Genomic DNA, 270,168 nt, shown 5'->3' with positions numbered 1-270,168 from the left:
ACGTTATCAGCACGAACCCTTAACCTTGAAACAAATAGCCAAACTCTGATTCAAGAAGCTAAAACCCTAAATCCAAATACAAAACCTTGAAACCTTTTCTACCTCCGCCACACAACTTGAAGCCCTCGACCCTAGGAATCCAGAACTGGTGGTAGAGCCACCAGAAGCTCCAAACCACCCGCAACAAATATTCCACCAGTTCACCACCTTCCGGACCTCCAATTGCTACCAAATTTTTCCATCAGTAGCACATAAATCCCAAGATCCGGGAACAGGAAAAATTCTTCCCTGAATCGACCTTAAAGATTTCAAACTGGGCACTCAAAGCAGCTACAACTTGAACCGGTAGAGAGAAGAAATTAAAAGAAGAAGAAAAAAAAAAAGGCCAGAAGCCCAAGCCCAAGCCCAAGCCCAAGCCGCAGCCACTAACGTCATCTCAGCCATGTCAGCTACGCCACGTCAGCAGATCGGTGCCATGTCAGCAGCTCCGGCAACAGGTCACCGCCGGCCACTTTTTTCGGTCACCGTAGACAACTTTTCTGACCATTTTCCAGCAACTTTTCCGGTCAAATATTCCAACGACCTATTTCAAGGTATTTTTTACTAAAATTTCCCCTTTTTTGAGTTTTTATTCAATTTCTCTTCTTTTTCTCAGGGACTTGCAAACTCCCTTCTTCTACCCCCCTTTCTTCATCATAGGGGAGACCTAATTAAGCCGAACTGTAGGGGTTCATGCTCACATCAAGCTTAGAGCTTGTTGAGATCTCCAAGTTTGTAGAGAATTTATGATTGACCACTTACGTCATTGTTTCTATCTAATCCAATACCTCTTGGAATTGAATTTCTTGGAAACGATTACGCTAAAAAATTCCTAATTTCTTGGGAGTGATTACGCTCAGAAATTTTATATGTTTTCATCGTAGCTTTTTCTGCTCTGAAACTAACCCTTTTTCTTGTTCTCTTTCAGGATGAGTAACCTGAACAAATTAGATTTTGCTTTACTGAGAATAATTGGCTATGGATATCATTGGTGGGTTCGTGATGTCCGCTAGCATCTCAAGGCCCTTGGAATCCTAGATACGATTCTCGAGCCTAGTCAGGACGTGTTAACTGTTGAGCAAACTCAAGCTTTGGAAGCAAATAGAGCAGCCTTAGAGGCAAATAAGGTGAAAGCCATCATCCTAATGACTCATCATATGGATGATTTGCTCTAGTACGAGTATATGAATGAAGAAGACCCCAGAAGGCTGTAGGTCTCACTCGAAGAAAGATTTGACAACGTCCGTGACTCCCTGCTTCCTGACCTATAAGTGAGATGGTATAGCCTCCGCTTTTGTGATTTCAAGTCAGTTCTTGACTACAACTCGGAAGCACTTCGCATTAAATCCTTAATGAAATTATGTGGTAAAGAGATCATAGATGCGATATTGATTGAGAAGACTCTCTCTACTTTCCCCGTCTCTGCATTGATAGTTGCTAAGAACTATCAAATCGATGTTACTGCAGGATGGATCACAAGGTTTCATGAGCTCATTGGAGTTATGAATATCGCTGAAAAGCATGACAACATTCTTGTGAAGAAATATAATTCAAGATCCGTGGAAAAATAGCATATTCTGGAATCCAATTAGACTCGTACCCCTAAGAGAGGGCTCCAAGAGTGAAACCCTAATCTTAGGGATAGTTTTGGAATTTCTGGTACATATAATCGCTCTACTTAGGAACGTAACCACCAAAATAGGCGAACACGAAATCGAAGAGGTCAACGTGGAAAGAGAGAGGGAGGCAATGCCTCTGGCCATGTTGGTGGCGCCACCAACACTAAGAGCCATCTAAATGACGCTATCAAAGCACTTCAATCAATGGAGTCTAGCAAAGAGATGTATGTTCTCAATGTGGAGTATCCGGTCATTGGGCACACATTTGTAGAGTTCGTGAAGAAATTGTCACCGCCCACAAAGCATATTGTGAAGCAAGAGAACTCACTATGTGAAACAAGAAGATCAAGAAGATGATCTAGAGTGAATGGTTGAAGACTACAAATCTGGCTGGGATCAATAGATCTCCAATTCTGTTTAAGTCTTTATTTTTCTAAAAGCTGTAATAGGCAATTGCCATATACTTTGTAGTAAATGCCATTGGTTTAGTTTTTCTTCACATAGGCTCATCTAAAATGAGTATGATGTCTACGAAGATTTTGAGATAAGTGGTACTTAAGCGAGTTTTGCTCCACCAACATCTCTCTACTCACTTAGTCATATTTATTTTGGAGTTACCGAAAGAAGTCAAACGACTATCTTTGCTTTGCATTAGCTAGCATTTGGATTAGATTCTCCTAATGGTTAAGAGACAATGATGTACTCCATTGGCTTATGAATAAAATTTCGATTTTTTTTCATTTTGACTCATTTTTGATTCTGAGCATATTACTTTGTGACTACAATGGCCGGGCCATCAGTATTAATTTAAGGACATGGAATAGCCCAAGTTCTCCTTGCCAAATGACACATTGATTACTGTCGCAGAAACTCTTTACGCTTCTAGGGCAAATCACACCTATGAATAGCCAACAGATTCGATGTGAAAACACATTTAGAGAACAGAAATGAGTTTCTTTGCAATACTTCTAATGATTACATCTTAGAGAAGTTTATGTGTCTCTATAGTGGACTCTATGTCACTATTCGAGCTATTAAATCCAATAAAGTTATGAGAGAAGATCTCTTGGATTTAGACACATATTGGCTTTGTCACGACATGATAGGTCATTTTGGTCTTGATATGATAATCTGTCTACTAAAGACTTCACATGGACAACCTTTCTCTCGAGCAAAATGAAACATGAATCAAAAGTTAATTCCTAGACTAAGTGTGACCGCCGTCGCTGCACTGCCTCCGTCCACCACCAGCCTAGGGCTGGCACAATCCCTATCTATGATGCCATGGATGGCGTCCATCATAGTGATGGCGCCCTAGGTGATACTGCAATCACCAACTTTGCTTCAAATAGCGTTTTAAACGCTCAGACCCAACCAAAATTCTCATTGGTTGCTTCTACAGCCTCTCGCTCGTTTTGCAAAGTCTATTCCTTAGGGAAGTTAGGACTGAGACCGTCCTATGCAAAGAATATGAAAATATCATTCTGTTCTTACATAGAGTACGTGGGGATTCTGTGGACTAGTTCAACCAATTTGCGGATGTTTAAATATCTCATGATGTTGGTTGACACGCAAACACGCTAGTCACGTGTTGTGCCATTGTCCACATGTAAATGCTGCTTATACTACACTCCTAGCATATATCATATGACAACGGGTTCACTCCTCGGATCATCCTATTCAGTCAATTAGATTTGACAATGCTAGAGAGTTTACATCGAAGACTTTCGATGGTTATTGTAATGGGACTGATGTTGGATATCATATTCTCATGTACACACTCAAATGGTCTCGCGGAAACGACTATGATGGTAGCCTAGATATTCATAATGCGCACCAATATCCTTATATCCGCTTGGGGTGATGCAATATCGCATGCAGCTATGCTAATTCGTCTACGACCCACTGCCACTCAATCTACCTCTGCGTTACAGCAAGTGACTGGGTACAAGTATTTTGTACTTATGCATATTTGAGTGAGCCATTTATATGCTAATTGCGCCGCCACAACGCACTATGATGGGTCCTTACAGACAAATGGGCAACTCAGTTGGATTTGAGACTCCAAAAATTGTCCACCAGTTAATGCCCTTGCAAGGTGATCTCTTTACGGCTAGATTTCCGGGTTGTCTATTTGATGACACAGTCTTCCAGTCGTTATGGAGAGATAAGAACACAAATGTTTAGTATGAACGACAGAAATTGTCGTGGCCTGTCCCCACTATGTCTCATCTCGATCCCCACTAAAGTGACAAGATCACACATATCTGCTGCAAACATGCCTGCAAGGAAGGACGTCCCTACGAGAGGACGTAGCGCCACCCTACACGGAGGTAGGCATGGCGCCAACACCAAAGAGAGTGACACTCTGGCATTATAGGCCATGGCCCCAGTTAGGATGAATGGGAGGCCAGTGAGTTCGAAGGATACTTTGGCACATTCCAATCCTTTGATCATTAACACTCAAAATCCATCTCATGAGAATCTTCCGGATTATGGTTATCGTTGAGGGACGCCTCAATGTTAGAACCTATTTCTGAGAATATAGAGCTCTTTGAAAATTACTCTAGTGTACATGAGATGTGGGATAGAAACTCCATCATAATTGATGATGTAATCGCGCATTTCGTTGCGCATGAGTTTGTTGAGTCTGATGACATCGAACCACACTCTGTTGATAAAAGAATGCCAACATAGAGAAATTTTGCCTAAATGGAAAGATGCAATCCAGGTTAAGTTGGATTCTCTAACGAAGGAGAAGGTTTTCGAGCCAGTGATGCCAACACCTCCCAAAAATAAAACCTATTGACTAATGGATCTTTTTTAGAAAGTGTGATGAGAAAAATAGATAGTAATCTCGTTTTATGGCGCAAGGCTTCTCACAAAAAGCCCTGAAATAGACTACGATGAGACATATTCTCTCGTAATGGATGTCATTGCATTCCACTACCCTGTCAGTTTGGTAGTTTCCGAATAACTGAACATGCAGCTTACAAATGTGGTCACTACGTATCTCTATGGGGATCTAGATATGGAATATACATGAAGGTTCATGGTAAACTTTATTTACTCAAATCAAGTGGCTTTAGACCACGGAGCGCGTTTACAATAAGGTTGATACGCTCACTAAAGTGACTACTTGATTGGGAAGAGATATGCCCACGTGTTTCCATAATAAGTTTCAGATTCTATCGCGGTTCATGTTAGACATGATCTTCATTGGAAGCCCTTAAAGAGTTAAGGGAAACTGCTGAACACTTGAAATCTGATTTTTAGATAAAGGATTTTGGGAGAACACGATTATGTCTCTGTTTGGAACTTGAGCATCGTGTTGATAGATGCTTACACATTTTGACAAGGTCAAGCCTTCAAGCACCCCCATGATCGTTCGTAGTCTTGATCCTAAAAATGATCCTCTTCGTCCAAAGGATGATGACAAAGATGTGCTAGTGGTAGAAATGCCTTACTTAAGTACAATAAACGCATTATTGTACCTAGCTCAATGCAAAAGACCGAACATCTCATTCGCAATGAACTTGTTAGTTAGATATTGCTTTGCGCCAACACGACTCAATTGGGTTGGTGTAAAAGATATCTTTCGGTACTTGAGATGTACGATTGATATGGACTTATTTTATCCCTACAAAGAGACGATGGATTCGGACCCATCACACACCAGGAACGCCGCCAACACTAGTCTGCGTCCCTTATCCCCATCCCAAAATAACATGTGTTTTGGAAGGTTTTGCTGATGTTGGGTATCTCTCTGACCCACACAAAAGTCTTCCCAAACTGGTTAAATGTTCACCATGGGTAAAGACCATGATATCTTGGAGGTCTACAGAGCAGACCCTAGTCGCTATTTCTTCGAACAATGCAGAGATAATTGCTCTTCATTTAGTAGTTCATGAATGTATATGGATAAGATCCATAATTACGCATGTTCGAACAGTTGTGGTTTGAAGCCTACCACAGATGAGCCTATAGGATAATACTGCTTGTTTTAATGAAGCAAGGCTACGTCAAATGCGACAACACCAAGCATAATCAGCAAGAACAAACTCTCCTCAATATCAAAGTGAACTAGATTTGATCTGAGGATAGTGGGGCAGACTTGCTAGTTAAGTCATTATCTAAATTCCACTTTCGAGAAACGTGTTGGTAGCATCGTTTGTGGAAGTTATCCGAACTCCCATGACCGAAGTCATTAGGGGGAGATGTCTACACGTATGGTCTCGAAACGTGAAGGGTGTGTTGTGCTCTTTTCCCCCTTTGACTGAGGTTATTTTTGTCCCACTGGGTTTTTGTTACTCTGTAAGGTTTTTAATGAGGCAACGAGAGGAGTACCACGTTTGGGCGACACAAGGAGGAGTGTTCAAGTAAATCCAGAATATGTGTCTGGTCCAAACTCTAGGTTACTTGACCTAGTGGTAATAGAGTTTTAATTAGAGATAATCTCGGAGAATCTTAGAGACATTCATTCAATGTATGATTACCTTTCCTTGTACAATTCAGATTCTATGCATTGTAATTCTCTATATAAAGATACCCCTATTATCAATGAAAGTACACATCAATTCTCTCCCAATTCAGTTTTCCTTAAACAGTACATATATTGTTCGGACATGTCATTAAATAGCTTGTTGAAAAGTTCAACAAAATATATTTAATTGATTAATTAATTTTAAAATAATAGTATTAATTTATATTCATTTTTTTCAATAATGTGTAAATTATGAAGAAAAAAAACACGAAAATCGTGTATAGTACCTGTAGAAACTTTCAACTTCAAAAGTACGAGAAATTTACCGAGTCCATTTCAAAAATGAGAAGTACAGAAGTATTTTTGAACAAAAAATAGTTACGTGTTCTATTCACGTAGAATACGACAAATTATTGACAAAAATCAAACATGCATAACGACTGTCAAACTTGATCCCAAGATTTTTGAAGCATTAAATTTTAATTTTTTTCTTATTCTTTTCTTTCAATAACATCAAAACATTATTGCCTAAACTCTAAACTCTAAACTCGTTCTCCATACGCCTTTAGAAATCCAATTTGAGTCTCCTTATTGAACTAAGAGTCTTCCACAGGTCTTCTACGAGGCTCCTGACTATTCTACAAAAAAAAAAAAAGTTTTTGCCCAACTTCAAAACTTGACCCGATTTGTGTGTAGTGTCTTGCTATACCATACATTTCTTGTGAATAATCTCATATGTTTGTGGAATTTTTCCTATTCTTTTCTTCCCAAGATCAAACCTTTTCTAATTTTTACACACAATCCCAATGTGAATCCAAAATATTGAGCCCAAAAGAAGATGCTTAGGTAAATGTTTTACCCTAATAGTTAGAGTCACTTTGACGGAATATGTTGCGAAATTAACTTAATGTTATAAGTTTAAGCATATAGTGATAACTAATAAAAGTCCAAGCATTACTCATCATAAAAAATCTTTTTCAAACATAATTAAATTATGAAATGTATGTAATGATTGTTCAGCGAAAATAAAAATAAAAATAAAAATAAAATACAATTTGAAAGGTGACTATTATTGCTGAGAATTGGTTCGTTGGAGATAGGTTGATTGTTATCACTGTTGGAATGTGGTGATAGAGAATTATAAGCTTGGTTGGGTGTCTAGAATACATTTGACACCTAGAGAAATTGAGAATGTGAAAAATTTTCGAGTAATTGATTAACGTAAAAGTAAGTGAGGTTGTTGCTCGGTATATTGAAATAACACTTGAGTATTATCGGATTAGGGACTCAAGTTACCCAAGGAATGGAAGTACGAAAAGTATTTGGACAACGAAATAAGGAAAAACTTCATAATTCAGTTAGGGGACTCGGGCTATCTTGGTTAGTCGTTTTCCCTAGAAGTGTTCTGTGTTTTAATGCATGAGTACATCTATTGATTGTTTAAAGTTATGAAATGTTTTAAGTTAACATGTGTATGAGATTTGTTGATGGTGATTAGTTAAGAGAGGTTAGGTGGTCAATGACTTTTTTAGGGATTAGCCGGCCCTTAACCTCCCAAGGGTAAGTTATGCCGATAGTTCAAGTATTTTGATCGTATTGATGAACTTAGAACGTGTGCATGGCTGGTTGCTTTTGTGTTTGGCGCTCTGTGCCCGTTAAGGTCGGTTATTGGTTATGAGGGACCATGCCATTAGGTAAACTATATCGCACGATCTTAGAGTCATGCATCGGTTTTAAAATCGGAAAATGTATTCTTGAATGAATTTATATATTTATTTTTTGTTCTCATAGTGGGTCCAAATTGTTATCAATATTCTAGTTGGTTTTCAAACCTAGCCAAAGTGAAGCCCTTATTGAGTAAAAATAATGAAAACTCGCCCGTACAACAATGTGGGTACAAATACGTATTGTGCTTAGGTTACTAGACCACCAAATTTTTATTCAGTGAATATGACCCAAATTGAAGTTAAGTTTGGATCAGTGGCTTTTAGTTTGCTAATAGAGATTAAGAGTGAGCATGAATCCAAATGTGAGAACAAAACAAAAAAAAAGTCGGTGCTTTTGGTTTAATTGGAAATATGTTGAACAAAATCAAAAGATTGGGTGTAGAAAACAGGTTCTTAATTTAAGAACATGGAAAGGTGAACAATTCAGAAGATTGGGGAGAGATCATGAATCAAAGAAAGTTGGAACTATCATGTTGGACACCTTGAAAACCCAAACGGAAATGGAAAAATGAAGAAAATAATAATCTGGATACCAAATAATCCAATATCAATTTTATCAGAAAACGATTTAACCCAGAAAACTAAGCAAAAAAAACTTGCTGAATCCAATTCTGCAGCTGATTCTGTTGCACATATGAGGCCATTTTGGTCATTTTCTTGTGAACAGTAAGTGAAATGTCTTATTTACCTATCATCTTAATAGATGTTAGACAGAACTTTGACGGAAGTACTTACTTGACATGTTTTTGTGAGTACATGTACATATTTGATCGATTTTTAAGTTTGGGTACCATTTAGTCCGATTCACAAAAATTTAAACCCTACCCATGATAAAAACCCTTAATTTGTTCTAAACTCGCAATATCGAAATCTTGCTAATTTAATTTTTTCTCGAATGAACCATGAAGTCAAGTTTTAGACGGACAAATGAAAATAAATCACTTAAAACTTTTCACCTCAACTTATTTAAACGTTTCTGCTGTGCGTTTTATAAAAATTATTAAATAAACTTGCCTTGTGACTTTCTAGATATGTAAGTCGAACTTTTATCTTATGTTTTAGAAACTTGCCACATTGTGACATGCTCAATCTGGTGAGGTGCAATTTGGGGTGCCACAGATTTTCCTTTTCGATCGTTTGATTCTGGACATGGCGGTACTTTGTTGGCAAACTTTTGATGCTAGGGAGCAGCTCAAGTTAGGTGATATATCTTTTCACGTGCTTTAAAAAGAATGTAATAACAATAGGTTTAGTCTTTGGTCTTACTATATTGACGTTTTTTCATTAGAAAATTTAAAAAAAAAAATTAACGGAAGAATAGTTGATAACAAAAAATTAACTTTTTTTTAACGTAATCTTTAAAAAAATTAATAAACTATATTTTTTTCCGTCAAACAAATAAACTTTCAAGAACAATCAACACAACAAACAAACTAAAAAAAGCACAGCATATCCCAGCCCCGCGCGCAAGACCAGCACTATTGGCTTCTACATCAATCAGCGCAGACCCAATCTTGCGCCGCTAAAGAACACAACTGGTTCCGAACAAACCGACAATAAGACGAGCCCAAAGGACCAACAGCCAGCTCCAAGAGATAACAAAATCATCCCCCAATTGTTACCGGGATAATCCTTGTTACCGGACCATCAAATGTACACAACCACTGAAAAATAACCAAAGAACCACAGAAAGATGAGTTGAGCAGATACTATGTTAGGGAGCGGCTAGCCAACTAATTTGGATATCAACTTATAATTAGCATATGACTCTACCCATCATGTACATTATTGACTCTAGTCTCTACTGAGCTAATGAGGGAAATTTACCGAACACTATGAGTAAAGAAAAGAGGAAATGATCATTTATCCAATTTCAGCTTAAAAATTGTCCACTTGCTCCGCTAACAGTTTTTTAACCTCATTTACCCAAAACACTCTAAGGGATTATTTCCCTAATACCCAATTAATTCTTTTTTTTATTTTTTTTATTTATTTTTGGGACTTTTTTGCCCTCTCCTTCTTTCTCACTTAGAGAGAGAAGTCATTCTCCACCTTGTTATGCTCCGGTGACCAGTGGCCGGCCGTGGTCTCAGACTACCGGACTCCGATGACTGGTGACCAGAGTCCGGCGTCTAGTGACGGGAATTCGACAACCAGTCACAGAAATCCGGAATCAGACTGCCGGACTGGTGACCGGATTCCGGCGTCTGATTTTATTACCCCCCAATAATCATATTATTGCTCCCCAATAATCATATTATTACTCCCCAATAAACTTGGTATTGGGAATCAATAATTAGTGAAAAATAAAGATGTTTTGAATTTTGAAAGCTTTCGGAGTTTTATCCAAATAAATAATCTTATTATTGTCCCAATAAACAATTTTATTGCCCCCCAGTAATCATATTATTGACCTGCAATAGACATGCACAACTCCTCAATAAAACCTTCTTTTTCATTCTTCTTTCTCCTTGCCTTAGACATGTATAAGCCTTCTACCAAATACCAAAAAAAAAAAAACAACAGAACGACGCCGTAGAGTGACGTCGTCCGAGCGAAACAAAACCGGTGTCTGACAAACAAAACCGGCGGCGTCTGTCCAGATTGCCTCTGTCCGGGAAAGAAAAGCCGTAAGGGAAAAGCTCGTCGTTTGAGCGAAGCCCAGACCCAAACTTGGAGCGTGGAGCTTCGAAGCTTCCCGGACGTCTGACAAACAAAACCGGCGTCGTCTGTCCAGATCTCCTCTGTCCGGGAAAGGAAAGCCCAAAAGGAAAAGCTCGTCGTCGTCTTCGATTTCATTCTCGCATAGCTTCGGTGACGTTGAAGACTCTAACCTACATTTATCCGATTCGGATTCTGATTTGGGTTCGGTTCATATCCACTTTGAGAGCAGCGTCGTCGGCGTCACTCAGTCTCACCGTGTTGCTGCCGTCTCCGTCGGCATCAGGATCGAAACCTGCGCAGGCAAAATCAATGGGGGTATTCCTCGCGGGAAAGAGATGAGAGAGAGAGAGAGAGATCAGCAGCTGCAAAACTTGTGATTTTTTAATTAATTGAAGATTGAAATTGTCATTTAACACTGAATTGGGTAAATAGAGTTAAAAAACTCTTAGTGGAGTAATCAGATATTTTTAGAGCTGAAATTGGGTAAGTGGTCACGGCCCTTAAAGAAAATTACAAAGAATTCGATGGCTCTCTGTTGATAATTCAAACCTTTATTAAAAACATCAATAATGGACCAAGACCATGGAACTTGGACTGAATTCCCTATCACGTACTATAATTTATGTTTACTATATATATATATATATATATATATATAAACATCGATAATGGACCAAGACCATGGAACTTGGACTGAATTCCCTATCACGTACTCATTTATGTGTACTATACATATATATAGCAAATAAATAAAGAAATATATGCTAATGCAGCATGGACTTTGGACTGGATTGCCTATCATTTGCCATAGATCTATGTGGAATGAAGAACATCCAGAGATCGGTCATGTCCGTAAAGTACAGCGTGGAAGGAATAATTAGGACTAAATATGCGAACCCTGGAATACGCATGCCATGGTTAGGGTTTTGGTGGTGATGAGAGGCAAATTTCAATTGCACAAGGAATTTCTGTGGAACATTCCCAATACCAACAACCCATTCTTACATGGTCTTTTCCTATATATTTGTCTTTTTTCTTTGGGTTCTTAACTTAAATCAAAATGAGCAAAAATTATCTTCCTTACTTCAGCGAAAAAATTATGTTCCCACGTACACAATTTAACAGCAAATAACCATTTTGGCCTCAATCCAATTAAAGAATTACAACCACTCTCTCTCTCTCTCTCTCTCTCTCTCTCTCTCTCTCTCTCTCTCTCTCTCTCTCTCTCTCTCTCTCTCTCTCTCTCTCTCTCTCTCTCTCTCTCTCTCTCTCTCTCTCTCTCTCTCCCTCCCTCCTACTGACCTCAGGCTCCAGCGCTCGACCCAGGCACTTTGGCGACTTATCATCTGGCTTCGACGCTCGACCCAGGCCCTCCGGCCTTCCAGCCTTCCGATCTCTCTCTCTTCTCAACCCGTCATCGAGGCTCAATCCTGGGCCATTGGAATCGCGCCTTCGTCGGTCGTCGTGCAGCATGGTTTCAACTCAGACAACGACTCTGACGTGCAGCACTGACTTTGACTTCGACTCCAATGTGCAGTCCAACTTTCGATTCCGGTTTCGGATTTTGACATGCAGCACAAATTTCCAGAACTCGAACTCGGTCCAGCTCATCGACCCGAGGATCTAGGACCCGCCGCTTTGTATGGCCACGATCGAGCCGCAATACACTATGTCCTGTAACGTGGAGGTTCTGCTTGCGATTTCAATTTTGGTTGCGGAGGAAGACGACGTGCATCAGTTAGGGGTTTGCTACGATTTGGTGCCCAGAGCATTTTTGTTGTTTGATAAAATGGGAGTAGAAGGCACTAAAGGAAAAAAAAAAATATTTGAGGGCAATAAACCTTTATTGAATGTCTATTTGGGGGGCAATAAAGGTTTTGAATTGATGTAATCTCCTCTTTTTTTTTTCCTTAATCAAAGTTTTATTTGTCTAATTTTAGAGATATTTGTTCTCATTCCGGCAACATAAGTGTCTATTGGGGTGCAATACATGTCTATTAGAGGACAATACAGGTCTATTAGAGGGGCAATAAACCTCTGCAGCCCTATATGAGATATTCGACAACCTCTTTGGAGACTTCCGGCGAGTTTTCATAAACCTCTATTGAGGGACAATAAACATTTCCGGCGACCTATGAGATCTCCAATGACCTTTTTGAAGACATCCCGCGAGGTTTTCAGAGAAGTCCTGTGGGTAGCAACTAGTGACCAGATTCCGGCGACCGGTAACAGGAATCCGGCGAAGTCTCCTATAACCTCTCTCTCTCTCTCTCTCTCTATGTAACAAAGGGGTGAGGGTAAAATAGTCTTAAAAAATAATAATAATTGAGTATTAGGAAATACCTTATTAGAGTCTTCATGGGTAAGGAAGAATTAAAAAAATTTAATGGGGTAAGTAGAAAAAAAATCCCTAAAATCAGGGTAAATGGACAAAAACTCATTTTCTTTCTCTTCAAGTCACAAAAAAACAAAGATGCATGAATCCAACTAACTTGAACAAGAAGCAGTTTATATATACGATCGAAGCAGCACATCAATTTTTAACGGGTCAGCTCAATAGGAAAACTTTTAGTAAGTCATCTTAATGTTAACAATTGATGAAGTTCACTGCCTCTTAAAATGTATTTGATGTACTCATCTCGTGTGATACCAACTATAATCCTTGCTGACACCTCTAGTTCTGCTCGATCGACCATTATAATCATAAGTTCAGACAAAAATACAACTTAGATGAGACATTTTAAGTTTACCTGACTATAAACATTTGCAGAATTTACTTTAATGAAAATAAATATATATATATATATATATATATATGTTGATCAAGTTGTTCTTTAACTCAAACTTCCAAGTAGGGATGGCAACGGGGAGGGTAGGGTAAGGGGATTAAATTACCATCCCCATACCCGACTTCATTTTCCATCCCCGTACCCTCCCCAATCCCCGTAATAAGATATTGGGGATTCCCCGTCCCCATCCCCATTGGGGATTAGGTCCTCGTACCCGCCCAAATCCCCGTTAACAATATTACTAATTTATTATATAAAAATTTATATAAATAATTATGGATTATAAAATATGAAGTTAAAATTAAACATCAAAATAAAATACATTTCTTATTTCAATTAAGGAAAATTAACATGTTGATAAAGATCTCTTATTAAAAGAATCTTCTTTTTTTTTAACATATTTATAAATAGAATTTAAATATTGACAAAAAGATAAAGTTTACATAAATATTTATTTATAAATAATATCAAAAATATATAATATATAAATATGTATTTCAGATAATTTTTATTGGGTGGGTATGGGGATGGGGATCAAAATACCATCCCCACCCCGTACCCGATTTCAGAATTCGAATACTGGGGATCCCCATCCCCGTTACCCGATTTCCCCCGAATTTCTCCCCGTTAGGGTCGAATACCCGATGGGTACCCTACCCGATGGGGATTTTTGCCATCCCTACTTCCAAGTTGCAAACAATAGTCAGGAGCGGGATTCTAGAATCTTACATGAATTTATATAAGTTTTTATTTACAGGAGAAGATCAATATCGAGTAACTAGTTTTTGCCATTTTGGCCAAATTAATGTAACCAGTACGCAAAAAAAAAAAAAAAAAAAAAAAACTTAAACACAAGATTTCACTACACAGTACACACACAGATTACTACAAATTACAGTTGACAGTAGTGCAACACATAGGTACTCATCAAAGTTCACATAATTTCTTATCCAAAGTATTCCATCTTGCCCTAATAATAAATCATGTCCTCAGAGTGAAGCTCCATCATTGTTGGCAACCTGCTGATGGTTTCAGACGACTCGCACACCACCACTGGATCAGGTGGCACAAGATAATCACAAGATAGTGATGATGACTGGCTGCTCGCCACATGATTAGATTTAATTATCTCTCTTTCGGTTGATGAGTAGGATGATAAAAAAGGGTGTTCATGTTCGTACGGGAAGTTGTTGTTGTTCTCAAATGTGATCATGTCCTCAGAGTGAAGCTCCATCATTGTTGGCAACCTGCCGATGGGCTCAGACGACTCGAACACCATCACTTGATCAGGTGGCACAAGATAATCACAAGATAGTGATGATGACCTGCTGCTCGCCACATGATTAGATTTAATGATCTCTCTTTCGGTTGATGAGTAGGATGAGAAAAAAGGGTGTTCTTGTTCGTACGGGAAGTTGTTGTTGTTCTCAAATGTGATCATAAACTTGGAATTAGACTCTTCTCTAGGACTACCACCACTTACGTTATCAAGGATGCTTTCAGGAGCTTTGAGTATGCTATGTTTGCATGTGTGATTTCCGAAATATGTAGTCCGAAACAAGGATGGATCATCTTCAACTTTCTGCACCTGCTTGGTCGCCTTGCAGCCTTGATCATACTTATGACTGCACCTAAAGTAGCTCCTGCATATAAATGTAAATTAAAATTAAATTAGGAAACTAATGGAATAGCAGCATCATAGATATGATGCATGTCTGTACTTCTCCGTTTATTATGCATACCTTGGATGGCTGGCATTAAGGATCTGTTTCTGTCCGTACTTTCTCCATGTATGACCATCATCAATGAAATCGGGAGCGTCTCTACTCCATGAATGTGAAGTTTTTCTGCAAGTGATTTAAAATAAGTTGACATGATCAGACATAAACAAATTGTAACCTAAATCGAAAAGCAAGTTTAATGTCACGACTCCTCTCTTACTTTGAATCGAAAATTATAAAATATATGCACTTCATTTTTTTTTTTTTTGAAAGGATTGTATGTGCTTCATCGATGCATTATTGAGTTCATCTATTATAGGTGCCACATGAATCAAAAGCTAACAATCGCTTACCTAGCTACGAGAACAAATGATTGCCACAACCAGACTCTTGATGTATTTGAATCTTTGGAGTTTGAACAATCAATCAATCAGATTTTCAAAGAAAGAAAGAAAACAAAAACAAAACCAAATCCCTCAATAGCTTTCATGTTGTAGCAAGATTAATTTCATATGTTAAAAATTATTTACTACATACATGACTTATTACCTTTTCTTGGAAGAACTTCTACTATTTATCAACATTTCCGTTCTCTTAATAGCCTCGAGAGCAACCCAGGATGATGAATCTACAAGAGTAGGAAGAGCAACAGTATTGCTACTAGTATTGGCTTGAATATGCTTCCCCTTAGAATCATGATTCCCACCTAAGAGGGAAAGGCTATTAGTGAACGAGCACACGATCTTCGCAGCAAGACCTTTGGCCGTTTCACCATCACCATTACGGACAACCAAGTGAAGTTGATTTGCAAGTTCATGCCCTCGGACAAGCTCTTCCTTCATCTTTTCCTGAAGATTCCATGAAGCTGGCCAAGTACACTCCAATGACTCCATGATTAGCTTTATGTATTGGTCTGATAAATGAAGACTCAGTAGTGTGCCAGATATCCTTTTATATTGGACGAAAACGTAGGTCCCTCATCTTTTAGTGCAGCGCAAGAGAGAGAGTAGCTAGTGCGCGGACTAGAAGATATAGTCATCACTGATTGCTGACACCAACGGTGAGATGACCGTCCACATCACTAACATTTGGTGCTGGTAACCAGCACGCGCTGTTTATTAGGGTTTAATTGTGAGAAGGCTTACTGCCTTGCTCGGTGTCAACAACCAAAGATCAATGTGAACCAAAAAAAAAAGTGGATTTCCAAACCCAAAACAGAGATCATTGTAGATTTGTGGGGATTTTAAGTTTTAAGTTTTTAACCATGTCTTGTTCTTTTGCTAGTGGACTTAGTTTTGGTCCAGCCGACCCTCTGGAAGCTTGGAATTTAAGGTTTTTAAATACTACATATAACTTCTAAAAATCTCATATATATACGTCATCTTCATTTAATCATTTGTAGGAATATTATCTATCAAGTATCAACTTATCGCTATGTCATCACAACTAGGCTGTTAGGGGTCATTCGTGACATGATTCGATCGGAATAAGATTCAATTCTAGTATATTCAACTCTACGTCCGCATCAGCATACATCCATGTCATACATCAGTTTCTTTTCCACATTTTGTTTCTGAAGTACCCCCCCCCCCCCCCCCCCCCCCCCCTCATGTTTGTCCTTTTTAAAGCATAGTGCAAAAATTCTCCGTAGTGCGAAAATTCAACCCTGATACATAATCTTCGATGATAGTAGTGTTTGCCCTTGGACCAGGTCCAATAATAATGGAGAACAACCAAATATGCTATAAAACCACCATTCAGTTCACTTCAATATATACGTCATTTTAAGCAAAGTTAATTGCGAGATAGTGACCAAATCACTAGTGACAAAAAAATATGCAGATCTGAAATCTCAGAAGAGCTATACTAGGGGTTTAGTAGAGAATTAATATAGCAGTGATGAAGGTTGGGTTCAGAGGTTGGGAGGAGTCGTCGCCAATGGCGTTCGTCTTCACAGCCTAGCTTTCTTCAAAAGCTAAGTTTGTTGGGGCCAAGGATTCTGAAGCTAGGCGATGGGGAAAGGGTATCGAACACAGACACCATAAGTAAGGACTAGCAAACTCATAAAAATAAACCATAAGCTCTCTAACAACGATTACAATACGCATATTTATAGGGTTAATAACAATATACTTAGAGAATAAGTAGACTTGGGCTAAAATGGAAAGATAGTTAATAGTAAATCCTAAATTAAATATAAAATGATATCCTAAAAAATCTCAATAATGAAATATTAAAGATAAAGAATCTATCATTAAATGACAAAATAATGCATTTGATGTTTGCCCATATGTTCCTACATCACTAGGGTTTCCTGATCGCAGGTCGGGATGAGTTCAGAATGATCATATATGTAAAGAAAGATGAGAGAAACAGTTCTTCATTGATTTTGATTTCATATTTTTAATTTACAGATGTCTTACTATTTATATAATTAGCTAGATAGATGAAAAGCCCGGTAGCTATTACTATACATGCAGTTTGTATGAATTACGTGCTTAAGGCACTTGTCTGGCTATCAATTGTGCAACATAAAACAATTTCTCAGACCTTGTCTTTGTCTTTTGGTCATGGTGCACAGAGGTTTGAGGTATCTCTCCAGAGTTCAGAATGGTTGTGAGTTTGTTTGGTTTCAGAGCAGGCTCGTCTTTTTTTCTTTTTTTTTAGAAGAAAAAAAATTTTATTCCAAATTTTGAAAAATTACTTAATATGGGAAATATCAGTGGTGAACATAGATTTCCCACTCTCTTCCCCGAAAACAACCTCAGTTACAGGTCTATCATCAATGATGACATCCATGTGCCAAACAAGCCCAACCCCTAACCAACTTAATCGCCCATTTCTAAGCTACAAAACAAGACCAATCCCCAAAGTCACAATAACTTCTCATCGCCAACGCTGAAAACACCTCACCCTCTTCAACACCGTGTTCCCAAGCAGTCAGACCATGTGCAAGGATAAACCGCCGTCCTATTAACAACAAGGAGCCATTGATAATACCACATGTAGTCCTCAAAAATAACACCAAATCAATAGCTCATCGATCAACCTAATCCACGAGTCACCAGACCTCTCCGCAACCAATTTCAAGAAGAAAATTATCCCATTCAACACCATCATTCAACACCATGATTCAAAACCGCCAAATCATGTGTGGGAGCTCTTCCCCATCACCTTGACCACAAACAAATACATAGATTCCATGGAATTCCCAAGCATGACACCCAAAGAATGGCAAAGCCATTAAACCAAGACCCCTGAACCCTAACTCAAGTGAGTAGGGACTAAAACGAACTAACCAAAAGCCCAACCAAACATTAAAAGAAAACTCTTCTCCACAGTTTTGTTTAAGATACTAAAAGACTGAATGAGATGAAGGGCAAATAACACGTATCTCTCTTGTATAATTAGATATATATATATTGAGGTGTAAGAAAAAAATTGGTAGACCTGATTTTTACACAAACCTACTATATACTATGCTCTGTTTGTTCTATCGTTTTTCCCTCCCTTCCACACTCCCTAGTTTTATGGTTTCCACTATATGAACTTACATCCTGGTCATCCTGGTTAAGACCGCCCAATGTGCGAGAGACCCAAGTATCAAACACATTGCGCAAGAATCCTCGATTCGGGACTTCAGGACTTCTTCACCTTTTAATTTTCCTCCCTAACAAGGATTATCCATGAGTGCATTTGGGCCTAGAAGATCCACCATATCCCCTCTTCTTCTCCTGCAACTGCACTCCCTTTTGCTGTCAAATGCTGATGATCTGCAGACGGGGCTGTCCAGCAGAAACAAAAATATCAACTAGGATCTCAATAATTTAAACATTAAATAATAAAGCAGGCACATTGGTAATACATATGCTCAACAAATGCACTCCAGTTACCACCAGTTTAAATAATCCATCATTACGGATATGGCATATTTCAACTTTTCATGTGTGACAAATGTTCTAAAACACAAGCTTCAGTCATTTGGACATAATTGGCACCAAGTGTTTAACATTTCCTTGTTATAAATAGAAACTGTTACCACAAACCAGTTGGAGTGATTTGATTCCAAAACATGTCATACAATCAGAGAAAGATTTCTGATATCTATACACTTTTAAGTTATTTTAATGATAACCACTAAAATAAAGCGAAACCTATGTTACTTTTCCATACTTATTCTCTGCTGATGTACCCAGATTAATACTTCAAGAGGACACCTTTGTGAACAGCATGACCATAGTTTGAGAAAAACTCACCAAAGAACCAAAAAAGAATAACAAAAAGGAAAGATGAACCCACCTTTAAAATTTTACAACCGCACTCCACTGGAAAGCCGTATTGTGGATTTGTGGACAAAGATGAGGGAAGCCATCTCAGAATGTGAATTTGTCTACAAGAGGGGAATATACGTGTTTAACCTGAATCTTCATCTTTTTCTGAGCCCAAATGCTTATGTTTCCTACTTAATATCTCACCTTCTCTAGCTATCTGGATATCTGAGGGCCAAAAAATATGATGTACAACTTTGTACACAAAACGAGGGAGCAAGGCTACAACTATTATAAGCAAAATGGTGATCCAATAGGTAGGAGAACATGCCAAATGGTAAAAAGTCCTGTCCCCCAAAAAAAAGTGAACGTTGTATATCAGTTCATGTAATAAAATTTTCATAATTTTCAAAACAGAACAAGGAACAGCAGAGTCAAGGGAGCTAACCAGTAATTGGGATAAACAGGTATGGAATCCAATATCACCACACAGGCATATGTGATGATTATTGATCCCCATACTGCAATATGAGTGATAAATACCCACCGATGAATGTCCATTGCCAAATGTACATTAACAAGGATAACTACTGCTATGGTCCACAAACTGCCCATGCTCCATATGTCTATTGTGCTCTCCTTATAGGTGAACTGGGGTACATAGAAGAGAACAAGACTCTGCCATAGGGTGTCAAGCATCGTTATCCAGAAAAGATTTGGATTATATGCTTCCTGTCTATGGCCAGCACCATACAATTTTGGGTATTGTAACAGGGTCTTGTGGCTCAGATCTTTGTCCAGTACACCAACAATAATTGTAGGGATAGACGTATATATAAGAGAATAGAAAACACTACTCCAATCTGTCAACGCCGAAGTTGTTGAAAACGCTGTGGACAATATATACCTGCAAAATAATACAAAAGCTTATCAATTTTGAGAACTTATAAGTGGCTTCCACCTCCAACCCTAAAGGATCTAAAATACGACAAGGCACATGCAGAACAGTTTCAGTAAACTACCCTTATAACCAGAGAAAACATACCAAAATAGCATCAGCACAAAAACTGCGTTGCGGTAGAAGTTGTAAAGAATCAAATAACCAATACGCTGATAATTCCAGTGTCCATGCACCAGAAGCAATCTTTTCAAAAACCGAAACTGTCCCATGGCAAAGTCTGATGCCATCACAGCTTGACGACCCTCCTGACCACAAATTCCAACACCAACATCCGCCATTTGGATCATAGAAACATCATTTGCCCCTAATGACATGTCAATGGTCAGAGGGAGGAACCAAGAAAAAAGAAAAGAAAAGGGAACTTCAGACCAATGAAGTGCAATTTAGGACAACAGTTTGTATATACAAAATAAACCAGTAAACTCAAGGATCTAGCAGCTTCACTTGCAAGATTGCATGAGAAAGATGAACAAAACCGATATGGATCCCACTCCTTGCCAAACAAGCAATCACTAAAGGATTATAAAATGACGACTCACCATCACCTATAGCCAGTGTCATATCATCAGTGCGGGTCTTAATTAGATCAACAATTCCAGCTTTCTGCAATGGTGCAACACGACAGCATACAACCACACTACAGGAAGTGGCAAGGTCGAAAAGCTGTAGAAATAAAAAGAAATTAGCAAGTAAATCTTACGCAAATATATGAACCAGTTCCATAATCTTGTGTGTGCACAGTGCAACTAGACAGAACTCTAACATCAAAAGCAAACGATGAGCCACTTATAAACAAATGCAGCACTGGAACTAGGCACATCAAGTTGCCAGTTAATTCTTCGCTATATGAAAAGAGAAACTTGCCTCCGACTGCAGATCTTTCTCCAAAATGTATACCAAACTGTTCCCATCAATTATGAGTGCTAATGGTGCACTTATCTTTCCTTCTTCCTTTGCTTCATGCCATTTTGGCACATTAGATGTCTTTGCATCATCACGTAACTCAAGATAATCACTTGCAGCATTGCTTTTGCATTTTGAACTCTGATTTCTTTTATTTGATGACTGCACACCATATTTTTCCATAGCATTAACCAAAAGATTTCTGCATTCCGCCTCAGAAGTTCCATTTATGATAATTTGTTGCATATCTGCTGTCAACAGTTTGCATGATACACCAATTGAAATAGCTGTCTCTTGCTTATCTCCAGTCAAAACCCAGACCTTAATTCCTGCTTGCCTGAGGGACTCAATAGCTTCTGGCACACCATCTTGTAGCCTATCCTCAATTGCAGTTGCCCCAAGTAGCTTTAAGTTGGATTCAATAAGAGCTGCTGTTTGACGTAGTTTTAAGGATCGATCAGTCAATGAGGTACTTGCATCTTCATACATGCTTTGCCACTGTTCAAGTTCTTCATTTGTAAGATCTCTTGCAGCAATCACAAGAGTACGTAAACCATGTGAGGAATATTCACTCAAATGGCTCTGAGTTGAATGTCTCAGTTCATCATCTCTTTCAGAGTCATTCGCTAATATGCTGAGCATAGAGGTATCAGCACCTTTCACCAATACCTTTATAGTATTGTTTGGAAATCTGATAACAACTGACATTCGTTTTCGCACACTGTCAAATTCATGCAGACCCAATACATCCAACCTAATTCCAAAAATATAAAAGAAAAGTCAATATTATAAGAGCACAGCAGTATGATATATTATAAGAGCACAACAGTATGATATACTACAACTCCAGCAAGTCATCCATGAGATGATTCAAACATGTAGAATGGCCAACTAGTTGCAGTTGCATATAAGGAAGCAAAAGAAAATGGAAGTAGAAGTGAGTGACTTTCTACCTTAGTTTCTCACCATTGACATCAATTGCAATATGTCCCGATGTGCGCTCAAAGAGAGTATATCTATAACCAGAGGCTGCAGTAACTAGTGCTTGCTCGTCCGGGGATTCCCCCTGATAATCAATAGAATCAACATCACCCTTAGCACAACTGGAAGATGTACTAGTACTGACTATAGGAACCACAGTATTGCAAGCTGCCAACGTAAGGAAAAACTCATGTGCAGCAATCCTCTCATCTTCACTCAAGTCTTTGTGCAACAACTCCATGAGCTCATAATCGACAGCAACTTCAGATTTAAGCTTCCATCTCTTTCTAGCTAAACCTTCTCCTGCCACAGATCATATAAAATGAGCCATATTGAAGATGCACATTAACAATATCATCTCTGTCACAGACAAGGTAAGATTCAAAAGAAAGCAGAGCAGGAAAAAACTGTCATGATACCTGTATTATTCTCTTCCTGCAATTGATCAGCCACAAGCACACGGCTCCCATAATCCCTCCCATATATGCTTGCTCTGCGGAATGCCATCTTATTTTCAGTAAGTGTCCCTGTTTTGTCTGAAAATATATATCGTATTTGACCCAGATCCTCATTGATATTCAAGGATCTGCACTGGAACCTTGAGCCAGAGCTACAGTCGAACATATGCCTGTCTTCAATCATGAAATATGACTGGCCCAAACGAACCAACTCAATACTAATATACAGAGCGATTGGTATCATTATCTGAAACACTATGACAGAACTCAAAAAGGAGAAAAAAATCTCCATAGGTATCCCATAATATTTATAGGTTTTCCCATTAAGCTTCCCCCAATTAGTGAAGAATCTTTTCCGGTAATAAGGCAACGTATCAACCTGATATTTATGGCGTATTAGCCACGTGCCCATGCCAGCAGCCACAACTGAACACATGACAAAAAGGAAAATTGACAACCACAAGGTTTCTCTGTTCATGTAGCCTTCAAGTTTGCTTCTCTTGGAAGGAGAAGCTGCACTATTCAACATTGCCTTTGTTTCCTGTCCAGCATATACCACAACACCAATTATCCACTCCGTGTTCTTCAGCTGGCAACCACGCAAAACTATGTTTGACTGTGTTAGGGGAAACCTATGTCCATTAAACTCCATGTTGGCTGTAAACTCATAGATATTCCGATTTGGTTGTTCGCATCTGATGATCCCCATAATTGCACACCCATCAGCTACTGCTGAAACTACAGCTGAAGATGTTTCCTGGCGTGCATACCTTGTTTTGAGGTTTGACTCACCATCCAGATTCATTGTCTGAATGTAGGCAATTCCACTAGGGTCACTTGTTCCTAACAAAACTATATCACAAGGAATTGTATCATCAGCACGAATCTTCAGAACCTCGCCCACTTGAATATTTTTCCATTTCTTTGGTTGAAATTGCCCAGATTGAAGGATCAGAGACTCCCGGTTGTTTTCATTCCTGTCTGATCTATGTCTTCGCCAATCCTCATAGCCATCTTTTATAGCAGTGACACACAGCACAAATAGGAGGGGAAAAAGAGACACCGTTCTTCCAAACACAGCAAGAGGCGGAAGCTGATTGAGAACGGCAATAGCTAGAAAATACAAATAAGCAACCCGGTGAAACTGAATGAAAACATTCTTGGGCAAGAAGGTGATTAAGGTGTACTTGCTAGTTCGAATCTCATTGCCAGTGAACTCATACTTGTCATTTGTTTTCTTCGGATCATCAATATAGATCAACCTTGGATTGTCTTCATGTAGGAGGTTATCTTCAAATTGAATGCCTTTGTGGTGACTCCCCTGAGACTTGTTCGCCTTTTCCAGAACCCTAGATGGAGCCTGGGGGACGTCATGGGACGCTGGATTACTATTGATACTATGCAGTTCCATTGTACCCCACGATACCTGGCGTTTTTTATGCCGCGTGGGGTATTCCAACGGAAACTGCGGACGGCACTCACGCTCTACCGGAAAAAACTGCTTTCCTGGTTTCACACCGCAGTCAGGAACAGCAGTGTATTCCCTCGCTAACAACGATTCACCTTGGCCATCATCAATGCCGTCAAGAACGGAAGAAGAACTGGATTCATCAAGGCAGAGCTGCTCGAGTCTCTCAGCTAGAGAAGAGGGCGGCACAAGTGGCTTTGATGGAGAATCCGGTGATGACAGCAACGGATGCTCACCGCTCATATATAATCCCCCAATGCGGTCATCGGATAATCACACGCTTCCATCATTTCCATCCAATATGAACAAACAAGAATTCACAAAACCAAGCTCCAAATCCCAACAATCCACAAAAACAAAAATTTCGAGCTCTACTTAATCAAAAATTTCTTCAATCGCAAAACACGAAAACTTAAAAATCTTGTTAATCAAGACCAAACACGCTCCTGCATAAGGAGAAAAACGACAATGTAGGTCACCAACACCTCCCAGAACGAAAGAGATGCAACAAAAATGTCACTCGTAGGCAAAAAGCAACAGATCAGAGAAAGAACGTACCACCCCTATAATCACAGAGAGGGAGAAGCGAGAGGCCCACGCAGAATCTCAATCGGCTCAGCTTCGATCCAAGATCCTAACACACACGGATCCCCAAGCAATGCCAAAGCTAGAAAACCAAAAAAAGACAAGAAAAAAAAACGAATCAATCCAGTTCCGTAACCCTAACCCCGTCCTCGACCCAAAATAAAAAAACAGCAATCCCAATCAGAATCAGATACACCAGAATATGGACTATGCAAACATCTTTCTCAGAGGTAAAAAACAGAGAACTGAAATCATGATAAAAACAAAGGCAGACCTCTGAGTAGTATCTGACTCGGATAATGCGGACAAACCGAGCTTTATCGTCTCGGAATCCGTGCTCCGATTGCATACGTCGTTCAATGCAGTAAACACGAAATAATTGGAGGAAAAAAAAAACAAAAAAAACAATGGCGGATCGGAGATTCGGAGATGAGCTCCTTTTTGATTGGCTACGGATTTGCAGTAACGGGATCGGGAATTTGGGAAGAGAAAGGGAAAAGAGATTTAGGGGGAGGGGGTGGTGAGAATCGGAGGGGGAGGGGGGAATGGAATTGAGGGAGATGACGTGTCGGAAATGGAGGGGTTAGTCGGAAGAAGAAGGCCGGAAGAATCGGAGGGGAGGGAGAGGTGAAGCACGAATCGTGGGGTTTTTGGCTGGTCACTATACTTAGTGACGGACGCTTCGTCGTCTTGTCATTCTCTCTGTGTCTTGAGTTTTTTCCTCTCTTTAATTGCCCTCTTTTAATATTTTTATGATGATGATGAAATGAAATGATAAGATTACTGGGGGCTAAATTGTAAAAAGAGAGAATGTGATGAGTGGGGATTGCAACATCAACGGTAAATTAGTAATTACACTTTAGGTGTGAATTATGAGAGACCATAATTTTGCCCTTTTTTTGGGTGAGCAGGGTTTTTCAAAATATTTGGTTAATACTTATGATCTTAAGAGACATTAATTTCTCTCAAAAGATTCCCTTGACCATCACATTTTAAGATAAACGACTTCTTACACGAGGAGAGATTATTCAGAGCACTGCCGTGCACTTGCACCAACATAAATGAATAGTTAGATTGCATTAAATACACTTTTTGTTTATTAAAAATAAAGTTGATAATAAATATCAAGGGTTGAGATTATTTTATAAGGTTGGGTCACTTACACCGTCGGTGCATAGAATAATTTCCACTTACACGAGTAGTCAATAAGTAGTTTTGATTCTCTTAAAATAATGTTCTTAATTCTATTTCTAGAGAAGAAAATATGACAAAATTTTCACTACACTACTTTTATTACGTCAAATATTCATAACGTTCTATAGGTTAACATTTTTTTTTTTAAGAAAAGAGATAGTATCATTGATAATCAAAGCCAGAACGGCATATACATCAACTTCATGGACTCATACTATATTTCAAAGATCTAAGTAAATAAAAGATTTGATAGATACCAATCATTATGTTTAATAAACGCATTTATTCAAAACGAGACTACAAAAAGAACATAACCAAGTAAACTTAACTCCCAAAACTAAAAATCACGAGATCCATCTTGTAGGGTGCCATGAGAACTATAGAACATATTTTTCCACCAAAAGGAATGTTTAGACGTGGATTTCTTAACGTAGGTAGATCTCAACTACATCCCAACTAATACCTTGTTAAACGTATACGAAATGTCTTGGCAGTTGGCACAAGCAACCCAGCTAGCCCATACTACATACGTTTTCGGTAGTTTTACAATTACGTTTGCTTCCCGTTTTATCTTTACCCTCTTTTGGTTTGCGTGAGGTCTAATCAAACCGACCAGTCGGTCACACACCCCATCAGTACGTATTTATTGTCTCTTTTGGCTGGATTTGCATTTCCAAAAGTACCCCTCGCCGGTACTGAAAAAGAGAGAGCACCCCGTAAAACGGTGACTGCGATCACGTGTAAGATCAGATGCGGTGACAGTGGTCCAGCTCGGCCGTTGATTGATCGGATCAAGCGGTGGAAAAAGCACCTGTGTTGTTGAGTCTGCTGCTGGGCCTTTATGGTTTTCTGAAATCTCACGGATTCCGATTCTGTCAATCACAGTGGACCGGGGAGGGGACTGACTGGTCCACAGCTCATGTTGAAAGCTTCATAAATGTGAGGACGAGGTTACTCAAAGCAGACTGTTCTTGTTCTTGTCTTTTTGAAAAAAAGGCTAGCATATATAGGTAGCATGTTTTCCCGCTTTACCCTTGTAAGTTGTCCTTATTTTTCAGGTCCCCATCCTTGATTACCAAGAAGAATCAGATGCAATTTTGCCTAGCTGTGTCCTCTGCATTGTGGCACCTACCATTCTGGAAGAACATGAATGATGGTAAAGTTTAAACGCTAACCCTGCCTAGAGGAAGCTGGGGGCCTGGGGTGAAAGATACTGTGGTACCAGTTTTAGAGTGACGATTAACGAATCCTCCGTTGCTGCTTTGCTCGCCGGAGCGAAATGGTCCCGTGTTGGACATGAGAGTGCGAGATAGAAAAATAGATGGTCATGCAAACCATGCACATATCCTAGACTGTTGCAGGCACCCAATAATGCAAAAGTGCATCCATTAGCTAGTTTTGCATGTATACCCTTAATTGGTAGTTGTCATGTGTTATCATCAATTTACTAGGAATCCATCCAAGCAAGATCATTGAAATTTTGGGCAAATTAGTAGAAAAATATACTTCTTGTAAAGATAAAGACTTATCTCACAATTATGGACAACATAGTGATTAGATTTAGAGTTGAGTCATAAAGTCATTACATTCTTATAATTTATGAAATCTCAACTGATAGCGCATACAATCACAATGAGGAACGACCCGTATATTATATGATAAGTATCTCTCATTTTTTAGCTTCACATTTGAGGTTAAGGGACTTTAGAATTTCTACTTTGCAAATCCCTATTGTTACAAAAGAGATAGTCATTAGCATGCCCTATACATACCTCCACAAATTATTATTATTATTTTTAGAATATATACATACGTCCACAATTATCATATCGACCTCTCCTAATTTTTTAAAAATTATTTTCCCATTCTACCCTTATTAAATTTTTACCAAAAAAAAAATCATAGTCTTCCATCTCCATAGCTGCAACAAAGTATGGAGATTTTTCGGATCAATCCACTGCCTTGGACTATGTCTTATAATCTCAATATTCTAAGAAAAGAACAATTAAACAATTTATTATGAGAAAAGAACAATTAAATCCTTTTAGGGTAACTAAAATTGCATCTATTGCTTATTTGCTTTTAGTTTTTTTTATAAGAAAAGAACAATTAAATCCTTAACGGCTGCCCTTAAGCCATAACCATTAATGCCTAAACTCCATATTACAATAAGCCTGATGAGAACATCCCAAAATAATATTAGGAGTCTCTACTAATCTTATGTATTCTAACACACACCAATTAGTAAAGAGTGCACAACTGGCTACTCCATTTGATTTACAATTTTGGCGACATATCGGAAAGATAATGCTCACACGAAGCCATAATATACTAATACGACCAACTTTCCCACTATGTTGCAACCGAAAAATAATTTCGGTGACACTTGGTTTCATCCTGCCACTAGGAGGCTGCGACCATTTGACGATGCAAGGAACTCGCTGCCGTCCTAAGCCAGACACGGCACTTAGGTTATAGTGATTTGTATTGGATGGTGATTCAACCTTTATCTTTGATATCTCTATCAATCATTTCCTCATTTTGAAAAAGGAAAAAAGTCATTTTAGAACTACTGTTCATCATTTAAGGGCTTCATGTTTCTTATCCTCTCTCTTTCTCATAAAACCTTACAATTCTTTTTTCCTTTTAAAAAAGAGGATCAAAGGGTTTCACTCCTGCCCCCATGGTGACTCGAACCCATGACTTCGTACATAGGTAGTGAGTGCTCTAACCACTAAGCTAACAATTATTTATTGGGAATAGCTTTGTTTGAGCAATTAAGGGACTGAATTGGCAACATGTAGCTCTAAAATTTTAAAGAATAATTATGGAGATTTTAGAGATTGCTGTAAAATAGAAAGTCTGTTTGATAAGAAAAAGGGACTCAAATTTTGACTTTTGCTTCCCTATAATACAGAAATTATAGAGAAACTATTGGAGTTGCTCTTAGTAATCATCTCAGAGCATCCATATGCCAAATTGCAGGCCTTTTCGCAATAACCATTAGGATGGGAAGTCAAGACATTGTTCAAAATTTTATTTTATTTTTTAGGGTAAAATGAAAAATAAAATTTTAGAAAAACTAGAGGAGGTCCACACAACAAATATAGAGGTATGAATATAACTATTTTTTTTTTTGGGGAAGAGGGGGTGGTGGTGGGGAGGGAAGGGGGAGAGATAGACAATATTATTAGATCTATTGATACAGAACTATGTTCATTTATTTTTTTAAGGGGTGAGAGAGTATAAAATTCTAATTCAAGATGAAGTTATTTTATTGTATGAGGAATGCAATTCTAGATTTGAAATGACTGAAGTTGTCTTGTTGTCACTTTCATTTGTGATTTTACCATTGGGGGTAATGCAGCGCATCTGTTTTGGTTAGAAAGGAGATGAGATGTGCTAACATGGCCCCTAACGCAACAGTTTAAGGGCTGGCTGACCATAGGTTCAAATCCTGCCACTCATGTTGATTTTATATTTTTTCTTTGTCTAATTTACGCTTTTAGTTATTTGATTTTAATTTTTAGGGGATTCTAACTATCCATTTTCAAGGGTTAAATCATATTATAAACTACTTCACCATTAGTAAATCAAAATTCAAGATAGCGACAGTTGATATGGCTCCTCTAAACCCTAACCGAGTCTTCTACTCCGCCGCTACTGCTTTTCAACATCGATCACCATCGACTCCTCTGATCCTTGCTATCACCATCCTCCTATTTCATGGGCATGGGCTATGCGCTAGCATCTATGGCGACCTTGATAGTTGCCCAAACATCAGTCACCAAGAATTAAACGACGATGCCAAAGCCGGGGACAAAGCCTTTTACTCTGCCGGCGACTTCACCGTCAATATTACTCACTTCTCTGAGAACATCAATCTCGATCTGACCAAGCACGGCCTCTACACCAACCTCCACGTATTTCATGGGGGTGGCTTTGCTGCGGCTGATCTGGATCGCTAATTACGGACTCGAATTGATAGTCGCATTGCTGGGATGAAGCCTACAATATATGTGCTTGTTTCACTAGATGCTGCGTCTCATAGACTCGTGAAGAACAATACTCGGGATGTGCTTTGGTCGGAGTGGTTCCAGTCATGGCTAGAGATGCAAAGAACACTAGATGTCTGGGTGCCTTAATCAGTCGGGCGGTTGGGTTGTACTCGGACTCCAATCGATGCCAAGTTCTTTATAACTTCAGTGGTGAGGTTGACGACAAGAGTACCTACAATTTGGCCAGAGTGGGTTGGACGATGACTGTTGGGCTGGCCGGAATCTATGACGGATGAGATGCAGATGGGTGTCAACAGTTCGGCCTCTGGTGAAAGGTTGTGGGCATCTCTTCTTGGGGTGTCCATAGTAAATTGGAGTTTCTTATTTCTGGGTTTTGCAAAACTCTGAGTCCAATATTGGGCTTCTGGTTTCTAGACCCTTGGAATTTGGCAATTTTGGATCTGGAGGTCCATTTCAAGCTGGAGTGCTAAGGTGCCCTCTCTTTTCCGATACCGGCAATTTGTGGATGTTGGCCAATATATAGTGGTGTTGTTGACCACCAAATATCCCCGCCCTAACTTGAAGGGCAAGGAAAAAAATATAGGTAGGTGCGGTAGAGGCCTATATACTATGTCTTACTATTTTCCATAGTTTATAGGCTCGCTTTAATAAGTGAGCAATTAGTTCGAATATAGATGGTCTGTCTCTATGTATCACAGTAGTTCTCTTACTACAACTTCTTGATATGTCTAGTTGAAGGAAGCAGAAGGATATGTAATAGTTTTCTTGGCATGAGTTAATGAAATCCACATTTCTTTATAAAAAAAACAAACAAAATTCAAGATTTAAGGTTATCTGAATGATTACACACTACAAGAGTACGGTTTATTGAAGGCATTTCTACAAAAGGAATTCATTTTTTTCCCACTTTGGAACCTCATTTTGACTATTTGACAGTCCAAATTTTAATTGTCCAGAAATTTCATTGTCCACATGTGCATTACACCCGGATATTTTACCTTATTCATAGGAGCTGTTCTAATGAGAACTACTAAAATGAGGACTAGTTGATGACTTTTTTGTGAGACTCACGTTTCGATAACATTTCCTCAAATCAACTTTTAGATATTTAGATATTCACGTGTAGATTATTTATGCAATTTTTCAACTAAATTGAAAATTGTCAAGGTATTCATAATTGTGATTTATCAGTTATAAACATGAACAGTTCATGTTTGACAGATTTAGGTCGACCATTGATTTGATCTAAATTGGTACCTTAACGATTAGCAATTTGGATGATAATTTTCAGAAGTGATATACTTATGCATACAAAAACATCTAATGGTTAATTTGCCGTAATGTAATCGAAAAGTGAGTCTCCCAGACCGTTGATTAGAAATTCCTTATTAAAAGAGCTCCCCTTGGTCATAAATCATAAATTGCTTTACGTTTTAGTGCATATGTATCGATCCCTGTCAAGTGGTTCTCATTAGAAGGACACCCTTTATTCATAATTCATAAATTTCTTTACGTTTAAGCGCATATATGTATCAATCTCTTATTCAACAAATAAAATAAAAAAGTATAAATCGCTGTCAAGTGGTCCTCGTTATCCTCAAAAAAAAAAAAAAAAAAACAGCTTCGTTATTCATAAATTGCTTCACGATTTAGGTCACTGTCAAAGTTTTAAGAATGACCATTTACCAAAGCTCATTTGTGACTTTCTTAAATGTGAAGATTCATTACTTAATTGGGATTTGGGTTTTCTCCTTTAAAAGACGGCGATGTTGAGAGCGAAGAAGAAGATGAAGCCATCGCCACCGCCGAGGAGCCATGGCGTGGTTTCGAATATGGAGAACACTGAGAAGGACCACGATCCATCTTTCAGTCGACGAAGATGGGAGGATTTAGACGAGGACTGTCTAGCAAATGTGTTTACAAAAGTTGGAATGGAGTCTTTGCTCTTGGCTGTTCCTTATGTATGCAAATCATGGTACGCAACTACTCTCAATCCTTTAAGCTGGAGGCTTCTCTCTTTTCCAGACTTTGAGCCTTATCCTCTGTTTACTGCTCCTTCTGATCATGATGTTAATGTTGTACTTGCGCCTGATGATATTAACATAGAAGAGGTTGAACCCAAGTCTTTTGGATCGTTTTACGATCAGTTTGTAGAAGACTATGGATTCGATAGGAGTCGTTTTTCGATCACAGCTTTTGTAAAAAATGTAGTGAATCGTAGCCATGGAAAGGCTATTTATGTCAAGCTACCTACATTTTGTACTGAGGAAGCGTTGAGATATGTCTCGGATGCTTGTCCGCAACTTAGGGGTTTTCGTTTTCCTGATGATTTAGCGATGTTCAAGCATTCTCGAATCATTCCGGAAGTTATTGGGAAATGGAAGTCGTTGAAGCACTTAAGTTTGGGAGGAAGCATGGCAGGAATTGCTATACAATACCACAGAAGTGGGGAATACATGTGTAAAGATTTCGAGGCGTTGTTGTCATTAATCAACTATGACAGTCCAAACAGCAGTACAAATTTGTATGATATCCTGGTGCAGGTTGGCATTCACTGCAAGAACCTCAAGAGTTTGCATATTTTTGATGCCCTTGTTGGTGAAGTTGAGGCATTGACAATTGCGACGACGCTGCCGGATCTTATGCACTTAACCCTGGGACAATCTCAAATTCAGCGAGATAGTCTTGTTATTCTCTTGAAGGGCTGCAAAAAGCTCATTAGCTTTCATCTTGGGTATTGTGATGGTTTTGAAGAGTGTGATGAAGAAATATTGAAGCTTGCTTCCCATATTAGTGACTTCAGGTGTACAGGTGCTCCAAGTAGATTTTATACTCGCTTCGATGTGTTGAAGAAGATTGTTTTAACAATGGGTATAAGGAATTATGTTTGGAGGAAAAGGAAGATAATATCGGGATAGACCAACAAGGAGTGTGTTTTTTTCTTTGGTCTTAAATTCTTAATTGACATTGTACACTCCTGAAAGTCTTGATGTTGTGTTTTCACGCTTTTCAGTTATAAAGTTTATTTTTGTTCCTTGTGTTTTATCCATTGCCAATTTAGCTGCTGTATTACTATTTAGGCAAATGAGAATATGAAAATTGTTACCAGTTACTGAGAATGTACTCAATTGTGTGGTGGATCTGTTTCTCAAGTGATACTCTTCTTTCAGTCTGGTTGAATCTTTCAAAGACTAAGGCTATCCATCTATACTGTGAGAAAAACTGAGTTGTTATGGGGTTTGACTGTGGTTTTGAGGTTCTTAGCTCCTCATATTCTTGAACAGCTTGATGCTGATGCCATAAATTGTGTCTTGTTGTTTGGCCTCGGGCATTCTCATCATCTCATGTACCGAAAAATATAACACCAAAGTGTTTTGCTGCTATTGTCGGATAATTAACCTTAGTTCTTTTTGGTATCATGTTTAAGCTAGTAAATTTGATAGATGATCATTTTACAGGTTTCTTAGTTTTCATGGTAATTCACTAATATGGTATTTCATATTGGAAAAGGCATCAATCAGAGTGGAGAAAAGAAATCTAATGCATTGTATGACATACAACAAGCAAAAGACTAAGATCTTTCAGCTTAAAACTTCAATTCTCAACAAAAGCATAAACATGCATAATGAGGTCATCAGGGAAATCAAATAGATTTAGTATCACACTTCGAATTTCAAACTTCAATCTTCTGATTCCTCCATATCCTCAGTTTTTACAATCTGTTTTGAAAACAAGAACACATCGATCTTTCAAGTTTCAATCTAATGTTTTGTTTTGAAACTCGGAAAGTATGGCTTGGCCTCGTCCAAACCACGTCTTACAAACATCTTAGCAGCTGTGGATATCCTCATTGCCATTGCCATGACATGCACCACAACCACCACCAGGTCAGAGTAGTGAAACAAAAACCCAACTTATTTGCTAGAAACTCGAAACACCTCTCCTCATTTTCATCGTCAACCAACGAAAGTTTACCATCCTTACGTACTCTTTTCATAAATTCTGCCTGGCATACATGTATTGTTGCATCTAGCTACTTCTTCCGGTAAAATACTGGAGGTTTTGTAGCAGCTCCAGCTTCTTGGTCTTCTCGGCGAATGTTATTTAAACTTATTGGGTAGGCCCAATAAACAGCCCATTTGAAGTGGCCCATTAATACGTGGGGATATATTTCCATCTCCATTTCCAGTAGTGTTTTTTCAGCTCAGAAAATCACGATGTTGAGACCTGAGAAGAAGCTGAAGCCGTCGTCAGATCCGTCGTCGCCACCATGGATCGACGGTGTCGTTTCGAGTCATCGCCACGATCAATCTCTCACTCGAAGATGGGAGGATTTAGAATTGGACTGTTTAGCAAATGTGTTTGCCAAAGTCGGAATGGAGTCGCTGCTTCTAGCTCTCCCTTTTGTCTGCAAATCATGGTACGCCGCATCTCTCAATCCCTTATGCTGGAAGTTTCTCTCTTTCCCAGATTTTGGGCCCTATCCTTTGTTCACTGGCCTGCATGAAATCGATTTTGAAACCCGGAAATTTGGCCCCTTTTATGATAAGTTTATAAGGAAGTACCGAATTCGTAGGACTCGTTTCTCCATCACCGGTTTCATAAAATTGGTTGTCAGTCGTAGCAATGGGAAGGCTACTTATCTCAAGCTACCTGGATTTTGTACCGAAGAGGCCTTGAGATATGTGTCGGAGGCGTGTCCTGAACTTAGGATGTTGTATTTGTGTGATGATTTAGTGATTTTCAAGCATACCCAAATCATTTCTGAACTAATTGGGAAGTGGAAGTATTTGGAGCACTTGACTTTGGGAGGAAACTGTGGGGAAATTTTGAAGCAATACCGCGGAATTGGGGATTACTTGAGTAAGAACTTTGAGGCGTTAACGTCGTTCAAATACAATAGCAATGAAACTTTGCACAGAATCCTGGTACAGATCGCCGTTCACTGCAAGCATTTTAGGAGTCTGCATATCTTTGAAACCCTTGTCGGTGAAGTTGAAGCATGGGCAATTGTGACTATGCTGCCGGATCTCACGCACTTAACCCTGGCACAATGTTGTATTGAACGAGATACTCTTTTCACGCTCCTGCGGGGCTGCAAGAAGCTTTGCTCATTTAATCTCTGGTATTGCGAAGGTTTTGAAGAGTGTGATGAAGAATTATTGAAGCTTGCTTCCCATATTAGCGACTTCTGGTATAAAGGTGGTCCAAATGATTTTACCGGCTTGAATGAGTTGAAGATGATTATTTTAACCATGTGTTTAAAGAATCAACTTTGGAGGAAAGGGAAGATTTTACTGGCAGAGTATTATCAGTAAGGAGGGTTGTTTTTCTATTTGTTGTATTTGGTCTTAAAACTCCTAATAGCCATTGTAAGTTTACTCTTGAAATCTTCATATGTTTCAAGTTTTTGGACTTGGTTTGTTTAATCTAGAGCCAAAAATTAGTATATTCCTCAGACTGGTTAAGTCTTTCAAGCTGCTGGTTCTATATACGAGGAGCAAAACTGTGTTGCTAAGGGTCGTTATATTCCTAGACTAAAAATTGCAAAGCATATATGCGAATGCTTTGGGATCTTTAGGCTTGGCACTCCTTATCATGGTAAACCTGCATGCTCTAAACTCGCATGGCACAATCCGTTAACGTTTTGGGTTGATAATTTCTCAACTCTTGAATAACCAACTAGAGTATGTCAAGTTAACGCACGACACCCGATATAGCCTACTAAGAATGTGTATTGCTTGCCGGAAATTAATGGTTTTTTGCTTCGTGATCTTTTTGCATATTTTTGATGGCTGTGTTGGTCAGGCTGAGGCTGAGGCTGAGGCAATTGTGACGAGGCTGCCGAATCTTGTGTTCTTGACCCTGGAATTGTCTCGTATTGAGCGGAATACTCTTGTTACGCTGTTGCAGGGTTGCAGGAAGCTGTGCTGTTTCATTGGCTATAGATCACTAAGATGGGCGTTTGTGTGGTCTTTGTCCAAGTCTAAATAGGTGTTAGCTGAGCTAACATCTTAAATTCTCATTTAACTCTGGATTTAATGTTTATCTTCAATATAAACTCAAGTATTATTTTGGTTTGTTAAATCTTTTGAGTTAAGCTCATTTTCAGTCCTTGTGATTTGAGCTATTCGACTTTGGTCACTATACCATAACCTAAGGGATGACAGAAGATTACATAGAAGATTGGCACTGAGGGCAAACATTCGTAACCTTGAGGTCTGAGTGTGATGGGCACCGTTCTTTCAAGCTGCTGATTTCTGAAGACTGGAATTGTAAGGCAAGACTGTAATGCTTCTTGTAACTGACTATGGGAATATTTGACTGTACTGTGCTTGGGGAATGCATGTTTTATACTTGAACAGGTGCTGATTCTATAGGGTCTTCTGGATTAGAGAAACTAGTGTGTAGCGTTATTGGATTACTGAGCATTTCCCAGCTTTTTACCGAAATAGTTTGTGGCATATAAGTTATCCATTTCAAATTGCAAAAGGCTGATGTCAAGAGAAAAGAAATTGAAATCTCGGAACAATGAACTTTAATTTCGAATTTCATAACAGGGGCATAATAATGAGGTATTATTATACTATTCTCTTTCTCAAAATTCATCAAATTGCTACACTTTCGAGAGAAATTAAACAGATTTGGTAATCACAGTATCCCTTGCTGTAACACTTTCGGAATCAATTGTAGCAGAACTCAGCTTCTGTGGTGTGTTTTCACCTACTGATTCCTCCAACTCTTCAAAATTCACTATCTGAAAAATTGAAAGACAAGAAAACAATGAACACCCCATATTTCAGTTTGAATCTCATTTTCAATCTTAGAAGAGAAACTATGAGATTTGGGGATGTATGAATTACCTTAACTGCTGGTGATCCAGCGGCCTTCTTTTGCTGCTCCTTTTCTCTCAGAGACCGAATCGGAGAAAATCTCTGTTCCAAATCCAAGAGGCATAAGCCAAAAAAAAGAAAAAAAGAAATTGAAATGTAGAAGAAATTTGAGCTTACAATGGATTGAGAATGGAGCTGATTCAATCTGAACACCCTATCAACATCAATCTCAACCATCCTCTGGATTTGACCTCTGTTTTCTATCTCCTTCATCTGGAAATCCAGCATTGCATCCCTTTCCGCGAGCATCTTCTCTGTTCTCTCTCTATCCAGTCTTATCCTCTCCAGCTTCTTCCTCATCGCACTCAGCTCCTCCGCCAAAGAAGCGTCCATCGCCGCAGTTTCGATCATCTGAGCCGCATAAACCGGCCCGTTCTCCTTGTTCGAGGGGCCCAACAGAGAGATGCTGATACATTCTTGTGCTGGTGCCTTTGCCTTTGTGACCGGACCGGCTTTGACCGGAGTTGCTGGAGAGTTCACAGGCTTCAGAGGCGTCCGGCCGCTTTTGGGCCGGAGAATGTGGTCTCCGGCGAGTGGATGATGCTGGAGGGCTTGCATTTTGGTTAGGTGTGTGTGTGAAGATAGGGTTGGGAGTTGGGAGTTGAATTGATGCAAATCTAGAGATAGAAAAAGAGGAGGGATGGGAGACAGCTGAGAGGGGTTTGAATTTGAAACAAGACAGGCGCTAACGGCTATAAGTTTGTTTTATTGGTTTTTGTTTATTTATAACAAAACACCGGATTCAATTCAGTTTTCAACTTTGCATTATTAGTTTTCAGGGAAATGATTACGTAAAGTGGGACCCTTCATTCAATTCGTCCAAGGAGGATCGACCAAAACTAATAAAGGTCGAAGCTTCGTTGGAAAAGGGATATGGGGGAGAAAAGAGCAAAATTGTGGAGACATCTTCTTGCACTCCCATTTTTGTTCGCGCTTCACATGAAAAGACTGATGTTTTAGAGTCAAATGTGTGAATTCTGTTCGGAGGCACGAAAGAAATGAACGAATCGAATACCAAATCTCACCAAGTGAGCTTGCAAAATCGTTGCCTAGTCAAGTATGCTAAGATTTCAAAGGTTCTTGTGGTTCACGTTTTGGGTTTTTCTTTGATCTTTTCTGCTGATTTTGGGAGGTTTGAATTCATTTCTTCTATTTGTTAAAGAAAGAAAGCACAAAGCAAAAGATAAAGGCGGTAAGCAAATCATGGTTTGGTAAAAGCAGCAGTTATCGCTACAGGCTTTCCTCCATGCATGTCACGGATGTCAATAGTCAAAATACACCTTTTTGAAAGCTTCACATGTTCAACACATGTATATATTTGAGTATTTCTCACATATGCATCTTAATTGCCTTAGAAATTCATAAATTATATGTTGTGCTTTTGTCAACCTCAATGTCATATACATAATTAGTTCTCCGAGGATTATGGTTGGAAATGCTAATATCGCATTTTCTTTAGTTGAGCACTTATGTTTGAGTTGGTAGATTTTCGGATTAGATTTCATTTAGTTTGCTTGAGGACAAGCAAAGTTCAAGTGTGGGGTGTGATTATATACATTTTTATACATGTAATTATATCTAAAATACTAGAATTAGACTAATTCTCAAGTTCATTATTATGTAATTAATATATTTTTATTTATTGTGTAGAAAATTAACGGAGTTGCGGAAATGAAATAAAAATGCGTGAAATTAGAGCAATTTAGGAAAGTCAACCGTCCGGTGGAGAAGAGGAAATAGAAAAAAAAAAAATTGAAAGAAGAAGTCAAGGAGACCTGCACGTGTTCATCTTTTAATTACACATCATCCTTGACCATTATTCCTCTCTCACGAGAACAGGAGACCACCACCCTTAGGCCTCGTTTGGTTCACGGAAAGTAAGCATCAAGAAAGAAAAGTTGTTCATTTCCTGTGTTTGGGATGCAAAAGGAAATGAAATACTTTCCTGAAGCAAAGGAAAATAGGGGGGAAAATGGTTCCTTCCATACTCCAAAGGAATTACTTTCCCCCCTTCTTTCCTTGCATTTATTACTCACAACATATTATTTTATTCCATTAATTACATATTTTTTAACAACTTTCAGGATAACTTTCCTTACATTACCAAACATCGGAATGGAAAGTTTTTCGGAAAGTTCATTTCCCTTCCCATGGGAAAGACAAATGAACTACTTTTCTTTCCGTGAACCAAACAAGGCCTTATATTTGACTCTTTCCCTTCTCTCTACACCAGCGCCACACATCACACCGTTACCCTCTCTCTCTTGGCAACACACCGACACTACTATCCTTCACACTACTACATCAAATCAAAGCCCCCAGTTGTCCTTAATTGGGTCCGCCCGTGCTAACAAGCGATCATTTAAAATGAGAAAAAAATGGATCATAAATAATTAAATATATGAAATATAAGGAGTCTTTCTATTAAGGACTCAGCTCCAAGAAGGTAGAACGGACCGGGCTTCTAGCTCGAGTGGCTCTTAGAGCAAGTCCACCGGTGTTGGTTTGCTCGGGCTCCAGCAAGGAAAACTGATGTGGTCACCGGCCACAAGGAAAAAGGGTCTTCCACCGGTTGAAGCTTGCCCAGCCAATTGTTGACTTTTATTGACCGAGGCAAAAAAAAAAAAGGCAACAGCATGACTAAATTTTTGACTGGGTTTGAGGGGCTGCCAGCTCGGCCCAAGCTATAATGTGGCTGACATCATCACTCCACCCTACAAGCATGAAAAAGGTGGGTAACGGTCATGAAATCCCAGCGGTCCATTTTAATTAAGCAGAAGATCCAACGGCAAACAATTAATAACCAATATATATATAAATAGTCTTGACTGGTCAAGAAAAAAAACAGGTGGAAACTCATGTCCAGTGACAGTAAACAATAACTTGACTGGTCGACACCTCGACTTTTCTTAACTACGGGTGAACTTGCTCTTATGGAATTCAAGGTACCTATTGGAAGTAGTATGGGGGGCCCACATCCCACCCAAGGTGTGTGTATTTATTTGGAGGCTATTGAGAGGCATCTTACCAATAAGAAGGACACTCTCACAGAAGGTTAGTCTTCCTAATAGCAACTGTCTCTTTTGTAATCTTGCAATTGAAGATGGATTGCATCGATTCAGAGACTGTAATGTCACATCATGCTTTTGGGTGTTTACTGAATTGGGTCTAATGGCTAAGAATGTGGCTGGCTCATGTGTGGTGGATTGGGTCCTCAACTTCATTGACAAGCTGGATGACAACCAAAGATGTGCCTTTGTCATGGCACTCTGGGTCATTTGGTCTGAAAGAAATAATGTGTTGTGGAATGGGAGTTTTTTTTTTTTTGCCTCAAATGCAACCCAATGGGCAAGTAAATTTCTTGAAGATTATCAGCAAGTTCATGCATGAAAATGCAAAAGCAAGGAGGGAGAAGTCAAAATGGAGAAACCCTCCTAGTAGGCGGCTGAAGGTGAATGTCGATGGTAGTTACAAGGCTGAGTATGGTGATGGTGGAGTGGGAGTTGTGATAAGGGATGAAAATGGTATGTGCCTGCCAGCTTTGACTCAATTTTTTCCACATGCTTCATCTGCTCTACACATGGAAGCTGAAGCATGTCGGGCTGGACTTCTATTGGCGATCCACTAGGACATGTCTACTATTGACTTGGAGAGCGATTTCTCTCTTGTGATTACTGCTCTACAACATAACGTGGAAGATAGATATGAGATTGGGCGTATTATCGATGATTGTAAGTCATATTTGACATATTTTCACCCTTTTCAAGTTAGGCACATCTTCCGTGAAGCAAATGGTGCAGCCAATAGGTTAGCGCACCTTTCTAGTTGTAATTATATTTCTGATGTATGGTTAGAGGAGACTCCTGTTATTATTCGGGATGTTCTCTATGAGGACTCTTGTACTGATGCTCGAGGTCAAGGTTTTATGTCCCCCTTGACGCGTTTAGTTCATTCTAATATAATAAGTCAGGCGTGGGGCTGAGCCTCCCAGCTTGACTGGGTTCCAAACCCCTTAAAAAAAAAAAATGAGGATTAGTTGATATTTTTTAATTAACGGTTTTGGAGACCCACTTTTCAATTACATTAAGGCAAATCAACTGTTAGATGTTTATGTATGCATCAATAGATCACTTTTGAAAATTTTCTTCCAAATTGTTAATCGTTAAGGTACCGAAATAGGTCAAATCAATGAACGAACCAAATCTGTCAAACATGAACTGTTCATGTTCATAATTGATAAATCACAATTATGAATGTCTTGACGATTTTCAATTTGGTTGAAAAATTACATAATGATCTATACATAAATATCTAAACATCTAACGGTTGATTTGCGGAAATGTGATCGAAAAGTGAGTCTAACACAAAAGTCATCAACTAGTCCTCATTAGAAGGGCTCTCATGATATATAATCGAGAAAATCACAAATGACCACTCAACTTTTACTGTTTGACATTTTGGTCACTTGTTTTTTGAATATATCACTTTAGTCATCCAACTTTAACTCCGTCATTCACTTTAGTTACTCTGTTATTTTTTCATTTAAAAATAATTTTTTCACCACAATATTAAGAATATTTTCGTCCACCCAGCCTTAAAAAGTTAAGAAGTCTGAATTGGATTGATTGAAAGAAGTGACTAAAGTGAGATTTTGACAAAATATCCTCTCAAAAATGCAAATTAATAAAAATATTGTCTATTTAACTGAGATTTTGACGAAGGATTTAGCAGAGTGATCAAAGTGATTGACAGAATAATAGTTGAGTGACTAAAGTGATATATTTGAAAATTGAGTGACCAAACTGCCGAATTAGTTATTGTAGAGTGACCATTTGTAATATTCTCCATTTCCGCGTTGCAATTTATCTTTGAAATTAAGATTTGAATCGCTTCCCCATCCATTAGCAAATAGAGGTGCCCTTCTAAGCGGAGGCTTAAGGTGTATTACAAATACTTCACCACTACGTTCGCGTCACCCGCCTAACTTGAGTTTCATCATGCAATCATTTATTTTGATCATTACAATCCCTCGCTCCAATATTAAGATTTATCTGGTATTAGAATGCAAAAAAAAACAAGGAAAAAAAAACCGAGCATGTGATTGTGAGGGCTCGTTGAAACGAAAGAGGAGCTGTATATGCCTATGATTATTGTGATAAATTGATAATTAGATTTTCTTCCTAAGGGCATTGACCAATCAAAACCTAGTATAGGGGAGACGAAACAGTTGTGTTGCGATGAGTTATTCTGTGGTCCAAGAGTACCACGTGGCACTGCCATGTGGTGGTGTAAGCTAATAATATCACTTAAATTTGGTGGAGATAGACCAATCATGGGTGAAAAAAGAAAGAAAAATTAAATTAAGAGACCAATAAGACCATCTCCAAAGGAGAGGTCAAATGCCACGTGGAAGCCCAACGTTCATTTTTGACAGCCCAAACTCTTCTCCAACCGATATGTCTTTTCCACGTGGATTAGACATATCCCTCTCCTCTGTCAAATTTGACAGACAGAAGAAGCTCTGTCATTTATTTTTTTTATTGTTTCTCACTTTCTTCTTCTCCTTTCCCCGTCTTTCTTCCTTCATCTCACCCAGAACTGATGCTTTTGAAATCCCGGTTCCAATGAGCTAATTAAAGGTGATGCCTCTCTTCCCTTCAATCATGGTCGATTCTAATTTCTCTCTCAATCAATTTCTTTGTTTTCTAGGTCCAATCTTACTTTCTCTTCTACTATTTCGTGTATAATTTACTCCACTTTCAGACGCTCTATTTAGGTGTTTTGGTTATAGACCATGATTTGATCTCAATTGCGTAGGAATCTGTATTGGTTAGGAATTTCTGTTCTAAAGTGCAATTGATCAATTGGGTGCTCATTAATTTTTGATCTTGGAGGAATTCATGCCTCAGAATTGTTGGATTTATGTGAGAATGCAGTGAGCTGCATGATTATGGTCCTTCCTTTTCTTGCATGATGATATTGAATTTAATGGAATTAGAAACTTGGATTTGAATCTCGTGGATTCAAATACTTTGTTGTCTTGACTCTTCTTTGAATAACAGGAACATGGATCAAAGTCATTCAGATTCATCCTCGCCGTTACAATAGCAGGTGAACTCAATTTTCATCTTTGTATCTTTTTTCTATTACATAATTTTAGTCACAATGTTTACTATTTAGTGCACCGTGACACTAATATGCATGTTTCTATCAGTGAATACTTCACAATAAGACTACTTGAAAAAATGGGGTGTAGATGTTTGTCCTCTGTTCCAGTTAGGAATTATAGGCAGACAGAGTCAGAAGGGGCGTGTACATAACTTAAGCCAGTAATGGCATCAAAACTTAGTCCCTAAGTCAAAAGCTATCTCGCCCGATCATATATGTCTAATAGTTGAAAATGAATTTATTTGAGCTCTAGTTGCTGATTATGCATAGATCATGTTTATTTGAGTTAAGGTTTTGTATGTTGGTTTTCTAAGTCTTTATAGTTAGCTATTATTCTGTGACAAACTCTAACCGATGAGTAAAGAGTGTGGGCAGATTCAAGTAAACACAAAGTAAAATGATACAAAAGTACAGATCAGGTGCAATTAAGTTAAATTTGTGAATCAATTTTCATTGCTTAGTTTAGCCTTCAGTTAGCTTTAATACGAAATTCCAAACTGATGAGGAAAATGTGAGGTAGATTCAAGAAAACATGACATAAAAGCACTCATTTTATTTCTATTTCATGTTATAGGGTTTAATCTTTATAGCCAAATGTTTGCACTTCAGTATTATCTAAGATTTTTTCTTAGATAAGTTTTCACATTATGGTTTATGTCTGATTTGACAGGTGGTTTGATACAGCTAGGGAAATGTTGAAAAATGGATGTCAGTTTTTACTCTCTTCAGATTGCAGATGCAAAGAAGATGTTTGAAGCACAAGAAAAGCTTCGGTTCAATCTTGATCATGCTTGGATTTCAAGCTGTTTATGTTTCCTGCTATGTATATTCCCATATCTCAAATTCTCATAATCTCAATTGCATCTCTTAATGGAACCATTCATTGTATGATCTTTGATTTACAAGATAAAAAAAAAAATTAAAAAAAAAGAAGAAGGAAAAACAACATAAATAAAAGTAATATGCAAATTTGACATCTCCATTGGAGCTAAAATTAGTCAAAATGTTGCTATATCAAATTTGCCATGTCATATGTCAAATTCAAATTTGACCAAAGCCATTAGAGATGCTCTAAGAAATAACTACGAGTCATATGGACCAATAACATCAATTTAAATTACCACGTGTACCATAATTCGGAACCGTTTTATAATTTCCCTTTGCGTATGATAGGCGCTGGATCGTCTATTTCACATGACCTTCTCCATGAAATCAACATCTTTAACCCACTCTAAGTCTCTAACAATGGTGGTCCAAATTCTAATGTATTACCCAATGTCTCGGCTATCGGGATGCCTTGATTTTCTTTATTTTTTGGCGGGTTTAGATCCATAAATACCCAAGAAGGAAGGTCCAGAAACTTCACAGACGCCTAGCCAGCCATGTTTGTCAAGCTTTCTGCTTTCCTAGTACTACTAGTACTTCTGGCACCCGCAGAAGCCCAAGACCTAAATTTCATCTACAATGATGGTTTCTCTGGCCGTTCTGGTCTTAATCTCAGTCTAGACGGCATAGCAGAGATCACACCAAAAGGTCTCTTGAAGCTTACAAAGCCCATCAAACAGAGAAGTGGTCATGCCTTCTACCCTAACCCAGTAACCTTCAAGAACTCAGAGAACGACTCCGCTTTCTCCTTCTCCACCAACTTTATCTTTGCCATCCAACCAGAGTACACTACTTCCGGCGGCGATGGAATGGCCTTTGTCATCGCTCCGACGAGAGGCCTCCCCGAAGCTCTGCCGATCCAGTACTTGGGCCTGTTCAACGTCTCCAACAATGGGAATTTCAACAATCATGTTTTTGCTGTGGAGCTTGACACGATCCAGAACCCGGAATTCAGTGACATCAATGAAAACCATGTTGGGATCGACATCAATGGCTTGCACTCTGTCAAAGCTGCTCCAGCTGGTTATTTTGATGGTCAGTTGAAGAACCTGACTCTTATCAGTGGTAAAGAAATGAGAGTTTGGGTTGAATATGATGGTACCAAGAAGCAAATTGAAGTTACTATGGCTCCAATTGCTGTTGCAACTAAATCCCCAACTCCACTTTTGTCTTTGAAATATGACCTTTCCCCAATTCTCAACAAAACCATGTATGTTGGCTTTTCCTCTTCAACTGGTCCGTTCCGCACATCTCATTATGTAGTGGGTTGGAGCTTTAGGATGAATGGCCAAGCTCAAGACCTTATAGCTTCCAAACTTCCCAAGTTGCCTAGCATTGCAGGTAAAAAGAGGTCCATGCTTTTCACCTTTGGTGTGCCTCTGATTTCAGTGGTTTTTCTAGTGGTTTCTGGGGTGCTTTATGTCATAAGAAGGAAGAGGAAGTTTGCAGAAGTGCTTGAAGATTGGGAGCTGGAGTATGGTCCTCAGAGGTTTAAGTACAGAGAATTGTATATAGCCACCAAAGGGTTTAGGGAAAAGGAGCTTTTGGGAACTGGGGGATTTGGAAAAGTTTATAGAGGTTTATTACCCTCCTCTAAAATTGAGATTGCAGTGAAGAGGGTATCACATGAATCAAGACAGGGGATGAAGGAATTTGTAGCAGAAATTGTTAGTATTGGCCGGCTTCGTCACCGGAATATAGTACAACTGTTGGGATATTGCAGGTATGGTCTTCAAAGTTTGATAATATATTCACCAATTTTCTCTAGTTCTCTGTTTTACTTCAGTACATTTTAGTAATTTTTTTTCTTTCATAAAACTCTCTTGATATTTATATTTCTGATGTTAAACTCCAGTGTTAAATAGCAGTGATATATTGCTTACTTATTCTTCTCTAAAATCTTCAAGTCATGCTATCACAACCTTATTTGCATAAAGTCTGGAGTTTTGACATCTCTCATGTAATCAAATTATGTATATTTTGGTATATTTGTCTCTCCATGTGCGAATTTTGGCTGTATAGGATAAAGAGTTCATTTGGATTTCTCGACAGTATGAGCTTTTTGAAACACAATAAGCGTTTGTATACAAATATATATTTCCTTTAACACGGATGTTTAATGCCTTGCTTGCAGGCGAAAAGGGGAGCTGCTTTTGGTCTATGACTACATGCCTAATGGAAGCTTGGACAAATACCTCTTTGATCAACCTGAGGTGACCCTTAATTGGAGCCAGAGGTTTAAAGTCATCAAAGGTGTGGCTTCAGGGCTGTTCTATCTTCATGAAGAATGGGAACAGGTTGTGATTCATAGAGATGTGAAGGCAAGTAATGTGTTGCTAGATGGGGAATTCAATGGAAGGCTAGGAGATTTCGGGCTTGCAAGATTATACGACCATGGAACAGACCCTCAAACTACTCATATAGTTGGAACACTCGGGTACCTAGCCCCAGAGCACACAAGAACAGGTCGGGCCACCACGAGCACCGACGTGTTTGCTTTTGGGGCATTTTTGCTCGAAGTTGCTTGCGGAAAAAGGCCAATTAAGACGCAGGGTCCAGAAGATATGCTTTTGGTTGATTGGGTGTTTTCTTGTTGGAATAGAAGTAACATCCTTGAGGCAAGAGATCAGAGCTTTGGTACGGATTTTTTAGCCAAGGAAGTGGAGTTGGTGTTGAAGCTTGGGCTTTTGTGCTCTCATTCGGAGCCAGCGGCAAGGCCAAGCATGCGACAAGTCGTTCAGTACTTGGCTGGGGATGCTGCTTTGCCGGAAGCATCACTTCTCGGGCTTTCTTCTAGTGGCTTAGCGGTTGGACACTCTGAAGGTTTTGATGACTATGCTACGTCGTATCAGTCTTCCTTAGGCAAGGGGTCCTCCCATTCATCATATGTTGCAGAGTCGGCAATACTTTCAGGTGGTCGTTGATTCCAAGCAATTAGTATATATTCGTTCACAAACTTGGAATCAAAAGCCGTACTACTTGCATATGTATACACCTCTGAAAGTTTATTATTTCTTATGGGAAACTAATTGAAAATCTCCGCACCACCTTCTCAACATTCGTGTATGCCTTTCTGAAGTTGGAATGCTTATAATATGTTCTTGCAAAAGTGTTCATCACATTAAGAGTTTCCTAATTTGTATTGTAGCTTACTCATATCTGGCTGATAAACCCTATATAAACCCCATATAATAGCTAATGTAAATTCAGCTAACTTTATACTCCTTTACGAGTTTATGAATCCTAGCTAACTAATTTTGATTTTATCATTATACTCCTTGTTCAGAATATCATTCTGTTCAAGCTCTCTCTTAAACCAATTTGTTGTGTTTGCTGCTTGTAACCTGCTTCTGAAAATGTTCAATCTCGATCGGTCTCAAGTTTAGTTTAATTATCTGTTACCTGGCTCCATCACTGTGGATGATGTGGTGGTTAATATCGGTAACGGAATCGGTGTGGACTTTGAGAATTCTTGTCTTCATTGTGTGTCAAGTACTTGCTATTGTTTGTTTGGTGTACACAATACTCTTGATTTGTCCCAAGCGCAGACGGGAACTTACTGGCCGCAAGCTCAGAGTGATGCTGATTAAAATTAGAAAAGTGGTCAGAAAATACTACTACTACTCTGATTCAAAGACAGAGGAGAGGTGGTCTAATATGGTCTCCCACAAGAAATCTTGCTATTGATTTTGCAAAGGCTATGCATATCGGATTACCTTGTGTTCTCCAAAGTATGTGTTTCTTGGCGAGCTGCTGTTGAGATGAGTATTTGCTAAAAAAGTTGCCTTCCTGCTCCTGAACTTCCACGGCTGCTCATATCTCCTTCCCACCATTATATCATTTCCTTCCACATTAAAGATCAAACTTGCTTTGTGAGTGATGGTAATCGGAAACTTGTTTCAATGGAATCGTACGCCAGTGATATTGTATATTTCCTTAAGAAAGATCAGTCGCGGTTTTGGGCGGTTTATTGTCTTGGGTCTATTGAGGGGTGGCTGATCATGACTAAAGGTTATCCTGTTATCAACTTCTTCTTGAACCCAGTATCAGGTGTTAGGGTCATGCTCCCCTCCCTTCCACACTGCCACTGCTTCAACTTTCCAACCTACCTAGCAAAAGATTCTGCATTCAAGGAGTTGTTTATGATTTTTCATAAGATGTCTGATCCTGTTATTGCTCCGGAGGCTAATCCAGGCACTGTTAATCTGCATAAGAGCTTTAGCACAAATTGACCATTGACTTGAAAACCAGAACATAGATATATGGCTAAACATATAGCTGCATGTATCTAAACAATCAATTTTTAGAACTCTCCTACATTCCTGCATGCTTAGTTTAGCCTAGCTTCCAAAATTGAATTATTCCATCTACTTCCCTTTGGTACAAAACTCATCTACACATTTCCATTCTGTATATCTAATTAATCCAACTTTGGATTTGTAAATTTCACACTGAAGATGCTCACCACAAAGTTTGCTTCTATTATATTACATGCACACCACCTATACTCCAACTCTAAAATGCCAGAAGCACAAAATAACATAGCTTTAATTTCATTTGTTTTATTGAGCATAAAATTTGCAAAAGTTATTCTCTCTTTTCTCCTGCATTTGCAGCTACCTGAAAGCTTACAGTTGGTAAAAAACGAAATTTACTGTCGTCTCACAAAGAATGAAAGTATTTCTTGCTTGGTAATTTTTCTGGATCTACGTTGGTTTACAATTTTTAATCTGATCAGCTATTACTGCTTTTGCACCTTCAGTCTGTACTTTGCTTTTGTGAGGCCAACGAAAATTCATTTATATCATACTTCATGTTAATGCACTTGAATATCGTACTGATTCTTTTGCTTTCAATTCTGGAATTGATTCTTATTGTTCTCGGTTATGATTGTCGCTCCTATTGGTACTGAACTCAGGAAGAGCAACCTGTTGTTCTATGTATTACCAGATTAAAGGTATTGTCTTTTCAAGGTTTTTTTTTTTTTTTTTTTTGTGCTCCTACAGTTTTGGTTACAATCTGAATTGACAACATCATTTTACACTTTATATAGACTCATTACTCCAGCAGAAATCTTCAGTTGTATTTTCTTTCTTTCATCAACTTTTAAAATTGGATTGCACAGACAGATGAATTAGTTCTGTCCACCAGAAAAATTCTATATTCATCTCAGAATGCATAAAAATTCATTACAAAAAACTTAAGAAAGCAGCTACTGCCCAGCATCGGTTCTGCTGATGCTCTTTATGTTCTTGCTTTCTTTGTCTAAACCAGAAAGTTTAAGAGAATGAATAAACTTTCTTTAATCTGTGTATCTAACGAAATGTATTTCATCAGTATTACTAAACCTGAACATTCAGCTATTGTCATTTTGGTATGGAAATTGGTAATTTTGATAGACATTTCACGGTTTTCCAATTTTCTAAGTCTGAAATGTTTTCAAAAAAGCTTTGCATTGCATGTAAAATCCTTTTCTGAACTCTTAAACTAAGCATATATATCATTCATGTTTGTCTACTGGATGTGTAGTTGTAAATAGCATTATGTTTCCAGATTGCTGTCTACACTGCATACTGGTTGTAAAATTCCCATGTCACATCTATTTTCATAATCTTCTTCAGTATAATCATACCTCCTTCCTTATACAGTTGTGTTCCGATTCCTTATACAGCTTTCATCTTAAACTGGAATTCTTCATGTTTGAAAATGCAGAATATATGGTAATCATCATTGCTGACGGAGCAACACAGGGTCTTCCTTCAAACAAATTGCAATCGATGAACCAGCAGCCAACAACAACATGAACAGATGAATGGGATTGTATAACGAGCCATATAATTACTAAGCAAACAAATTGCAATATTGTATTCAATTTATACCTTCATTTTCTTTGACATAAATTGTATTCAATTTATGACTTCACTTTGATTTAACGATTCACATTTTTCAATCAAAATTCATTTTACATAATTAATCCATAAGTTTGAACACCTATATGCTCCAATCATCTGTCTGCCAATTTGTTTCACCACTTTTGTTGAACCAATTCATATACTTTAAAAAACAACAATAATTCCCGCAGCAGAGCGCGGGCAACATTGCTAGTGTATATAATATGTTTGTGTTTATGCTAGTAATGTTTTGACACCAAAACCAGTCTCTTTGATGTCCCATTTTGTAATGCAACCTGATAAAGGTTTCAACCGCAAGTGCCTAGCTGGAGTTGTTGCCTTGGTGCATTCTGTATTGGTTTTGTTAATGATGATTAGTGATTACCTTCGATAATTGACTTTTAAAAATTGGCCTGCTGTTTTTTTTCCCCTGACAGTAAAGAGATTAGTCTTTTGTCTCCTGTGATTGAATTGTCCCCCGGGGTATTGCCAATCAAGTTCCAACCTAAAAATTTCGACGATTAGTATCTCCTTCCATCATTTTGGGTCTCTTTTAGGCTATACTCTTAGCAACCAAATGAAGGCTTTTGAACAGCCACCTCCCTCTTGAATATTCTCTTGTTTGATGGAGACCCACCTCCTCATGCTGGAAGGATCTGGGTTCCGGTTTTCTTCTTTCTTTTTTTTTTTTTTTTTTTTTGAAAAGGATTCCGGTTTTCTTTCTGTTTGTTGTTTGTTTGGTTAGTATTTGCCAAAAAAAAATTACACCGTTTGACCGAGCCACTGCTTGAAGCTGTTCATCTGTCAAAGTTGAAAATGCTTTTTCCTCTGACAACCTTTTCTTGATTTGGAGCTCACAAGTGTCCGGTTTGATAAACAAACATAATCCTTTTTATAGTTCACGTATCACAGTAATGGCACCATTTCAAAAATTTAACTATTAATTCTGTAAGAGAACCTACAAACCAAACAGTTCTACTATGTTTGACGCTGCCATTCACTATTATCTTAACCTCAGATATATTACATTTGAATGCATTACCACAGACAGACCTACTATCATCTATGTATATATCTACAACAAGAAAACGAAGTCCCCGATGATCAGAGCTCAGAAGTAATCCATTGGGAGCTCCGGCTCCCACTCATCATCGGTCTTGCTTTTCCGAGAACGGAACTTCTGGTTACCAGAACTTCTTCTTGAGCGCTTATCAGATTCTACAGGTCTTTCAAAGTCAGAGTACTCTTCAATGTCATCTATGCAAGTTGCAGCGTTTTGGTTGTCCAAGAAACCCTGTTTTTTCACAGAACCAGATACAGTTACAAACTGTTAATTTGTTCATCAATCATTTGTAGCACTTATAATTTCAACAGCATCTATCTGACCATGTTACAGTAAGGAAGAAAGAAAGTTTTTCCGAAATTATCTCAATAGATTAACTCCATTCATAATGTTCAGATTTCAGATAAGTATAGCTTTTATTACATCTCTTTCAAACAAAGTGTATGCTACATTGCTACTAATAAGGAAAACAGGGATAATAAGTAAACATTCATTAACAGCCAGACAAACTAGTCACAAACAATGCAAACCTTGACTACTGTTTTCATTTGCACAAAAAGTACCTTGGTTAGCCTGTATATGCGAGACGCTGCAGCTTCATGCACAATGATCGCATCAGATACAACTTCAAGCACATCCTCGACAAACAAAGCATATGTACTCACCTGAAGTAGTAGAAAGCAGATGCAATTGGAATGCAATTAGATGTCTAGGCAAGCAAGAAATTCTAATTGAAACTGAAGTAATTCAGCCTTTGCTGTTATTTTGTAAAACTTCATCTTCTGATCTTCACGTACCAAACTTGACGGGATAATTGCAATGCCAAATGAATCAAGCTCAAGTGATTCAACAGCCCCTGAATTGATGTTAAAACTATATCCCCGCACCTAGACATGCAGCAAGAAACAAGTTAGATGATCAAGGAATAGGTAAAAAGATGTGGAGACATTGTAACAATAAAAAGACTGACCTTTCCGATAGTTCGTCGACCTGGTGTTACAACTTCGTATCCTACCTAGCAAAATCACAACTTAAGAAATCAACTTAAGAATATGCAAGTATTAAGAGATATTGAACAGGATAGCACACAACAACTTTATCTAGCAATCACGAAACTGTTCTGCTAGCAGTAGAATTTACTGTAACAAGCGTGTTCACATGCACTCAAGTTGAATCTAAAATCTAATATCCAGGGAACAAAGTCAGAAGAACCCCATTTCAAATACAAAGGGACACAAGACATGTCCAACTCAAAACTCTACGAGAAAATTCAAGACATACTTGAGCAAGTATTTACATTCAAAGATCAAGGAGACCATCAAATACATACCAATGTTTCCAATCCAACCATTTTGAATTCATTCTCAATCACACTCTCATCCTCTACAAGCACAACATCACCAACCTGCAAAAAAATAACAATTGAATAGTCACCACCAACCTTCTACACAAGAATGAAACAAGTGCCCTTCTACATAAGAATGAAACAAGTGCAAGTGTCACGAAAAAAGTACCTGGATAACATCCTCCAGAAGAAAACGTTCACACTCCCCTGAAAGCAAGTTTCTCCTCACTTCTACAAAAATTACCATCCACTGCATAAACAACAAAAAGGGTCATACGCTCATAGAAAGTTTAACTCTTTAAGACAACAAACTAACAAAGAATGTGAATAAGCTATTCTGCACTAAAATCCAACCTACAAATCATTTAGTCTCTCACAAATTGCAACCAATTGATCAAGCCAACAACTTTTGACACTTACAGAAGTGGTATTGACCCAAAGCTGTGAAACAAAGCCCAAGCTGAGAGCACTTTCAATATTGATCACTTGCTTGGCTAGAATACCGGACCTCTTCATCAGCTGCCTCACTTTCTTCAACCCAACATTGCCATCAACGCGCTTCAATCCCTCCTCCTTCTCCAAAACCTCGCCTTCACTACTCTTTGGTTCCAGAAAATCTGAACCCAATGAAGTAGCATCGGCTTCTTTACTGGGTCCAACCCCATTTTGCGTTTCATCACTTGGTTTCGATTCCAGGTCGAAAAGGTTTTCGCTTTCCTCCTTAAACCCTAATTGGGTTGGAAACCCAGAAGCCTCTGATGGGCTCTGACTGGGCCTTCTGCTCAGGCACAAAGACCTCGCATTTCTAAGAGATGGGGAGTTCGAATTAGTGGAATTTGATGGGTGCAAGCAATTTGGGGTAGAAAAGTGAGGATCTTGTTGGCTTTGTGGTCTGTGATTGGATTTGGGAAACCCTAATTGTTGAAATTTGGTGACAGCAAAGTAGAGGGAGCTGGAGGGAAGACAGTCACACATGGTTTACTGGGAGCACTCAGCACTCTCATCCAACTACCCAACTGAATCAGTTGGTAATTAATTTCGGATCGTTTGTATGTCTAACGACGAGTCGTTATGTTATCCATGTACTACATGACAAGTTGGTTGTTCCTTGATTGGCTAATGAGATTAAACGAAAATCTATTCTTGAAGTGTGGATATATGGACTATGGAGTGCATCCAGGATAATTTTTTTTACAGATGGACTTTAAGGAATAACAAAATCACTTGCTGTTTGTGTGACATTCATAGCATGTACATTATGTTTCTAAAACATAAATAATGAAGATCTGAATCGAGACAGTCTATAGTATTATAATTTGGATTCTAGATAACTGAATAAAAATTACAATTTAATTGAACTAACATTATTGACAAAAAAATTACTATATTCGTTTTATACTATTTACATATAATTAACCTAAAATTACAACATTAACTACAATTTATTGACAAACTTGTAACAATGTCATACATAGAATAATTACTTCAAATAGAACTAAAATTAGACAAAATATAACTCATACTACCACAATTACAACAAATTTGTTGTCATATATGTAATGCATGTACGATATACATGTAGCTACTATCCTAAGCCACCATGTTCCAACACCAATATTAACCATACAAAGTAGTCTCACTTAATTAAAACTATAGTTGTTTCCACATGTTGATCGATGCACACCAAAGTCGTCAGAACTTGAAAAACAATCGTATACTAAAGGAAGACAGATTTGGAATTAATTCAAATTTTATACTAGATTTGGAAGCCACCCAACGAGAGGATGTAGAATAGAGAGATTGACAGTGACTGGGCAAGTCACATCTGATTGACAGTGACATAATCAGTAACTTTGACTGTGACATCGCTAGTGACTTAAGGTTAACAGTGATTTTGCTAGTGACCTCACTAACTAGGGATCTAAGCTGGCCCTTGACATGGCTAGTGCCTTGGTCAGTGACATGGCCCGTGACTTGGTCAGTGACATGTGTTCCAAATTTGTAGTTGATCGAACTTCAAAAGTAATTTTTTGGACAATGAATTCAAGCGTAAGACAAAAATGTATGCTCAAACATTAGTAAAAAGATTTTATTGTGATTTCAGCTAGGAAGATTTCAAGTGATTTTAGTCAAAGTACAACCACAACACTTTTTCCAATTAGGACAACCTCCCATAAGCACATTAAACAAAATAAAACATAACCATAACTGGGCCTGAAGACACCTCTCAAAAAAGTTCTCGACAATGAGCGTAAGGACGTAATCGAGCTTGTTCTAACTCTCTTCCAAAAGCCCATACAAGTTCGTCCTACGCAGAAGAGCCTCACCCTCAAAGATACGGCAAGGATTTTTCTCGTCCAGGTAAGAAGTTCTCTAACAGCATTACGGATGCATCCCAAAGCATACTAGGCCCTTCACAACTCCCTCTTGCACCGAACCCATATTCTCCAACAAGCTTCAGCTCAGCATCCAAATGCTCCTTCTCATAAGGACCTCTTGACTTCTCCAAACATGAACAGTTGTCTCATCACTATCCAAAGCCGAGGAAATCACCAATTTCAACCACAAACACAAACAATGAGCATATCATATAACACTTCAATTCACTAAAACAAATTTTAGCTGTACTTGTGTACTACACGGTGGAATAAGATATGATGAGTTTTCTCAAAATTCAAGTAATGGGACAATTACCTTCAGTAAAGAGTAGAGATAAACTGTCAAGAAAATGTAGCTAAGAGCCTGAAGTGCCCTGAACCATCACATCCCTGCTTCCATTATGTTCATTAATTCTACACTATTAAGTGACAAGACTACAGTAGCAACTTGAAATTAAAGCTAATACATATACGACACTACAGCTAAGTAACAAGCTAATGATAAAACCCAGACAAAAAAAAAATAGTCATGAAAGTGTAACCGGACTATCAAGGCGGCATTATGAGGATCTAAGAGAACTTCACACTCCATTTCTTTCTTTACAATCTTAAACAAAGTGGGACAAATAAATGCATATTAGTCCAATGTTAAAGGATGGTCACTTGCAAGTAAACTGGTGTTCAAGATGGCGAAAACTAAAAGCATGAAATGGAGTCTAAAAGGTCCAAAACAAATGGAAGGTGCCATTTTTGCTGTTATGGTTTCCTGAACAAATGAAAAGACAGAGTGGGAAATGATGGTTGAGACTGAGAAATATATAAGTGAAGAAGTAAGATGGGATTTTACTTAGCACAGGAGTTAAATAGATGTTTGGTTTCCCAATTTCCATCGTATAATACTACTCATAAGACTAAGTCAGCCACTAAACAAAAGCTAATAACAACTAATGTATTACCCTTTAACCTTTAGAAGCTTCAGTTTCTCCTCTGATCTTATCAGTAAATAAAAACCAGTTCCTGGAAGATACTATCTTCAAGAAGAGCAAAAAGTCCTATATATTACTGTAACGTTGTACAAAAAGTTAAATTGTGATGCTTAATAATTTGTCTCATTGTGATAAAGTTTTGGTTGAGAAAATAAAGCCATGAACAAGGCAGTTCATATTTCGCTTATCAAGCTTTTAAACATATATCAATCAGTTCTTCACTGTCAAACTAAGCTTGCCTCTGATTCAGGTCAATTTAATTCACAATTCCACAGTTTACGTGGTTTTGCCATTTGAATTAGTGAGTAGGAATTATGGAATTGTTTGAAACCCAAACAGTAGTTGCCAATAAGTGAACATATATGTAAGAGGTATTTTAGGTATTTTATTTTAATAAATAAGGATAGTTTCAGAACACACTTAAAATTTTATAAGTTTTAATTGGGCTGTCCCACCGACACATGTACGTTTGTCTAATATAAGAATTTCTTGTTTGGGTAACGGGAAAGAGAGAGAGAGAGAAATGATAGTTTCGAAACACACTTAAAATTTTATAAGTTTTAATTAGGCTACCCCACCGCCACGTGTATGTTTGTCTAATATAAGAATTTCTCGTTTGGGTAACAGGAAAAGAGAGAGAGAGAGAGTTTTGTAATTACGCTTAATTTTGCAGTTGTTAAGGGGTGACCTTAATTATCATGGGGTATTTTTATCAAATCCCCACAAATGGAAGCAAATTTTTTTTTAATAATGTTTAATCAATAGAAAATCCCAAATGATCAAAACTTGATTGAATATCAACACCCATTTGCTTGAATAGATCTATCACACAATCTTTGTGAAAAACTTCCCATACTATGAACAAAAAATGTTTTTAATGTGACAATAAACAACAATGAAAAAATTGTGATTTCTATCAATTTAGGGTAAAGGGGTTGAAACCTCGTTCTGAATTCATACTCTCCGATGAGATATTAAAAGAAATTAATATTATAGTTTGCATGAGTTTTGGTTACATAAACTAATCAAGCATTTTAACTACCGTTACATAATGATGAATAGAGTACTAGAATCAAAACCAATCCAATTACTATGAAAATAAGTACTCTAATAGTAATATTGATTGTATCTGTACATGGTACTCAGTTCAGCTAATATCATATAAAATTTCTATCTTAAATAATAGACAATGTATGTCGTAATAAACAAACAGACTATCCAAGAATAATTCGAGCATGCTATTTAGTGGTCGACGCAATTTGACCGCTGGCGTGGCGTGCAGACCCAAAATAAAGTAGCCAAAACCGGAATTAAGCATATTCGGATGGTAGTCCAAAAAGCGGGATTGCACTTGCAACACCGAACCAACCGTTCAGACTCCGCCACGTGTTCGCCGCCACCCTTTTCGTCACATTTATAACTTGGCAAATATAAGCGGCGACGCGACCCCTCCGCTCTTCAGATTCGTTAAAACACGTCTCCAACTCCTCCTCCTCCTCCTCCTCTCACAACATTCTAATCCTTCGTCGTCTGCAACCTACCCAAGTAAGCTCTCTCTCTCTCTCTCTCTCTCTCTCTCTCTCTCTCTCTCTCTAATCTCTCTTTGGATTTTGGTTTCCCAATCGGAGCTGTATTTCCGGTTTTTCCGTTTGAGAAAAAAAAAAAACTTATCTTTAAGCTTTGGGGCTTCATTAAAAAAAAGAACCCGTTTTTAGATCTGGGGGGTTGTTTTTGTTTCTGCGTTTGCGTTTGCTGAACATCGCAGACGCGAAAATAAAAAACCCAATTGATGATGGAATTCGTTTAAATCTGTGTTTGCTCTGGCGGCCTTTACCACATTAGCTTGAAATTCAAAACCTTTTTGGCTTCTTCGAGTCTCTGATTGGCTTTTGTGCGATCTTCTTTTGGGTTCTTATTGTAATTTCGCTTTGTTTTACTTTTTTTTCTTTTTATTGGGTTGGTTTTTGTTTCTGGGTATTGAATTGTGTTGTTGATTGCATCCAATAGCATCTGCATTATTCCTTCCTGAAATTTAATTTAATTTAATTTAATTATAGGAAAATCTGGATTAGAAAGGGAAAAGGTTGGTAAAAGAATTAACCTTTGCTATTTGCGAATTGGAATTGGTTTATAGAAATAGAGTATTATCTGCATAATATAACTGGTAGTTTATTGTGCTTGGATTTTTTATTGTGCTTGTGTTTGCTTGGTGAGAGTGTGTTATGATGATGGAGAAGTTGTTGCATTTGTCACTGTGCTAACGTAGTTTGTTGTATTGGATATTGAACACAGGTCTGATAGCTTGATCCTTCATGAATTCAAGAGCTACTGAAGCATCCGTGTTTCCTTGTCAGTCGGGAAACAAGAACAACCTCTTCTTCATCTGGATTTTGTTCTGTCTATTGCCGAGATTCTTGGGAACCCCGTTTGCATTTGTTAACTTCCTCTTGGTTAAGGCAATTGACAGGAGTCCTTCTGCACTAGTCTAGGCGACTGTTGCATAGATCAATTTCTTTTCAGCACTGGTCTTGGAGTTTTGGGTTCAACGGTTGGTGCAGGGATCGATTCAGCTGCCTTCTGCAGTTAGCATTCCTGCTTTAAACTCGATAATGGTTTTATCGAAGCTACCTGATTCGTCCAAGACCCGCAAGTGCAATCCAGTTCAGACCCAGTTGCTTTTTCCAATGGGCCAGATGGATGCTGTTGTGTCCGATCACGTTGAGCTTGACTTTTCAGATGTATTTGGTCCTGTACCAGTCAATGCCCCTGTAGACTCGGCTAATTCTGCCTCTGTTGAAGATGGCGCTGACCATATATATGATGATCCTGTCGTCATTCACAACCGATCACATTCTTTGGTCGGTCCTTCATCGTATGTAAGCCATTCATTGAAGCTCAGCAAACTCACTATTCATGACACAGAAGATTCAGTGGATCTGGTAGAGTGTCTCCATGAAGATACCGTGAAAGAATCTCAGGAACCTTTTATTGGTGATGTTGTCCTTGGAAAACCTCTACAAGTTGTTGAGGAGAATTCCATGAAGACTGAGAGTGTAGGCATTGAAGATTTTGAGGTTTTGAAGGTTGTTGGGCAGGGTGCATTTGCAAAAGTATATCAGGTGAGGAAGAAGGGGACATCAGAAATATATGCTATGAAGGTCATGCGAAAGGATAAGATTATGGAGAAGAACCATGCTGAATACATGAAAGCTGAGAGGGATATATTAACAAAAGTTGATCATCCGTTCATTATCCAGCTTAGATACTCATTCCAAGTAATTCTTCCTCCTGACTCTGGAAGTTTTCTATTCCAACTTTCCTTTTCTGTAATGTTCTTGGTCAAAAGATACTGTAGTGATACATTGCTGATTTTGCAACTTTAATGACATTGCATAATGTATTAACTTGGTTTAATCATCATGCAGACCAAATACAGACTTTATCTCGTGCTGGATTTTGTCAATGGAGGTCACCTTTTCTTTCAGCTCTACCACCATGGCCTTTTCAGGTAACAAAGGTTTTGGAGTTCCATCGTTTTGAGCTCTAGTGCAGACACTAATGTTTACACTTCTCTTATTTCCAGGGAAGAGCTGGCACGAATATATGCTGCGGAGATTGTTTCTGCTGTATCTCACCTCCATGCAAATGGCATAATGCATAGGGATCTTAAACCTGAAAATATCTTATTGGATGCAGATGGCCATGTATACCTCCTTTTCTCACTCTCTTATGTTGATTGTTGTTTGTTTAATTGCTCCAAAGAAGTGTAACTGACAACATGATCACTGATTTGTTAAATAGGCCATGTTGACTGATTTTGGGCTTGCAAAGAAATTTGACGAAAATACAAGATCTAATTCTCTATGTGGAACTGTAGAATACATGGCACCTGAAATAATTCAGGGAAAGGGCCATGATAAGGCAGCAGATTGGTGGAGTGTGGGAGTTCTATTGTTTGAGATGCTTACTGGAAAGGTATGCAGTTTACTGATATTGCTTACATGTCAGACTGGTGTGTGTGTGTTTATAAAGGGCCATGACAAGGCAGCAGATTGGTGCAGTTTATTGTATATGTTATATATAATGTGTCTCTGGTGTGTCTTGCTTCTGTAGCCTCCTTTTACGGGGAACCGTCAGAAAATTCAACAGAAGATAGTTAAGGACAAAGTCAAGTTGCCAACCTTTTTAACAAGTGAAGCACATTCTCTGGTGAAAGCGGTAAATATCCTCTGTTCTAATATTTATAATCTACTTTGGTTTTTTTGGGTCTAAACACTTTTAAACCAGTTAATGAACCTTTTAGTCTTGGGGTTACTCTAACGTCTTTATGGCAGTACATACTGAATTATATGATATGTTTTCATTCTATATTCATCTATGCATCCAATATAATGGTAAGCACGGGACAATCTTGGATCTCAGTCAACACCTCACTAATTTCAAAATGAAGGATATCTAGATATGAGAAGGCCAATGCCTTTTCTTTTGATGGGTCAAGACTGAAGAATAATGCTGATCCTCGAGTGTTTGCGCCTTCTCATTTCATGTTTACAATTGGCTATGAAACTTACTTAGCCTGGTTATGTTTTCAGCTATTAGAGAAGGACACCAGCAAGCGCCTGGGTTGTGGACCTCTGGGAAGTGATGAAATCAAGCGCCACAAATGGTTCAAGCCAATTAATTGGAAGAAATTGGATGCTCGCGAAATCCAACCAAGCTTCCGACCTGATGTTGCTGGGCAGCACTGCATCGCCAACTTTGAGAAATGCTGGACTGACATGCCACTTGTGGACTCCCCAGCTGCTAGTCCGAATGCTTCTGGAAACCCGTTCTCAGGCTTTAGTTATGTTAGGCCTGCGGTCTCTTTTCTTCAGAACTAGATCCCCATGTACCGAGTTCGGTTGTCTCCCTGATGCAAGCTTTTTTATCCATGTTTTCCTTTTCCTCTCATGGACGAATTTGATTATAACAAACTCTGTATGCAGTAATAAAGAGATTCACTTCTTTGATATGAAGATTCTTATTTTTTATTTTTATTTTTATGTTTTTGTTTTGGTAGTATTGTAAGGGGAGGGGAAACCCACATATGGATAAATCATCGTACACGTGTCAAAATGCTAGCCTTTGCTGACAGTTATACTGGTTCTCCACAAAACAAAAGCAAAACTAGTTCACCACATAACTTCCATAACAACCCGCAGCCATGGCTTATCTGCCCTCTCCAAGCTTAACTACACTTAAACACAATCCCAAACCTTTATTTTACTCTCCATTAAAACCCAATTCACTTGACAATCTCTGCTTCTTCACAAACCAATTCAAGGTTCACCGACATAGGTGTAATGCATTCTTCGGCGACATCCCTGGAAATGTGTTGGAGAACACTCTTCATTTGGAGCAGTTTCCTCCTTTTCAATATGGGATCATGGAGTTTCAGAAAGTTACAGAGGACCTATCAGAGACACAGAAATGGGGGTTTCTGGTTTTTGCTGGGATAACGTGGATATACTTAACTGCAAGGCCAGGTATTCTCTTAGGTGCCATTGATGCATACCTTCTTGCTCCTCTGCAACTGGCTTTGGATAGTTTGGCTGGAAGGAGAAGATTGAAGATGACTGATTTTGTGATTGGGGACAAGTTGGGAGAAGGGTCTTTCGGCGTTGTTTATTCTGGGGCCATTGTTCCAAAGAATATGAATGTTGAGGAGAGAGTGCAGAAGAGAGGAAGGGGAAAAGCTTTGCAGTTGGATCAGAGGTTTAAGGATAAGGTCATCCTCAAGAAGGTAACTAACTATGATTATTGCTAGGTCTATATCGCTTTTCACATGATATGAAAGTGGGCTTCTCTCTGATGAGTTGGTTATTTGAGATATGCAGGTGAAGGTTGGAATGCAGGGGGCAGAAGAATGTGGCGAATTCGAGGAGTGGTTCAACTACAGGCTGTCTAGAGCAGCACCTGAAACATGTGCTGCTTTTCTGGGAAGTTTTGTTGCTGATAAAACAAGTTCACAGTTTACAAAGGGTGGAAAGTGGCTTGTTTGGAAATTTGAGGTACTCAAACACATTTGGGGATCACTTGCTTAATAATCTAAAGCCTTTTTCTCTATATTCAGCTTCTATAGATCAGTCATAAAGGATGATGCTTTATCAGTTTATATGATGATTAAGAACTCGTTGCTATTTTATACCTTGAAATCTTTGATCAAGTTCTTGTATTTAAATGCTCACTTAAGGATGAACCATCCCTCACACTAATTGTAGGGATGTCAATTTGACAGGGAAACCAAACTCTTGCTGACTACATGACAGATCGGAAATTCCCTTTTAACTTAGAGTCTGTCATGTTTGGACGTGTCTTGCAAGATGTAGACTCTGTCAAGCGCAGTGCCCTGATCATCAAGCAAATAATGCGTCAGATTATTACTTCGCTCAAGAAAATCCATGACACAGGCATTGTTCACCGGGATATAAAGCCAGCAAACTTGGTAGTGACAAAAAAGGGAAAGATCAAGCTCATAGATTTTGGGGCAGCTACTGACCTCCGGATTGGAAAGAACTTTGTTCCAAACCGAGGCCTGCTTGACCCTGACTTCTGTCCTCCTGAACTGTATGTGCTCCCAGAGGAAACACCGGTGCCTCCTCCAGAACCTATTGCTGCAGTTCTTTCTCCGATTCTTTGGCAGGTACTAAAGTTTTAGCTTTTTTGTTTCTTTGATGCTAAACCTTGAAACAAAGAAGTGCTGCTTTTTAGGAGATAGTTGGGATATGTATAGGAAATGTGTTTATTTGTTGAAGAGGTTGCGATTATTGTTGCAGCTGAACAGTCCTGATCTTTTTGATATGTATTCTGCTGGTATCATACTATTGCAAATGGCAGTACCATCCTTAAGGTCTTCAGCAGGCTTGAAGAATTTTAATGGGGAGATAAAAAGATTTGGATATGACTTGAATGAATGGAGGGAGTCTACTCGCTTGAGGCCTGACTTATCACTTCTTGATCTCGATTCGGGTAGAGGATGGGATCTGGCTACAAAGCTGGTTTCAGAGAGAGGTAGCCTAAGAAGGGGGAGATTATCAGCGGCAGCTGCTTTGAGGCATCCTTACTTCTTTTTAGCTGGTGACCAGGCAGCTGCAGTTCTTTCAAAATTAAGTTTTTCCAAATAGTGAGCAGCCTCAACATGTGAGTAATGCCCTCAGAGAATTTCATATAAGTAGATTTGGTTAAACTAAATCTAGTCTGCCATTGCATACGTTATAATCAGTTGGTCCAATATGCATGTTCAAACAGTATTTGAATTTGGTTCATCATCCAGATCACAATGAATATTTTTCTTAAATATGATTACTAATGGGATGAAATATAAATCCATTGAGTTCCTTTTTCCCCTCTTTTCCTTTGTTACAGCAACTCAAAAATGGAGAGGCCCATGGACATGGAATGCTTTGTGCCTGCCAGTATATGACTGTTGCCATTTTTGCTCCAGGTGACTTGGGAACTTCGCTTCCAATTTACCACTACTTCATCAGATGCAATTACAAGAGATTACAGTTTTATTAAATGTTTTTTGTACAGATTATATAGGAGAGGAGGTTTATACACACTCTCAAGCCCACTCTGTTAATTCACTTTACAGTATTCTTTTGATCTTTTCCTCTTTGTATCAGAAAGCTCATTTGTGCCATGAAGAAGTAACAAAAAATCAATTGATTTATAGTGATCAAACGCCAGTAATATTTCTACATATACCTATATGGAATATGACAAAAATCACAGTTTGACCATATTTTCTATGGTTTCTACACTGTTTGGCAAGGACACCAGTGTAAATCCATATTTGCAGTCTGTTACATGTTATCTGATACATAACCACTTACGGAAGTAGCTCGTTATATACATGAACATCATCGTATTAATTACATACCAAGCAAGTGATCCCAGAATGCTTAATCCCGTGCACCAGTAGAGCATCACTGATGGGGAAGACCCATCAAGAAACCATTCTGGTGCTGGTCCTGGTATTACTGCAGAAGTTAATGAGTAATGTCCAAGCCAAAAAATCGAATCCATAATCTGAAGAGGGCTACCTTAAACCTCAAATGGAACCATATGCACGCATGAGATAACTGAATTGCTGATACACCCTGAAACAAGAGCTATCTTCTAAAGCTTCCTTTTCCGAGACCTTTCAGTGATCCACCACATCAGAAAAACCCAAAAACTATTTATTTTGCTGCTTAGAGCTGATACAACTGCTAGAATGTAGGCTTTGGCAGTGGCCGGCCAGCTCATGTTTACTCTTCAATACTGATGGTTGAAAATATATCATGGGTCATGTCACAGTGTCAGCACCAGCCGTTAAGCCAAATGCCTCTCTTTGTGACTGACGCTTACAAGTTCAGAAAAGAAAAGCCACAAAGTATACTGACAAGTGAAGCTCATATTTCGTAACCAAGGAGTAAAGTCTAAGCCGGCACAAGAGACACAGTAAGAAGTGGTTCTCCAAATCTTTTCTGTTACTTTAGCTGGGTGAATCTTCATGTTCTATCATATATACAGAACATTTGACATAGATCATAGACAAATTGACAGATGAAAACACATAAAATTACGGATCATCCCGGTATAGAAACTCTAGCGGACTCCTCTTCCTGCAACCTCATTTGCATTTCCAAGCACATTTTGAGTTGAAGATGGCCAATCTTCTGGAGTGAAGGAGTATGATGTTTGATGTTGAAGGAGCTTTCGAGAGCAATCGCATACCTGTCATCCATGTAATCTGTTCCTTCAGGGAAGAGCTGCAACAAAACACTCCCACCTCCAGTACTTCCTCCTTTCTGTTCCTTAAACATATTACTTATGGGATGAAATCATAAAACCGTTGAGGAACTCTTGTCTTGTGTTACAGCAACTCAATAATGGAGAGGCTCACAGACTTGCAAGGGCTTGCACCTACCAGTTTAGTACTGTTACTATTTTTGCTCCAGGGGACTTAGGAACTTCGCTTCCAATTTACCACTTCTTCAGATGCAATTACAAGAGATTACAGTTCTGTTATATGTCTTTCGTACAGATGATATAGTATAGGAGGTTTATACTTTATACACAACCCTAATCCCATTTATTAATTCACTTTACACTATTTCTTTTGCTCTTTTTGTAGCAAAAACTCATTTATGCCATGAAGAAGTAACAACCTTATTTATCAGTGATCAAACAGTTGTAAATTTTTTACATAAATGTCTATGGAATATGCTGGAAATCACAGTTTGACCATATGGTCCATATTTACTTGGTTGGAACTGTTTGACAACAACTCCAGTTTGTAAGTCCATATTTGCAGACTATTACAGGTTATCTGATACATGTTGGATATTATGTTAGATATCAGCCCACTAATATCCTAATTTCCTAACTACACTGATTCAACTATAATCGCATAAAGATGAACACTGAACACAGATGCACAGAAGAAAAGATACAAGAGAGAAAGTTGAGAGAATGGCTAGACGTTGCAGCCTTTCCTTTTCTATTCCTCAGTTTCAGATCTACAGTCTCATGTTCATGTATATAACCCTAATGCAACAACCAAGGTGCAATCTCAGCCATACATGTGGCATTTGATCAGACCAGACACCTTGGCCACATAATCTAAAATACTATTACAATAGAACATGAAGTAATTTAGCATTTCAACAACCACTTACGAAAGTAGCTAGTTAAATACATGAACATCATAGTAACAATTATGTAATAAGCAAGTGATCCCAGAATGCCTAATCCCTTGCAGCAGTAGCGCATCACTGATGGTGAAGACTCATCAAGCATCCATTCTGGTACTGGTCCTGGTAATACTTCAGCAGATAATAAGTAATTTCCAATCCATAATCTGAAAATGGCTCCTCTTACCCTCAAATGTAACAATTTGCATGAAAGCGAAAAGTAAATTGCTGATACACACCATGCGACGAGAGTTATATCATAAAGCTTCCCTTTCCGAGACCTTTCTGTGAACCACCACATCAGGAAAACCCAAAAACTATTCAGTTTGCTGCTTAGAGCAGATACCACTGACAGGATGAAGCCTTTGCTCAGGCCAAGCAAGCTCATGTTTACTCTATCATTTGATGATTGAATTTTTTTTATGGAATATGGCATGAGCAACAGCGATGAAACCAAATATATCTCTTTGTTACTAACGGTCAACAGTTGAGAAAAGCCACAAAGAATATTGACAAGAGCATATTTAGTAACTAAGAGGAAATGCCTAAAAGCGCCCAAGTGATAACTCATGAAAGGTCCAAATCTTTTATTTTATTTTAACTGGGTAAATCTTCAAGTTTTGTCATGTACAGATGAACACACATTTCATACATAGACAAATCGACAGCAAGGAATGGACAGTGGAAAACACACAACATTACAGGTCATCGTTGTATAGGAACTCTAGCGGACTCTTCTTCCTGCAACCCCATTTGCATTTCCAAGCACATCTGGAGTTGAAGAGGGCAAGTCTTGTGGAGTGAAGGGCTATGATGTTTGATGTCGAAGGAGATTTCGAGAGAACAATTGCATAGCCGTCATCCATGTAATCTGTTCCTTCAGGGAAGAGCTGCCACAAAAGACTCCCAGCTCCACTCCCTCCTTTCTTAGTGGAGTTCAAGAGGATCTTGTACACACTGTTGATTAGAGTGTCTCTAAATGAGACATTGTAGCCAGGGTCTTTCGTAGACACACCAAACTCAGCAAACACAACAGGCATTCCAAGATAATTCTCCGCATCATCAATGTGAGCTTTTATCCATGACTCGGTGAATTGAAGATGGACATCAGAAATTGATTGCGAAATCCTTCATCAAGGAAATTATATTAGCTTTAAGTTAAATAATAGTATTGTAAACAAAGAGTTTGGGGAGTTACCAAGAGTCTGCATAGATATGAACAGAAGCAAAATCAACACCCAAGACCTGGTGGTTCCTTATGAAATCAGTTCCAACTTGTTGAGCGTATGTGTTAGGATTGAACTGAACTCTGTTAAGTGTTGAGGGGCCATAAAATCCTTCCAAACCAATTTCCACAAGGTGCTTTGGATCCACACTCTTAACGAAAACTGCCATTTCTTGTATCCATTCCTAGAAAACACACAATATTGCTTGAACTACAAGAACATGATTTGTTAATTTAAGTAAGACTTTTGGGGAAAACAAACCTGCAGTTTATCACCGGAAGGATCTGAAGTGCATCGAGGTTCATTCATCAGTTCCCAAGCAAAAACAGTGGGATCATCCTTGTAAGTTATGTTGGTGAGGGTATTCACTCGATTAAGCACCGTCTGCAGAATCAAAATATCAATGCATAATTTGCATATTGTGGAAACAATCTCTGAAATTGTATGAACACAACAAACTTTTAAGTACAATGGTTTAACTTGCCTTAACATGGGCCTTGTAGTAGCTTTTGAGTGTTGGATGAGCGAAGAAGTCGTCATCCGATGTCAAGTTCAGGCCAGCTGTTTTTCCCCATTTGACATATTGTGGTTTTCCACCAAATGCATCCCAGTTGTTAGTCAATGACAATATGAGTCTGATCTTGTACTTCTTTGCTTCACTTATCACAAAATCCAGAGCCTGCAACTCATTACATGAAATTCACGTTAAAACTCATTTATTCACAAGCATTGATTCACAAATAAAAAAAAGTTAGAATTTGCCTTGAAAACTTCTTCATCATAAACTCCTGGAGATTTCTGAAGAGCTCGCCACTGGCCGTCGTTAAATGCCCAAGTTCTACAAATAGTTAGTCCCACTGAAGCTGCCTGTTTGAACACATCAGTGACCTTTCCTCTTGTGGACTGATCGGCAGCAAAAACCATTAACCAGTAAGTGTTGAATCCATTCACATAGAAAGGCTGATCATTCACTACAAATTGGTTCCCTTTCCTCTGCACCATTGCCCATTCTTCATCTTCCATGCCATTCATCTCATCAATCCTACATAGAACCAACCATTAATCTTTATACTGAAGAAAATTAAATGATATTCTCATGGACACATACATACCAATTAGTTGTGCTTGGATATGCTAAATGATCTTTGGCTTCCTCAACCATGGTCTCCAATTGCCCAACTCCACTGGCAGCACAGAAAGTAGATATCAAAGTCATGAAAATGGTGGTCACTACAAGAATGTTCTGTAAAACCAACTTTGTTCTGTGGGTATCCATGGTGTTGAATTTGTAAGACAATGCATGTTGATTCTCTTGGACTAGGTATTTATATCAATGGAAGCCTATAGTTTCTTGAATTGGGCTACTACTGAAACTATGGTACACTCGAGAAAAAGTGTTGTTGGAGATTATCACATTTCAAACTTTGAAGGGAAGGCAAAATTGCTTCTTTCCTGATCTGCCATTTCCTTCCCCTTGAGATCTGATTCATCCATACATTTTCATGTGTAAGAGTAAAGTTGCAGCTAGTGTCAGAACTAAGTAACTTTCTCAACTGGGTCCTACAAAGCAGTGACAAACTGACAATTATTAAAGACTGAAATTGAGACAGTTATCTGCATTTTTATGGTTTTGTTTAGAAAACCAGTTACCGTCGGTAATAGCTCAGACGTCTAGATCATTACACGTTTATGGTGCAATTTGATCGATCATTAAGAGAAGCCTTGAAGTAAATTGGTTCATTATATATGCATAGTATGAGGGAAGCAAAGTTGAAATAAACAGCAAGCCTGACCTTTTCCGCTCAAACTTGATACATTAAGAAGAAGCCTTGACGTAGATTGGTTCATTCTATATACATGGTATGAGAAAAGCAAAGTTGAAAGAAACAGCAAGCCTTACCTTTTCCACTCAAACTTGATAATTATCTTCCCCAGTCAATGGAAGATAAAGAGAGCAAGAGGAAGCAGAGACGAAAGTTGATGTGGTTGTTTTTTGTTTTTTTGGTTACAGATGTGGTTGTTTTGTTTTGCCCACCGGGAAGGTATCTTTGCTCTTTTTTATCTATATACTCGTTTTTGGTAAAGAAGAAAAAGACTGAATATTTGTGCTGTTTGGTGTGTAAGTTAAAGAAATGGGGGGATATGGGTATTTACTATTTCCAAGGACCTGATTTTGAACTCGGGGAACCTTACAAAATCACGATCTTCAGGTATCCATTGCTTCTATTTCGGGTCTCAGACGAAATGACTTTATAAAAGCCAAAACCAGAGTACATAAGCGTTTGTTGGTTCACACATTGGACAACAATGCAAGATTAAAAGCAATTAGAATCCTATGACAAGGTTGATGAATCGGTCATCCTGTATTAACCATCTCCATTTCAGTAACACTACTAACTATTTCCAAGTGACTAGGAACCAAGGATAACCCAGTATCCCAATTACATTCCCACAAAATCTTCAGAACTGCCACCTCGATCTCAAAGCCATCTTGGTTGAAATAGGGATGCTCCATTACTTTTCGCGCTGTGATTCTTTGAGCAGAATCATATGTGAGCATTTCTGCAATGTCCAAAAAGTAATACAGCATTAGATTCATTTTGGAGAGACATAATCAGAGTAACCATGAACACAACCAGCAACAGTTTAACATCATCACCTAACAAACAAGCATATGACAGTGATATACTAGCAAGTACCAATTCCAGTCTGAATAAAGAGCATATATGGATCAAATGTGAGAGAATCAGTATTCATTACAGTCAACGCTAGCATTCTGTTGTTTAGCTATAGGAGAGTTTGCTTAACAAATCATATAGTGACTGAATCAGACTACATATCACAAAAACACAGCTAGAAGTGTTCAAAGTCCACTATTTCCTAGCAAAGATGAGAAATGATAAATGACATTGCAAACTTCTTCTTCTTTTTTTGGGAAGAAAATGACATTGCAAACTGACATCCGCTCGGAAAAAAAAAGATTGAGAACATGAATTGAGGTATTCATCAATCTTAAATCAAGCAGGTTGAATGTTTGGTTTTTTTTTTTTTTTTTTTTTTTTTTTTTTTTTTTTCAGTTAATAGAAACAAAAATGAAGAACATGATACAGGGTCAAGACTCAAGACATCCACTGATCCACCCAGCAATCTGATAACAAAAAGTAGGGTAACATCCATTATAGGTGCTGCATAAGTACTAAGCTAAAGCAAAGCTGGCCTCTCCAATAAGCAAAAATGGCGTGAATAGGAACAAATTCTAAAGTCTAAAACTATCGATATACAACTGCCATCACCCCTATCCAGCTATCCATCTTCCCAGCTGCGTAACACTATAACTGCCTCAAGTCTCTCACGCAATAAGGCAGTATTACATCACCCCTCACTGGTCATCTTGTCTCAAACACACACATTCAACTGAAAAATGACTAGTTGCAGAAAACTCACAGACAAAAGGTCAAACTCCGGCAGGATCTTTGCTCCTTTCCAGCATTCCTAGCACATTGCATCATTCCCATAAATAAAAAAATAAAAATAAAATTGTAAATTTGACAAATGAGTGGTCACCTGAAAGTGGATTTCAACACCTCCTCAAAACAGAAAATTCCCAGTAACCATCTTCAAGAACAGAAATTCAAAGTCGCACCACTACATAAATTCAAGAACAGAAATTCAAAGATGATCTAGGCAGCCAGGTAAGGTGTCCCACGTTCCCAATACTTTGGACTGACGCCAATTCAAGCAAACCCCATTTGTCTGTGTACTTGTAATTAACATAGCAAAGCTAACCTGAAAACATTGCATATAGGTAGCTAATCAAACCAGAACTTACAGAAGCAAACCCAATTATTTGTGTGTGAAGTTCGGAACAAATACTCCATAGAGGTAGCTGCTGATAGTTGTCACTTGTCAGCTAACCTCAAATCTAACGCAGCCCAACAACACGTACTATCCCAGTGAATATTTAAAGGTGCTCATATGTAATACTAAGGCGGAGGGAATAAACAAGTAATGGTTTTATTTTCTTTCGGACAAGAACCCATCATAAATAATGAACATATGGAACCTAATCTGGCTGTAAATGAAATGCCCCAAATAGTATACCATGCTTCAGTAGGTATGCAAGATAGAACAGGTACCTTACTAAAATTTAACTTTCTCCGACACATGAGAATCGACCTTCCACCGTGAAACTGAAAGTACAGTTCAATTTCTCCCGCGCCATCCAAATTTTTTTGGGCCAAAATGCTAGGATATGTTTACTAACTTAGAATAAGAAGAGTTATTTTATTTCAAAGGAGAATGGCTTCTAATAGAATTAGAAGCCATTGTCTTTTGGATAAAGACAGCTCAAAATGAATATTTTATTTTTTTCTACGTCTTACTAGATAGAGAAACTCGTATAAAATTTCTTAACTCGAGACTTTAGAGGCAAATGCTTAACGCGATTTCACTCAAGTAAATAAATCAAGACTGGTTGGACCACCATACCCTGTCGAACAAAACTTCACTCGTACATAAATTAATGACTTGTTATGTTATGCTTAATTATAAGAAGGATTTTGAACGAATTTAATGTAATATTCGAAGATCCCACACGTATTACGTACAAATTGTTCCTTTTTTCAACTTGTCACTCTAGCTGAATGTACAAAATTGTTCTACACGAACTTCACCATAGCGTTTCGATCAGCAAACAGGTCGTCACCTTTCGTTTACGTATGATCTTTCGATGTCATCGTGGATAATTCTTCCGAGAGAATTGAAATATCATTAAGAAGGATTTCATCTCACTTGTGACTATTTTTCCAAAGCTCCAAACACACACTCCACAGGGTGTCAGTTTATACATCTCGGCAACAAAAACAGAAAAACTGTAAGACTTGTATTCTTCAAGGATAGGAGTCGAGTTGTATTAAGGAGTGTGGCTGCGTCCTTAAAATGTTACATAGACCATATGTTGATAAAACTATATGTCACTGGGTACCTACTAGGTGAATGTCAGTTCGTCTGAGGTGTGAAAAAAGGATATGCAAGCATGTAACAGTAATCTTGAAACAACATAACTGGGATGTAGCAATTTCGATGCCCAAGTCCTGACTATGTTGCATATAGTAAGTACACTGTAACCATCAACTTCATCGCATATATTCGTGTTGTGTTAACAAGTCGTGTATATGTACATTTATCATTGTTGGCAGACGCAGACCCATGATTTTGTCTACACGGAGGTGTAATGCATGCAAAACTAAACTCGACAACACACGGATAAAATGGAAAATGAGAGCTAAGAGCGTTGGAAAATTCTCGAAATCATATCCATGTACAATGGTGTTATAGCAGATGAATAATGGATGCACCTGGTGATAAACTGTGGGTTTGCTTGTGTGATATAAACCATGTCATGTGCTCTGATGTTAGAAAGTAATTATCAACTTAGCAGTATATACAGATACTTGGTAGTATACTTGAGTTGAGATCTCATATACTGCTACTTGGCAATCTTTTAACTATATTAGAATATGTCACAGCCTTGTAGTTCAAGAATATCTTATGCCGTTAGGAGGGGTACAAAAGGGTCGAACAGCAAGGTCACGAGCTATGAGGGCTTTGAAAAGCCAACTCGAAAGCTTCTTTTGGCAGGGAATGAAGGTGGATAACCTTAGAGTTGAAGGCAGATTTGGAAGAGGCATATGTGAGAACTTGCCTAGGATTTGTAAGTGGATAACCCGAGAGTTAAAAGGCAGATTTGTAAGAGAAAATTGTAATGAGGATCTTGCTACCGAGTGATCCAGGTCTAAGGCCGGAGCCAATGAGGTTGTTAAGGAACCTAAGGGTGACTAAAGTTAGAGTGAGAAGGTGAATATTGCTAAGAACAGTCTTCCAGGGACAGCGATATCCTTAGACTCCCTGAATAGTACCAATACTCTACCAACCACTACAATATATTCTGCACTGCTAATAAAGTTGAAAAAATAAAGGACTGCATTTAATAAGTCATTCACCATGAACCAACAACATTCAGGCATCTTCTCAGGAGAAGTAGAACTGATGATGGGTCAGCAGTATTTAATTGACAACTTGAATCCAAACCAGTTATGACAACTGAGAAAATGCATATCCAACCAGCACAAGATGGACCACAAGTCCACAACAAAAATTCTAGCAAAAAATGGACCAGAACAGAATTCTGTATCTCAATATGGCCTCATATAACCTAATTCAAGCAAAGCACCTACGTATAAAACAATTCTAGATTCTAGCACGTTATACAGTCAAAGTCAGCTTCTGTGATCAGGTCTGAAGAGGACCATAGCAACAATTCTAGCATGGCATAGCTGGTCAATTTACAGAGAGGATCCATAAATCACTTTTTACCTTATCAACAATGGAATAGATTTCAGCCATTCCACCACTTTCCGCCGGTCCAATCACTTTGATACCATGTTGTCGAATTGACTCTATAGACTTCTTTGTGATGGTATTTTTCCATGTCATGTAGGTCATTGCCGGCGCAACAAATAACGGTTTTCCACAGTCCCATGCACGTACAATATCAGTGAGAAGGTTGTCACAAAGACCTGCATCAATCTACATGAAAGTGAAGAAAACTTGATGTTAACTAAATAAATATATCCAATGAAACCAGATTATCTGTAAAAGAATGCAACATCACGTCATATAAGCAGAGAGAAGCACAGGAAGTAGATAAAGAAAGCAATCTTGAGATTTTGGTACAATATCTAAGCTACAAACAAAGCTCCCACCATATACATGGCAGTAGCTAATGGCGCCAAATTTACCATCCCAAAATGTTCTATCAGCACAGCAAATTTCAATGATGTCTCGGCATTACAAGGGAGATTTTCTAATCCATTTGATATTCAAGATTGCGGACAACTTTCCTTCAACATATAAACTTAACTTTTTATGTAGTATGGTAGAAATTCAATACTTTACCTTGCTTAGAGTGTTTGCTGACAATGGAGCAATGACTAATGCATCAGCCCAAGCAGCAAGATGCCTATGAAGCACAGGGTCATGGAAACTTTTCCAATCATCCTTAATGAGTAAACTTACCCCCACGGGCATCGCTACGTGTTCAACGTATTTGAAACCGTCGGGTGTGCCTACAGCTTTTACTTCTGCCCAATTAAGAAAACTTCGGCACAATCTCGGAAAATCCAGTGCAGCGGCACACCCGCAAGCACCGAGAACAATCCGGGGTTTTCTGTGAACAGGGGTTATGCTTCCGGCCATGATCACCTTCAGAGGATACAAAACCTGTTATTAGACATAAAATCGCAGATTCCTACAAGATCAAAACCCTTTAAAACAAAAGGAAATCAGGGTATACAGTAAACCTTGATCAAGAACACAGAAATGGCACAGAGAGACGGAATTGTTTTTGTCTTGCGAATTGGGAATGCAGGGTGCGAATTAACAAATTCTACTTTAATTGGTTTCCACTTGTAAATAACAATTTTTGGGTTTTCTAAAAATCGTCCTATTGTGAATTTCAAAAAAAAAAAAAATCGTCCTATTGTGTTGAGGTCGAATTTGGGATTTTGGATTTTGGATCCAATTTAGGATCCACGAAAAGCTACAAATTTGCCTCAGATTGTCAGGGTGAGTGAGTTGTGTAATATATTTCAAATATTCTTATTTGCTATAAAAAAAAACAGTGAATAGTTAGATTTTAGCTATTTACGAAATATGTTATGTGCAGGATCAGTGTTTGACTAGTCATGGAACATGTGAATTTCTTAATTGGTTATGCCAAGGTAAGGATGTGTCACACGGTGGTAGATGGCTAGGGAATAATGAGGACGAGCTCGTCTTCAGGTGCGATCATGAGGTCGTTGGTGCTGTAGAGGCTGCTAGCTAAGTTCAATGTCAGGGCTCATCATGGCAATTCGTTTCTCAAGGCAGGTTTGGATATTTAAGTCAATTTTTTCGGTCGGGATGGTTAATGTGGCAGTGGGCATGTTGCTACTAGGGCTAGCACGGTCCCAGACCGGCACTGCTTGAGACCGAGACCGACAGTCTTACTTCGGGCCAAGCTTGCAATTGCATAGAATATGGACCGGCCTAAACCTGGACAGGGAAAAAACAGGCCAGTTTTTTCAGGCTTCTGGTTCCTATCAATCTTTGCAGCACTGCTGTATTTTGCTGCTTGGCTGCTTATGTTTAGGCAAAGCAAGGCTACAAATACCACTCTGCAATTTGCACAAGCTATGTTTGACCGGCCCATTATAGATCTTGGAAGAAGATAAGTTTGTTCCCACATAAACCGATCTTCTCCCAAAATGCAAAACGCTCCATCCCTTTCCTCTCCTCCTTTACAACCTCACATCCACCAGATCCATATCCAAATCCACCTCCATCCCTAAAAAATTGGACCAAGTCCACGCCAATTACATGGAAATCGAGAAGAAGATTCAGAAAGAAAAAAAGTCCTCTAACTCCAGGGTCTATTGCTGGTTGACCTGAAAAGCCCTCCTCCAAATCGAGCAGGAGAAGTTAGCCATCACCAACGTGGGTCTCCAGCGATGCAGATCTAGTCGATTGGCGCCTTTTGAAGATATGGAGGATCAAGATGGGGTTAGAAGAAGAAGGGGCTGTGCACTGAGGAAGAAGAAGGGGAAGAGAAAAAGAAACTAACGAAGAAGAAGGAGAAACCGAGAAAGAGAAAAAAGGAGACTATGAGTAATTGAAGAGCCAAATGAGTGAATTACGCTGGGTAAAAAAGAAAGAAGGAAATATTAACTAATACTTCGGGCCCAACGGGCTTTTACATATTTCAGAATCCAGGCCCGGGATCGGATCGGGTGTAAAATTGTTTGGACCGAACAGGTCCGATTTAGCATTTTTTTTTTTACAAAACCCGGACCAAACCGGCCAGGTCGGGCCTATATTTTGGGCTAACGGTTTTTTTTTGCCCACCCCTAGTTGCTACTGGGTCTGTTAACAACGGCAATCAACTTGGTGGCACTGCAAACACAACTAGGGTTTGGCCGGTTGATGGGCTTGGGCTACTTGTCATTAATCTTGGGCATAGGGCGTTGTACTTGGCCTTGTTCTTTTTCCTCGTTCATTGTAGGCGTCTACACCTGGAGGTTCCCTAGAGTTACCCCCTCTCTGTAGAGAGGTCCTAGGATGCAAAAATAAGTTAGGGCTATTCCTTGACTTTGTCAGCTTTAGCCCAACTAGTGTCTGGTACTGGTTACTTGGAGCTTATTCTAATAGTGACATTTTATCAGACTTTTTTAGAGTAGATTGTCCGATAACTTAATATTAACGTAGTCTCCAGAGGGTGAGTCGTTGTGTAATGTTTGTTTAATTGCTTATATCTTCTTTTCATTGAATGGACACCCACAAGGAAAAAAAAAAAAAACATTCCTTTAGCGCAATATTATTTTCTCACTGAAATGTATGTTGAGACCTTCAGTACGTCAGTTGTGTGACTGTGTCAAAGACTTAATTAAAGCTAACATCTATGGTCGTTTATGATTTTAACTTATTTTCAAAAGACCCGCTTTATTAGAGTTTCAATCACTTATATATTAAACCCTCTCCTCCTCCTCTTCAGCTCTCTGTGTTTCTCTTAAATGGAACAAATGGCATCCATGCTTGAAGAGAAATTGACGGATGACAACTGGGATGAATACCTCATTACTTCACTTTCTAGAGATTTAGGGCATGTCCAAATTCTCCCTTCGAATGTATTACCCCGAAGCTTATCCTCACCCCAATGGAGCAGAGATCTGAGGACGCAGATTTTCACATGGTTTGATGAGGTTAGATTCTGGTCTTATTATAATAACTGCTTGTTGTTTTAGTTTAGGAGACGACTTTAAATTCCTAAATTTATAGCACATTGTTCGCGGAAGATCATTGATCTTCCTTCTTTATAGGGATGAGGTCCCCGACTGTTTATTTATTTATTTTTTCTTCCAAGGATGGGTTTTTCTTCTCTACACAAACTGGTGTCCTTTTTCTTCACTTGTTCTCTAAGTTTTCAAGCATAAAGATGTAATCTTTTTGTTTTGTTATGAGGATGGACAGATCTTACAGTTTAACTTGAGTGCTCTTAAGCAAAGAGATGCATAAACAGAACAACCGAAAGTCACTGGTTTTTGCCATAGCTTAGAATTTAGGAAAGGTCAAGACTTGGGACCACAGCCCCTTTTCTTTTTTATTACTCCCTCTCACAATTTGGAGGAGCCAATAATTCCTCCATAATCCGCATCGCCCATAATTGAATATTGCTTATGATATTCTGTTTTCATATATTCCTGTTTGATGAATTTTTATTTAATCTCTGTTACTTATTCAGATGAGGAAGAAGGAAGAGTACCCTATTGGGAGACAAACTGTCTATTTGGCTATGAATTTCTATGACAGATATTGCTCAACAGTATTGGTATGTATTAAGACTTGTATATATCCATGGTATGTGTTCCATTAATTCGATTGTATTTTATTTGCTTATGTGTTATTCTTGGTTTGTAGATTCCTGAAACAGTGGATGATGCTTTGAAGAAGAGGCTTTACACAATTGGGAAAGTGAGCTTAGCATTGGCTTCAAAGTTGCAGGAGGAGAAGGCAGTTCCATTTGAAGAATGCACATCTGATTCAATGTCAGTCTATGACATCGAGCAAGTGGAATTTATTCTCTTGAAGGCGCTCAAGTTTGAAATGAAGTCAATTACTCCATTCCACTACCTGGAACATATGGTCACCATCTTCAGAGATAATTTCAATGAATATCAGATGAGGGAAGAGGAGATAGATATACTACTTTCAAATCTCAAAGATGAAATTGGACAATTGGTGCTTGATATGAACTGTGGTAACATTTATGTTGCATGGCTTCAATTAATTATGTCAATTAATATAGATGGTCATTATTATTTACTAATTGATTTTTGTTTGATGTAGAGGGCACTTTGTTGAATCGCAGACCTTTTATCATAGCTGCTGTAGCAACTATAAAGGTACTAGAATCACTGATTTCTCCATCTATATCAGCACCGAAGATCCTATCTATGAAGTTATTTGAAGATGTGAGTCAACTAATTAACCCATGGTCACTAGTTGATTTCTCAAATATGTGAAGCTTGTGTGTGTGTTTGTGTGATCACTGAGTCTTGTTGTTGGTCTTGTGTCGCAGGATATGGAGGTAGTGGAAAAAAATCAGAGAAAGCAGAAACTAAAAACTGAGCTTGCTTCCCTTGTCGAGGCCTATGAAAGTAGAAAAAGAAAGAGAACTGATCCAGAGTAGACTTCTAGCTGTTGCCTCTTTATCATGAACAAAAAGCAGATGGAGTAGTTTCGGATTTTAAATTTTATTTGCACGAGTACATTTCATGCCTCTGAGGCACTGAACAAGTTGCTTGAGGATAATTTCTGAACTTGCAACCTTATTTTTGCTCAACTATCTCACGAGGTAGAAAAGGGGAGAGGGCCATTAGAAGGGCTGAATGGTTGGGTAGAAACGTCAAAGGTGCATTTTTGCCTACCTAAGTGCTCGAACATGCATGTTGTTGTGTGAGAGGTTACTTCGTATGTTTTATGCTGCTTTGTAAGGAACCTTGTAATGTTTCAGAGAATGCTTTTTGGTACAGGAGATTAACTTGCTTTGTGTCACCTAGTGTTGTGCTTTTTTTTTCTTTTCTTTTTTTTCTCTACATGCCTGTATTTATGCTGTCAAGTTTGATATGAATTAACTTTGAAGACTTTCTGGCTTGTTCTTCAAAATGAATCCAGATTTCTAGAGAGGGTTCCTTGCCTAAAATAAAGTCCATTCCAGAGAGGCATGTTACATTTGACAAGTCCCACTTTCCCATCAAACATGGACCTCCATTATCTTCAACACCTGATCGATAGCCCATCTTACCTTACACAGCTTACTCCCCTGCAACCATCCAACATCACCAGTTCCATCTTCACCACACCCTTCATTCCCTTCCTCACCTAATCCTAACACCCCCTTTCTCTTTCCCCAAACAACAAAACACCATCTTTACAATTCAATCCCTGGCTGTCGCCACATGCTCCAAGCCTAATTCTCCCCTGCTATATCAGCTGCTCACCTCTTTTCATTAAGGTAAACAAAAGCATTACATTTTTACTCTTCTACTTAGATGTGTTATCGAAGCACGAAGTTCACCTTCTTATTGTCAATTCCTTAATTCACAACGGAGCACACCGAAGGTTGGAAGTTCATTGTGATCCCTCAAGACTCTTTTCCTCCTCCCAAACCAAAACATGCACCAATTCTTGAGGCCAAGCAGTATAGCAATCCATACCAACCTATAGACCAAGAGTTGGAGCTGTACAATACCTAACTTGGACAATGGTTCTCTGCCGATGGGCTTCTCAACATGTGCAATCCACTTGCAGCTCATCTAGTTGCAGTCAAACGAATCTTGAGAAATCTAATGACCACTCCATCTCTCAGTTTCTAGCACACCAAAGAACCCTACTACTTCTCTTTTCAAATGCATTTGGGAGAGGATGTCATATTGATAAAACGATTAATATATAACAGGGTTCTCTGTAAACTTTCAAAAAGAATCTGGTACTTTGTTGGACCATATAGATGATCTCTTCAGCTACGTGGTTATGTCATTTGCTATAACAACTAGACGTTTTTCTGCCTTTGCCTCTTTTACTTCGCTTTGATAATATAGGTACGTGTTGTTATTGCTGATCCTGTCCTTCACTTGTATCTAATCTATCACTTCATATCCATTGCTCATCTTCCTTGCGTTTACGCATCAGCTTGCTAGCTGACATCTTTACTAAAGCCTTGCCCATCCACCCGGAGATTTAAGCTGCATTATACCAATCTAACTGCTCCTCAGCCCGGGATCATGCATGACAGTATTGAAAATTTGAAGATAGCTTCACTACAAGAATGTTCTGGCCTGATTAGCTAGAAAGTTTTGAAGCAACTAATACTGCAGGCGTTTAGAGTGTTCTCTAAACCAATGTACCAAAAAAAAAAGGGTCCATGACCATCAGCCCCAAAATTGGGAAATTTTGGCCCAATTACCCCAGAAAGAAAAAACTGTTCCCACTAACCCAAACGTGAGTGAAAAAGACAATTTTACCCACTTCAACTGCTTTATGGCGGTTCGTTTTCCACCATTTTTCAGTTTCAAAAAAAAAAAATATAACGCGCTCTCTCTCTCGCTCTCGATCTCTCTCTCGCACTCGCTCTCGCTCTCTCTCTCACTCTCGATTCGCAGTTTCTCCACCAACTCTGCTATCTAGACCAACTCCGGCGGCGATTCAACTTTCTCCGGCGTCGATTCAACTTTCTGCAGAGTCGATTCAACTTTCTCCGGCTTCGGTATTATAAAAAGTGAGTGGAAATCTCTTTTCCGTTTCAGATTCTTTACCTTTCTGTGAGATTGAACTTGTTCATAGCCTAGGTTTGGTTAATCGAGTGGGCAAATGAGAAAAATAGTATTTTCATGTTTCAAAATTAGAAAAATCTAGGATTTCCATTTCAAATCTATTACAAATTCATGTTTTATGTTAACCGGGGACACAAAAATTGAAAAATGTGAAAATGAACATGTATTGTGAGCTTATTTCAGGGCAATAGACGTCTATTGACCCAAAACAGAAGCCTGTATTGGGGACCAATAGACGTCTATTGGTCCCCAATACAGGCTTCTGTTGTTGGCCAATAGATGTATATTGCCCCGAAAGAACCTTCTGTTTTTGGATAATAGATGTCTATTGGGGCAATAGACGTCTATTGGTCCCCAATACAGGCTTCTGTTGTTGGCCAATAGATGTATATTGCCCCGAAAGAACCTTCTGTTTTTGGATAATAGATGTCTATTGGTCCCCAATACATGCTTCTGTTGTTGGCCAATAGATGTATATTGCCCCGAAAGAACCTTCTGTTTTTGGATAATAGATGTCTATTGGGGCAATAGACGTCTATTGGTCCCCAATACAGGCTTCTGTTGTTGGCCAATAGATGTATATTGCCCCGAAAGAACCTTCTGTTTCGGGACAATAGATGTCTATTGGGGCAATAGACGTCTATTATGCCAAAACAGATGCCTCTATTGGGGGCCAATAGACATCTATTGCCCCAATAGAAGCTTCTGTTGGAGATTATATATCTCTATTAGGGACCAATACATGTCTATTGGTCCCCAATAGAGGCTATTGTTTTGGGATAATAGATGTTTAATGGGGTTCAGTAATTGAATGTGGATGTGCAATAATGAATTGTTCTTCTTTCCTTTACTAGCAGAATGCCAAGAACCAAACGACCACAATTCAGCTGCATCTTTGAAGAAAATATGGACGAAACACAAAGATCAGAAGAACAAACACTTCGGCAAAGGATGGAAGTGATAAAGTCTAGGAAGTCATCACGAAGAAAAGAAGAAACTTCTAGTAATGACGAAGAAGTAGAAGAAGAAGGAGAAGAAACAGAGGAGGAAGAAGAAGTACAAGAAGAAGGAGAAGAAACAGAGGAACAAGAAGAAGGAGAAGAAGAAGGAGAAGAAGAAGAAGAAGAAGAAGAAGAAGAAGAAGAAGAAGAGAAGGAGGAAGAGGAGGAGGAGGATGATGACCGAGAAACAACACAAAGGTTTTATGTGCAGACAAGGAGTCGAAGGAGCAAAAAGAAACAAGAGTATGATGAAGACGAGGCCGAACAGCCAACGAAAAAGAAGATCAAACGGGAAAAGTCAAACAGGAAAGAGGAAAAGACCAAGAAAGGGGAAAGGAGGAACACAAAGACAACAGAAAAGGCTAAGATCCAGTGGAAGCAACAGAAATGCACTCTAAGTGCTTTCTGGAGATTGATTGACACATATAGAGAGAAAATACCTAAAGGGGCTTGGGATATTTTGAGTACTACTGTATTTTGGGGGATGATCAGACCATTCTATGAGAAGAAGCTTACAGAAACTCAGCTCCACAAACATGAGGCCGACTTGGAGATTATACTGAAGTACTTTGATGTTAAAAAAGCCAAGTTTGTGTTTGGGGAGACAGAAATGGAAATAACATTGCAGGACATAAATGAATTGTTTGATCTGCCAACAACTGGTATTGAATGGGACCTGAGCAAGAAGGTGCTCAAGGAGGAATGGAAGGCATCTTCGATATTTGACGTCAACATGAGGAAAGAAACAGTAATAAAACCTGATCTGGAAAACACACTCAGCAAGGAGCTCGGCAAGAAGAAGAACGTTGATCCTAAGATAATTGCGGCACTGCTTATCATGTACCTCTTCAATGCATTCTTCTTCAGCAGGACATCGACAACCTTGACATGGGACCTCATCAACGCTTGTGAAGACATAGATAACATAAACAGTTTCAATTGGGCCAAGATGGTACTAGATTTTCTGCTGGATGGCCTTCAGAGGTACCGAAAAGATCATCCAACGACTCTTTCTGGCTGCCTCATTCTCATATATGTAAGTACAATACTAATTTTCTGGTCTATTGCCCCCCAATAGATGTCTACTGCCCCCCAATACAGGGGTTAATACGTGTCTATTGGGGGGCAATAGACACGTATTGTTTGACTGTTATTCATTTACTGACAAATATAATTTTGGTAACAGTATTGGTTCTTGGAGAAGACCAAGATCAGAAACTGGATTCCAGGAATGGAGGATGAGAAACCGAGATTTGTGAGGTGGTCGATAAAGGAGCTGTTCAACCTGCAGAAGCTCCATCAGAATCCAGACTGGCCAGAGGAGTTGATAAAAGAAGGGCCTTGGTTAGAACATTACTACATCAACTTGTCAGATACGGAGGAGGAGCAAGAAACACCAAGTTTCAACAACTGGGTAAGTTAGCAATTAAAGTGGAATTGAACAAATGGTCTATTGGGGGGCAATAGACATCTATTGGCCCCCAATACTGGGTTCAGAAGGTGTCTATTGGGGACCAATAGACATCTATTGCCCCCCAATAGACATTAGTGGTTTTTTCTGTTTTTTTTTATTCAATTGTTGTTTTATTGGTTACAGGTTCCCCAAGCGAGCCAAGACAAGGAAGAGGAGACCATAAGGCTTACTGGTAACATGAAAGTTCTGCTAAAAGAAATGGATAGAGTGATTGAAGACAATGGTGAAAAACAGGAAATGGAGAAGCAAATGAAGAAACTATTGGAAGCAAATGAGGGACTTGCAAACCATATTAGGGAGCTTTGGAAAAAGGTTACTGTTGCTGATGAGAAAATTGAGAGTATGGAGAAAAAAATGACTGAGGTGATGCAGGAAAACAGATCACACCAGAACCACATAAAAGCTCTGAAGAAATGTTTGGCGAAAGCAACCAGCAGGGACCCTGACCTGAAAAGCAGTGAGCAACAAAATAATCAACAAGAGATGGTGCAGGTGTTGACCGAGAAAGATCACAGGAAGGAATCTACGCAGAATATGACACTCAAACACCAGTCAACGAAGAACCAAGGGCAGCAGATCTAATTGATGCATCTCCAATATCTTACAAGAGTCCAGAACGGGAAGTGTTTGAGGATACACATTTGGACACACTAAATGAGATGGAATCAGAAAAAATAGATCAACTTGTGTCGAAAATACTGGAAGCAGCTGAGACGGTTGAAATGCCTGAGGCAGGAACAGAAATGGCAGTACCATCGGTCCCCACGGAGAAGAAAACGGTTGACATGCATTCAATCGAGAGGAATGTGAAAGTAAAAAAGAGAAAGGCAGCTGTGAAGAACAAGAACGATGACTTTGAGTATGACACACCGGAGATCCTGAAGACTTATGAAAAGAGAAGAAAGACTGCTGCACAGGAACAGCCAAAGGAGAAAAAGAAAGCACAACCGAAGCCGCCAACAAAAATTCAGAAAGGAAAAGAAGTGCAGCACCAAATACAAATAAAAGAGGTGAATTGTGAGAAGTACACATGGAAAACATTAAAGCCTGAACTAGCAAGACACTACCAGCAATTCTTTGAGATGGTGGATGACAATACGTGAGTGTATAGCATAACTTTCAAACCATGAATACTTCACAAACCCATATTAACTACATATTTTTCTGTTTACGCAGATATGTCTACTGGAGAAGTGAAAATGGAATACTAGGGGTAACCAGGGGAGACATGAAGATTATCGTAGAAGAGAAAGATCTGGATGTTAATGTAAGAAGCTTAACCTGTTTGTTTTTATGTGACCCAAATAGACGTATATTGCCCCCCAATAGACGTCTATTGGCCCCCAATATGGCTATTTTGGGGGGCAATATGTAATGTTCTTCACATATATAATACTAACTGAAAATCAAATTAAACAATTGCAGGTGGTCAAGGCTTACACTGAAATGTTGCAGAAGGAAATGAAAGAAACGAACACTCAGATTGGATTACTAAACATCGAAGCAGCGGTAAGCAACGAAACAAAACTAGCAGCTCGCGCTGCACCACATCCGAAAAACATATTTAAGTAAACAATTCAATGCTTTCATATGTGTTTACTCTTTGTGCAGTTTTACGCAGTTCAACACGAAAGGAAACTAGCGGATTTCAAAAAAGAAGGCAAGAACATTCTCAAAGACGACTTCAAAGGCCACGATATTGAAATAGAGTTATTCCTGATTGAAGAACTGTGGAGTAAGTTCAGCTACCCCAAGGTGATTATCCCAATACACCATTACTACAGCCAGCACTACACACTGCTTGTCATCGACAATGAGAAAAAACAGTTTGTTCACATGAACTCTATGCTGCCACCAAAGAAGGAATGGACAAAAGATAACCAATATTACAACAACGCAAACTGGGTGGTAAGTAACCATATAAAAAAAAATTGTTTATTTTTCAAATGGTGGAATTTGGAAAGTTTGTTGATGCTTTATATATCTGCATTTAAACAGGTTAAGCACATAAGGAGGTTCATACACGACGTGAAGGTGACAGGGACAATATTTCCAGATGACAGCCAGGATCAAGAGAACACGAGAGAGAAGTGCAAAGGTGAGGACAGTAAAGGAGAACTTGTCACTGAGGTTGAAGAAATGACACCAAGAGAGAAAGAGGTCACAAGGTGGATCTTGGATAATCAAATCGGGGAAAATGACTATGAGCTTGTAGAAGATTTGAACTGCCCTCAGCAGAAATCCTGTTCGTAAGTGCCTCAAAATCCTTTACTCTTTATTTTTGATATAAAAGAAGACAGTTTTTTTGATAAATTTGTGCAAATTGTCTGTCTATTGCCCCCCAATAGGTGTCTATTGGGGGGCAATAGAAACTCTCTTTATGGATCTGTCCCTGAAATTTTTGCTTTACAGGGATGACTGTGGGCCGTTTATGATCCATTTCATGGAAAGCATAGTTCACGGAGTACAACCCAGCAAGAAGAAAGGCAATGACATGAGGAAAACAATTCTTGAGAGGTTTGCAAAGGAGGAAAGTGCTTGGAGTGTCGAAAAATACCTTGCTGAAACTGCAGATGCTGTAGGAGAGCCAAAAAAGTAGAAAATGAATATTTTAAGTAGTTACTTTCTGTTGAACTTACTTTGATTTGGAATAATTTCGGATGATTTGACATCTTTTCAATTTAATTTCTGTCAACTTGAAAGAATTTATCTTCATTTACTATGGTTGCGCATTGGACACAGGTTGATATTCAAGTTACAGGCCCTATTAAAAACCTGATGCCTTGACTCCTTAGAAACCAGGTTGTATTGGGGGGCAATAGAGGTCTATTGGCCCCCAATAGAGCTTGGTTAGAGGGTCAGAAAGTAACACAAGTAGAATATTCAAACTACATTTGAATATGCAAGTGTTAAAAATTCACAACTGTGAAACAACAAACCTCAAACATTCAGGTTCCATTGTGTGCCGAAAAGCTATATTGCACCCAAATAGACATTTAATGTAGGGTCACATCACAGTGGAAAAAATGAATCAATTTATCAGTCAGCAACAAAACTGAAGTACCAATCAATGTCAATAATCTTTGACACCAAAGAATGTTAAACTGACCCTGGATAAAATCATCTATTGCCCCCCAATAGCCTGTTACTGCCCCCCAATACAGCCAGTCAGAATTAATGCTAAAACAATTGACAGCTTTACATTCAAATTCAAATAGGTTCAGTGCAGGTCTTCTTGTTATGCTGTCCCATTTTGCCACATCGGCCGCAACGAATGAGCTTCTTTTCACACTCTCCTCTAGACTTGAACATCTTGAGCCTAGGCCTCCCGGGAGGCCTTTTTGCATTTGGAGGAAGTATGTAGTCATTACTTGCAGTTTCAGAAGAAGCCATATCAACATTAGATATTGGATAAATTGGAAAATCATAACACTTCTTGTAATAATCAACATAAAAATACTTATCCATAAAAGCATAAACATCCAATGACGCAGCTTGAATTGCAGCAAGACCGTGGCAGCAAGGGAAGCAGTTAATCTCCCATTTTTTACATGTGCACGAAGGAGTTCCAAGGTCCACAACATAAGAATACTTTGATCTAACCTCATAAACATTTGTATGGGAGTAATGCACATTGAAACGGCAAGCTTTCTCCATACCTTCTTTCAAACGACCCTCCATAACAGGAGTAAGTTGCGAGGTCCAAAGCTGTGCCTCGTCTCTCCTCTCACCCATCATCTGCATCACCCTAATCCGAGTCTGATCAAGCATAGTGTACACTGGCATCTCCCGTTCAACAGCAAACCAAGCATTAAAAGATTCAGCTATACTATTAGCCATAATTCCATAACGGCATCCAGGGAAAAATGCACGGCACCAATTTTGAACAGGCAGATCAGCAAGAAACGGATCTATAATATCAGCACCACCAGCTTCTCTCAACTCTCTCAAATGAAAACGATATTCCTTTTCAGTGCATGAATATGCCAACTCAAAAAACTTCTTTTTAACATCATCTTTCAAAACAGAAGAGCCTTTGCCGTTGTATTTAGTCATAAGGTTATGCGCCAAGTGCTTGTAACAGAAAAGATGAGGATTACCAGGAAATATCTTGTCGAAAGCACTCAACAGTCCAACACCGCGATCACTAATAAAAGTGATCTTTCTACCTTGAGGTTCCAGCAAGTTCTTCAAGTGTTGGAAGAAAAAGGACCAATTAGCATCAGTCTCAGAATCACAGACACACATTGCAAGAGGAAAGAAACCTACAGAAAACAGGAAAAAAAAGTGAGTATATTGGGGGGCAATAGACGTCTATTGGGGGACAATACACGATTGCAGTGTGCGCTGCACCGCCAGAGGGAGCGTGGCGCAACACATTTTCAACAAAAAAAATTAAAAAAAAAACAACAATAAACATAATAGAAACAAAAAGGGAAGAGAAATCAGAAGAAAAGGAACGTGTATTGGGGGAAAATAGACGTCTATTGGGGGACAATACACGATTGCAGCGTGCCGCTGCACCGCCAGAGGGAGCGTGCCGCAACACATTTTCAACAAAAATACCAATAAAAATCATAGACATGAGAAAAATACCATGATTTCTATTCTTTCCGGTTGCACAAAGTATCTGCCCTTGTAGACACTCTTCCCAAAAGTCCAATCGACATACAAGATGGGAAGACAGAATTCAAAGCCACGAACACAGCCCGCATAAGCTAGGAAAAGCCTCTGGAACCGATTACTCGATGAATCAACTTCCAAAACAAAAGAAGATCCCGGGTTCGTCTCAAATACAGCTTCCCTATACCATGTTAACATGTTAAACGAATCAGCCTCAGAACCATAAATCATTTCCCTAGCCTTCTGCTTTGCTTTCCAAGCAACCTTGTATGATATATCAAACCCATAAGCTGACTTGAACTTGCTGATAATTTCCCTTGGCTTCAATGACAAGTTATAGCTAATGTCCTCTTCAATACATGACTTGACAATTTTCGATCCCAAAAGCTCATGTTTTTGTTTTCGAAGAACACCTTTGCAAGAGTGGACATTGTCCAACTCACCAATAATAAAGCAACCATTTGCAGGCAAAACATAACCACGGACATTCCACTGACATCCTTCGGTTCCCCAATTAGAACAAACTGCATGAATTCTGTCCCAGTCATTTCTAATAAATACAAAGCTGAACCCAACTTCAATAGCATACTTTCTGAGCTTGTCTCGAAACTCGGGGGAACCGCCACAAAATTTCTGCCCTACACATTGAATGTAACTAGACCACTCATTTGACAAGTAAGACTTTTGAACTTCAGTCCTAAATGCCTCAGTGAGGTAATCATCTTCATCCACAATACCAGAGCAGCTATCTTCAAATGAAACAGAAGCTTTTTTGCTGCAAATTACACTATTCTTCAACACCATAATATCAACACAATCCAACTTGTAATCTTGGCACCGCTAAACAGCATCTTGAAATCATCATCATTGCGAAGAAAAAAATAGCGCATCCAGGAAGTGAATAATGAAGCTCAATATCATCAGTTGCAGAAAACTTGAACCGTTCACAAATGTATTCAAACAAATGAGCATAGCTCATATATTGATTAATACAAAACATGAAACTTTGTCCAGAATGAGTGCACTTAACAGCTAAGGAAGCATCCATAGTCCTGTATATAAAAAAACAACAATAATAAATAAAAAAAATAAAAAATCAAACCATTATTACCCCCCAATAGACACATACTGACCCCCAATAGATGGGACTCAGATAAAATGTCTTTTCAAAACAGAAACAAGTTACTATAAACACGTACTACTGAACTTCAGTAACAACTAAGAGTATCAAAAAAGAAGAAAAGCAGCTTTTTCAATCCTCTATTGGCCCCCAGTATGGGTCTACTGGGGGGCAATATACGGTTCACAAAGACCAAAATCATGTCAGAAACTACCAAATCACATCATTATCAACACCGTGAACAACAATTCATCCAAAAAAAAGAAGAAAAGCAGCTATGTAAACCAATATTGACTGGCAATAGACGATTAACAAATACCAGAATACATTGAACCGTTTCAAAACAGAATCAGAACAAACTTACCACACAGAAACAGATTAAACTCACATTCAAAAAATCAGCCTCAGACTCAATCGAGATGAATAGCAAACAAGGATACAAAAAAAAAAAATCGAAGAAGCGGAATTGAAATCGTTTCAAACCGAGCTGCAGCATGGTTGAAATCCAAAGCGACATTGCTTCTTTCTCTCTCCATTGCGAGCTTCTCTCTCTATCGCACCAGAACCAGAGCTTCTCTCTCTATCGCACCAGAACCAGAGCTTCTCTCTCTAAGCAGAAGTTCTCTATATTCGTTACCTCGGGATTTGAAACTGGGGCTGAAAGACTAGGTCGTTAACAAAAGGGTAAAAAGGTGAACAAAAATATATTAAAATACAAATGTTGGGTAAAAAGAAATAGATCCTTAGAGTGTTTAGAGTAGATGGGAATTAAAAAAAGTTGCTGGGGTAAGTGGGAACATTGACTATAAAATTAGGGTAAATGGACAAAAACCCAAAAAAAAAATCTTTGAAGCCAAAGGGAGGGAAACACTTTGAATTGTCGTCGTTTGGCGCTCGGGTTAAGGGCAGTTTGGTCTTTCGAGACTAACGGGTTCCCGACCCACATCCGGGTCATTAATTAGGTCTTGAATACAACAACAAATGAAAGAGATGGACTCGTTCGCCGGAAAGGTCCAGGTTTAGGTTGCGCCGTCATGGAATTAGGGGCGGGAGGAGTAGCAAATACCGTGTGGGAGTTGTACGAGAGTAAGGGGAAGATAGGGAGTGGACGCTACGGAGCTGTGCATGAGGCGGTTCAAAAGGCTACGGGCCAAACTGTGGCCTTGAAGGAATTCGAGCACCCAGGTGATGGGCAAGGCTTCACTCCTGAGATTCTTCGCGAAGTGGCTCTTCTCAAAGACCTGAATCAGTCCAGATATGTTGTAGATCTCATCGACGTTGAGACTCCAAGATCATCGGATACAAGTATCTATCTCGTTTTCGAGTATCTGGACATGAACTTGGGCCACTACATTAGCAAGTTTGAACCGGGATTAATGCCGAGACGGACCATCAAGATGTTTGTGTTTAGTCTCTGCAAGGGGATGGCTCACATTCACTCACATTTTGTGATACATCGAGACCTCAAATCTGACAATCTTTTCGTGGATGAAAAGCGAATGATCCTCAAGATCGGAGATCTTGGAGTTAGTCGCTCCATTACTACCCCGCCACGGCTTTAACACCTGACATGGTCAGCTACCACTATAGGGCTCCTGAAATTTACTTGGGAGGCAGATACGGCCGCCCGGTCGACATGTGGTCTGTAGGATGTATATTCGGTCTGTTCCTCTCTCTCTCTCTCTCTCTCCCTCTCTCTCACTATCTCATGCATGTTTCTCTTTTCTTCCATTAAATTGATTGATGATTCTGTTTTTGAATTGCAGCCGAGATGTTGCTGGGCAAACCTCTATTCTATGGACGTGTTAAGGAACAAGCATTGAGCTCCATTTTCAGGTTCACTCTCTGCTAGCTCTGAGACTTTCTTTGAAATGCAGTAACAAAGTAACTCACTATTATACCTTATGATGGTGCTTGCAGGACTCTAGGAGTACCAACCGAGGAGCAGTGGCCTGATTGCACTACTCTGCCAAATTGGAATCCCGATTGGAATGCACAAGATTCTGGAGGAGGAGCTGTGGGCTTGGAAGGGATAATTCCTGACATTGATGCATATGGACTTGACCTTTTATATGTAGGTGTTCTCACTATTATGTAACTTCCATTAGTCCCAGTATATTTTCCTTGGTTTTTGCCTGGTGTTCCCGAGTAATTACAGTATGCAGGGCTAATTTTCAGTACTAGCAACGATAGTATGCAAACTCAGTTTTCATTTCTCGTCTTTGTTTACAAAATTTTGTGAGTGGAAGTCTGCCAACTTTTTTTATGACCCGAGTGTGGGGTTGCATTGTGGCATTGTGCATTTCTACTTACAAGTCTAATAGTGTCGTAACATTTTTGACATGCAGAAAATGCTAACCTATGATCCGGCAAAAAGAATCACGGCTAAACAAGCAATGAAACATCCCTATTTTGACCGAGAACGAGAAACTTTTGAAGACTGGGCTTTCTGAGGAATTGTTTGATAGGTAATTTGTCAACCTGTTGAACTGTTGTATTTGATTATCATTCTGATTCAGGGTTTGTATCTCCTGGTTGTTCTTCTAGCAGCCACTTTATCAAACATGTTTCTTCAATAGTATATCTATGTTCTTGGCTTATTAAACTATTTTTGTTTTCAAGTTATTGGCAGTCTGCAAGGTTAGTAGTTTTCATTTGTCATCTTTAGAAATTGTGGAGTTTGAATGCACCTATACTCCTTGCCGTGTGACATCGGTAGTGTCCGATTGTGGAGTCACATATGGTGAAGTGCTTGCAAGTCTAACAGTGTCTTACCTTTTTGCACTGCAGAGAATGGTCACCTATGATCCTGCAAAATGAATTCCTACCGGAGAAGCTAAGAAATGTCCTCATTGACCAAGAAACTTAAGTTTGAAGACTTGACAGTTTTGAAGAATGGGCGATAGTGTTATAAAAAATAGTTGGTGCGTCAATAGTTCAATACTATTAAAGTAAGAAAGATGTGAACCTGTTCTACTTGTGCTCTCTGATTTTGGATTCTCTATGTTGTTTTTTAACAACTAACAACGACTTTGTTCTAGAAATTCTGAGAAACTTTGTGTTAACCAGTTTAATGTTTTGCTTTCAGGTTTTATGATAGCTTAATTTAACTAACAATTTTTCATAAACCATAGTGACTGCAGGGTTAATATCAGACAATTCTAAGAATTACTATATAGTCAACGTAATTAGGGAATGCAAAAATGACAAAATTCTTCCATCCCTTTTATTTTTTGGTAATATTACCGATGAAAGAACCAATGTATTCCCAACGAAATTCCAGCAAGTCATGAAGCAGCAGCCGTCAGCTTACAAAAGACATATTTAAAGCACATTTTCAAAAAAATAGAAAAGAAAAAAAAAAAGATATATTTCAAACACATGATAAATTGCCCTCCTCTTGCATAGTTCCTACAGTTACTATATACATAAAATCAACTAGTCACTCATTGTGAGTAAAATGATTATAATTAACTATTTCAGAGATGATCACTGGGTGTTATATGTCATCCTAATCTCGAAGCAAACAACCCAACTCGCACCATCTACTCTCAATCAAGTAGTACTCCATCGCTTAGATTAGCTCCTGGTCTTCCAAATTTTAAGCACTGTGAGAGCATCACCTTCTGCAATAAGTAGTGAAACTCCCAATGCTATGCAAAACTGGAGCCTTCAACAGCCTTGTCCAACTCATAATTTACCTCCATTGTTTTCCAAAGCATCATCAAAATTATAGAACAATACCAGGGGACAAAACACAGCCAGGCCAACACTTACAAACCCAAGCTCTAAGAGAAAAAAAACCCATCATCATCAAATGACAATCAGAAAAGATGATGATGATGATGATAAAATTAAAAACTCAGAAAATTAACTAGACAACATGATGGGAGCTGCCATTCTAGAAAAATAAGTAAACAGCCTACTACATGGAATTGAGTGAGGTTATAGATAGTAATCCCGCACGTTCCTCCCTATCATTCTTTCCCAATTGCCTACCAATAATTTTTCCCTATTGCCCCCATTGAATCAACAACTAGAAGCAGAAAGTTAAGGCCTTGAGAGATCCTTGCAAGGGTTATGATCTTCTTCTTCTTCTTTTTTCCTTTGTTTCACCTCTTTCCATAGAAGGCTTCTCATGGGATTTTCAATCCTATTAGCACATTGACCAGATCCCAGATCCCTTTTCATCACACAACTAAATAGCCTTTTGATTTACAATCTAAACCAACGGTATTTACAGACTAGGAGTTCAAGTAGTCTTCCTAATTTGAAGCAAAACAGACACTATACGACATTATATCATCTCACCAAACATCAATCTTCCAATCACCATTCACTCAACAGGCCAATCACTTACAAAGCAACCCATCCAAAACCAAACAACACCTCATAATGGGAGCTGATAAGCAGTGTATGTGTATATATAGCATTTGCTTAATCAATTGTAATGCTTATCAGCTTTCTTGACCAAAAAGATGAAACTTTAGATGTTCTTTTCACTTTCTTGTGTTAAAAAAGTCTCTGTAAACCCTGCTTGTATATCTTTCTTGAACAATTGTGGGGATTTGGTTTTGGCAGAGGTATCCTACAACTTCAAAGTTTGAGCCAATTTAACTTCAACTTCAAATTTGGTTTCTTTTGGGTAATGAAATATATGTTAATCTTGCTCCTTACAAAACCAAATCTAAACTATTTCAGAGGTTCCAAAAAATGCAGATTAAGCCTATACCAACTCCAAATTCGCAAACAATTCGAAGATTTAAACTTCAGCAGTAGAAAAAAATTGCAGATCGACATTGCTGAAAATTGGAAAACTCAAAACAAAAACTGACATGAGAATCATGAGATTAATGAACTTTCTGAGGGTGATTATTCACCATTTGAGCATTCCCCCCTTTGGACGATGAATTGGTGTTACTCTTTAAGAGAGGATCAGAGGGAGAGTGTTTCACTGCGTGGAGGAGAATAGAAGATAGATGGCGCAGAGGCTGTAATTTCTCATAGAGAGTGAGGGTAGTCTCTGGTATTTCAAAATTTTCATCTAATGTTCTGCTGCAGTATTCTTTAAGCAGCTTCCACAAGTAAGTATTGAAGAGCTTCTGCTTCTGGGGTTGGAAGAGCCTCAACTTAATAAAAAAAGCTGCAGATTTTTATTTTACTAAACACCTCTACATCTGCTGCTTAAAAGAAACAATAAGCATAACCAAATGCACCTTGTTTCTGCCTTGGAGGTGTAACAGGTCTCTCTGTCTTCCAGTCAAGTGTGCCTAATGCAGGTTTTGCTACCCATGGAGGTGTAACGAATGAAGACGGTCTTTCTCTCTTCCATGATGATCTTTCTCTCTTCCATGAAGGTATACCATATGAAGCTCTTTCTGTCTGCCATGGAGGTCTTTCTGTCTGCGACACTGGAACTGTACGCTCTGTTAGCTGCACACGACCCTTTGTGTCATCAATATAGTACTTGGCTATTAGCATATCCATTTTCTCTGTGGGTTTTATCCTTGTGGACTTCCCCCTTTCCGCATATGATAGCCTCTCTCTGGCATTGAGAGGGTCAGTCCGTACATCAGCAGGTGCCTAGGATAGAATATCAACCAAAGTTTAAGTTCACAGCATAGTGTTAGTAGAAAGGTATAAAGTCATAGGGAAGGGAATGCATTTAATTACCAGACCCGAATGTGACCAAAGCAATGGAACACCCAGGGAAAAAGTGGAAGGCTGAGTGGACACAACGGAGAAAGTGGGCTCATCGTTCCCGTCAAGCTCATCATTCCAGTCAAGCTTGAACCTCATCCTTTTGCTGGACCGCAGATCTTCTGTTCCATTAGCATCTTGTTTCATTTTACTAGGAACCTTAATAGCTTTAGCACTTTCGACTGTCAAGACCTCTGGCTTGACATTGTTAATAACAACAGTATCAGCTAGCAACAAAGAGAAGCTATGATCCTTTGAATTAGTAAGACCACTCTGACTCTGCAAGTCCTCAAAACCAAGTGACACATTGAACACCATTCCTGCTTTCAGCACAAGGTCATTGTTCGCATTAAGTTTCAACCGGGACTCAACAAGCTCAATACCAATGCCTGTCCCAGCAGATTCTGTCAGATTAGGTACTAACTCAGGAGCCTCCTTCTCCACGACAGAACGAGCTGCTTGATATGCAGAACTAGCTTTGTTCCCGGGCCTCAACTCACTAATGGCTGCATCATGGGCCTTGAGAAGAATTTCATGTGCCTTTCTCTGAAAGGGATTGGGATCAACCAAAAATGTCCTGGCTACATTTGAGCAGTAACTCTTATAACGGGATCCAAAAGCACATATAACCACACTAGCAGAATCATATGAAAGTAACTCATCATTGCCACCAACACCACTCTGAAGAATAGGAGGGTAACAGATACCAACGTTTTCTACATTAATCAGCTTCGCAAAAGCTTTAGAGGGTTCCTGTATAGCCTTCACCATCTCATCCATCAAAAAAGAATGTGTTACCTTCTCACTGTGATTAATAACAAACTCAAGATTTGGAACCACAATATTATTCATGACCTTAGTAGTCAAGAAAGCAGCTCTCTTCACATTCGCAAGCTCCTCATTGTCTTTGACAGACAACAAGTCAGACAACCCATTAGTCACATCACTCATCCGAAAATTTGCATTCTTCAGCTTTTCAGACCAAGATTCAAAAAGAAATCCCTCAGGAACCTCCCCTCCTATGTGCCCCACAACAGGAATTTCATGGCCATCGGCCTTTGCATGAGCGCAAATGTCACGCAATAAATTATCCATCAGAGCAGAGTAGACATCAACGTCTCGTATCACATGCCTCACAATGTCTACACCCACAGCCTTCATTGCAGGCATCCTGAGAAGAGCAGGATTGAAAGAGTCACCTTGGTTGCAGAAGAAATGAATTCTTTTCTTAGTGAACACCATCATTGTCTCTGGAAACTCAAAACCCACCAGCCAAACATTCAATGCCGTAGACTTGCGGTACTGCGGATCCTTCGACGCTGGTAGTTTTCCAATTGCGATAACATCGGAACAACCCCACATATCAGATCGGTGTTTGTTCCAATGCGAATAAAGGGACTTCAATCTCTCACCAAAAATTCTCCTATGCGTGGTGGACATCTGAGCAATACGCGCTGCCGTGTCCATAATAGGAGTCACGCGAGTAGGACGTTTGTAGTTAGTATTTAGAGGAGGATCAACCATAAAGAACTCAGTCCCCTGTATATGAAAAACAATGCAACTAATCAGCTTCAAATGAATAAATTTGCAACCTTCCAAAGTCATCTAGTCATCAGTTCATCACCCACCTTCAGTTTTCCATTCGTAAATCTTTAAATCGAAATCCAAATTAGTTTTTTCCTCCTAACAAAGAAATACTGAACTATTATTCTACGGAAAAGCGCAACAGAAACAGAAAATTTACCTGTCGGTACATTATGACGCTATAGTGCGAAATAGCGCCGTTCCTGATCGCAAATTGGATGGTCGGAGGCTCGGAGAGACCCTAGGCTTGGCGCCAATTTTGCCTGATTTTTCTTCTACATAGATTTGTATCGTAAACAGTCTTCACTTTTGAAGAAGAGAATTGTTGAAGTTTTCACCTTTTAAGTTCTATAGCTTTTACCGGTCACCGTCAGTTGTTTACCTTTTTAACCCTTTGATTCCGGATAATGTTTTAGGGTATCTCCCTTCTCATTTATAATTGAGGATTTATCAACTAAAATTGATTTTCTTTTTTTAAGTAAATAGCCTTTTCTCTCTCTCTCTCTTAAAAAAAAAAAAAAAAAAAAAGAGAATCTAACCTTTCCTTGCTAGAAGGGGATGACGTAATTATATGAAGGAGATGACGTCAATATTGTGAAGGACTATCCATATTTAGATATAATCGTCTATCTATATGAAATTGCACTAAACTGAACACAAATGGTACGTGCAACTAGTGAGCACTTGGGCAATAGAGGTCTGGGCACTTTGTCGTGATGCACATGGAACTGTAATGGTGGCAATGCAACGTGGTTTTACTCATATTATCTTGGAATCGGATGCTAAGGAAATTATCAATGACTTAGGATGTTTGGAGGAAAATTGGTCAGTTGAAGAATTGAGGAAAATTGCTCTTATTGAAGAAGTTAAATCTTTGTTTTGTTTTTTTTTTTTTTTCAGTTTATTGTACTTTTGTCCTACATGATTGTAATCGGGCGGCGCACCTTCTAGCAAGGAATGCGCTTATGGTTCCCGACTTTCATGTTTGGGTCAATGATAATCCTCCATGGCTATCTCGTATTGTAACATCTGATGTATGTTGATTGTTTGTTATCAATGGTAATTCCACATTCTCAAAAAAAAAAAAAAAAACTTATGTGAAGTCTACCAACTTAATTGGAAATCAAGTAAGAAAATTAAGGCAATTGTGTCCTCCCTCTATGTCTTCATGGTAATGTTTTCCCCCTCCTCCAAATTCTCTTCTTTGTAGAAGGATAGATCCAGGGAGATAGTGTCTAGTTTAATTAGACAGTTTTGTTTCATAAGTGTGTATGATTTACGTATTGTTGGCAATTGTGTTCGTTGTCGTATGTTTCTGTTTCACTAGTTGGCTAGTCCGTTCATGTAGGGTTTGCCTCTTTAAATCTATATGAAGTTTATTTTGTTAGAGGTCTGTGCTCGCTACCTCTTTGGTGGTAGTGTTGCACTATTGACTGTCAATTTTTGGAAACCTCTACCTATGGCCTTACCGACATTCAGGTAGTTTTCTTTCCATGTCTCTATTCATTTGTTACTGATCTGTTTGTTTGTCTTTCATTATGGCTTATCTTTGTTGGAATTGCGATGATGATACGGTAGCGGAGAGCTTTGATCATAGTTCATTGCCAAGTAATTGTTCCTTACCTTATTTTTAGCGGTAGAGTTCCAGTTGGCCAGTCTTTACTGGTTTCTTTGTGATGATGCGATGGTCGTAGATGGTTGACGTCAACAGTTTTAGGCAGTTTCTTTTCCTCATATAGGGCAGTGTTTTTCCCATATCAATTTAAATTTAAGGGGCCGTGACCAGTTACCCAATTTTTATCTAAAAATTGTCCACTTGCTCCACTAAGAATTTTTTAACCCCATTTACCCAATCTAACATCTATTGACTGTATTACCATCATATTCTCTCTCTCTCTCTCTCTCTCTCTCTCTCTCTCTCTCTCTCTCTCTCTCTCTCTCTCTCTCTCTCTCTTAGAAGCCTCGATGGACCGAGTGAATCACACCCAAGCCCTCGCCGGAATCCGAATCAGACTCCCATTGCTTCTTCTTCAATCCACTACGATATTCGCTACACCCTTCTTCTTCACTTGGCCACGTCATCTTCATCGACATCATCGTCACCTTCGCCGTCATCGCCGTCGTCCACGATTAGGACTCTCAGTTCCCACCGCATAACCTCGCGCGCCTCCTCGGCACGTCGGGTGTTGTCGTCGTTCTCCTCCTCGCCGTGGACGAGGTCGATCCGCGTCAGAGCTTTCTCCAATGACCAGTCGAAAGAGGCCACCATCAACCGCCGATGAGAAGTCGACATGCACTGCCGATGAGCTCCACCATCAACCTCCTCCCAAATCCAATCGATTATGGAGCTTCAAGGTCCGGCCATTTGCACGTGCAATTTCACAGTTCCGGTAGATCAAACAGCAAATCGCCGGTGCCTCCGTCCCTGGTCCATCAGATCCGGTGCCCAGAGCACCTTTTTTTTTTTGGTATCTGTAATGTATTCATTTTGGTTCACTTTAGGGCAATAATATGATTATTATGAGCCAATAATATGAGTATTAGGGGGGCAATAATATGATTACTGGGGGGGGGGGCAATAATATGATTTTTGGGAGGCAATAATATGATTATTGGGGGGCAATAATATGATTACTGAGGGGTAATAATATGGTTACTGGGTATTATTGGGAGGCAATAAATTCAGATGCCGGAATCCCAACACCAGTCTAGTAGCAGAATTCCGGTCAATCGATCGCCGGATTCCGGTCACCGGTTGCCGGAGTCCGCTGCCGGCCACTAGTCACCAGAGCACAGCATGGTGGATGATGACTTTTCTCTCTAAGTGAGAAAGAATGAGAGGGCAAAAAAGTCTTAAAAATAAATAAAAAGAATTAATTGGATAGTAGGGAAATAATCCCTTAGAGTGTTTTGGGTAAATGGAGTTAAAAAACTGTTAGTGGAGCAAGTGGGCAATTTTGTTGTTAAAATTGGGTAAATGATCATTTTCCCTAAATTTAAACTACGAACTACCTGATTCAGTTTTTATATTTTTTTAATTTTTTTTATTATTATTATCAAATTCCTTACATCTTTGGGCCGTTTGACCATATTGATCTTTTTAATCCCATTACTGCATATGGAGACTCAATTTGATTACATCAACGTCCATGTTAACACCGGAAGGTGTCCCGCTTCATTTGATATGTTTTCATCATGGCTCTAGTCATCTTTACCAAGCGCGAGATGTCTCAATCCGAGACAACAATGGTCAGCTACAGTCTTGGCTCTTATTATGTGGTGTTTTCTCGGTTTAGAGTTTTGTTCTAATGAGTTTTATCTGAACAAAATTTTAATGAGACCATTTTTAGAATAGGTTTGAGAAGAAATGAAGATATTTTTCCACTTCTTTTGATTGATTTATAAGTTCGTTTTTGCGATTGTTGTAGGCAACCGGCCTATTTAGTAGGTAACTGTTTATGTCCTGGCTTTCGCCCTAAGTCGGGTGTACTTATATTTCTTTGTATTATCTCTTGAACTGAATATACTTTCAATCCAAATCTTAAAAAAAGTAAATAACCTCAAAAAATATAAAAATTAAAAAAATCAATTTAATCAGCAAGATCAATTGTTCTGATAAAAAAAAAAGATCAATTGTGACAATTACAAAGTAGAGCGAGGGTTGCACTTCTAAGCTTAGATAATGCTGCTAAAACGCTAGAAACCCAGACGTGAAGATCTGTTTTTTTTTTTTCTTTTTCTTTTCTTTTATTACTTCAGTCAGTGTAAACTCTCGCACTTCTAACCTTACGAAAAAAAGATGTTTTCATTAGAGTGCCACTTAATTAGGACGAGGTTGTGAAAGAGGACTGGAGGACAAGTACCCCTATAATTTGTTAATGACCATCCTGTGATAGTTTGATTGATATTTCTTCCTACCTTTTCAAATCAGGAATGTGCGGAATGGTTCTATTCATCTGCAAGAGCAGGACTGCAATAAAAAATCATGGCATGGGGAGTTTGCAGTCCTCGTGTGCAGCAAGTCATCCAACAGTGAGATTTGTCTAGTGCATTTAGACCAACTCGAAGCATTAGACGCGCGATCGACCACTCTGGTCAGATGTTATATGGGAACATGGACCAAATCCGAGTTTTGAAATTTAGAAAACCATAGACTTCTGCGGTGATACAAGGTATAGAAGAAAGTAACTTTCTATTTGATATTAAAGCATCTCTGAAGTCCAAACACCTAAATTTACAACAGAATCCCAATACTTCCTTAAAGCATGAATAAAATACAAAAATTGGTTGAATTTCCTCTACCTCACCTCCGTATTTAATTGTAATTACGTAAATTTGGTTAAATCGAATATCAAATTTCCACAAGCTAATAATTGCATCACGTATATTCATCATCCCTACAAACTTGAAAGACTCATCATTCCTGGTTTAGCTCTAACCAAATATGTGAATATAATTTCTTTGTCCTTGTTGGTGCGTGACATCCCCAATGAGACCCAAACTCTTCTTTTTCTATTTTCGGTGGTATATAATTTCCAAATATTCCTCATAATATACAGTGAACCCGGCCGACGCTCCCGATTTGAGAACTGAAGGACTCCAACTCTTAACAACCAGGCGAACGGGCCCACAGTGGGCCCAATGGGAACAACCTAGCCAAACGCGTAACGCGCCTTCACCACTAGCCTCACTGATCTGATCTGTCTTCCTATCACCACGCACTTCCGAGTATTGACAAAGGTGGCAACTCCGCAATTACTCTAACGCATGCAAGGTCAAACCCGTCATTTTCAGTTTCACCGCCGCTGAAGTAAGAGAGAAGCATCCGAGTTCACTAGTAACCAACCAGCAATAATATCATATAAATTTGCAAGACGGAGTTAAACTCCATTCTTTAATCTCTGCTCCTTCCACACCTCTCCTCACCCAAATCTTCAGCTGAAAGATCTGTTCTTGCTCAAAAAGGTAAATCCACTTCATCCCCAGTACTCGATCAAAAGCTGATCTCTTTTAGCAAACTAGCCTCAGTTTGATTTATGATTTTTTTTCTGAGTTGCTTTGTTGATTTGAGCTAGAAAGCATAGATCTTTGAGCTGAAATCCAAATTGGGTGTCATGAAGTGTCTCTTGTTTGTTTTTCTTTGCTTTACTTCCGCAATCCATTTCATTCTCGCTGCCAATTACATCCCATCTGAAAAAATCTTGCTAAACTGCGGCGGTCCGCCGGAGTCCACCGATCCCGATGGCCTGAAATGGACATCGGATATCGGCTCCAAGTTTGCCTCCGGCCCAAACTCCACCACTTCCCCTGCTGCAACTCAAGACCCTTCAGTCCCTCAAATTCCTTTCATGACTGCCAGGGTCTTTCATTCTGATTACACTTACAAATTTCCGGTCGCCTCCGGCCGGATGTTTGTTCGTCTTTTCTTTTATCCGGCTTCCTACGCCGGACTCAATGCCTCCGGTGCTGTCTTTTCTGTCATGGTTGAGTCCTATACTGTTCTCAAAAACTTCAGTGTTGTCCAGACCACTGAGGCTTTGGATTATGCTTATGTTACCAAGGAGTTTATTGTCAATGTTGAAGGAGAGTCTCTGGATGTCACTTTTAAGCCCTCTGGTAGTGGCTTGAATGCGTATGCCTTTGTGAATGGGATCGAGATTGTGTCCATGCCAGATATCTATAGTTCTACCGATGGTGCTATGATTGTGGGACAATCGACTCCTTACACCATTGATAATAGCACGGCACTGGAGAATGTTTATCGGTTGAATGTGGGTGGAAAAGATATATCGCCGAGTCAGGATACTGGTCTGCTTAGGTCTTGGTATGATGACACTCCTTATCTGTTTGGAGCAGCCTTTGGAGTTCCGGAGTTTGCTGATAACAATATGTCCATTGCTTACCCTAAGACCATGCCTACTTACGTTGCACCAGCTGATGTCTATTCCACAGCCAGGTCTATGGGGCCGAATAACAGCATCAATCTCAACTACAATTTGACTTGGATTTTTTCAATTGATTCTGGATTTTCATACCTTGTGAGGCTACATTTCTGTGAGGTTGCTGCAGTCATAACCAAGCTGAATCAGAGAGTGTTTGATATCTATCTCAATAATCAAACCGCCGAGTCTGCGTTTGACGTTGCTGGAATTACAGAAGGGAATGGAATTCCGCTGTACAGAGATTATGTGGTAATAGTTCCAAATGGGAGCCCGCAGGAGGATCTATGGCTTGCACTGCATCCAGAGCCTACTGATAAGCCACAGTACTACGATGCAATCCTAAATGGGGTCGAGATTTTCAAGATCAATGATTCTACTGGCAATCTTGGAGGGCCTAATCCCATTCCCCGTCCCATCCAGGAGAACATTGATCCATCGAAGGCTAGACCTGGATCAGGTCATGGCAAGAGTAAGAGTGATAACCAGAAAGCAATTATTGCCGGGGGAGTTAGTGGTGGAATTGTCTTGGCCCTTGTCCTTGGTTTCTTTGCTATTTGCGTGTCACGCCGCCGTAGACAACCGAAGGACTCAAGTGCAAGTGAAGGGCCATCTGGTTGGCTCCCTCTGTCTTTGTATTCACAATCTGCAAGTTCTGCCAAGACAAACACAACACGAAGTTGTGCTTCCTCCCTCCCATCAAACCTCTGTCGTCACTTCTCATTTGCTGAGATCAAAGCAGCCACTAACAACTTTGAAGAGGCTCGACTCCTTGGGGTGGGAGGTTTTGGAAAAGTATACAAGGGTGACATTGATGGTGGAACAACCAAAGTAGCCATTAAGCGTGGAAACCCACTCTCTGATCAAGGTGTGCATGAATTTCAGACTGAGATTGAAATGCTCTCAAAGCTTCGTCATCGTCATCTTGTTTCACTGATTGGCTACTGTGAAGATAACTCTGAAATGATTCTTGTATACGATTACATGGCTTTTGGAACTCTGCGTGAGCATCTGTACAAGACCCAAAAGCCGCCACTCCCCTGGAAGCAAAGGCTTGAGATTTGCATTGGAGCTGCTCGTGGTTTACACTACCTTCATACTGGTGCCAAGCACACAATCATCCACAGAGATGTTAAGACAACTAACATTCTGTTAGATGAAAAGTGGGTTGCAAAGGTCTCAGACTTCGGCTTGTCCAAAACAGGTCCTACATTGGATAACACTCATGTCAGCACTGTTGTCAAAGGTAGCTTTGGGTATCTGGATCCGGAGTACTTTAGGCGGCAACAGCTGACTGATAAGTCTGACGTGTATTCGTTCGGAGTTGTCCTTTTTGAGATCTTATGTGCTCGCCCAGCCTTGAACCCCACGCTTCCAAAGGAGCAAGTGAGCTTAGCAGAGTGGGCTGCACATTGCCACAAGAAAGGCATGCTTGATCAGATCCTCGATCCTTATCTCAAGGGGAAGATCACACCTGAATGTTTCAGAAAGTTTGCAGAGACAGCAATGAAGTGTGTGTCAGACCAGAGCATTGACAGGCCATCAATGGGAGATGTTCTCTGGAACCTGGAGTTTGCATTGCAGCTACAGGAGAGTGCAGAAGAGACTGGCAAGGGTATTGGAATGGACATGGAGGAAGAGCCCTTCATGGCCTGTAAAGGGAAGAAGGACCTGGATGCATCACCAGGGTTCGATGGCAATGTAACAGACTCGAGGAGCAGTGGCATCAGCATGAGCATAGGTGGTCGCAGCCTGGCTAGTGACGATTCTGATGGACTGACACCAAGTGCTGTGTTCTCACAGATCATGAACCCAAAGGGACGTTGAGACTGAAGAGACTCTGCATATGCTATACTGGCCACTACAATCTGAGAACCCGATATGGTTTCCTCTCTAAATCAATCGGGCAATGAAGTTTGCTTGCTGTTCTTTATTTTTCTCTACTCGAATTCATTTACTTGTGTTATTTTTTAATATTTATTTCGGAGTCGTTCCAACATGAATTGATCAAGTTAGTTGTAGTTTTATATCTGTAATTACATGAAGAGTGTTTATTTACTTGTTCTGGTAGAGAGCGTTGTTGATTTGGCTTCCCATATGTTCATGTCACATGGTGGTGTTACAGATCATGTCTCTCTATCACAGCCAAACTTATGAAGAATTATTAAACAGTTTAGTTCAATATCAATCAAAAGGTTCAATAACGTGTGCATGGGATCCATGATTATTTCTGGTATGAATTTCTTTTGGTATGTATTATCATGTATGACAGTATTAGGGAATTATTGTAGCTTTCATTACAAACTGGTGGAATTATTGGTCAAGCTGGCATAGCACTACGTGCCGTAGTGGGCTGATTGTGACTTTGTTAACGTGGCTATGTTGTTTGTGAAAGGTTGACATCTGAGGGTGAGGAACTAGTATTCGATTGGTTAAGAAAGTAATCGTCTTTTACCTAACTTCTGGTGTATAATAATCTTGAATTCTGATGGCCGGTGTTTGATTCTTTGTCCACGTTTAATCAGGTTGTCGCTGTTAGTAGATTTTCTCTAACATAAGAAGATGACATTTTATAATTCAGAAGCTTCTGCGAGTCAATTACATATGGTCAAGAGATTTCATAAGCAATTCCGACCAACATCTATCTGAATGAAAGAACAACCGCGATTTTGAAGGCAATAATAGCTGCGCATGAACAATTTATTACATTCACTGCTAATTTATGTAATCATCTGTGCAACTTATGTACATTGAATCAGGAGAAAATGTAATAATAGAGCAGAGGAGGTTTGAGCAATTGGACCATTTTGAGAGAAAAGCCATCAAGACAGAAAGGACTCAATTTGGCTAAAATTGAAAAAACAGCAAAAGAAAAAGGAGTAATGGCCACCAATTAAGTTGAAATAACAACAGTAAAATTGTCATGAAAGATCTTAAGATTTTCATATCATCAAAACTCGTCTGATCTCATTCATATTTACAATCCAAGAACTTACAACAAAAAATTTCACATTGATATCAAGAAACCTGCAGCAAATGTAATAGGAGACATTGAATCACAAACAGACTACTATAGCAGTCATTTCTTACAAGGGGCTGAATCTACAATGGCAACTATCTTCTTCTGCAACTCTGGCTTGTTGGCTCCGACAAGCTTGTCAACTTGCTGACCATCTTGGAGGAAGAAGAAAGTTGGAGTGGCTTTGATATCCCATGAAGTACTGAAATCCTGCACCATACAGAACTGAATGTAAGAACCACCTACCAGTTGACAATTTATGATAGGCTACTGGACACATCAGACCATCAGCATCAATAGCACCAACTCTATTGAAATAACAAAATTGGTTACCGACTTACAGTAAGTTCATCAACGTCGATCACAAGGAACATTAAAGAAGTGTATTGCTCAGATAACTCGCGATATAATGGTGCAATCTGTTTGCACGGACCACACCATGTTGCACTGAAGTTTGCAATCACCTGTTGAACATATCAATCTCAATTTATATGTAGAGATACAAAACAATGCGAACAAATATTCAAAAACTGATAAGCAAATCAAAAACCCAAATCTAGTTAACCTACACAGTACATAACAATAGCATGGACATATATCAAAGCTGCAGTAAGGGTTGTGAAATGATGCATTTATGACCTTGCAGTCTTAAATAAGATCCATATACACAAAACTTCAACATCATTTGACAGTAAATCAGCCAGGTTTTGGAAAATATCTGTTCATACATAATGTTGTAAATTAACCAAAGAATATATAAGATAAAACTCTGAGCACTTTCATAATGATAAATCAAAAATATAAAATAGGATATATTTATTATTAAGAATTTGTTCTGTGGTAGGCCGTCTCTTTTGATCTAAATATCCATGTACATAAATCTTACTCCGTTTCTTTATGCTCACTGGTCTAAGGTGCAAACATATTGAGCATAAAGAAATGGAGGAAGATCGATGTACATGAAACTCTGCTATGGTACTTTTCCTTGGACATAAAAACTTAATTCTGCGGATGCTCAACTTTTCAGCAGACAAAAATCTTGCATAAACATACTATTATTTCATCTCTTTTGTTGATTCTTTAAGGTACTGCATCTTGTAGGATTCCATCCCAAGTTGTGTTACATGTATCATAATTCACGAGACAATCTATATTTAGTGGATAATCACTAAATTATTGCAACGGTCCAGTTTCTAAATTGAATATACATTACTAAAAACATTGAATTTGGCTCAATCCAAGCATATCACAAATTTGAAAGTGAACTACCAGATACAATTTAACACACTGCATTTCTCTTGAAAGGCAAAAGGTACTCAAACTTACAACTTTGCCATCTGTCTTTGCTTCGGCCAACTTTTGATCCCACTTTTCTATGGTGGTGATGAGGTGCACATTCCCACCAGTAAACTCAACAGTATGTTCAGACTCGTCATCTCCCATAGTTTTAGACTACAAGAACCACGAACATGATAACTTGTCAGATTAAACAAGGCAACAAAAGTAAACACTAGGTGGCATGCAAGAAGTTTCACAATCGTTACAAAGAGCATCATAGTCGTTAAGAAATGGTAAACTTCTTCATCGCAGGCTGCAGAGAGAATTATTAACTACGAAATACCAAAGAGAACAGACTTCTTTTGCATACATTTTAAGCATAGAAACTGAACTATTGTCCAAAAATTGTCCACAAACTTTCTGTGAGGAAGATATATTATTACTATCAATTGACATATGAGAAGTTATGAGCCGTTGAAGAAAACAGAAGGAAGAACGAAATAACACTGACCTTGGACGCGCAAGCTCCCATCTTGATGTTCAACGCCAAACTAGTGATACACGGCACACTGAAAGTTCAAAAACCCATTAACTTTGTCAGTGAAGAGCATTGGGAGAGAGCATACCGCACAATTAATGTTAAATCTTTATAATTTTCAGGCCACTTCAGCCAACCTTCAACAAAGGGTATATCTTTATAAACAGAACTAGTCTAACAACATAGACATAGACATGTTATCCAAGTATCTGACTCTAGTTAAGAAAGCGAACAAAGCCCTGACGCTAAATTCACCTTTGAAATATCAATAAACCCAAAAAGTTGACAATTTATCAATAGAATCTAATCCCAGTATCCCATAGCAGCGAATAACACATGAATCAGAAACAACAACTGTGCAAAGCTCCTTAATTTAATAGTGAAACACTCAATTGAACCTCAGAAAAAGATAAAGAAACCAAATTTAATTGGTTATGAACATCTTCTAATACATATGTTCATAGGAAATCATACATTTCTAAATCGAAGAATGCTAATTATATAAATTCGAATACGTAACACTGAGAAACAGAGCTAATTTACCTTTCACACTAGGATTGATGAGCAAACCAAGCTAGAACTCAAAAGCCAATGTAAATTGAGATTGCGTGATTGACCCAGAGAGCTAAACGTCGGCGGAAATGTGATGGCCAATCCGCGTGTAAATGAAGATTTGCAGAAAAGTGGAAGAAGGCAAATATGAAAGGAAGAACAAGACCTAACAGCAGAGGATCAAAGATATACCAGAAATGAAATAAACAACTGTCGCACAGAGACAGACGGACAAAGAATTACCGTTTCCAGCTCAGGAGGCACATAAAGCCTTTGATTAATTGGTCATGTCATCTACCTTATCTGTATCTATGTTCAACCTTCCATTCTTCCAATATATTCTAAAAAAATAAAAGTTTTTTTGTTTTGTTTTTTTTTTTTTTGTCAAAGGGAATACAAAGGCTTCCTAGCCCAACATATACCCCTTCGGCGCGCATGTGAAATGCTCTAACTGTGCATTGCAGCACAGTGCCTAGCTTCATCCATACAGACTCACAAATTCACGTAAAAAAAATGAGATGGTTAATTTTAACTAATTCACTTATTTTTTATTTGTTTCTTTCGCTATTTATTTGTTTCAATTAACTCAATAGAAGTAATTAAGGTAGTTTAAAATTTGGCACGCTTTTAAAAACTTCACTTTATAGTAGTAGACATCATTTTTTTCTTTCTTTTTTCTTCAGTTCTTTTTAACTAAAATTTTTTTTCTTTTTCTTAAATTCCTCTATATTATGAATCTCGATGATCATTATAAATGAATTTAATAATCTTCCAAAAAAGAAACGATCATTCTTTATCAATAGATAGTCTGGTATGAACCACAAGAAAATATGGGAAATGAGGTTGTGAAAGTTGAAAACTAAATCTGTAGTTGGTACCATTTACAAGTGGGAGTGTCACTTACAGATGATCGGATGTAGTAGATCTTGACAAAGGCAATAAGAGAAATAACTATTGCTACGAGGAAATAGAATGAGACAATAACTTCGGGAGTTCATCCCTCTAGTGCCAAATTTTAATCAGTTACGCAGCTCACACATCATTTTGCTTAGAACTCTAGCTATCACAATGAGAGCTGGCCAGCAACCCACTCGAGCAGGCGAGCAGCCTAATTCTTTCATATCCATCAATGATTAAGATACTAATAGCTTAATAAGTTTTACATTGCGTACGTACATCAATATATTGATTCATCTAATAGATTTAGTTGGATCATAGATATACTAATACCATATAGAAATTGATCAATCTCAAAGTAGTCCGCCAATGCATGGAGTCAGTTTAACTCTGAATTAAACTAATTGCTTGTTGTATTAGTATATATATTGGTGCACCGTAAACAAACCTCTTAGATCTTACATGTACAAGGTGCATGATATCGCATGATTGAAAATATTTTTTATATTTTTTTAATTTAAATGAATTGGTGTCATACATTTGTTTATTTTTTGATCGAACGGTGTCATACATTTAGAAAATTTGACCTAATAATCTACTTATTTAAGTTGGTTTTGTTCGTACACTTGGAGTCTCGTTGACAACATTTTTTGTAAAAAAAAAAAAAATTAGCGTTAGTATTAGGTGATCTTAAAGTGTTAGATGCAAATATATACCAACTTTTACTACAATTTAGCCTAGAAAGAAAATGAAAATTATTTGGACATAACCTCTTGAGTTGAGATTTAAAAGCTACTCTAAGTCTTTGATGTTGGAAACCACAGCTCAAGGTAAACCACAGTAATGATGTTTAAATATAAATGTATATTGGTGCAATGGCGGAGCCAGAAATTGATCTCTACTGGGACCTCGAAAGTTAAAAAAAACAAATTAAACTTAGGATGTATTAAAATTTTAATAAAAATAAAAAATTAGAAAGATCAATAATTTTTTTAAAAATTACATAGTTTACTAATCAAACATTCAACTACATGAAAGGATAGTGTTAATGTTTTTGTGTTGAGAAGCTAGAATAGTACTAGCCCTTTAACATGTGCGAATTGACTTTTATTTTTATATTTTTAATTTTAAAAAGTTATATTTCCTGATATTGGGAAAGTTTCTCCTTTTTTAATGTGAAGTATTGTAAATTTTTAAAATATGACATAGTCAATTGACTATCTTATCCACATATATAAATAATTTATTTATTAATATCTATATTATGTGAGGACAAATATGGTAGTTCAAAAATTTAACCATTCATTTGAGAATTGGCTTAATTATATAAGATGTTATAAAAAAGAAGAAATAAAAATAGAAAATTACACACAAGTGATCTTTTGAAATTTTAATTGGTGATAAGGCCACTTAATTTTTTTTGTACACATAAGGCCACCTGCTTCCACAAACTAATTCATTACTGACAATTTTACCCTCCCACTTCAGAAACCCAATTAATTCCATCAGACTCTCTCTCTCTCTCTCTCTCTCTCTCTCTCTCTCTCTCTCTCTCTCTCTCTCTTTCTTCGATCACAGTCTTTCTCTCTCTCTCTCTCCTCGACCCCAGATTTTTCACTTCTTTGGTCTCCACCTCCGATTTCGGCGACCACCAGCACGACTCTCTCTCTCCCCCGTTTGATTTCGGCGACCACCGGCACGACACTCTCTGTCCCCCCATCCAATTCTGACGACCACCGCCTCCGATCTGGTGAGATTCCAATGGATCCAAGCTTACAAAACCTCAAAACGGCGCAGCCACGCCTGAAGACGATGACGAAGCTCCGATCGGAGCTACCTCACTGGATTCCAACTCAGATCTGTCAGATTCTCTACTCTTCTCAGAAACCAAATGCTCGTAGTGAGGCTTCTGGTTTCTCTGTGAAATCGACCTCGTGTTCGTACTTCGGCAGCGAGATTTCGTTAAAGTCAGGCAAATTCTTAGTTGGATCGGAGAGTGAGGTGAGGTCGAGTTTAAAGAAGAGAAGCTTCAGCGAAACTGAAGAGCCGTCTCGGAAAGTTACTCGATCAAGTTATGGAAGAGAGGTGGTGAAGAAAGCGGCTGTCTGAGACGGCGAAGTTGTGGTTTCATAGTCGTGGACGAACGCGGTCAAACGCAAGAGAGTCCAAAGCGTCATGCCGCCGCAACTGAGAACATTCAGTGAGCTGAGGTCGTGGATCCGGATGATGATGTTCGACGGCCAGAAGCCTGGAACTTCCGGTCTCCGTTCTCTTACTCTGTAATTTGATTCGGTGATTCTGGCATTGTTATCCTTGATATCGTATTAACAAATCATCAGATTAGTTCCTGTGATTGAAATTGTTTCAGTTTGATCTCTATTCGATCAATTGATTATTGCTTGTTGCCTATATAATGTTGTAGATCCATTGTGGTTTTCTAATTGGATTAGATCATAATTGTAGGACAAAATGAGAATTGCTGAAGTTTCTGTTAAGAAAGACATGAAATTGGATCTTAATTTTATGCCTCATTGTTCAATTTTGATGTTATGGTATCTATGTGTTCTGATGGTGTTTTATTTTTGTTTTTGTTTTTGTTTTTGTGGTTGAATTCTGGCAATATTTCTCTTGCACTTGCATCATTTCAGAAAGAGAGCAAGTGAAGCGGTTTTCAATGTTGGTGAGAGTAGCTATCGATTTTGGTGAAAGTAGCGTTTTGTTGTTAGTGATAAGAGTTTTTTATGTTGATGAAAGTATATTTTGTTGTTGGTGAGAGTAACTTTTGGTGGTGATGATTGTAGCTTTTTGTGGTGGTGATAGTAGTTTTTGACGTTGGTGAGAGTAGTTTTTGTCGGTGGTGAAAGTAGTTTTTGCGTTGGTGAGAGTAGCTTTTGTTGATGGTGAGAGTAGTTTTTGATACAAGAATAGCTCTCTAATGTTAGTGAGAGTAACTCGTTGGTATTGGTGAAAGCAGTTTCCTATTTGTGAGAGTAGTTTTCTGGTGTTGGTGAGAGTAGCATTTGTTGCTGGTGAGAGTAGCTTTTGGTATTGGTGACATTAGCTTTTGTTGGTGGGGATAGTAGCTTTTCGTTTTTGGGAGCATAGATTTTTGGGTAAGAAGTAGCTTTTGTTGTTGGTGATAGTAGCTTTTGTTATCTCGTCGGAGGTTTCCGGAAATCTCACCAGAGTAGCTTTTGTTGCTAGTGACAGTAGCTTTTGTTGCTAGTGATAGTAACTTTTGTAACCTCGCCGGAGGTTACCAACAGTCTCATCAGTGTAGCTTTTGTTGCTAGCCACAGTAGCTTTTGGTGTTAGTGACAGTAGCTTTTGTGGTCGCCTGAAGTTGGCCGAAGGTCAGCCGGAGACCGGCCGGAGTTTATCGGAAGTTGGCCTGAGGTCAGCAGGAGTTGATCGAAGACCTCGCCGGAGATGAGGGAGAGAATGATTGTTGACTTTGTACTCTAGTGGCATTTATGTAAATTTGATGGTTTTTAATAACCAAATTATAACACCTTTTTTAATCTAGTGGCTTTATGAGAGAAAAAAACTAGTTAGTGGCTTTATAACTAAAAAAAACATTCAAATATATACTTATATGTAATTAACTCAAATAAAAAAGAAAGGTTGACATTAGCCACAATGTACCAAAATTCAAACCTAGGACCAGGCTCAAATACTTGAATAGGTCCGCGGCGTCCGCCACTGCATCACAACAGCTTTTAATGCAAACTGACTGGGGCACGGCCCAACGTGGCTCCTCCTCTGATTGGTCAACATGTGCCTATGTATTGTAATATATGAAAAAATGATGTAATACAATTGACGAGTCTCATGACCACAATAAATAAAGAGAAGAACAGGAGTGTCGGATAATTTTACAACACAATAATAGAATCCCAGGAGACTGCTATAATCCGAAATAAAAAAAGGAATTGCATAATAAAACCCGATAGTGCTGAAGCCATCACACCAAACACCAGCACAAGTGACAAGCCTTATGCCACTATTTCAGATAGAAGATATTCTTCGCATGATGTGGTTTTCAGACAAACTGAAGCCTTCCACCGCGCCCCTTCAACCAATTGACCGTAACTGTTTAGACTTCCAGTACTTGTTTCAACTCTAACCAAATTGTCATAATCTTTCAAGGAAATCAAGCTCTTGGTATAACTATAGATCCTACTATTATTTCCAGTCCCAAATGTTACAACTTTCATCGAAAGACACTTCAGATCCAAGAAAAAGATGTTACCATCCTTGCCCAGATGCTTCAAAAATATGCCATGCTCCCATTCACCACAGATAATATCATTGGACAAAAAAATTGGACGCAATCCAACCATTTCAATACTTATGGTGTAATTAATCTCTTGTCCATATTTTCGTATCATAGTCTTTCAGCACCCACATCTCAACATTCATAGTCACATCAGTTGATAAACAAGTATCCACTGTGGCCAGAAATCCTCTTAGAGTAACTAAATGCAAGTTAGAGAATAAGTGTGGGTGGTCAAATCTTTGTAAACTAGGATGGGGTGATGAAAAGAACTCTTCTTTCTTGAAGTCAAAAGAAACTATATGGCATGTCCTTTCATTTATATCTATTGTAATCCAATGCATATCTCCATAAGCAGATACACACTTCATGGGGTATATATGATAAGGTGGAACTGAACTTATATTTCGCCATGAAGATGTGCCCAATTCAAAAACATGCGTGACTAATTCCTCTGCAAATCTACCCTTAGAAACTCTAGAAACACGAAGAATTTTATAGGTACCAGTTAAACTATCAAATCCCATACCATAACAATCATTGCAAATTTCACAATCTGTATCTTGGATGTCACAAGGTGGTACCAAGAAGAATTAATCTATATCTTGGATGTCACAGCGTGACGAAACATGATCATCTTAACAATACCATTGAAAGTCAGCTTAATTAACTAGAATGACACTACAACAAAAAACCTCATTTGCGAGGAACTTATTCCTCGCTGAAAACCGACATTTCGTCGTTGTAGGATTTCTACGAGGAAATTTTGTTGGTCTTCAATTCGTCGGAGAAAGCTCGTCAAGAAAAGGTTCAACGACGAAAAAACTATTTCCTCGCCAAACCCTTTTAGCGATGAAATTAATTTTTCTCGTTGTTATTCTTTAGCGACAATATTTTTCCTCACCCAACTCAAATTTTTTTCTCGTTAAAAAAATCCAAGAATTATCAAATAGTCGTTAAATATATTTTCCGACAAACAAGATTTTGTCGCTAAATTATTTATTTCCTTGCCAATGATAATCAATAATTAAAAAATTATAAATAAATTAATTACTTAAACTCTAGTTTTTGTGACGAAAATATATTCGTTGTTATAAATAGCTTTAGGCGAGGAAGTTTTTCCTCGCTATAAGCCGTTTTCAGCGAGGAAATTTTATTTCATCACAATATATATCCTTTCAATGAGAAAAAGTTTTCTCACTAAAATACTCAATAACGAGGAATGTTTTTTCCATCAGCGTAGGATCTAACGTCTATAGTGAGGAAATTTACTTTTGTCGTTATTAGTTTTAGTCTATAGCAAAGAAATATTCTTTTTGTTGCAATTGTCTGCATATTACAATATGGCCTGTGGGCGATATTATTTTATTCTACAGAGGATTCTTATTCAAAACTAGTTAAACAATAAACAAAATGACAAAAGAACTAAAAGAACTTAAGAATGAATTTGGAACAAAAGAAACTTATATTGCTGCAAACATGGTTTACAATACAAAACTCTCTTAGTAGTTCATTATTCTCAGACTTGAAGGAAGTACAAGATCCAGACCTATATTTCAAAGGCAAAAGTACATACTAGCAGTTTTAGCTTTTATTCAAAAAAGCTTAACGGGATGAGCCTCACACATCTTCACATTATTCACAAGGCTCTTCAAAATGGAAGATTAAACTTCATGTCCAGTACGTACCTGCAATGTTTACTAGAGGTGAGCATATAGTGCTTCGCATATAATCAACATATAGTGCTTAACATGCAATTGTCATAAACTACCTTCACAACACGCCTGCACAGGTTTTGTGATATTCAAGTGACTCATTGGCAAAGATCTGGTTGGAGTGCCAAATATCAACAAAACCTGAAAAGGTTTGATATTTGGTTCAATTGAAAATAACATAAATCGATATCAACCAACAGACTATGAGCAAAACCAAAACTTCAACACCGCATTCAATAGATCCAACACATCTAACAAATGCAAACTATCAATCAACTTTCATATCCAGGAATATATCATAATACTAGATCATGAAGCATATGAACCATTTAATGTCTTTAATTACACTAGGCTACCAATAATACAAATAAATAAAAGACATAGAATAAGAGTTCACGCCCATCAATCAGAACTCTAATAACCTTACTGGAATCTAAGTGCATCCTGACAATCAAACCCAGATTGCTCCTTATGTGCCCTTCCCTGAACCATTACACTGAAATCCAACAGTAAGCTCAAATTTTTAGTCTTTTCAGTTAAAACATGTAAAAACAAAAAAACAAAAAAACAAAAAAGGTGCAAAACAGAGTCAAGACACTTAAATGATATCTCAGTAGAAAGCTATACCTTCCAGGTGCTAAAAACTAGTAGGTATGAAAAAGACATGCTAAAAACTAGTTTACCAAGATAAAACGAGTTACACTTCTAGTGAAACTATCAAGAGTTTCATGGTATGCATATTCAAGGGAAAAGGTATAATCAAGAACATACAACTGCCATATCTGTTGCAGTACACATGAGAAACAGAGGTAGTGCAAACCTAAAATTCACCCAAGCAGTAAAAGTCCATAAAATTCTTATGTTATTTTATTTTATTTCAAGTTTGGGATATTGATAGCACTTGTTAATCATATTCAGGTAAACAATTCTTAACAGATGCTTTGCGAAAAAGATATCATATGCATACCACATCACACTCTTTTTGGTTGGTGAGGCACACGAGCATCAACAAGATGTGATTCCACCTTTGAACATGCAACTGAACCATTGAACTTGATGTTTCTCCTACAAGCTTCAACTGATACTACAAGAAGGAAAATAACAGTAACTCTTTTAAAGTTAGATGTAAAGGCTAAATCCAGCAACACCATAGCTATAAGTGTGCAAAATCTTACTCATAGGGTGAATGACATTTACAGTTACACAAATAAGCAATTAATAATCTGAATCTACATAGGAACTGCTGGAATTTTAGGTGTAGTCTAGAGGTAGAAGAAGGGAAAACGTGGTAATGGATGATACACCGTGCTAAAAAAAACCCTTATGATGGCCATTAATACCCTGGTCTTCCTTATGCTAGGATAATCCTTGTTTCAATTTTGAGAATAAAAGCCACCTCCTACTTGACAACCCAAGGATGCAGCAACCATATAACTTCTGCACCATAACAGGTAGTCCTGGAAAAGGACCACAGCCTCAAACCCGAAGATTATAGACAAGAGGATGAGAAAGAAGGAAAAATTGCAGAAAACAAACCAAAATTGATTGGTAATTGTACGTATTTTGATTTTGAATGGTAATTATACAGAAGCAAAAACTGAAAATGATGAAAACAGGTAACTTCGTTGGTAATTGTACGAAAGCAAATTGAAAGAAAAGCGTGAATGAAATCAAGAAGATAGATAAAAAAGAAAACAAGAAATGGGAAGGGATATGGCACAGGACAATTGAATATCTTCAAGCAATGAACAGATTTCACAGAGTACCAAATGACAACATATAACACCAAATACCATCACCTAAGAAGATTGTGTTGATAATCCACGTAATAAGGGGCAATCAATAAGCAAAACAGATCACATGGCATGATAGCAAGCTCTACAATTGCAATTAGTTCAGGCAGGAATGATCTTACAATTCAACAAGCAGAGTACAAGGAGCCAAATTCAAGTTCTTGTTCTTAAGCTTCCGAGTCGACTGTGTTTGACGAAGACGACTACGCTTCGCATGGTCCTGCTCAGAAAGTTTGGAGCAGCGAGGAAGCCAAGACCGGCTGGGTCAAAATCACAACGTCAACGCACAAGGTGCGAGTCCACCTCTCTGAACCTCAAGATCTGGCTCAGAGACTTCATCCCCTCCCACGACCCGGCGCTGTCGTCGCCGATGCAGTAGCGCCACCTCCTTCGGTTTTGTCCCGAATCGGACCTCCATTTCCTTCCGCTTGAGTCTCACAGGAATCATGCTGATTGGAATTGGGGAAAGGATGCAATTTTGGGGTTTGGGCAGTCGATTTGGGGATTTTTGGGCATCTTTGATTGGATTTCTCCGAATTGAAACAAAAAGAAACTAAGGATGGAGAGAATTGCAGCGAAGAAGCAAAACCCTAATCAACCCAGAAGAAATTGACGAGAAGGCGAGAGAAAGAGAAAGCCAGGGTCGAGAGAATTGGGTTTTATTTTTATTTTTTTAATCGTGTTTCTCTATTAATTAAGTTTTTCATTTTCGTCTTGGGCACCATTTCTTTTTTCATTGCCACTTTGAACATTTAAATGCTCCGCTTTCAATTTTTTTTGGTTTTTTTAAGAGCCCGCTTTAATCTTTCTCTTTAGGGTTTAGGGTTTAGGGTTTAGGGTTTAGGGTTTAGGGGATTCAAGACTTAGGTCACGACAATAGTTAACTAAATAATTTTCAGTTTGAAAAAGGTTTTGTATATACAATATAAAAATATAAAGTTTAGGTTTAGGGTTTAGAGATTAGGGTATAGGGTTTAGGATTTAGAGTTTAGAGTTTAGGGTTTAGGTTTAAGAGTTTAGGGATTCGGGGTAGGTTTTAAGGCTAATGTTATGATAATGGCTAACTAAATGATTATTTTATAAAAGGTTTTGCATATACAATCTATGTATGAAGATCGGAGAATTTTGCATAGACAATCTATATATAAAGATCTAAAGTTTGAACAGTTAATTAAATTACATAATGTGTAGTGTCTAGAGTACAACCCCCTGTGCAATCATATTTCACGGTCGTCACGCCATCGATTAACCAAGAGGACATACAAGTGACGAAGGTTGACCAATTCGATCGGATTCGAAAATATGGTGAAATTGGCTACATTTTTTACCACATTCATAATTTATAGTAATAATCTCATCCAACGGTCGGTTTTTCCATTTTATTTTAATTGATAGTGGTTGCTCTTTGAAATCTATGATATATAAATATAGGTTTATAAGAGTAACTAAGTTTGACCTAGTTGACCTAATTTGAAACGAGAACCAAATTGGCTGGATTTTTTACAACTACCATAAAACATTACAATCTTCCATCGAGCGGTTGGTTTCTCCATATTTATTTTCCACTTCATGGTTGTTTTAGAATGAACCTCAACAATTTAAATGCAATGTATAAATCAATACAACTTTAGGAGGCAAATTGGTATAAGCCAACGTCTTTATAATTAAAATTGAAATTTTTATCTTATGTCCACACACATCGATCAATGGAATATTTTACAGACGTGATGTCAAAAATAAACACGTTTCACGGTCGTCATGCCATCAGTCAACCAAGAAGACATAAACACGTTTCACGGTCGTCATGCCATCTGAATCCTAATGCAGAGCACTTTGTACAACACGAACTTTTAGCAAGGAAATCATACTTTTGTCACCATTGAATTTGACGGGTTTTACATAATTTTTCACCAAACTAATAATGACGGAATCGTTATTTTCTCGCTAATTGATGAGGAAATAGTTCCTCGTAAAACACGGACTTTTAGAGAGAAAACCATTCTTTTGTGCCATTGAGTTTGGCAGGTTTAACATAAATTTTTCGCTAAACAAATAACGACGAGATCATTATTTCCCCGCTAATTGCATATTTTGATGAGGAAATAGTTCCTCGTAAAACACAGACTTTTAGCGATGAAATCATACTTTTGTCGCTATTGAATTTGGCGGGTTTTACATAATTTTCAGCCAAACTAATAACGACGAATAGTTATTTCTTCCCTAATTGCTTATTTTGACAAGGAAATAGTTCCTCGTAAAACACGGACTTTTAGCGACGAAACCATACTTTTGTCACCATTGAATTTGGCGGGTTTTACATAATTTTCCGCCAAAACTAATAGCAACAAAATTGTTATTTCCTCGCTAATTGCTTCTTTTGACGAGGAAATAGTTCCTCGTAAAACACAAACTTTTAGCGAGGAAACTGTATTTTTTTCGCCATTAAATCTGGCCGGTTTTACATAATTTTCTACCAAACAAATAACGACGAAATCATTATTTTCTCGCCAATGGCTTCTTTTGACGAGGAAATAGTTCCTCGTAAAACCTAGATTTTTAGCGAGGAAACCATAGTTTTGTCGCCTTTGAATTTGGCGGGTTTTACATAATTTTTCGCCAAACTAATAACGACGAAATCATTATTTCCTCGTTGAAAGTCATTTTCGCGATGAAAAAATTCCTCACCCGAGTCCCATATTTCCTCGCTAATAACATGTTGATTTAGGAGACCAAACTATGGTCACCTTTAGTGATGAACCGAAACATTCGTCGTAGAAAGTGGTGTACAGTGAGGAAAATATGTTTCTCGCAAAAAACCTAATGACATTTAGTGAGGAATAGAAATATTCCTCGTAAAAAGTGACATTTATTGAGGAAATTAAATTCCTCGTAAAAAAATTGGTCGCTAAAAAGACTTTCTGTTGTAGTGTGATTAAGGCTTCCAAAGCTATAGTGATAAAAATAAAAAAAATTGTTAGATGAAAGCAGAGGTAGAGGCAGAGGAGGAGAGTGGGAAGATAGGTCTAAGACAAAATGAATGAGTGTCACCTATTGAGAGCTGTTTTTTTTTTTTTTGGTGAAAAGCTTCTTCATTTTGAGTGAGAAAGAATCTATCAAAGACTCTTGGAAAGTAGTTGGATTGTTTTTGAGTTTTGATATGTATAAAAAGCACTATAAAATCATCTAATAGGAAAGCGTGCACTTACCCTTGTGCACATCAAAACCGTACCATATTCACCAATTCAAGGTAGATTTCGTTTTCTCCAACTTATTTTGCTTCAGAAATATACAAGAGTTCTTCTTGGTTGATCCTCTCCGTGGAGAAATTCTTAGGCTTCCACCTCGTGACATACCCGATACAGATTTCAAATTTTTCTGTGGTGATTGCTATGTGTCACGAGCCGCACTTAAGAGTAGTGCTATTGTGAGCCCCGGTAATTTTGTTTAATTACTTTGAATTTTTCTCAGGCTTTGGTTTCGAAATTTTTTCTCTCCTACAGTTGGAGAGTGAATTAGTTCCGATTAGGTAGAACAATTTTCAGTTATGTACGGAATTAAATGTTCTTAGTACGGTCTGGTACAAGTTGAGTTTATAAAGATTTTGAGTTAGGCCACGTTATTAAACGTAGTGAGGGGATTTAGTTAGAACAGTAGCTCACTTAAGAATGCATGAGCTGCTAGAGGTGTGTCTCTGGGAATGAAACACGTTAGTCTGGGTAAGTCACGTGTCTACACCTCTTGCCTACACCACTCACCACCTCACTGACAGCCTTCTCCACCTATATCTCTAGATTTTTCCGTCACTTGCATGCCAACCATACTCCTTTAGTTCTCAGAACCAGAGATTACATCCACTAATCTCATCTGCATCCACCTAAAACCCAAATCACCTTTCTTACCCAACCTTCCCAAGAACGAAGAAACCAGCCATGGCAACGGGTTAGAAACAACTGAAGTCCCTATCTTCTTCCGTTGCCGAGTGTAGAAGCTTGGGCTTTGGAAATTAGACTGAGATCAGTTCACTCCTAAGGTAATCCCAATCCAACTCATCCCTGGTGATCACTTCGTATTTCGATTTGATTATAAGACTGGGAAATTTATAGTTCTTCTTAAATCAAGGTTTGGAATTGGGGAAGAGTAGAGAATTGGAGCTGGAGGTCGATCGAGGGCTCTTGCCAGTTAAAAGGTGGGATTGTGCAGTACATAAATCGAAGAAGAAGGATTTTTGGGGTGAAGGCTACTTGACTGGGTATTGATCAAATTGAGGTAAGAAGCATTCTTGGGTATAATTATAAGTAAAGTAGAAATCTGGTCAGCTTTTGGTAAGTGGTGTAGGTTACTATAATTGTTTAATAAAGGATCTTTGGAATATGTTTTATGAATGGTGACGTCCAGCAAGACTAGTCAATGCTTTGGTCTTGGTATATGTATATTTATATACATAATTGTGTGTTGTGGGAGCCAAAAGTGTTCGACGTGATTGTTGGGTATAACTGTCTCATTGTCGAGTAAGCTGCAGATTTGGTTGAGTTTGGCAGAAACTAGATTACAGTTAAAGGTTTGGTTTGGCCTTGTGGAAATTAGTTGTTCGCTTGAACTATTTACGTGACTTAGAATTGGTCGAAAATGATATATAGGTGAAGGATAAATTATTTGTTCTAAGGAAGTTACTAACTTAGAATTGTTGGGTTTAGGATTCCAGTGACCAAGGCTTACCCAACGACGGTGATAGCTCGGAGATTGTCTAAGCACGGATTCCAGGTAGCGGGGACTCACCTACGGCTCGCTAGAGTTTTCTTTACATATTCGTTTTAAGTGTTGCATGACGTATGCAAGGTTTCAGTATGTTTTATTTATATTTATATTTCTACTTTATTTTGTTTTATCGACACGTAAATAACTATTAACGTGTCGGGCCGTGCTATACGGTCAAGTGAGATGACTTGAGAGCGAAGGGTGGCTCTGACTTCCTTGGGCTCGATCCCCTTAACCTCCGAAGGGTTAGTTACGCCGGTTGTCCGGGTATTTCCGATCGTAATGACGGGCTCGGTACGTGTGTGTAGCTAGGTAGTGGACGCTCTCGCTACGCTTACCTGGTAAAATTCTATTTGAGGTAAGGCCGTGTAGTTGGTCTATGGGACCGGTCATCTGGTTTGTGAGCTGTTGGGATCCCGTCTACGAGTCGTGTACTTAATGATTTTCTTTATGTTATTTTTATGTTTTACGCATTTCTAAGTTCGTGATAATCCTTTACTGCATGCTATTTATAAAACCTAGTGGGGTTGAGCTCCTCTACTGAGCGATTAACGTATGTGATGCTCACCCCTACTTTCCCTCCAGGAACTGAGCAGGAGCTAGCTGAGGACCAGACTTAGACACTTGGGTGTTGGCATCGTCAAGTTGTGAATAGCTTCTTTTGGACTTGACTGTTGGTTTGGCAGGTGTTGATCAGTCTCCCTCCTTTTGAAATTGTGAATGTGACTTTGTCTTTTTGTGGGAACCTTTGTAAATTTGTTAGTATCCGCTTGCCTATCTTTTGGTGTGTGTTACTTACCGTGAATCTGAAACCCGAACCTTGGACTCATGGCTTTTGTGGAATGTAAATAAAGTACTCTTTTGTTGTAAAATCTTTACGCTTCCGAATCGTACTCTCAACCTCAATCGTAAACGTTTTCTCACCACATTTCTAAAAGGCCTTGCAAGCTTTTGTGGCATGGGTTTGTGGCACAAGCTGCAGACTCATGTTCAGAGGCTTGCGGCGCTGTAACGTAATCCTTCAGGGGCGTTACAGCTATCGTGACACTTTGTGAAGGAAATGCCGAGAGAGGCGAGCCTTGGGACAAGGAGAAGCCAAGAGGGGCGAGCCTTGGAAGCCCAAGGGCAAGCTTGAAGCTAAAGTGAGGACGAGTGGTATTGTCGTAATTAAGTGAAAGTTCGGGTTCGAGGTACTTCAGCTTGGAATTTGGGAAAACTTAAAACACGAGAAATGTCCGAGACTTCGAAAAAAGTCAACGCACTCGACGGCATGTCATTTGGATTTTCTGTGAATTAGTTATGGACAATTAGTCTCCTCGGCTATTTTGATGTTTCCTCCTGCCAGGTTCATGTAAGCAAGATATGCTCTATAGGGGGAGACATGGTGTCAAGCTCTCCACCACCCCCGGTGCTGGCCTTCATGGGGCACTAAGTGAGCTCCTCCCGGGCACCCGTGGGGGCCTAGGGGACCGTGCATGTGTCGTCAGAAATGGGCGGCATATGTTTCCACGAGTCAGGAAGTCTCGTGGACGGTATTGGCCGAAAGGCCGATATTGCGGGTCGACGTAGGGGACGAGGTTTGTGTGAGGGCGATCCTTATGCCATCGGCGTTAGACAAACATGTGGACTTACGGAAGATATGTCGGGACCTCGTGGTGCTCATTGGCCACGGAGCAAGCGACGTGGGCATGTGTTAGGGTTCGACTTTACCCAAAGCAAAGTGAAGCTAGCAAGCATGGGAGGGGCGACCCCGTGCTAGACTGAAGAAAGCTAAAGAAGGGCATCAATGATGAGTTGCTCACTCGAGCGGCGTGCCAACAAGCAAGACGGTATGCCTCTTGAGGATTGGCCTACAGGTTAGAGTATGCCTTGGAGCCATGACAGTCATCAAGAAGAGAACATGGTAGCCTTGTTAGATGGGAAAGGCCACAAGGCCTCGATGGCTTGTCAGGTTGGGTACTCAAGGCTTGAGTAGACATGCAAGTGTTACCCATGAGCCGAGTGGGCTATCTAGGTGATGTCCATGAGCCGAGTGGGCTATCTAGGTGATGTCCATGAGGCGAAGTATTAGGGCATGTGTTGCCCAAGAGCCAAGTAGGTTGCACAAGAGATACCCTCGAGGCAAAGATACAATGGCAGGTGGTGTCCACGAGCCAAGTGAGTTGCACAAGTGCCGCTCATGAGGCACAGGATGAAAACAAGTGTTGCCTATGAGTTCATAGGGTTGTGTCAGTGATGCCACAAGACGAAGTAAGAGGGCACGTGCTGTCAAGTAAGGTGCGTAAGTGATGCGCACAAGGTCAAAATACGCGGGCATAGGTTGCCCTTGAGCTGAAGACTCAGTGGGTCGCATAAGTGATGCACATGAGGTGAAATATGCAAAGACATGTGTTGTCTTGGAGCTGAGTGGGTGGTGTGAGAGATGCCCACGAAGTGAGGAAGGTGTGCAAGCTACTAAGAAATGACTCAAGGAAGAAGTGTAAATGCCAACTTAGTCTCGGTACACGGCCATGCTACTTGCTATCGACGTGCAGGATGCACACGGGTTAGTTATGGGATGACGCGAAAGCCTATCGGTTGGGCGAGTGTCTTGTAAGACAATCATGACACAAGGAAGCGATTGGTTAGTCACAAGATGTGAGACTCATGCGGGAGTAGCTTTCGTTGGTAAACCTCAACAAGTAAGAGGATGATGTCGAAGGGGGTCAAGTTGACAAGAGAAGCACACAGAAAGAAAAAGAAAAATGGAGTATCAGGAAAGTAAGGAAGATAGGCTGGCCTTGGTTCAGAGGAACCTTGGCGCCTCACAGGCTAATTCCGCTGCGTATAAAGTCGGCCCGTGACACTATGGTATGGGATTTGATAGTTTAAATGGTACCTATAAAATTCTTCGTCTTTCCATATTTTCTAGGGGTATATCTGCAGAGGAACTTATGGTCACGCATGTTTTTGAATTGGGCACATCTTCATGGCGAGATATACCCTCAGTTCCTCCTTATCATTTATACCATATGCAGTGTGTATCTGCTTATGGAGATATGCATTGGATGAGAATAGATATACGAGAAAGAACATGCCATATAATTTCTTTCGACTTCAAGAAAGAAGAGTTCTTTTCAGCTCCCCATCCTAGGTTACAAAGATGGGACCACTCACACTTGTTGTCTAACTTGCATATAACTACTCTACGAGGATCTCTGGCCACAGTGGATACTTGTTTATCGACTGCTGTGACTATGAATGTTGAGATGTGGGTGTTGAAAGACTATGATAAGAAAATATGGACGAGCGACTACAACATAAGTAATCAAATGGGCGGATTGCGTCCAAATTTTTTGTCCAATGATATCATCTGTGGTGAATGGGAGCATGGCATATTTTTCAAGCATCCGGGCGAGAACGGTAACATCTTTTTCTTGGATCTGAAGCGTCTTTCGATGAAAATTGTAACATATGGGACTGGAAATAATAGTGACATCTATAGTTATACTAAGAGTTTGATTTCCTTGAAAGATTATGAGAATTCGATTAGAGTTGAAACAAGCCGATTTGTTGAAGTGGAATCTGAAATAGTGGCATAGGCTCGTCATCGTATGCTAGTGAAACACTTTTGTCTTTCTCTTTATTATTGTGCTCATGAGACTCGGTTAATGGTATTTCATTTCTCAAATGTTTGATCTCAGTTCAACTATTGCAATACACCAGCTCATGTTCCAGTTTATTTGATGGAAAAAGATCAAAGCACTGCATTAGATTTTGTTTTAAAATGGTAAATCAAACAATAGTAACTCTTTAGTGGATCGGATCAAGAGTAAACAACCATAAATGATAAATTATTGTTCAAGCTAGAAGGAACATCAAGTTCTGGTGACACCAGAATTACATCCCATTCATATCTTTGGTAATATAACAAAACACAGGAAGAACAAAGATCTCCTTCATCCCACAAATTAATCAACACCCTTAACCCTGTCCCCCCAAAATACAAATTTTAAACCTGGAGAAGACCATCATCACCCCATTGCATACTTCTGAGTCCAGCTACGTGCAGTCGACTCATACTTGGCTCGATCAGTTTTATACATATGGGCAATCTCCGGTACAAGGGGGTCATCAGGATTTGGGTCAGTCAGCAATGAGCAGATTGAGAGCAATACCTGATTTCAAATACACAAACACAACCAGCTTAGTAAATACAAGTCCAACAGTAAGATCAACCAAATTTTTTTATAAAAAAAATCCTTTCTTTTTGCCTTTTCCTTAGCCACCAAAGATCTGCCCCTTCAAACTTCAAATAAATTCCAAAACTCAAAGTTTAGGAGAACCAGTTTCAAAATCAGCAACAAACTTCCTTTATGACAGTTCAAGTTATGAAACACAATGGAAGTTGTGGCTAATCTCGTGAGTTAAGAACTGGAAATGTCAAGAATTAGATTTACTACATCTTATGCAACATTCTTTAACTAGATCATCAGGTCCTTTGAAGAAGAATGACTTAAAAACAAAACTCTGACACAAGAAATTGCAGAAAGGCACATCACTGCAGTTACTAGCTTCTATTTCTCTGATAATATGCCAAAGAAGTTAAAATCCAAAAAAATAGGATTTTTAAAAGCAGAAGCAAGCATCTCCCCTACTTCAGGTTGGAATGAGTAGTCTTCTGTGTTGTGTTATTCCACAAACAACTTCTCTGGGAAGACCTCTGCAATAATTTAAACACATTCTTCTTTCTATTCTCGAAGTAATATGTTGATGCATCAAGGCAGCATATACTTATCATTTCTAAAATATATGACCACGCAAATACAATCAATAGTCAGGACAAATTCATTGGGAGATTGAAAAGATAACAAAGCCAAACCTTAGAGATAGTAAGGGCTGGACTCCATTGTTCTTTGAGGATATCAAGACAAATGCTTCCATTGCTATTGATATTCGGGTGGAAGACCTTAGTCCTAAACGCAACCTGAAAACTGAAACACCATCACCCTTCCGACCGAAAAAACAGAAGAAGCATAAACACAAGGATCAAAGCTTGCAGATTCGACAAGTTACCTTAGGTGGTTTGAAAGGATAGTCAGGAGGGAAATGGATGGTAACAAGGAATACACCTCCTGCATATGGGCTATCAGGGGGTCCCATAATCGTCGCTTGCCAATGAAACATGTCCTCAGCCACAGGACCTAATACAAATTAACCAAAAGCTTACTCTAACATCCATCTGGGTACATAACAAAATCGAAAACCACAACCAACATCTACACTAAAACCCTCAATTTATCAAGTTTTAGCTTAATGGGTACACAATGAACACCGAAATTTCGATTCTTTTGCATGTAAGATCATAGAGATGACAGAAATAACAAATCTTTGAGCGTACCGGCGCTGCAGGAAGTGGGAGGATCCTTCTGCAAATCCTTAAGCTCCTTCAAGATGCGCTTGGACGCCATGATGACGAAACTCAACTTATTATTCTTCTACTTTACAAAACTCCCAAACAACACCAGACCTATAATCACCCACCAAGCAGCTCAGATCAAAATTCATAACCATAATCATCAAACCCCAAACACAACTTTCGAATTTTCTGAACAAAAAAAGTTGACCTTGAAAGAAAGTACCTGAGATCGGACGGGAATAGCGGTAAGCAGAGGGAAAACGGGTTTCAAGTAGATCCACTAAGCCGCCTCCCAAAGCTTCCGCTATCGCCAAATTTGAAGACCCCCCCTGATTTGGGTTTGGGATTTTTTTTCACCCAAAACACGGAGACTTTGAGCCTCGGGGCGTTGTGGGCGTTTTATACTGGGACGAACGAAGCGTTTTCACCGTGTCGTCGTCACCCCGTTGATGCTTTCTTATCCGTTACTTTTTTTTTCTTTTTTCCCATTCTGTATTATTTATGGCGGCTTTGCCTAATTTTTAAGTCTCAAATTTCGTGCGAAATAATTTGGGGTTGGAATTCGGCGGCCGGATTAGGAGGTCAAATTTATAGTAAGCATTTGATCTGAATTTGGACAAAAGGAAGCTTGATTGGGTGAACCACTCGATTAGTAAATGGATTTATTCATGAAAATTTAACTTTTAGCGGGCGTGTGAATTGTGTATATTATTTTAATATAAAGCTTTTCTGTTGTGAAATTTGATTCTTTTTTTATTACAGTTAGAGAAATTATTATAATAAGCTGAGTTTCTTGTCAAAGAATTATGACTTTGCAAGTTTGCATGACCATTATAGAATATTTCAGACTTGCTCGAAATAGAATTAATTAATATTGAGATCAAAAGTAAGTGTTAGGGATATAAGTACAAGTAACTTAGGGTAAAAGCTTAAAATAGAGTAGAGACTAATGTTAAGATAAAAAATAAATGTGAAGGATATAAGTACAAGTAACTTTGGGTGAAAGGCAGTACATATGCAAATATCTACTACTAGGCTGATTGTTTGAATTAGATCCTTATAAAGTATAAACCAACATAAATAAATGAATATTCAAATCCAAGATAAACTCAATAGGACAAAATTCAGAACTGTACAAATAATATCACTCTAATCATTAGAATTAACCGAACAATGCATCAAATCTTGCTAAAGTCTCTCATAAGATTACATTTTTTTTTTGTCCTCCATGTACGAGCAAGTAGTCGTAAAATAAAACAAAGATATTCATTACCATTACCATTACCATTGGTTTTGCAGAATAAAATCAAACAATCATTGTACTAGTAGAATTTGTTTCGTGCCACAAAATCCAAATTCCAGTGGCGCATATCACGCTTTCCCATTTTCAACGGACCCCGTCCCCCGATCACATGCTTTCTGGTCCCACGGTCAACATAAACAGCGTCCTCTTTCCGCAACAGGTAACTCCGTCAGAACTCATCCGTTACCCGCTTCCGTCAAACTTTCTTTAACAGTCCAACGCAATCGTCACAATTCTCGCCTACAATCGACCCCATTCCAATACCCTCTCCTCACCAATCCAAAACCGCCACGTCACCTCACCCAAATGGTTTTGATCCCCCTGCTACCGATTCTATGAAATTCCAAAGAGCTTTGAAACGACGTCGTAACGCAAAGAGAAATCCGGTCCTTTCGTTCCCGGCTTTTCCTGAAACGCAATATTAAATTCCGAGTGCGGATTCGGATTTTGGATCTGTCCGAAGTCCGAACGGACGAGTTGAGTTGGCTTCATTCTGTGGCGGCGGCGAAAGAGGCTGAGGGATACCGGAGGCAGTAAAAATGGAGGCGGAGGACAAGAAGAAGAAGAAGAGGAACAAGAATAAGAAGAAGAACAACAAGGCCCCCGACGATGTCCCCGTCGCGGAGAACAGCAGCCAAGTTTCATTGTCCGCCGCCGCCGCCGCCGCCGATACTATTTCCGAAGATGTCCAGATTTCCGGCAATGGTCAAGTTTCAGAGGCCGCTGATAATGCTGTGCAATATGTAGATGCGAATCCGATTAGGCATGAGAATGGCACCGAACAACGTGTAAGTTAGGATTTTGATTCCGTTTATTGATATTAATCTCTGAGCATTCGTGTTTGGATTGGATCGATTACAAATTTATCAGGATTTGGATTTTGTTGCGTGCATTTTGTGTTTGTGATATTCAAATATTTGAGCTTTTTTTTTTTTTTTTTTTTTGGTGCAGTCGTTATTAGCTGAATCTGAGGAAAGGCATTGGCTTCAAAAAGAGGTAAGTCTGCAAATTAGCCTTTTGTTTCGAGTTTTACATGTTTAGCGAAAAGTAACCATAGTTTTTGTAGGCTGAGTTGGAAGAAATGATCAAGCAATTAGAAAAAGAAAAAGACTTGCAAATGCACAAGGAGGTAAATTATTGTAATTAACTCTGAGAATAATACAAGATTAGTGAAAATGTTTTGCAGTTCAATTGGTTTTAACCTTGTCGTGTTACTTTGTTATTCAGGCTACATTTGAGGGTACTATTAAGCAATTACAGAATGAAAAGGATTCAAGTGAACAGAATGTGGTACTATATTTTGCTATGAACTTTAAGATAGTTATCTATTTTGCATGTGTTTTCGGACGTTTCATATTGAATGTGTATATTTCTTCTCTAGGCTACGTTAGAAGGTACGATAAAACTATTACGGGATGAAAAAGATGCACATATGCAGAAAGAGGTACTATATTTTACTTTCACATTCAAATGCCTGAGTGAGATGGTGTCCATCGACTTTTTCAGGTGTGCATTTTTGTGTGACATTTGGTATTGGTTTTCTTCTTCAGGCTACGTTAGAAGATACAATAAAACTATTACGGGAGGAAACTGATTCACACATTCATAAAGAGGTAATATTATAGCCAAGATGATAAGCTGACAATGAGTTGGTGCACATTTATTTTGGATTGCGCTCTATCACATCTTATATTGCAAATATGGAATCCTATGCTTCATATATTTTCAGGATTACCTTATTTGATTGAATCACTTGCAGGCCATCCTACAGAAGGAAATTGTACAATTACGGAGTGAAACAGATTCCTGGCTTCAAAAGGAGGTAATATGACTTGGATCATAAGGCTAATCTGGATTTTGGGCACCATTAGTTTTTTCTTCACAAGCATGCTTGTAATTATGGTTGCTCTAGATTTTTGTGCAACCTTGTACTAAACAAAACTGAAAACTAGTGGATTTGGTGCTAAGGTGTGTTAGTTGCAGGTTGGGTTGGAGGAGAAAATCAGTCGACTAGTAGCCGAAAAGTCCACTTTGGAATCTGAAGAGGTTACCCTTTCTCCTCTTCCCCATTTTTTATTGTGTAATCCCATAACTAATGATAGTCTGGCCTTCCTTGATGCCCTTCATTCCTATTTTGCTTCTGCCAAACTTACTGTAAATTGTTGCACAGGCAAGCTTACAGGAAAAGATTAAACATCTACAGAGTGATAGAGATACCTGGATTCTAAAGGAGGTAATTACTTTGTATTTTTCTTTTTGTTTGGTATTGATAATTATAATGTATTAAAACTAGGAATTCAGTTGGGCCATAAACTTTTTGCATGTATTTCTTTCATATCAACACCTGAAAAGTACTAGAAGTTTTTTTTCTTGTTCTTGTAAAAAGAAACAAATAATTTGAGAATAACATTTGATACATAAATTTTATGTATATGTGTCCTTTACATTTCGTTTCAGAGACTTCTTTTTCCCTGAGCATGTATTTCTTGCAGGATTCATTTAAAGAAATGATAGCAACTCAGACAGATAATATTGCTAGACTACAAGCACAGGTATGTAGCTTGAATGGTCCAAATATTTTACTAATTTGGTCACTTCAAATTAAATGGGTTTTTGCTCTACCAGATTTCTACATGCTACCTACTTTATTGAGTAAAGAGGAATTTGTGTATTGCTTTGCTTCTCTTATATCCTGTAACATATGTTTGTATTGAGTCTGTCTGTTCTCCTTATATCTGTCACAAGCAGTGCACAGAACGTCTTTGTCCTTTCTTCTGATATGGAAATTAAAGCCAAAGCATGGCAGGTGTTGGAATTGGAGCAATCCAGGAATAATCTTGTACAAGAAAACCAACAGCTGATGGGAAATTTATCTAGTCTAGAGTTGCAAATTAAGGATCTTGAGAGTGTTTCTTCTAATCGCTCATCAGTTGAAGGTGCAAAGGTGAGCTTCCTTTTGCTTACCAGATGGCCAAATTTATTGTTGTCTTTTATGAATATTGAGGAATACTGTTTTATGTGTTTTCCAAAGGACAATATGTACAATGACATTGAGAATTTTTATTCAATAATAACATATGTTTCAGTTTCAGCAGGAGTAATAATTATTTTTGGTGAAGGTTTCTTTCTGTTGTTGATTTCTTAACAATTTACTATCAAAGAAAGTGAAAAGGAAAAGGTGTCTTAGTTATTCTCAATGTTAATGCAGCATACTTCAGAACGTGAAGATCTGAACTCGCAAATTGAAGCAGCATGTGCACTGGTTGAGAAATTAATTACAGAGAATGCAGACCTTGTTGAAAAGGTGAAGAGCTTCCCCTCCATGATTTCTGCAGGAGTAATGTGTACTACTTCTGTCACTGGAGGCAAACATATCTTTCATGCAATTGGGTTGTATGCTGAGCGTTTGAGTGATCAGATTATAGCTGTTTCTATTAGGCTCTAATGTGGCTGATTAGCGCTCTGTGTTTTTATGCACTATGATGTTCTGTAGGTGAATGAGTTGTATGTTGAACTTGAACGGCATAGTGCAAAAGATGGGCTTCCTTCAACTACAACATTTAATACAACAGTTCTACCAGTTGAAACTCTTGGTACCATCAATCCCATGTCCAGATCCGGTGAGGATATGTCTACATCAGGCCAGAAGCTTTATTCATCAGAAGTTGTGCCGCTCAAAGAGGAGATACATAATAATGGTAACATGGATTCCCAGCAGGCTGCTTCACTGCAAAGTAATGGTAATTTGGATATTCAGCATCCTGAATCAGTTCCAAATTCAACCATATCGTATGAATCCAGTGAAAGTGAAATTGTGCAAATTCCTTTGGACGCCGATGAAGTTCGGGATCTAGAATCGCAGTCAGCCAGAGAGGTTAAAAACGAAGCTGTCTCTCTTACAGATGCTCCCCTAATTGGTGCACCTTTCCGGTTAGTGTCGTTTGTTGCTAGATATGTCAGCGGTGCAGACTTGGTTAACAAAAGTTAGTACTAACTCTAGCGTTTAGCTTTTTACATTGCCATGAAACAGGGGCATAAACCCATATTTTTGTTGAAAGAATGTAATATACTATTCTTTTAGAGATCGAGGCAGGCCTTTTTTACTGCCCCATTAATTGTTAAACTATCGGAAAATGTAATTCTTATATTGAAGAAACAACTCAAAAGGAAAGACTTGAAATTTCATAGTTTATTTCCATCTCTCAACTTTTTCAGCGCTCAGTTTTTAGGGTTTGGCACTTGGAATCACAGTTGACTTGCGCCAACAAAATTGTGCAATGGTAAAATCTTCAATAGTAGCATTTCATTGTGATCATGACATGTCATCTTAGTAACCAAATAATTAAGTACATGTGTTTACAAGAACGCATCATGTGAATGCTGAAGGATGAACAGTTATATAAAGACTAAAGGATTGCTCAATCGATTCAGAGTCATAATTGTTTGGAAACTTCTTTGCATGATAATCACAAATTCACAATAGGAAAAAATAGACGCTATAAGCTTCTACAGAAGGGCTCTACAAAGAATCACAAATTGGGGAATATATGACAGTTAGAAAAGGATTCATGAATTGCTTGGCTCATGCATGCTGGTGCTGAGTTTTATGTCTCTAGGACAGAAGTTTCAGAATAGTGATGCCAGGGCAGTCATGGAGTCTGAGTATTTGAGCTCTTGGACTTGTTATCGTCTGACGAAGGTCGGTTCTCAGAATCCGGTGGCCTGATATCCTCGATCATCTTAACAACTTCCTCCATAGTAGGCCTCAGGTCCGGTACAGTTTGCACGCATGCCATTGCTATTTGAAGCATCTGTACCAACTCTTCTTCAATATTTTGAAACCTCATTAGCTCTACATCAAACACCTCTGCTGTCCATTCCTCTCGAACAACAGACTGTACCCACCTTGGAAGATCCACAACATCTTCACGCCCTGGTGACTGGACTGGTGCTTTACCTGTGAGCATCTCCAGGAGCAGGACACCAAAACTATAAACATCGGATTTTTGGAATGATTTTCGAGCTTCAATCACCTCAGGAGCTCGATAGCCTACACTTCTGGAAGGTATAGTTGCAAAGTTCATAAGAGGAGTTAAGCCAAAGTCTGAGATACAGCCATTAAGGTCCTGGGTGATGAGGATGTTGGAGGACTTGATGTTGCCATGGATGAATTTCCCTCCACCAGACGAGTGGATATGAGCAAGACCTTTTGCACTTCCAACGGCAATCTTTAGTCTAGTTTCCCAGTCCGGTCCATTATGTCCACTTTCCCTGTTTCCTGTTGAAGGGACAGAATATAAAGGAGAGAATTTATATTTTGCACATATTTGTTACAGTAACAAGCACCATGAAAAGTAAAATCAATACCTAAATGCCTACTTACTAGAATTCCTATCTGAAACTAAAAAGATATCTCCACTCTCTATACCATAGCATCCTTATTATATCTTCATGCTAAAAGCAAAATTCAAAGAAGTGAAAAGAGAGAATTTGATGAAATGGAGCATACCATGCAATAATGCGGCTAAGCTACCAGCTGCAATGTAGTCATAAACCAGGAGCTTTTCATCTTTGGAGTAGTAATAAGCACGAAGAGGAACAACATTTGAGTGCTGACTAATCCTCCCGGCATTCTCCATTAGCTGTTCAAATTCCCTTTTCCCCACAACAACTTCTTTCATTCTTTTCACAACCACTGTTGTCCCCTCCTCCAGGATGGCCTTGTAAGTAGTCCCATAACTCCCCTTTCCTAGCACTTCAGCCGAAGCTCTTAGTAAATCCTCAAGATCAAAATTATAAGAACTGCCTTCAAAGAAGACCAGTTTGTTCTTCTCAGCCTCTTGCACCCCACTTCCGAAGTCCTCCTTTAGCTGCTCACTCCTTCCACCTTTTGTTTTCACTACAGCACCATCTTTGCGGGTTTTCCTCTTCAAACAGCACAGCACCATTACTAGAACTGAGAGAAACAACACTGCAAAACCACCACATGCAATGGCAATGACAGCCCCAACACTTAGTTTCATCTTAGATCCTTTTTTGGGTTTGGAGGGGCCTGGTGGTTGATGATTAGGGGATGGAGAAGGTGAGGGAGTGATTGAAGCACACTGTTTTAGTGGTGGCCCACATAACATCGAGTTTCCTTCAAAGGAAGAAGTGGGGAATTTTTTAAAGGGAGGAGGAATTGAACCATTAAGGTGGTTGTAGCTTAAATTCAAATGCTTAAGCCTTGGAGTTTTGATATCAGGAACAGGTCCACTGAGGGAATTGTTCTGGAGGTTCAGCCCACTGAGATGTGTTAAATTTTGGATTGTGGCTGGAATGCTGCCGGTGAGGGAGTTGGAAGACAAATCAAGTACAGTGAGGTTGGGAGGCAGAGAAGAGGGAATACTACCTGTAAAATTGTTGCCGTGAAGGTATATGTAGCGCAAGGAAGGAAGGGCAAAAATATCTGATGGAAGACTCCCACTAAGGCGGTTTGAGTGAAGGCTAAGGATCATGAGAGCGTCCAGCTTGCCAAGAGTGTGAGATGGAATTGGACCATAGAGTCCAACACCCGGGAGTCGAACAGCAAGCACACGTGTGCCATTCAAGGTACAGTTGATGCCAACCCAAGAATTGCAGACTGACATAGTAGTATCCCAGTTAACTTTTCGGCCATGAGGAACAACTGAAATGAAGTCGAGGAGGGCTTGTTTGTCTGAACTGAGGTCAGCTATGGTTTGGCAAAGGAATGAGAGAATTAGAACTGTTGCACAAACTAGATATGGCTTCATTTAGTATTGGTTTTTGATAGATCAGCTAAGGACTCAAACTGTGAGGGTGATCTCAGAAGCCTCTCTTCCCCTGCAAAACAACAGAAGGCTTAAGAATATTTCTCTTGGTCATTTCTGCAACTTAAAAGTAGCGAGCAAATGTGGCTAAACATTTAAAGAAAATGAAGATTCTATTGCACATATGCTTCACTGTCACTGTAAGTAACGTATGAAACTAACAATTAGGTAGTTTACTCCTATTTAGAAGAAGTCTCTTCAAATGTCCCAAAATATCAATTTCAATATTTTCCTAGGATCCTATGGGAAGAAATGGAAAAGGCAATGACAACTTTGCCACCAGGAAGGCCTCAAAAGAGATGCCAAAAATTAAGTTCAACAGTTAGAAGTATCAAGAAAGTATTTAACCTAATCCAATCTTGAATAGAAACCCAAATCATCATAAAGAAATTTGCTAAAGAAATAAAGGAAAGGCAAAAGCACAGTTCTATTCCACTAAAGAGAAAGCAAAAGGCTTTAAAGCAATGCCATAAATGCTGAAATAATTCCTTTTTCAGCTTTCTTAAATTCATCCTTAATGGCCCAGATAGATTCCACTAACTTGTTCATCATCCATTACCAAAAAAAAAAAAAAAAAACAAAATTCTTCACATGCAAAGAAAGCTAAAATATAAGTGCTTAGATCTAAAGCCACCACTTTACCCATGAAGAAATTAACAATTCAATTTACCAAATTAAACTAATCTTCATTTCTTCTCTTATAATCAAACAATTGCTTCCCTTAGTTGACTTACAAAGAAACAGCACAATAAATTGAGCAGCCAAGAAGGGAATAAGATAGAGCAAATTTCCAAGTAGCTATGAAGTAAATCTCTAAAGAAACTTGTAGCTTTCTTGTATACAACAGAAACTTGTAGCTCTCCAGGATTTCAAAACCCCAGCTTGAACAGACACAATGCAAATCAAAACTCAAAATTGGAGAAACAAAACTGTACATAGAAATTAAAACAAGAACCCGAAATTGAAGAACGGGAGCGGAGAACTGACCGTCACATCCGGCGCCGAATCCGAAAGCGAAAGCTGGAAATGCGGGAGCGGTTCGGAGCTGAGAAAATTAGTAAGAGTGAGTGGGAGTGTGTTTAATGCTTGTGGAAGTTGTAGGTGAGCTGTAACGGCATTTCTTCACAATCACGCAGCTACAAAAAAAAAAGAAGGCAAAAAGGTCAAAAGGGTAGCTACCTAGTAAGTAAGGTTGAAGAAGATTCGGAAGCAGCAGAAGAACAAAGACCTACTTACTCACAGAGAGAGAGAGAGAGAGAGAGAGAGAGAGAGAAAGAGAGAGTTGAGCTACTTACTGGCTACTGGTATTAATTGTTTAAGCTTCTCCGTGAAGCTAACGTAGAGTGGTACTTGTTTTTACACGCGGATCTCGATGATGAGGGTGACCCCTCCTTCCTTCCTTGTTTCTTTATAGTTCTTCGATTTTTCATGGCAGTGTTTCTCTTTCTCTTTACAAAGTTTCGAGCTTGAGGTTGAAGTTCTAGGCTTTATACGGGGGGTCTGCAAATCAAAGTGGTCAACCAAATGGTGGTTTTTAGTTTTTAGTTTATCCTTTATTGCTAAAATCACCAAATTCATTTCACCAAATGATAACCGTTTAGCAATAAAGGATAAACTAAAAACGAAAAACCACCAACTAAAATGAGCAAAGTTCTAGGCTTTATTGCTAAACGGTTCGCTTGGATTTTCCCGTTGAGGATAAATTTAATTACCAACGTCTCCCAAATTTAATTATCTTTTTCTTCTTCTTCAAAAGAGTGAAATGGGTTCATTTGATATCAAAATTTTATTACTGAGTGTGTAACCAAAAAAAAAAAAAACACTATTACTGTGTCAATCTGTAGTGTAGAATTCAATGTTGTGTTGATATGCGTTGTGTTTCGATTCTGTCAATATTTGCGTTAAAACTGTAATTGCTTTGAAGTTTGAAGTGACGAGACTAAAGTCTGAATTTATGAGCTAATGACGAATTTAGAATCAAGATAGTTATAGTTAAAATGATAGCGAAATGATAAATTCAAATTTAAGTGACCAATTTAACAATGCGCTCATATTTAGTTGCTTCTGGATGAGAATATTGATAAAGACTTTGGAGCACTACTATGCCTCTACTTTAGAATCCAAGAACCAAGAGACGATAAATAATCTTACTTTACTAGTTTAGAATATGAATGATTCAGTATTTACTTTGAGAAAATCCACATTTCAGGCAACGACTCATGAAAACAAAAAGAAAAGCGGATCTAATTTTTGACTAAAATCACGTGATGTTAATTCCAAATTCTAAAGGGAGCCGAATATTAGCCAAGAATGAATGGATGCAATGATGCATGGACCAAATGGTCCAACATAGTATAAAAGCCAAACCATATTTCATTGCTTTTTTGGACAATGAAAAACAAGTTTTTACTGGACCAACAAATGTGCATTGAAAGGAAAAGAGTGAACTACACACTGAATTTGGCAAAGAAGAAAAAGTAATTGGTCTTTTTCTTTGGTAAAAGCCAATGACTGTGATTTGGCAAAGCCTATGTGTGTTCATTACGTGTGTTGTTATCATCTGTATGTATTTGAGTAAGCAATGAATTAGAGGGTTGCTTAGGGTGGTCGAATGAGATTTACTTTGCATTAATTAACCATTACCATTCAAGGACACAAGAGGTGGTTGAGTTAAAGGAATAATTATTTGGTAATGGATCATGAGTTAACTCATAAGTCACTCCTAAAACATTACTTTCAGCACAATTTTCTTCTGTAAAATATAGAGCTATAGGAGAAGTTAGTGACGGATTCAAGGAATTAGGAATGTCACAGGTGTCAATCACCTTGTAAACTTTTGATCAATAACTACAATGATCAGCAATTTCATAGACTTTGCTGTGTATTTAGAAGCGAGATAAAATAAAAAATCGTAACTAACACAAAGTGTTCGATGACTTACTCAATAAACAATAAAAGTAGAAGATAATCCAATCCAATATATTTCATTTCTTTCTGCATATAAAATTGAGAACATAATGTGATGCTTGGTACCGGTTATGCATAGACAAAATGCTTTTGGAAGTTAACAAAGAAGTGACGAATATACAAGTTAAATTTACCCAAAAAGAGACAAACTACAGAATCATATACCTAGCTAGCTACTTCTTAATTGCCTTGTTCTTGTAATAGTTGTGGGATTCTAGCATGATGGGAGAAAGAAACAAATTCCAGAGACATTTCTAACCAGTAATCGTTTTCAATCCAGAAAACACGACTTGGATTTTTCATAGAAATAGCTTTCATTGGAATGTTGAATTTTCCATCTTACTATTTGAAGCACATGCATGATGCTAGACTGAAAATGTTAAGGCCATCCAAATCCCGGATTTGCTATCGTATTGAATATGAAACGCTGAGAGAGAAATATCAAAGAGGTCCCCCTACTTTTCTTCGAGTGTGGTTTGGACTTGTGGACTGTTAGGGTGTACTGGATACGATGCCATCATCATATATTCATAGACAGACCGAGTCTCTGGTCTTATGGCTTCTTTAATCTATACCCAACATGCTAATTGACCTTTGATGATGAACTTTTCAACTGATTGTTTAGTCCATTTCGAGACTGGTTTCTTAAGCAGATTAGACTCCAAAAGGATGTAAACAGCCAATTTGTCTCCAGTTGTTAATGTACGTTCGAGAATTAAACCTTGGGGTTAGCGGTGACGGAGGGTGAGAAAATGATTTGGAACTAAAAGGGGTCGTGTGAGGTCCTCGAGTACAAACAATGAAAGGTATTTTTTTGGTCGAAAACAATGAAAGGTATGGGTGAGGCATTTCCCTACTCTTCTTCCTAGAGTTACCAGATAAATCTTTCGGCGCTCTACTTATGTAGGCTTTCCAACAAGAGCTATCATTGTAACAAAGACATTAATCTTAACCAGAACAAGATTATTACATTCATAGTGGACAATCCAGTTTCTTCCTTTTAGGAATAAAAGACTGCTGAAACCAAGCCTGAGAAGAAGACAAAAACTAAACGCAACGCCTCATCAAAATACTAATCAAGTCATGGTAGTTACTCCAGACACCAGAAAAGCTCTTAAAACTTGCTAGACAGGTAGATGAAGCATATAATCATACATGAAATTCATTGGGGGACCATTTCTGCTCAGCTATTTCTAAACGTAGAAGACCAACAATAAATTCATTGATTTCACTGCAGAAGGCAAGTACTACTATCTTTTACATGCTTCCTGTTTTGAGTGATTCATCCATATAAAAGAACCCATATAATCTAGGGGAAACAATAAACACCACTCACTAATCAGATGTTATAAGAGGCCGAAAGGTTCAGGCAGATGCTCAAATCCATTATCAAAGATGGGTCCTTCATCCAATTTATCATCCAAACTGTGTAGCCAGTTTGTATTCTTCAGGTCTTCTTTGAGCAATATTGCATCATAGCGAGAGCTCTCATAGATGTCCACATCATTCAGTTTTGCAGAATACCGTCCACCCCCATTTGCTTCAGTTCCATTTTCTACAGGCCTACTCATGTTGTTCCCATTCTCGTAAACAACTCCATTACTTCTGGATTGCAGGCCTCCATTCATGTTCACTGATGCTGATGAACTCAATGTCCGAACAGACTGGGTCTTAGGAGTTCCAGACCGTATGCTTTGGGGGAAGAGTGTGCTGCCTGAAAGTTGGCGACTGTTTCCTGTTCCATTCTTAATATCCTACATCAGATAGCAGACCAGTCATTAGAATCTATTGCATGAATAAATTATACAAGAACGCTGTTGAATAAATTTAACAAAGCAGTTCTATTTCTTTCTATTGAACTATTTGTAACACACTAGACAAACTCTTCTTGTGCTCACATGGTGTATGAAGTTGTTAGCTAGGTTCAGACCACATAACAATGATTATGTGGATATAATATGATAACAGTGATAAAACGACAACACTAAGAATATCATCAAGTACGTGCTTTTCTGGAATAAACTGGTTAAATGAGAGTCTCCTTCAGCAGTTCAAACAACTCCTTACATGATGGTCCTGACCAAAAAGTTTCTGTCACAATCAAAAACTTCATTCATATGATGTTAAGGAAGAGCATATACATACCATATGCCGGATTGCCATATCGAGAGATTTCTTCGAGATATTCCTCCCAAATCCACTGTTGTCCGTAGCTGGTGTTGATGAAGTCTTCACAGGCTTCCGCATGCCCAGGTCAGGGAGATGTTGCGCCTTTCTAGGCTCAGGAACATCATGGTGCCCATTAGAAAGTACACGGCTTCTTCCAGGGGCCTCTGTGAGTCTTCCCCTTGAAACAATGGGTGATGACTGTCTTCTTGGCACAACCACGGCAGCTGGGGTTTCTAATTTTCCCTTCACTACTACAGCAGCACCAGGCCGAGACCTACCAGCAGAAATTGGCCTGTCTGGTAAGGTTGTTCTAAGGTTTGGCGGTGTATCAAGAGGAAAATCATGGGGAACAATGGGCTGTGGTGGGGGACGGACACGTGGGCTAGGGGAGCTTGGTCGGGATGTCGGTGCTGGATTGCGCCCATTTGAAAGACGGCCAGCTGAAGGTGAAGGACTTGATGCTGGAGACAAAGAAGGCAACGAATGCCGACGAGTGGGGGTAGATGGACGAGAAGGTGTTCGAGCAGCTGGTGAACTCAAGTTTGCAGGAATCTGTGGCCTAGAACTAGGAGTGGATGGTCTTGAGCTTGCCACTGACCGAGGTCTCTCAATGGAAGAGCTAGTCAGAACAGTACGGGTTCTAGAAGGAGTTGAGGGTCTTGATAGTGATGGGCGAGAGGTTGGAGTGGAAGGTCTTGCTGTAGATGGGGAGCGGGTAATGGGGGATGATGGTCTACTGTAAGACGAAACTGAAGCCGAGCTCGTGTTAAGGAAATTGGAGGATCTGTTTGAGGAATAGTTGGTATACTGTGATGAAGAGATTGAAGAGCGAGTCACTGAACTGCTTCTAGCTGGTCTTGATGAATAGTTACTCTCAGATTGTGAAACTGAAAGCTGAAACAGAGACACAAGACGAGAAATAATTAAGTACATTTTCTAAACTCTACAACATAAAATATTGTTCATTTAAAGAAGTCTATCTAGCATCTAACCCGAAACTTACATGGAACATGGATAAAGTCAATTCAGAAAGACATACCCTTGAAGGCTTGGCTGAGGAAGTTGATCTATTTAAAGCACTGCTTCTTGCAGCAGCTAAGGTTGGTTGAGATTCACTTCCATCTGATGAAGGGAAAAGTGGAGTTTCTGGTGGAGTGAGAAGCCTGATGACAAAAAGTTGAAAAAAGAAGAAGTCAGAAATATGTAGTTTTATTGAATACCAATTTAACTTCATACAGAATTCTCCAATTTAGCAATTCAAGCATGAACTGAATGTATCAAATTCTTGTTCACTTGAGTTTAGGTAAACATTTCAAGAAAAGAAAACAACAAGAGTCTAGCACAGTAGCAGGCACATTTGAACTAATCAGGCTAATACAAACCAATTAGACTAAGCATAACTGAACTAACATGACACAAGTTTATATTGAGCAGGGAGACACTTCTTTCAGTCTATTTATTAAAGGATGCTTACACTATGGTTTGAGGCATCCCTCACAGTAATTTCCTCACCAAGGTGATTTGATTACCTACCTCTCACACATCTATCTTTTCAGCGACTGACTTTTCTTCTTCTACTTCCCATTTCAAATGTTTCACAATTTTTTTTGTAACCTTATGTACCACAAGTCTAATACTTGACAACATTACCACAGCTTGACAGAGATGGAAATAAGATTCTGAAATGCTGACAATACAAAATGCACTCATAGTGAGTCTAAAAGTCCATAAAAATCCATCTTCTTTCGTTTTTGGATATTCACTACTGGATACTTCACTCAATCAATTTCAATGTGATTCTCAGGCGATGCTTTTCTTGCCTTGTCCTACTCAATTCTGCAGATTCAGCTATCAGAAAAGCCGTCATCACTAGTTGATTCTCTATTGGCATATTTTAGAAAGACACTATTCCGAATCCCACAACTCCAAAATAAACATCCTCCCCATGATACACATCAGAGATGAAGAAAATGGATGTAAAAAGTGTTTATGAATTAAAATACAAACAGAAAATGATAAAAGTTAAAGATTGAGACTTTTTACCAGTCATAATCATGCTTTCCACCACCATCTGCAGATGACAACAGATCATCAATCCCAGTCCTTGCTCCCACTTTGCCCGATCCAACTGACAGTCTCCCCAATTTCACCGAAACTATTCGCACAATCAAATCACAGTAATCAAAATCAATCTCAAATCACATACTATCAAACACACAGCTCAAGCAGATCGAATTAAACGCCGCCGTTTTGATCGTTTAAGCGGGTGACCAAAAACTTGGAAGTCTTTCCCATTGGACGCCGACAAATCGGCGGGTAATTATCACTAAATGACCGAATTGCCCTCCATACCGGAAAAGGGGCAAGGGGCAATTCTGTAAAGTACAATACAACAAACAGCACGAGGAATGAAACAACGTGAAGATTTACCGTCGGAGGAGTCATCGGAGGAAGCGACGGAGAGAGTGCGGCGGCTCTTGGAGAAGAGATCCAAGCTACTGCTCTCGTCATGGTGCTCCTGCTTCACACTCGAAGACAGCAGAGGGAGATTCAAACTGCCGCCTCGCCGGTGGTTCTGCGACGCCGGAAAATTCCTCCCGCCGGCCAGAGACTCCCTCACATTCCGGTTCATCATTTGCCAAACTCAATCCTCCTCTACGCTCCAGTCCTCAATGCCGCGAGGGACGCCATTGCTCTCTGCTTCGAGTGAGATTGAGAGAGAGAGAGAGTGCGGAGGAACACAGCGAGCTAGTCATTTTGAGCTATAGGAAGCTAGCTAGCTTGTTGGATTATTTTGATAAATGGTGTAATTCTTTAGCTTTTACATCATGTATGGAAGGAAGAGAGAGAGAGAGAGAGAGAGAGAGAGAGGTTTTGAGATCTATCTCTGTTTGGGGTGTGGGGAAATGGGAAGGGGGTGCAGTTAAGATCCGTGCTTTTCTGTGTTTAGTTTTGATTTGTTTATGTGTGAAGGAAGGTAAACAGTGAGGGAGTGAAAGAGAAGCATTCAGCACAGAAATATTATTACAAACTACTGACACACTGGGTCTCTGCGTCATTCAGCCTTCTTCTTCTTTCTTTTTCTTTCTTTTCTTTTATTTATTTCCATTTTTCATCCGTCGAATTTGGATACAAAATTATGTTTAGGGCTTGAAAATTAGAAACATATAATACTCCGAAATCCACCGTAATTTTAATTGCAAATTAAGTTTTACATGTATAATTAATGCAGAGGTTGGTTTGGTTCACCCTGTTCTCAAAATCAACTTTAGATCGAGTATCCCTTAGCTTTTTTTCTTTGAGCAAATTTGGTTGTTAGAAGATAGATTTAGGCAAGAATTGATAAGTATTGGTACATGAATGGTCTTTGATGGGGCGGGTCACTACATATTTGGATTTTTAGGCGTCTCTAGCATCCCATCATTGAAATAACGTCGTCAGTATCAGTTGCTGACAGGGGCAGAGCTAAGTAGCGAGCTGTGTTAGATTTGGATCAAAGAAAAAAGAAATCCGGGTAAGCCTGTGTTAGAAGTATAATTACTTGTAAAAGCGATTGTCAATTAAACGCAGAGGTCGGTTTGGTTCACCCTGTTCCCAAAATCAACTTTAGATCGAATATCCCTCAGCTTTTTTTCTTTGAGCAAATTTGGTTGTTAGAAGATAGATTTAGGCAAGAATCGATAAGTATTGGTACATGTATGGTCTTTGATAGGGCGGGTCACTACATATTTGGATTTTTAGGCGTCTCTAGCATCCCATCGTTGAAATAATGTCGTCAGTATCAATTGCTGACAGAGGCAGAGCTAAAGTAGTGAGCTGTGCTAGATTTGGATCAAAGAAAAAAGAAATCCGGGCTGGCCGTTCTTTGAAAATACCAGTTTTTCAAACTTATAATTGAGAGCAATTGAACGACATAAAAAATCTATTTATAGAACTAGCATTGAAAATTTAGCTCACCCAAACAAATTTTTTTCATTTCATTCTTGTTTGCTGAATTACAAATTGTGAATCAAAATAGTCGGCTCAAATCAAACTTATCGGCACCAAGTCCACCATAGTCCACGTTGCTAATGCTTATCTCAAATCATTTTCCAATACTTCAGAATGTATAATCTTTTTTTCTTTTTCTTTTTTCCAGCTCTCAAACTGCCTTGGAATTAATTTCAAAGATTTTACTGACACACTGGGTCTCTGTTTCGAAGAAGGCCTTTTTTTCTCTTTCTTTTATGTATTTCTATTTTTCATCCGTCGAATTTGGATAAAAAATTATGTTTAGGGCTTGAAAATTATTATTTTTTTGATCAAATAAGAACTTCATTGACTATGAATCAATTACAATGAGTTGTGGAAAGACTGTAAGCAACCACCAAGATGATGAAATGCCCAAAGTTTTCCATACTAGACTTCACACTGAAAGTCCATACTGACACACTAATGGAGCCACTCAGGCCCCGACTCTAAACAAAGAAAAGGCTGACTAATTTTTAAGGCTTCCTTTGCTAGCCGGTGAGCAATTCCATTGCCTTCCCATTTCACAAAGTGCCCACTACAGGAACTAAAAGATTGAACTAACAACTTAACTTCATCCCGCTTGAAAATTAGAAACATATAATACTCTGAAATCCACCGTAATTTTAATTGCAAATTAAGTTTTACACGTATAATTAATGCAGAGGTTGGTTTGGTTCACCCTGTTCCCAAAATCAACTTTAGATCGAGTATCCCTTAGCTTTTTTTCTTTGAGCAAATTTGGTTGTTAGAAGATAGATTTAGGCAAGAATCGATAAGTATTGGTACATGTATGGTCTTTGGTGGGGCGGGTCACTACATATTTGGATTTTTAGGCGTCTCTAGCATCCCATCGTTGAAATAACGTCGTCAGTATCAGTTGCTGACAGGGGTAGAGCTAAGTAGCGAGCTGTGTTAGATTTGGATCAAAGAAAAAAGAAATCCGGGTAAGCCGTTATTTGAAAATACCAGTTTTTCAAACTTATAATTGAGAGCAATCGAGCGACATAAAGAATCTATTTATAGAACTAGCATTGAAAATTTAGCTCACCCAAACAAATTTTTTTCATTTCATTCTTGTTTTGCTGAATTACAAATTGTGAATCAAAATAGTCTGCTCAAATCAAACTTGTCCGCACCAAGTCCACCATAGTCTACGTTGCTAATGCTTATCTCAAATCATTTTCCAATACTTCAGAATGTATAATCTTTTTTTTTTTTTTTCCAACTCTCAAATTGCCTTGGAAGTTTAATTAATTTCAAAGATTCTACTGACACACTGGGTCTCTGTGTCGAAGAAGGCCTTTTTTTATATATATTTCTATTTTTCATCCGTCGAATTTGGATAAAAAATTATGTTTAGGGCTTGAAAATTAGAAACATATAATAATCTGAAATCCACTGTAATTTAATTGCGAATTAAGTTTTACACGTATAATTAATGCAGAGGTTGGTTTGGTTCACCCTGTTCCCAAAATCAACTTTAGATCGAGTATCCCTTAGCTTTTTTTCTTTGAGCAAAATTGGTTGTTAGAAGATAGATTTAGGCAAGAATCGATAAGTATTGGTACATGTATGGTCTTTGATGGGGCGGCTCACTACATATTTGGATTTTTAGGCGTCTCGAGCATCCCATCATTAAAATAACGTCGTCAGTATAAGTTGCTGACAGGGGCAAAGCTAAGTAGTGAGCTGTGTTATATTTGGATCAAAGAAAAAAGAAATCCGGGTTAGCCATTCTTTGAAAATACCAGTTTTTCAAACTTATAATTGAGAGCAATCGAGTGACATAAAAAATCAATTTATAGAACTAGCATTGAAAATTCAGCTAACAAATTTTTTTCATTTCATTCTTGTTTGCTGAATTACAAATTGTGAATCAAAATAGTCTGCTCAAATCAAACTTGTCGGCACCAAGTCCACCATAGTCTACGTTGCTAATGCTTATCTCAAATCATTTTCCAATACTTCAGAATGTATAATCTTTTTTTTTTTCCAACTCTCAAATTGCCTTGGAAGTTTAATTAATTTCAAAGATTCTACTGACACACTGGGTCTCTGTGTCGAAGAAGACCTTTTTTTTTATATATTTCTATTTTTCATCCGTCGAATTTGGATAAAAAATTATGTTTAGGGCTTGAAAATTAGAAACATATAATACTCTGAAATCCACTGTAATTTAATTGCGAATTAAGTTTTACACGTATAATTAATGCAGAGGTTGGTTTGGTTCACCCTGTTACCAAAATCAACTTTAGATCGAGTATCCCTTAGCTTTTTTTCTTTGAGCAAATTTGGTTGTTAGAAGATAGATTTAGGCAAGAATCGATAAGTATTGGTACATGTATGGTCTTTGATGGGGCGGCTCACTACATATTTGGATTTTTAGGCGTCTCGAGCATCCCATCATTGAAATAACGTCGTCAGTATAAGTTGCTGACAGGGGCAGAGCTAAGTAGTGAGCTGTGTTATATTTGGATCAAAGAAAAAAGAAATCCGGGTTAGCCATTCTTTGAAAATACCAATTTTTCAAACTTATAATTGAGAGCAATCGAGTGACATAAAAAATCTATTTATAGAACTAGCATTGAAAATTCAGCTAACAAATTTTTTTCATTTCATTCTTGTTTGCTGAATTACAAATTGTGAATCAAAATAGTCTGCTCAAATCAAACTTGTCGGCACCAAGTCCACCATAGTCTACGTTGCTAATGCTTATCTCAAATCATTTTCCAATACTTTCAAAATGTATAATCTTTTTTTTTTCCAACTCTCAAATTGCCTTGGAAGTTTAATTAATTTCAAAGATTCTACTGACACACTGGGTCTCTGTGTCGAAGAAGACCTTTTTTTTATATATTTCTATTTTTCATCCGTCGAATTTGGATAAAAAATTATGTTTAGGGCTTGAAAATTAGAAACATATAATACTCTAAAATCCACTGTAATTTAATTGCGAATTAAGTTTTACACGTATAATTAATGTAGAGGTTGGTTTGGTTCACCCTATTCCCAAAATCAACTTTAGATCGAGTATCCCTTAGCTTTTTTTCTTTGAGCAAATTTGGTTGTTAGAAGATAGATTTAGGCAAGAATCGATAAGTATTGGTACATGTATGGTCTTTGATGGGGCGGCTCACTACATATTTGGATTTTTAGACGTCTCGAGCATCCCATCATTGAAATAACGTCGTCAATATCAGTTGCTGACAAGGGCAGAGCTAAGTAGTGAGCTGTGTTATATTTGGATCAAAGAAAAAAGAAATCCGGGTTAGCCATTCTTTGAAAATACCAGTTTTTCAAACTTATAATTGAGAGCAATCGAGTGACATAAAAAATCTATTTATAGAACTAGCATTGAAAATTTAGCTAACAAATTTTTTTCATTTCGTTCTTGTTTGCTAAATTACAAATTGTGAATCAAAATAGACGGCTCAACTCAAACTTGTCGGCACCAAGTCCACCATAGTCTACGTTGCTACTGCTTATCTCAAATCATTTTCCAACACTTCAGAATGTATAATTTTTTTTTTCCAGCTCTCAAACTACGTTGGAAGTTTAATTAATTTCAAAGATTCTACTCGGAAAATGAAACCTAGAGCATATGATATAATTTTGGTCTCAATAATGTAACAACGTGGCCAATAGGTGCCGGTTCTAATCCATATTCCTATGCTTTGGTGGCGTGTCAGAGATTGACGAGCACTTTTCACCATTGACGTAGGGCCATGTGTTCCGTCCTGAAACATGTGAGTGGACCAAATTGGCATTCACAAAATTATCAAACCAAAAAGAAAAGCGGGCACATGATTTAGTTGCACTTGTCATCATCGTCCTTCAACATGTTACATGATTTTTGTGGCAACTCCACTTTTCCTAAATCCTAATCCTTATGTTATATACTTATGTTAATAACTTCATGTATCAAAAGCCTAACAGAAGCTCGATCTAGTTGTACAATCAAGCCGAGCCAAATTAATCTCAAAATTGAAAGGTATCGAGTAAATTGAGTTGAGTTTGAGCTTATAAAAAAAAAAAAATCAAGCTTAAGCTACTTAAGCAACTTAAGTATTTTAGTATCTAGAATGATTTAGTTTATAAATTTATCAACTTAGAGATTTTCTGTGGCGTGAGCCAACATTGGTAAAGTGTTGCCTTTTTAATAATAACTTGAAAGTGTTTTGCTTCACTAAAAATCTTAGTAAAATCGAACTGCAAGCCATTGTAGAGGTCCTACTTATATCAATCATATATCATTGGACCTACCTCACAAGACTTTCTTGATATTTGGTAATTGCACACCCTTCACGAAAGATCAACGAATCACCCCCCCCCAACCAACCAAAAAGACGAAAGAGAATTAGCTTCACAATTAGGTGGACTATATTTATTTGAGTAGGTAGGTTCAATTACCATTTGTAGTAGGATTTCGGTAACCCAAATGGAAAATTCGAAGTGTTTAATTGCTGAGATTTGACTAATTATATTTATAAAATGATGAATATTTAATTTCACATATGATTATGGTTAAAATTGTACATTACGCTGTAGCAAAATCAATCTAGCACCAATTTGTAATATCTTTCTTTTTATCATGTATTGGATGAGAGCGTATTCGGTCAACCGACACTGAACGTTTACTAGCTAGTCAACCACCATTAAAATGAGTGATTCCAGTCGCATAAGTTTTGTCTCTATCTTGTCTATAACTTTCATAATTGGAGCCTAGTCCAAATATGAACAAGGAATTTAATTTTTAACCAAAAAATATATATATACGAACAAGGAATGAGAAACTTACCTGGAATATTTTGGTCGAAAACCTTTTGAGGTAAATTTCTCCTTCATCGTTCATATCTAACTAGGCTCAAATTATGAAAGTTATAGACAAGATAGAGACAAAATTAACGCCACCGGAATCACCTATTTTAGTGGTGGTTGACTGGTTAGTGAACGTCCACCGTCAGTGGACTGAATAATTTTCTCTCTTTATAGATGACTTTAGAGAGTTTTTGAATTACCAAATATTATTAGTGTGCGCGTGATAAGGTCACTTAGTTATTGCAAAATTTAAGTGACATAAGAGACTACCACAGTCACAAGGTTGTTAAACGAGAGTGGCAAAAGCCTAGGTTTATGAATTAATGTTTTGATTCAAACATTAATCCTTATTCGTTGAAATCTAAACGAAGTTATGATCAACCAATAGTTTATCATTATGTTTTCAATCAAATTCCTAATTTTTTTGTATTTAAATATGTGTTATAAAAGAAATTTATATAATGAACAACTTCGATTATTGAATTATAAAATAGTAACCTTAAAATGCGGAGATTAACATTCTCGATCTCTTATTTGTAGACGTGAATTCTACATTGCCCTGGTTGTTATAAAAACCTACACTAGTTTCTTTTATGAAAACTTACCTCATACTTATCACTTGATCAGTCTTTTGCCTATAAACCCATAAGCTCCCCATCTTCTTCTTCTTCCATAATCTGCGTATGGTAGAGAGCAATACAGGAAAGGGACGGAGCACACTATACCATATCACAATCTATTGTCTGCACTTCCATAAAAGAACAAGCAATATATGATGTATCGCATTCTATTATCTACTGTACTTGCCTGAGCTTTAATGTGGGAATGAGTGGCCCATTGCACCCAGATTTCTCCATTGGTTCCGGCCACCAGTTGATTGAGATATCAGAAAGATTATCACAATTCACAAAATCCCAATATCACTGGACCAAATGCGAAAACGATGCGTTCTGTTCTAGCTACGTATGTATGGACCAACATACGAGCACAGCAGCGTAAGCCATGTGATGCCTACTCAAATAAAATCATTCACAAAGATAGATACTTGAATAAATTAAATTCACAACAACTGGCCGGAGAGCTCATGAACTAACAGCGACGTTTACACCGATATTCTTGACTTGCACACCTCCGACCAAATAATAATTGCTTGTTTAATTCTAAGCTGTGAAATCCATTAGTCTTTGAGAAGACCAAAGAAGTCCGCACTAAATTATTTGCGCTTACTTCTTTACTTTTGTTTGATTACTCCCTCGAATAACAGAGTTTGCATCTTAGCTTGCTTCGCTTTTAGCCCTCTTTGGCTTGGCGTCTTTGAGACAATTTGTCAAACACATCGCCTGATCACAAGTATATGATTTTTAAAAATTTTCACGAGCATGTGCAAGAAAGAGCAAAATGCATGGAGCTATCCAGGCAACTTGAGGGAATTTTTTCACGGCTCGAGCCGAGACTAGAAACGTAGCTTGACGTAATAAACAGTGTTCAAATTGGCACTTTGTCCGTAGGTTTTCACTCGTTCCTGCTCTAGAAACCTGACTCAACAAGTAAAAAAAGACATAAAAAAGACAGTAAACAGTGCTCTCATTAGAGACAGAACAGGTAAACTTGCTCTAAAATTTTTACATCTTTATAGAGCTTAATTTACGGGGACATTACTAGGGCTGCCTGTCACACCCCTGATTTTTAACACAAATAAAAATCGATATATATTCTCATAATTATACATGCGTGATCGTTCAGCCATCAATAACAAAAACCTGGAAACATTTTTCCCCTTAAACTAAATACATATTGATGCCCTGAACCCACTATGTCAATATTGACCCTCTCCGTAGAGTCATATATTACAAAAGCTTACGAATTAAATTGTCAACAACAAAATAAAACGTAAGTATTCCTTAGATTTTACTACATAGCTTAAGTCATACAATGGCAAAGGCAACAAAATTTGCTTCCTACCCGCTCTGTTGCCAACAAGCTACCTCAACTTCAACCACGATTACCCTGACCTGCAGGATTAACCCCTACACATATTGAATGGTGCATCAGGTTGCCACACAACAAACCCGGTAATCTTTTGCAAGCCCGTATGAGTAACTCAAACCACACATGCACAACTCACCCAACGAGGAAACCCATCAACTCGTAAAAAGGAACACACACCATGTTTTCCCACAAACAACACATTCTTTTCCCAAAAGAAACCACTCAAATCACCCCGTGACAGCAATCATATTAATTGAAACTCTGACAATTCAATATGATACACAAGACCTCCTAGGACATTTAAAAGAAAGAATATCCGAAACTCCCTTTTTAAAACACATACTCAAATAAACACAAGTCACCCCGTGACAAAATCATAATAATTGAAACTCTGACAATTAAATATGATACATAAGTCCTCCCAGGACATTTAAAAGAAAGAATCCCCGAAACTCCCTTTTAAAACACATTCTCAAATCAACACAAGCCACCCCATGATAAAATCATATTAATTGAAACTCTAACAATTAAATATGACACAAGTCATCCCCAGACATTTAAAAGAAAGAATCCCCGAAACTCCCTTTTAAAACACGTACTCATGAGCATCAGATAGCTCCCCGCTACCCCTGATGATGTACAATGGCAACAGACTAGAACTCTGACTGAATCGTAACCACTCGTCCGGTCAAGGACGTGATTACCCATTTCTTGCCTTGGTCACTATCTGTGACATATGATTTCAAACCCCGTCTGGTCATAAAATCAAACATCAAGGTCACCATCTGCGACCTGTCACCATCTATGACATATGATCTTCAGACCCCATTTGGTCTCAAAGTCAAACATTAAGTAAGTCACACCTGACTCTAGTTTCGGATTTTCCCATCCCTGCTCACCATCTGTGACCCTTGGTACAAAGACCAATACATTAAAATGAGTCACGCTTGACTCAAAAATGTAACTTCAAACTCAATACTTTTCAAACAATAGAAAATATCTTTTTCCACAATATTGTTTCCTGAAAAGTCGCCTTCAACAATAATATGAACACCATCATGCATATTATTCATCACACATCATTCACAAGAATATATATATTTCACGTAAATATATATATATATATATACACACACACATAGTCATTCGCTCAGGAATGCCTACTAATACCAACTATAGTTTGCAGTTAAATAATTATCGTCAAAACAATAATGGTAATTTCGTTCATAATGACCCTTATGAGATTACTCACCTCGAAACTCCCACTGCGTCTTCAATACAGAACAAAGCAGCCAAATCACAAAACAACCGTCCAAGAATACTTCGTCAAGTACCTGATCACATACGGTTTCAACTTAGTAACAATTCACAATCGATTTAAGTCTGAAACCCCCGTTTTGAACAAAAATCCCCAAAGTGGCTCCAATCAAGGCGAAACCACATCCGAGACCTCCCAAAGTCTCCGGAACACTTCCACGATCGATATGCCAAAACCACAAGTCGATCGAATACTCAAATCCTCACGGATCGAATAAATCGACCGGTATGAAACCGTAAAAATTATAACAATTTCATACGAACTCCAAAAATTGCATATTATATATCGAAACGCTCGTATCGACGAGTAGAAGATATATAATACCAGAAACAGTCCCTTACATGGCCGGAACACCGCCAGAACGCCTCCATAGGTGGTGGAGCACCGCCGCCGGCCAAAACTCAATATTTCACAAAACTCCCAACATCAAATCTGTTCATCTAAGTGAATTTTCATAACTAGCTCAAAGTCAGAAAACAAGTATAAAGGGTCGAAAACTACCTCACAAGTTTTGAATTTTTGCTCAATCTGAGTTGAACTGATTTCCACATAAATCGATCCAAACAAACACCATAGATCAATCCAGAAGGCTCCCACGAACCCAAAGAAGGAAGCTTGAAGCTGTGCCGTCGCCGGAGCAAGGATTTCCGGCCGGGTCCAAAAACCTCGAACTTTGCCGACTTGCAGTGCCTCCGTGGAGGAGAATCGCTGCTAGAGGACACCACAGGGAGGAGCGGACGACAACGACGAACCAATCTGGAAGGTTTCACCGGAAGAGGTCGCCGGAGTTGGCCGGAAAAGTCGGGTCAGATCATCCGGGTTCGGGTTGGGTCAGCCGGGTTTATTCGATACTGAAGGTATCAGTCGAGAGAGAAGAGAGAGGAAGAGAGTTTCCGGAAAAAGAAACTTGGAATTATGAAATAATTTCCGGAAATCCTCTATTTATACTAAAACGAAAACTTTTCCCGAAAGCCATAACTTCTTTATACGAGCTCCGATTTTCGCGTTCCACATGTCCATGAACTCGTACCGACGCGCTCTAAAACTATTGTGAAGGAAGGTTTCAGAGAATCCCAACGAATAAAAATTCAACCTTTGCAACCCCCGTAAAACCATATTCTTCAAATAATTATTCTCCGAAACACTTCCGTTCTGCCCACGAGCCACGAAACCGTCCAATAACCACAATTTAGATTCCGAAAAATCCTCGGAAAATAAATATAAATTTCCGGGGCATCACACTGCCACTTGGTTTGGTAATTACCAAATCGACCGAATACCAATTGATGTTTTAAGTTTGGTAAATCGACTTTTTGGTAACCAAGACCGATAAAACCAAAATCGAAAATTACCGAAAAAGTTAGTTTGGTTTTGGTAAATACCGAATTTACCTATTATCTAAATATTAGTTTTATATACTATGGTTTTCAATACACATACATGTATATTAATTAAGAAATAAACATACAATTTTTCATAATAGTATGAACATATATATATTGCCTTAGTTTGGTTCATGGAAGGGAAATCAATTCCCATGTCTTTTCCATAGGGATGAGAAATTAAGGGTGTGTCCTGTAACGTTTTATGAAACTATTTTAGTAATACTGGATTGTAGAATGAAAACGGAGAATTAAACTATAAGTTTTTAAGATATAAATACATGTTCGGTACAAGTATTTCAAAACTTGAAATATTAAAAACATATCTATCATTTAAAAAAAAAAAATCTACAACATTTAGTTTAGTTTTTCCTCAGTAATCATGAAAGATTGACTATTTTGTTTGTATTGATTATGAATCTTTTATTGATTGTTATGAGAAAGAAACAGAGAATTGTGAAGGAGATTGAACAAGAAGAATCAAATCCCTCAATTTTGTTTATAAAATATATCATATGAAGTTGCAAGCTCTTGAATCTTTAGTTCAAAAAGATAATTCAATCAAATGTCTCAACCAATTAGTTGTTAATTCTTCTTGCCTGTGCGATAATCCAATTATATTGAAGCATAAAATACCAAAGCTTTCACCCTAAATCATCTGTATAAATTAGATCTGACATGTGAAAGATGGATTTTCTAATTCCTTCATTCTTCTCTACTGTATGATTCTGCAAATTTCAATTGATTGAAAAAGACGGGGAAGAAGAAAGTTCAAACAACAGATAAAGTAGATGAGATCATGAGAAGAGAGGATAAGTCTCAATGGAAATTGTGGAAAAGAAATAGAGAAAAATCAAAAGAGAGGAGAAGAGTTTGTGGATCTATGTGCTTAAAAGTAAAAAAAAAATATATATCTCTAATTGCATGACAGGTTGTTTTCAGGAAAAAATGAAAACGTCAAAAAGTCATTTCCCATATTTATTCATAGTTCTTGAATTGTTTCCTAAAATTTGTTTTCCTTGTTTTTCAAATTTAATGCACCGAACGCAAATTACATAAGTTTTTGAAGTCGTAAAACAAAAAACAGTATCGCAAAATGATACCGAATGGGCCCTAAAATTCCGGCCAGGATCTAGTGTTTGGTAAAGCAGGAAAAACACTCAAGAAAGACTATTTGATTTTCCTTCCAGTGTTTGGTTGGTCAGGAAAGGAAGAAATAATATATCAATGTTTCAATAGTATCCCTATATTTTCAAATTTATCATCATGGGTGAAATTGGCAAAAACACATTTGAGTAAGGATATTGTAGTCCTAAATTTTCATAATAAATGCCGGGAAAGCAGAAGGGAAAATCAATCCCATGGGTTATGAAATGAACCATCTTCCACCATATTTTCCCATTTATCAGGAAAATAGTTCCCAAGTTTATGCCTACCAAACAAAGGAAATGAACGATTTTCCTTTCCTGATTCCTCAAATCCGTAAACCAAACATGGCCTAATAATACATGTATTTTAAGCAACATAGTCAAAGATGGTTAAATAACCTAGTTTTATTGAAAATGACTAAAACTTGATGTCATATATATAAAAGAAAGTTATAATTAGGAGATGAGTATAAAGTTTACGATTATAAAATTGAAGAGCCTAGTTTTGTTCATTCTAATTTTAATTACAAAGAATTAGTTGTTCTAAAGTTTGTAATACTGAAAACCGAAATACCAAATAGGTAATTGATAGCTCAATTTTGAAACCGAAAACTTTAATTTTAAAATTGATAATATGTATAACCGATTCGAACGGATCGAGTGACAACTCTAGACATTACAACTACCTGTGGCATTGCAATCACAGCCCACAACCCCCCCTGCTAGTCTTCCACAGTTCCAGTAGCAGTGTTGTTTCGTGGTCCATGTGCGAGCCATTAAGTAGCTGCATGATTCAGATATATACAATGCTGAAAATAAACCATTATGTGAATGAAGCGCTTGCAGTAGCCATTAACTTCAAATCTAATTGGGTAGGAACACATTGTACAATGGATCTCATTAATCAGAATCACATGGCTTGGAACCCTGGACAAGTCAATGACCGAAGAAAGACAGCACTATCGCAGTTGAATATATAATGATTAGTCTTGTTGGAATGGAGCTACCTCGCAGGTTCGGTGGTATCCATCTTCTTGTTATGTGCATGTACGTCTTATCCTAACCAAGAGAGTGAAAGAGCGATGTAAGACCACTCATGTAGTCATGCTAATCAAGCAAGCATCAGATATTCATGTTTGTAATGCGCATGGGTTTTTCTGCCCAAAACGCAACGTCGCTTCCAGACTTCTTTCTTCCGGGGAAAAAAAGAAAAGAAAAGAAAAAAAGTGTATTTGAGGAAGAAGCACAAAGTGTATCCGGGCAACCGGCAGACTATGTTGTAAGCCGGAGTCAGTGGAGTTTATAGCCCATATGGTCCCATTAATTTTTTGATGTAAAGTTAATTTATCAATTTATTTTTATTTTAAATGAAAGTAAAATGTTCGATGAAATGTCTCAATGAGATTGACGTAAATAATTTAAATGTATTTTTCTTGCACTAAAAGAAAAATTCTAAATTTGTAATACTGTTGATTGAGGGCGTTGGTACTAGCTAAGTAAGTCCATACCTCCACGGCTCCACGGACTTCCTTGTGTTGGATGCAATATAATTTTTGCGAATAGGTGGCCAGGAGGGAGAAGATATGATGTTGTCAATGTTTTGGTTATCCTCATCAATGAATAAAATCAGCTTTGATGATGTAAGAACCCATTTGATCGACTCTTTCTTAAAAATATTTGTTTTTGGATATCTGTATTCTGAATTAGCCGGTAGATATTTTTTGGTGGAGAAAATTGGGTGATCGAGATGGAAATAGTTCAGAACCCTATATGAGTTTTGCTTTGAAGCAAAGCTAGCTATTATAAAAGCCTGGTCATGTCGAGTTGAAAGCATGTGGATGATAGTGGGTAGTAATCTTGCCCCAAAAGAAAAGGATATATATGAACCCTAGGGATGGGCAAAAACAACTCAACCGTGCATGCAATACATATGCCATGTATTTCATCTTCAAATACCCAAAAAGTTGTCTACCTTCACATGGCGCATTCTCAGACGGAAGGTAACGTGTAATCGTCAATATGAAAGGAATTAAGCTGTCTGAAGTCTCTTCTCCGGTACTGAGCTTCTTTTCCAATCAAATGATATTCTAGGAGGGGGAAATCGTGAAGTCCAAAGACTAGGAATTCAGAGTATAAAGGTAAAATGTTCTTAAACTATAGTTACAAACCCGCACCTTTGGCCTTAAGCTTTACGCTTATACATTAAATGTACGTGCATGCTCGGCCTTAATTTCTGCCTAATTTGCTCTAGAAATATTTGACGTGATCGTCATGTAGAAGCCGATTGATGAGTCACACCTTCATGCATTGACACAAAACCTTACCACACATGTCGATATTCATTCACTTTAGCTACCTATATAGCCGTACATCTCACCTTCCCGAGATCTCAAGCTAGTACCCGCACAACACCACATACAAATGGCGGGAAGACGCTAAAACTTCAACATGTATATAGTAGTAAATTAATTAACGAATAGTCGGTGAGCTGTGACCTGTTGGTTAGCTAGTCTAACTAACACTTTGGAGATCATGGAACTAACACTTTAGAGATCATGGATTCAAATCTCACTGACATCAGGGGTGGGGTGGGGTGAAGAGTTATATTATCATCCAGAATATAAATTTTTTTTTAAAAAATAATTAACGAATAATCAAGTTTAAAATAAAAATATAAAAAATAAATTAACGAATAATCAAGTTAATAAAAATATAAAAAATAAATTAACGAATAATCAAGTTAATTTGTATATACCTTTATAATGTGTTCAATAAATTTTCTCAATAAAAAAAACTAATTATACACCTAGATCCTGTTTGACCTTCGTTTTCAAATGCTTTCTAATCTGTGCGTGAAGTGAATGCACTATCTATTGCTAGATACCTGATACAGACGTACTCTAATCTATCGGACCAATAGAAATTCATGAAGTACGTCCGTGAAATACAGTCGAAAGCTTTTTGACCCCATCTCAAATTCTAAATGGCTTATATATAATCTATGTTCATGAATAGGCCATTATATTAATACGACAGTTGAGCATTCTCAATGGTCCATACACTAGTGCTTTCAGATGTATTAGAAATTAGCATGTGTGTGTGTCGTTTCTGTAAGTGTGTATAATATTCTTCAATATTTATTCAAGCACCGACGACTCTAGTTTGGTCGTTGCCAATTCAGACTGTCCGAACTTAATATATTTGGTCTGCAAATGTACGTATGGATCGAAGTGGGTGAGGTGAGTGCTGAGTAGTGATGGACGGGTGCTCCACCACTTCTGTTAACTTATGATGTGGACTTGAATTGTATTCTCATTCAGGAATATGATAAAATTTTCAGTATATCTGATAAATTTGATCATCGTTATGATTTGGCTAGTTATGGTTTCATTTTTACGTAAAGAGTTTTCGCTTCCATGCGTTTTTGTCCCGGTTGTTTTATTCTTTTGTTTTTGTAACTAACATCTCATCTGAATCTCATGCTTGTTTAGGTTTTAAAAGACAAAATTGTTTTTTTTTTTACTTGAATTTTTGTTTTTTTGTTTTTAACCTTTTTGAACTTCATACACCGTTACATCTAAGTATACAAATAAACATAAGAACGTTTGTAAACTAGGTGTGTTCTATGCTTTTTCTTTTTCTCTTTTCTGGTGAGAAGGGGCACCATGGTTAATATATTTGTGGTTTTTGACTCCAGCACATGCACCAGACAATTTTGCTACCTTAAGTATTTAGAACAGCTTTCAAATCTATGCCTAATCGATCTTGATCATGTCATATTCTCACAATCAAATACTTGCTTAATATAGCATCGTACGTTGTTAACTTCGCAGCTTACTTGGTTTAGCTTGCATTTTCATAATATTATTTTCATTATATATATTAAGGGGCGTCTGTTGGAATCGACTAGAACTTAATAACATGTTTGCCACCATTCTTTCAATCTAATTATGTATTGTAGAATTTACAATTCTACATTCATCTCACCCATAGTAAAAGATTACAACCTATATATTATATAAAAAAATCACGGTCAACCTATATATATATATATATATATATATATATATGTTATTAGCCTCCATATATGTGCTGATCGATATGCATGTAAAAATTACAGTCATTAATGTGGATTGTTGAGTGGGATTTTGAGACAATATTTTGTGGCGTTAATGGAAGTATAGTTTACAAGCTAATCAAAAGAATATAATTCGAACCATCCAATAAAATGTTTAGTTGCATGTTTATGTTCCTAAAGCAGAAAGGAAGTAAATTACTTTTTTGAAGCAGTTGATGGTGAAACGAGCGGAGGAAGTCCTTGTGTTTCTATTTCTGGCCTTACTTTCCGAGCCTACCGCTGGAACCCTTGCTCTAAGCCACCTCAACTCGAGGACCACGGCTTTTGTTTGAGTTGGAGACTGGCAGTGGAGGCCAACAATGTGCGTGCATGGAGCACCGTGCCAGGCCGGATATTGTTGAGTTACTTGAGCGGAATCGTTCCCTCCGGCCATGACAAGGATGCTTGGATTTTGGACGTGGACGACACTTGCATATCCGATGTCTTCTACTGCAAGGAAAAAACATATGGGCAAGTAGTGGACTGATCACACTAATTGATTGTTTGATAACTAGCGCATATGTGTAATAACATAGCGCATTTTGACAAATATGTAAATACATTACTTTGCCTGATTTCAATCTATATGAATTATTGCAATAATTTACACCAGTGAGATATCTTATATAAATTTTACTAGAACATTAGTGTATGCATGTCACCCCCACCAATCTTTTTTAATATTGTAGGTGTACTCGATCTCTACCTAATATAGTTAGGCTTTTCTGAATTAAACAATCACAGGACCGCAGCAAAGGGCAGCATATGCAGTCTTACAAGTCATCGATTAGGAAGCAACTGGTGGCCGGAGAAGGTTATTACAGAATATGAGGTTATGTAGCAGATCAGTGGAGTGATCTGCAAGAGATTATTTGGGAGAGCGCTGTTTTAAGATTCCTAATTCTATCGACTATGTTCCTTAATTAATCACAGTATATCATCGCTCACAATTAATTTGTGTATTATCTGTGGAGTTAACTAATTAAGGGTCCTCGATTAACAAGATAAAGAATATAAAAAAAAAATTAGAAAGGTGCATGTCATGTATGCATTCTAGTTTGCTCCTTTTTCTTTTCTTATAAGAAAATGTTGATTTGTGCTTGATTGACGAATCAGTACATATATATAAGAGTAAGTACTAGAATACACGACAAACGTACTTTTACTAGCATTATCAACGCATTCATTTTAAATTTTAATATTTTATGAGGCAACTAATTCAATGTACGTATGTCACAAACATTATATTCTTAAAAATGGAATTATAAATACGAAAAGTGATACACAATCTACCTGATATGCGTGTGTGTATATATATATATATATATATATATAAATGTCTTTCATACGTCTACATAGATCATCTTGTTGACTTTTTGGTCATTGTGTACGTGCTTCCCATTACATTGATATGTTCTATCCTAACCCCTCCGACCAATACGTTCACGAAGTACGTCTCCTACTCTCCCAGATTAACCAGTTGAGCATTCTCAATATGGTACATGCTATGTACAATAGCGCTTTCAATTGTGCTTAACTATAGCACCCACTAATTCAATTTCGTCAATGTTATTCGTTGGCCTCATCAACTATATGGTCCTTTCTTCGTGTATATTCCTCTACTTTTTCTTCGTGTATATTCCTCGACTTAAATAATTTCATTCACCGACTCTGACTAACAAATTGGTATAATAACCAATAGAGACTGTCTGATCCAATATAGATATAAATTCGATTTCGCGATGTTGGCTCTGACTATATTCCCACTTTGGTTCAGGTTAATTTATCCCTTTCTTCGCATATTTAAGAAATTATTTGACGTATTCGATCTTAGGTTTTCAGTCGAATGCTACTACACCCATGTCGCAATGGCAGCTGATCGATCTCTAGTGTGTGTGCTGTTGGAGGAAAAATCTTCTTCTCATTGCCATGTCTATAGAGACAGTAGTTACTCAACTGATCTAACTTCGATTTCAATTAGTAGAACAAATGATATATGCTAATACAGTGAAATACAAAAGAAAAATAATTTTCTCACAAACTTGGGGAGTTCGCACTTTTACTCACACCCGTCTTTACGTACCACCATTGTTTGTGGTTTCTGACGCCACCCACAAGTCCACCACCAAACACTTTTGCTACTTAATAAGGATTGACAAGAGCTTACATTTCTATTTCTATATATATGCCTAATCCATCTTGATCATCATGTCATATTCTCACAACCAAATACATAGATATCTGGCATACTAGCTACTCTTCAGCCAGTCTGCTTAATAATATTTCAGGATCAAAGTTCGCTTGTTTTCCACCTTTGAGGTTTGTTAATCTTTCTTTCCAGCTGATTAGCTAGCAGTTATACATTGGAGATCATTCTCATGCATTCATCGGTACATGGTAATTAGACACTATAATCTTTGTAGACGACTGTCAACTATTTTTTGAGGAGAAACGATAACACGACTCTCATCAATCATTGATGTAGAATGCTCGCAGACATTAACCGATATAATTAAAATCATTTAGCCTTCAATGTCGAGTAGGCTAGACTTTGAGATACACGTTCACAAGTCAATCACAAAACACAATTTAGAAGCATCCAACAACTTAATTATTACGTAGTTATTATTACGTAGTTTTGCACTTTTGCATACGTACCATAAGTGATGCATACCACGTTGTAATTGGCACAATCGGAAGTCACCTTTTCTTTTCAGTATTTTCAATTTATGTTGGCAAGAAATTGAAATTTTATCAGCTCCACCATCTTAAATTCCATACTTTCAAATTACATAAACTAGTACGAAGTTCTTCATTCCCTCCTCAAGGACAAACATAGAGATCTATAGGCACTTTCTAGGCCAACAAAGAAATAGGAAAGGGTCAGGTTTTTTGTGTATACCTTGTAGACAAACATAGAGATCTGCAGGCACTTTCTAAACTTCCACAGCAATCTATACCTTATATTCCAAGATTAGTTTGTTTATAATATTTTACTCCAAAGTAAGAATAACTTCTCTTCATCGTCTATCTAATCCTGTTTGACATTTATTCCCTTATATATCTTTCTTAACAATGTAGACAGGACATATGCTTTCTTGATTTAATATATTAAATTCAATGTATTGGTGAGCTATCCATCCTAGTGGAAACTTCCCAGTTTGTTCATTGATTTGAAGTTTGAAATTATATAAGTCTTTGGTCATTGCCTATATATATACTTATTGCAATTACCTCATAACTCACTTCCCTGGGTAGGTATATACAGATATATGTTATAAACATATTATATATTCTACAAGCAGAAACAATACAAAGGATTGAGCCCCTTATAAAAGCTTAAGCCAAAACACATGTCATATTCCAAATAGTGTTCTTAGTTGAAGCCACGAACATTACAGACCATTACGTACCCACAAGATTTCATCAACTTGATCTAATCTCCTTTGGTTATATACTTATATTGTACGTATTCTCTCCTAGTGGTCGCCTTTATATATATGTTCTACTAAGCTGTTGTATATTTAATTTATTGTTGATTAGGTACCAAAAAGCAAGCACCAGCGCAAGTATATATGATTAAAGCAATGATGAAACGAACCCAGGAGGTGTTGTTTTTTCTGATTCTGGCTTTGTTCTACAAGGCCACCGGCATGAAGCCTTGCTCTAAGCCCCCGCAAGTCGACTGTGACGGCTTCTGTTTGAGCTGGAGACTGGCGGTGGAGGCCAACAATGTGCGTGGGTGGCGCACCGTGCCAACCCAGTGCTTGCACTATCTCGAAACATACATGATTGGAGGACAGTACGACCGCGACATAGAATTCATTGTTGGTGAAATTATGAGTTACGTAAACGGAATCGTTCCCTCGGATGATGGCATGGATGCATGGATCTTGGATGTGGACGACACTTGCATATCCAATGTCTTATACTACAAGGGAAAGAGATACGGGTAAGTAGTAGTGGATTTTAATTATCAGTCAAACAATATAACGCGGTAAATATTTACCGTAATGTGGTTCACAGTGGTTGTATTATCACTACTATGCAGGTGTGACCCTTACGATCCATCGGGGTTCCGAGCATGGGCTATGTCTGGAAAGTGTCCGGCAATTCCTGCCATGCTGAGATTGTTTAGCAACCTGGTGAATATGGGGTTTAAGGTTATTTTGCTTACTGGAAGGGATGAAGAAACACTTGGTCAAGTCACTATCGAAAACCTGAATAATCAAGGATTTGTTGATTATGAACGGTTGATTTTGAGGTGAGTATATATACACGATTCATTCATCTATGCATTTGCGACAAAACAATACTTGCCTCAATATTGCTGGTCAATATGACTTATTCTCCGCCAGTCTAGTAAGGTTTAATTGACTCGTTCAAATGAGACTCGTTCAAATCATTTAGAAGGAAGACTCGTTCAAGAAGAAGAAGAAGAAGAAGCTTCATGATTAACACCAAAATTTCACATGCACGATGATTGAATTGTCTGAAGGATATATTAATAATGTCGGAGTAATTAGTGGTGGGATTAGTCAAAATCCACGTTCAACATGCTAATATAGTTTTATGATTGGGTTATCGAAAATGTTCACCTGGTCAGTTATTAACCAAGAAAATAATGCTCAACCACCCTTGGATGTAAATCTAAGGGCAGAGAGAATTATTATTAAGTTGAGGTGTTTGTTTTCCACTCTTGGATGTAAATCTAAGGGTTGTTGAGCATAAATTATTTGGTCAGCAATTGACCAGGTGAACACCACTGTTGGATTATTATCCCAGTCAAATCACATGCAACGAAAATATCTTCCTCAAAATAGAAATCATTTGGTGGGTAGTAAGTTTTCCACTTTGAATTTTTTTTTTTTTTTTTTTTGCATACATCACCAACTAAAAGTTATCCCTACGACTACTACGACATGATACGTGAATAAACAGATCGATATATATATATATATATATCAGCCCTTCTTGGCTGCGGATATCCGCCCCTAAGCACATGTTTTTTCCCTATTTTATGATCATATTTTCACATCTTAACCGTTCAGTTTTTAGATCCTAATGTTTAGATAACTTCTGCAAATTTTCAGCCAATTTGATGATCGTTAAGACATCTAAAACAACAATTTACTATTATAAACACGAACGGTTCCGGTTCGTTTGTGTAAATTACAGTTTTAGATGCCTTAACGATCATCAAATTAGCTAAAATTTTGTAAAGATAATCTATACATTAGGATATAAAAACTGAACGGTTAAGATGTGAAAATATGATCCGAAAGTGGGTAAAAATGGAAAATCCGTACGTTTTGCTTAGGTGCGGAACAAGGTTATATATTTATATGCACCAATCTTGATTAGGATTTTCTCATTGTGTCTACCCTCTAGTTGTCTAATCTCTACCTAATCATAAAGTTAGGTTTAATATTATCTTTTCTTTGTGGCATGTACTAAACTACTCACAGGACCGAAGCTTACAAAGGGCAGGGCGCGGTGGCGTACAAGTCAGCGATTCGGAAGCAACTGGTGGAAGAAGGTTACAGGATATGGGGGAATGTAGGAGATCAATGGAGTGATCTTCACGGAGATTATATAGGCAACCGCACGTTTAAGCTTCCTAATCCCATGTACTTTGTTCCTTAATTACTAGTGAATTACAATATGTACTGCAATTTGCATTTCCAGTGGAATTAACGTGGAGGCCTAAGGCCTTAATTACCCAGTACGTCTTCTTCATTAAGTCTTTGTCATTTTTCTTCTTCCATAGTTTGGCAAGTGATTTCACAAGTAAGAAAGTACATGCAGTAAACCAGAATATGTAAAGGCCAGGTCATGCTACCAGCAACAAATTATATTCTGAATAAACCCTGGAAGTTCAAGTATTTTGAGTACAGCATTATCCATCTTCCATGGTTCAAGAGATTTAATACAAGGTTCTCTTTTAATTGAAAGAAGGAAGTAATACTTCTGGGCTGATGTGCTTCACCCCTTTTCTATTGGACCATAGTTTTTGTTTTATACTTTTCGTAATTTTGGAATACAGATCCACTGGGCCCCTATTTGAGATCGAATATGTTAATAATTAGTAATTTTTGTATCGAAATGGAAAGAATTTGTATGCAATTTTAATTTGTTATTTGTCCGTGCTATATATAATAATTTGATGAATTTAGTATTATTGATAGTCTAATGATTAAATAAGCTAAATCAACTTGACATCAATGAAAACAATGGAAATACAGGTTGCTGAAAAGATGCATGCATGGATCATGTCTGCTGTTGGAAGATATTCTACTAATGAGATTAAATTTTTCCATCTTCATGATCTCACACGAGACTTGGTTTTGTTAAAAGACAAAAGAATAAACTTTCTTCAAATTGTAAGTTTCTGCACATGTTGGTGAGGTTTGTACACTTACCATCAATTTGAAAAAACAAGTTGATAAGTCAGCTCGCGTAATGATTTATTTGATTGGATATAATCTTTCAGATCGACTACAATCTCTATACACTTTAGTTACTTCCAATATAATCACATCTTCAAAACTCACATAATTTTTTGTGAAGTAAATGTGCATATCATTCTTCTGTAGCATAGACAATTAATGTACAGTCTACACATTTATACGGATTTTTAGGATCACAAAAAATTCATTAGGTATCCAACATAAATTAAGGATTAGATTTCATGCAAGCCTCATTATTGTCCCTGAAAAAAAAAAAAAAACTCAAAACTCAAAACTTTTAGGGATTTTCGCGCTAAATGTGGAAATTTTGGAAGTATTCAACGTCGCAACGGAAATAATGTTCCACACGAAATTTCGCACCCACAAACAGACACATGGAGAATTTGTCTTTCTTATCTCTGGTTCCTAATTTCCAGTTTCCATTGAAATTCTTTGAGAATCATTCTACACTCTAACACTGTGTAACACCCACAATCTTTGTTAACGATCACATTCTTCCTGACAAGATGAACGATGCAGACGTGTCGAAGCAGATCCAGCAGATGGTCAGATTCATACGCCAAGAAGCTGAAGAAAAAGCCAATGAGATTTCCGTTTCTGCAGAGGAGGTGATGATCTTCGCGATTAGTTTCCCACTATTTACATTCTAATCATGCTCTCTTTGCTTTTTTCTAATTTGTAGAGTTTTTTAGGAGTTTAACATTGAGAAACTACAAATAGCCGAAGCGGAGAAGAAGAAGATCAGACAAGATTATGAACGCAAGGCAAAGCAGGTCGAGGTTAGACGGAAAATGTGAGGGTTTTATTGATTCCATGCTTACTAAGAAATCACGACTTTGAAATTTACTTTTGCCCTAAACAGATTTTGGGGCTGCACCCGAAGCATAATGCTGTAATGGGATAACATAGTTCTAAATTTTTTACTGTATGCCAATATATTACCTATGTTGTTGAAGTTTTTGATTGAGAACATTTGGTATGTATTATGTAATGTACTCTACACAGTGAATACTCGATGCAACTGAATGCTTCGCGTATAAAAGTTCTACAAGCACAAGATGACATATTAACTTCCATGAAAGAATCTGCTGGCAAGGAACTTGTGCGTGTTTCAGAGGACAAGAAGGCTTACAAGAAGCTCATGAAAGACTTGATTGTTCAGGTAGCTTATAATGTGGTACCAAAAACCCATATATATGTTTATACAAGTTAAGTTCTGATCAAAGTTGCGAAATTGGAAATATGCAGAGTTTGATTCGACTGAAGGAGCCAGCAGTGCTGCTTAGATGCAGAGAGGTTGACAGGAAGCTTGTTGAGTCTGTTTTGGAGGAAGCAAAGAAAATTTATGCTGATAAAGGATTTGCTCCACCCAAAATTACCATTGATGATCGAGTGTATCTCCCACCGCCTCCAAAGGGTGGCGATTCCCATGAACCCTTTTGGTAAGCAATCCCTTATGTTCACAGTTCATAGCTTCGTTTTCTATTTTGTCCTAAAATTTTCTGCTTATACATGTGCACATTGTAGATGAGACACTTTGATCAGCCAGCCTTGTTAATGTTACTGTATGCTGTATGACTTAGTTACATGTATAGCACTGCCTTGTTATTGTCATCACTTTCATTTATTTCTTTCTGTTTGATTGTTTATAAGTTCGGGTGGAGTGGTGTTGGCCTCTCAAGATGGAAAGATAGTGTCTGAAAATACCCTCGATGCACGATTGGATGTCGTCTTCAGACAGAAACTGCCTCAGGTTGGTATTCATGGATCAATCCCTAGGAGCAGTTGCTTACTTTACTAGTATCAGTGACTAAGAACAGAGATGAGATGGTGAATGTTGTTGTTTGAACATTGTCTGAGTATGATGAAATCGGAAAACAAGTACATTTGGGGATTAAGTTTTTTGTTTTGGCTTCACTGCAGATCAGGAAGCGCCTTTTAGGATGAATGAGTGCATCAGCAATTCTATGCTTAAGCTTGTCCAAGATTTCTACTAGCAAAACTTTCTCTTCTGGGTTGGCAGTTTATTAATTACTTATGAGATTTGAACAATGCTTTCAAAACAATAACAGTGTTCAGAGTCCTCTCAAGTTATTGTTATAGGGGCAAGCTAATTCATAACATGTTATATTGTTTAACTATTTGTGCTTTAGCTTTGCATATAATTGAAAGCTAAAACCCCTAATTCATTAGCAAGTGTTGGGAAAAAACTAACAGAGACTTTGCAAAAGAAGTGCATTTCAAAGATCAATGTAGCTACTCGTACAACATTTAGATCATACATAAGATGGAATTCATGGTCAACCTACCTCTTGGTTAGAATTGTAGTACAAACTCCAGGCTCTCTTCACAAGTGAGACCATGAGCAGGAACTAGCTCAACCAATCCATGTGCCAGTGCAACGATGACATTGAAAATGAACTTCTACAGGTTCAAAACTTTCTAAGTTACCTAGGAAAGAGAGTGCCTCCTACCCCTACCAGTTTTCCCCTCCGATCCCCGGGACTTCCTACTCGATTTCTGTCGTTTACCTCCTGCTTGACCACTAAAAATTCCCATTTTTCCAATCCCCTTAGATATTGAGGTCAAGAAAGTTTTGCCATTTCCTGTCTTGTCCATCATTCCTTGTTTCATAAACAACTGCTCTTTCTCCAACTCGCTCAGCCTCACTCTCATTCTTGAGATCTCCAGCTTCAGTTCTCGGTTTTCTCTCCTCAATGAAGCATAGTTATCTCGGGGGGACATGGCTGCACTTGGTACCCCGCTGCTTATTCTCTGCGAGACAAACCCATCTCCTGAGTTTCCTGACAGTGCAGTCTTCAATCGGACCTGCTCGAAATACAGAACCCTCACTGTCATTTGTACTGGGAGCCGATCATTTTGTGCAGCATGGTTGCAGGCTTCTTGAGAGAGCTTTTGACAGTCTATAAACTTGCAGAGCTTCTTGCATTCTTGTTCAGTTAGCATTGAATGTACCTAAACAAGAACATAAAGTCAATTCAAGAAGCATGTGTTGTGACTTAAAAAATACACAAGAACATGTCTTATACAATTGATATATGTTGATAACTTGCCTTCAAATATATATCAACCGCCCTGTAAAGTCCATCATCGATGACTCGAGCATAATCAGGCAGTACTTCAATCATAGCAACGAACTTTTGCAAGCTGAGGTATGGGTCAGGAGCAATTTCAGCTAGATATGAGTCAATAAGCCGTCCAACTTTCAACAATGAACCATGGCTCGGAGAATTAGCAATGCCTTCCGACTCATATCCACAGTCTTCATCTTCTTCTTCTTCAATCCGCTGTAGGAAGTTCACCAGTATTCGATGAACGGTATCAACATCATACAGTGAACCCCCTGCAAAAATGGACGGTATAAGGATATCATCTAGTGTAACCATCTCCAACCTGTAAGCAATCCTCCTTTCAATCTCGAGCCTGCAGGCAATTGCAGCATCCACCATGATTGACATCCTCAGCATTCCAAACATAAAACTCAGTGGCACCGAACAGCTTTTCTCTGTTGGCATTAAGCTTATAAGGGTTTCCACAATAGTCCTTTGGTCATGTTCTGGTAAGCTATCTGGCTTTTTCCAAACTTGACATTTTCCAATACCCTTTAAGGATGTTTGAGCAAAATGCATTAAAGATGCAACAACGCTATCTGGTCGAACACCTGTTCTTTGCATGGCAAAAATAACCCTCTGATAGTATTCGATCCTTAGCAATGAGAGATCTTCAACCCACCACTCGAGACAACCACTCTTAAGCTCAGGAGATTCACCATCACAATTTAACATAGACAACCCTGACATCAATTGTTCCTTACAAGCATTGGTGGCAATAGCCTCCACACATCTGCTTGGAATTCCAACCTCCTCGGCTATAGGAGGTAGTGTTTGGCAGGTGGTGAGGACTTCCACTGACTTCTCAAGACTTTGAACTACAACATCATTCAGGTAAATCTCTGTTCGCTCAATAAGGTTTTCATCCCTATAGTCTTCAGACATTTCCAAGTATTCAGCAGCGCAGCGAAGATGGGCAACATTTCCGCTTGTGATCTCAAAGTTCATGCCATAACAAAATTTCATTGCAAGTTCAAATGCCTGTGGTCCTCCTGGTATGTTGTGGAGCTCCAATTTTGCAGCTGAATCCTTGGCATCTGCAACCATTTTCCGAATCTTTCCACTTCGAGACACCAATGGAAACTTCAACAAAACAGAAATGTAAGGCTACAAAGGCCATGAACTTCACCAATTGAAACTTCAAAATCTTTACAATCAGATGTGACTTGGCCTTTAAAGCCACATGTCAGGTATATGAGTTTACCTTGTGAAGTAAGAAGGATTCTCCATCGACAACGATTGTAATGTCCCCAGCAACATCCGAAAAGATACTGCATGAACATAAAACCTCCAATATAGCAGTGAACAACCAGCATGATTGACTCAAGAATACGACCAGCAAAGAATTGGGGCTCTCCACATCCAAGTTTATCAATTTAACAACATTCAATTCCACAAGCAAAAGACAACAAGGTTGCAAATGAGGAAGAAAAAAAATCTCAATTCTCATGTTGGCCATAAAACCTAAGATCAACCAGTTTCTTTGCAGATGCTATAGCACATATTTAAAGTCAATAATAGCCAAAACACCAAGTCACCAACAAGCTGCCAGAGCTAACATGAAATGATATATGTAAAGCGTAGATCTTGGATTCAATTCTTTTTCGTATCAATATATAAGTAGAACAACAACTTTCCTTCCAAATCCTTATAAGAACAATATTTGTAGAGATTGAAGCTATCAATTTAAATTGTTAAGTTCTGTCTGATATGTTAATTAACTAACCAAAGCTTAACCCCCCACGTTCAAGAATTGTACTTCAGCACCATTATAGACTCAAACAAGGCCAGACAAAGAGTACAAAACATGAGCTACATAAACAGAAAGTACATAATATATATGCAATGCAAAGCAAAACACTTGCACAACCCATGAACGTGAACTTGAAAACTTGAAAAGCTAAAGAGTAAATGGACATTGTGAAAGAAGAGAGGGGTTATACCGAGTGGTGAAGGAGTTGCAGAGCTTAGGAGAACGGTTAGAAAAAGCAAAAGGGTTCTCAGAAACCATTCCCATTAAAACCACCACTGAATCTCAAACAGTGTTTTGGATCATGATGATGGTGAGCTTCATTCATTCATTCATTGATTCTCTTTATCTCAGTTTCCTTTTTACGTAAATGGCCCCTTGGTGTGGATCAAATCACATCCGCGCCCCCTGCTTTTTGTTGAAAGGACATGCTCGCTGGCACTACTGCAGCCACTTTTGCTTTTGCTTCTTCTTCTTCATCATTCCTTTGTCTTGTATTGCGTTCTTGCTTTTTCTATTTCTGTGCGAAGATAAACATAATTAAACACAGCAAAAGAAATGCTTTGTCTGATTTGGGACTACTCTAATGCAGGCTGCCAGGCTCTCTTCAAATTTTTAGAGTTGAAAGCCGTTATTGTGCAGCACCATGCATGGTTGTAAATGTTCATCAATTTGTGGAATAAATTGTATTAAACAGAATTTATGCGACCATTTTTGACCAAATAAAGGTAAAAATGAGAGCACTGAAAAGAACATACTGAAAAGACTAGTAGCGTGGACTGAAAGTGACAGAGATGGCTCGGAACTCAATAAAGATGCTATTATTAGAGAGAGAGAGAGAGAGAGGTGGAATTGCACAAGTACACGCTCCACTCTATTTTTCTTGAGACTAAATTATTGGCTTTTGGAGCTTTGTTGACGGACAGTCTGAGACTGCATTATGAACAAGATATGATTTTCTTCTATGCTTACCAGACTATTATATGGGTCTAGTACCCATGTTATTATGTTTGCATGAAATTGAATGAATAGACAATACAATTTTTCTCAACTGGGCCTTGACCACACGTCTAATTGTAGAAAATGTAAATAGTAGAGATTTGTTTATGGTATATCAATGTATGATATAATAAATACACTGATTAGATTTGAAAGAAAACTAACTGTATTGGTAGACTAGTTTGAAACTATTCTAATACTATGCTTTTAAACTTGTTCTTTACTTAGTTGTTCTTTAATTCTTTTTGCCCACAGAACTGAGACATTGTTGCCCACTCCAGTGCTCGAGTAGCCATTGCCTAGCAACAGCATGGCCCTCGTTAGGTAGTATTCTATTTGACAATGTAACAGGTCGAATGTATTGGCATGTGACACTCTTTTTTGAGTCGAGTTTTCCAGCCACATTTAAAAGAAAAATATTTAAGCCCATAATGGCACCGTGTAATATGTTCGATGGAGGTAGGGCAATGAGGGGAAAACAGAAGTTGGGACACCCAATCCCATGCCAGAGAACCCAAGTAGGTTTGCCCCTGTGGTCTTCTCAAGAGAAAGGAGTGGTTTCTGAAGGCAAGCAATATATCCATCATCCACACCAGCACAGTTACAGTCACACAGCTCCACAGCAACAACATGCCCACTACACTCAGAGCCTTAGCTTCCTATCCTCTGTAAGTAGTTCCCCTCTGCTTTAATTCAACTCCAACCCGTTTCAGTTCATCAATCATCTCTTGGAAAGTTTGCTACTTTGAACACAAATTTGTTGCTCCATCTCTGTCTGTAATCACAACACTATAATGAGCCTCGGTTTTAATTACAGAAAGAATGTTTCTTTAGAATCAATTTGCATTAACCATTGGGTGCAATTACTTTATGAAGATGGTGAAGTAAAATGTGTGTTTATGGGTTCAAGAAAGTGATGCCCTTTTCGTTTTATATTTGTGGCAGGTGCCCTATTGCTTCGTTTGATTTGGGTCGTCAAGTATCGAATAAGTTATTGTTTCCTTGCAATTTAAGCCACAGCCTTATTGAAGGTATGCGTAACTTGCCGATTTTTGCAGTGTAATGAGTGTTAAGAGTTTATTAATTACCCAATTTCTGTGAGCTATGATGGAAAAGTTTTAGCATTTTGCTATATTTATATGCAGGAAGCAGAATTCATAAGACATATCGACTCAAGGCTGGCTTTTGGGAATCGATTAAATCTGGGTAACTGTTGATATCCACTTTTACTGATGATATGAATACTACAAACATGACATATCTGCGTATAATACACACACTGAATGTGGAAGTATTTTACTTACCTTGTCGCGATTCAAATTAGAATGTTATAGGTGCTTAGTTGCTCATGAATGTTTTTCAAGCTAGAGATTAGATATATGAGTTAGATTTTTTCAGAAACTTGTCAAATAGTGCTTTATGTTGGTGAAATACGATCCATTGTTTGGTTTCAGCACTTAGTCAATCAACTGAAAGTATAATAGGTCAAATAGAATGAGAGAAAATGGTTTGCTGGTCTTTGTTACATACTATTGTGCATTAAGGTTTAATGCCTATTGACAGCATGCTTGAACAATACTAGTTCTTATAATCTGAATGCTTGTGCCACTATGTAGTTATGAAATGGATAATAATTAAAGACTAGTGTATAATGGAAAAGATTTACATTTTATTTCATCAGTCTATATGTATGTGTCTCGCTAATCACTACCTGCTAGCCCTCCTCTCACACAGAGTAAATTTATGAAGGTCCTTAACTCACTTCTTATTGCAGTATCTTAAGCAACAACACAACACAAGTAGTGGAACCACCATCCACACTTCCAGAAGAGGAAGAACCCCTTCCTGAAGAGTTAGTTCTCATTGAAAAGACCGAACCAGACGGAACAGTTGAAGAAATAATATTTTCTTCTGGTGGAGATGTTGATGTGTATGATCTTCAAGCCCTCTGTGATAAGGTAATTACTTTGTCATTGCTAGTTTGCTACTTCTTTTGCACGTGCATGTACAGGAAGTTTCATATGTAACTATTATGTATAAGAAATAAATATGCTGTCTCACTCCAGTGGGAACATGTGAAGATTGTCTTTTATATTCTATCCACTGGAAAGACTCAAATCATTTTAACGCATACTTGCATTTTTGAATAGGTAGGCTGGCCTCGCAGGCCACTCTCAAAACTGGCTGCAGCTTTGAAAAATAGCTACATGGTAGCCACATTACATTCGGTTCGGAAATCGCCTGGATCAGGTACATATGGATAGGACATCGTTGCAGTATCCTTCCTTTTCACGCAATTGGTATTGTAATCTTTTTCATGCTTGTACTACTTCTAAAACTATTTCATGAACATCTTAGTGTACTTGGAGAAGTTATTTGACAGACGGGAATGACCAGAAGAAGCTAATTGGCTTGGCGCGAGCTACATCTGACCATGCGTTCAATGCCACAATTTGGGACGTCCTAGTTGATCCTAGCTATCAGGTATGCTGGGGCTTGAACATTGTTTATTGAATCTAAGCATTAATGTCATAATAGGTTTCCACAATTCTTTGCAAACTGCATCATTGTGTTCTAATAACTCTTTATCATTCAGGGACAAGGCCTTGGAAAGGCCCTTGTTGAAAAGATTATAAGGGCTCTTCTGCAGAGGGACATTGGCAATATTTCACTTTTTGCAGATAGTCAAGGTATTGTAGCCATTATTTATAGCCATTTTCACTTATCATACTAGTATGCTTTGAGTGCTATTTAAATTGTTCCAATAGATCAGCTTGTCTGCCATTGTCATACTTTATATCATGCTGATAGGTTTTGGTAGTAGTGTGTGACTCTGTGTCTTAGTAGTCATAGTCTATCACAGGTCGCAACAGAAATCTTTTGCCACTAATTCTACACTAGTCTCCCTTTTCCACAACTAAATCTGCTTTAGTGCCACCACTTTGTGGTGGTGCCTGCTTTTGCATCATGTCTTGATGTGGACGTTCTTGTTTTTGTACTTCATTTTCTTATATTGTCATTGCAGTCGTGGACTTCTATCAAAATTTGGGTTTTGAAGCTGACCCAGAGGGCATCAAAGGCATGTTTTGGTACCCAAAGTTTTAGCTACCAGTTAGAGAAGCTCAAGTTGTTTCTACTACTGGCTTAGCGCTGCAAATCAGTACAGATGGAGTAAGAACACTTCTTACGTTATCAACTCACCCAGTTACATGGTAAATGATTGTAAGACAAATTAATGTAATACCTATGTGGTAAAAAGGGAAGCTTCTATTGGATCATCTTCTCTCATCCTGAGCAAACCCAATATTACAGACTTAGAAATGTAAACCTTCACATTTTGAATGGAGTTGAAATGTTGCCTCGACATTTTAAAATTGTCACCCAGCCACTTGAAAAGAATCGACTGATCCTCCTTACTGACTATCCATTATTTTGTGGACATAATCACTTAACAATAATTTTGTTGACCTACTAGTTGATTATATGGAAGTTGACACCACATATCAAGACCAAGTATGCAAATGGCAGCCTGGCTTATCTTTCTGAATTATATGATCAACATGAGAAGCTTCGTCTGATATCCTTTAGAAAAATAGAAAATATATGTTTTTTCTTTTTTCTTTATCTCTTTTGGACTGAAAAAGAAAATGACAGCTCTCATTTGACAATTCCAATTTCCAGATGTTCTTCAAAGTACAAAAGCATCTACCTCACCAAAGCCCTACACAATCCGAGCTGTGTACAACTATTTAAATCCACTAAAGTTTTGGGGTTTTTAAGATTTCAGAATCCCCAGATGGTTCTTAGGTCATCATCTGGAATGTCCATTAATGCAGATTTCAGATTGAGTCTTCATAAAACGATCATATCGGTGTGCATAGCTGTAGTGACATGAGCTATTCTGTTATTTAAGGATTGCAGACACCGGCAATTCCAAGATATATTTTGAAGAGGGCGGCTGCCTTTTGTCTTGTCTTGGTGATTAGTGAAAGTGGAGCCACCTTATGTGACTTTTATTAGTAAACTTTAGAAAATGTATATCTAGACTCTACTAATCCGGATTTGTGGGGGGAAGATGTGAACAGATAAGATCTCTCACTGCATGTGTATGTAACGAACACGGACAAAAGTTCTTAACTGTTTTTGTAGAAAAATAAATTTCTAGAAACCTTTTCGGTGTGTCATCTAAAGTCTAAACTTAAAACCAGGATCAACGTCATTTAAGCTCCACTTAAATTATGCCCCAAAGTACAAGCATCAGCACCTTGTCATATATCCCAATATTCTGATTGACAATGCTTACACTCAAGATTAAACAATCCAATTAATCCCACAAAGAAAAAGCTTAAACAATCTAAAATCTACATCTCAATTTTGTTACTTAGTGTGAAAGGGAATCACTTGGGGGCATAAAATTCAAGTAAACGTGGGTTTACTCCTTTTCAATTATCTAAACGAGTTTTATAAGCAAAGAACAAAGATCCAATTCGCCCCCCACCCAGAAGCACTTTAAAAAAAATGGCGGGTTTGGTACCCTCCAAAGGGTCAAAGAAAAGTCAACTCTCCCCCCCCCCCCCCCCCTAAATTTCATTGTCTCACTCTCCCCAACTCTCACGCCGAGAAAATTGAAGGGTGAGAGTCAGAAAGAGACAAAGAGAAGTAGGAGACCCCAAGGTTCTCCATCAAGCTCTTATCTTTTCAGCTTTCACTATCAGATTAAAATAGTTTAGAAAAACTAACCTGTACTTACAACCAGGCAAACCATGACGATAGGCAAAGCCAGAGTTAGTCTCAGAGATTATAATGAAGATCATCATCATGACGACGACCGAGTACCACAACCCTTTAAGCCTCTCACTTGAGTTCTGCAAAAACTCACGCAACTAGTCTCAAAGTCCACATCTTTAACTCAAAAGGTATCACCTTGCTTTCGAAATCTTTGAAAAGTTTCAAACTTTGTCTTTTTTTCCTTTGTTGATTGATTGATTTGATTCTGTTGCTGAATATTGGTTGTTTTTGATTGTTAGAATGTTGAGACTGAGATTTTGGGGTTGCCTCATTGGTCTGGCTTGTTCTTGCTTCTTCCTAGTTGCGGTTGCACAAGTTACTAATCCTTCTGAAGGTGAGTTTTTGATACTTGGTTGCTAAACCCAATTTGAGTTCAATCCAATTGGTTTACTGTTACATAGGATTTTTGGGTTGGTTGTGGTGGGAATTGGATTATGAGTTGTGCCCATTTGCAGTGGATGCATTGAGAGCAGTGAAGGATAGTCTGATTGATTCCGGGAAGCATTTGGGGAATTGGGACAAAGGGGATCCATGTAAAGCGAATTGGACCGGAATTTTGTGCTCCGGTGATGTTGGGACTGATGGATACTTGCATGTCCAGGAGCTGTATGTGTTCTTATTTCAATAACTTGTTTCGACTCGTTCAATTTAGTGTTGTTCATAAATTGGTTTTGTTAATCTAGCTGGATGTTGTTATGAAATTACTTGTTCTTAGGAGTTTAAGTTAGGCTAACTAGGTAGTTTAACAAATTTGATGCAGGCAACTGCTAAGTAAGAATCTCTCAGGAACTTTAGCGCCTGAGCTTGGCAAACTATCTCAACTTCTGATATTGTGAGTCATGTCATCTCGTTTGATCAGTGATTACATTGCTTAGTTGGTTCTTCCTGATTATCTTTCCAGCGATATTGCTAACCTCTTTGTCTTTTGTTTTTTGCCCTTCTCGAAGAGATTTCATGTGGAATAACTTAAGTGGGACTATACCGAAGGAGATAGGAAATATTACGTCCTTGAAACTCTTGTAAGTTGAGTTCATGTTCTATTTTCAATGTATTTTCATGCATCTTTGTAATATCTCCGTCTGATTCCTCTTGTAAGTCTTTATATGCTGTTTGAGACTTGTTTGATTAACATGAAATGGTAAAACCAAGATCAATTTATGTTACCTCTGAAAGTTCAGTACCGTGTTTAAGAAGATGATATGTTCTATAACTTTATGGCCATCTTGAAAAGGCTGTGAATTGCTGGATATTGGTCTTAGGTCTATGAATATAGATTTCTGTGATAAGGTACGAACTCTCATAGTTTCCATGATGCATTGTGTTTGCAGGCTCTTGAATGGAAACAAACTATCGGGTTCCTTGCCTGATGAGCTCGGTAATCTTGAAAATCTGCATAGACTACAAGTTGACCAGAACCATCTTTCAGGTTCAATACCAAAATCATTTGTTAACTTGCGCGGCTTAAGACACCTGTAAGTACATTTTCAATCTCAATGCGTCTTCAAGTTGGTTAGTGTTTTATATTTCAAATGTGTGAAATGGTCCTTGTATGTTCCTTTTGCAGCCATATGAACAACAACTCCTTCAGTGGCCAAATTCCATCTGAGATTTCTGAAATACCTGCTCTTCTTCATGTGTGAGTTTTTATAGCGTCTTATATTATTATATAATGTCATTACCTTTTTGGGATGTTGTTCTGTATTAATACTTGTTGATCACTGATTTCTGGAGTGTAATTGACACAAACGCTTACAGGCTCTTGGATAATAATAAATTATCTGGATATCTTCCACAAGAATTCTCCAACATTCCAGGGTTGCGCATACTGTAAGTCCTGATCCCACTCAGAGTTAATTGCTAATTTGGATTAAAAACCAGGCTCTTGTTTCCTTTTACACGATCTTAATTGGCAATTTGATCTTTCATGACTGTACGTAGCAATGTTTTGATAAGGATTTCAACCTGCTGAATCTTCCCTTGATCGGAAATCTCAACTACAAATGCTTTATTGATGTCTGTTAACTTTCTTTTTTTTGACATCTTTTTTGTAGTCAACTCGATAACAACAACTTCATGGGAACTGAGATTCCAGCAACTTATGGAAACCTTTCCAGATTGGCAAAGTTGTACGTTTGATTATAAGTATCTTTGTCTTGTGCTCTTTTTCTTTTTCTCTAAATATGCATGATAAAGAGCATAGTTGATGCACTATGAGTCAGATGCTAAAATTTGGTCTTATATCCTTTTTTGCTATATTAAGAATATAGCTGATACTGCTTATCCATGTTGGATACATTTTCTTGGATAGATTGCTTCAACCTTTTTTTATTTTCCTCTTTTTGATTTGGCAGAAGTCTCAGGAACTGCAGTTTGCAGGGAGCAATTCCTGATCTTAGCCGGATACCTAACCTCAGTTATTTGTAAGCATCTTTCTGTATTAGGCATCTTTCTTGACACTATGATCCAATTATTACTCTTCTGTTTATGTTTCTATCATCTAACTTTTACTGGGTTCATGTCACAGAGATCTAAGCTGGAATCATCTTGCTGGACCAATACCATCACATGGACTTTCTGACAATATGACAACAATGTATGTAAATGGCCCAAGTAAACTTGTAATTTGTTCTATTGATATATCACATTGCTTCATCCGTAATTTTCAATGAAGTGAAACATGAACATTACTATATTTACTATTTGTTACTAATCAGATCTATTAAGAACTTATCCTGTCAACATGTTCTTCTGTTTATTGCAGTGACCTGTCAGATAATCATCTTAACGGATCTATTCCTGAAGGTTTCTCTCATTTTCCTCATCTTCAGAAATTGTGAGCATCAATTTACTTCGATAAACTTTAATTTCCAATTATAGAATACATGACACATTTAATATTTAAAATACCTTTATATATGACTCTTTATCATTCAAGCGTTATGCTCTTATGATTCTACTGGATAATATGCTACTAAGCTTCTATGCACACTGGATCTGATATTCTTATGATTTATATCACAGGTCGCTCGAAAATAATTGGTTGAACGGTTCTGTCCCTGCTATATGGAGGAACATATCTTTTAGTACAAGAGCTAAACTTTCATAGTAAATACCTTTACCAAACTGAAGCATAAATTAATTAATTTTATTTGATTTCTTGGAGTGCCTACCAATAAATTCTTAGATAGAAAAAAAAGAAGTTTAATGTGGCATTTAGAGCATATGTTTAGATTGAACTTATTTATTTGTTAGCTGAATGTTGCAGTGATCTCCGGAACAATTCACTCTCTAACATATTGGGAGAGCTGAATCCTCCAGCAAATGTCACCTTGAGGTATGTTTCTAAATGCATTGGCTTCTATACAACCCCTTATTTTTAGAGTTATTTCTAATATATTCTTCTGTAAGTTATATACAAACAAGGAAGAAAAGTGTACCTGGATCTTAATGATTTTGTTATAGATTGTCTGGAGTCTGGACATTTTATTTATGTCAGTTCAGTTAACTGTCAAAAATCTTATAGATACGCAGCTTGATTGATTAGTTAAAGAAATAGTGATGTGTGATAGAATTGTATGCAAATTAAGATTATGAATGGTTAAGTTTATATACACACAATACCAAATTCTTTATTTTCTGAAATATAATCTACATGAACTGTGCTTTTGGTTTATTTTCAACTCAGCTGCCTATAACTAGAATGTTAGTCCTCCTCCTTTCTAATGGAATCTATGGTGAATGTTATGCTTGCTTTCATGTTACATAGTGGTTAACTTTCCCATTACTTGTGTCTGATGAAAATTATCAGTTTGTACATTTTTTTACTTCTATAAATTCAAACACTTGTCTTTTATTAGGTTAGAAGGAAATCCTATTTGCAAGAATGCTAGCATAGAAAATATAAGCCCTTTCTGTCAATCTGAAGCGAGAGATGGGATCCCCGAAGATTCAATAAATTCAACTCAACAGATGACCTGCCCTATTCAAGCATGTCCGGTGGATGATTTCTATGAATATGTTCCATCTTCCCCTGTGCCATGCTTTTGTGCATCACCTATTATAGTTGAATATCGTCTGAAAAGCCCGAGCTTTTCTTACTTTCTTCCATATATACAGCAGTTTGAAGAGTATTTAACTAGTTCTCTAAAATTGGAGATTTACCAGTTATCAATTAGTTCCTTTGTCTGGGAAAAAGGGCCTCGTTTACAGATGCATTTGAAGTTCTTCCCTGTGTATGGTGCTTCACACTCGTATAAATTAAATACAAGTGAGGTTCTGCGAATTAGAGGCATCTTTACATCATGGGAATTTCCTCAGAATGATTTCTTTGGACCATATGAACTACTCGACTTCAAACTGCTGGGACCTTATTCAAATAGTATGTATTTTACCTGAACATCTTTTTCAAGTCATGTGATTTTTGTGTATAAGTTGTGAAATGATGCTGTATTTTCCATATGCTCTTCTGCCAACACCTGCATGACTTAAAAAGCACACAGTATTTGTAAACATTGCATAAAAACTTCATTTTATAACAGTTAGTGACAGTTTTTTAGCTAGTGGGCTAGTATTGTCTTTCAAAATCGTTGACAATATTTCTACGTTGCTAAGAAATATTTGATACCCATGCACACTCAGCATTGTACTTCTTAGGAAATTAGATGTTTATAACTTCTGTTATTTTGATTGCATTTTATAACTCATCCGAATCGTATTTTCGTTTTAGAATGAGTAGTAGTTTCTTATTCTTGGTGGATTAAATTTTTTTTCTTTCATTGTTATAGTGATTGTCAAGAGACAAAAGATGGGCATCAATAAGGGTGTATTAGCAGCTGTTATAATAGGGGCCATTGCCTCTGTTGTCAGTATATCTGCAACAGTCATGCTTCTGTTCACAAGATGCACCCGAAACCGACATACACCACCTTCAAGGAGACACTCATGTAAGTGCTGAATAGTAATTAAATGGCACTGAATATTTAGATACTATCATGTCTGAATATCATCCTGGAAAGTGGTATGAAGCCTTATCTCTCCTTTCAGCGTCGAAGATTTCTATGAGAATTGAAGGTGTAAAGGCGTTCACTTTCAAAGAAATGACACTAGCCACCAGGAACTTTGATAGTGCAACTCAACTTGGACGAGGAGGCTATGGGAAAGTTTATAAAGGTATCTTATCTGATAACACAGCTGTAGCCATAAAACGTGCAGAAGAAGGATCCCTACAGGGTGAAAAAGAATTCTTGACCGAGATAGAATTGTTATCAAGGCTACACCATCGAAACTTAGTCTCTTTGGTAGGATACTGTGAAGAAGAAGGGGAGCAGGTATGGAGCTTGCAGTCTTGAACAGTTAATCATTGCTTGCCACTTGCAACTTATTTTCTAAATCTCTAAATCATAAGTTGGTGAAATAAGCACAAATAAATCCAAAGAGTCTCATGTTGTTTTGTTTGGCAATTGCGTGAACACTTTGCCCATTACAGATTCATATCTTACTTCCTTCTCATTCTGAACAAAGGCAATTTAGTCTGAACTTTATCAGTTGGAAGTTGAACTCATAAATGGATTTACTTTACTGTTTCACCTAGTGACTCTTCACTGCATAATCTTTAATTGCATGAATGTAAGAAGTTGGAGTTTCAGCATGCACTACATAAAGTTGTTCCTATGCAACATAAATGTGTGGCGTGCTGGTATCATTGAAAGCTTCAATGTATTAGGACCACATGAAATTTCATTAATCGAATTATGTTATTGCTGCTTTTGCAGATGTTGGTTTATGAGTTCATGCCTAATGGTACCTTACGTGACTGGCTTTCTGGTATGGACTTTCCAACATTTGAAGTTAATTTTTTAAGCGGCTCCTCCCATACCATGCCTTTCTGGCTGGAGTTTCACCTAGCTAATTCTGTTTACTTATTGTGATACGAGTCACAGATAAAACCAAGGGAAGCCTGGACTTCAGTATGAGATTACGCATTGCATTGGGTTCAGCCAAAGGAATTCTTTATCTCCATACCGAGGCAAATCCTCCTATATTCCACCGAGATATTAAAGCCACAAATATACTTTTGGACTCCAACTATATCGCTAAGGTGGCCGATTTTGGACTCTCACGACTAGCACCTGTCCAGAATGATGAAGGGACTGGCCCTGCATACGTATCTACAGTCGTGAGAGGAACACCGGTATGTTTAATTCGTTAAAGTTTATAAGACCGGCTTAGAAACATAATAAAAGTTACATCTTAACTGAATTTGTTTCTTTCATAACTCTAGTACTTTGGGATCATACTTGCAGGGCTACCTGGATCCAGAGTATTTCTTGACCAGTAAGTTAACAGACAAAAGCGATGTCTATAGCCTTGGAATTGTGTTTCTGGAGCTCTTGACTGGTGTGCTGCCAATATCACATGGCAAAAACATTGTTCGCGAGGTACCTATCATAACATTAAAACAGAAATTTTGTTTCTTTCAATTTCATCTGCAGTTAAGGGTACAAATAATAATGAAGTTATTTTTGTTTTGTAGGTGAATATGGCTCATCAGTCAGGCTTGATTTTCTCCATTATTGATAGCAGAATGGGTTCGTATCCATCTGAATGTGTTCAGAGGTTTGTAGCTTTGGCCCTCAGATGTTGCCATGATAAACAAGACGACCGGCCATCAATGTTGGATGTGGTGAGGGAGCTCGAGAACATAATCAAACTTATGCCGGGAGCTGAAACAATGTTTTCACCATCTGGTTCCTCATACACTGAAAAATCATTAACTTCATCATCGACTTTTACTGGGGACCCATATATGTCCTCCTCCAACGTGGAAGGAAGTGATCTAACCAGTGGTGTAATCCCTACCATCTCACCTCGGTGACAGCCTGAGGACTTGGAGTTCATTCACCTTCTTTGGTTTTAAATAGGAAGAAAAATAGCATCTCCTGCTAATTTCTGAGTGTAAAATGATATCGGTTTTGGTCTGCAAAATGGTGAATAATGGTGAAGGGTACATACTACATAGATAGTGTCTGTAATCTTATTGATGTAACAGAACAATTAAACAAGATGGCGGTGATCACTGTAAAGTTGTTGCTAACAATTACTAATCAAATGTGCATCTCTTAGTGTTTGTTTTGCATACCAATGGTTAAGAAAAGAAGACTGTATAGTCTATTAACTCGTAGCAAAAAGAACAAGTGAAAGGTGGTATCCACTAGTTTTGGTTTTCCTATGAACCAGAGATGCGCATTTTGAGTTGGATACCCGAGTGGATTGCACTAGGCAACTCTTGTTTGCTCTCCAACTATGCCTTTAATTTTCTCCATTTGTTTGATTGTCTCCGTCTTACATCGTTCAAAGTGGAAACGAATAATGTAGGAAACATTACAAAACTGCCAGTACTCCTAGGTGCTTAAGAAAAGTGGCCGACAAGTCTATACTAGTCTCTCCATTATACATTTGTATTAGTACCTTCATTATTCTCTTGAATCTCTTGTATTAGTTTTTGGAGAAAAATTCAGTCACCGTCTTCAAACTATGCTGCCAAGGCCAATTTGATACCCGAATTCTCAAAAGTATCAATGTGATACCCAAACACGTATTTTGACATCAACGTGATATTTCCGTCAAAAATCTCTAACGGTTCCATTTGTTTGCTGACGTGGGTCCCATATGATATTTTTATTAAGGGTAGAATGGTCTTTCACTACTAACTAATTAAAAAAAAAAAAAAAACTGGATCTGCAGTTCTACACGACACACTCCTCTCGACTCCCATTTTCCCCAAATCACCTGAGAGAGAGAGAGGGAGGCAATTCAATGTCGGACTTCATCCTCCGACGAGATGATCCTCCAAATTTGCTCAATCCCACTTCGAATCGGCTCTTATGAACCAAACCCTAACCCGTACACTCCTCATTTCAATCTCCATTGAAATCGATCCAGGTGGGGTTCCTTGAATTCGATCTGGGGAGGGTGCTGTTTGGCAGATTTAACGCTTACCTATGGCGCGGCGATGACGGTCCGGCTACAGTGGCCGTGGTGGGGATGGGCCAGGCTTGGCTGACGAAGCAGATCTCCCAATACAATGTCGCTACGATTATCACCGACTATGTCAACCACCATACGCTTCTATACCCGACGAAGAAGAAGAGGATCGTCTGTGACCAAGGGATTCATTCTCTATTCGGCAGGAAAACCATTGCTTGGATCAAGATCTACAATTTATTCCAGCCGCATTTCACTGATAATCTCGAGGATGATTCCGATGATTCGTCGGATGAGTCCGACGACAACGGTTTGGATGAGGAGGACTAGGATAAGTGGCGACAGCAACAGAGGAAGAAGCTGAAGAGGAGAGCCGCCGCTCTGCATATGCCTCCTCCTGTTCTGAAAAGCTGCTACGCCGCCGTGATTTCGTAGAATTTGAAGCTGGTGTACCTTAGCAGGTCGGTGGTGGAAGCTCTGCTGAAGCAGGACAAGGCTCGGGTGTTTGATGACAAACTCGTGGGGAGCTTTGTGAGGACGAAATCTTCTTAAGCTTCATGAGGCTGTTAAAAGACTTCCTCATTTTCATGCTCTCTAATGATAACTTCTTCCCGGTAATCTACTCATATTACTCTTTTTCTTCTTCTTCAGTTCTGTATGAAATTGTTTAAGAAATAAAATTGTTTAAGAAAGATACATCGGCTTCGGCTAATTCAGATCTTGTTGCTGCTTGCTATTCAAACCCAGGATTAAAACCTTCAAGCAATCTTCTCCGGAGGTTGTCAATGCTTGGGAACTGAATTGGGTCGGAGAGTTCTTGCAAGAAGGCGTTGTATCTTTTGACTCCGGCGGCTGCCTCTTTGGCTATTTCGACTTTCAATCTTGAGCTTGCGCTAATCTTGAAACTGTCTAGGAGAGTAGGAGACTTCTATGTCTGCATTCTCAGTTAGGAGCCCAACTTCGCCTCTAGATTTCAGGGTGTTTTCGAATCTAGGCATCCCCTTTAGTTACCCAAGACCACCTCTTCACGGGCATAAAAGGAGCTGGGGTAGTAGTAAAGTAGGCTTAAGCATCATCGACTCTCCCGCTGATGATGATGACAGGACCCGCCCCAGATTTCACCCTGAAATCCGAAGTGGCCCTGCGGGGTCCACCTTAGAAGAAATTCTTCCAAAAATTTGGCAGAACTTCCCCTAAAATGAACTACCCAAAACCTGTAGAAAGAAAATTTACGCTCCTAAATCAACCCATCCTTATTCTCCTGGAGCCACTCTGCTCCCCCAAACAACATCAACCAAAATCATATGACACAAAACACAACTTAAATAACATTAATTTCCTCAGGTAATCAGAGCAAATCTAACAGCAAGGGTGATCAAGGAAAACTTAAATCAAATAAAAACGCGGAAGCCACGCTGTTGTCTATGCCTCAACTCCAATGTACGCCCGACCTCAACTAATTTCGCCTGCAAACTGGGCATTTGAAACCGAAGGGCCCAGGGGAAAGTAATTGAAAAACACGTTAGCGTGAGTGAACAAAAATAAATAATTTAATATGAATAAAACAAAATAAAACTTCATACTTTCCCACATTTTTTCGATATATATATAAAATCCGGATGCATGCAACATTTATAAAACACTTAAGAAAATAATCCGAAAAACATTGAACTCCAGAAAACCGACTAGCCCCGCTAGCCACAACAACAGAGTAAAAGATCGAAATTTCAATACTCGAAAATATAAGACCAGCCCCGCTGGTTAAGAAAACTCAGACTAGTCCCCGCTAGTCAAAAATAGTATAAGTAGGGGAAGATGATAGCCATACAAGTGAGCCTCCCAGGCTCGAGTGATAGCCTCCCAGGCTAAAATACTCCCATTACTCCCGTAATATACCCTTACGCCACTAAGTGTAGCGATAGGATACCGGGCTACAGAATTACTGTCACATAGACAGTAACCTGCGCCACAAAGGCAGAGGGCTACGGTGATCCCATCACCGCGCCACAAAGGCAGAAAAATCAATGCTAGCATGATAAAATCACCCCTCAGTATGGCACAGGGTAACATAACCGAAAATCCAGTAAATCCAAAATACATAAGGCTTCCCCCATCTCTCGTAAAAGAATTTCCAACGACGTGTCCCACAAGCCAAAAGTATCTCCAAATCAATAGCAAAAAGGTGAGAAATAATAATAAATCGTAATCCCCGTAAACCGAAACAAAACCAATTCTAAAATCATCATCAAGGCATTCCCAATGCCAAAATCGGAAGTCGATAAATAAATAGGAAAGATCAATAAGTCAACGGCGTGTCCCACACGCCAAAATATTCTCGGGTCAATAATGAATAAGCAAGGAAGTTCAATAATGAACTAATATTTCATTTTGGAAAATACTTTGTTGAAAAACAACATAATTCAAAGTTTCGAATCCGGGCATGAAAAAATTAATATCCAAAAAAACACAACCGGAATAATTCATAATCACTTCATGAAACTCATCAATGAAAGTAATTCCTCGTGATAAATCAAAATCAGGAATCCGAAAACAATTATATGCTCAAAATGTAATATGATAAATAACTAGAGCATGACTTTAAGAAATAAATGCATGCATCATTATTTAAAAACAAAAGTCCACTCACAGTACTATTCAGGCGATCACGTATACGAGTTCCTTCATCGAGCAAAAGCTCGGTACCTCGTCCTGTACACAATTATTCGTACATAAATAATTACCGGACGGAAAGTAATTTTACTATAATCAATAATTAAATCTCAAAACCCATAACCTCAACTTCTCCAATCCTCTTCCACATCCAACCAAACTTCACCAACACTGCCCACTCGTCGATTTCAGACTATATAACAACTATGGAGGAAATCCGACAATCGAATTCACGATTAACATTAACCGAAATCCAAATCTTTAGAAATTTATAACCAATTCAAAACTCCACCAATCCTCACCAAACTTCATATATAAGTTCTATGATAATTATAACATTTAACTAGCCAGAAATTGAAATTAAAAAGCTACCCTAGCCGCCGCTACCGCCGCCCACAGTGGCGGCGCCGCCGCTACTGCCACCAACTCCAATGGCCACCAAAATTTGGCAGTAGCACCTTCTCAACACACCCATTAATTATTTCAACTGTGACCAAGTTAGAAAATGAGCGGAAGTACCTCAACAATTAAGGGGAAGGTTGAACCCGAATCGTGAATAGTAACCTCCAACTTCAAACCGTCGATTCTTCCTCCACGCTTCAAATCTCGGCAAAATCTTCGGGGAGCATCATCTACGTCCCAAGTCGCTTCCAAGAACCTAACTTGGTAGTCTGGGGTGGCCGGAATCGGAAGATATCAGCTGGTGCAGGGAGGCGATTTCCAGCTCGAGCTATGCGGCTTCTCGGCCTTGCAGCTCCCTCCACAGTTCGTTTTTCACCCCGATGTCTTCAGAGAAATTATAGGCGACGTCAAGGTGAGAAAAATTTCTTTTGGAATCAAGTCGATTGGAGGCCTATGGAGGAAGATATGGTCGGACAAAGAAGACCCCAGAAAGCTCGGTAAGTTTCTGGAAAAATGTCGAAACTTACCACAGTACTTTCTCTATATATAGAAAGTTATCATGAACGGAAATTTTAGTATTTTGGCCATAACTTTTGCATACGAACTCCGATTTTTACGTACCACATATGCAAGCGTTTGGTTTAACGTCCTCTACGACTTTCATGAAGAGCATTTTCTCAAATTTTGACCCGAACAAAAAGTCAACTTTTTAGGCCACTAAAAGTATCGAAACAAAGTAAAAAGTAAAAGTTTTACCGTCCAAATGACTAGCAAACAGGTAAATTGAGGTACGGGACGTAACAGATGATGTCCAGTTTTCTGGGAAAGTTCCCAGATCATCAAAGAAGAAGAAGACGAAGATGAAGAAGAAGGAAAAAGAAAAAGAAAGAAAAAAAAGAATTAACAAAAGAAAAGGGTACATGGGTCTTTTTCTTTGTTTTTGGTTTTCATATACTTGCCACGTCACTTTTTTAACCGAACCGTTACGGATTTTTGACGGAAGTATCACATTGATGTCAAAATATGTCTTTGGGTATCACATTGATACTTTTTGAGAGTTCGGGTATCAAATTGGCCTTAGCAGTATAGTTTGGGGACGGTAGCTGAATTTTTCTCTAGTTTTTGGTAAGGGTAAAACTTGTTGAAGGATGACGACATAATGTATGCCCTACAAACTAGGGTTTAGAGTCGTAATAGGAAAGTGTTCAAGGTATTCAATTGTATTCGGATTCTATTACCTATTGTGTACCCTGTAACACCCTATATAAAGGGCTCCTATTATCAATAATAAACACAATTACAATTCTCATACAACACGTTATCAGCACGAGTTCTAACTCTAGCCCAAAAGAAAAAAAAAAAAACCCTAAAATTGCTGCAGCCCCTAACCCTAGCCTAAAAAAACACCTAAAACTACCTCCTGCAGCCTCCAACCTCCCTGCTGCAGCCTCCCTGCAGCCCTCCCTACCGCAAGCTACTGCAGCCTCCTGCTGCCTTGCTGCGCACCAGCCCACCGGCCTACCTGCAAGCCCGCGCTGCCCAACTCGCCTGCAGCCCTAGCCGCAAGCTCTCCAGCCTCCCTGCAGCCCCACCGCGATACTGCCCCTGCATCCCAGTCCGCTCCAGCCCTGTCTAGGTCGCCTCCCTGCTGCCCAGCCGCACTCGGCCTCGCTTCCCTGCTGCCCAGCCGCACTCGGCCTCTCCTCCCTGCTGCCCAGCCGCACTCGGCCTCGCCTCCTTGCAACCCAGCCGCTCCTGGCCTAGCCCGATCGATCACCATCTTGTCGCTGCTTCGGCCTAGCGCCCTGTAGCATTGACCCACCGCCCACCTGCGCAGCCTCCACGCCCACAAGCAGGAACTAGAAAACCAGAAGGAAGAAAAGAAGAAAAGAAAGAAAAGAAGAAAAGAAGAAGAAGGGGAAGCAGGCTTGGGCTCGGAAAGAAAAAAAAAGAAAAAAAGGGGAGAAGGGCAGCCTACCAACTGCCAATTTTCGACCAGATTCCTGCAATCCTAATTTAGCTACACGCCTGCATCAACACGCGCGTGTATAAAGAATCGTGAAGCAAAGCTTCAAATTACCAAGTAAGTTTTTACTATTAAAGTTCCTACTTTCTTGTATTTAAATTCCCTTTATCTTCTGCAGAATATTGGAATATATGTTGCCAAATGGTTTTGAGTGTTTAACAAAGCGGAATTGTGGGGATTCACGCTTAACGAACTAAGAGTGTTCGTATGAACTAAGAGTGTTCATAATTAAACGAACTAAGAGCGTTCGTATGAACTAAGAGTGTTCATAATGCTTGGACTAAGAGCGTCCACAAGCATCAAATTGTGACCATATTTAAACATCATTGTTTGGTCTAATCCAAAATAGATTCTTGGAAATTGATTTCTTGGTAGCATAGCTCGGAAATCTTATTATCGTAGTTTTCGTGGAAGTTTAACTCCGAAACTAATATATATTCTCTTCTTATTTTCAGGATATCGAATGAACCTTGACTCGACTTTCCCATGCTTGACTCAACAAGCTCGGATTACCACAGTTGGGTAACCGATGTTGAGAACCATCTCATTTCAAAGGGAATATTACCCATGATCCAGGCACCTAACCCGGATCTTGTGTTCGTGAGAACACCTACAAAGCATGCTCAAGCAGTTATCTTGATGCGACACCATATGGACAAGGCACTCAGATTAGAGTATATGTCGATCAAGAATGCAAGAGAGCTATGGGTAGCGCTAGAAGAGCGCTTTGGCAATGTCCAAGATTCCCTCCTCCCTGACTTGAAGGTTCAATGGAACAATCTGCGTTTTGCTGATTTCAAGTCTGTTGCTGAATATAATTCAGAAACTCTTCACATACAGTCCATGTTGAGGTTTTGTGGACAACCTGTCACAGAGCAAGAGCTAATTGAGAAAACTCTCTCCACCTTCCCCGTTTCAGCCATTGTAGTATCAAAGCAATACCGTACTGAAGTCAATGCTGGACAGATCACGAGGTTTCATCAGCTTATCAATGTTATATCTGAAGCTGAGAAACATGATAACATACTCGTGAAGAATTATAATTCAAGGCCCATTGGAACTAAGAGCGTTCATGAGGCAAATTATAATACACCCAAAGGAGGGCGCAAGGAGCGGTACCTTAAGAATGGGGGACATGAGGGACGTATGGGCCCATATAACCGCCCTAACCAGGAAGGAAACCGCAAGTTTGGTGTGGATACATGTGGTGGTAATGCCACATGTGGGAGAGAGGGTCGTGGTATCCCTAGCTGTAATGGTGGTGCCATGGGTCGTGGTGGTGGCACCAACCCTCCTATGGAATGCCCGCAACGTGCACCTCAATTAAAGGGAGGTAACCACAATGATGAGTGTCATCGATGTGGATCAATCGAGCATTGGTTTAAGCAATGCAAGGCAAGCGAGCAACTAGCTATAAGATACAGGGCATACAGGGACCTGATGGAGCCAGAAGTGTACCTTGCAGAAGAAGAAGAAGATGGTGGAGATGTCAATCTCACCATAGAGGACTTCAAAGCTGAAGATGAAGTGCACAAGGATGCAACAGACTTTGATTAGATTAGTCCTTTTATTTTTCCAAGAACTTTTGTAATGGCAATATGCCTTAGTCAATAAATGACAATTGTATTAACTCTTTCTTATGTGGCGGACCCAATAAAATGTGATGTCTAGGAAAGTCATTGAGGTTATTAGTACTTAAAAGAGCCTCGCTCCACCAACATCTCTCTTTACTTTCCTGGTCATATTTGATTGGAGTTACCAAACGGATAGAGTGACTACAATATGTCTTAGTTTGATTTTATTTTGGATTAGATTTTGGAAACTTTCATGTAATCATTGGCTATTAATAAAGTGTCAATTCTTTTACTTAATGTCTTGGACATACCTTAATTCGAACTTTATTATATAAGAGCCAATGGTTTTCATGTGGAAACACATTATGAGAATGGACAGAGTTCTTTTGCATCACCTCTAATGACTACGGACATAAACGAGTATTAGAGAAACTTATGTGTCGCTCTAGTGGGTTGTATGCAACTACTATTAGAGTTATTGAATCCAACCATGTCATGAGAGACGACTTATAGGATTCTGACACATATAGGCTTTGGGATGATGATCCGTGTATTAAAGACTTTACACGGACATCCATTTTCAGAACGAAGAAAAGTAAGAACCAAGAATTGGTTCGAGGAGCTGCACATGGGCCTCATGGCGCCATGATTGTGCAAAAACCAGCCACACATGGCCGGCGCCGCCTACCCCCTGCGGCAAATACATGGCATTGACGCCATAAACCCTTATTCAACTCCTCTTCCTACTTCTCAAGTCCATTGTGACATTGTGGCTTAACCAAAACCTTCATTGGTTGATTATAAGGCCCATGTTTCGTTCTGTAAAGTCTGTTATTTAGGATTGAGACCATCCTATGCAAAGGAAATTGAAGAAATAATTTCATTCTCACAAAGAATCTAAGGGAATTCTGTGGATTTGATCAACCAACTTGCGGACCGTATAGATGTTTTATGGTGTTGGTTGATACGCAAACACGCTGGTCACGTGTTGTGCCATTATCCACTCATAATGCTGCTTATACTACACTCCTAGCCTATAACATATTTTCTGCTTGGGTTATGCAATATCGCATGCAGCTATGCTCATTCGTCTACGACTCATAGCATCCACTCAACTTTTATTTGCGTTATAGCTAGTGACTGGGTTCGAGTCTAAATATCTAGTACTTATGCATATTTGAGTGCGCGGTTTATGTGCCAATTGCGCCGCCACAGCGCATCAACATGAGTCATTGCAATGAATGCATATATATATATATATATTTGTGTTGGCCGTAGGCCTCCAACTATATGTCCACTACGTAAAACCCTTGACAGGCGATCTCTATTTCATTGGATTTGCGAATTGTCACTTTGATGAGACAGTCTTCCCGTCGTTAGGGGGAGATTATAACGTCAATGTTCAACAGGAACGACAGGAATTGTCGTGGTCTATCCCCACTATGTCTCATCTTGATCCCCTAGAAGTGACGAGATCACATATACCTGCTGCAAACATGTCTGCAAGGATTGATGTCCCCACAAGAGGACATGGTGCCACCCAGAGAAGATGGGTACGGCAACACCACCAAGGATGGTGGTATAGTGATGCCACAAAGGTGGCATAATGGCGTCATAGGCCATGGGTTCCGCTAGAGAGAGTAGGAGACCCATAGGTTCGATGGATTCTCGCCCTAAGAAGAGAGCGAGTTTGGCACAACTTGATCCATTGATCATTGATACTCAAAATCCGTCTCATGAGAATATATTGGATTGTGGTTATTTCCAAGAGACATCATTGGGGGACGCCTCAATGTTAGTGTTTGGACCCAAAATGAGCATTTTGGCCTGACAAGGCACGTCTTGGAGAAATTGAGCCAATGTCAGTGGCTCAAGCTATATATTGTCGACAAGGTCGAAATATATTATTTAGAGGCTAAATAAAGTCTACTATGGAGAATTATGCGAGCTGTAAGAAAAGGAAATGATGGAAGCATGGAAATGAAAAGTAAACTTTAACACATTTTCTTACTTCGGCTAGGAGAAATCGAGCTAAACAAGGAAAGAGGGGCAGAAGACTAACCAAAAAAGATCTAAATAAGTTGAAAATTTCCAGATTAATACTAGACATCCCAAGGATAATTTCTTATGAAGAGTGCAAGATCTAGTTTCAAGTGGAAAGCCTTCAAACAATCAGTCCAATTTTCTACAGAAGCAAAACTGGAAAACTGGACCTGTAAGAGGTCGAGCAGCTTTTTTGGCCCAACCACTATACTAAAAGCTCTGAAATTTTACCAGGATGATCTACACTCATAGTGGAACATTTTTTATGAAGAAGTCACGGTCAAAATCTGAATTCTTGATAGAGATATAATTGAAGGAATAAAGGAGCCGAAAGTGCTTCCTTATCTCCAAAATTCATCATTCCTTATCTCCAATTATGCTTCTTTATCTCCTTATCTTCAAAATTCATCATTTCTTATCTCCAATTAATGCTCCACTATCATTTGTTTAATGCCAACTGCTTTGGCTTGGTAGCCTATAAATAGAGGTTACAAATTCATCACAAGACACACATTCACAACATCAAAACATCTCTAAGATGATCTAAGTTCTCTCTAGAGCAACCTCTCTAAGAGCAACTCCTGTCCTTCTCTTTCTCTTACCGGTGATCACACTCCTAGTCCTAGTCTTCTCAGAAGCCGACTTTCAGTGCCACCAAACCCTCTGCCAACGTACTTCGGTCCTAGTCTCCTTGGGAGCCGACGGTACTGCCACAACCACAACGGTTACAGAACCAGCCAAGCAAGGGTAACGCCCTAGCAACCCAGCCAAGCTAAAGTCACGCTTTAGCAAGTTCTCCTCACTTCCTAGTAGTTCTCGCTCTGCTCGATCTACAACATTGAGTATCGATTGTGATTTTGAAGAAGCTCAGCAAAAGTTCTCACCACGAGGCACAAAGAATCCCACGACAAGGTTGGTGCTCTCCTCGTCCACAATCGCTTGAAAGAAGTCAGGTCAAGGGACACCCCAGACGACCGCACCCGAACGGTGCTGGCACACCCGCGCAGAAAAGAGACTGTTGACCAGCTGCAACAAAATTGGAGCCAAACATTTTGGCACTCCCAGTGGGACATACTGTGAGCTGTAAATCACACCACTATTAAGAAATTGAGGTTAGTAAGGGGTTGTGAATCATAATGGAATAGGTGAAGTCTCTTTTGTTAATATTGACCTAAACTCCTTATTGGTGCCTAGTTAAGGTCCCTTAAGGTTAAAGGCGGTTTTTATTAACACTTGTTGAACTATCTTCACACTTATGATCTTTCTCATCTTAGTAAGTATAGCCGATGTGAAATGGTGTCTAGAAATGGGACAACGTTCATAACAGGTTATTGAATCCAGAAGTGCGTGCAAATGGGCCTAAACCACTATGTGGGAGTAGTTCATGCCAAAATGGATTTTGCCTCTTTTGTTCGCCCTCCCCCACGTGGCCATTTCAGTAAGGTTGCCCAAAGGATTTGAAAGAAAGTTTGTGTCTAGGCGACTATACTTGGACCGCAAGTCTAAACCTTGAATCACAAAGTCTTATTGAATTCAGCTACTTATACAATACAGCATACTGCCAGATATTCACCATTGGGAAGTCAGACGATAACCCTTACCAAAAGGTTTACATCAACTGCCTGAAACATAAGACCCCCAGTTACAGACCGCACACGCGTGCAGACTGTCGTGGTCTTTCAGAAGAATTAGTAATTCAAAGATTTTCTCTCCACAAGCCATCAACAAAGATGACGACCGAACGAGGAGAAGGTCAACAGCCCGAGGGCGAGGCAGTTCTCACCGTCCAGCCTAATGAGGCCAGAAGAGCATTTGATGCCACCAGGGTGGCTGAGGACAAGGTGAGAGCGGATATTTTTGTACCCATCCCTATCCCAGAAAACGCAAGCCTGGAAGCGCAACTTAACATCATGCGAAAAAAACAATAGTACATTCTGGGCCAAGACCGCTAAAAGATTTGAGGAAACGCGACGGATGTCCAACAATCTGATAACGAAAGTCAGGCTGGAGATGGAGCGCAATACGGAGCTGTTGCAAGGGCATATAGACTACACGTCACGACAAGCCCAGGAGCAACATGAACAGCTCGTGACCTTGATAAATGCCCAAGCTGCGCAGACTAAGGTCGTTCTCACAGAAGTCGCGGCTATTCGCAGTGAGGGATCCAATACCGCGATCCAAGTTGCCATGCAAAAAACTGAGATGGATCAGGCAAGAGATGTCCTGAATAAGGTGTTAGGGGACCCCAATGCTATTCTAGGGTCCCTCGGCCAGCCTACAGGGTCAGGTAAGTACATACCACCAAATGCTCGAGAAAAAGCAAGCTGTGGCAGTACAGCCACATCCGCTACTGCTGTATCAGTCAGAGGTAAAGAGACTACTCTGGCAACGGGTGGGAATAAGAACTCCGCGTCATTAGTCACGCAAGGGACCAGGACTTTGAAAATCAATGAAGGGGCCTCTGTTGGTCATAGCCTGTTTCCCCAATATGACAGCGACGGAGTTGAATACGTGCACCACGATCCACCTCCAGCAAGTCATTATGGTATCGACCGGGTTGAAAGTCCAGTGAAGGTCACCGCAACCACAAAGGTTCAGCCAGCAATGGGTTTTACGTCGCAGACGTCAACTCGACACAAAACGACCCATGGAGGCGGCATATCTTTGGTTAACCAGGCTTCACAGGCGCCACCGCTGATCTGGCCAGTTGATGATACAGTGGTTCACCCACCTCCTCCTGATCCAAGATATATAAGGAGAGAGGAGGTAGAAGCAATGATCAGGGCCGCGAACCAGAGGCCTAACCTGGAGGAGGCCTACCAAGGGCCCTTCCTACCGCATATTACACAGACACCTTATCCTAGGGGATATAAGAACATTACGTTCTCTACTTTCTTGGGAGAGGAAGTAGAAAATGCCGCGGCCCATTTGGTTAGGTTTCGTGTACAGTGTGGCCAGTACCAGAACGACGACAATCTGAAGTGTAACATCTTCGCTACTTCTTTATCAGGGTCTGCCTTCACCTGGTTCACTAAGCTGCAACCGGGATTAATTGCGAGTTGGCCCGCGATGGAGAAGCTGTTTAAGGAAACCTTCGGGACTATCGAGCCGGAAGTAGATCTGGCTTCACTCACTCAGATGGCTCAGCAGCCAACTGAATCCGCTGTCATGTACTTTCAGCGCTTTCAGATCCAGAAGGGAAAGTTGAACGTGATTCTGCCGGAGAAAGAACTGGTGAAATTGGCAATCAAAGGCTTAGAGCCCCGCCAACGCAAAAAACAGCATGGAAGCATGTTCAATTCCATGGGGGAACTGATCACAGAAGTAGGAAGTTTCGAGCACTTGCTCAGGGAGATGGACGCTATGAAAAACGCCTCGAAGGGGACATACATCCCAGGGAAACGCCGAATAGTGGCTGCACTCAGCCATCAATCCAGTTCCTTTGATCCTTACTACAAGAGTGAGGAATCTAGTACAGCAGAGACTGATGAGTCTGAAGAAGATGAGATAGCTGCCCTGGAACTCACCTGGAAAAAAGCTTCAACGTTAAAGAAACTGAAGCTATGCAAAGAGCCGGTGAAGCTCAAGTAGGTGGTTTTCACCAAACCAGAGTTCGCAAGTTATACTTACGACGCGAACAAAGCGCATGAAATCTTGGATGAAATGATCGCCGTGAAGATGGTGAAAACTGACTTCGGCCCATTTCTCAAACCAGAGCAGCTAAGGGGGAAGAAATACTGCAAACTCCATAATATGTGGAATCATAATACATCCGATTGTGTTAAGCTGAAGGATCAGATCCAAATCTGGTCAAATAACGGTAGTTTGCAAGTAGAGGCACCGACAACAGCAGCAGCGTTGGTGGACCTAGATCCCTTCCCAGATACCGGTATCAATATGGTGGACGTGGCATGGGGTGAAAAAGATCACCAGAATCAAACTCCAGACCATGCGGCTAAGGATTTGAAAAGGGTTGGAGACAAAGTCATGAAGTGGGAATCCAAGACTCGTTTACCCATCGTCCTATGCTCGCGGTGCAAGGAAGAGTGTGACACTCAAACCCTAGATGAGGAAACATACCAGACTGTTCGCTTTGGATCTCTGTCGCCAATACGGTTAGCATCATCCTCTAGAAACTTCCAACCATGCAGCCCAAAAGTATACAGTGGTTCAGAAACTCTTTCTCCAAGGGACTCAAACTTATTCAAAAAGTTGAAGACCGCGAGGGAAGAAGAGCAAGTAGATAAGCGGCAAGGGGTTTTAACCAGACCTTACATTCCGCCAGTGTCGACGTCCTCCATCAAAGAAGGGAGATGGTATACACAGAAGAAGGGCAAGGCGGTGGAGATGAGCTCTTCAAGGAAGAGAAAACTCTAGCGGAGGTTTGGAGAAGCAAAGCAAACCTTGGAAGTACTAGATCAAGGACTGATCAAACCATCGCAATTGCTGAAACCTCCAGAAGAGTATCAGAAACAATTGGAGGCACTGGCCTCCAAGAGATTCGTTTCCCCGCAACTTCAGAAACAACAGCCTAAAGTATGGCACAAAGAGCAAAAGCCACGTGCCCCCAAGAGCAGCGCTCATGAGAAGTCCCTAGTTCCCGCGAGGCAAGAACCGTCGCCAGCTCGTAAAGTCAATGTTTGGAGGAGAGTATCTCGCGAAGAAAGAAATATCGCGCCTTCCATCTTTGACAGGCTGGGGGGCAAAGACAATCGGTCCGCAATTGTGAAGAAAGTTCAAAGCTTGGATGCAGCTCTCCCAGAGGAAGTGCCGGCGGCAAAACAAATTTTTGAATCACTGAACCAGGTTTCCATGGTACAGGAGCACGAACAAGCCAAGGTGGTGATCCCCGCAGAGGAATCATTGGTTGCTTTCATGGTTAAACGGTTCAACGCCGATATCCCAACAGATGAACCAAAGCTCAATCTTGATGATGACATGGACGAAACAGAAATGGTGGATACCTCTTGCAATATGGTTTATGTGCTCCCTGCTAAGTATGCCTTACCAGTCGCTGCGCATGAATGTATAGAAACTGACGCGATTGGAGAACAGCAGTTGCAGATCACTTCAGCCGCAACAACGCAGGTGAAAGAAGCAGTGTTCCTTGAGACTAAAGATGCTAACAATAAGGGTTTCTTCATGAGCTTCAAAAGACCCACACCAGCCATGGTGCAACACATGCGACCTTTGTATATCACAGCAGAAATGAATGGGACTAAGGTCAGCAAGATAATGGTTGATACCGACGCGGCTGTGAATGTCATTACTACCAGAACCATGCATCTACTAGGGATCAAGAAAGAGAAGATCCAATCCACTTCCCTTACGCTAAAGAACTTCACGGGACTGTGACCAAAACATTGGGTTTGATTTTCCTACGAGTCAAGGTGGGTCCAGCAGAAGGGGTTTACGCTTTCTTTGTCACAGATTGCTATGCGGCATATAGTGCAATTATGGGCCGCAACTGGATCCACAGGAGTTATTGTGTCCCACCCACCCTTCATCAGGAGCTGATCATATGGGACAGAGTCACGGACAAGGCAGAAATTGTTAAAGCAGACCTGCGACCTTTTTCGGTGTTCACCAACTACTTGGACGCAAGGTATTACCTAGAACCAATCTCTCCTTTACAAGTCGTTGGTATTGATGATAAGGGCCACCCCACAGGGGTGACGACCTCTGAATTGGCACAATGGGGGCTCGCGGTAGCAAAAAACGACCTCAAAAGGCCTGGATATACGGTGCCATCTCCAAGTGCTAATTAATGGATCACGAACTCATGGAGGAAGAGGTAGAGGCCTTCCATTCTTTGTATGAGAGGCTATCCTCATACTTGGTGGAAACAAAGGCCTATGATCGAGTCGCGACCTTAGAAATTGTTAATGAAGAGTTCACGGATCAAGAAGAGGAGGAAGAAGAGATTCAGCTTGCTCCAGCGGCATTGGATGACACACCTCCAAAGGTTAGGGACCCTACTGAAAAGGTCAATCTGGGAACAACTGATGAGCCTATAGAAGTGGCTATCAGCACTTACTTAGAGCCTAGCGAGAAACAGAGGCTCGTTGAATTATTGCTGGAATTCAAGGACTGCTTCGCGGAAAAATACGAGGACATGCCAGGCCTATCACCAGACTTGGTATGCCACAAACTACCAACGCTGCCTGATAAGAGGCCTGTGAAGCAAGAGCCGCGAAGAATGAACTCGGAGACCTAAGTTCTGGTCAAAGAGGAAGTCGAAAAAATGTACAAGTCGGGCATTATCAGGGTAGCCAAGTACAATAAGTGGCTGTCCAATATAGTGCCTGTTCGCAAGAAGAATGGCAAAATGAGGATCTGCGTAGATTACAGAGACCTTAATTTGGCTACAACTAAAGATGTCTACCCCATGCCTGTTGCGGACATGTTGGTAGACGCAGTTGCAGGGCACGAACTGTTGTCTTTCATGGATGGTACAGCGGGATATCACCAGATTCAGGTCACGGAAGAAGATAGACACAAGACCGCGTTCCGCTGCCCTGGGTTTGCAGGAGTTTTTGAATATGTGGTCATGCCTTTTGGACTAAAGAATGCGGGAGCAACATATCAGAGAGCCATGAACCTGATCTTCCACGACATACTTGGGAAGATCTTAGAGGTTTACATTGATGACGTCGTCGTGAAGTCTAAGAAGAGTGGAGATCACTTCACGGATCTCTGAAAAGTTTTCAAGCGCATGCAGCTACACAAGCTCAAGATGAATCCCGCCAAGTGCGTTTTTGAAGTTCAGGCAGGAGATTTCCTGGGATTCATTATCCATTAAAGAGGCATTGAGGTCCCTGAGGATAAAGAAAACGCGGTCATCAATGCATCTCCCCCGCAAACGAAGAAAGAGTTACAGCGACTACTGGGTAGGATCAACTTTTTGCGACGATTCATTTCTAACTCTTCAGGCAAAATCCATCAGTTTTCCCCACTGTTGAAGTTGCAAGGACAGAAAGAGTTTGTGTGGGAACCTAAACATCAAGAGGCATTCGATAAAATCAAGGCCTATCTGGCGAGCCCGCCAGTGCTTGTTTCTCCTAGAGCGGGATTTCCATTAAAGTTGTATGTTTCAGAAGCTGAGGCTTCCATTGGCAGCCTCCTCGCTCAGGATGATACAAATGGTGTTGAACATGCCATCTTTTACCTCAGTAGGACACTCACAGATTGCGAAACAAGGTACACTCCAATGGAAAAGTTGTGTCTTACATTATACTTCTCAGCATGCAAGTTGCAGCATTACATGTTGTCCTTTACTACTTGCATCATTGCTCAAATCGATCTAGTCAAATATATGCTGTCGCGATTGAGAGGCCGTATTGGCAAGTGGGTGCTCGCATTATCAGAATTCTCGCTACAGTATGTGCCACAGAAAGCAGTAAAGGGGCAAGCCATAGCAGACTTTCTGGCACATCACCCTATGCTGGATGTCCCCGCGGTTAGAGATTTAGAGGTCGCTGCCACAACTTTAGATCGCCCGGATTTAGCGTGCTTGCCAGAGTACGCCGCGCTTTATCAAGCCACAGTCTCACTCCAGCCTTGGGTGTTATATTTTGACGGGTCAAGAATAGATACGCTAGCAGGAGCAGGGATTGTCTTGGAAAACCCGGCCGGCGATCGATTTTCCTACTCTTTCCAGTTGGAGTTCCAGTGTACCAATAACCAAGCAGAGTATGAGGCCCTCATTATAGGCCTAGAAGTACTACTGGAAATGGGAATCAGAGATGTACAAATACTTGGCGATTCTCTCTTGGTTATCAATCAGTTGTGCAACTAGTTCAGATGCAATAGCTTCACGTTGGTTCCTTATTGGAACAGGGCATTAGACCTATTGGACCAGTTTGATAACATATATCTAGAGTACATTCCTCGCGAGCGAAATTTTACAGCGAACGAGTTCGCCCAACTGGCAATAGGGGTAACATTGAGATATGGCGTGCGGGAGAGAATCCTTAAAGTCGAGCGTCGCACGCTTCCTTCATGGATGGCGAGCAGAGATCCTCCAGATGATACCTCAGTCGCGACCCTGGAACCCATTGACGTGAATTGGCGCATCCCTTTGATCGCTTATCTCAAGCAGCCAGATCCCACTGCCGACAGGAAGATTCATTTTCTTGCACTAAATTACTTTCTTAGAGGTGACGAGCTGCGACGACGTGGCGAAGATGGCATAGACTTCAGATGTGTTTATGGCTGCGAAGCGAAACAACTCATGCGCGAAGTTCATTCCGGCATTTGCTGTGATCACCAAGCAGGTCCAAAGATGCGATGGTTGCCCAGACGACATGGATATTTTTCTTGAAGGATTGCATCGCATTCGCTAAAGGTTGTTTGGACTGCCAAGCTCATGGGCCGGTCTAGCATGCCCCTAATGTTCCAATGCAACCCATTATTAAGCCTTGGCCCGCAAGAGGATGGGCGCTAGATTTAATTGGGATGATTCACCCACATTCATCACTTCAGCACAAGTTCATCATCGTCGCGACCGAATTCTTTACAAAATGGGTCGAAGCAGAACCTTTAAAAGAAGCATCTGGTGGTGCGTTGCGACAATTCATTTTTAGGAACATCATATGCAGATTTGGTATCCCAGAAGTTTTTGTTTCGGACTGGGGGGTAGCTTTCATGGGTGGTGAAGTTGATAAACTAGCAAAGGAATGGGGAATACAGTTTGTCCATTCCAGTCCTTATTATGCTAAGTCTAACGGTCAAGCAGAGGCCAGCAACAAAATCATCATCACTTTGCTGAAGAAAATGTTGGAAGCTAATCCGCGACAATGGCATGAGACCCTTTATGAGACTCTTTGGGCCTACCGCACATCGAAGCGAAATCCCACCGCGACTACACCTTATGCTTTGATGTTTGGCCATGACGCAGTCCTGCCTTTGGAAGTCAACGTCCAATCATTACGAGTCCAAGAGCAACATCATCTCATTGGAGAAGACTACGTTCAGGCTATGTGGCAGGAACATGAAGACCTTAGCGAAAAGCGCTTGGAGGCTTTAGATAGTTTGGTCATGGAAAAGCAACGAGTCGCTCGAGCCTATGACAAGCGAACAAGGGGAAGGAATTACAGCGAATGAGAGTTGGTTTGGAAAGCAGTTCTCCCGCTTGGCGAAAAATTAGATGGTCGCGGCAAATGGACTCCAAGATGGGAAGGCCCGTACGTACATCATTTATAAAATCTTAGGGAAAGGAGCTTTTCATCTCAAGGACCTGGATGGAGATGTCCATCATAACCCTATCAATGGGAGATACTTGAAGAAATACTTTCTCAATGTCTGGGACTCAAAGGAGTCGTAGACAGTTTATTCGCATAAGACATGGGGGACAATTCTAGTGTTCCTACTCTTGCAAAGCCCATTCATGAAAACCTGTTTTTGAGGCTCATAATCATTTCTTCGCTATGCCTAGAAACACTAGGGGGGCAACACTATACAATACTAAGCCCATTTAGCCTAAAAAAAAAAATAATCATAAATACAACTCGTCGGGGGCAATTCTAAGTGTCCCTACACTCGCGAAGCTACTAAGCCGAGTCAGCGGCTCTGGAAACTTTTTCTAGCTTTGCCCTCGCAGGAAAGGCTGAGCTCAAGGGAAATGTAAGAGCCACCACCGTGACCACCACCTCCATTGGAAGTAGTCTTCATGTTGCCAAAGATGTCCTCACTGTGCATGGGAAACAGTGGAAGTGTTTTAATCTCCTGGTGATTTTCCCCTCGTTGTTCCATGATAGATCCACCAACACCAGCAGAAATAGTTGACCCAAAATTGAGATTAATGGATCCACCAACAAGCCCTGATCTTTGCTTGGGCACTTGAACATTCAAAGTGAGCTTATTGTTCTTCAGCTTCTCCTGAGCCCTTTGATTCTGGAACCAATAAAAGACGTTCTTGTTCTCGATCTGTCTGTACCATTTTAGCTGGAGAGTGATCCTCTGAACCTGCTCTACAGTGGGGGACTTAACTCCCTTGTCATCGTAAAGCTCCTTGAGGATTCTTATATGATCTCTAGTAGGAAGCCACCTGGTATTACTCTGCTTGCAATGCATGTTAGGACTACTCTCGGTTGCTTTGTTGCTTCCTCCATCCTCGGTTGGATGCCGGTTTTGTGGTTCCATTGATGATGGATTGAGAGAATGTGAGAATGGAAGAGTGATGATGATAAGTAATTAAGAAAGATTGATGTTGATGAAACGATTTTGGGATTGGAAATTTGGGTTTATAATGTGGAGGGAGATATAGGCATGCAAATGTCCACCCTTGGATGGACGGTCAAAGAGAAGAGTCAAGTGTCAGTAAAGTGTGATTAAAGTTGCCCTAAATTTCGGAAAAGAATGAATTATTGACGCGTGAGGGAACCGAACGGTTTTCAAGGATGTAACTATTCCATTTTCAATATTATCTTCTCACGGTGGAGTTTTCAACAGCTAATTAATGCGAATTGAGTTGGGGCCAGCAAGTGGATCCAAAAGATAAATATTTTCTCAAAACCCTCGTCGCGAGGCTCGATTTGACGCAGAACATATTTTAAAAGTTCGTATTATTTTTTCAATATACAACTATGGGGGCCTATATTTGAGGCTTTGCGAGACACAATTATTGGTTTCTCATGGATATTTAAAATAAGAAAATATTATTGTATTCATAAAGTGGCTGTGCGGCCAAAAGCAGTACATTCATTACAAAGCCAAAAGTGGCTAGAATACAAAACTGGAATCTTCGGATATCTTCTGAATCTTTTCTCAAGTGGAAGCAGCTATGGAATCCAACGTCGGGTTGAGCCGCGCCATTATCTCAAGGAAGGCAGACTTCAGGGAAGGAAAAAGAGGAGTAACGGAGCCCCCGCGCCCCCTTTACATGGAAACGGCAGAGGAATACAACATAGGCTTGGCCAACGCCAGTATCCATGAGAAGGGGAGACTCCAGTAAAAGAAAATGGAGCCTCCAAGCCCCCTCAATTGGAAGCAGCTATGGAATCCAACGTCGGGTTGAGCCGCGCCATTATCTCAAGGAGGGGCAGAGAGTGAAGGAACCGAATATCAGCTTGAGTCTCTGCACCCCCTCTAGCCTTGGTAACCACCATTAGTTGGACGTGAAGTATAGGAACAGGCATTCTGTAGCTTGAACCTATTCCTTCAAAGAGTCCATCCCTTCTCATCCCTCCAAGATTCTATCAAGAAGAGAAAGGGGGAGAAGGAGGTGAGAACCAAAACCCCTTCCATCTGGAGGGCACAACACGGGCCGGGTCCAGAAGGAAGGAAACAGAGGAGGAAAGACGAACCTCAATTTGGCTTCCCTCCCTTCCCCGATTTGCTCCAAGCGGGGGATCCTACTAAAGATGATCTTACATGATCGTGGATCTCACACTCGGAGCCCCCTCGTGTTTCTAAACCAATCTGAAGCCTGGCATTGTTGTTGCAAGATTCCAGAAAGGCGAAACAAGGGGTTGCCTAAGATTACGCCATAAGGCCTAACCCAGGCTTAAGATTACGCCATAAAGCCTAAAATTTAGAGGCTAAATGTCATTTCATGAGGGGAAGATTTGTGAAGAAGGAGAAAGAGAAGCAAGGACTGAAAGGCCATTTCTTGAATGTTTCAGAAAATTTGTTGTGAGTATTCCTTGCCCAAAATACAACTATTTAAAGGGACTTCAGGAAAATCCCCACCCTTGGATGGATGGTTAAAGAGTCAAACCAATGTCAGTAAATCGAGATTAGTGATTCCAAATCTCGGGAAAAAAGGACTAGTAGAATGTGAGGAGCGGTTTTTGAGGAGTTAGCTATTAAAAAAGGGATTATTGGCATTTGAGGAGACCAACCGGTTTATGAGGGGGCCTACAAAGATTGGCCTGCAAAGCTCAATTTCAAACAAAGTTCCTCCACGTGGCGTTTCGCCTCAATAGCACCAGCTTCGGCCTGAGTGGCCCGATCTCTGATACGGGCCAGGTTGCGGCCCATTTCTTCAGAAGCAGCCAAAGGTTCATCGAGTTGAGCTTCTTCTGCAACAATCGCATTCTCAACAAAGGCTAAACAGACTTGGAGATCCTCGATCCGAAGTTTGAAGTCGGACCTTTGGATTTGTAGTTCCCGCAGGCGGATGGCTCGCTCATTTAAAATACCGCGGGGGATGTCCATTTCTTGGGAAAGGTTATTCAAAGCCTCTCGAGCGTTGTGAGCCTGGGCGTTCGCGGCTGATTGATGGCGGCGAGCCCTACCAAGTTCATTCAACAGATCGTCAATAGCACTAAATTGCTGCAAGGTCAATACCTTCTCCTGGCAAAGATACCTTAGGGCTTCTAAGACTCGCGGGAGAATGTTAGTCTCCAATACCTGAGGACCCAGATGTTCGCGAAGCACCATTTTAGCCTCATCCACAGCAGAAGGAGGAATTACCTCCAACACCCTCATCAATCTCTCGAATCTGGTAGGAGGAGGAGGCGACAGAGGCGCCACAGGATCACGAACCACTAATGCAAAAGGGTGGACAGCTTCCTCAATTTCTTCATCTTCAACAGGTTGGTCTATCCCTTCAGCCTCAGGGGAATCTGGAAACTCAACTCGCAGCTCACCATGGGTAAGTGGAGCAGATTCAAGCATAGAGCCCTCAGCTTCAATGGTTGTCTCATTTGTTCGCGAGACTTGGGGGGTACCACCACCGTTAGTATCATTTTCCATCTCTGGGGCGACTGTCCCGCCGATAAGACCAGCAGCGTTTGCAGCCACCTCCTCGATACAAACAGAGGCCCAGTTTGGGATAGATTTTAGACCTGCTTTTGAGATAGATTCTGCTTTTGGGCATAATATATAGTGTTTGGTAAATTTTATAGAAGATGCTTTTAGGCTAAATTGATTCTCATGGAAGCTAAAAGTGAGAAGCACCTTCGGAGTAGCTTTTGGATTCTGATTCTGGGGAAAACACGGAGTGAACAGTGTTTATTTAATGAAATTTACGAAATGACGAATAATGTCCTCATCCTTTTGTAACAATTACATTGCCAATAGGGTTTTCTCTCTTTCTCTCTTAACACACTGGGACGCGGGGTTGCCGTCAACACATAGGAGAGATCGATCTGTGCTCCAGCAACTCTCGAGAGATCGTTCTGCACTCCAAGATCGCTATGTCACCACCTCTCTCTCTCTCTCTCTATATCTGGGCTGCCGTCAACATATCTTCCAAGATCGATCTGTGCTCCAACATCTTCAAAGATCGATCTGTTCTCCAACATCTTCAAAGATCGATCTGTGCTCCAATATCTTCAAAGAGTACCAACTTTCGAGAGATCGATCTGTGCTCCAAGCTCTTCAAAGCGTACCAACTCTCGAGAGATCGATCTCAACAGCAAATTGATTCAGAAACTGATGAATTGATTTAGAGAATCAAACTCACCGTAAGTCCTCATTCTCCATCTCTCCCCAAATTTATAGTATGTTGATGAAACTGCTTCGATTCGCTGCGCTTGTTATTCTCTCCTCTAAAGTTCTTACTTTTCTCTATATACGTCCCCTGCAGAACAAGTAGTCACAGATCGAAACAAGAGTTGCGGCCCTGTTTCTATAGTTGGTCGATTTGTAGTATTCTGGGTACTAAATTTCCGCAGGCAGAGATAGGGTAAGATTCACTCTTTCAATTCAACTCCAGTCCCTCCACATTTTCATAGTTTGATTTCGTTTCTGGGCCTCTATGATGCTACATGGGAATTTTTTTTTCACTCTTTCAATTCAATTCCAGTCCCTCCACAATTTCATAGTTTGATAATTTTCTGGGCTTATGACCTGGGATTTTTTTTTTTTTTGCTACTAGTTTGTTTATATGTTTATATTTCAACCTTTGTATTTAGTGTCAAATTTCATAGTTTGATAATTTTCTGGGCTTATGATGCTACCTGGGATTTTTTTTTTTTTTTTTTGCTACTGGTTCGTTTATATGTTTATATTTCAACCTTTGTATTTAGTGTCAAATTGATGCATTCTGGTCCTTAGTTCCAGTTACAAATTGGCCATTGAATCCTATGGTTTGAAATTAGGTATATATCTAGATCTTTATTGTGGTCAGCAACTTTGTTGTGTGAGGATCATGTTAGGTGTTGGATATGGTAGTTTATAACAATTGTTTGTTTACTACTAAGCATGTGTTATCTTTAGATGGGAAAGACGAAATCCACCGGTACTGAAAATGAGGGATCTGGAAAACGAAAAGCTACATGGCCTGATGAGGTAGTAGCTATATTTTGTGATATAGCTGTTAAGGAAGTGGCCAAGGGAAACAGACCTGGTACACATTTTGATAAAAAGGGATGGTCAAATGTTATCAAGGCCTTTAAGGAGTTAACGGGAAGGGATTATGATAAAAGGCAATTGAAAAATAAGTGGGATTCACTTAAAAATGATTGGAAATTGTGGAGTTCACTATTGCATAAGGAAACTGGTATTGGATGGGATCCGACTAGGAAGACTGTCGATGCACCTGCTGAGTGGTGGGAATCCAAAATTCAGGTGTGTATTTTTCCTTCTCTGCTTGTGGTTTTAATTTTTTTGGCTCTCTCTTGGCTTTCTGAACTAATAATACTTGTGTTGTTCTTGTTATGAAAGAATGGCACCTGCCTTTTGGATTGTGATTTGGTCATGTTATGTTTTTCGAAAAGTTGGAGTAGTTGGTTTTATTCATTTCCGGCATGCAGAGATTTGAGTTGGGATTTTATGACTGCTTGGTTGTTTTGGTTTGATCTCAGTAAGTGTTATTTGAATTTTGTTTAGTGTTCAGTAAGAACATGATTAAAGAGGCTTTGGGGTAGCCTTTAAAGCATTGATTTTTGGTTTTGCTTTGGCACGTTCAGAAGTGAATTAAAGAGTACTCATTTCATGAGTTCAGGAAGCCATGGATCAGTGGTTATATATTCTATGATTTTCAGCAATGCCAACCGATCAGTTTCAGTTCCAAATGCATTTACAATATTTGGAGGAGGGAAAAAGTTCATATAAAGTAGAAGGGTATCAGATGAAGATATATAAACCAAATCACAAAGAAGCAGCTCTCTTTTTATACCCTACATCCGTGTAAAACCAGTCCTCGTTTACACTTTGGTCATTTAAAATTTTAAACTCTAGGCTTTCCCTTTGTTATGGCCCTTCCAATTGCCTTGTGATGGTATGAATTTTGGTTTATTTAGCTTCTGTTGATCTGCTTGCTTGTCTGCAAAGCCTTTTGGAATTTTATCATGCATGCTTCTTTTGGCTAGCATTAAGATAACAATAAATCATCTTGATGATTCTATTCAGCTTCAGTACATGTTTACCGTTGCTCTATTTTATTTCAACAATGATCTATGTGTAGACGAAAATGAAAGCATTGAAAGCATTTTGAGATGTTGATGAAAGCCTTTAAAGCATTGATTTTTGGTTTTGCTTTGGCACGTTCTGCAGTGTGCAGAGAGTAATCAATGCTTTCTGCTCAAGCTTTTGTTTGTTTAGTAAGGCTACAAGTGAAGAGTTTCGTGTGTATCCATGGATTCAGGGAGAATCATCATATATTATTTTTTGAATTGTGCTTATTCAAGTTTAAGAAATAAATTTATCGATGGAGATATATTTGATTAGAGATATATTTATTGTTTGCATTTGCTGGAAATCTTTGTAATCAATATTATTATAAGTAACAATCTTCTCTTATCTTCTTCTTTTGTAGATCAATCCAGAGTATCGCAAATTTCGTGACGTTGGAATTAGTCCTGAAATGATGGCTGTTTATGATAACATGTTTAGGGGTAGCACAACCTTAGGTCACTCTGTCATGATTCCCTCAGCTACTATAGATATTGAAGAGGTGGTGGAGGATTCTGAGCATAATGACATTTCTGGAGATAATGGGGAGATGGACCAACAAGGTGAACCAAGAGGGAAAAAGAGAAAAACTGTGGAGTGCCAAACTGGGCGTAATAAAGAAAAAAAAGATAAAGGAGTTATGGGAGGGCCAAAGGGGAAGAAAGAAAAGGTGGGAGGTGCAGCTCAATTGTCTAAACAAATTGATCGCCTTGTTGAAGTAGTCGAGAGTAGGAGTACAGCTACATCTGTCCGTAATACTAGTACAGATCAAGGAACTAGTATTCAGGAGGTGATGCAAGTTGTTGCAACTTTACCAGGAGCAGAAACTGGTACCAAGCTATGGTGGTTTGCAACAGAGTTGTTCTGCTCTCAAGAGAAGCGAGAGATGTTTTCTATTATGACAGATGATGATCTCAAGCTCCAGTTTCTGATTCTTAATCAGAAAAAAGCTGAAAATTGAGTAGGCTGATCCTACTTTGTAATAAGATGCGTGTTGCTTGTTGTTTAGACCTAAGCTGAACTCCTTTCTATTTTTGTGATTTTCCAGGAACTAAGATTGGGTGATGTTCATTGTGTACGGTACTTTATTTTACTAAGCTGAAAGTGATATTGATGCATCTTTTAATTATTGCTTTATGTTTGTTTCTTTGAATTCTTTGCTTCCTACTCCATTATATGTTTATGCTTTCATTGTTACAGCCATTTTATATTTTGAAATTTGATGAACAAGTATAAATTGGCAGGTTTGTTTTGTGAAGTATGGAGGCTTCTGGAGATGAGGAGGAGATAGACCAACTTATATGTGTAACTGGTCGTCTTATTCAACTCCATCATGAAAAGTACATTCAGAAAACTCCATGTATGACAAGCTCCCAAACAGGTTATATTTGGTTAATGGAAGTGTTAGAGGGTAATGAAAGTAGGTGTTATAACCAGTTTAGGATGGATAAAAACTGCTTCTTAATGCTATTGAATGATGTTGAGAAGATGTTGAAGGGTTCAAAAAACATGAGTACCGTTGAAATGTTAGCTATGTTTCTATATATTTTGGGACAAGGTCAAACCAATAGGAATACACAAGAGCGTTTTCAACGTTCTGGTGAGACGGTTAGTAGATATTTTGATAAAATGCTCAAGATTTTCTATAATATGGAGAAAGTGCTCATAAAGCCAGAAGATCCCGAATTTACAAGCATCCCAAATGAAATTCTAAATGACTCAAGATACATGCCTCATTTTAAGGTATGTATAATGTTTTGATTTATATGCTTTGATTTTTCGCTCCATTTATATAAATTGAATATGTCATCACACACACACACATAAATGCTTGCTATTTTGTTATGCAACATTAATTAGAAATTTTTTTTAATACCTATTACAAATAATTTGTAGGATTGTATTGGCGCTATTGATGGTGTTCATGTTCAAGCTTCGATTTCTCCATGTGACCAAGTGCCATACATTGGCCGAAAAGGAACACCCACCCAAAATATTTTGGCTATATGCAACTTCAACATGCAATTCACATTTGCATGTGCAGGGTGGGAAGGCAGTGCCCATGACAGTAGAGTATTTTTATTGGCTTTCCGCAATCCTCAATCGAATTTTCCTAAACCCCCAAATGGTAATTTTTTTTTACCTACATTGCACAAATAATAATCCTAAATTATATCATAATCAATCATTCATTATAACTTTTAATTTCAGGAAAATATTATGTGGTGGATGCCGGATACCCACAAATGAAACGTTTTTTAGGACCGTATAAAGGTGAGCGGTATCACCTTCCACATTTTCGTAGAGGTGATGAACCGACGGGTCATAAAGAAATATTTAATCATGCACATTCTTCACTTAGGAGTGTTATTGAGCGCACTTTTGGGGTATGAAAAAAAAAGTGGAGTATTTTACGTGATATGCCAAGCTTTCCTTATGATAAACAAATGAAAATAGTTATTGCTACAATGGCTCTTCATAACTAAATAAGAAGATATGCTCAACAAGATCATGATTTTGATGAAAGTGAAGATTACTCAAGTGAAGACAACAATGAAGAGATGGAAGACAATGCATATGAAGAAGATGGTCCGGGAAGACAAGAAATGGAGATGTTAAGAAATACAATTGCACAAAGTCTAATGAATGCATCTACTTAGCATTTAGTTGCAAAGTTGTATTGACTTTAATACATTTTGTGTAATGTTTCCCGTATACCATGGTGGGGGCATGTTTTGTGTAATATTCTCAAATCATTTGTATAATATTTAAGGGTTTAATGTAATCTTTTATTTGATCCAAGCAATATATAAGCAAACAAATTACAAAAAACTAAAATTGCTTATATAATTTGTAGAATTAATATACATATTGAGATAAAAGTGATGAATTGATAATTTAAACTAGTGTACAAGGACAATACATGAGAAATTATTTAATTTGGTATAGTTACATAATCATAAAACAAAGTTATGTAGTTTAGTACCTACTTTTATCATCTATGCCCATTTTGGTAATTATACCAAACCAAAGCACTTTTTACTTACAATTTACCAAACACTCAGAAATTGCTTTTGGTTCACACAGCACTTTTAAAAACAGTTTACCAAACACATCAGCTGCTTCTTCTCGCAGCAATATCAGAAGTGATTCTTCTCGCAGCAACATCAGAAGTGCTTCTTCTCGCAGCACAGCAATCCCAAACTGGGCTAGAATCCTAGTCAGGTTCAGAAATGTCAGAGAGCAGGGTTGGATCTAAAGGGAAATGGAAAGTATTGGCCAAACAGTGGCTTACCTCTCGAGCTGTCGGGTCAATATCTGGTACGTGGTCACCAAAAGGAAGAGGCCCCGCCTCATTCACCTCTTGAACCTCTAGTGCCGCGAGAATCTCTGTCGTCATCAGTTCCTCATAAGCGGTAGAAGTCTCAGAGTGGCTTTCCACGCTTTCATCCTCCGAGGAGTCGTCATCAGAGATCGTTATTAAAATGGTAGGACCTTGCAGATGCTCTATAGTGGGAGATGGGAGAGGTGCCACAGGGTTAGTTGATGCTTGAACTAGCGAGAGAATTGGCTCTTCTGCAGTGGCTGAGGGTCCAGCCTCGCTCAGGCGAGAGGGATCAGTGGTCCTTTGACGGACCTGTCAAAAGATACATAGTGAAAATCCTGCCTCAAAACTCTCTTCGACGAATTGAGCTCGATCGCGTTTGCAAGCAAAGACAGCAGTGGCCTGTACGAGAAAAGAGTCATAACTCAAAAGGGGGGGGGGAAGCACCAAATATACAAGTTTGGGATCGTTCTTAACCAAATTACCTCAGCAGGATCTTCATCATGCGAAGACTCTCCCTCAGAAGTCTCCTCTGCTATTGCCTTTTGTTTCCCGGCCTGAACAGAGGCTGTCCTGCTCCGGGTAGTTTGCTGCAAAACACACTCAGGAATAAGAGCGGGAAAATCAACACAAGGAAATGGAATGGTGAAGAAAGACAAAAACTTACTGTTGCCCTAGGCTCGTGGATTTGTATCCCTGGACGCAATGAGCGAGAAGGTAGAATAGGTCGCGGGGGTTGTTCTGCAGGTTTGGAGAAGCGCTCAAGAATCTTGCGGTCCTCCGGACCAGGGCTACTCATGCCACGAAATATCAGGACGAAGAGTTCGTCATGTGGCAGGTCCCAACAGTTCACTGACACTTCTTTCCACCAATCAACATAGTCGTCATCGACATCGTTGAGGGGGTATAACGCTCTGACCCAAGGGGGAATCACTATCAAAGTAAACTGACTTCGAAAGGGGGCTGACCCAGGCGGGGCTAATCTCCGCCAAGAGGTGTAGTAATTGACAGAATCAACCAGAGGCCAGGGTACCAACTGGGCCAACCCAAATTGGCGAGCAAAGTGGTTAGGGGCGTAGAGCTCGTAACTTACGCGATCAGTGGCAAGACGAATATCCAAGCAGGAGATGGCGCGACGAAAGGCCAGGAGGGCTCTTTCACTATGGTCCCGTCCACTGGGCAGAAAGCCATCATCAAGGGGAGGAGGGAATCACCTAGAAAGGACTATTTTTGGGTCCGGCATCTCTCCCAGCAAGTACAAGTAAATAAAACACTCGGAGTAGGGTGGAGCTCGATACCTTACGTTGTGGCAAAGCCAGTTCCCCAAAAGGGAATCAATTGGAGGTTCCTTTGGAATATTGCCGCGACGGAAGAGAGTGAAATAAATCTGCAGCCAAAAGGCAAGGATCCAGAAGGGGCCACTAATGTCGGTATCAAATGGGCACATTACGGCTCTATAAAGGGAGCGATATAACGCACCCAATACAGGTTGCCCAAGGCCAACTCAAATACCATTGTAGAGAGCAGTGGCCAGAGAATTCCAGGGCCCAGTAGGTTTGTTGGAAGAAGTGCAAAAGATAAATTTGCAAAGCCAGAATTCCAAGAATGCGATACCTCCTGTATGGTCACGCTGGGTGCAGTAATAGTCGAGCCAGAATGGGTAGGATTTGCTGTGATGCCCTCGACCAGCCATATCCATTCTCAAAGAAAATTGAATGTCATCAAACTGACCATGCACATAGGGGTCAAAGTCAATGGGCAACCCCGTGATGGTAAGAACATCTATCAGAGTTATGCTCATCTGCCTAAACCGGAAATTGAATGTATTGCTGGAGGTGTTCCAGAAGCAAAGAGCTGCGGCTAGCGGTGCAGGGCTAGTATTATGGGGAAGACATAAGCATAGATCGATGGTTTGGGTGATACCCACCGCATCCCATCGGGCCAAATCTCTCGCTCGGACCTCATGATACCAAACCTTTTCCTCGGGAGTGACGGTAGGCCAGAAGCCCACTTTCCTCCTTGGTCCCCAACTGCTAAAATCACCAGGCACCTGCCGAAGAGCCGCTATGGGACGGCGGATGGGAAGCCCATAATAGGCCATAGCATCATCTGGCAAACGATCGCGAGGTGTGGGACCCAGACTCGCTTGACTATCACCGCCACCAAAGCCCATCAGTCGGCTTCTCTCCTTTCCGGTCTGACGTCTACATCGAATACTCATGTTAGTCAGCCAGTTGAATGCGGCTTTTTCAGTGATTTCATCTGCCTGATCGATAACGAATGGTTTCTTGGATGCCATTTCAAGGTCGCAAGGATTACTTCTCCATTACACCTCGATTTATAGCTCAGATATTTTGGAGATTAATTTATTAGTTGGGCCAGTGAGTGGCCCTGGTTGATAATTAATGAATCATTATTCCATCTTGAGAATCGCATCTAAGGCGACAGTGAAGATACTTCTCCATTACACCTCGATTTATAGCTCAGATATTTTGGAAATTAATTTATTAGTTGGGCCACTGAGTGGCCTTGGTTGATAATTAATGAATCATTATTCCATCTTGAGGATCGCATCTAAGGCGACAGTGAAGATATTCCACCTTTTCTTACCACCGCAGGGCCAGCATAGTGGCCTGATGTTTTTTTAATTAAAACATGATTAAAACCGATGGCCTGATTTTTTTTTAATTAAAACATGATTAAAACCGATGCGGTTTTAGATGCTAAAGTTGCAGCAAGTATGGTGGTTTCACTTGGTCACACGTCATGATGTCGATAGCCATGATCCAATTATCCTCTTCGGCATAAGACTCGCGAAGGATTAAATGACAGCAAACAGTTTGCTATTTTGCATCTTATGTCGCCAAGTACTATAGGCCTCGATCAAACTAGGAAAGCAGCTCCAACCCCTACATTTGAGAAAATCAACAGAGAGCCAGCGAACAAGGCAGATACTTGTTGCTATACACATGGCGAAGCAACCACCAAGGAAGAGAAGGATCCTCATTCGCGATTAAAAGCAGTCTCCTTCGCATGAGGGGCACGCTAAAGTTCTGATCTCCTACAACCTGTCCAACTTTCATCAATTCACTGCATACCAGACATCAGATCCATGGGGGGGGGGGGCAATAAAGTTGGCAAAGGAAGCGTCAGTTCATGACAAAGGCAATTCAGTAGTGGCATTCAAGCTTTATGGCCTATTTAGAGGCCTATATGGAAACAGTCAAGCTAATACAAGTGGCTTTGGAGCAACAACATTATAAGAGTAGTGCTGATTCAAGACCTCTTCAGTCAAGACGAAGACCTTTGACTTCGAGGTCTGGGGGGCAATGTTTGGACCCAAAATGAGCATTTTGACCTGACAAGGCACGTCTTGGAGAAATTGAGCCCATGTTAGTGGCTCAAGCTATATATTGTCGACAAGGTCGAAATATATTATTTAGAGGCTAAATAAAGTCTACTATGGAGAATTATGTGAGCTATAAGAAAAGGAAATGATGGAAGCATGGAAATGAAAAGTAAACTTTAACACATTTTCTTACTTCGGCTAGGAGAAAACGAGCTAAACAAGGAAAGAGGGGCGGAAGACTAACCAAAAAAGATCTAAATAAGTTGAAACTTTCCATATTAATACTAGACATCCCAAGGATAATTTCTTATGCAGAGTAAAAGATCTAGTTTCAAGTGGAAAGCCTTCAAACAATCAGCCCAATTTTCTACAGAAGCAAAACTGGAAAACTGGACCTGTAAGATGTCCAGCAGCGTTTTTGGCCCAACCACTATACTAAAAGCTCTGAAATTTTACCAGGATGATCTACACTCATAGTGGACCATTTGTTATGAAGAAGTCACGGTCAAAATCTGAATTCTTGATAGATATATAATTGAAGGAATAAAGAAGCCGAAAGTGCATCCGAAAGTGCTTCCTTATCTCCAAAATTCATCATTCCTTATCTCCAATTATGCTTCTTTATCTCCTTATCTCCAAAATTCATCATTTCTTATCTCCAATTAATGCTCCACTATCATTTGTTTAATGCCAACTGCTTTGGCTTGGTAGCCTATAAATAGAGGTTACAAATTCATCACAAGACACACATTCACAACATCAAAACATCTCTAAGATGATCTAAGTTCTCTCTAGAGCAACCTCTCTAAGAACAACTCCTCTCCTTCTCTTTCTCTTACCGGTGATCACACTCCTAGTCCTAGTCTTCTCAGAAGCCGACTTTCAGTGCCACCAAACCCTCTGCCAACGTACTTCGGTCCTAGTCTCCTCGGGAGCCGACGGTACTGCCACAACCACAATGGTTACAGAACCAGCCAAGCAAGGGTAACGCCCTAGCAACCCAGCCAAGCTAAAGTCACGCTTTAGCAAGTTCTCCTCACTTCCTAGTAGTTCTCGCTCTGCTCGATCTACAACATTGAGTATCGATTGTGATTTTGAAGAAGCTCAGCAAAAGTCCTCACCACGAGGCACAAAGAATCCCACGACAAGGTTGGTGCTCTCCTCGTCCACAATCGCTTGAAAGAAGTCAGGTCAAGGGACACCCCCGACGACCGCACCCGAACGGTGCTGGCACGCTCGCGCAGAAAAGAGATTGTTGACCAGCTGCAACAAAATTGGAGCCAAACAGTTAGAACCAATTCCTGAGAATATAGAGATCTCTACAAACTACACTAGTGTACATGAGGACGTGGAATTGTTGAGACCAATGACATCGAACCCTACTCCGTTGAAGAATGCCAACGTAGAGAAAATTGGCCTAAATGGAAAGATGCGATCCAGGTTGAATTAGATTCACTAATGAAGAGAAAGGATTTCGGGCCTGAGATGCAAACACCTCCCAACATAAAACCTATTGACATTAATAGGTCTTCGTTAGATAGCGTGATGAGAAAAAGATATGGTAATCTCGCCTTATGGCGCAAGGTTTCTCACAACGCCCTGGAATCGACTACGAGAAGACATATTCTCTCGTAATGGATGTCATTACACTCCACTACCTTGTCAGTTTGGTAGTTTCCAAATAACTGAACATGCAGCTTACGAATGTGGTCACTGCTCACTACGTATCTCTATAAGGATCTAGATACGGAATATAATGAAGGTTCTTATGGACTTCATTTACCCAAGTCAAGTGGCTCTAGATCACGGAGCGTATTTGCAACGAGGTTGAAATGCTCACTAAAATGACTACTTGATTGGGAATGGATATGATGAACTATGCCCACGCGTTTCCATGACAAGTTCCGGATTTGCAATTGTCGCAGTTTATGTTGATAAACATAATTGGAACCCTTGAGAGTTAAGGGAAACCACTGAACACCTGAAATCTGAGTTTGAGAGGAAGGACCTTGGGACAACACGGTTTTGTCTAGATTCAGAACTTGTATACCTTGTCAATAGACATTTTGATAAAGTCAAAGATGCACCATGGTCGTCCGTAGTCTTGGCCCTAAAAGGGATCCGTTTCGTCCTAGGGATGATGACGAAAACGTGTTAATAGCAGAAGTGCTTACTTATGTACAATAGGCGCATTATTGTACTTAGCACAATACAAGACCAGATACCTCAATTATTATGAACTTGTTGGCTAGACATAGCCCCGCGCCAACGCAAGGCCATTAGATTGGTATAAAGACAATCTTTCGATATTTGAGAGGTATGATTGATATGAGTTTATTCTATCCCTACAGAGAGAAAAGAAATGACGGAAGTGTGGGATCGGACCCCACAAGGCAAAATGCCACCTTCCTTGCTTCTCATCCCCTCCATCAAAATGACAACTAGCACTTCTAAATATTGAAGTGAACCAAATCCGATCAAAGGATAATGTAGCGCACTTATTTACTAAGTCGTTACCAAAATCCACCTTCGAGAAACATATGAAGAGCATCGGATTGAGAAAGTTATCCGAACTCCCATGATTGTGGCAATCAGGGGGAGATATTGACATCAGGAGGAGGCATGATGTCTACATGTTCGATCTCGAAGAGTGAAGGATGTGATGTGCTCTTTTTATCCTTCGACCAGGGTTATTTTTGTCTCACATGGTTTTTGTTACCTGGCAAGGTTTTTAACGAGGCAACAATCAAAGCGTCATTACTAAGTTTGAGAGCCACAAGGGGGAGTGTTGAAGGATGACGACATAATGTGTGCCCCTACAAACTAGGGTTTAGAGTTGTAATAGGAAAGTGTTCTAGGTATTCAATTGTATTCGGATTCTATTACCTATTGTGTACCTTGTAACACCCTATATAAAGGGGGAGTGTTGAAGGATGACGACATAATGTGTGCCCCTACAAACTAGGGTTTAGAGTTGTAATAGGAAAGTGTTCTAGGTATTCAATTGTATTCGGATTCTATTACCTATTGTGTACCTTGTAACACCCTATATAAAGGGCTCCTATTATCAATAATAAACACAATTACAATTCTCCTACAACACAAAATGTTTAGGTTTACGATTATGAGTATTTTTTTCATAACACAAAATGTAACTTTCAGGCTAGGAACTCGAATTATTATTAATATTTTCTTTCTTTCATGCTGATTTTTTTTTGAAATGATAATTTTGTAAGGTAAAACTAGTCATTTAGGTTCATAACCATGGATGAGCCCCAAAAACAATAACTAGGGGTTCTTTGTTTACGCTTTTTCTTATTTTTTTGATTGAGATTCTTGTGCTTGATTGGTTTTCCTTGAAAAAGAGAGCAAATTTGATCTTATTTCGGAAATGGGTATTGCTTGGTCAATCGTTTTAGTCTTCAATTGTTGATTGTTCCATTCGGCATTGACATAAGGGTAGTTTAATTTACTTCAATTGTTATTGTAGTTTCGAAATTTTCGATTGTAAAGTGGATATTGTACATGATCACATTCTATGATAGAATGTGGCAATTGTTTTGCTTTGTTGGAAAAGCTAGCCAGAGTTTTACAATATACATTTATGGGGAATGTGCAACTGTTACTGTATTACTGATGTAGTGGTACCTCTTTTGAAATTGGCAGGGGCACACCGGGGCACATCTAACCACGAGGGGTAGCTTCGAACTGGAGAAGTGGCCTTGGATGGTTTGATAGAGCGCGGCATATCTGATAGCATCCAAGAGAAGAATATAGCGTGTACCTCCCAAAATTATGAAACTGAAGTTGTGATCTGGTTAGTGACATATTACGAGTGAAAAAAATGAAGTCTGCTTGTAGGAAAGCTGTGTTGTTTTCACTCCTCTGCGTGGTTCTATTTGGGTATGCTACAGCCGAGTCTGAAGAAGAGGTTTCACGGAGGTTGATATCTGCTCCGCACAAGAATGTGAGAACTAATGTTATTGATGGTACTGGAAATGAGAATACCTTAGGTTTTGAGGATATAAATAATGGGATCGGTGAGACAAAGGGCGGGAACAGCAAAGTCTCAATCTCCACTGTTGCATTATTAACGCTGGCAATGGCTGCTGCCACTGGTTTAGGTGCAGTTCCATTCTTCTTTGTGGAGCTTGATCCGCAATGGAATGGCTGCTGGTGTGAAGTTGGCTGCAAGCTTTGATCTTATACAGGAAGGGCAAGGTCATGGAGCAGGGAATTGGGTGGTCTTTGGGATTTTAGCTGGGGGAATTTTTATTTTGCTTTGCAAGAAGGTATCGACTTTTTCTTATCTTCTCTCTTTACATATCTGCCCCGTCCTTGACATTTAGTTGGTGCTTCCCATTTGTGATTTTGATTCTTGTTTTTTATCATAACCACATTGCCATTACATCTTGTGGAGAGATTTGTTATCCTATTTTAGTCCATACATGCGTATTAACTGGTAGTATAATCTAGTTATAATGAGAACATAGGCTTTCTAGGTGACCACTGTGATATCTCAATATCTGCTTGTCCAGAAAAGTCCATTGGCATGCCATTTCATGAATTATTTCATTTCTTTATGAGAGGACATACAGGTTGAAAATGATAAGATGTTCCAAGCTTTTTAAATACAAGTCCTATAAGTTTTTGAACTAATAAAATAATGCCCTTGTAAATATATCTGCTTGTTTGTAGCTTTTCTATTTCTGGTATGTACTTGTACATGGTGCGTGCCAGTATATATCATGTTCCAATTATGGCTTACATCATTAAATCTGGTTTCAGTTTCTCGAACAATATGGAGAGGTCAGTATGTTGGACATTAAAGGTGCAGATGCAACTAAAGTAGTTCTAATGACTCTTCATTCATTTGGGAAGGCCGCTGGTGTTGGGGTTTCCTTTGCTGGTTCCAAGGGTTTCTCTCAGGGCCTTTTGGTAACTTTGGCTATTGCTGTTCACAATATACCAGAAGGATTAGCTGTAAGGATTATATGATCAACATGAGAAGCTTCGTTTGATATCCTTTAGAAAAATAGAAAATATATGTTTTTTTTTCTCTCTCTTTTGGACTGAAAAAGAAAATGACAGCTCTCGTTTGACAATTCCAATTTCCTGATGTTCTTCAAAGTACAAAAGCATCTACCACCAAAACCCTACACAATCTGAGCTGCATGTGTACAATTATTTAAATCCACTAAAGTTTTGGGGTTGTCCAGATTTCAGAATCCCCAGATGGTTCTTAGGTCATCTGGAATTAGGGATGGCAAAAATCTCCAGCGGGGCGGAGCTCCATTGGATATCCGACCCCTAATGGGGGGAGAATTCGGGGACAAATGGGGATGGAGATCCTCAATCTCCGCTATCTAAAATCGGAGATGGTATTATGATCTCCATCCCTAAACCCGCTCTAATAATATATACATATATATTAATTTATTTTTTCTAATATAAATCACAAATATATACATTTACTACTTTACTTTAATGGTGTTCGACTTTTGCACCCACTGAATTATGATTTATGAATTTAATCATGTTTTAATTTTACTTGTTGTAGATTTTGATTTTAAAAAAGGCAATATCAGAAAAAAATTATTTTATTTATTAAATTTTTATTGGAGATTTGGGGCGGATTTGGAGGCTTAGTCCCCAGTGAGGATGAGGATGAGGACGGGGAATCCCCAATATATTTTTATTAGGGGTGGAGAATGACCCCGGGGATGGGGATGATATTGTGATCCTCATCCCCAACCCGACCAATTGCCATCCCTTTCTGGAATGTCCATTTGATGCAGATTTCGGATTGAGTCTTCATAAAACGATCATATCGGTTTGCATAGCTATAGTGACAGGAGCTATTCTGTTATTTAAGGATTGAAAAGACACTGGCAATTCCAAGATATTTTGAAGAGGGCGGCTGCCTTTTGTCTTTTCTTGGTGATTAGTAAAAGTGGAGCCACCTTATGTGACTTTTATTAGTAAACTTTAGAAAATGAAGATCTAGACGCGACTAACCAGAATTTGTGGGGGAAACGATCATGTAGACGTTGAGATAAGAGAATAATATGCGAAGGTGGCGGGGCGTTGCCGTGGTAGTGCTGGTGCGGCTCGGATCTAATCAGATCAGTCTGATCTGGGTTAGGTCTTGTCGATCTGATCTGGGGATGGGTTTGTTTGGCAAAGATGGGGCGTTCCCATGGGTTAAGGATGGCGGACTGTTGCTAGGTGGGACGGTGGTCATGGCGGCAGGGCTCGGGTCTGATCAGAGCAGTCCAATATGGGTTGATCTTTTTAGATCTGATCTGGGGTTGACTCTGTTTGGCAGGGGAGGCACTCTTCCATGGTGCGGTATGGAAGGCAGCATGATGATGGCTGCGGTCCGGTGGTTCTGGCGGGGCGGTGCAGGCGGTGGTTCGTCGGCGATGGCTGTGGTGGGGGTGGGCTAGACTTGGCTAGCGGCTTGGGTCTCCCTTGATTCCTAGGTCGAGGTTTGGGCTTGGGTCCTCCTTTTGGGGCTGGCCTGGATTGATCTCTTTATTTATGCTTTTATCTTTATTTATTTTAGTTGGTTAGTGTTGTCTCGCCTTCGGCGTGTAATAAGTACCTACATATATTTTGTAGGGAGAGTCGGGCTACATGCCTATGTGTGCACTCTAAGTGCCTTGTCTGCCCTAGTGAGGGGACGATCTATTGTTAAATGGTCGCAACCTCCTAGTGGCAGAATGAAACTAAGTGTCGTCGAATTTGTTTTCCGGCGGCAACATAGTAGGAAAGCTGTGATTTTGGTATTTATGCTTCGTTGTAATCGAGTTATCTTTCTGTTATGTCACCGCTTTGTCAAAGCAAATAGAGTAGCCAATAGTGCACTCTTTGCTAATTGGTGCTTGTTAGAATACATGTATTTTGTAGAGTCTTCTGATATTATTTCAGGACGTGCTCTAGATGCTTCTTGTAATCAGGGGTTTAGGCTCAATGTCCCCCCCTTGTATGCGGCAGTTTCATTAAACAAGGCTAGAGGGTAGCCGCACCAAGCCCTCATTTAAAAAAAGAGAGAATAATTTGCAATGCAGATTTAGAGAGCGTGATGAAGACAATCGTCTCTACTCTCTACTAAATGTACATGATTCACGTTAACTTTATATATGTTTTGCTTTTTTTTTTTTACATGAATTGAGAAATTAGTCGTTGGATTATCTTATAATGATTAAGTGAAAGATAATTAGACAGGAATGCGGGCTAATTCTTAAATCTTTTTTGTTTTGTTTTGTTTCAACAGAGTTACTAAGTTACTAACCTTCATTCAAAATAGATTAAGTATGCAATTCAGATTTTAAAAGACTTTTTTTGAATTTTTAGAATCCATGGATTTACTTAATCCACGGATTGTTTGAATTCTATATGAACTCTGATTGATTCTAATAGATTAATTTAGTAGTATTTGTTTAGATCTTACAAATCTTTATGATGTTTTTGGTACGTTAATTTTTTTTCCCTTCTTCTTCTTTAATTAAGCAATGGATGTATGGATCCAACTATAATGCTATATCAATGACAAGAAAGTATGACAATCTACTATTCTTTATGTTGTGTATGAAAAAATAAAGTAGTAAATTAATGACATAATTTATTTCATATCTAATTTACAAAAGAATCATGCGTGTATGTATCATCTTAATAATACCATTGAAAGTGAGCTTAATTAGCCAGCAGGATTAAGACTTCTAGAGCTATAGTGATAAAAATAAAATAAAAAATTATTAGATGAGAGTAGAGGCAGAGGAAGATAGTGGGAAAATAGGTCTAAGACAAAATGGATGAGTGTCACCTATTGAGACTTGCTTTTTCTTTTTTTTTTGGTGAAGAGCTTCTTCATTTTTTGAGTGAGAAAGAATCCATCAAAATCTCTTAGAAGTGATTGAATTGTTTTTGAGTTTTGATATGTATAAAAAACACTATAATCCTTCAAAATCCAGCATTTAATGAAATCCTTAAAAATCCATATACTTTTGAATATCAGTAGATTTGAATGGATAATTTTAAATCTTAATTGAATCCATCAAGATTTTAAAGAACTGTTTAAAATCTCAGCTGAATACCCATAAACTTCTAAAATACAAAAAAATCCTGTAGACTCTTAAATGAATACACCCCCCTAAGAGTGTTTGGATGAGGAAAAAAAAATGATAGAATTTAATGGAAAGTGGAGATTTCATAATTCCTAAAAGCCAATTCTCTCTTTTGGCATTATCAGATTGGAAATTTTAAATTTCTCAGTGGAAAAAAAAGAAGAAGAAGGAATTCATTATTTAAATTCCACACTTCAATTTCCACCCAAATAGATGTTATTTACCAATTCCTTTGCAGTATTCAATTTTCATTTCCAAAATAAGGCTTTTTTCTATTTTATTTTTTTATTTACTTTAAACTTTCTTAATTTATTATACATTTCAAATCTTAAATAGATATAACCAAACAATAGAAAGAACCATAAACAAATACTTCTTCACCACTATGAAAAAAGAAGTATTCATTTATGGTTATATATCACTTCAAGCAATTATCACAAGCGACACGAAGCCTCTATCAAACAGGAAGATGTGAACGGATAAAATCTATCACTGTATGTGTGGCATCTAAAGTCTAAACTTAAAAACAGGATCAACGGCATTGTATGTGTCAAACTTTAAGAAGGTTGACAAATTATGCCCCAGAGTACAAGCATAAGCACCTTGTCATATATCCCAATATTCTGATTGATAATGCTTATACACAAGATTAAACTATCTACTCCCCCAAAGAAAAAGCTTAAACAATCTATAATCTAGATCTTAATTTTGTTACTTAGTGTGAAAGGGAATCACTTGGAGGCATAAAATTCAATTAAACGTGGGTTTTCTCCTTTTAGACAATAGAAACGAGTTTTATAAGCAAAGAACAAAGATCCAATTGGTCACCCTATCGGGAAACACTTAAAAAAAAGGAAAAATAATCATTTATCCAATTTTTTGGTTAATTAACCCCACTTACCCAAACACTCTAAGAGATTATTTCCTTAATACCCAATTAATTATTTTTTTATTCCTTTTTATTTATTTTTTAGACAATTTTTCCCTCTCCTTCTTTGTCACTTAGAGAGAGAAGTCATCAAAGACCTTGCCGGACTCCCGTGACCAGTGGCCGGCTGCGGAATCCCGTGACCGGTGACCGGAATCTCAAATCTGGCTACCGGACTGGTGACTGGATTCTGGAGTCTGAATGTATTGCCCCCTAATAGTACCCAGTAACCATAATATTGCCCCCCCCCCCCAATAATTATATTATTGCCTCCCAATAATCATATTATTGCCACCTAATAATCATATTATTCCCCCAATAAGCATATTATTACTCTCAAATAATCATATTATTGCCTCAAGTGAATTGCATAATCTCCCAAAACCAAAATGAATACACTACAGACACAATTGATCAATTTATATGTTCACTTTTTTTTTCCCTTCCCCATTCTCGGAGCTCACAGTTTACCTAAAAAAAAAAACAATTGGACACCCAGAATTTAGTCTGGGCACCCGTCGGAAATCCGATTCAAAATGTCTTGTTGCTCTGCATCTGTCCGTCCGCTGGAGAGAAAGAGAGTGCATAAACAGTATCGATCGGAGAGAGAATTCGAATCATCGGCGTGCCGGACTCGAGAACGACGTCGAGCAGGGCTGGAGGTGGAGATTGATAGCAGGGTTGATCGAGGTCTGCGTCGGCGTCGAGCATCTGTCCGATCGTGCAGGAGTGGAGCAGGAAACAGGTTTTCCGATAGTCTGGGTTGTAGTCCTGTGAGCTGGCGGCGTTGAGTTCTAGTCTGGAGTCGGATTTTCGGAGTAATTTCATCGACCGTGGAGAGAGAGAGAGAGAGTATTTGTTAATTAAAAAGAGGGCAATACTGTCAATAGATGTGAGATTGGGTAAATGAGAGTAAAAAAATCTTAGTGGAGTAAGTGGACAATTTTTTGGGCTAAAATTGGGTAAGTGGTCACGGCCATTTAAAAAATAGCGGGTATTAGAGTCAAAGAAAAGTCAACCCCCCCCCCCCCTAAATTTCATTGTCTCACTCTCATGCCAAGAAGATGGATAGTACTTGGCTGACCAGGTGTGGTTAGCACCTCCTGACCAGGATTTTGGGTATTCCCTAAGTGTCTTACACGTGTTTTTTCTCCCATTTTCCTTTTCCTTTTCAACCTTTTATCTACCTTTATCTGTTGTCCATGGTTATCAAGCTTGTGATAAAAAATCCTAAAGCATAGATCTAGCCTTCAACATGCCATTTTTCACCTAACGACTTCATGTCTAAACTGTTACTTTCGCGGCGGAATCACTGTTGTTCTAGGCTTTTTGGATCATCAATCTTAGCTTGAAAACTAGTAAACAGATAAATTGCAGTATACAAAACTTTAATCAAATACTTTCAGACTACATATTGGGCATCATATAGAACTTATTTATTAAACACGTTTACAGCAATTCAGAGCCTCATTCTCAGGTAAACAGCTAAAAAGCTGTTTAGCTATCCATAAAAATGATTACAGTTACTTACTTGTTGTAATGAAAGCACCCTTCAAACTACGACAGTAAGGAAAGAGCACACTGCTATTCTGGCTTTCTTAGAGAGTTTTCTGAATCTAGACCTGATCTTCCCAATTTTCAAATGCCTTTTAAGAGAAGCTAAAGCTCCTTATATAGGGAGCGGAATTCAAATTATAATTGAAAACAACAAAATGTACAGGACGACTCCGTGATTTCCTGCTTTCCTGAGTGCTCTTGCTGGTGGAGGTCGGTCGGGGAAAAGCATATTCCTTTAGGTGAAATGTTTTTCACCTGTCTTTTTGAAAAGCAAAAGCATCTTTTGGGAAAAGTCCAAAAGTACTTTCGGTGCTTTCTACACCTGCTGCTTCACATGTTCTCGTATGTTTCTGAATTGTGACCTAGGACAAATAGTCGTTATCTGCCTGGGCCATTCGAGCAATTGTTGCATTGTCTTCGACATCTGTATCAACATACATTTTATAGTGGTTGTCAGCTTCAAGCCATTCCATCCACTGCAAGCATGCCAGCGTCAAATCTATCTCTTTTCTGGTAAGAGATAAGAACAGGTCACTGCTGACTACGTCAGGATGATCGTAAGCAGTGATAATAGTTTTTTCTCCTGCTGCCAGGAAGGTATTATTGGTATCTTCAGAGATGATCTTCTTGATGTATTCCAGAGCCATGGCTTTCAACCATGGGATGCTTGAGTTAGGTTGGCCATTGTAACCAACACAGGCAGGCTGCATATATTTCCTCTGAATAATTCTCACATAATGATATGGAGAAATATACTCAACCTCACCGTTTGTCTTCTGGATCCATTCTGGAGGAGTGGATCTGAACTTCAGACGAAGCATACAGTCATTTTTTCTAATGTTTTTGACTGTGTTGACAATGATAGGCGGCAAACCTTTAAGATCATCGTTTGTTTTAGTCCACAGATTATGGACAAAACCATTTTCAACAAGCCAAAGCTTGTGTTCTTGAGGATGTTCACTCTGAACATTGACTAAGTATCTTCCAACATATGGTCCTGCAATGATAAAGAGAGTTGGAGGAACTAGGTCTTCAGAATTGTGTCTTCCTATCATATCGTGGAATTTATACCAGTCTGATTCATTGAGTGCCATGATAGGGATCCTAGCACTTTCAGGACTTTCAAGCAAGTGAACCTTTTCTTTTCTTACAGCACTCTGCTGTGTATGAATTTCTTCAAACTGTGGCCTGGCGTTTTCATAGAGTTCTTCAGCCAGTGCAAAGAGAGCTGGGAACATCAGACCACTGCTTCTTTCTTGAAAGGCAAACAAAATATTATCTAGAATTACCTTCTGGTGATAAGCTAGTCTCCTGCCAGTTCTGAACACAGAAGTATCAAAAGTTCTTAATTCATAATTAAAACCATTTATAACTCCAGTTGGAGTTGGTCTGCTTTTTGGCAAAGCAGCAGCCATCAACGGTCTTGATGAGCCTTTACCGTCTGCCGTTTGAGATGGGCTAGCCAATCCTTTACCCTGGGATTGATCAGTTTAGGCCAAACCTTTTAAACTTAGCAGAAACCTTCTGAGGATTTTTTCTTTGGTTTCTTTGGGATCCTCTTCGGGTTCATGTTCTTTCCCAGTTCTTTTGCTTCTGGGATTACGACCTTTGTCGTCATCTCTTTGGCTGAACATTGCCATTTCTCTGGTTAAGGCGTCTGGAAGATAATTCTTGTTTCTTGCAATTAATTCAACAACATAATCATATTGGTTAAGAAATAATTGCCAATTTGCTAATCTTCCTCTATCAGCAGCTTTATCAAGTTTGAAAATTTTGAAATTCTTTACTCTGGCACAATCGGTATGGACAGTAAAGGGTTTTCCAAGAAAAGCTGGAGAATTTAAAATTGTTTTCTTGACAGCCAAAATTTCTTTTTCCTCTGTGGGATAACTCAGTTCTGCAGGGCTGAACTTGCCACTACAAAATTTGCAGATCTTTTCAATGTTAGTTCCAGGCGTCTTTGCCAGAACCACACCGGACCAATAATTATCGCTCGCATCTGTTTGGAGGATAATTTCATCATTCTCTTCTGGTTGTTGAAGAGGAGGGAGGTTTTTGCAGAGATTTTTTATCTGCTTCACAATTTTTTCATCATCTTCTGTGAAGTTCCATTTTCTTTTGGAACTTGTCTTTGGGGATAACATTGCTGTTAACCCTGATATTTTGGGAATGAAATCTCTCCCATAATTTATGACACCAAGGAATCTCTCTAGACTCTTAGCATCAGAAATTCTGTCTGGGAATTTCCAGATTTTCTCAAGAATATGAGGTTGAAGTTTTATCACTCCATTCTTGATATTTATTCCTAGGAAATCAACTTCATCGAGGATAAAGAAGATTTTCTTTTCACCTAGGATGATCCCGTGCTGAACTATCGGCTTTACTACCTCATGGAGGTGTTTCATGTGTTCTTCTCTGTTTTTGGAGAAGACTAGGATGTCATCTATGTAGACGACACAGAACTCCGCAACGTGCTTGAAGATGTTGTCCATCTTTCTTTGGAAGATTGAGGGAGCTTGCTTGAGACCAAAATGCATTACTAACCATTCGTAATGTCCTTGTGGTGTTCCAAATGCAGTGAGAGGTACACTCTCAGGATGCATCTTGACCTGCCAGAAACCTGACTTTGCATCAAATTTCGAAAAGACTTTAGCTCCTCTGAGCTGGTTGATCAGTACTCTTACTTGAGCAATTTGATAATCGTCTTTGACAGTCTTTCTGTTGACATCTCTGCAGTCAATCACCATTCTAGCTTTTCCTCTGAGATTTTCTGCATGATTTCTCACGTAGAATGCTGGAGCATGATGAGGGCTAGTGGAAGGTTGAATTAATCTCTTATTCAGGAGATCTTCAATATCTTTTATGAATTCCTTTTGATCTTCCTCTTTGTACTGAGGAATAGCATTGACATGACAGATGGCATTCATATCATGTAATCTTAATTCACAGACCACTGGGTCTTTTTCCCAAAACTTCTGAGGGTCTACATCGATATTCTGTTCGAGTAGTTTCTTGATTTTTTCAAGAATGGGAATTTTCTGAGACTCAAGCTTATTCTGAAAGTGCGTGAGATTATGCTCATGGATGAAACTAGGTTCTTCATCTTCACTAGTTTCTTCTTCTTCTTCTTCAGAAAATTCTTCAACAAGTAATTCTTCTTGTTGCTTGATTTGGAGTATAGGCTCGAATTTGGGTTTGTAGGGGGTAAGATCACCACTATTCTGTTGCGATCTCTGATACTGAGTAGTAAAACCAAGACCTACTACACTTTTTGCTTGTGTAAGTCGGTCTGCCCAGAACACCCGTTCTCCTTTCCTGAAGCCTATCGCTTCTTCATCCTGAATAAATCTTTGTTGGAGAATAAAATCATTTCCCAACAAGAAATCTGATCCTTAGCCTTTAGATTGCCAAACATTCTGGATGATAAATGTTCCTCCACCAAGGGTGATATGAACATTTTTTGCTACCTTATTCATGGTGAGATGGCTTCCATCAAATGTAACACCAGTAGCAGTTCGTTTCTTTTCTTCTTTCCAGAGTTCTTCTGGAATTCCAAATCTCTTTGCAACAGTAAATTCTGATCCAGTATCTACAAAGGTATGTAGATGATATTTTTTGTGATCAGGGAATTTCAGCCCAATCTCTATGTAGTTGTTGTATCTACTAGTAGAGACGACTTTTGATTGTTGAAGCTCATTTTCTTGAGCTTGTTCCTTTGGAATGAAAGGTTTGCATTCTTCTGGAACAATTTCTGGTGGTTCAACCAGTTCAAAATTTTCTTTTTCATCGATTTTTTCTTCATCGATGATTTCTTCCTTTATTTTCGGGGAAGATGGTTCTATGATTTCTTGGAACAAGGTTTCTACTTCTTTCTCTTTTTGCTCAGAGAAATATTCTTTATATTCTTGTTCTACCAATTGGCTGACAAGGCCATTCTTGGTCTTTCTTTTTGCTTCAGTTATGAAGCATTCCTTGTGATAAGTCTTTTTTGACTCTTCACAGAACATAGGGAGACCATTCTTTTCGTGACATAAGCAGTAGTCACAAACGAATGTACCAGGGTTCACCTGATAAGAAGACATTAAAGATTTCATCTTGCTTTCTTCCCAGTTTTTGATTCTTAGAACATTCATCTGTCTTGATTCGAAGTACTCTACTTCATAATCTGACTCTGATTCGGATGAACTTTCTTCTTCAGACCAGGCAGAATAAACTGACCTGTCGTCTTCCTCATCATCAGAATAGGTTATCTCGTAGCCTTTCAGGTTTGCTGTCTCTACTATTTGCTCATATTCTTCAAAGAGAGCTTTAGTAGATCTTTTACCCTTTTCTGGGCATTCATTGGCATAGTGCCCTTCAGCTTTGCATAACCAACATCTGCAAGCTTTCTTGCTTGGTTGTTTATGCTGATGAGTATTCTTCTTTTTCTTGAAGAATTTCTTTTTAGGATTTTCATCCTGTTGTTTCTTGTAATTGGAACTTTTCTTGAATTTCCAATCTTTTTTCTGATTACTCTTTTTGAATTTTTTAGAGTAATATTTTTCTTTCTTTTTTCTGTGGAACTTGGAGTCATGACATCCCCAATTGGTTGGTATATCAAGTATTCCATAACAGAAATTTTCAACTCTTTTGAGTTGTTTCTTGGCCATCTTAGCTCTAAGATTGGCTTTACATTGCTCTTTTAGTAATTGCCGGATTCTGTCAGCAATTCCTCCAACTGAAAATCTTTCAATTGGTTTTTCGGCTATGCTTTCTCTCACAGCTGTTCTCCATGGTTCAGGGAGTTTTCTGTGCAACAGATTAAATAGATCAGTATTCTCTAGTTCACCAATTGTACAGTAATATTCTTGAAATTCATTCAAGTATTCTTCAAAATATCTCATGTCACAAATTTTGAGAGCATAGATATTTGATTTTGCCATTTCTTTGGCTTTTTCACTCAGATTTGAGAGATTTCCACAGAACTAATCGTACAGGGGTACTGCAAAATCATACGGAGATTTTGAATTTTTGATTTCTTCTAGCCAGTCTCTTCCTCTGGCCGTTTCTTTGAAAGACAGATAATACTTTTTTGCTACTCCAGTAAGAGTAGTTTCATAGTACACCTGCAAATCTGGTGTTTCAAATTTTCCAAGGGTAAGTGCAGAAGCCATCATTAGGCTATCTACCCATTGATCAATGGTTTTTCTTTTATCTAGACTCTTGTCTAGATCTAGCCAAATGCCATAGTTCGTGATTGGAACTCTAGGCAGATTGTCCTCTGGGACAAATCTTTGGGAATTTCTTTCCCCTTTTTTACCCGTGGGGGCTTTCTGATCTGGGAGTTTTAGTTTCCCATTTTCTCTGCTAATGAAAGTTCTGGAGCTTTCTCCTTCTTCCATTTCAATATCTTGATAAGGAAAGACTTTTCTTGTCTTTCTGATTTTGAATTTCTTCATTTCTTCGATTAGTTTTTCTAATCGTTCAGGATCTTCACAAGATTCTGCTTCTTCATAGCATTCATAGAGCCTTTCTGCTCTGAACATATTGACTGGTCTATTTAGATAAGCTTCTAATTCTTCTTCAGATATTGATTCTTCAATAGTGGGTTTTGTACCACTAACACTAGCTTCTCTAGTGCTATAGCTTCTTCTGAGAAGATTTTTATTTATCCTGAGGTTCTCAGGACAGACATCACTTTTTCTGTGATTGTCAAAATTGAGACTGATTTCTCTAGTCTTTCTACTTTCATAAATTTTTGCTTTCGCTCTTTCCGGTAGCTTTTTTGGACCGGATAATTTCCATTCAAGAGGAAAAGTCACTTCATTCCAAGTAACTTTATGAATCTGTTGTGAATGGTTCTTCTGATTGGTGAGGAAACCAGTAGTAAGACCCGAAATATTTGTTATTCTGGTCTTGGGGGCTACTGTAGTGCTCATCAATTTATAGTATATTCTATATACTATTGCGAGTTCTTGCATATCTTCTTTCATGGATATGCCATCTGTCTTGACTCTCAGTCGTAGACAGTGAGCTGCATCTTTCAAGCTAGTTGTGAAATTTGGGAAGCAGTTAAAATATGCCACTTGATCACATAAAGATGCTTCAAGAGTTCCCAACAAGCTGGCTTGGAAGTCTGTTAGTCTATTGTCCTGTAGAACACATAGAACTGAACAGTTTATGCATTCACGAGCAAGCAGATTTATGCCTACTTGGACTGCTCCAATATGCATAAATTGATATTTTTTTGCTTGAGCTCTGGCAACTTCTGAAGGAGTGATCATTAGAAGATCAGTCTCTCCTCCTGCTGTAGAGGGGGTTGTAATCTCCAGTAGTTTAAAATAATGGCTATCCATTAGATCAAACGTTCCCCTTCTGTAGATTTGTTTAAAATCTAATTTTGGAATTGAGGAGTTTTTTTTACCTCCTGTTCGATTTCGTTGAATTCGAATTCTTCAGCATTTAGGAGCTGCACTCCTTTCTTTTTTCCAAAGATATTTAACATCTTGATATCTCTTTTTTCCGGGTTTTCATACCGGATCTTAGTCTGACTAGTAGATGGTTCCAGAAAAATCATATTTGGAACAAGATTCTTGTCTGGTTTTTCTAATGGTTTGAATCCATTAGCTTTCTTTGTTTTTACTGTAGGCACTTTCTTGTCCTTCAGTATATTTTTCATATAATCCAGCATTTTTTGCTGTTCATTGATTTTTCTACTGACGACTGTCAGCTTTTCTTCTCCCGTTTTTGGAAGTTCCTTGATATAATCCAGTTTGTTTTCCAATCTTTCCAATTGGTGGATTATAGCAGGTAATTTTTCTAGATGAGTTTGACATCTAGATAATTCTAGTAACAGCCTCTGATATTTCTCATAAGAGGAATTTAATAGAGAATTTATTTTCTCTAATAACAATTCTGACATTGTCCCCATTTAGGAGGGGTTCTCCTTTGAGCTATTTTACAAGCTCTGATACTAGTGATGTGCGGATCTAACCAATGCTCAAATAATCAAGAGGTTTTTGTTCCTGTTCAAGCATATATAAAAGATTATCAATATTTTGCTCAATTTTATAGATGCTGGTTTGGATTCTATAGATGGTTTCCCAGTAATTGGGAGTGTTTCTGTTGAGATTATCTCTAAAGAGTTTCAATTTTATCAACTTTTCTCTTTCTATTTTTAATTCTTTGCTTGTATTTCTACAAATAGCAAGTAACTCTAGTCTGTCAACAATCGAAATTATGAATAGTGAGATTTTAATTGCTTACCTTTGAGCATTGAGGATGAATTAATAGCAACACATTATAATAAACAAATTCAAATATCCACTATGCTTCCCTAATAATAATTATAAAAAGGTTAAATCTGCAGTAGAGTAAGAGATAGAGATGAAGCAAGAGAAAAATAAAAAAGAGCCAGACCAAAAAGATCTCTTAGGTGTAAGGTTGTGAGTGGTTATGGGCAGCCCTTGCTGACAAAGGCTGGTAAGCGAAGTTTTTTCCCAAGAAGATTCAAAGCTAAGCAGTCAAAAGAGACACACAGAGAAGTAGGAGACCCCAAGTTTTTCCATCAAGCTCTTATCTTTTCAGCTTTCACTATCGGATTAAATTTTCTAACTAACCTGTTAAATATATGCCTTCTTCTACCAACCAGCCAAAGATGATAGCCAAAGCCATAGTTAGTCTCAGAGATTATAATAAGGTCATCACATGACGACGGCCAAGTACCACGACGCTTTAAGCCTCTCACTTGAGTTCTGCAAAAACTCACACAACTAGTCTCAAAGTCCACATCTTTAACACAAAAGGTATCACTTTGCTTTCGAAATCTTTGAAAAGTTTCAAACTTCACGCCTGTTTTTCCTTTGTTGATTGATTGATTTGATTCTATTGCTGAAGATTGGTTGTTTTTGATTGTTAGAATGTTGAGACTGAGATTTTGGGGTTGCCTCATTGGTCTGGCTTGTTCTTGCTTCTTCCTAGTTGCGGTTGCACAAGTTACTAATCCTTTTGAAGGTGAGTTTTTGATACTTGGTTGCTAAACCCAATTTGAGTTCAATCCAATTGGTTTACTGTTACATAGAATTTTTGGGTTAGTTGTGGTGGGAATTGGATTATGAGTTGTGCCTATTTGCAGTGGATGCATTGAGAGCAGTGAAGGGTAGTCTGATTGATTCCGGGAATCATTTGGGGAATTGGGACAAAGGGGATCCATGTAAAGCGAATTGGACCGGAGTTTTGTGCTCCGGTGACGTTGGGACTGATGGATACTTGCATGTCCAGGAGCTGTATGTGTTCTTGTTTCAATAACTTATTTCGACTCGTTCAATTTAGTATTGTTCATAAATTGGTTTTGTTAATCTAGTTGGATGTTGTTATGTAATTACTTGTTCTTAGGAGTTTAAGTTAGGCTAACTAGGTAGTTTAACAAATTTGATGCAGGCAACTGCTAAGTAAGAATCTCTCAGGAACGTTAGCGCCTGAGCTTGGCAAACTATCTCAACTTCTGATATTGTGAGTCATGTCATCTTGTTTGATCACTGATTACATTGCTTAGTTGGTTCTTCCTGATTATTTTTGCAGCCATATTGCTAACCTCTTTGTCTTTTGTTTTTTGCCCTTCTCGAAGAGATTTCATGTGGAATAACTTAAGTGGGACTATACCAAAGGAGATAGGAAACATTACGTCCTTGAAACTCTTGTAAGTTGAGTTCATATTCTATTTTCAATGTATTTTCATGCATCTTTGTAATATCCTCGTCTGATTCCTCTTGTAAGTCCTTTATATGCTGATTGAGACTTGTTTGATTAATATGAAATGGTAAAGGCAGGATTTTTTTTTTTTTTGAAATAAGGGCTGGTCTAGCTGCCCTTAAGCCTTTCATTAATGAAACTGCAGAATACAATTTGGGGGGGGGGGGGGACATGGTGCCTAAATCCCAAGTTACAATAAGCCTTGAGAGAACATCCCGAATAATAACAGGAGTTTCCACCAGACCTGTGTATTCTAACATACACCAATTAGCTAAGAGTGCACTACTGGCTACTCTATTCGCTTTGACAAAGCGGTAACATAACGGAAAGATAACTCTATCATGAAGAAGCATCATTACAAATAGCATAGCTTTCCAACTATGTTGCTGCACGAAAATAAATCTGGCGACACTTTGTTTCATCCTGCCATAAGGAGGATTCGTCCATTTGACAAAGCAATCAGAACGTCTCCTCATTAGGCCAGACAAGGCACACAGGCTTGTAGCCTGACTCGCCCTACCACATGAAAATAGAGACTTATTCCAACTATGAAAACGGAAAAAATAAAATAAAACAAAACACTAATGGTGCGTTTGGATGAGAAAATTATAAAATCCGTAGGAATTTATAAATGATGGAATCTTTAATTCCATCAATCTAAAATTCCATTAATTGTAATTTCTATTGTTTGGTTGCATCTATTTAGGATTTGAAATGTGTAATAAATTAAGAAAATTTAAAACAAATAAAAAGATATGATATAAAAAGTCTTGTTTTAGAAATAAAAATTGAATACTGCAAAGGAATTCGTAAATGCCACCTATTTTGGTGGAAATTGAAGTGAGGAATTTAAATAGCGAATTCCTTCGTTTTTTTCCACAGAGAAATTTAAAATTTCCAATCTGATAAAGCCAAACGAGGGAATTGGTTTTTAGGAATTATGAAATCCTCACTTTCAATTAAATTCCATCATTTTTTCCCTCATCCAAACACACTCTAAGACCAACAGTCTCGCCATGCCACATGAAAATAGAGACTTATTCCAACTATGAAAACGGAAAAAATAAAATAAAACAAAACACTAAGACCAACAGTGGGCCCAAGGAAGCAAGGAGACCCTGCCGGGCCACTGGAATTCTTGCATAGCCACCACCAACCAGTGAATTAAAAAGCGCGCCTCAAGGCGCGCCTGAGGCGCAAAAAGCCATATTCTGGCCTGAAAATGAGTGTGCGTAAGGGGCTAGGCGACGACGCTGGTGAGGCGTTCTCAAAGGCGTGAAAGGCGTGGAAGGCTTCCTCCAAGGCGCGAAAGGCGTACGCGCAGAAAAAAATGGGAAGTGACATCGTTTTGAAACAGAATGGGTTTAAAGCTGTCTAGGTCGCGACTGCTACCCCAATTTCGATTTCAGCCCTCTGCCCCTCTCTGTTCGCAAATTTGATCCATAAGTCCCTAACCCAGAGTTCGAGTTAGGAGTGAGATTTCAGCCCGATTTCAGCCCTCTGCCCCTCTCTACGCAGCTGTCAATTTGAGCTTGATTGGAGGTCGATTCGGAACAGGCCATTTGAACTTCTGAAGGTATGATTCCTGATTTCCCGTCTATATTTGCAGATTTTGTGATCCCATTGACTCTGTTCTGGCTCTGTTCTGGATCCCGTCTATATTTGCCATTTGAACTGGGTTTACTATATTGAGGAAGATGATTAGCTGATTAATTGTTAATTGATATATGATTATCTCTTGTGTTAATTGATATATGATTAGCTGTTAATTGTTAATTGATATATGATTATCTCTTGTGTTAATTGATATATGATTAGCTGTTAATTGTTAATTGATAGCAGCAGGAAGATAGGAGATTTTGATTGTCTCTTGTGTATGAGTCAAGTACTCATTTTGAGCTGCAGGGGAGAGAGATCAAAATGGGAGATTTTTTCTTTTCTTTGTGGAGAAGTAATCTCAGAGTGGGGATTAACCCATGGCAGTGGTCCACAAAATACTTTAGCTGTAGTATGTAGATGTGAATATATTGCGAATACAACCCACACATATAACATTTAATTAGATCCAGAAAATACGACGTGGTGGTATGAACTATGAACTATATAAGTAGTTTCTTTAGTTCCATGCAGCATGTTTATTTGGATCTAGGATCAGCACAGTGCATTCGGTACTTCTACTCAGGCCAACTTATTGTAAGGTTGGATGCGAATGTGAAACCCTTCTTTTGGAACAGAATTCAAACCGCCTGCAATTTTGGCCTTTGTATTTGTCACTTCCCATTTGTATCTTGTAACGACGTGATGGAGGAAACACATAAGATAAAGTAGATATTAATAGGAGATTTTGAGCTGCAGGGGAGAGAGATCAAAATAGGAGATTTTTTCTTTTCTGTTGGTAAGCTGCACATTTTGAGCTGCAGGAAGATATTAATTGTCTCTTGTGTGTGATACCAATTATATAATACCAGTAGAGTCCAGTACCATATTACATGAATATATGTGATTTATACGAAAGGCTTACGCCTTATGCGCCTTATGCCTCAAGGCTGCAAGGCTCTCCTGAAAACGCCTCGGGTACGCCTTCAGCGTTTTAAAACATTGCCACCAACACACCACCCCTCATGCCGCACCGGCACCGCCAACTCCCCCACCATCACGCCACCACCTCCCTTGCCCCAGCGAGAAGCCTCCCCCATCATGACCGTTGACCCACTACGATCCGAACTCAGTTGACCATAAGATCTTATCCCACCGCCATAACTACCGCCACCCCCCCCCCCCCCCCCCCCCCCCCCCAATCCGATCTGCAGAACCAACCTGCAAGGACCGAGCCACAGCATCCCAACAAACCCGATCTCTCTTGCTCCCTGCCACCGATACCATCGATCCAGAAAGGAATCACCTAGATCGAGGAAGCCACGCTCACTCATCGACATCGCCCGTCCGACGACAGCGTCACGTCGGACGGAGGCAAGAAAATTTCTTTGAAAACCTAGCGCGTGTAGGCGCGTTCTATACACAAAAAGACAAAATTTAAAAAAGTATCCAAAGACTAATTTATGTTACCAGTACGTACTGTGTTTAAGAAGATGATATGTTGTATAACTTGATGGCCATCTTGAAAAGGCTGGATATTGGTCTTAGGTCTATGAATATAGATTTCTGTGATAAGGTACGAACTCTCTCAGTAGTTTCCATGATGCCCATTGTGTTTGCAGGCTCTTGAATGGAAACAAACTATCGGGTTCCTTGCCTGATGAGCTCGGTTCTCTTGAAAATCTACGTAGACTACAAGTTGACGAGAACCATCTTTCAGGTTCAATACCAAAATCATTTCTTAACTTGCGCGGCTTAAAACACCTGTAAGTACATTTTCAATCTCAATGCGTCTTCAAGTTGGCTAGTACTGTTTTATATTTCAAATGGTGAAATGGTCCTTGTATGCAGCCATATGAACAACAACTCCTTCAGCGGCCAAATTCCATCTGAGATTTCTGAAATACCCGCTCTTCTTCATGTGTGAGTTTTCAAAGCGTCTTATATATATATTATGTAATGTCATTACCTTATTGGGATGTTGTTCTGTACGTATTAATACTTGTTGATCGATCACTGATTTCTGGTTTGTAATTGACATGCACAAACGCTTACAGGCTCTTGGATAATAATAACTTATCTGGATATCTTCCACCAGACTTCTCCAACATACCAGAGTTGCGCATACTGTACGTCCTGGTCCCACTGATCAGTGTTAATTGCTAATTTGGATTAACAACCGCATGTTTCCTTTTACACGATCTTAATTGGCAATTTGATCTTTCATGACTGTACGTAGCAATGTTTTCAACCTACTGAATCTTCCCTTGATCGGAAATCTTAACTACAGATGCTTTATTGATGTTTCTTAAATTTTTTATTTTTTATTTTACATCTTTTGTGTAGTCAACTCGATAACAACAACTTCACGGGAACTGAGATTCCAGCTACTTATGGAACCCTTTCCGGATTGGTAAAGTTGTAAGTTTGATTATAAGTATCTTCGTCTTGTGCTCTGTTTCTTTTTCTCTAAATATGGATGATAAAGAGCATAGTTGATGCACTATCAGTCAGATGCTAAAGAAACAAATGACTGCTTTCATTAGGAAATTTGCAAAAATATCCTTTTTTGCTATATTAAGAATGTAGCTGTTTACTGCTTATCCATGTTGGATACATTTTCTTGGATAGATTGCTTAAACCTTTTTTTATTTTCCTCTTTTTGATTTGGCAGAAGTCTCAGGAACTGCAGTTTGCAGGGAGCAATTCCTGATCTTAGCCGGATACGTAACCTCAGTTATCTGTAAGTATCTTTCTGTATTAGGCATCTTTCTTGACACTATGATCCAATTATTATGCTTCTGTTTATGTTTCTATCATCTAACTTTTACTGGGTGCATGTCACAGAGATCTAAGCTGGAATCATCTTGCTGGACCGATACCATCACATGGGCTTTCTGACAATATGACAACAATGTATGTAAATGGCCCAAGTAAACTTGTAATTTGTTCTATTGATATATCACATTGCTTCATCCGTAATTTTCAATGAAGTGAAACATGAACATTACTATATTTACTATTTGTTACTAATCAGATCTATTAAGAACTTATCCTGTTAACATTACTTGCAGTGTTCTGTCAGATAATCATCTTAGCGGATCTATTCCTGAAGGTTTCTCTCATTTTCCTCGTCTTCAGAAATTGTGAGCATCAATTTACTTTGATAAACTGTGATTTCCAATTATAGAATACATGACACATTTAATATTTAAAATACCTTTATATATGACTATTCATCATTCAAGCATTATGCTCTTATGATTCTACTGGAGAATATGCTACTAAGCTTCTATGCACACTGGATCTGATATTCTTTTGATTTATATCACAGGTCGCTAAAAAATAATCAGTTGAACGGCTCTGTCCCTGCTATATGGAGGAACATATCTTTTAGTACAAGAGCTAGACTTTCATTGTAAATACCTTTACCAAACTGAAGCATAAATTAATTAATTTTATTTGATTTCTTGGAGTGCCTACCAATAAATTCTTAAAAAGAAAAAAAAGAAAAGAAGAAGTTTAATGCGGCATTTAGAGCATATGTTTAGATTGAACTTATTTATTTGTTAGCTGAATGTTGCAGTGATCTCCGGAACAATTCACTCTCTAACATATTGGGAGAGCTGAATCCTCCAGCAAATGTCACCTTGTGGTATGTTTCTAAATGAATCGACTTCTATATTTTTAGAGTTATTTCTAATATATACTTATGTAAGTTGTATAAAAACAAGGAAGAAAAGAGTACCTGGATCTTAACGATTTTGTTACAGACTGTCTGTAGTCTGGACGTTTTATTTATGTCAGTTCAGTTAAATGTCAAAAATCTTCTAGATACGCAGCGTGATTGATTAGTTATAGAACGAGTGATGTGTGATAGAATCGTATGCAAATTAAGAGTGTGAATGGTTAAGTTTATATACATACAATACCAAATTCTTTATTTTCTGAAATATAATCTACATGAACTGTGCTTTTGTTTTATTTTCAACTCAGCTGCCTATAACTAGAATGTTAGTCCTCCTCCTTTCTAATGGAATCTATGGTGAATGTTATGCTTGCTTTCAAGTTACATAGTGGTTAACTTTCCCATCACTTGTGTCTGATGAAAATTATCAGTTTGTATGTACCTTGTTTTACTTCTATAAATTCAAATACTTGTCTTTTATTAGGCTTGAAGGAAATCCTATTTGCAAGAATGCTAGCATAGAAAATATAAGCCCGTTCTGTCAATCTGAAGCGAGCGATGGGATCCCCAAAGATTCAATAAATTCAACTCATAAGATGACCTGCCTTATTCAGGAATGTCCAGTGGATGATTTCTATGAATATGTTACATCTTCCCCTGTGCCATGCTTTTGTGCATCACCTATTATAGTTGAATATCGCCTGAAAAGCCCGAGCTTTTCTTACTTTGGTCCATATAAACAGCAGTTTGAAGAGTATATAACTAGGTCTCTAAAATTGGAGATTTACCAGTTATATATTAGTTCCTTTGTCTGGGAAGAAGGGCCTCGTTTACGGATGCAGTTGAAGTTCTTCCCTGTGTATGGTGCTTCACACTCGCATGCATTAAATGCAAGTGAGGTTCTGCGAATTAGAGGCATCTTTACATCATGGGAATTTTCTCAGAATCAATTCTTTGGACCATATGAGCTACTCGACTTCAAACTGCTGGGACCTTATTCAAATAGTATGTATTTTACCTGATCATCTTTTTCAAGTCATGTGATTTTTGTGTATAAGTTGTGAAATGATGCTGTATTTGCTATATGCTCTTCTGCCAACACCTGCATGACTTAAAAAGCACACAGTATTTGTAATCATTGCATAAAAAAATCATTTTATACCAGTTAGTGACAGTTTTTTAGCTAGTGGGCTAGTGTTGTTTTTCAAAATTGTTGACAATATATATTTCTATGTTGCTAAGAAATATTTGATACCCGTGCACACTCAGCATTGTACTTCTTAGGAAATTAGCTGTTTATAACTTCTGTTATTTTGATTGCATTTTATAACTCATCCGAATCGTATTTTCGTTTTAGAATGAGTAGTAGTATCTTATTCTTGGTGGATTAAATTTTTCCTTTCATTGTTATAGTGATTGTTAAGAGACAAAAGATGGGCCTCAGTAAGGGTGTATTAGCAGCTGTTATAATAGGGGCCATTGCTTCTGTTGTCAGTATAACTGCAACAGTCATGCTTCTGTTCACAAGATGCACCAGAAACCGATACACACCACCTTCAAGGAGACACTCGTGTAAGTGCTGAATAGTAAATAAACGGTACTGAATATTTAGATACTATCATGTCTGAATATCATCCTGGAAAGTGGTATGAAGCCTTATCTCTCTTTTCAGCGTGGAAGATTTCTATGAGAATTGAGGGTGTAAAGGCGTTCACTTTCAAAGAAATGACACTAGCCACCAGGAACTTTGATAGTGCATCTCAACTTGGACAAGGAGGCTATGGGAAAGTTTATAAAGGTATCTTATCTGATACCACAGCTGTAGCCATAAAGCGTGCAGAAGCAGGATCCCTACAGGGTGAAAGAGAATTCTTGACCGAGATACAATTATTATCAAGGCTACACCATCGAAACTTAGTCTCTTTGGTAGGATACTGTGAAGAAGAAGGGGAGCAGGTATGGAGCTTGCAGTATTGAACACTTAATCATTGCTTGCAACTTATTTTCTAAATCTCTAAATCATAAGTTGGTGAAATAAGCAATCTAAAGAGTCTCATGCTGTTTTGTTTGGCAATTGCGTGAACGGCAAAGTAAGCTTTGTCCATTACAGATTCATATCTTACTTCCTTCTCATTCTGAACAAGGGCAATTTAGTCTGAACTTTATCAGTTGCAAATTGAACTCATAAGTGGATTTACTTTACTGTTTCGCCTAGTGACTCTTCACTGCATAATCTTTAATTGCATGAATGTAAGAAGTTGGAGTTTCAGCATGCACTACATAAAGTTGTTCCTATGCAACATAAATGTGTGGCGTGTTGTTATCATTGAATGCTTCAATGTATTAGGACCACATGAAATTTCATTAATCGAATTATGTTATTGCTGCTTCTGCAGATGTTGGTTTATGAGTTCATGCCTAATGGTACCTTACGTGACTGGCTTTCTGGTATATATGGACTTTCCAACATTTGAAGTTAATTTTTTAAGCGGCTCCTCCCATACCATGCCTTTCTGGCTGGAGTTTCACCTAGCTAATTCTGTTTACTTATTGTGATACGAGTCACAGATAAAACCAAGGGAAGCCTGGACTTCAGTATGAGATTACGTATTGCATTGGGTTCAGCCAAAGGAATTCTGTATCTCCATACCGAGGCAAATCCTCCTATATTCCACCGAGATATTAAAGCCACAAATATACTTTTGGACTCCAACTATGTCGCTAAGGTGGCTGATTTTGGACTCTCACGACTAGCACCTGTCCAGAATGATGAAGGGACTGGCCCTGCATACGTATCTACAGTCGTGAAAGGAACACCGGTATGTTTAATTCGTTAAAGTTTATAAGACTGGCTTAGAAACATAATAGAAGTTACATCTTAACTGAATTTGTTCTTTCATAACTCTAGTACTTTGGGATCATACTTGCAGGGGTACCTGGATCCAGAGTATTTCTTGACCAGGAAGTTAACAGACAAAAGCGATGTCTATAGCCTTGGAATTGTGTTTCTGGAGCTCTTGACTGGTGTGCTGCCAATATCACATGGCAAAAACATTGTTCGCGAGGTACCTATCATAACATTAAAACAGAAATTTTGTTTCTTTTAATTTAATCAGCAGTTAAGGGTACAAATAATAATGAAGTTATTTTTGTTTTGTAGGTGAATATGGCTCATCAGTCAGGCTTGATGTATCAGACATATATGAATAATTCTTCTGTGTGTTTATTCTTCTCCCTGAGGAGGTCAATATATACAGTTATATTTGAATACAATATGAAAGACAATTAATAGTGAATACAATAAAAAAATATATCTTAAAATATTATGTCCCTTAAGTGGTTCTAATACTGATTATGTCCTCTGTGGAGTTGAATACAGCTCATTCCAACACTCCCCCTCAAGTTGGAGCGTAGATATCAATCATGCCCAACTTGTCAAGAGAGCTGTTAAATACTTTCCCTGAAACTGCTTTGGTTAGAATATCTGCTAGCTGCTCTTCTGATTGGACAAACGGAAAATAAATTATTTTCCGGTCCAAATTTTCCTTAATGAAGTGTCGATCTACTTCCACATGCTTTGTACGGTCATGTTGAACTGGATTATGTGCTATTTCAATTGCAGCCTTGTTATCGCAATGTAAGTCCATTGTCTTCCTATTCTTGAAGCCCAAATCTTTCAACAGATGTCTAATCCACAGCAGCTCACAAACTCCATGTGCCATGCCTCTGAACTCTGCTTCAGCACTAGATCTTGCAACCACTTTCTGCTTCTTACTTCGCCATGTCACGAGGTTACCTCCAACAAAGGTAAAGTATCCCGAAGTAGATCTTCTATCTACCTTTGAACCTGCCCAATCTGCATCAGTATACCCCTCAACTATCAACTTGTCTTTCTTGGCAAATAACAATCCTTTCCCTGGAGCAGCCTTTAGATACCTCAAAATTCGATAAACTGCATTCATGTGGTCTTCACTGGGAGCATGCATAAACTGACTAACGACACCAACTGCGTATGCAATATCTGGTCTAGTATGAGATAAATATATTAATTTACCAACAAGACATTGATACCTGGACTTATTTGTGGGAACCTGATCTTTCCATTCACCTAGTCTGTGATTCATCTCCATGGGTGTCTCAACTGGTTGACAATCAAGCATTCCAGTTTCTGTCAATAAATCAAGGACATATTTTCGTTGGGATAGTGAGATCCCTTCTTTTGACCTAGCTACCTCAATCCCCAAGAAATACTTCAGTTGTCCAAGATCTTTCATCTCAAATTCAGTAGCCAAATAATCCTGTAATGCTTTCCTTTCTACTGGATCATCTCCGGTTACCACCATATCATCTACATAGACTATGAGCACTGTCAACTTACCAGCTTTGTGCCTGATAAAGAGAGTGTGATCAGAATTACTCTGCCGATAGCCAAATGCCTTCATAGCCTTTGTGAATCTTCCAAACCATGCTCTGGGTGATTGCTTCAAGCCATACAATGACTTCCTTAACCTACACACCTTACCAACCTCTGATAACTTGCATTGACTTCCTGGCGGCATGTCCATATAAACTTCTTCTTCTAAATCTCCATGTAGGAACGCATTCTTCACATCATACTGTTGTAATGGCCAATCATATGTGGCGGCCAAAGACATAAGTATTCTAATGGTATTAATTTTCGCCACTGGAGCAAATGTCTCCTGATAGTCAACTCCATACTTCTGGGTATAGCCTTTTGCTACAAGTCTTGCTTTGTACCTGTCTATGCTCCCATCTGCCTTAAGTTTCACTGTATATATCCATCTACATCCGATAGTCTTCTTTCCTTGAGGTAACGGTGCAATCTCCCAAGTATCATTCTTCTGAAGTGCTTCCATCTCTTCATTCATTGCTATCCTCCACTTTGGATCATCTAATGCTTCCTGCACAGTTCTAGGAATAGCCACAGTAGATAATTGATTGACAGTTAGTGCATATGACTCGGACAACCTATGGGTAGACACATGGTTAGCTATTGGATATTTGGCTTTTGTCCTAAGATCAGGTTCATACTGTTTCCTTGGAATTCCCTTGTTTGATCTTTGAGGATATCTAGGTTCAACAGGTCTTCTAGGAGTAGATGAATGATTAGACTCAATGGGATTATGCAAATCTACTTCTTGACAAGGGTTTACCTGTGGGTGAGTCTCCCGGGAAGTATCTTCATGCATTGGTGTAGAAGGGGGCAACTCAGCTTCTTCTTCAGTTTGTTCTATTAGCCTATCCGACTGGTTGAGAATAATTGGTGGGTCAAAACCCTCTGGATTGGCAGGAGCAGCTGGAGTGGAATGTGACAAGTTAGTGCCTTCCTTTGGAGGGTTGAAAAGAATCTGCTGTACCAATCTTTCCTCCACCTCTTCAATTTCAGAAAAAATATCCTGAGAATTCTCTTCAATATACCTTTTCTCCCCCTGAAGAGAAGGCTCATGAGCTTTGCCTGTAAAGTAAGCCTCATTTTCATGAAAAGATACATCCAAAGAGACATGGAGAGTCTTCGTCTGAGGATCATAACACCGATACCCCTTTTTAAACTCCGCATAACCAACAAAGAGACATCTCTTGGCACATGGATCAAGTTTGTGCCGTAGATGTTTAGGAATGTGTACATATGCTACGCACCCAAAGACTCGAGGTTCCAAATTAGGTAAAGTAGGAGCAGAGATCAATGTACCTAACTTTTGTTGAGGAGTCTCAAAATTAATGACACTAGAAGGAGTGCGGTTAATGAGATATGTTGCAGACTTCAACGCTTCACCCCAATATTCACGAGGCACATTCATTCCAAAGAGAGAGGCACGAAGAACTTCCAACAACTGACGATTCTTTCGTTCTGCTAGACCATTTTGCTGCGGAGTGTAAGCACAAGAAGTTTGATGGCGAATGCCTTGAGACTGGCAAAACTCTGCCATGGCATTACTCGTATACTCACCCCCATTATCTGACTGAAGGACCTGAATCTTTCTCTGGTACTGGCTAGAAACCATCTTGTGAAAGGCTTGAAACGCCTGACATAATTCCCACTTATTCTTCATCAACATTACCCATGTCATCCGGGTGCACTCATCAATAAAAGTAACAAAGTATTTAGCACCTGACATAGTAGAATATTTAGCTGGTCCCCAAACATCAGAGTGGACAGTCATGAATGGATTTGAACTTTTATTAAAACTTGGTGAATACGAAATACGGTGGCTTTTGGCCAGTTCACAAACATGACACTTAAAATCTGAATCACTCACAACTGAAAACAAATGAGGCTTCAACTTTCGAAGATATCCAAACGACAAATGACCCAAACGACGATGCCATAACCATACTGCTGCTTTTGCATCTTCTACTCCCCCAGCCTTGTGTGCTTGTCCCAATTTCTGATTTCCCTTGTCTGTTAAGTCGAGGTAGTACAAATTGCCCCTTCTAACACCAAAGCCAAGAATCTTCCGGGTTAGGATGTCCTGAAATATACAAAATGCAGGCCAAAAAATTACTAGACAGGATAGGGTCGCAGTGATTTGGCCGACAGATAATAAGCTATAAGCTAAAGATGGGACAATAAGAACAGTATCCAAGGTTAGGGAAGGAGATAAAATTACAGAACCCTCTCCAGTGACTGGAGAAGGACTACCATCTGCAGTAGAGATAATGGCTTGAGTGGATGGTTTGATGGATTGGAGTAGATTTGGGTCATTAGTCATGTGGTCGGATGCACCTGTATCAATTATCCATGTAGTATTACTAGCACCAGCATTAACATTGAGAGACCTACCAAGGTTACCTGTTTGAGTCACATTTGCTTGAGGCAGCGAGCAAGTATCTGTTTTTTTAGATGTTTCCGTAGTTGCAACTGCAGCTTTGCCTTTAATGTTCTTCCGAGGCTTCTTGGTGAAATCCCACCATTCGGGATAACCCACAATTTCATAACATTTCCACTTAGAGTGACCAGCTTCCCCACAATGGTGACACACCAAACCACCGGGTCGTATGAAGGAGCTATTCCGAGGCTGAAAACTTTGTTGAGAAGCTCCGGGTTTTGTTTGTGGGAATCCTGGAGGTGGGCCTTGTCTAGGACGATTGGTAATTGCAGCGGAGCCCTCCAGGTTAAGTCTATTGACAGCCATAACTGTACTTTCTGTATTCACTGAAGAATTTCCCATAGTCTTCTTTTGTTGCTCCACCATACGCACATAGGCATAACTGCTTTCAAGATCCAGCTTTGGTTCCTTCCGCAAAATTTCTCCACGTACCTGGTCAAAGTCTGAATCAAGACCACTCAAGAAGATATGAACCCGCAGTCTTTGCATTGAAGTACTGAGCTGAATAACTCCTTCCACCGTGTCTTCTTGAGTTGTGCTCCTATGATCAATTTCTTGAAAAATAGCAATCAATTCATTATAATATGTAGAGAGAGGTCTACAATTCTGTAGAGTGGTGAATGATTTCCGGTTCAACTCAAAAATGCGGGTCTCATCAGACCCATCATAAAAGGTTTTGGAAACAGCTTTCCAGATTTCTTGAGCGGTGCCAAGACGAATGAATCTCTGCATCAGTGATGGAATCATTGAATCAATAAGCCAGCTTTTGACTTTGTGGTTGTCAGTAACCCACGTATCATAGTTGGATTCTCCGGGTGCTGGTTTGATGGCTGTGCCGGTAAGGTAGCCGGCTTTGTTGCGCGCACCAATACGCATCTCCATGACTTGAGACCAAAGAGAATAATTGGTTTCATCCAGGATAACGCCGGTAGGAAATGGTGAATTGTCACTGTGATACTGAACATGAACAATTGGTGGGGTTGACGATGCAGATGATGATGGAGGTGGAAGGATTTGTTGTGGGTTTCCGTCGTCAACCATGGCTGAATTTTGAGAGAGAGAGAGAGAGAGAGAGAGAGCTGTGTATAATTATGATGATAGTGGATGGCGTGCAAAATAAAACAAGAAAATGGGATTAGAATATTGGTGGTAGTGAAAAAAATGTGGCGTGGTAGTGGTAGTGGCAGAGATTAAAAAAACATAGAAAGGAAAAAAACAAAAAACATGCTAGTGGAGGATGGAGGCTTTAGGAATTGGTGGGAGACAGAGATTAAAAAAAGCTGCTGCAAGTAGCTTTAGGAATTGCTTTTGCTTTGTTAATTAAAAAAGATGGAGGCAAAGATTCGTTCGGGTGGAATGATGAAGGGAAGTGTGAGGAGAGTTGTGAGGAGAGTGGAGAAAAGTAGCTCGTCTTTGTCTTCTCCAAAACAGATCACCGATCCTGTTGTCTACAAGCTCGTTCGGGTTTAAAGGTGATGGGAGATTAGTGCCAGCAACAGATGTTGAAGTAATGGAGGTTGAGGATTTTCTTGTTTGATGAGCAGATTGAATTGCCTGTTGTTATGAGCACGGGAACTGTTGCGGTGCTTGCTACTGTAGCGTTGTGACGATGGCCGTCTGGGGATAGTGTGGAGGACGCGACAAAGGCAGTGGCGGTGAGATAGTCGAGTAAAGGCGGAGCAAGCAGCAAGCAGGTGATTTTTATTGATTCGATTATGTTTAGAACAGTTTTGGTTGTTTGTGTTTGCAGCGGAATGGGATGGAAATTTGATATTCGGAATTCGGTATTCGGAATTGGGGATTCAGGGATTAGAAGGCAGAAGAGCGTTGTCCTATCATTTAGGATCGAATCGCTCTGATACCATATCAGACATATATGAATAATTCTTCTGTGTGTTTATTCTTCTCCCTGAGGAGGTCAATATATACAGTTATATTTGAATACAATATGAAAGACAATTAATAGTGAATACAATAAAAAAATATATCTTAAAATATTATGTCCCTTAAGTGGTTCTAATACTGATTATGTCCTCTGTGGAGTTGAATACAGCTCATTCCAACATGATGTTCTCCATTATAGATAGCAGAATGGGTTCGTATCCATCAGAATGTGTTCAGAGGTTTGTAGCTTTGGCCCTCAGATGTTGCCATGATAAACAAGACGACCGGCCATCAATGTTGGATGTGGTGAGGGAGCTCGAGAACATAATCAAACTCATGCCGGGAGCTGAAACAATGTTTTCACCATCTGGTTCCTCATACACTGAAAAATCATTAACTTCATCATCGACTTTTACTGGGGACCCATATATGTCCTCCTCCAACGTGGAAGGAAGTGATCTAACCAGTGGTGTAATCCCTACCATCTCGCCTCGGTGACAGCCTGAGGACTTGGAGTTCATTCACCTTCTTTGGTTTTAAATTGGAAGAAAAATTGCATCTCCTGCTAATTTCAGAGTGTAAAATGATATCGGTTTTGGTCTGCAAAATGGTGAAGGGTACATACTACATAGATAGTGTCTGTAATCTTATTGATGTAACAGAACAATTAAACAAAGATGGCGGTGATCACTGTAAAGTTGTTGCTAACAATTACTAATCAAATGTGCATCTGTTAGTGTTTGTTTTGCATATATAGGGCTGGGTTCGGTACGGTACCGGACCTTCAAGTCCAAAACCACGCACCTACCGTACCACAATTTATTGGTACACAAAATGAAGTACCACTACCGGCCACAAAAGTCGGTATATACCGACTTCTCGGTATCGGTTGGTTGAGCCTCCAACCGAGTTTAAGATTGGGTCAGCTTTCTGCTACGGCCCAAATGAAAATTTTAAATCCCTAACCTGTCAACAACTAAAAAACTGAAAGCAAATGAAAAACAATCAAATAACTTATATGAATTTAAAGGCCCAGACCATACACAAATGTAAAACAATCAAAAAACTTATAACTCTCACTCTCTCACATCAACTTCAGTTCATCACTTACAGTTCATCTCATCATCAGTTCATCACTTCATAATTCATATCATCACTTACAGTTCATCTCATCATCACTTCATATCATCACTTACAGTTCACACAAATGAATGAATCATACAATAACAAAGCGGACAATAGTTGAAAACAAAGTATTCAAAGACTCAAATTTCATCTCATCGTCACTACATATTTGCTTGTTGTGCTCCCTGCCTCACTCAAAGAGTCAAAGTTTCTGCAAATCAATTTTAGTTGAAAAGAATAAGAATGCTGGCAGTTCTGCAAATTCAATCAATGAAGAAGAATTTAGGCAGTTTTTGCAATTTCTAACGTTGAACAAGAAAGCTCACGATGTTGGCTGCTGCCTGCTATGCATCAGCTTGTGTAGAGCTGAGATTGGTTAATGTTGACTCCATTCCTTGATTAAAAGCATTTTCTGCAAAATAACAAAGACAAGGTTAAAAACAATATCATGATTCATAAAATAAGAAACAAACAATATGAGTAGCTTACCCCTCTCAAGTTCCTCCAAAGAGTGATACATTTCAAGGTCATCTTAAGTGGGATCTTTGTAGAAGTTTGGGGGATCAGATTTTAACCAATCCGAACTGCAAAGAAGGGCTTCCACCATTTTTGGTGTCAATGAAGCTCTAAAAGGATCCACCACTCTTGATCCCAAACTAAATGCATTCTCCGAAGGCACCGTTGAGCAAGGAACAACAAAAACATCCTTTGCTAACTTTGATAGGATTGGATAGGTTAACTCATTGGCCTTCCACCACTTATGAATTTCAAAATTCTTTGCAAGGAGGCTAACATACCTATCCGATAAATACTGATCAACCTCATTTCGTATGCATTGTGACTACTCTGCCATCCTCTCCCTGGCTATTTGCTTGCTGACTTCATCAAGATTCTCCAAGTCATCCCCTTCGAATCCTAGATCTTCTCCCATGTACGGTTCACCTTCGTTGTTGCCTTCATTGGCTTTGTATTCATCATACATCTTCAGCAAAATTTTCTTTAAGTCCCCTTGTATTGAATGAACTGTCTCGCAGCTTGCATTGACTTTTTGCATTGCTACTTTAGCCCACTGCAGCTTGTATCTTGGGTCAAGAACATTAGTTATCATGATTATCTTGTTCACCGATTCGAAGCAGCTTCCCTAATATTTGTTGAACTTGGCCTTCATTGAAGTGGCAACCCTCTTCAAAATAGGGTCTTTTGCAATGATAGCCTTGTCAATGTCAGTTTGCAATGTAACCATTTCAACAAATAATATATTTGCAGTGATCTTCTTCCAAGCTCTCAGCTTCACAGTAGCTTCATAAAACTTCTTCAAAAACAAACAAAATGCTTCTGCATTTCTCCAATCCTCACTAGATGGTGGTCCAACCCTGGGTTTGCCATTTCTGTCTGTTTCGTCGAAATAAGCTTTAAAATTGCAGTCTTCTTCACCCATTCTGCCGAACACAGCTTCATACTTAAGTGCAGCTTCAAGCATGAGGTATGTGTTGTTCCATCTTGTGATTACATCTAATGGAACATTGGCATTTTCCCTGCACTGTTCCAAAACAGCAAACTCCCTGAACTTGTCAAGACGACTTGATGAACTCCTAACATACTTGGCACAGTTCCATATAGCAGCAATCCCATCTTGTAACTCCTTCAGACCATCCTTAACTATCAAATTTATAATGTGGCATGCACATCTTAAATGTAAAAACTCTCCCTCAAACATCAAAGTCTTGTAACTGGTCAACCTTCTCTTCATGTATGCCACAGCTAAGTTATTAGCACTAGCATTGTCTACTGTGATTGTAAACACTTTGGTGATCTCCCATTGCCTCAAACACTGCTCTACTACCCTTCCAATCTCCTCTCCTTTGTGACTAGTAATTGTACAAAAGTTGATGATCCTTTTGTGCAATTTCCAATCACTATCCATGAAGTGGGATGTTAGTACCAGGTAGTTTATATTCTGGATCGATGTCCAGGTGTCGTTGGTAATTGAGATCCGAGTTTCATTTGCCTTCAATTGACTCAACAGAACAGCCTTCTCAAAATTGTACTTATCTAGCACACCCTTGGCAGCCTGCTTTCTGTCCATTCCAGGCCATTGAGGTTCTAACTCTTTGCAGAAAGCTTTGAATCCCTCCTTCTCCACGTGCCTAAAAGGGAGCTCATCCTTGATAATCATATCGATGCACCTATCATCACACCTCTTTTTGTTATACTTATGGTATGAGGCTCCTCCACTCACATTATCTCTATTCAACTTAGCCTGCGTAGGATCAGGTTCTGCATGTAATGGATGAGTAGCACATTTCCTAGTATGTGCCCACATCGAGCTTGTCCCATTCTTTTTAGTATCACATAACACTCTCTCATTGCAAGAATTGCAAGTACACCAACAAGTATCTATTAGGTCTGAGTTCGGGTGTTTACATCTAGTAAAATGTGCCCAAAGAGGGCTTTTGTTTGCAGGCTCTTTTCTTTTCTGCCCAGCAGTAGCTGCTCCATGGGATTGGGAGTTGGTAGGATCAGATTCATCAGCTGAACCTGAAGTTTGTCCTAAAGGTGGGAGTGTTTATCCTAAGGGTGGTGGTTGTCCTAAAGGGGAATGATCCAAAGCTGCAGTATCCGTCACATGTATGCCAGAACTAATCGAAGGGCTTGAGCTACTAGTCTGACTCAAATTACCACTTTGAGTACCCATAGCTGCAGAAAAAAGAAACAAGTGGAACATACAAACATTATAAATTTATAATAGCTGCAGAAAAAAGAAACAAACATAGCATACAAACATCAAACATTGTGATATTAATAGTTGCAAAAAAAAGAAACAAACTTCAAACATTATAATATTTATAGCTGCAGAAAAAAGAATCAAACAAAACAAACAAACATCAAACATTTTAATAGTTGCAGAAAAAAGAAACAAACATCAAACATTGTGATATTAATACAAACATCAAACATATATATAATATATAACATTTTCATCATCTAACTTTACAAATATATATCACTTTGAAACTGACCTGTTGGTCCAAACCGACCAACTGCAGTGCTCATACGTTGCTCCAGTTCTAACTTCTAAGCCTTAATTGTAAGATTTCTTGAATTGTTGAGAACTTGAGATTGGAACACCTGAAAATTATAATGAGAGCATGTTAGACCAAATAAGAAAAGCAACATATAAAGTAGGGAAACTCGGATCAGAATGAAATTGTAAATGTTGTGGTGCATGTAAAATTGTAAATGAGTCTTGGGTTGCCATTTTCTAATTCATCTGTATTCCATTTAAAATGCTTTGTAACTCTTACTCTCTTACTCAGATAAAAGCTCTTACAAAGAGAACAACACATAGTCATGAAAATTCAAACAGAGAATTATGCATATATCGAATTATACCTTCAATTGAATAGAGTCTTGCTTACAATTCAGAGTTCCACCATCGAGAGCCACAAACTTAGTCCTTCAACCCATTAACTTTGCCTTCTTCTCCCTCAAACTGTCAAACATCAAACTTAGTCCTCGCCTCCTTGGTGCTCCTGCTCCTCCAAGCACAAAAGAAAAACCATTAAAAGTTAAAACCCATGACAAATTGGTAAATCTCAAGATAATACATAACATATCCAAGATCGAATTGCTAAAATTGGGTAGATCGAAGTCTCGAACCTCAACTCAACAATCCAAAACAATTGAAGCTTCGAGCTCGTACTCACCAGCAGTACTGCAACAATTGATCGACTAATGTGAATCGAATCGATTTGATGTGAAATGAAATCGAATGGGTCGAACGATTCGATTCTTCGAACTGAGGCTCAGAAGTCAGAACCTCGCTCGAGTTCGAGAGAGAGAGAGAGACTGAGGGAGTGGTCGAGAGATGGACTGAGCCACTGAGGGATTAGAGATCGGATTAGGGATTAGGGTTTGCCGGTTGGACCAAGAGTTTGAGAGGTAGAGGCTCAGGTCAGATCTCGATCCGGTTCGAGAGAGAGAGAGAGAGAGAGACTGAGGGAGTGGTCGAGAGATGGACTGAGCCACTGAGGGATTAGGGATCAGATTAGGGATTAGGGTTTGCCGGTTTGGACCAAGAGTTTGAGAGGCAGAGGCTCAGGTCAGATCTCGATCGGGTTCGAGAGAGAGAGAGTGAGAGACGAGGTGAGTCGTCCAGACTCCAGACTCCAGAGACTGAGAGAGGGACTGAGGGATTAGGGATTAGGGTTTGGAAAGTTTTAATCTAGTGGTTGTTAGTTAATATGGAATAAAACAGAAGAAAATCAACGGCTATGATTGATTATATAATAAATATTTTAAATAATTAAATATTATATTAAATATCTAGTACGGTACGGTATACCGTATTTTGTTAATATACAATACCGATACCGTACCAATTACAGTATCTCGATACGGTATAACCGTACCACAATTTCGGTAACTGATATGGATGGTAACCGAACCAAGGGGTTCGGGACGGACTCGGTTGGCTGGTTTGGATCGGTTGGATTTGCCAGCCATAGTTTTGCATACCAATGGTTAAGAAAAGAAGACTGTATAGTCTATCAACTGGTAGCAAATCGAACAAGAGAGAGTGGTATCCACTAGTTTTGGTTTTCCTATGAACCAGAGATGCGCATTTTGAGTTGGATACCCGAGTGGATTGCACTAGGCAACTCTTGTTTGCACTCCAACTATGCCTTTAATTTTCTCCATTTGTTTGATTGTCTCTGTCATACATCGTTCAAAGTGGAAACGAATAATGTAGGAAACATTACAAAACTGCCAGTACTCCTAGGTGCTTAAGAAAAGTGGCCAACAAGTCCATACTAGTCTCTCCATTATACATTTGTATCAGTACCTTCAATTCATTATTCTCCTGAATCTCTTGTATTAGTTTTTGGTAACGGTAAAACTAGTCATTTAGGTTGATGATTGTGAGTATTTTTTTCAGGAACTCGCATTATTATTAATATTTTTTTTTTTTTTATGTATTTTTTTTTTTTGAAATGATAATTTTGTAACAATAAAACTAGTGATTTAGGTTCATAACCATGGATGAGCTCCAAAAACAATAAAAAGGAATATGCTTGAGGCATATCACCGAATCGAGGGATATTACCGGAAAGGGAAAGCCTAAACCGAAAAATGGGAATTTTGCGGAGTCACCGGTTTTGTGCCAAAAACAATGTCCTGACTCACAGTATTAAATTAAATTAAATTAAAATTAAAGTCTTTCAATTTTTGTTGTCAATAAAATTGCACCAAAAAAGTCCAAAGACTCCGACTTTACTCCAACGGCGTCAAATTGATTTTGATCCATAATCGAACGTTTTATCTGCGGTTGCATCCCCAGTTATGTAAAAGTAAATTGAGATTGGAATTGGTCTACTCATCTCATTTCATAACCCTTTTATATAGGGAGAGAATTACACTGGAAATAACAATTACAATAATGACATTAACTACTGATTGGTTCGTAATCCATGCTGATTGATGTTAATCGGTAATTGCTTGATTCCCTCTCCGTCAATCACTTTGACGAAGGCACACAATATGTTTTTCCTTTAACACTCCCCCTTGTGCCAAGTCAAAGACAAAATGGTGCATGAGTTGTTGCCTCACTAAAAACCTTGCCAAGTAACAATAAAAACCATGTGGGACAAAAATACACCTTGGTCGAAGGAAAAGAGCACAACGCACCTTTTACATTTGAGTATGACATGTGTGTGTTAGACTCCCCCTGACATCTACATCTCCCCCTGATACTTACATTAATCTATGGAGCTTGGAAAGTCTTCGCATTCCTATGCTTTTCACATGTTTCTCAAATGTGTCCTTAGGCAATGATTTAGTGAACAAATCTGCCACATTCTCTTTAGACCTTACTTGATTCATTTGAATCTTGAGGAGAGTCTGTTGTTGCTGATTGTAGGACAACTTTGGTGATATGTGTTTTGTGTTATCACCCTTAATATAACCTAGCTTCATCTGTTCGATGCAAGCTGCATTGTGTTCGTAAATGCAAGTAGGCTCTTCAGTGGTAGAACTCAAACCACTAATCCCTCAAATATGTGCAATGATAGTTCTTAACCACACACACTCACGAACCGCCTCATGTACAACAATGATCTCTGAGTGGTTTGAGGAGGTAGCCACAAGGGTTTGCTTGGTTGATCTCTAAGATATCGTCGTGTTCCCATTGGTAAATACATAACCATTTTGGGAACGATCTTTATGTGGGTCAGAGACGTACCCAGTATCAGCAAAACTGACCAAAACGTCATTTGGCGTTTTAGTGTAGGGAGTGACGCTTTCGCCATCAACATTTCCTTTAGGGATTGCAGTTCCATCTGCGGTCCCTCTTGTCTCTCTGTAGGGAAAGAACGGTCTCAAGTCAATGGTTCCTTTTAGGTATCGAAGATGTTCTTGATACCATTCCAGTGACGCTGCGTTGGCGCTTAGCTAAATCTAGCTAACAAGTTCACTGAGAATGCAATGTCTGGTCGAGTAAATTGGGCTAAGTACAATAATGCGCCTATTGCACTTAGATAGGGAATTTCAGCTCCCAACACTTGTTCGTCATCTTCCTTTGGACGAGATGGATCTTTCCTTGCATCCAAACTTCGACCGATCATGGGAGTGCTAGCAGGGTGTGCTTTGTCCATGTTATATTGCCTGACTTTTGGATATATGCAGACTGGTGGATTAATATTCCACAAACTCGGTGTTCTAGTTCAAAACCTAGATAGAATCGAGTTTTCCCAAGATCCTTCATCTCAAATTCGGATTTCAAGTAGCTCGCGGTTTCTCTTATTTCATCAAGAGTACCAGTTATGACATATACTACTATAATTTGCAAATCCGGAACTTGTTTTCTTTATGAGTACGCAGGGGCATAATTCATCGTTCTTATATCCCTTCCCAATCAAGTAGTCACTTAGACGGGTATACCACATCCGTCTGGATTGTTTCAATCCGTAAAGTGAGCGTTTCAACTTAATTGCAAACGCACTCTGTGGTTTAGAGTCACTTGACTTGGGTAATGTAAGGCCATTAGGCACTTTTCATATATATCTCTTAATCTAGATCCCCATAGAGATATGCAGTAACCACATCCATGAGCTGCATTTCCAGTCCTTCTGAAATTACTAAGCTAACTAAGTAGCGGAACGTTATAACGTCCATTACGGGAGAGTATGTCTCCTCGTAGTCAATTCCAGGGCGTTGTGAGAAACCTTGCGCCACAAGGCGGGCCTTGTACCTCAGGACTTCATTCTTCTCATTACACTTTCTGACAAAGACTCATTTATGTCCTACAGGCTTTACACTTGGTGGGGTTAGCACTACCTGACCAAATACCTGTCTCTTTGTCAGAGAATCTAATTCTACCTGGATTGATTCTTTCCATTTAGGCCAATCTGCTCTTTGTTGACATTTTTCAACAGAGCGTGGTTCGATATCATCGTGCTCTATGATTCTTTGAGCAACAGTATATATCATCAATGTGTATGGAAGATCTTTCTATCAACTCATACGCACTCTCGTAATCCTTTGAGATTTCTTTGTTCTCTGGAATCATTTCGAACATCGGAGCGTCCTCCAGTATTGATTCATGGACATAACTATAATCAGAGACAATCTCATGAGAGGGATTCTATACATTGATGATTGGTTTGTGCCTTACTCACCCTCTTCTTCCTTGGGTGAGTGTTAATCGAACCAAGTGACCTCCCCCTCTTCCTTGGGGAGCCACGGCCTCAACCACACCTCCACTAAGTGCAGTTGCAGTACCTCTATCTGCGGCACCGTGCCCCTTGTTGGGGACTTCTAACCTTGCAGGCACATTTGCAGCTGGTATATGTGATCTCGTCACTTTTACGATATCAGTAAACGCATCAGGCATCGAATCTGCTACGTTCTGAAGATCGATTATTCTTTTCACTTCACTTTCACTTTATGAAGTGCGGGGATCAATATGAGATAGAGTAGGGAAAAACCACGACAATTCCTGTCGTTCCCTTGGAAAATCCTTTTTCCTATCTCCCCCTAACGACGGGAAGACTGTCTCATCAAAGTGATAATCCGCAGATCTAGCGATAGAGAGATCGCCTGTCAAGGGTTCCAAATAGTGGATAATTGTTGGGGATTCGTATCCAACATAAATACTTAATCATCTCTGAGGACCCATTTTGGTGCCCTGTGGGGGCGCAATAGGCACATATACTGCTCAACCAAATATGCGTAAGTGTGAAGTGTCAGGCTCATATCTAGTTACCAACTGGTACGCAGAAAATGTTTGGCTAGCTGTGGGTCTTTAAACGAATAAGTAAAGCTACGTGCAATATTGCATAACCCCATGCAGATATAGGCAGGTTGGTGCGCATAACCAATGCCCTAGCCACCATCTGTAGCCTTTTGATGGTGGCTCCTGCGAGACCATTTTATGTATGCACATGGGGTACATGATGCTCTACATCGATCCAAATAGATATGCAATAATTATCAAATGCTTTTGATGTAAACTCTCCAGCATTATCAAACCTTATAGACTTGATAGGGTGATCAGGGTGGTGAGCCCTTAAACGTATAATCTGTGCTAAGAGTATTGCAGCATTTCTTGTGGACAATAAAACGACATGTGACCAGATTGTCGAAGCATCCACCAGAACCATAAAGTACTTGAATGGTCCGCATTCTGGATGGATAGGTCCACAGACATTTCTTTGTATCCTTTATAAGAATGGAATGTTTTGTTTTGTATCTTTAGCATAGGAAGGTCTCGATCCTGTTTTTGCTAAAGAGCAGGCTTTGCAAAACGAGTGATGTGCCTTTGAAATAGTCAATGAGGCATAATGGGAGGGAGGTAGTGCTTCTGGTACTTCGTAAAGCAATGACTGCATTTGAGCAATCCTAGAATCGACACCTTGCAGTGTGGCGGATTTTTCTCCCATTTGTCACTCGAAAGAAGGGATGTTCGTGTGAGTTCTTGAAAAAATACGGATCATCATGTCACGACCTCGGTGCCATAGGCTGTCATGCAAAAGCCTGTATGAGTCAGTGTCCCACATTTCATTGTTGGTGACAATATAGGATTCAATGATCCAAATCGTAGTGAGATACACTCCACTAAATTGACTCATAAGTTTCTCTAAGATGTGTTTCCTTCCACAGTCATTAGATGTAATATCAAGGTATTCAGTTTCATTCTCACGGTGTGTTTTTACTGGATAATCGTTGGCACAAATTGCTTTGAAACATTAACAAGGTTCAATTAGCTCTTGGTGCATATAGAGCGTCTGTGACTTGAAATGTTGCGCCATTAGGCAGCAAAAATTTGGCAGTTCCTCGCCATTTTATTAGTTTTGATAATCCAATCATCGTAGTCACAGAGGAATTATAGGCTATTCGTTCAATGAATAATTGCCTATTTCTTAATATTGTGTGGGTAGTCCCACTATCATCTAAGCACTCAAGTTCTCCTCCATTCATTCTTACAAATAAATGGGAGGTATTTAGAAAATATAACTCATATTCTTTAGAGTATTTCTATTTGTGTAGAATGGTATTCTTTTCATTCTAATAATTTTCCTCTAGATGTATTGCTTTACATCTTTATAGTGCTATGTCGAACCATGTAAATATGTGTATAGTAAATAAATTTGAATAAATTCAGTGCTTCAGAATAAAATTCAAAATTTATTAATAAGCCAACGATAATCAAATCAAGGTCTTGTTCAGAAATCTTATTCATCAATCCATGATTGAAAATAAACTTTAAGACCAAACAATAGTCTAATTAAAAATGAGGCATTATGCCTTCACAACTGTCTTTGGAAAATAAAATGAATAAAGCAGATCAGTCAAGATTGAGAGCATCCATTGACTTAGCAAGTTCCTCTTCGCCATTGGAGTCTGCAACTGTAAGGTTGACGTCTAGGTCATGACCTCCTTCTTCCATATAGTGAGCCACTCGTTCTTTAGACTCTCTATGCCTCTTGTAATTGGCTGCTACTCTGTTGTTTGCTTGGCAGTTCTTGTACCAATGCCCAATGAATCCACACCTATAGCATGGTTCATTGTCAACTCTTTCCTTTGGCATCTTGCTTCCATGATCCCCATGTCCCTTTCCACGTGGTGCATTGTTGCCACGTGGGTAGGGATCAGCACGTCTAAACCCCCTTGCATTGGAGTTATTTCCACCTTTCATTTTTCCATAATTAGCCTAGGGAATTTTCTTTGTCCCAGTGGGCCTGACATTGTTATTCAAGAGAATCTTATTTTGTCTCTCAGCCACTTGCAGTAGGCTTATCAACTTATTGAAGGTTGTGATTCTTTTGTTGTCATAATCCAACTGATACTGGTTCGCTAGTATAAAAGCTGAATTAGGAAAGGTGGTAAGAGTCTTGTAGATCATATCATCTTCTGTGATTTCCCTTCCAGAGAAATTGAGACGTGCCTTTAAGCGCAATATGTCCTTGTTGAAGTCATTGACCTTTTTATAGTCAAGCAAGCGGATTCCATTCCACTGAATAGCTAGTTCTGGGAGTAAAGTGTCATGAATGTTCCCAAAACGTCCTTTAAGGGCATCCCACAGTGCTTTGGGTGTCTTCAACTGGAGATACTCCCAGCGTAGGCTAGGATCAATATGTCGCCTCAGAAAAATTAAGGCATCTGCTTTCACCTTATTAGATAGTTCATCATCTTTGGGATCAGTAATGGTGGCAGTGTAGTCTTTTGCCACAAAGGCAGTTTCCATATCGGAAACCCAACGATGGTACTCAAGTCCTTCTGAGTCCAAGATGTCAAACTCAGGTCGAGTTAGATCAGCCATCTACATAAAACAAGAGAGAAGAAATAAATTACGCAGTCATAAAGACATCCACGTGAATTATTTTCCAAAATATGAGTTAGATTTCAAGACCAAGATTCGTAATGGTCACATTTTTTCGATGCTATGTGAAAATACTTTATCACAGTAAGGGCTTGTCCGGTAACGTTTTTAAAAATGATTTTTCAAAAATCGATTTTGAAAATAAAAACGAGAAAACAAAATTGAATTTTTGAGATCCGAAAATGTGTCCGGTAGCTTATTCAGAAAGCAATTTTCAAAAACGAGAGAAGATGACAACTAGAGATGAGAGAGAGACTTGAGAAGAAGATAGCGACGTGAGAATATGAAAGAAGATAGCACGTTCTTTTTTTTCTTTGTTTTGGAAAATATATCTCCGTGTTTTCTAAACTATGAGAATGAAAATGTGAAAACGTCTATTTGTCGTTTTCCTGTTTTACGAGTAAAATAAAAAAATATTTTCAAAAAATATTTTTTACATTTTTGAAAACAGACCAACGAACGCATTTTCAAGCCATTTTCATTTTATAAAATGAAAAAGATGACTTGAAAACGTTACCGAACACCATCTAAGTGTTTGTATAATGCGCATGAATTTTCATTATCATGGCAAAATGGAATTTTATATGTTGTATTACAAAAATAACTATAACACATTTAATAATAAATAAAACATAGCATATATAAAAATAAACTACATTGCATGCTCAAATTTCACAAATATATACCAAAATATATGTTACACATAATGATAGCAATAATATATTATGCGTAAAATAAAAGATAAATAATAGCATAATATAAAGACATGCGTATGAATAATTATATAAGAGTAAATAAATTTCATAAAACATGCTCACAATTGCATAAATAATATATAACAAGATATAAATGGCATGTTCAAAAATAAAGTATAAACTATAGCATAATTAAAACATGCTTAAACATAATTATGTAAAACATAAATAACACAACATGCTTAAATATAATGATATAAAACATAAATATTAAGGCATGCTTAAAACAATCAAAATTATCTAATTAAACATGCTTAATAACAAAATAAAATAAAGGCATAAACAATATGGTATAAAGCATGCTTGGTTAAAAAAAAAAAAAAAAAAAAAAAACATACTTGATTTTGAGAAAATAAAACGATCCTAGCACACGCGCGTGTTGATGCAGGCGTGCGTAGCGATGTTTTTGGGCTTGAGAAAAACTGGGCCGCTTCCTCCTTTTTCAATCAGTGGGCCACAAGGCCTTATATTTTTTTTTTTTGGGCCGCAGGCCTACTTCTTTTGTTTGTTTGTTTTTTTTCTGCTGGGCTGCATAACACTCAAGGCCCTTTTTTTTTTTTTTTAACAATTGGGCCGAGTCAGCCTTTGTTTTTTTTCTTTCTGGGCCACAAGGACCTTTTTTTTTTCTGGGCCGCCCTTTTCTTTGGGTCGGTTCACTTTTTTTTTTTTTTTGGTTGTCAGTTAACTACGATATGGTGTTGGAAAATCTGGCAAACTCTGTCGGGGTTCTCGAGTTCTGGTTCTGTGAAGGGGAGAGGCCGGTGCATAGCGAGGTCTGGTTCTGATCTGGAAGTCTTCTGATCGAGATGGGTCTAGCTCGAGGGACGACGTGGCTGCAGGCGGCGAGTATGGGTCGATTGGAAACGAATGGAGGTCGTCGTATAGGTTGTCCGGTATCGGAATCTGCAAGGGTTCTCGTCTGGTATGTCGATTTGCAGAGATATCAGTGCGCTGGAGGCGGGTAGACGAGGTGATGGCCGCTAGCAACTGGTTTGCTAGGCGTGAGGTGTGCTGGAGACGCCGGGAACTGATCGACGCTGAGAGACGAGGCCGTTCTGGTCGATCGTGGATGTTGTGACGGTGGAGAGCGCCGGCTGTGAGCGTAGGTGAGGAGCAATGGTGGATCGCGTCGGCGGCGCTGATGAGGCGTTCGACTGGGCTGAGCAGGTGGGAGGCTGCTGCTGCTGTAGTTCGGAGATCCGGCAGTGGAGGCGGCGCGCTGAGTTGTGCGCAGGTGAGGCTGGTTCGGCGCAGCAGAGAGGTGGGTTCGCGCCGGTGGGCAGGCTGAAGGGCGGTGCGGTAGCGCCGGTGGAGATGCTGCTGTGACTGGGCTGCTAGGCTCGGTGGTGGGTTTAGGCAGCGAGCCTGTGCGTGCTTGGCCGGAGAGGCCTAGGGAAATTTTTTTTTTTTTTTTTTTTTTAGTGGCGGCAGAAGAGAAAAAGGGAAGAGAGTTTTTTTTTTTTCTCTTCTAGGGTTTGAGTTTTTTTTCAACAGAAAGAAGAAAGAAATTAGAAAATTATTTTTTCTTGGCTATTGGCTCTGAGCGTGCTGATAACGTGTAAAAGTAAATTGAGATTGGAATTGGTCTACTCATCTCATTTCATAACCCCTTTACATTAACTACTGATTGGTTCGTAATCCATGCTGATTGATGTTAATCGGTAATTGCTTGATTCCCTCTCCGTCAATCACTTTGACGAGGCACACAATATGTTTTTCCTTTAACAAGTTCATTATTATTCCCGGGAAACCTTTGGAATTGCGTTTGACTGACGTTGAGTCAAGCCCTTCCCTCTCTCTCTTGGTGGGTGCTATCGGTTAGTTTGATTCTCATTTCCTTTATCTCGTTTTTAATTTAGGTATTTATTGATCGGTTCTCTCTTATTTTAATTCAAATTAGGGGTTCTTTGTTTACGCTTTTTCTTATTTTTTGATTGAGATTCTTGTGCTTGATTGGTTTTCCTTGAAAAAGAGAGCAAATTTGATCTAATTTCGGAAATGGGTATTCCTTGGTCAATCGTTTTAGTCTTCAATTGTTGATTGTTCCATTCGGCATTGACATAAGGGTAGTTTAATTTACTTCAATTGTTATTGTAGTTTCGAAATTTTCGATTGTAAATTGGATATTGTACATCAGGCAATTGTTTTGTTTTGTTGGAAAAGCCAGAGTTTTGCAATATACATTTATGGGGAATGTGCAACTGTTACTGTATTACTGATGTAGTGGTACCTAGCTCTCTTGAAATTGGCAGGGGCACACCAGGGCACATCAAACCACGAGGGGTGGCTTCGAACTGGAGAAGTGGCCTTGGATGGTTTGATAGAGCGCGGCATATCTGATAGCATCCAAGAGAAGAATATAGCGTGTACCTCCCAAAATTATGAAACTGAAGTTGTGATCTGGTTAGTGACATATTACGAGTGAAAAAAAATGAAGTCTGCTTGTAGGAAAGCTGTGTTGTTTTCACTCCTCTTCGTGGTTCTATTTGGGTATGCTACAGCCGAGTCTGAAGAAGAGGTTTCACGGAAGTTGATATCTGCTCCGCACAAGAATGTGAGAACTAATGTTATAGATGGCACTGGTAATGAGAATACCTTAGGTTTTGAGGATATAAATAATGGGATCGGTGAGACAAAGGGCGGGAACAGCAAAGTCTCAATCTCCACTGTTGCATTATTTACGCTGGCAATGGCTGCTGCCACTGGTTTAGGTGTAGTGCCATTCTTCTTTGTGGAGCTTGATCCGCAATGGGCTGGACTCTGCGCGCAATGGAATGGCTGCTGGTGTGATGTTGGCTGCAAGCTTTGATCTTATACAGGAAGGGCAAGGTCATGGAGCAGGGAATTGGGTGGGGCTTTGGGATTCTAGCTGGGGGAACTTTTATTTTGCTTTGCAAGAAGGTATTGGCTTTTCCTTATCTTCTGTCTTTACATATCTGCCCCGTCCTTGACATTTAGTTGGTGCTTCCCATTTGTGATTTTGATTCTTGCTTTTTATCATAACCACATTGCCATTACATCTTGCAGAGAGATTTGTTATCCTATTTTAGTGCATACATGCATGTTAACTGGTAGTATAATCTAGTTATAATGAGAACATAGGCTTTCTAGGTGACACCTGTGATATCTCAATATCTGCTTGTCCAGAAAAGTCCATTGGCATGCCATTTCATGAATTATTTCATTTCTTTATGAGGGGACATACAGGTTGAAAATGATAAGATGTTCCAAGCTTTTTAAGTACAACTCCTATAAGTTTGTGAACTAACAAAATAATACCCTTGTAAATATATCTGCTTGTTTGTAGCTGTTCTATTTCTGGTATTTACTTGTACATGGTGCCAGTATATATCATGTTCCAATTATGGCTTACATCATTACATCTGGTTTCAGTTTCTCGAACAATATGGAGAGGTTAGTATGTTGGACATTAACGGTGCAGATGCAACTAAAGTAGTTCTTGTGATTGGAATAATGACTCTTCAAGTCTTCATTCATTTGGGAAGGGCTTTGGTGTTGGGGTTTCCTGATGCAGAACAGATGGCAGCCCAATTTGAAGAACAGTTGGATCGAGCTAAAAGAGAAAAACGAAAAGTGACTAGTAGACGCGAAATGGACTTTCGGAGTCCGATTGGGACGCACCTTACATTTCCGGAAAGGGAATCGCACCAGAAATCAAACTCGTGGCAAAGCCACGAACTGTGGCCTTTTCGGGCTTCCGGGGTCGTTTAGGGCCTCAAAACTGCATTTTTCTATTTTTTGGTGTTTTGGTTTTCCTTGTTATTTTCAGGTTGTTTTTGTTTTTACCCATGGGCTTTAGGGTTTCATTGTTAGTCGCCCTAGGGTTTATTTTCTTATAAATAAGCCGCCTTACGGCTGCAAACTGTATCTTTTATCTTTTATCAATAAAATTGAGATTATTCTCTCTTATCTCTGATGGACTCCAGAATCCTTTACTTAGGTTTATTGCAGGTAAACCTAGATATCAATCCGTCTGCGTCATTTCCTTTGCTGGTTCCAAGGGTTTCTCTCAGGGCCTTTTGGTAACTTTGGCTATTGCTGTTCACAATATACCAGAAATAGCTGTAAGGATTATATGATCAACATGAGAAGCTTCGTTTGAAATCCTTTAGAAAAAATAAAAAATATATGTTTTTTTTTTCCTCTTTTGGACTGAAAAAGAAAATGACAGCTCTCATTTGACAATTCCAATTTCCCGATGTTCTTCAAAGTACAAAAGCATCTACCACCAAAACCCTACACAATCTGAGCTGTGTACAACTATTTAAATCCTCTAAAGTTTTGGGGTTGTCCAGATTTCAAAATCCCCATATGGTTCTTAGTGTTTGGCTCCAAAACCAGTCTGGTTGCAAATAGTCTCTTTTGAGTCTGCGCAAGCGTGCCAGCACCGTGAGGTGCAGTTGTCGGGGAGTCCCTTGACCTGATTTCTTCTCAAACGCTGTGGACAAGGAAAGCACCAACCTCGTCACCGAGTCGATACTCAATATTGTAGATTGTGCAGAGCAATCACCGGGAAGTAGGAGAAAGCACGGTGTTTGCTAAAGCGTGACTTTAGCTTCGCTGGGTTGCTAGGGCGTTACCCTTGCTTCGCTAAGTTTCAACTAGGTTGAAGGTAGGTTTGCTCCGAAGAGGCTTTGGTAATCTGTGCGATTGATTGATTGAAGAGTTGTGTTGTCTCGTTGTATCGCTTTTAGCCTCTATATATAGGTTGCAAATTCACTTTCCAAACAGGAATGCAATTCTATATTTTAGGCCACAGTTATTGGCCTTAAATCAAATCAAAACTCTTAGAGCATCTTTAGCAGACTCTCTATTTTGGCTCCTTAGCTATTTGAGAGAACATGTTTAGCTTTTTATCTAATTTAGCAGCTGCACCAATCCTAAGTGACTTTCTATTATAACTTTTAGCTATCTCGCTCTTAAATATAGAGAGCGAGATGAGGCTCTCTATAATTTAAAACATTCATTTTGAGTTACTTTATGTAATTTATAAATACATTTAAACTAGGGGAAATGATCATTTACGCAATTTTAGGCACCAAATTGCCCACTTGCTCCACTAATATTTTTTTAACCTCATTTACCCAAAACACTCTAAGGGATTATTTCTCTAATACCCAATTAATTCTTTTTTTATTCTTTTTATTTTTTTTGGAGACTTTTTTGCCCTCTCCTTCTTTCTCACTTAGAGAGAGATCTCTCTCTCTCTCTCCCTCCCTCCATCCCTCCAGCAGGTCGCCCACGACGCCGGCTCTCGCCATCACCTCGCAGAAACTCGTCGTCGTGCTCTCCGCGGCCAGGCTCGACGCCAAGCCGACGGTCCTCGTCACTGAGAAGCTCGGCAAGGCTGAGTTGGACCTTCTAAACACTACTACAAAAAAAGCATTTAAGGACGTTCGAAAAACGTCTTTGAAAACTTTAGATGACACGCAAAAAAAACGTCATGTATCAAGGAGTCATTGTAAGTGCCTTTTAAGGACATTGGAAAAACGTCCTAAAATGTCTACTAGGACGCGTGAAAAGTGTCCTTGTATCTCTAGAAAACGTCATCTAATGTCTTCTAAGACGTTTAAAAAACGTCCTCTAATATCTATTAGGACATTCAAAAAATGTCCTCTAATGTTTACCATGACACTAGATAAGTGTCCTTAAATCTAAAAAACATGTCCTTGTATGTATTAGAGGACATCTAAATAATGTCGACATATATGAAAAACGTCCTCAAAACTTCCATATGAAACCCAAAAAAAAAATATATTGGCAACCAATGATCTATGAATGCCATATACCAACCAAAATTATATATTATTGACCAAAGTACTATTTGAATGATACCAAATACAAAATTCCTAGTAAGTTCCTATCTAGATCAATTTCCTCACGGCTGCACTACATCCAAGTTATCTTTGAACTGCAAAAACGATTAAAGAGGAGTATTACAAAATTTGTTAATGCTAGAAGTAATGCTAAAAAGAAGATAACATGCACAACTAATTCATAAGCATGAAGTACTGTCTTAAAAGAGTACATGTCCTAAACATTTTCTAACAACTAATAATTAATACTCGGAGCAAAAATGGTAAGAACTAACCTCACAAAATCTTCAAGCGGCTTAATGATAAAGATTATATGTAATCAGGAAATTTCAAGTGACCTATTAACCTGTGACAAGAAAACTGCAGATTTAGTCACCCAACATAAAAGGAAATACATTATCTCATTACAGATACTCCATTCTTCCACCACTTATAAAAGTTCAAGCTTGGAACACATGACAAGTAATAAGAAAGGATCATATTAGTCATGCTGAACACATGACAACTTGGCCTATACAAAGAGCTTATCCAAAGAAAAACAAATAGCTTAATACTTGGTTAATCATTGCATAGTGTAAAGACAAGAGCAGTAGGACTTTTCTGGACAGATAATATGAGCTCAAGATAGTTCAGACTTATGTGGTTATAGTTCTAAGTTCCAAAGCATATGTATAAGCATTTTTAAAGAAGAAACATGAAAAACAAGTTAAGTGATCAAAATACTGCATAAGAACAAACACACAGCGTTGACCATATTACTAATCAAATTACCAATTATGATCTTGAACTTACATATCTATGTGAATAGCATCCTTCTATACCCAATGCTGCTCATATTTTTCTCACCAAACCTGCTCAAACGTTAACAAGAAACCCAAATAAGGATGTTAATTTCAGCCTTGAAATTCAAATACCCAAAACACTAAGATGAAATGTCTAAGAAGCTTCTATCTTATCCAAGAACACAAATACATATAAGTAAAATGTCTAGAAACCCACTAAATAAAAGGTGAGATTCACATTTAAGAGAGAAGCCAGATGAAATATGCAAGCTATAAATTTAGATCTCAAGTTGAGAAACAAACCAATATTGCTGCACTAAGTACAAGTTAGGAACTGCAATCCCAACTGAGAAACAAACCAATATTGATGCACTAAGTACAAGCTAGAAACTGAGATCCGAATTGAGAAACAAACCAATGTTGGTGCACTAAGTATAAGCTAGAAACTATATCCAAATTAAGAAATAAGCCAACAAAATTATTTGTCTTTATTACCAAACTTGAACTAGCCTTCATGTATAATACTTAAATTAAACAACACACAATACAAGCATATAGACTAGAGAAATATGAGAATACCATGCAAGCTGCCAATATTTTCAGGGTGGGTAGAAATCCTTTGCTGGCTAATGGCATTATCCCTTTGCATAACCACTGTCTTTATTTCCTTGTTTTCTTCCTCACCAGAATTTTTTTACCACTACCCTGTTCAGGAACAAAAAAAGCCAAAGAAGGAATGCTAAATCACCACACAGAAAACTAAAAAAGCACAACTATAATAGCATCAATCACTAAACCCTAACCAAAATAATACAATTAAGGAGTTACAATAGCCATGGAAAACGTATTGAAAATATAGATTATACATACATTAGCCCATCGACATGAAAAAGGAAAAACTGTGCAATTTGGGAAACTAAATTAGTTACATGGAGAAGAATAGAAGGGTTACTTGGAACCATAATTGCTCAAATACCTGCAAACTTCAAAAAAAAACACAGAAAAAAATCAATTAGGTAGGAAACTTCATAGTATCTGAGAACTTCTTCCCAGGTTCACATAAGCAAGAACATACTATCAGATACCTCGCTTGTAAGTGTCAGATCTAACCCAGCTAATCTACTATAGGGCAGAGCCGGCCCTGGGATTTCCAGGGCTCTAGGCAGAAAAAAAAAATTGGGGCTCCCTACCTTTAAATATATTTTATAAAAATAAAAAATAAAAAATAAAAACTCTTCTGTACTCTCATTCACATTATCATTCTCTTGTACTTGTTCAGCATTTGCGTTGAAGTACATCCAGCTTGAAGCTTAACCAATGCCTCTCTCTTTTGCTTCTCTTTTCTTTTTTTAACCCCAGAAGGATACTTCCTAATCGGAGCCATCATAACCTATAAAAGATAAAATAGATATGGAAATTTTGATATAAACATATTGCCATATAATAAAAAATACCAATGTATCAAACCAACAAAACCATTTTCAATTCAAACTTACTGTCATAGTGCCATACAAATTATACAACACCATTATCTTATTATTAAACAAAGAAAAAAGCAAAGAAAAAAAAATTTCAATTAAAACTTTAAGATATGTTTACAATACCTTTGTAAACGGATGAATCATGAAGTTTCTAGTTTTTCATAATTGAGACCTTAATCAATGTGCCTTGTACTATTTTTTTTCTTTTCTTATATTGCTCGGTTCTCATATCTATGGTTCAGTTGCTCTTGGACCAATAAAGAGCAGCAGAGATGGAAATGAGAAAATAATAAACATATAATGAAGGTACAGAACAATGATCATAACTAGACAACCTAGAAATGAACTACATAACATTATTCTTATTAAGATTAGATCAGCACAAATGTACCAAGAGATACGAAGCACACTAGTAGCACAAACAATCAATTTGAAATTAAAGAATAAAGGAGAACCAGAAGCTTTCATCTCTTACATTCCTACAGACCCACTCACCAACCCAGTATCCAAACGCAAATTATCATCACCCAGTACCTAAACACAAATCATCATCACCCAGAATCCCAGATCTCAACCTTTCGTTTCTACCCAATTGAAGAACTAGAAGAGACATGGAATTCGAGAAAGAGAGAATTACCTGGAGAAATTTCTGGACGAATTTCGTGACTTTCGTCTGAAAGTGAGGAGAGAGATTTGGGAGAGCACTCAGAGTAGCAGTCGAGATCCTTTTCTTTTTTTTCTTCCCTGCACCTGCCAATACAAATACAACTGAAATTTTCCAAATTGCAAAGACTCCAGATTTTCTACAAGAAAATTCTGAAATTTTCAACAAGACACTGAAATCACTAACACTAAAACCCAGCTTGAATTTTCAACTTTGATTGACAAGTATTCTACTCCTCAGCTATTTTATGTCTTGATTTTGAATGGCAAGGAAGAAGATTAGGGTTTTCTGGGTGATGAGAGAACAGTGATGATGGATGCAACGAGGTGAGAAGAGTAGAGAAGTGCTGATTGATAGGACGAAATTCGGTGAAATATTTCCATTTGACGGGAAAATTTGATAATGAAAGTGAAATGGAAGGGTTTGTATCTAAGAAGGAACACAAAAATGGCTAAAGCAATTTGGGGGAAAATGAAAGATGAACGCGTGTGCATTGGATTGAATTCCTAGAAGGGGACTTTTCTATTATTTTTATTATTCAACTATTAAGGTTTTTGGGTATTGTGTGAATCGAACCCCACACCTGGAGGACGTCTAGACGCGCTAGACTTAAAGCAGCTTCTCCTGTTTTTGCTTTTGAAGAGGTAGTCATGAGTTGACGTCCTAACATTCATACAAGGACATTAAGTTTCAAAAAACGTCCTGGAAAAAATTAGTGGGTGTCCCGAATCATGTTTTCTGTAGTAGTGAAAGGAATCAACGACCGCCAGTATACGACTTCGACTTGCTTCTGTCTCTCTCGCCGGCAACTGATCATCACGAAAATCGCAACTTGATTATATCTCCGGTCCCGGGCTGCAACCGGAGTCGTTGCAATCGAAGTCAAATCAGTGTGAAGGCAAACGGTCAATCAGAATTGTTGCAAAATGACTGGAATTGTGGGCAAAATCGTCAACCGGAGTCGAAAATATTGGGGGGACAATAATCTTCCTATTGGGGGGCAATAATGTGTCTTGATTGTTATAAAGTCTCTATAATTGTGTTCAGTGATATTTTCCTTCGTGTTAAAGACTGCTTCTAATGTGTTTTGGTATTTCTGTTATATTATTGGGCGGCAATAATCTGTTTATTGCAGGGCAATAATATATTTGTTTTGTTATTTTTTGCATGAATATGGGTGATCCTTTTGTCGTTAGGTGCATTTATTCTTGTTAAGAGGGCACCCGGGAGGCCTAGGGTGAAGCGGTTCAAGTGAAGTGGAGAGTGTGAAAAAAAAGCCAATTCGTTGTGGACTTAAATTCACCAAGTATTGAATTTGAATACCTGTACTTTTGTAAACTAATTCAAAACCAAATTGAGTTACTTCTGACCATCTATAAAAAAATTATTGGGGGGCAATAAACTTTTTATGACCCCCCAATAAACCTAATTATGTTGGTTAATGAATATAACAACATTTTGTTGAAATGACCTGTAATAAATGAACCACAGTTAAGACATTATTGCGGGGCAATAATCTGTCTATTGCCTCCCAATAGACCACCCCAAAAATCACCAGTTTCTATCATTGACAGATTATTGTACTTTAATAAACTCAAAACAACATAAGACTTATCAAAACTCTAATTTCAATGATTAATTAACCACAGTTAAGAAATTATTGGGGGGTAATAATCTATCTATTGCACCCCCCCCCAATAGACCACAGTTTTGACGTCGTCCGAGACCTGCAAGCGAAGCCCAGACCCGATTCCTGCGTGGAGAGTTTCCCGAACATCTGACAACAAAACCGGTGAAGCCCAGAGGGGTTGGGATCGTGGAGTTGGATAGCGTCATCCTCGACGGTGGGATAGAGCGGC

At 38.9% G+C, this 270,168-nt stretch overlaps 29 protein-coding genes, 6 long non-coding RNA genes and 2 pseudogenes across 45 annotated transcripts; 19 read left to right on the top strand and 18 right to left on the bottom strand.

Moving 5' to 3' along the window:
- Positions 1-14,291: 14,291 nt before the first annotated feature.
- On the bottom strand, positions 14,292-16,401 carry LOC112194972 (probable WRKY transcription factor 70). Its single transcript, XM_024335244.2, has 3 exons — positions 15,592-16,401; positions 15,064-15,168; positions 14,292-14,964 (listed from the first exon to the last, which is right to left on the bottom strand). The coding sequence occupies exons 1-3, from the start codon at positions 15,933-15,935 to the stop codon at positions 14,292-14,294; spliced, it is 1,122 nt and encodes a 373-aa protein (XP_024191012.1). The 5' UTR covers positions 15,936-16,401.
- A 2,009-nt stretch (positions 16,402-18,410) lies between these two features.
- Positions 18,411-25,394, bottom strand: LOC112192091 (phospholipid-transporting ATPase 1). 2 transcript variants are annotated; one of them, XM_024331626.2, is made up of 11 exons: positions 24,941-25,394; positions 24,640-24,748; positions 22,575-24,527; positions 22,128-22,458; positions 21,136-21,928; positions 20,811-20,934; positions 20,356-20,575; positions 19,759-20,217; positions 19,518-19,657; positions 19,342-19,432; positions 18,411-18,827 (listed from the first exon to the last, which is right to left on the bottom strand). In XM_024331626.2, the coding sequence occupies exons 3-10, from the start codon at positions 24,322-24,324 to the stop codon at positions 19,416-19,418; spliced, it is 3,834 nt and encodes a 1,277-aa protein (XP_024187394.1). In that variant the 5' UTR covers positions 24,325-24,527; positions 24,640-24,748; positions 24,941-25,394; the 3' UTR covers positions 18,411-18,827; positions 19,342-19,415. The 2 variants fall into 2 exon arrangements, with proteins under 2 accessions (XP_024187394.1, XP_024187392.1); XM_024331624.2 differs by having other exon boundaries at positions 19,342-19,657.
- A 10,994-nt stretch (positions 25,395-36,388) lies between these two features.
- On the bottom strand, positions 36,389-37,455 carry LOC112191599. Its single transcript, XM_024330967.2, has 3 exons — positions 36,890-37,455; positions 36,743-36,814; positions 36,389-36,636 (listed from the first exon to the last, which is right to left on the bottom strand). Exons 1-3 carry the CDS (start codon positions 37,328-37,330, stop codon positions 36,514-36,516), a joined length of 636 nt encoding a protein of 211 aa, XP_024186735.1. The 5' UTR covers positions 37,331-37,455; the 3' UTR covers positions 36,389-36,513.
- A 4,721-nt stretch (positions 37,456-42,176) lies between these two features.
- On the top strand, positions 42,177-43,807 carry LOC112191726. The gene is made up of 3 exons (XR_002933084.2): positions 42,177-42,411; positions 42,835-42,883; positions 43,611-43,807. It is a non-coding gene; the product is annotated as an uncharacterized LOC112191726 (long non-coding RNA).
- Positions 43,808-44,182: 375 nt separating this feature from the next.
- LOC112193622 (L-type lectin-domain containing receptor kinase IV.1) lies at positions 44,183-46,862 on the top strand. The gene is made up of 2 exons (XM_024333829.2): positions 44,183-45,548; positions 45,960-46,862. The coding sequence occupies exons 1-2, from the start codon at positions 44,323-44,325 to the stop codon at positions 46,747-46,749; spliced, it is 2,016 nt and encodes a 671-aa protein (XP_024189597.1). The 5' UTR covers positions 44,183-44,322; the 3' UTR covers positions 46,750-46,862.
- Positions 46,863-50,622: 3,760 nt separating this feature from the next.
- LOC112193075 lies at positions 50,623-53,145 on the bottom strand. Its single transcript, XM_024333098.1, has 7 exons — positions 52,545-53,145; positions 52,294-52,374; positions 52,110-52,184; positions 51,750-51,794; positions 51,577-51,666; positions 51,343-51,444; positions 50,623-51,010 (listed from the first exon to the last, which is right to left on the bottom strand). The coding sequence occupies exons 1-7, from the start codon at positions 53,097-53,099 to the stop codon at positions 50,828-50,830; spliced, it is 1,131 nt and encodes a 376-aa protein (XP_024188866.1). The 5' UTR covers positions 53,100-53,145; the 3' UTR covers positions 50,623-50,827.
- Positions 53,146-56,878: 3,733 nt separating this feature from the next.
- On the top strand, positions 56,879-60,499 carry LOC112191865 (serine/threonine-protein kinase AtPK2/AtPK19). Its single transcript, XM_024331335.2, has 7 exons — positions 56,879-57,033; positions 57,781-58,763; positions 58,914-58,996; positions 59,072-59,192; positions 59,290-59,463; positions 59,602-59,706; positions 60,081-60,499. The coding sequence occupies exons 2-7, from the start codon at positions 58,098-58,100 to the stop codon at positions 60,366-60,368; spliced, it is 1,437 nt and encodes a 478-aa protein (XP_024187103.1). The 5' UTR covers positions 56,879-57,033; positions 57,781-58,097; the 3' UTR covers positions 60,369-60,499.
- A 44-nt stretch (positions 60,500-60,543) lies between these two features.
- Positions 60,544-63,210, top strand: LOC112191864 (serine/threonine-protein kinase STN8, chloroplastic). Of its 2 annotated transcripts, XR_002933166.2 has the most exons (6): positions 60,544-61,270; positions 61,365-61,538; positions 61,766-62,170; positions 62,304-62,667; positions 62,893-62,971; positions 63,061-63,210. XR_002933166.2 is itself a non-coding variant. In XM_024331334.2 (5 exons), exons 1-4 carry the CDS (start codon positions 60,692-60,694, stop codon positions 62,649-62,651), a joined length of 1,506 nt encoding a protein of 501 aa, XP_024187102.1. In that variant the 5' UTR covers positions 60,544-60,691; the 3' UTR covers positions 62,652-62,667; positions 62,893-63,210. The 2 variants fall into 2 exon arrangements, 1 of the variants encoding a protein (XP_024187102.1); XM_024331334.2 differs by having other exon boundaries at positions 62,893-63,210.
- Positions 63,211-65,768: 2,558 nt separating this feature from the next.
- Positions 65,769-67,923, bottom strand: LOC112191504 (mannan endo-1,4-beta-mannosidase 6). Its single transcript, XM_024330852.2, has 6 exons — positions 67,546-67,923; positions 67,196-67,475; positions 66,918-67,112; positions 66,695-66,817; positions 66,406-66,617; positions 65,769-66,335 (listed from the first exon to the last, which is right to left on the bottom strand). The coding sequence occupies exons 1-6, from the start codon at positions 67,707-67,709 to the stop codon at positions 65,906-65,908; spliced, it is 1,404 nt and encodes a 467-aa protein (XP_024186620.2). The 5' UTR covers positions 67,710-67,923; the 3' UTR covers positions 65,769-65,905.
- Positions 67,924-68,679: 756 nt separating this feature from the next.
- On the bottom strand, positions 68,680-70,457 carry LOC121052397. Its single transcript, XR_005808943.1, has 4 exons — positions 69,998-70,457; positions 69,878-69,925; positions 69,093-69,142; positions 68,680-68,995 (listed from the first exon to the last, which is right to left on the bottom strand). It is a non-coding gene; the product is annotated as an uncharacterized LOC121052397 (long non-coding RNA).
- Positions 70,458-72,463: 2,006 nt separating this feature from the next.
- LOC112194831 (phosphopantothenoylcysteine decarboxylase) lies at positions 72,464-73,949 on the bottom strand. The gene is made up of 3 exons (XM_024335070.2): positions 73,795-73,949; positions 73,391-73,696; positions 72,464-73,021 (listed from the first exon to the last, which is right to left on the bottom strand). Exons 2-3 carry the CDS (start codon positions 73,688-73,690, stop codon positions 72,773-72,775), a joined length of 549 nt encoding a protein of 182 aa, XP_024190838.1. The 5' UTR covers positions 73,691-73,696; positions 73,795-73,949; the 3' UTR covers positions 72,464-72,772.
- A 2,004-nt stretch (positions 73,950-75,953) lies between these two features.
- LOC112191744 (putative cyclin-D6-1) lies at positions 75,954-78,057 on the top strand. 2 transcript variants are annotated; one of them, XM_024331146.2, is made up of 5 exons: positions 75,954-76,230; positions 76,770-76,856; positions 76,946-77,285; positions 77,375-77,499; positions 77,607-78,057. In XM_024331146.2, the coding sequence occupies exons 1-5, from the start codon at positions 76,042-76,044 to the stop codon at positions 77,715-77,717; spliced, it is 852 nt and encodes a 283-aa protein (XP_024186914.2). In that variant the 5' UTR covers positions 75,954-76,041; the 3' UTR covers positions 77,718-78,057. The 2 variants fall into 2 exon arrangements, with proteins under 2 accessions (XP_024186914.2, XP_040373236.1); XM_040517302.1 differs by lacking the exon at positions 75,954-76,230 and adding an exon at positions 76,438-76,595.
- Positions 78,058-82,073: 4,016 nt separating this feature from the next.
- On the top strand, positions 82,074-84,094 carry LOC121052262. Its single transcript, XM_040516933.1, has 6 exons — positions 82,074-82,275; positions 82,459-83,434; positions 83,512-83,602; positions 83,761-83,844; positions 83,947-83,995; positions 84,081-84,094. The coding sequence occupies exons 2-6, from the start codon at positions 82,995-82,997 to the stop codon at positions 84,092-84,094; spliced, it is 678 nt and encodes a 225-aa protein (XP_040372867.1). The 5' UTR covers positions 82,074-82,275; positions 82,459-82,994.
- Positions 84,095-85,545: 1,451 nt separating this feature from the next.
- Positions 85,546-86,391, bottom strand: LOC112194056. The gene has a single exon (XM_024334317.2). The coding sequence runs from the start codon at positions 86,389-86,391 to the stop codon at positions 85,546-85,548; it is 846 nt and encodes a 281-aa protein (XP_024190085.2).
- Positions 86,392-89,112: 2,721 nt separating this feature from the next.
- LOC112194055 (cyclin-dependent kinase B1-1) lies at positions 89,113-89,640 on the top strand. The gene has a single exon (XM_024334316.1). It carries the CDS (start codon positions 89,113-89,115, stop codon positions 89,638-89,640), a length of 528 nt encoding a protein of 175 aa, XP_024190084.1.
- Positions 89,199-90,947, top strand: LOC121052129 (cyclin-dependent kinase A-1-like). The gene is made up of 5 exons (XM_040516191.1): positions 89,199-89,739; positions 89,845-89,914; positions 89,999-90,152; positions 90,427-90,546; positions 90,869-90,947. Exons 1-4 carry the CDS (start codon positions 89,649-89,651, stop codon positions 90,529-90,531), a joined length of 420 nt encoding a protein of 139 aa, XP_040372125.1. The 5' UTR covers positions 89,199-89,648; the 3' UTR covers positions 90,532-90,546; positions 90,869-90,947.
- A 1,833-nt stretch (positions 90,948-92,780) lies between these two features.
- Positions 92,781-95,724, bottom strand: LOC112193603 (FACT complex subunit SPT16). Its single transcript, XM_040516264.1, has 3 exons — positions 95,523-95,724; positions 93,752-95,317; positions 92,781-93,661 (listed from the first exon to the last, which is right to left on the bottom strand). Exons 1-3 carry the CDS (start codon positions 95,532-95,534, stop codon positions 93,263-93,265), a joined length of 1,977 nt encoding a protein of 658 aa, XP_040372198.1. The 5' UTR covers positions 95,535-95,724; the 3' UTR covers positions 92,781-93,262.
- A 4,490-nt stretch (positions 95,725-100,214) lies between these two features.
- Positions 100,215-103,497, top strand: LOC112195384 (receptor-like protein kinase FERONIA). Its single transcript, XM_024335804.2, has one exon. It carries the CDS (start codon positions 100,477-100,479, stop codon positions 103,126-103,128), a length of 2,652 nt encoding a protein of 883 aa, XP_024191572.1. The 5' UTR covers positions 100,215-100,476; the 3' UTR covers positions 103,129-103,497.
- A 722-nt stretch (positions 103,498-104,219) lies between these two features.
- LOC112195385 (thioredoxin H9) lies at positions 104,220-106,991 on the bottom strand. Of its 4 annotated transcripts, none has more exons than XM_024335806.2 (5): positions 106,680-106,991; positions 106,110-106,167; positions 105,647-105,772; positions 104,662-104,784; positions 104,220-104,530 (listed from the first exon to the last, which is right to left on the bottom strand). In XM_024335806.2, exons 2-5 carry the CDS (start codon positions 106,128-106,130, stop codon positions 104,381-104,383), a joined length of 420 nt encoding a protein of 139 aa, XP_024191574.1. In that variant the 5' UTR covers positions 106,131-106,167; positions 106,680-106,991; the 3' UTR covers positions 104,220-104,380. The 4 variants fall into 4 exon arrangements, with proteins under 4 accessions (XP_024191574.1, XP_040372580.1, XP_024191573.1 ...); XM_040516646.1 differs by lacking the exon at positions 106,680-106,991 and adding an exon at positions 106,491-106,513; XM_024335805.2 differs by lacking the exon at positions 106,680-106,991 and adding an exon at positions 106,431-106,503.
- A 6,316-nt stretch (positions 106,992-113,307) lies between these two features.
- LOC112191807 lies at positions 113,308-116,081 on the bottom strand. Of its 2 annotated transcripts, XR_002933139.2 has the most exons (4): positions 115,492-116,081; positions 114,544-114,660; positions 113,633-114,072; positions 113,308-113,549 (listed from the first exon to the last, which is right to left on the bottom strand). It is a non-coding gene; the product is annotated as an uncharacterized LOC112191807 (long non-coding RNA). The 2 variants fall into 2 exon arrangements; XR_002933138.2 differs by having other exon boundaries at positions 113,633-114,660.
- Positions 116,082-119,078: 2,997 nt separating this feature from the next.
- On the top strand, positions 119,079-121,156 carry LOC112192872. The gene is made up of 4 exons (XR_002933649.2): positions 119,079-119,399; positions 119,489-119,635; positions 120,064-120,130; positions 120,710-121,156. It is a non-coding gene; the product is annotated as an uncharacterized LOC112192872 (long non-coding RNA).
- Positions 121,157-123,924: 2,768 nt separating this feature from the next.
- On the bottom strand, positions 123,925-125,906 carry LOC112192871 (ubiquitin-conjugating enzyme E2 28). The gene is made up of 5 exons (XM_024332777.2): positions 125,746-125,906; positions 125,505-125,633; positions 125,180-125,307; positions 124,986-125,090; positions 123,925-124,281 (listed from the first exon to the last, which is right to left on the bottom strand). Exons 2-5 carry the CDS (start codon positions 125,572-125,574, stop codon positions 124,138-124,140), a joined length of 447 nt encoding a protein of 148 aa, XP_024188545.1. The 5' UTR covers positions 125,575-125,633; positions 125,746-125,906; the 3' UTR covers positions 123,925-124,137.
- Positions 125,907-127,184: 1,278 nt separating this feature from the next.
- Positions 127,185-131,014, top strand: LOC112195002 (paramyosin). The gene is made up of 13 exons (XM_024335281.2): positions 127,185-127,613; positions 127,777-127,821; positions 127,892-127,954; positions 128,053-128,115; positions 128,207-128,269; positions 128,376-128,438; positions 128,585-128,647; positions 128,809-128,871; positions 128,996-129,058; positions 129,318-129,377; positions 129,632-129,769; positions 130,034-130,129; positions 130,319-131,014. Exons 1-13 carry the CDS (start codon positions 127,365-127,367, stop codon positions 130,811-130,813), a joined length of 1,524 nt encoding a protein of 507 aa, XP_024191049.1. The 5' UTR covers positions 127,185-127,364; the 3' UTR covers positions 130,814-131,014.
- Positions 131,015-131,267: 253 nt separating this feature from the next.
- On the bottom strand, positions 131,268-135,176 carry LOC112193720 (probable inactive receptor kinase At5g58300). 2 transcript variants are annotated; one of them, XM_024333947.2, is made up of 4 exons: positions 134,951-135,176; positions 134,643-134,791; positions 132,335-133,668; positions 131,268-132,103 (listed from the first exon to the last, which is right to left on the bottom strand). In XM_024333947.2, the coding sequence occupies exons 3-4, from the start codon at positions 133,596-133,598 to the stop codon at positions 131,475-131,477; spliced, it is 1,893 nt and encodes a 630-aa protein (XP_024189715.1). In that variant the 5' UTR covers positions 133,599-133,668; positions 134,643-134,791; positions 134,951-135,176; the 3' UTR covers positions 131,268-131,474. The 2 variants fall into 2 exon arrangements, with proteins under 2 accessions (XP_024189715.1, XP_024189716.1); XM_024333948.2 differs by having other exon boundaries at positions 132,335-133,670; positions 134,646-134,791.
- A 2,558-nt stretch (positions 135,177-137,734) lies between these two features.
- On the bottom strand, positions 137,735-141,796 carry LOC112193105 (proteoglycan 4). The gene is made up of 5 exons (XM_024333137.2): positions 141,222-141,796; positions 140,835-140,946; positions 139,831-139,954; positions 138,768-139,685; positions 137,735-138,376 (listed from the first exon to the last, which is right to left on the bottom strand). Exons 1-5 carry the CDS (start codon positions 141,424-141,426, stop codon positions 137,969-137,971), a joined length of 1,767 nt encoding a protein of 588 aa, XP_024188905.1. The 5' UTR covers positions 141,427-141,796; the 3' UTR covers positions 137,735-137,968.
- A 19,110-nt stretch (positions 141,797-160,906) lies between these two features.
- LOC112193601 (acid phosphatase 1) lies at positions 160,907-163,587 on the top strand. Its single transcript, XM_024333804.2, has 5 exons — positions 160,907-161,039; positions 161,118-161,526; positions 161,626-161,838; positions 163,043-163,204; positions 163,345-163,587. The coding sequence occupies exons 2-5, from the start codon at positions 161,150-161,152 to the stop codon at positions 163,397-163,399; spliced, it is 807 nt and encodes a 268-aa protein (XP_024189572.2). The 5' UTR covers positions 160,907-161,039; positions 161,118-161,149; the 3' UTR covers positions 163,400-163,587.
- An 804-nt stretch (positions 163,588-164,391) lies between these two features.
- Positions 164,392-166,293, top strand: LOC112195357 (V-type proton ATPase subunit E2). The gene is made up of 6 exons (XM_024335769.2): positions 164,392-164,652; positions 164,737-164,837; positions 165,050-165,206; positions 165,293-165,486; positions 165,698-165,797; positions 165,968-166,293. The coding sequence occupies exons 1-6, from the start codon at positions 164,551-164,553 to the stop codon at positions 165,989-165,991; spliced, it is 678 nt and encodes a 225-aa protein (XP_024191537.1). The 5' UTR covers positions 164,392-164,550; the 3' UTR covers positions 165,992-166,293.
- On the bottom strand, positions 166,261-169,499 carry LOC112195356 (BTB/POZ domain-containing protein At3g08570). The gene is made up of 4 exons (XM_024335768.2): positions 169,119-169,499; positions 168,380-168,446; positions 167,119-168,258; positions 166,261-167,020 (listed from the first exon to the last, which is right to left on the bottom strand). Exons 1-4 carry the CDS (start codon positions 169,190-169,192, stop codon positions 166,496-166,498), a joined length of 1,806 nt encoding a protein of 601 aa, XP_024191536.1. The 5' UTR covers positions 169,193-169,499; the 3' UTR covers positions 166,261-166,495.
- Positions 169,500-170,406: 907 nt separating this feature from the next.
- LOC112193361 (histone acetyltransferase TAP1) lies at positions 170,407-173,290 on the top strand. The gene is made up of 8 exons (XM_024333466.2): positions 170,407-170,592; positions 170,870-170,955; positions 171,070-171,130; positions 171,699-171,882; positions 172,075-172,174; positions 172,308-172,408; positions 172,521-172,614; positions 172,950-173,290. Exons 1-8 carry the CDS (start codon positions 170,555-170,557, stop codon positions 173,027-173,029), a joined length of 744 nt encoding a protein of 247 aa, XP_024189234.1. The 5' UTR covers positions 170,407-170,554; the 3' UTR covers positions 173,030-173,290.
- Positions 173,291-174,580: 1,290 nt separating this feature from the next.
- On the top strand, positions 174,581-181,847 carry LOC112194808 (probable LRR receptor-like serine/threonine-protein kinase At1g06840). Of its 2 annotated transcripts, XM_040516378.1 has the most exons (22): positions 174,581-174,598; positions 174,681-174,840; positions 174,952-175,046; positions 175,168-175,318; positions 175,473-175,544; positions 175,660-175,731; positions 176,041-176,184; positions 176,277-176,348; positions 176,468-176,539; positions 176,764-176,838; positions 177,064-177,132; positions 177,237-177,305; positions 177,474-177,545; positions 177,734-177,817; positions 177,978-178,046; positions 178,570-179,090; positions 179,497-179,655; positions 179,756-180,039; positions 180,484-180,535; positions 180,652-180,902; positions 181,015-181,149; positions 181,245-181,847. In XM_040516378.1, the coding sequence occupies exons 3-22, from the start codon at positions 174,953-174,955 to the stop codon at positions 181,584-181,586; spliced, it is 2,859 nt and encodes a 952-aa protein (XP_040372312.1). In that variant the 5' UTR covers positions 174,581-174,598; positions 174,681-174,840; position 174,952; the 3' UTR covers positions 181,587-181,847. The 2 variants fall into 2 exon arrangements, with proteins under 2 accessions (XP_040372312.1, XP_024190812.1); XM_024335044.2 differs by lacking the exon at positions 174,581-174,598 and having other exon boundaries at positions 174,627-174,840.
- Positions 181,848-200,618: 18,771 nt separating this feature from the next.
- Positions 200,619-201,484, bottom strand: LOC112194054 (protein WUSCHEL-like). The gene is made up of 2 exons (XM_024334315.1): positions 201,103-201,484; positions 200,619-200,713 (listed from the first exon to the last, which is right to left on the bottom strand). The coding sequence occupies exons 1-2, from the start codon at positions 201,482-201,484 to the stop codon at positions 200,619-200,621; spliced, it is 477 nt and encodes a 158-aa protein (XP_024190083.1).
- A 2,940-nt stretch (positions 201,485-204,424) lies between these two features.
- On the top strand, positions 204,425-207,866 carry LOC112194812 (L10-interacting MYB domain-containing protein-like). Of its 2 annotated transcripts, none has more exons than XM_040516380.1 (4): positions 204,425-204,669; positions 204,997-205,043; positions 205,577-205,927; positions 207,117-207,866. In XM_040516380.1, the coding sequence occupies exons 3-4, from the start codon at positions 205,577-205,579 to the stop codon at positions 207,711-207,713; spliced, it is 948 nt and encodes a 315-aa protein (XP_040372314.1). In that variant the 5' UTR covers positions 204,425-204,669; positions 204,997-205,043; the 3' UTR covers positions 207,714-207,866. The 2 variants fall into 2 exon arrangements, with proteins under 2 accessions (XP_040372314.1, XP_024190818.2); XM_024335050.2 differs by lacking the exon at positions 204,425-204,669 and adding an exon at positions 204,681-204,822 and having other exon boundaries at positions 204,945-205,043.
- Positions 207,867-217,270: 9,404 nt separating this feature from the next.
- On the top strand, positions 217,271-218,424 carry LOC112194053 (annotated as a pseudogene).
- A 13,245-nt stretch (positions 218,425-231,669) lies between these two features.
- Positions 231,670-247,536, top strand: LOC112194813 (probable LRR receptor-like serine/threonine-protein kinase At1g06840). The gene is made up of 22 exons (XM_040516379.1): positions 231,670-231,824; positions 231,938-232,032; positions 232,154-232,304; positions 232,459-232,530; positions 232,646-232,717; positions 235,989-236,132; positions 236,218-236,289; positions 236,424-236,495; positions 236,713-236,787; positions 237,041-237,109; positions 237,214-237,282; positions 237,441-237,512; positions 237,701-237,784; positions 237,953-238,021; positions 238,539-239,059; positions 239,468-239,626; positions 239,727-240,010; positions 240,451-240,502; positions 240,623-240,873; positions 240,985-241,119; positions 241,215-241,243; positions 246,972-247,536. The coding sequence occupies exons 2-22, from the start codon at positions 231,939-231,941 to the stop codon at positions 247,282-247,284; spliced, it is 2,859 nt and encodes a 952-aa protein (XP_040372313.1). The 5' UTR covers positions 231,670-231,824; position 231,938; the 3' UTR covers positions 247,285-247,536.
- Positions 247,537-261,272: 13,736 nt separating this feature from the next.
- On the top strand, positions 261,273-263,277 carry LOC112194052 (annotated as a pseudogene).
- Positions 263,278-265,446: 2,169 nt separating this feature from the next.
- LOC112194814 lies at positions 265,447-267,375 on the bottom strand. The gene is made up of 4 exons (XR_005808256.1): positions 266,744-267,375; positions 266,175-266,233; positions 265,658-265,728; positions 265,447-265,477 (listed from the first exon to the last, which is right to left on the bottom strand). It is a non-coding gene; the product is annotated as an uncharacterized LOC112194814 (long non-coding RNA).
- Positions 267,376-267,516: 141 nt separating this feature from the next.
- On the bottom strand, positions 267,517-268,922 carry LOC121052174. Its single transcript, XR_005808255.1, has 2 exons — positions 268,283-268,922; positions 267,517-267,554 (listed from the first exon to the last, which is right to left on the bottom strand). It is a non-coding gene; the product is annotated as an uncharacterized LOC121052174 (long non-coding RNA).
- Positions 268,923-270,168: the final 1,246 nt, after the last annotated feature.

Source organism: Rosa chinensis, chromosome 3 (genome assembly GCF_002994745.2).
Source record: "Rosa chinensis cultivar Old Blush chromosome 3, RchiOBHm-V2, whole genome shotgun sequence".
In the NCBI taxonomy this organism is placed as follows: domain Eukaryota; kingdom Viridiplantae; phylum Streptophyta; class Magnoliopsida; order Rosales; family Rosaceae; genus Rosa; species Rosa chinensis.
Note: the sequence above shows the minus strand (reverse complement) of the source record. Positions and strands in the feature narration are given on the sequence as shown.

Excerpts from the sequence above, each read along its gene's own strand:
- LOC112193105 (XM_024333137.2), bottom strand. The coding sequence starts at position 141,426 with ATGATGAACCGGAATGTGAGGGAGTCTCTGGCCGGCGGGAGGAATTTT. Across the intron at positions 140,947-141,221 it reads CTCCGATGACTCCTCCGACG|TTTCGGTGAAATTGGGGAGA; the intron begins GTAAATCTTCAC and ends TTGTGCGAATAG. Across the intron at positions 139,955-140,834 it reads GGAAAGCATGATTATGACTG|GCTTCTCACTCCACCAGAAA; the intron begins GTAAAAAGTCTC and ends TTTTGTCATCAG.
- LOC112192091 (XM_024331624.2), bottom strand. The coding sequence starts at position 24,324 with ATGAGCGGTGAGCATCCGTTGCTGTCATCACCGGATTCTCCATCAAAG. Across the intron at positions 22,459-22,574 it reads GCAGGAAGAGAATAATACAG|GAGAAGGTTTAGCTAGAAAG; the intron begins GTATCATGACAG and ends GATCTGTGGCAG. Across the intron at positions 20,935-21,135 it reads AGAAAGATCTGCAGTCGGAG|CTTTTCGACCTTGCCACTTC; the intron begins GCAAGTTTCTCT and ends TTATTTCTACAG.
- LOC112194813 (XM_040516379.1), top strand. The coding sequence starts at position 231,939 with ATGTTGAGACTGAGATTTTGGGGTTGCCTCATTGGTCTGGCTTGTTCT. Across the intron at positions 232,033-232,153 it reads AGTTACTAATCCTTTTGAAG|TGGATGCATTGAGAGCAGTG; the intron begins GTGAGTTTTTGA and ends GCCTATTTGCAG. Across the intron at positions 240,011-240,450 it reads GTGAAGAAGAAGGGGAGCAG|ATGTTGGTTTATGAGTTCAT; the intron begins GTATGGAGCTTG and ends CTGCTTCTGCAG.
- LOC112191599 (XM_024330967.2), bottom strand. The coding sequence starts at position 37,330 with ATGCAAGCCCTCCAGCATCATCCACTCGCCGGAGACCACATTCTCCGG. Across the intron at positions 36,815-36,889 it reads AGCTCCATTCTCAATCCATT|AGATTTTCTCCGATTCGGTC; the intron begins GTAAGCTCAAAT and ends GATTTGGAACAG. Across the intron at positions 36,637-36,742 it reads CTGGATCACCAGCAGTTAAG|ATAGTGAATTTTGAAGAGTT; the intron begins GTAATTCATACA and ends TCAATTTTTCAG.
- LOC112195357 (XM_024335769.2), top strand. The coding sequence starts at position 164,551 with ATGAACGATGCAGACGTGTCGAAGCAGATCCAGCAGATGGTCAGATTC. Across the intron at positions 165,207-165,292 it reads TGAAAGACTTGATTGTTCAG|AGTTTGATTCGACTGAAGGA; the intron begins GTAGCTTATAAT and ends GGAAATATGCAG. Across the intron at positions 165,487-165,697 it reads GATTCCCATGAACCCTTTTG|TTCGGGTGGAGTGGTGTTGG; the intron begins GTAAGCAATCCC and ends ATTGTTTATAAG.
- LOC112193075 (XM_024333098.1), bottom strand. The coding sequence starts at position 53,099 with ATGTGTGACTGTCTTCCCTCCAGCTCCCTCTACTTTGCTGTCACCAAA. Across the intron at positions 52,375-52,544 it reads TTTGGGTCAATACCACTTCT|TGGATGGTAATTTTTGTAGA; the intron begins GTAAGTGTCAAA and ends TTGTTTATGCAG. Across the intron at positions 51,011-51,342 it reads GCATATACAGGCTAACCAAG|GGTTTCTTGGACAACCAAAA; the intron begins GTACTTTTTGTG and ends GTGAAAAAACAG.
- LOC112194056 (XM_024334317.2), bottom strand. The coding sequence starts at position 86,391 with ATGACTAAATACAACGGCAAAGGCTCTTCTGTTTTGAAAGATGATGTT.
- LOC112191865 (XM_024331335.2), top strand. The coding sequence starts at position 58,098 with ATGGTTTTATCGAAGCTACCTGATTCGTCCAAGACCCGCAAGTGCAAT. Across the intron at positions 58,997-59,071 it reads TACCACCATGGCCTTTTCAG|GGAAGAGCTGGCACGAATAT; the intron begins GTAACAAAGGTT and ends TCTTATTTCCAG. Across the intron at positions 59,193-59,289 it reads TATTGGATGCAGATGGCCAT|GCCATGTTGACTGATTTTGG; the intron begins GTATACCTCCTT and ends TTTGTTAAATAG.
- LOC112194812 (XM_040516380.1), top strand. The coding sequence starts at position 205,577 with ATGGGAAAGACGAAATCCACCGGTACTGAAAATGAGGGATCTGGAAAA. Across the intron at positions 205,928-207,116 it reads GGTGGGAATCCAAAATTCAG|ATCAATCCAGAGTATCGCAA; the intron begins GTGTGTATTTTT and ends CTTCTTTTGTAG.
- LOC112194808 (XM_040516378.1), top strand. The coding sequence starts at position 174,953 with ATGTTGAGACTGAGATTTTGGGGTTGCCTCATTGGTCTGGCTTGTTCT. Across the intron at positions 175,319-175,472 it reads TACTTGCATGTCCAGGAGCT|GCAACTGCTAAGTAAGAATC; the intron begins GTATGTGTTCTT and ends AATTTGATGCAG. Across the intron at positions 175,545-175,659 it reads CTATCTCAACTTCTGATATT|AGATTTCATGTGGAATAACT; the intron begins GTGAGTCATGTC and ends CCCTTCTCGAAG.
- LOC112191744 (XM_024331146.2), top strand. The coding sequence starts at position 76,042 with ATGGAACAAATGGCATCCATGCTTGAAGAGAAATTGACGGATGACAAC. Across the intron at positions 77,286-77,374 it reads GGTGCTTGATATGAACTGTG|AGGGCACTTTGTTGAATCGC; the intron begins GTAACATTTATG and ends TGTTTGATGTAG. Across the intron at positions 77,500-77,606 it reads CTATGAAGTTATTTGAAGAT|GATATGGAGGTAGTGGAAAA; the intron begins GTGAGTCAACTA and ends CTTGTGTCGCAG.
- LOC112194054 (XM_024334315.1), bottom strand. The coding sequence starts at position 201,484 with ATGCATTGCAAGCAGAGTAATACCAGGTGGCTTCCTACTAGAGATCAT. Across the intron at positions 200,714-201,102 it reads TCCACTGTTTCCCATGCACA|ACATTGAGAAAGTATTTCTT; the intron begins GTGAGGACATCT and ends TTTGAGTCCCAG.
- LOC112194972 (XM_024335244.2), bottom strand. The coding sequence starts at position 15,935 with ATGGAGTCATTGGAGTGTACTTGGCCAGCTTCATGGAATCTTCAGGAA. Across the intron at positions 15,169-15,591 it reads AGAAGTTCTTCCAAGAAAAG|AAAAACTTCACATTCATGGA; the intron begins GTAATAAGTCAT and ends AATCACTTGCAG. Across the intron at positions 14,965-15,063 it reads CTTAATGCCAGCCATCCAAG|GAGCTACTTTAGGTGCAGTC; the intron begins GTATGCATAATA and ends ATTTATATGCAG.
- LOC112195356 (XM_024335768.2), bottom strand. The coding sequence starts at position 169,192 with ATGGGAATGGTTTCTGAGAACCCTTTTGCTTTTTCTAACCGTTCTCCT. Across the intron at positions 168,447-169,118 it reads TGCAACTCCTTCACCACTCG|TATCTTTTCGGATGTTGCTG; the intron begins GTATAACCCCTC and ends ATGTTCATGCAG. Across the intron at positions 168,259-168,379 it reads AATCCTTCTTACTTCACAAG|TTTCCATTGGTGTCTCGAAG; the intron begins GTAAACTCATAT and ends GTTTTGTTGAAG.
- LOC112193603 (XM_040516264.1), bottom strand. Across the intron at positions 93,662-93,751 it reads TTTGGTCACATTCGGGTCTG|GCACCTGCTGATGTACGGAC; the intron begins GTAATTAAATGC and ends ATTCTATCCTAG.
- LOC112193622 (XM_024333829.2), top strand. The coding sequence starts at position 44,323 with ATGTTTGTCAAGCTTTCTGCTTTCCTAGTACTACTAGTACTTCTGGCA. Across the intron at positions 45,549-45,959 it reads CAACTGTTGGGATATTGCAG|GCGAAAAGGGGAGCTGCTTT; the intron begins GTATGGTCTTCA and ends CCTTGCTTGCAG.
- LOC112195002 (XM_024335281.2), top strand. The coding sequence starts at position 127,365 with ATGGAGGCGGAGGACAAGAAGAAGAAGAAGAGGAACAAGAATAAGAAG. Across the intron at positions 127,955-128,052 it reads ACTTGCAAATGCACAAGGAG|GCTACATTTGAGGGTACTAT; the intron begins GTAAATTATTGT and ends TTTGTTATTCAG. Across the intron at positions 130,130-130,318 it reads ATGCAGACCTTGTTGAAAAG|GTGAATGAGTTGTATGTTGA; the intron begins GTGAAGAGCTTC and ends GATGTTCTGTAG.
- LOC112194831 (XM_024335070.2), bottom strand. The coding sequence starts at position 73,690 with ATGGCCGGAAGCATAACCCCTGTTCACAGAAAACCCCGGATTGTTCTC. Across the intron at positions 73,022-73,390 it reads CAGCAAACACTCTAAGCAAG|ATTGATGCAGGTCTTTGTGA; the intron begins GTAAAGTATTGA and ends ACTTTCATGTAG.
- LOC112193361 (XM_024333466.2), top strand. The coding sequence starts at position 170,555 with ATGCCCACTACACTCAGAGCCTTAGCTTCCTATCCTCT. Across the intron at positions 170,956-171,069 it reads AAGCCACAGCCTTATTGAAG|GAAGCAGAATTCATAAGACA; the intron begins GTATGCGTAACT and ends ATTTATATGCAG. Across the intron at positions 171,131-171,698 it reads TGGGAATCGATTAAATCTGG|TATCTTAAGCAACAACACAA; the intron begins GTAACTGTTGAT and ends TTCTTATTGCAG.
- LOC112192871 (XM_024332777.2), bottom strand. The coding sequence starts at position 125,574 with ATGGCGTCCAAGCGCATCTTGAAGGAGCTTAAGGATTTGCAGAAGGAT. Across the intron at positions 125,091-125,179 it reads ATCCTTTCAAACCACCTAAG|GTTGCGTTTAGGACTAAGGT; the intron begins GTAACTTGTCGA and ends TTCAGTTTTCAG. Across the intron at positions 124,282-124,985 it reads CAGCCCTTACTATCTCTAAG|GTATTGCTCTCAATCTGCTC; the intron begins GTTTGGCTTTGT and ends ATTTGAAATCAG.
- LOC112191504 (XM_024330852.2), bottom strand. The coding sequence starts at position 67,709 with ATGGATACCCACAGAACAAAGTTGGTTTTACAGAACATTCTTGTAGTG. Across the intron at positions 67,476-67,545 it reads TATCCAAGCACAACTAATTG|GATTGATGAGATGAATGGCA; the intron begins GTATGTATGTGT and ends GGTTCTATGTAG. Across the intron at positions 66,336-66,405 it reads CATATCTATGCAGACTCTTG|GATTTCGCAATCAATTTCTG; the intron begins GTAACTCCCCAA and ends TCCTTGATGAAG.
- LOC112193720 (XM_024333947.2), bottom strand. The coding sequence starts at position 133,598 with ATGAAGCCATATCTAGTTTGTGCAACAGTTCTAATTCTCTCATTCCTT. Across the intron at positions 132,104-132,334 it reads CTTAGCCGCATTATTGCATG|GAAACAGGGAAAGTGGACAT; the intron begins GTATGCTCCATT and ends TCCCTTCAACAG.
- LOC112195385 (XM_024335805.2), bottom strand. The coding sequence starts at position 106,474 with ATGTGTTATTCGCTGCTATGGGATACTGGGATTAGATTCTATTG. Across the intron at positions 105,773-106,109 it reads TGGGAGCTTGCGCGTCCAAG|TCTAAAACTATGGGAGATGA; the intron begins GTCAGTGTTATT and ends TGGTTCTTGTAG. Across the intron at positions 104,785-105,646 it reads CAAAGACAGATGGCAAAGTT|GTGATTGCAAACTTCAGTGC; the intron begins GTAAGTTTGAGT and ends TATGTTCAACAG.
- LOC112194055 (XM_024334316.1), top strand. The coding sequence starts at position 89,113 with ATGGAATTAGGGGCGGGAGGAGTAGCAAATACCGTGTGGGAGTTGTAC.
- LOC112193601 (XM_024333804.2), top strand. The coding sequence starts at position 161,150 with ATGATTAAAGCAATGATGAAACGAACCCAGGAGGTGTTGTTTTTTCTG. Across the intron at positions 161,839-163,042 it reads TATGAACGGTTGATTTTGAG|GACCGAAGCTTACAAAGGGC; the intron begins GTGAGTATATAT and ends AACTACTCACAG. Across the intron at positions 163,205-163,344 it reads TTTAAGCTTCCTAATCCCAT|TTTGGCAAGTGATTTCACAA; the intron begins GTACTTTGTTCC and ends CTTCTTCCATAG.
- LOC121052262 (XM_040516933.1), top strand. The coding sequence starts at position 82,995 with ATGGAATCAGAAAAAATAGATCAACTTGTGTCGAAAATACTGGAAGCA. Across the intron at positions 83,435-83,511 it reads GAGATGGTGGATGACAATAC|ATATGTCTACTGGAGAAGTG; the intron begins GTGAGTGTATAG and ends CTGTTTACGCAG. Across the intron at positions 83,603-83,760 it reads AGAAAGATCTGGATGTTAAT|GTGGTCAAGGCTTACACTGA; the intron begins GTAAGAAGCTTA and ends AAACAATTGCAG.
- LOC112191864 (XM_024331334.2), top strand. The coding sequence starts at position 60,692 with ATGGCTTATCTGCCCTCTCCAAGCTTAACTACACTTAAACACAATCCC. Across the intron at positions 61,539-61,765 it reads GGCTTGTTTGGAAATTTGAG|GGAAACCAAACTCTTGCTGA; the intron begins GTACTCAAACAC and ends TCAATTTGACAG. Across the intron at positions 62,171-62,303 it reads TTTCTCCGATTCTTTGGCAG|CTGAACAGTCCTGATCTTTT; the intron begins GTACTAAAGTTT and ends TTATTGTTGCAG.
- LOC112195384 (XM_024335804.2), top strand. The coding sequence starts at position 100,477 with ATGAAGTGTCTCTTGTTTGTTTTTCTTTGCTTTACTTCCGCAATCCAT.
- LOC121052129 (XM_040516191.1), top strand. The coding sequence starts at position 89,649 with ATGGTCAGCTACCACTATAGGGCTCCTGAAATTTACTTGGGAGGCAGA. Across the intron at positions 89,915-89,998 it reads GCATTGAGCTCCATTTTCAG|GACTCTAGGAGTACCAACCG; the intron begins GTTCACTCTCTG and ends TGGTGCTTGCAG. Across the intron at positions 90,153-90,426 it reads ATGGACTTGACCTTTTATAT|AAAATGCTAACCTATGATCC; the intron begins GTAGGTGTTCTC and ends TTTGACATGCAG.